This window comes from Squalius cephalus, assembly GCF_949319135.1.
Source record: "Squalius cephalus genome assembly, chromosome: 1".
Classification (NCBI taxonomy): domain Eukaryota; kingdom Metazoa; phylum Chordata; class Actinopteri; order Cypriniformes; family Leuciscidae; genus Squalius; species Squalius cephalus.
In genome coordinates, this window is record NC_137122.1 from 25,607,963 (window position 1) to 25,896,320 (window position 288,358).

The 288,358-nt window shown below is 37.9% G+C and overlaps 15 protein-coding genes across 18 annotated transcripts; 6 read left to right on the forward strand and 9 right to left on the reverse strand.

Moving 5' to 3' along the window:
* The first annotated feature begins 6,610 nt into the window (after positions 1-6,610).
* On the forward strand, positions 6,611-160,998 carry mrps7 (mitochondrial ribosomal protein S7). The gene is made up of 6 exons (XM_079869779.1): positions 6,611-6,714; positions 6,957-7,142; positions 7,417-7,480; positions 7,583-7,750; positions 9,554-10,015; positions 160,988-160,998. Exons 1-5 carry the CDS (start codon positions 6,671-6,673, stop codon positions 9,773-9,775), a joined length of 684 nt encoding a protein of 227 aa, XP_079725905.1. The 5' UTR covers positions 6,611-6,670; the 3' UTR covers positions 9,776-10,015; positions 160,988-160,998.
* On the reverse strand, positions 11,651-45,150 carry LOC307157503 (uncharacterized protein). Of its 2 annotated transcripts, XM_079869420.1 has the most exons (19): positions 44,740-45,150; positions 44,297-44,641; positions 43,867-44,223; positions 35,344-35,448; positions 35,057-35,152; positions 34,816-34,908; positions 28,858-28,932; positions 28,166-28,279; positions 27,892-27,954; positions 26,720-26,797; positions 26,308-26,388; positions 25,330-25,434; positions 25,046-25,123; positions 22,250-22,321; positions 13,902-13,997; positions 13,590-13,688; positions 12,608-12,626; positions 12,457-12,493; positions 11,651-12,353 (listed from the first exon to the last, which is right to left on the reverse strand). In XM_079869420.1, the coding sequence occupies exons 1-19, from the start codon at positions 44,786-44,788 to the stop codon at positions 12,282-12,284; spliced, it is 2,034 nt and encodes a 677-aa protein (XP_079725546.1). In that variant the 5' UTR covers positions 44,789-45,150; the 3' UTR covers positions 11,651-12,281. The 2 variants fall into 2 exon arrangements, with proteins under 2 accessions (XP_079725546.1, XP_079725547.1); XM_079869421.1 differs by lacking the exon at positions 12,608-12,626 and having other exon boundaries at positions 13,586-13,688.
* On the forward strand, positions 53,923-56,801 carry LOC307171448 (gap junction alpha-1 protein-like; the record flags this gene model as incomplete). Its single annotated transcript, XM_079893052.1, has 2 exons — positions 53,923-53,971; positions 56,028-56,801. Exon 2 carries the CDS (start codon positions 56,040-56,042, stop codon positions 56,799-56,801), a length of 762 nt encoding a protein of 253 aa, XP_079749178.1. The 5' UTR covers positions 53,923-53,971; positions 56,028-56,039.
* mif4gdb (MIF4G domain containing b) lies at positions 64,469-71,836 on the reverse strand. 2 transcript variants are annotated; one of them, XM_079876793.1, is made up of 6 exons: positions 71,730-71,836; positions 70,447-70,538; positions 70,247-70,356; positions 69,964-70,119; positions 69,744-69,836; positions 64,469-67,594 (listed from the first exon to the last, which is right to left on the reverse strand). In XM_079876793.1, exons 2-6 carry the CDS (start codon positions 70,535-70,537, stop codon positions 67,367-67,369), a joined length of 678 nt encoding a protein of 225 aa, XP_079732919.1. In that variant the 5' UTR covers position 70,538; positions 71,730-71,836; the 3' UTR covers positions 64,469-67,366. The 2 variants fall into 2 exon arrangements, with proteins under 2 accessions (XP_079732919.1, XP_079732918.1); XM_079876792.1 differs by having other exon boundaries at positions 69,964-70,137.
* On the reverse strand, positions 72,818-82,255 carry LOC307171985 (uncharacterized protein). The gene is made up of 15 exons (XM_079893963.1): positions 82,083-82,255; positions 81,043-81,390; positions 80,584-80,940; positions 79,602-79,688; positions 79,322-79,414; positions 79,083-79,151; positions 78,715-78,807; positions 78,145-78,297; positions 77,394-77,477; positions 76,965-77,057; positions 76,074-76,157; positions 74,968-75,057; positions 74,798-74,896; positions 74,292-74,317; positions 72,818-74,188 (listed from the first exon to the last, which is right to left on the reverse strand). Exons 1-15 carry the CDS (start codon positions 82,162-82,164, stop codon positions 74,048-74,050), a joined length of 1,899 nt encoding a protein of 632 aa, XP_079750089.1. The 5' UTR covers positions 82,165-82,255; the 3' UTR covers positions 72,818-74,047.
* sstr5 (somatostatin receptor 5) lies at positions 86,241-99,540 on the forward strand. Its single transcript, XM_079869564.1, has 3 exons — positions 86,241-86,827; positions 90,435-91,562; positions 96,603-99,540. The coding sequence occupies exons 2-3, from the start codon at positions 90,480-90,482 to the stop codon at positions 96,681-96,683; spliced, it is 1,164 nt and encodes a 387-aa protein (XP_079725690.1). The 5' UTR covers positions 86,241-86,827; positions 90,435-90,479; the 3' UTR covers positions 96,684-99,540.
* LOC307171455 (lipopolysaccharide-induced tumor necrosis factor-alpha factor homolog) lies at positions 109,625-113,757 on the forward strand (the record flags this gene model as incomplete). Its single annotated transcript, XM_079893066.1, has 5 exons — positions 109,625-109,874; positions 112,328-112,360; positions 112,495-112,527; positions 113,094-113,241; positions 113,652-113,757. 5 exons carry the CDS (start codon positions 109,625-109,627, stop codon positions 113,755-113,757), a joined length of 570 nt encoding a protein of 189 aa, XP_079749192.1.
* gpr139 (G protein-coupled receptor 139) lies at positions 141,101-154,838 on the forward strand. Its single transcript, XM_079871915.1, has 2 exons — positions 141,101-141,316; positions 152,636-154,838. Exons 1-2 carry the CDS (start codon positions 141,193-141,195, stop codon positions 153,601-153,603), a joined length of 1,092 nt encoding a protein of 363 aa, XP_079728041.1. The 5' UTR covers positions 141,101-141,192; the 3' UTR covers positions 153,604-154,838.
* A 5,451-nt stretch (positions 160,999-166,449) lies between the features above and the next one.
* On the reverse strand, positions 166,450-178,937 carry rnps1 (RNA binding protein S1, serine-rich domain). Its single transcript, XM_079883028.1, has 7 exons — positions 178,818-178,937; positions 177,000-177,167; positions 173,940-174,131; positions 173,736-173,841; positions 170,537-170,690; positions 166,930-167,071; positions 166,450-166,665 (listed from the first exon to the last, which is right to left on the reverse strand). Coding segments are annotated over exons 1-7 (870 nt in total). The 5' UTR covers positions 178,820-178,937; the 3' UTR covers positions 166,450-166,559.
* Positions 178,938-179,033: 96 nt separating this feature from the next.
* LOC307165353 (uncharacterized protein) lies at positions 179,034-184,457 on the forward strand. The gene is made up of 4 exons (XM_079882906.1): positions 179,034-179,131; positions 180,957-181,590; positions 182,524-182,670; positions 182,949-184,457. The coding sequence occupies exons 2-4, from the start codon at positions 181,009-181,011 to the stop codon at positions 183,831-183,833; spliced, it is 1,614 nt and encodes a 537-aa protein (XP_079739032.1). The 5' UTR covers positions 179,034-179,131; positions 180,957-181,008; the 3' UTR covers positions 183,834-184,457.
* Positions 184,458-202,680: 18,223 nt separating this feature from the next.
* On the reverse strand, positions 202,681-203,568 carry LOC307171462 (ecto-ADP-ribosyltransferase 4-like; the record flags this gene model as incomplete). The annotated part of the gene is made up of 2 exons (XM_079893081.1): positions 203,495-203,568; positions 202,681-203,418 (listed from the first exon to the last, which is right to left on the reverse strand). The coding sequence occupies exons 1-2, from the start codon at positions 203,543-203,545 to the stop codon at positions 202,681-202,683; spliced, it is 789 nt and encodes a 262-aa protein (XP_079749207.1). The 5' UTR covers positions 203,546-203,568.
* A 10,039-nt stretch (positions 203,569-213,607) lies between these two features.
* Positions 213,608-214,922, reverse strand: LOC307172120 (NAD(P)(+)--arginine ADP-ribosyltransferase 2-like). Its single transcript, XM_079894185.1, has 3 exons — positions 214,857-214,922; positions 214,555-214,642; positions 213,608-214,475 (listed from the first exon to the last, which is right to left on the reverse strand). Exons 2-3 carry the CDS (start codon positions 214,603-214,605, stop codon positions 213,744-213,746), a joined length of 783 nt encoding a protein of 260 aa, XP_079750311.1. The 5' UTR covers positions 214,606-214,642; positions 214,857-214,922; the 3' UTR covers positions 213,608-213,743.
* A 10,799-nt stretch (positions 214,923-225,721) lies between these two features.
* Positions 225,722-227,385, reverse strand: LOC307157821 (NAD(P)(+)--arginine ADP-ribosyltransferase 2-like). The gene is made up of 3 exons (XM_079869771.1): positions 227,247-227,385; positions 226,946-227,033; positions 225,722-226,866 (listed from the first exon to the last, which is right to left on the reverse strand). The coding sequence occupies exons 2-3, from the start codon at positions 226,994-226,996 to the stop codon at positions 226,147-226,149; spliced, it is 771 nt and encodes a 256-aa protein (XP_079725897.1). The 5' UTR covers positions 226,997-227,033; positions 227,247-227,385; the 3' UTR covers positions 225,722-226,146.
* Positions 227,386-249,450: 22,065 nt separating this feature from the next.
* Positions 249,451-250,636, reverse strand: LOC307157777 (NAD(P)(+)--arginine ADP-ribosyltransferase 2-like). Of its 2 annotated transcripts, XM_079869712.1 has the most exons (3): positions 250,519-250,636; positions 250,351-250,438; positions 249,451-250,274 (listed from the first exon to the last, which is right to left on the reverse strand). In XM_079869712.1, the coding sequence occupies exons 2-3, from the start codon at positions 250,399-250,401 to the stop codon at positions 249,501-249,503; spliced, it is 825 nt and encodes a 274-aa protein (XP_079725838.1). In that variant the 5' UTR covers positions 250,402-250,438; positions 250,519-250,636; the 3' UTR covers positions 249,451-249,500. The 2 variants fall into 2 exon arrangements, with proteins under 2 accessions (XP_079725838.1, XP_079725839.1); XM_079869713.1 differs by lacking the exon at positions 250,519-250,636 and having other exon boundaries at positions 250,351-250,463.
* A 15,958-nt stretch (positions 250,637-266,594) lies between these two features.
* LOC307171468 (ecto-ADP-ribosyltransferase 4-like) lies at positions 266,595-268,521 on the reverse strand (the record flags this gene model as incomplete). The annotated part of the gene is made up of 2 exons (XM_079893088.1): positions 268,453-268,521; positions 266,595-267,356 (listed from the first exon to the last, which is right to left on the reverse strand). The coding sequence occupies exons 1-2, from the start codon at positions 268,501-268,503 to the stop codon at positions 266,595-266,597; spliced, it is 813 nt and encodes a 270-aa protein (XP_079749214.1). The 5' UTR covers positions 268,504-268,521.
* Between the last annotated feature and the right edge of the window lie 19,837 nt (positions 268,522-288,358).

Below are 288,358 nucleotides of genomic sequence, written 5' to 3' on the forward strand. Positions count from 1 at the left end.
CGCTCCAAATTAGTCATTTATTAGGTTTCATTTGCTGCCTATGAAGACAGCAGGCAGTGACACAGCTTAATGTTTTGGGACACAACTATAATGTGAATTAATATAAGCATGTCACTAAACACCTTGTCATTCTCAAACATGTACTGTATACATGAAAGAGATTAAAACCCAGACATAGTGTTGGCACACATCTGGCACGTGTGGAATCTGCATGTACCAGATGTGGGCCGGATCTGGGCCGACATGTTGCTGTCTGAGAAAGTTTTCCTCAAAACATTTACACAAATATTTTATGTTTGACTAGGTGTAAGATCTGAGTCTCCCTCTGTTAGTCAACAGCAGAACATCAGTCAGACATCAGAGCAGAACCAGAGTGAAGCCGGATACACAACACTTTCTGGTCAGTCTTTACTCATTATACCCAGTAATACGGATGCATTTTAAAACTAGATAATATTTCATTCTTCTAAATTTTTTACATTATATTTTGTGTCTTCATATACATGTATTGAACTTGATGTGATTTGGTTTAATTTGATCAAAAACTGCATAACAAAATATATTTATTTTCTGTAATTTAGAATGTTAACACATGAAATATTATGTTTAGTGCTTAATTGTTTTATTAGTTTGTAAACATTTAATCAGTATTTTTCTGTGGAATTAAATTCATAAGATGCATGACAAAAATATTTTTTAAAATGTAGGTATTAATTAATACATTAAAATTAATGTATTCATTTATTACAGGAACTGCAAATGTTTATGACTCTATTGATACAACAATTAATGAAGAAATAAGCACAGGTAACTAAGGATGTCGTTTAAAGTATTTTATTTCATTTTGATGAGTTCAGTAGTTATTTTCTAAAGAAATTATAAATCAAATCCATTTTTATCACTATTATATTTGCCAATCTTGTTAAACCAAGTGTCTTTTTTCATTCTAGATGGTGTAATTGGGCAGACTGAGATCACATATTCTGAGATTGAACTCAAATCTACAAAGAAACAGAAGAAAAAGAAAGAGAACAAAGGTAAACTGAAACAAAAGTCTCTGTTCTTATTATTTTATGATCATAACAGATTCTGTGGATGTGCACTGTGAACTGACCTGATCCAAAAAAGGTTATTGCATGCAAAATGTTTATTTTGAGGTAGTTTGGTCTAACATACTCATTTTGAAATAAAATGATAATCTCTGTAAAAATATTGATATAACACTGAATTGTGTGTGTGTGTGTGTGTGTGTGTGTGTGTGTGTGTGTGTGTGTGTGTGTGTGTGTGTGTGTGTGTGTGTGTGTGTGTGTCATATTTCAAATAATTTGTTGGATATATAGTGAGCTAATATGAACTGTTGGCATCTTCTAGGCAATAACAGTGAGAGTTGCGACATTTACTCTAAACTGAAGCTATAAACGGATCAAGGTGAGTGTCAGACTAAAAACATCAATCACAATTCACAATGAGCTACTGAAAACTTCATAGATGCATTATTGACAATCTAAGAATGAAATTAGACTGTATATAAAAAATTATAAATGTGCATTTTGAATTCATTGATATATTTTCAGGTGCTGGATCTAGTGATAAATGCCTGGAGAAGAAATTTTCAATCCCAGGATGCTGATGAGTAGGGTGAAAAGTGAATGGCCAGGATCATCTAGATTTCATCAATAGATTTACCAGAACTTATGTAATATTATAGCCTGGAAATCCAGACCTAAATCTGAAAGACTAATAAAAATCGCCCACCTCGAGGGGCGGCACCAAGCATGCATTTGAAAATCTCACTGCATGCAATTGGATAACACTACGACCAATCACAACAAGCACCATTCGCTTAGCTACCAGCAGTTAGCTCCTAACTGGTAGATTATACTCTTACCGTATCCGGTCAGCAAAACAGCAAAAACGCCCTTCTTGCAAAGGAACGATTCGAGCGGCGTCTTCTGTTCCTCTTTTAGATAAAAAGCCAAGTCTAACTCGTTCATTGTAGCGGCAAAAGCCGTTTCAAACAACTGGTGTTCATCCATAGCCATCTTGCAAGTAAGGGATAATGTATAGGGAGGCGGTTTTTATAGCGAATAACAACCCCGACAGGCAGAACGGGACTCAAGACAGGTCTTGAATCAGCCTGAAGGGGTTGTTATTCGCTATATCAACCGCCTCCCTATACATTATCCCGCTTATTACATGGCTACCTACAAAATAAATCAATAATTTGACACAAATATTGATTTAAAAAGGAGTTTATTGATTTAAAAACTATTGTATTGCTTCCGCTAAAGAAAATAGTCCGTTCCGTCTCTACGGTTGCGTCCATGGCAACACTCTGTTTTTCATGGCAACGGTCTGTTATCAAGAAATAACAGACCGCATTCTACAATGGAATTCAACCAAGCCATGTAATAATGTTTACTAATGACTTAGACGGCCAAGGCTGTATCTCAATACTAGTTTTACTTGATCTTAGTGCTGCGTTCGATACTATAGATCATACAATACTCTTAGATCGACTACAAAATTATACTGGTGTTCAAGGACAAGCACTAAGCTGGTTTAGATCGTATTTATCTGACCGCTACCATTTTGTTTATTTAAATGGAGAAAAATCGATCATAACTCCAGTAAACTATGGAGTGCCGCAGGGATCTGTGTTAGGCCCTCTATTATTCTCAATATATATGCTGCCACTTGGAAATATTATAAGGAAACATGGAATTAGTTTCCATTGTTATGCTGATGACACTCAAATCTATATTTCATCACGGCCAGATGAAAACGCTAAATTATCCAAATTGACAGAGTGTGTTAAAGATATAAAAGATTGGATGACGCGCAATTTTCTTTTATTAAATCCAGACAAGACAGAGGTACTAATCATCGGTTCAAAAAACCACCCACAAAACCTCTTACAATACAACTTTAACATCGTAGGATGTCCTGTTACTTCATCCTCTACAGTAAAAGACCTGGGTGTTATATTAGACTGCAACCTGTCTTTTGAAAATCATATTTCATATGTTACAAGAACAGCCTTTTTCCACCTTAGAAACATTGCTAAGCTACGTAACATGCTATCTGTTTCTGATGCAGAAAAGCTAGTTCATGCATTCATGACCTCGAGACTAGATTACTGTAATGCTTTATTGGCTGGTTGTCCTGCAACTTCAATAAACAAGATACAGTTAGTCCAAAATGCCGCCGCTAGAGTTCTAACTAGATCAAGAAAATATGATCATATAACACCAATTTTATTATCTCTACATTGGCTACCTATAAAGTTCCGTATTAATTACAAGGTATTGCTACTGACTTATAAAGCCCTAAACGGCTTAGCTCCAGTCTATTTAACCGATCTTCTATCGCCCTATAATCCATCGCGCTCTTTAAGGTCAGTAAATTCGAGGCTTTTGGTCATACCTAGGATATCCAGATCCACCAAAGGAGGGAGAGCATTTTCACATTTAGCTCCAAAACTCTGGAATAGTCTTCCTGATACTGTTCGTTGCTCAGACTCGCTCTCCCAGTTTAAAACTAGATTAAAGACGTATCTCTTCAGCCAGGCATTCATATAATACTTTTAATCTTACAGTTAAATCCGGCCTCTAGTTCATAAACGCCAGAGGAGAACTGGCCCCCGACTGAGCCTGGGTTCTCCCAAGGTTTTTTTTTCTCCATTAGGTCACCTGATGGAGTTTTTCGGTTCCTTGCCACTGTTGCCTTTGGCTTGCTCAGTTGGGGATATTTGGGAATATTTAATTTAATTAATCAATCAACGATACTATTGATCAGCATTACCAAACGTGGACGTTCCACTAGAAACAAACATTGATGTATTGTTTTATTACTGTGAAGCTGCTTTGATACAACTTATGTTGTGAAAAGCGCTATATAAATAAACTTGACTTGACTTGACTTGACTTGACGGCCCAGCGCTGTCGTCCTCTGTTTAGCTCGCCTCTGGCCCGCCTATATCAGATAACCTGATGTGATTGGTGCAGCTCGAATAAAAGGGCATATTTAATGAGCATCATTACTCAACACCAGAGTAACTCGCTGAGCAAATTCAACTTGTGCTCTCGCGAGAACTCTGGATTTTCAGGGTAGTAATATTAGCCTTCATGTGCTTCAGAGACTATTCATGATAAAATTTGAAAAGCAATGATCTAATTATTCATTAAAAAAAGATTATTTTTTTGTACTGCACAGTGTGTATTTACATATGTGTATATTAGTTAGTTAATGCCACCAGCAGCAGCAGCAGTTTATCATTTGACAACTGAGGGAACAGAATATTAGTTTAAGGCTATTTCTTTTCTGACTGTTGAGTAAGTGACCAGGTTTTCTTTTTCTTGTTGATTTTAAATGTATTTGTACAGGTTCCCATGGTCATAGAAATATCACAGTATGTTACAATTGTGATTTCCAGGTCTGGAAAAGTTAAATGTGTATGTATAGTCAAACTTTTTTCTTTTATAGCTATGCTTATAATATATATTATATTTTTACAAAAAAATATTGTAAAGCCATAAATGCTTGCTTGTTTTCCTTGGGCTATTTATGTTTTTTTTTTAAAGTTTTGAGTGTATTAGACATTTGTTATTAGTTTGATATACACTGCTGTTTAAAAGTTTGGGGCCAGTAAGATTTTTTATTCTTTTGGAATTAAAAAAATAAATAAAACAAATAATACTTTTATTCAGCAAGGACGCAATGATCAAAAGGGACATTTGTATTACAAAAGATTTCTATTTCAAATAAAGTATACTTTCTATTTCTCAAAAAGATTTATTTTTTTTATCTCAGTTTCCACAAAAATATTAAGCAGCAAAACTGTTTTCAAAATGTTTCTCAAATCAGCCTTTCAGAATAATTTCTGAAGGATCATGTGACACTGAAGACACCAAAATACTTGTTAACATATTAAAAGAGTTGTCAGTGTCACATGATATATCCTGTGATTGTCAAAACATTTGGTAACTGAACAGAATGTTCAGAACATGTTACAATGTTCACACAATGACTGATGTTTTTATTAGGGCTGGATATTGACACAAATTTCATGATTCGATTCATAATCTTGCAATTTGATTCCTGTCTTCATTTAATTTGACTCAATATCGATTAAAAAAAAAGTCTCTCAAATAATGCTGTAAACCAGGGATGGGCAGCATCTGTCCTGGAGTGTGGCTATCCCTCAGAGTTTATCTCCAGTCCTGATCAAACTCCCGAACAAGCGTATCAATGTCTTCAGGATCACTAAGACTACAGGTGAGGGTTTTATCAGGGTCTGAGATAAACTCTGCAGGACCGATGTTACCCATCCCCGCTGTAGGGAACCCTGTCAGCTGTTACATTACTTAAAGGCTGAAATTAACAATAGATTTGTATACAATTAATATAAGGTGGTTTTTATAATATTAACATTATAATATTTTTTTCAATGATATGTCAAGAGTAAAAATCTAATGAATATATTATGCTAATAGTGCATATATTTAGCAAAATGTTCCACTCTAGAGTTAATTTATCTAGCTAACTAACATGCTCATTGAATGGCTTTCCTGAGGTAAATGTAACGTTATGTGTAGACATTGTTTACAAGCTGTTTTATTGATGTCTTTCCTCAGTTGAAACACTGATTGAGCAATTACATGAGACGATATTCAATACTCTCTCTGATGATCATTCATGTTTATTTCGTGCTATAACTAGTAAAGAGGAAGAGATGATCAGTTCATGTGTCGCTTGATCTGAGGCGTTACACTACAGCGATCGGTCAATGAGTGACAGCTTGTGGTTCCATCACAGAAAGCCACAAAATCACTTTCCAGAACATTCTCATTCACAGTTCCATGCTGGTGGAATGATCTTCCCAGAATCTCTGACTACATTCAAAAGACAACTGAAAACTCTTGATCAACTCAAAGGTGTCTGCTAAATGACTAAATGTAACATGTATTTAGCCTATGTTTAAATGTGTGAGAGTTGAAAATGGCAGCACTGCAATATGAATACTTAACAAACAGAGAGTGAAAACTCCTATTTTTGTTATGTTGTATATTCTATATCCATTTTTCAAATTTAGACATTGATATTTTAAAAACATAGGCCTATATAAAAACTATATAATATATTTAATATTTAAATATGTAATTTATCAATCACAAAGAGCAGTTGAATTAATAAAAAATGATTACACGCTGTAATCACCCATCAATCTCTTCATCCAAAAATCATGTAGGCCTAATGTTAACCTTATGTAAATGATTGCTTTATTTTATTGATTTATCTGCGACGCTTGGGGGCAGCACAAACCCATTTAGCCGACACGAAACTCACTAAGGTGCCTATATTCAGTCTATTTAGTAATTTAGTCTATGTAGTCTACTGAGCAAAAAAAAAAAAAAAAAAAACTGCGTATATAAAATACTATAAAGGTAAAAATGCTAGACTTTTTAAATTTTAAAACACATTTTGTAGTATTATTTTACTCAGGCAATATCTTAGGTCGCGTTCTCCATTTGAGGTCCTTTCACGGTCGCGTCAGAGTGAGTTGAACCGCTGATCTGAGATCTGTGTTTCTATTTATCCTCTAAGTGTGAAGTTCAGATGTTGTGTTGCTCAAGCTGATCTGAGACAAACTCATGACATCTTTCTAAAGATGGCAGCCTCCGTCAGATATTTACTGAAACCTTGGACACCGAGGTACATTTTACTAGGTTTATTTATTTATTTTGTACAATGAATGTCCGAAATTAGGTCTAAATCACATCAACGTTGCTCTGTAATTCATACTTTGAATGATTCATTGTTGATTTCACGCTGTTCTTCGCAAACTGAACCATGTGCTTAATCTATTTCTAAACCAAAGCTGCTGTTTGTACTGATTTTTCTCTGTGTTATAAAGATTTATATCGGCTGATATTATGTCTATTATGTTTTCTCAGTGTGTGTTTCGTGAGATGGAGTCGGTATAATCCATACTATCTGGATCCTGATCCCAGTAAAGATGCTGTTCCAGAGTCAGAGCTCAGTGTTGAAGAGAAAGAGCTGCAGGAACTGAAGACAGTGAGTCCGATAAAAGCAGCGTTGTCGAGCGACACCAGCTCTGCTTTCAGCGACCCTTTGATAAGGTACAAACCAAAAGAGCTTAACTATCAACTTTAAATGTTACTATAGCTTTAAGACCTGTATATAAACACAGTGGGGTCCAAAAGTCTGAGGCCACCATTGAAATCTGAGTAATTGAAGCAAGCTATGCTGATATTATTTGAATTATGGTGTACATTTTAAAAACAATATCACCAATACACAGAATAATAAGTCACAGCGATAACAAGCTTTCATATTTTTGGACCCTGCTGTGTGTATTCTTCATAACATTGATTTTCTATTTTCCTGCAACAGCAAGTTCATCAACATGATGATGCAAGATGGCAACAAAATCCTTGCTAGAGGAATCATGACACAGGTTTGGCTGAAATCCCATTCTATACACTTGTAAAATACCATGGTACATTACCTGAAATGAGTGTTGACATAATTTCTGCTTGGATGTTTTGTGTCTGTTCAGACGCTGGAGACCATAAAGAGAAGACAGGTGGAGAAATACCACAAATCTCCCGCAGCGAAGAGAGACGAGGTGGAGTGTAATCCGTACGCCATCTTCCATCAGGCTCTGGACAACTGCAAACCCATCATTGGTCTGGCCAGTGTTCAGAAAGGAGGAAAGTTTTACCAGGTCAGTGAACAACCTTGAATATTTACTTTACGACTGTGAGATAATATGACCAGGGGCCTTGATGTATAAAAAATGTTGCTTATGCATAAAAATTTAATTGAAATGTGCGTTCCAAGCACATATCGGGATTTATAAAAAGTAAACAGTGTAAATAAGCTGTCATCTAGACCTTGCGAACGCACTTGTTTACTGGAGTGAGCAAAGCAATGAAGGAAACAGAATGATTTTAAACTCTGTTTTCATTTTGATACGCATTTAGATTAAATATTTCTCTGTCAGTAATGGAATTAAGCACTCAAATTACATAGTCATAATCCAGAAGTTAAGCAAAAATTAAATGAGTTTAGATATTTGTAGTGGATGCTCTGCTTTTGAACACAAGCTAGATTTTAATGACAGCGAGGAGTGCTGTAGGCACATGATCATTCATCTTTAAACTAAATTGCAGAACTCATGTCTCGCGGGAACAATAATCAGTGATGCGACTCTGATATTATGGCGGACACTGCTGGATTTGTTCAGTGGTCGAACGGTCCATTGGCCGGTTTGAAAAGGTCTGATGATGCAGTACTGTACAAACTCTGCTGTTGATGTCATGTTAAAGCAGACAGCAGCGTAATGATAACTCCTCCTGTCATCTTCACAACATTATGAAAAATACCACTGTCTTTGAAGGATAGAATTTGAAGGAAACGATAAGATTTGCACTTTAAAAAAAAAAAGTTTTCTCAGTGATGCGCTGAGTCAGATAATAGTATTTACAGTTACACTGTGTAAAAGTAATGAGGAATATCTGTTTCCATAAAAAATATACTGTATAAACATCTTAAAATATATATGTTAGCGTTATAGGCAAAATTTCATATATTTTAGTTTAAAAACTATTTAAAACAATTAAAAATACTATTTGGCCAGTGGAAAAGAATGAGAATAACTTTTCACTGAAAACTTTCTCTGAAAAGTAGGTATACTATATTTTTTTGATATAGTATTTATTCTAAAACAAGACAAGGATACTAAATGATTTTTAGAAATGTAATCTGATGGCACAAATAGCATTTATAGTCATATGTTCCTAATGTCTTGTATCTTTAAACACGGTATCATATGGATGGAAATATGCATGTGGAAATGATATGCAGATGATGTTTTGCTTAGTAAAACTAGACATTGTAAGTGCCATGTATAGTTAAGGGAATATTGTGCACGTTCTGGTCTTCTGGCGTACACATGCTTTTATGATGAAATCTACTTAAAGTTTTATACATGAGGCCCCAGGTGTTGTAGATCTACAATTCTCAGTTCACATTCAGAATTAGTGTTCACTAATAGGTTGTTAAATGGCCAACATTGATAAAATGATCTTGAGAAATGTGACTGAATATTTAATTGTATTTATTTAACAAAAATGATGGCAACAGAAATGCGCAAAATTGTGATGAATAGAATGTGCAACATGTTTTCGACAATATTTATCTTTAACATTTTTGAAAACTGAAATATGTACCATTTTATCCAGAGTGATTTATAGTACATGGATTTTATGCTGTAATTTGCAGCTCTCTGAATAGAATTTTACGAATAAAAGGATAATTCATCCAAGAAGAGAAAACTATCATCATTTACTCGCCTTCATGTTGTTCCAAACCTGCATGACTTTCTTTCTTCTGTGAAACAAAAGCGAATGTTATGCAGAAAGTCCATTATGATCTTTTCCATACAATGTACGATGTTGTCAAGCTCTAGGAATCACATCAAAACGCCGATCAAATACTGAATCTTTCTCTGTGATTGTTCTTGCAGGTTCCCGTCCCTCTCACGGATAATCGCCGGCGTTTTCTGGCCATGAAGTGGTTGATCACAGAATGCAGAGACAACAAGCACCGTCGCACACACATGTACGAGAAACTCTCGCAGGAGCTGCTGGCCGCCTTCACGAATGAGGGAAATGTGGTGAAGCGCAAACATGACCTTCACAAGATGGCCGAAGCCAACAGAGCGTACGCACACTACCGCTGGTGGTAGAGACCGAACAGCTGGACTACATGGTTTAGGACTGAGGGCATCAGGAGTTTGGATGAGTTTCACTCTGAGAAAAAGGACATGAGAAAATCTGTCATCTTGACTCATAAATACAGATTGTCTTTGAATGAAAGTAAACAAAGTAAGCTATAAAAGTCACATTTCCATTTTTGACCTGTAATTCTTCACAAGAGTTGAACAGTGTGAACGACTGCAAAACAAATCTTAGACATCTCATTACAGGTTTGTGAGATTTCAGTGTGCACAAAAATGTTTAATTCTTTATTTTAAAGTGTTGAAGTGGCATCAAGACAACTTCAAGTTATCGTCTAATCCGCAAAAGCCCCAAACCAGCTGAACAGGAGCTTATTTTTATTCTTTCAAATGCACCTTTTTTTTTTGGCATATCATCTGACTTGATGTTAACATTTCAATCCAGTGGATCTTCATCAGATTGAAATTGTGCAAAATAAAACTATTATTGTAACTGTGCAAACTAACTGCAACGCTTTTTTCCTTTATAAGCACTTGTTTAAATAGGAAAATGCTTAAGAGTCTGAGGCCTGGTTTCACAGTCAGGGTTTAGATTAAGCCAGGATTAGGCCTAAATTCAATGGCCTTTGAAAACGTACCTTATTAAAACCCGTAAACATTACTGGTGTGCATCTTGAGACAAAACAACGGCACTGACATGTCGTCCCCTTGGAATTATAAGGTTCTGTCTGACATTTTTGTCAAAATTTAGTTATTCACATATTCTTATTCTGTGACCACTTCTTTACATTATGTGATGATGTTTTTTAAGTTGTGTACATTTTGGAACTTTTTATTTAGAAAATAAAAAGGTTCTTTCTACACAGTCGAATGGAATGCAAAATCTTTAAAGCTCAATATCTCAAAACTGCTCAGAACGCAGATAGAACCTTATAATTCCAAGGGGACGATATTTTAAGAAATGTCAGTGCAAGTTTCTTTGTCAATACAGATCAAACATGCATCTTAGTCTGTTACTTGCTTAAGCCTCATCTGTGAATTTGAAACTTTTTGGTCTGATGTCTGATTTGACAGCTCGTCTAAAAATGTGCACGTTCAACATTTACTAAACATCGACCTCTAGACACTGATTTCGGCACAGCAGCTTTTCTCAGTTTAAGAGTTGTGTAGTTCTGCTTCGGGAACTTCTGCCACCAGTTCAATGCACTGTTGACTCGAGAACTTGTACGTCACACGCATCACACATGACCAGCGTCGGCCAATAGTGAGCCTACGTGTGACGTACAACACAGACGCGCTACGCAGTTACACTACGTGAAATAGCTCGAGACCAGAGAGAAGGAAATGAATAGTGGAATAAAGTCGTTATTTTTGTTTACTTTTTGCGCACAAAAAGTATTTTCGTCGCTTGGATCGAGCCACTGATGTCACATGGACTACTTTGATGATGTCTGTATTGCCTTTCTGGACATGGACAGTATGCCGTCCATTGACTTTCAATGGAGGAACAGAAAGCTCTCGGACTAGCCTAAATCTAAAATATCTTAAACTGTGTTCCGAAGATGAACGGAGGTCTTACGGGCTTGGAACGACATGAGGGTGAGTCATTAATGACATAATTTTCATTTTTGGGTGAACTAACCCTTTAATGTTTTTCCATTGGGGCTTATATAAGATTGTTTGAGGTTAATAAATCTGCATTGTATATTATTGTTAGATGACAACAGATCAATGCGATGAAACTAAAAGACAATCTTCTATGAGCAGTAACCAGCAAAATAATAGAAACAGTCTACTGAAAAACTAGTGGTTCTTATGAAATCGACCAGAATGGACAACTGAACACTTTTCAAGCAGAAAGGTTTTATATATATGTATATATATATATTTGATGAGCTTGAAGACAATAGAAAGCGTTCTCTGAACATTTATTATTATCTGACAGCATGCACACACAGACTAAATTCAGACACTTTACAAAAGGATTTGTTTTTACAAACTGGTATTTGCACAAATATATTTGCACAAATTTCAATTTGACACAGCCAATTCTGCACCTTCAGTGTATGGCTACATACAGTACCCTGAGACATTATCAAAATAAAGACAAACACAAACATAAGCAGATCCATTTTGAGTTGAAAAATTATATCTTTGAGTCATTAAAAGTGAAAACAGCCTGTGCATAAAAGCTGATGCCTAATTCTGATGCAATAGCCACATAAACATTTACAAAACATATTCAACTCCCATACTCAAATATGAATATTCACATTTTTTAGAGCACAACACATTTACAAAAGCGCTGTACTGAAATCTGACTGTTTATGAAAAAAAACTTTGTTTATAAGAAGCTTAATACTGCCATGATTAACTTTTGAAATGATTCAACAACCAATATAAAATGATCCAAGCAATTTGCAACAGAATGCAACACATTCTGAAGTCTTCATGGTTTTTACAGATGGAGAGAGTGTCAGAGTGCAGGAGAAATGTGGAAGAGTCCGTGTCTCGATCACAGTGTCTGTGAAACAGCAGAATCAGGCGCTGACAGATTCTCCATTTCATGAGTCTCTGCTCGTGTGTTCTGTGTTTAAAACAAGACATTGTTATTTGGCAACTACACATCTGAACTGTGAAGATGTCAAACCTTGCAGATCAGTTTATATCACTCATAATTATTGTATTACCCTGAGTTGACGGCTGTGTCTTAGATTGTGTGTAAATCTGTATTAGAAAACACAATTACAGATATAACATTGATATACACAGTTGAATATACTGTATATACATACATACATAGGCCCATGAGAGCTGTATTGAATACAAATCTGAACTTACTTATTTGTAACAACCTTCCCTGTGTGACAGGAGACATTAGAGAGAGAAAGTTGTTTAAAATGTTAATAATTAAGGAAAAATCAGAATCACAGTCTCTGTATCAGTCTCTGTAAGGAGTAGGTTAATATTTGTCTCATTTTACCAGCATTGAACATCATTTCAATAACTGTTTGCATCTGTTACAAATCAGCATTATAGATATTGTCAAATAAACCAGTGACCCACCAGCCCCGTTCACTGTCATATTAGGATACACTCTTTAAAATACAGGTTATTTACAGTTATTGAAGTTTTAGTGAAGAACCTCAATCATCCATGGAATCTTTCCATTGAAGGTTCTTTATAGTGGAAAAGGTTTCTTTAGATTATTAAAAAAAAAAAAAAATTCTTAACTCACAAAGGCCTATTTACACCACTTTTTTACTGACTGGAAAGCTATCCGATTTGTTAAAACGGTTCCATTTACACTTGGCCACATAAGTGTGTCTCCGCAAAATTAAACTAAATCCGATCTTCAGTTCCTGCGCTATATGCATAATTAGTGTGTTTTGTTTGTCTTAAAGGTATAGCGGAGGATCTTTCCGAATTTTAGATAAGACCCGCCCTCTCCACTTTTTGAAAAGTTTGATTGATTCACCAGAATGATTGACAATTAGGAGGACCAATAGTATAGGTGATCCACCCGGAAGTAAAAAATCTATACCTTTAAGTCAAGGATATAATGCACTCGATTCTGCGACGAACAGTTTGGAGTTATGAGCCATTACGTAGGCTACATTTGATAGCTGTAACGCCACTATTAGACCGATTGGGTGACGCTGTAGACGCTGTGAGAACTCCCATCCCTTAAAGTTTTAAAGTTTCTGCCTGATCACTTTTAGGGGAGAATGCTGATCTTTAGAAATTTTAGCAATTGCAAATTAGTTTCAGTGCTACGCACATGAACCCCTAATGATAATTAAAAAAATAAAAAGATACTTACAGTAAGCATGCAGAAGTAAAATGAGCCAATACAAGGCAAAAACACATTCGGAGGGGAAGACAATGACTCTCAGATCCTTCAAGACGCGCTCACCGTTTCCTAAGAATTAAAATGATAGAATAACATTGAAGAGATAGGAAGATACACGGGACATTTGGAAGCAAAACAGTAAAGCATATTTTAGTAGTTGTATAATGTAACCCTGCTGTGTTCGGTTCTTTTTCAGCATGTTTTTTATTGTGTGTGTAATTATATAAAACTGATGTTAAAAGATTTCTATAATGTAATATAATATTTTAGATATGTACTTACGTGCTTTCAGGATCAGTTCTGCTGCCAGTGTAACAGAGTTAAGCAAAACAAGACCAACTGCTCCAAACATATACATGATTTCATTACAGAGAGGCACTATAACACACACACACACACACACACACACAAAACAAAACAAACATCAAACAATCAAATAGTTGCATCAATTAAACATATATACACTGCTCAAAAAAATAAAGGGAACACTTTTTAATCAGAGAATAGCATCAAGTCAGTTAAACTCCTGGGATATTGATCTGGTCAGTTAAGTAACAGAGGGGGTTGGTTATCAGTTTCAGCAGCTTTAGTGTTAATGAAATTAACAGCAGGTGCACTAGATGGGCAACAGTGAGACAACCCCCAAAACAGGAATGGTTTTACAGGTGGAGGCCACTGACATTTTTTCCCTACTCATCTTTTCGGACTGTTTTTCACCAGTTTTGCATTTGTCTAGGGTCAGTGTCACTACTGGTAGCATGAGGCGATACCTGGACCCTCCAGAGGTTGTGCAGGCAGTCCAGCTCCTTCAGGATGGCTCATCAATACGTGCCATTGCCAGAAGGTTTGCTGTGTCTCCCAGTACAGTCTCAAGAGCATGGAGGAGATTCCAGGAAGACAGACAGCTACTCTAGGAGAGCTGGACAGGGCCTTAGAAGGTCCGTAACCCATCAGCAGGACCGGTATCTGCTCCTTTGTGCGAGGAGGAACATGATGAGCACTGCCAGAGCCCTACAAAATGACCTCCAGCTAGGGGTGTGCGATATGACGATTTTTGATCGTGGGCGATTAAAATGTCTCCACGATCTGCTTTTGAAGAAATATCGTAGAATCGTGCATTAGCCTATATCTGTTCTGGCGCCTCTGTCCCAACATACTGAACAACGCGACGTATATTCACATAAAATGTTAACGCAGCGGAACGGGACACTGCAGTTCACAAAAGTTCATAATTTGCATGTGCTTTAATGCCTTGTCGGTTAAACATTTAATTCGCGTGCTGATGCGCTGCTCTAACATGTGTGTTCCTCAGCGCGTTCATGTGAAGCTCACATGCACTAAAAGCCTGTCTACCACCAGCGCCTGGATACTGGACTAAGTTATCTTTCGAGTCTTATTGTGCTTATACTGTCAAATACACACAAGGTTTACATAAAGTCGTTTATGTCTAAAGTGAAAGCAAACTTGAGAAAATTGAGAGAAAATCTGCTTGTCTAATGCGTGTATATTAGACGCGTCGCGCGCAACTCTCACGCCGGTTTCACACTGCACGCGATAGCAGAGCGTAAGCATATGGCAAGCCATGAGGCTCAGAAATACGCCATAGATTAATCGCGTTTAAAGCCAAACGCCGTCAAATACGGCGTTTTAAACCGTATTGGACGCCGTAAAATACGCCGTTGTAATTACAAACGCCGTAAAAGACGCGCGAAATACGTCAATGACGCCGTATTTGACGGCGTTTTAGTGTGCATGGAAAGCGCCGCTTTTTACGCCGTTCAACTCGCCATATGACGCCGTAAAAAACGCCGTTTTGGTTGCACAGAGCGCGTGCTATTTTACGGCGTTTTGCTTATAGTATAATGAGACACGCCCGCTGATTTCCACAGCCAGTAAGTTTGAACTGTTCTCTCCCAATCAATGATGAACTGAGTCAGACCAGACGAATTCAGCACGGATCATTTGTGGTAATCCGATTTTATGCTCCCAATGAATTATTAATTTTATGTATTAAAATAATCCAAGCTAAATAATGAACTGAAATTAAAGAAAATATTAAAGAACATTCAAATCAATAAAGCAAAATTAATAGGATCTTCACATTTTAAAAGGGTGTCACAGGGCTTAATTTGAGCCGGAACATGTGAACATGGGTGACACATGACTTGCACGCTTGGTGTGCTAGTTGAGATTGCTGCTAGCCTCAATCGTTTCACTCAGGAGAAAAATGTCAAAAAGACAGCAAAGTTTGCTTAACTTTTTCAAATACGCTGGCCAGTCAGATCCCAAACAAGCAAAAATCGTTTCCGCTGATCAAGAATGTGGAGACCATGGTGGACACAGCAGTGGTATCGACATAATATCTCGTTATTTCGACATAATAAGGGGACATTCTAATCTGCATTAAGCAACATTAAGCGTTCTTATAATGGTTTTCTATGGGGGAAAATACTTAACGTGTAATTGCGTTCTGGGCTCATCTGATTTTTTTTGTAAATAGCATAGCCCTCTTTGTTATGATTTTCATAATGATTAATAAATGAACGCACAATTATCCGTGAACTTGAACAAATGCCTTTCAACTTGTGTGTGCAAAATTCAGAATTAAATGAATGTGCAGCAATTTGACAAATAGAGAGTCTGTAGGCCTACTATACTGTTGTAGCCATTAAATAAGCGCATTTAGTTTCATATTTGTTCAAATATTATGTTATTTTTTTCCATTTATGTTGATTTATGAAAAGTGAACAGCACGAGTAAGATAGGATGTGCAGTATGAGACATGGAGTGGTTCAGACATGATTTTGAGCACTTCATTAAGTTTTGTTTTGTAGAAAGCCTTTCTTTAAAGTGAATTTCGTTTTGTATAAATTGTATCTTAATTTTAATGAATAAGAAGCAAATCTAACGGACAATATAATCATGGAGGCGCCCACGCGATCACTTGCACGTTAAGCGCATCTCATCCTAACTTAACGAAATGCCTCACACCGACATGAGAAATAGTACATCAAATACACAAAGCTTGAAATGTCTTTAAACGAAATAATTCAAAAAAGAAAAGAAAAGAAAAAGGCTACTCTCTGATTATGTTATCTATTATGTCATTTCTCTATATGCGCGTTCACTACGAATATGGCGATCGTCAACTTCATCTTTAAAACAGACAGTCAGAAAACATAGTTTATTCATAAAAATCTTTTTAAGCACTGTCACAAAACCAGTTGAGAAACATATGTATCAGAATTATGGATAGAGTATACAGTTATGAATGTTATCCTGTTTTTTCTCCGTTCACAGAAGCACTAGGTTAGCCTGACTACGTCAGACTTCGTACTTCCGCTCAATTTCATTTCGCTTCTGTACTTAGTCTGAGACAGCTTCAGAGCTTTCTGTTTGCCACCGGTCTGGAAACAGCCGGGCCAATCAACGAACAGAGGGCGGGCTGAGAGCCGTGACGTAGACGCTGATTGTACCGTGGATGCGTAGATTTACTTCACTTAACCTGCAAAAGTCGTTCACAGCCATGTTCACTCCGGTATTTCGCTCGATGGTTTTGTTTTTGCATCATACATGTGTTTACAGTGGAAGTTAAATGCGGCTGAGCATGCGCATAACACACGCCATAACCAAACGTTATGTGATTGGCTTACGGGTAACCAATGATTTTAAACTTCAGACAAGCGCCCCCCCGCGAGAGAGAAAACACTTCTCTGTTATGCCATTCCAGACTCTGTCTACGAAGCAAAGAGAAGTAGCAGAGTCTGGTATTACCAGGCTAGCACTAGGTAGCCTAAATACGATAAATCCCCATATTCTGTTGCTGCTTACATGCAGGCTAAAACTAAAAAATGTTTTTGGTATTTTTAATGGGTCACAGTCACTTGTTCATTCTAATTTAATTTTAATTTAACATAATCTTGTCGGTTAATGAATGGAAGATCGCGTCGGTTGAAGGTGGCAGGAAAAAAAAAACCCCGAAATGAATCCAGTTTGTTGATTAAAAAAAAAAAAATTCTCATTTCCGTTTAGTTGAAGTTTTTTAACTAATAGTTATATTTTCCTTTATTTCAGGTTTATTTCGATTAGCATTTAAATGTTTTTAAAAGTTTTAGTTTTACTTAACTAACTGTCTGGGCAAAACATCGACAGAACTGTCAATTTTCCAACTCTTTCAAGCCACGAATTTTTACAAATATTCACGAATTATTTAATGCCTGTCTGGGACACAATATTAGGTCAATCACACTCATCCAGACCAATTAACCTACAGCTATTGTTGCAAGCATAATTTACATTTCTTTTAAGAATAATGACTCAAATGTGGGAAATAAATAACTAGGCTATGTTATTGTTATTTATTTATTGTCATTTGCTCCCCTTGCACCTTATGTTTTATCTTTTAAAATGACGGAAATTATTTCAAAATTCGTATTTTAAAAACGGCTTTACTCACTGAACCTCTATACACACAAACGGTTGACTTTTTTCCCCAAGTCGTTTATTTCACTATGAACTGGACGATCGAAAGGACAAACTAATTGAATCTTCATTTTACAAAAATATATTGGATATAACGAAATGTAATAATGTTATGTAATGAATATATAATCAATGTAATATTAATAAAACACGAATTTAATTAGCCTACAAAAATCGGAACACTATTATTTCTGGAAGGAGAAGCTTATAGACCAACCAACAAACCTGACACATTTTTTAGAAATAGCAAAAAATACATTCGTCTTATTTTTTTCAAATAGGCCTATTAAAACACAAATTCATAGGGCATTCTATTGGTTATATCAATATTTAGTGTTATTAAACACTTTTCCTTGTTTAATAACTCCTCATATATGAGCATAAGAATTGGATTAAATGATCCGTGCTGAATTCGTCTGGTCTGACTCAGTTCATCATTGATTGGGAGAGAACAGTTCAAACTTACTGGCTGTGGAAATCAGCGGGCGTGTCTCATTATACTATAAGCAAAACGCCGTAAAATAGCACGTGCTCTGTGCAACCAAAACGGCGTTTTTTACGGCGTCATATGGCGAGTTGAACGGCGTAAAAAGCGGCGCTTTCCATGCACACTAAAACGCCGTCAAATACGGCGTCATTGACGTATTTCGCGCGTCTTTTACGGCGTTTGTAATTACAACGGCGTATTTTACGGCGTCCAATACGGTTTAAAACGCCGTATTTGACGGCGTTTGGCTTTAAACGCGATTAGCCTATGGCGTATTTCTGACCCTCTTGGCTTGCGATACTCATACCGCGCGGCTACATTTGAAATAACGAACTTGCGCGCGCAAAAGACGCGATATGTGAGCAGGCCCTTAAAGAGACAGTAGCAATAGTAAACACGCTGCCGCTTGTCCTTAAAGAGCAACTTGCAGGTTAAATTTATAACTGAATTAATACTTGATATTGTCTGAAGAGGTTTTTTAAAAACACATATGTAGAAATTACTAATGAAATCTAATTGGTTGTAGAGATTTTGATGAAAATGTGCTAGGCTCTGGAATACGCCTTTCCCCCTATAGCAACGCGTCATATGACGTATGCCGAGGTAAATATGAGCTCGCGTTCAGCCAGCGCTCTCATTGTGGGTGTAGTAGTTAGAGCAGTAGTGAGCGACAGAGAAAGTTTTAGATCGAGTTTTAGAGAAGCCATAATGGTAAATTATTGTGTTTGTGCTGGTTGCACAAAATCCAGCCTGTCAGGACATCGTGTCCATCATTTTGCTTCTAGGAAAAACAAGGCTTTTCGTTCTTAGGTGCGTTTTGTTCAGGTGAAGAGAGCAGACTTCACTGCCGCGTCTGTCACCGCACACTCGGTCGTTTGTGGCGCACATTTCACTCCGGAGAATTATCGACCTGGAGATTTGTTGGAATCTCGGATGGGATTTCGGAGTAAGGACCATGTGAGGCTGATCACTGTGGGCCATCATAGGCATGCTCGTCGGAGAACTCGGTTTCTTCATTCACATCCATTGTAATTTGTAACCTGAGCTCTTTCAGTGCACGCATCTTCGGGTTCTCCCGCCGGATGTAGGCGCGAGCACAACATCAACTGGCAAACGCAATGTAAGCGGAACGAAACTGAGCTAACGTTACTCGTTATTGTGTTTGTGTGGACCGTTTATCAGTTTGGACCAGTGCAGCGTGAGCCTGATCAAGCAACACTGTAACTGCGAGATCCAGTAAATAAAGCATTTGAATTCGCCACTGAAGTAATAACATCGCTGCGAGATCTAGTGAGAAATATTCACATTTCTCCGTTATTAACGGATCAAACAGCGCTGACGTGGAAACCAGGAATAAACATTGTGCAATGAATGAACGAACTATCCAGTGTCCACAGATCAGCAACATTCACCATGGCTTTACTGTAGTAACACTAACTGCAACCATGGAAGTTTGGCATTTTCCAGTAAGGCCCAGTATGCATCCACCTCCCTGCAACACTGACTTTCCTCAGCTGTAAACATTGCCTCGCATTTCCCACACAAGCACCTATGGAACAAAAAATGTTAGCAGGAATAAATATCTCTCTGTCTCTCGATGAGAAACCGCTAAGTTATATCATGTAAGGTTAGTCTGGGCGGATATTAATGAGCATGACAAACGCCTGATCAAAGCTTAGTTTCTGTTATTGTAAGTTCCAATATGTTCTGTCTAACATTGATCCCGGCCTGTCCCTGCTCTCTTGGCAGCCTAGCAGGCTCATAATTGTATGGCTGTGGTCCGTCAACAATTTCCTCAGCGTCCGAAATGTCATTGCAATCCATTTTTCCCTGTTGTTTGAATCGACCGCTCTCCCTCGTGCTACGTCACGACTCTCGCCCGTCACGCCCATTTTCAGATGCGGAAGTAAAATTTTCTCACAAAAACGACTCCAGAAGCCACTGTAGCGTATTTATAAATTTTTTTTAAAGAAAATCTAGTTCCTACATTATTTTTCTATACATTGACTTGTTGGGTCTTCTAACCTGCAAGTTGCTCTTTAAAGGGATATCCTTTAATGTTAATAAAACAACAAAATGCAAAGAGAAAATCACTCATTGCTCTTGACTGATAACTTTAATAGTAGCTTTAATAAGTATCAATGTTTAATTTATACAGTGAAGTCTGTTTTGTTTTATTTTCATATTTGTTCATTTAATTACTTTCTTCAATGCTACTGTTAAATACACCTACTGTAGCTGAAAATATAAAGCACTGTTTAGCCTATTTAATTTGTATATTAAGTTGTGTATGTGTAATGTGTATCTGTGATCTTAATATTTAATAACAAAGAAAATAATGACAAATATTTTTATCTTTGCCCCTGTCTGCCATTTTTTTTTATTTTTTTTTATTTTGTTACCTAAGGTTTTGTTTTTAGAATATGGACATTAGATTGGCTGTAATGCTAAGTCACAAAATAGTAAAACCAACATAAAAAGAATCGTGATAAAATCGTTAATCGTGATTTTCCTGAAAAAAATCGTGATATGATATTTTTGCCATATCGCCCACCCCTACCTCCAGCAGGCCACTGGTGTGAATGTCTCTGACCAAACAATCAGAAACAGACTTCATGAGGGTGGCCTGAGGGCCCGACGTCCTCGAGTGGGCCCTGTGCTCACTGCCCAGCACCAGGGAGCTCGATTGGCATTTCCCATCGAACTGGTGCCCTGTGGTTTTCACAAATGAGAGCAGGTTCACCCTGAGCACGTGACAGACAGGAAAGGGTCTGGAGAAGCCGTGGAGAATGTTATGCTGCCTGTAACATCGTTCAGCATGACCGGTTTGGTGGTGGGTCAGTGATGGTCTGGGGAGGCATATCCATGGAGGGACGCACAGACCTCTGCAGGCTAGACAATGGCACCCTGACTGCCATTAGGTATCGGGATGAAATCCTTGGATCCATTGTCAGACCCTATGCTGGTGCAGTGGGTCCTGGGTTCCTCCTGGTGCACAACAATGCCCGGCCTCATGTGGCGAGAGCATGCAGGCAGTTCCTGGAGGATGAAGGAATGATACCATTGAAGGGCCACCACGCTCACCTGACCTACATCCAATAGAACACCTCTGGGACATTGTGTTTCGGTCCATTTGACATCACCTGGTTGCACCTCAGACTGTCCAGGAGCTCAGTGATGCGCTGGTCCAGATCTGGGAGGAAATACCCCAGGACACCATCCATCGTCTCATTAGGAGCATGCCCCAACGTTGTCAGGCATGCATACAAGCACGTGGGGGCCATACAAACTACTGAGTACCGTTTTGAGTTGCTGCAATGAAATTTCAGCAAAATTGACAAGCCTGCTGCATCATTTTTTCACTTAGATTTCCGGGGTGTCTTTGAATTCAATCCTCTGTAGGTTGATCATTTTCATTTCCATCAAACGATGTGGCATCCTTTCGTTCATAACACATTACCCAGTCCATATTAGTATAGATATCCAGCATGATATTTTTCCCCATTGAGATCTGATGTGTTTGCAAAGTGTTCCTTTAATTTTTTTGAGCAGTGTATATATATATATATATATATATATATATACAATCAACTTTATTGTATTTATGCTAATTAAGACTATTTATTAAGATTATTATTAAGATTCAGCAGTGAGTAATTACATGTATTTGATCCTTGTTGGTTTGTCTCAGTCTGTTGTTGTTTTCGTCTCTGCGCTTCTGAACGTTCTGCCGCTGTTAAAACAAAACTGAAATCTGATTCAAAAGCCAAAAGGATGCGAAGAGAATATGGATTTATCCTAGGATCATAATATCATAATATCTATTCTAGTAATAACAAAATACAGACAATAACATGTTTTTATTGACTAATTTACTGAATGGCCTACAAATCAATCAATCAATCAATTAACACTGTAAAAAATGTTACTGCTATTTACTTAAAAAAATTATGGTAACAATATTACACATAATATTTTTGAGTAGTTAAAGCTTGATTTCAGTCATGGAATCTACCTGAATAAATCATGTAAAACGCCCTCATTTATTTAGTCTATGACATAATGAATTACAATTTTTTAGTGAAATGTGCTTTTTTATTTGAAGTATTTTTTATTCTCAAAATTGTGTGAAGTCAAGTGAATGGATATGACCCGTTTATAATTAACTTTGAGATATATTGTTTTATAAAAAGACTGTATGCTACTAGGACAGCACAGAATCAAACTTGTTACTGCACTATCATTAGCAGAGTTATTGCTACATGTATGTAACAATATGCTTCAGAATATTTAAAAAATGCAGTTATTCACAACCTAACCATAAGCCCTACTCTTCTGCACAATGATAACGATCAAAACTTTAACATAATAGAAACTCTTTCAAATGTCAAACAAACCTGAACATTAAACATTAACAGATGTTTCCCTTTACTCAAAAACACATGAAATAACACTTCATTTCAAGATTTACTCTCCATTTCCAGCCATGTGCAAAGCATGCTGGGAACAAACAACGATGTCTCTAAATAAAACCGCATAAATGAGCTAATTCTCTTAAAATAAATAGGTAGCCCCTTTTATGAGGTTTATCAGTTCCTCACTTCAAGCCTTAAAATTGTGTACGTTTCCTTAAAAAAAATAGGAAAATGCATCTCTTGGTGTTATTAGTTAAATGTTTTCAATATTTTCTAATAAACACTGAACCACAATTTTCTTAATAAAATACACATAATATTTTTAATGATCACCTCCATTTTTTTAATGAAAATTACAAGACTCATGATTCATTTTTTACAATCAATCAATCAATCAATCAATCAATCAATCAATCAATCAATCAATCAATAGGTCTAGTAAAGGGAGAGAATATTGTACCCAGTGTTGGGCAGTTGCTGATTATTCAGTATGAATAATGTTTTCAGATTCCAAAAATTAAGCACTTGTAAGTACATTTAAATGTAAAAAAAAAATCATAATCAGAATACACAATGGCAGTAAATTATTCATTATTGATTGATTCTCCCTAATTATATATTTTTCTCTCTTTTAAATAGTTTTTCCATAATAGAATATATTTGCAGCCTTATATGCTAAACTGTTTTACGTTTTTTTCACATGTCAGTTTTTTTTTTTGTTTTTTTGTTTTTGTTTTCATTCAATGCGCCATAATGAAATGTGTAATTATTTAGCAAATGTATTAAAAATAACCCAAAAAAAACTGAAGTGTCACACTGGCATTAGTATTTTAGTATTAGTATTTGGCATTGAGTGATTACAGCCTCGGGTCTTTTGGAATATGATAAGATAAGCTTTGCACACATGGATTTCTGTAAAGCTTGTCATTAGAAACTGAACATACGGCCCAGTCTAAGGTCCTGAGTTCTCTGGATCAGGTTTTTACTAGGAAATCTTTTTTTTTTTTTTTTCAGCTTTCCTTCTGCCCTAACCAGTTCTCTAGTCCCTGTCGATTACAGTATAAACAGCTTCACTGCATGATGAGATGAAATGATGAAACCTCGGCGTTGGGATGGTGTTGTGCACATGCTGAACAGGGTCCTGTTTATTCCTGAGATGACTCTTGGAATCGAGGTTCATCAGACACTGAATCTTGTTTCTCACAGTCTAAGAGTCCTTTGGGTGTCATTTTACAAATTTCAAGCATGTGTTATTCACTGAGGACAGGCTTCTGTACAGACACTTTCCCATGTAGAGATGGTTGGTTTCTGTTTCTCAGTTCATTAATAATAATATGGCTTGGCAAACGATACGTTCGGATAACTTCTTCCTCTGGCATTCAAAATAAATGAACACGAGTGTAGAAAATTCTCTCCCTTCTTTCACACGTTCTCAGTACAGGAACTATCACAGCATGTCAAGCGCTAACTTTGTGGCATTAAATAATGGCACACATACCAGTAAATTGACTAGAGGGTTTTGTGCTGGCGTAAGCGGTTAGTAAATCTGACCCTGTGTGTCAATGTGATATTTCAGTTTTTTCTTATTAATACATTTTCAAAATTAAATCACAAATATGTTCTTGCTTTTTCATTATGGTATATGGAGTGTAGATTGTGGGAAAAAATAGCACAATTTAGCATAAAGCTGAAAAACAAAATGTGAAAAAAGAAGGAATCTGAATAGTTTCAGACATCATAGTTCAGTCTCACACATCATGAGCAATGAAGTGATCATTAAGAAATTAAAAACAATGTGCAGTTTACCAAGCACATAGTCTAAAGGGTATATCTGCTTTATATAACTTATGAATTTTGTCTTATAATAATATGAATAATGATTTATACATTTTACATATACATTTTTATTGCATTAATTTGCATATATAAGACATAAACATCACAGTAATGTAATTTCTACTTCTTAGCGCCATATTTTTATGTTGTTTTATAATTACAGTGTGGGGTAATAAAGGACACTGTATGTCAGTGATGTGTAATACCTGTAATGCCGTTTTCATACACCACTATCATCTTCAGAACTTCAATAAATACAATGACACCGGTCAATCCCAAACACTCTGTAGATTAAATAAAGCACTTCTGATCAGCACATCTCTTACAAATCAATTATTTTAGTGTATCATAAATGTAAACCTTACAAAATATATTTATCCTTGCATAAAAGCAGACAAATTTGTGACTTACCACAACAAATCTACTTACAAATATTAGAAAGTTTTTTTCTAGATGAAAATTGAAAATTACTAAAAATAAAGTAGCATACCTTTCTCCTTTTCCAATATGGTTAGAAGAATATAAATCACAAGGAAGATATCTAGGAGCGGTGTTGTTACCATCCAGAATGATGTTATCCATCTTTGGTGGAGACCTGTGAATAAAAAAAAGATGATCTTCTGAATTCATCAACTTTTACAGGTCACATAAATCTGATACAAATCTGAGAAGAGTCGGCATGGAATCAAATTTGACACTATATTTATGTTCTGTATGAATTAACAATTCATCTGTGTGTTTCTTTGTGGGTTTTTTTACCTTGTAATTGTAACTAAAAAATAAAAAATGTCGTAACTGTCTAGTTTTCATTCGTCACATGTTCCTTGTTCTCATTTGCTGCCACTCATCAGTTACCATGGTCACTAACACTAATCATCATCACAGCTGTTTGTTATTTTGTCATCGTCACCATGTATGCAAGTTCCTTGTTCACTCTTCAGTTGTCTGGTATTGTTCATGTTAGCATGCTGTTTCATATGTTGGCTGTTTATTCTAAGTATTATATGAAATCTTATGTTATTGTATGATCGTCCTCATCTTCTGTGGAACTAAGCGTTACAATAACTTCATCTTCTCATGACAGGATTCACTTGACGTCTATGACGTATACAATCATTCAGTAAAGCCACTCACTATCAGATGTGTCTCCATTCAGTTACACACCGCTCACTTTTCACAATATCAACAACCAATGGATAAAATCAAGACCCTCAATTGTTGTATTATTTATTTTATTTTTTGATAAAATGTCACAATACAGTAGTGTCAATAGCAATTCCTCTTTCATGTTGACTTTAAAATCATGATTTAGCAAATAAATTAAGCATATATTTTTATATAAGCAGTGCATTTCTATTCATACAGTATCAAATTCACAAAAACAGGAATATAATTATGGGATTTACTCTTTCCACATCTATACAAATACAACAATGATAAGAATGAATGTGTTTCAACATGTACTTACATTTGAATTTTGCTTGGAAACGAGGCAAAAATAGCATGAAGGGCAACAGTAGTGGTGGAACCAATGCCGTAAAGAAAAATCCTAAAATAAGAGAATACGTCTATTATTTTCCCATTAAAAAAGAAAAGTCAGTAATACGTGGCTAAAATACATAGGATTGCTCAAAAGATCTTAAACATAAATGTTAAATCACTGAAATAAAGGTCTAGTGGTTTTCTTACGGAGCTCTTAATGACTTAATTCAGTTTTCACACTCATGTCAGCACGTGCTTCTACAAGCTGTTCTATGTCAAGCTGAAATTGGCTGAATTACAATCAACTGGATTTTTACACAGAAAAACAGGTGGAATTTAAAACTACATGTTGTATATCATTGTAATTAATTATGAAGGAATCAGTATGCAGGTATTACCTAGAGAGGGAAATCCAAATGAGAACATCAACTGGACCATTTGATACAAAGACAAGGAAAAAATCACCTCCAAAAAAACTAAAAAGAGAAAGAAAAGTAAACATGAATGAAAGAATGAATTATAGGATTCCAACTACTCATACTCTCTCTCTCTCTCTCTCTCTCATTTTGTAATGTTTAAACTTTCTTTTGCGAAAGCTTTCCTGACCACAGTGAGCACTGACTACAGCAGTGAGGAACACTGAGGTCTGATGATTGATCAGGCTAAATGTCTGTGAGGCTTAATGTTTGACTCAGTCACATGATGGCAAGTGCCTTTTCTATTCTCATGACACCTGAAACTCTCATCACAGTTCATCTGTCAAATCTTAACCTACAGCAGATTTGAATGCTTTTATAACTGAATGTTTCGGTCAAACACTGTCAGGAGCCGCACCAGTGGAAAAACCTTGAGATGACACACAGTTCGTATCACTTAATGACAGTATATGTATGATGTGACAGACAACTATTTGTCCAGTATAATTCTGGTCCTTTGCAGCGTTGCAGTAATACTGGAGCCATCAGCATCTCGTGCCATAGGGAGGATGAATTGATGGCCAGTCCATAGCAGAGTTATGAGAATACACACACACACACACACACACACTCCTTCACACCTACGACCTACAGACAGATTAGTCTCCAATTCACTTATCCTCACCTATGTCTTTGGATTGTCGGGGAAACCGTAGGATCTGGGATAACATGCAAACTCCACACAGAAAGGCCTCTTGGCTTTTAATGCATACTGTTCAAAAACCTTTTTGATTAAAACAATGTGGAGAGATAAATGACATATTAATTTAACATTACACAGTTAAATGAAACTTACTGCTTGGAAATGATCACGATAGCAATGCTTGCCTACATTTATGTCAATAATTTGAAAGTGAGCTAATTTATGTTGTTTGAATAGTAGAGGGTCAAGAATCATACAGATTTTAAATTCTGGATTATTTTTTTCTTGCGTTTCGTTTTCGTTATTCATCAACACTCAGTAACACACAGTCTATATTAAACTATATTTTTAACTATGTAAAATGTATTGAGAGCAAAGTTTTTTCTAGAGCTAATAGTGTTTTGCAACTCTAATAACTCATTTTGGGATAAAACAATAAGAATGTGTTCACCTAGAGTTTGCATGCGTAAGGAAGCCCCTCTTGGCCGCTCTTGACTGGACAGCCTAAAGTCAACTAAAAAACAAACATTAACACACAGTTAGGCCTAAAAAGTGGAAAACTTTGCTTTTATGTATTTAATTTTCATTATTGGTAATTGTACAATAAAATATATATGTATATGAACAAAACCATTGGCAATAAACTTAACCTAATAAATCTGTGCTTATATACTTAGCCTGTCGGTTTAACAAAGTAAGGAATCAAATCATGCAGGAACTCTTACCTAAACTCAGGATGAGACACAACAGCACAACAACTCCAAAGCCTATTCCAGAAAATGCACGAGGCATGATGCTTGTGTCATGTGCTCTCTTTCTCCAGCCATATGTAAAAAGAACTAGAGGAACAGATCAAAATTAAAATGTCACTCAAGATAAATGATGTCCTGAGCAAGAACAGAACATATCTAAAGATGTGTTGAACTGAACAGTGTTTGTCAAATAAACTGATTTAAATGAGGCCATACTGACATAATCTGTACCAAGTGAAAAGTGAAGGTCACCTCATGTACATCATGATATTTTAGAAAAGGCTACAATACAGACTTAAGTATAAACTATAAAAATTTTACTATTTTGTAATGAACAATATTTCAAACATTCCACATTTAAATATTTCTACTATACCTGACAGATTTCACTGTAATAGATGTTCTGAGAAATCACACGTGTCTTTGTAAACAGCAAAAAAAGAAAGTAATCCTGGGATACTAGACACTGTCTGTCTTTTAATCATTTTGAGTATTCAGGTTTGGACGATGGGATTTTAGAAAAGAGAGGGAAGGGTGAGATTTAGTGGCTGAATTCTGGCCAAGTCTAATGAAGTTAAAGCAAAACAGGTAATATTTCATAAAACACTTTTAAATGTCAGAATAATGTGCATGACCTCTGATGTGAAACATTAGGATTTACTCACCTGAATAAACAACGACTGTGAAAACAGTAAATTCACTTGTTATTCTGAAAAACCTGATCCATGGTTTAATGTTGCCTGTAGACAGAAAGGGTTGAACACATCAACTCAGGTCATCATATAATATTATTGCATATCTGTTCCATTGCATGTACATTTAAAGGATTAGTTCACCTCAAAGTTGAAAATTGTGTCATCATTTACTCACCCTCAAGTTGTTTTAAACCTGTATGAATTTCTTTCTTCTGCTGAACACAAAGAAAGATGTTTTGAAGAATGTCGGTAAACAGACAGACTTGGGTCCCATTGACTTCCATAGTAGGAATAAAATATACTGTGGAAGTCAATGGGACCCAAGTTACAGAAATTGTTCAAAATATCTTTCTTTGTGTTCAGCAGAAGAAAGAAATTCATACAGGTTTGAAACAACTTGAGGGTGAGTAAATGACACAATTTTCAACTTTGAGGTGAACTAATCCTTTAAGCAGTGGGCCAGTGAGGTGGTCAGGTAGGTATAGGGTTTTTAAGCAGGCACCTGAAGGGAGGCCCAATCTTTTGTCTGGAATTTGGAAGTGTGCTTGTTTGGTAGCACTTCATTGTGTTGGTGCACAGACGTGTTCTGGGTGAGCAGAAAGGCCAAGTGAATATTGACTGTTTGGTTTTATACTTACAAAGCCTTTTTCACTGAATTATATGTTTTAAATGCAGACACAAATATCGTGCTGTCCGTTAACACTTCCATGTTGGTTTGGGCATGGACACGGTCTGGTGAGCAGGTAGGCTAAATAAATATTGTTTTATTTCTTAAATAAATTATGAAATAAAATGATTGCCTTAAGGCTTAAGCCTTTTTTTATTTTTATTTCCCTTGCTTGAAGGAACAGTTACACAGTGTTATAGTAGGACAAAGTGTATTTTTTCACCAAACACTACCAATTTCTTGACACATTCTGTTCAAAAGGCTTTTTGGATAATGCCAAATAATAAATCCCCAGGGCCAGATGGGTTACCTTTTGAATTTTTTAGAGTCTTTTAGAGTCTTTTGGGACATCTTCTTTACAAAGCCCTTATTGAGTGTTCAATGAAAGGTGAATTGGCAGAATCAATGAAACAAGGTCTCATCTCTCTTATACCCAAGCCTAATAAGGATTTTAAGGATTTTAAACACATTTTTAGATAATTGGCGCCCGATCACCCTTTTGAACTCTGATTATAAGTTATTAGCTTCTATATATGCTGAAAAGCATAAGCCTTGTTTGGCAGACATAATTTCTGACACTCAATCTGGTTTTCTAAAAGGTAGACATATCTCTAATAATATTAGATTAATTATAGATATTCTTAATTATTCTGAATTTATAAACGAAGAAACTTTAATTTTGTTTATCGACTTCTACAAAGCATTCGATACAGTTGAGCATTCCTTTATTTTTGAAGCCCTTTCTAAGTTTGGTTTTTGTAGTTCCTTTATTAACATGATTCGTACTCTTTATAATGGTATTAATGGGGTCATATAATGGTACATGCACTTTTACAAGTTGATTGTACTGAAATGTGTGTTGGCAGTGCCTGTACACAACCATCATAAAATGATAAAAATCCATCCAGTGTTTTTTTTTAATCTCCTTATATGTTTTACACTCTCTGAAATCAAGCTGTTCGATTTTGTGACGTCACAAAATCGACGCCCCTCCCACGATTGTGATTGACAGCAGTGTTTCAACACAGACCCGCCCTCGCTCGTGATTGAGCTGTCTGTCATCATAGTGCATTGATATGCTGAAGAAGAATGGCGTCTAAGCGACTGTGGCGTTCTGTTCTTGGGTGTAATAAGGAACACAGCAGTCATTTTGATGTTTTGATGGAATATTCCCAAAGCATTGACGCGGGGATTCCCCACGATCAACATCAGTGCTTTCATGTTTGCACGAACCATTTCACACTCAGACAGCTTTACAAACGAGGGTCAGTAAAGCTGGTTTTGCTAAGAAGCTGCTCCTGAAAAAAGGATCGGCTCCAACTATTCGTGTTCCTGCTGCGCCTCCAGAAGAAGAAGTGAGTGCAACGTTTTATTAACCTTTATATTAATCTTTGCAAATCACTTGCTGCTCGCTTCACGATGAATGCGGCTATTTTTACACTCAGGTACATTACGGCATGTTTTCTATGTACGACCTTCTCAATATAATTCATAATCCCCCGTTTATAATGAACACCGCGTTATAGTTATTGTGTTACTGTGTTACAAGCGGTGTACCCACAGAACAGAGGGGCGGGGTGAGCAAAGCTCATTATCATTTAAAGACACATGCACTTAAACGGCGTGCTGAAAACAGAGCTGTTTTTGACCAGGTAAAATTAGTGTTTTCTTACAATACTAATGAGAATTTTTAATTAAAGTATATTACAAACTTTTAATTTATACCCTAAAGAATCATATTAGGTTGTACAAAAATGGCATTATATGACCCCTTTAACAGTTGTGTATCCTTAGCTTCCAGCACCTCTCCCTGATTTTCAGTGGGTTGAGGTATTCACCAGGGATGCCCCATCTCTCCTTTTCTTTTTCTATTGGCCGCTGAGTCTCTAAGTTTGTATATAAAACACTCAAATATTGAGGGTGTAAATATTGGAGAGAATACTTTAATAATTAGTCAGTTAGCTGACGATACTTGTCTCTTTCTTAAAAATGATTCACAAGTCTCTGGTGCCCTGCCCTAAGCAGTTTTATTTCAGACTTTTTTTATTTTCATTACTTCAGTATTGGTGGTAAATCCAACGAAAAGTGAAATTTTGTATGTGCATGATTCAGATAAAGTTTCTGTTGATGCAGTCAGATTTATTAAAGTTAAATATCAGGTAAAATACCTTGGGATCGATATTTGCAGATCAGGTTAAGAACGTCTTCATAACAATTTTCAACCAAGGTTAGATAAAACCCAAAAAATACTATGTTGCTGGCTGCAGAGAGACTTGACAATTTATGGGAGAGTCATGCTGTCTGAGGATGAGGGCATATCACGCCTAGTTTACCCTGCTCTTTCCCTGTATGGGAAAGCTCAAAGCTCATTATCATTTAAAGCTCATTATCATTTAAAGACACATGCACTTAAACGGCGTGCTGAAAACAGAGCTGTTTTTGACCAGGTAAAATTAGTGTTTTCTTACAATACTAATGAGAATTTTTAATTAAAGTATATTACAAACTTTTAATTTATACCCTAAAGAATCATATTAGGTTGTACAAAAATGGCATTATATGACCCCTTTAACAGTTGTGTATCCTTAGCTTCCAGCACCTCTCCCTGATTTTCAGTGGGTTGAGGTATTCACCAGGGATGCCCCATCTCTCCTTTTCTTTTTCTATTGGCCGCTGAGTCTCTAAGTTTGTATATAAAACACTCAAATATTGAGGGTGTAAATATTGGAGAGAATACTTTAATAATTAGTCAGTTAGCTGACGATACTTGTCTCTTTCTTAAAAATGATTCACAAGTCTCTGGTGCCCTGCCCTAAGCAGTTTTATTTCAGACTTTTTTTATTTTCATTACTTCAGTATTGGTGGTAAATCCAACGAAAAGTGAAATTTTGTATGTGCATGATTCAGATAAAGTTTCTGTTGATGCAGTCAGATTTATTAAAGTTAAATATCAGGTAAAATACCTTGGGATCGATATTTGCAGATCAGGTTAAGAACGTCTTCATAACAATTTTCAACCAAGGTTAGATAAAACCCAAAAAATACTATGTTGCTGGCTGCAGAGAGACTTGACAATTTATGGGAGAGTCATGCTGTCTGAGGATGAGGGCATATCACGCCTAGTTTACCCTGCTCTTTCCCTGTATGTTGATAAAAAAAAAAGATTAAATCTATTGACTCTGCTATTCGAATGTGTTCAAAGGAAATCTTTGATAAGAAGTTACAAAGAGGGTGGTCTTAACGCTTTAGATTTTCAAACTATCAACCAGACATTCAAAATTAACTGGATTAAGTATTGTATTTCTAATAATAGTTTACCCTGGTTTTGGATCCCTAACTTAATCTTTAAACACTGTGGTGACCTTAAATTTTTATTATCTTGTAATTTTAAGTGCAGCAAATTACCTTTTAAACTCTCAAATTTTCATAAACAAGCTCTTGAATCCTGGAAGATTGCTTTCAGACATAATTTCTCCCCACACATGTATGTTATTTGGAATAATGAAAATGTACTGTATGGTAACAAATCACTTTTCTTTCAAAGAATGGGTGGATCAAAATATTCTTTTTTTTTCTTCTGATTTGTTCAGTGCTCAAGGAGACCTTCTTTCTTTTTCTGATTTTATGTCCATGAAATGTGCTGTGATTTCTGTAAGAGATTTTAATAAGGTGACTAAAAGTATTCCTGTCAGTGTAAGAACCTTGATTAAAGCGCATTTAAGATACGACTGTTTAAACAACTATATTCCTACACTTGCAATCAATGGTGTTAATGTATTAGATAAAACATGCAACAACTTCTTTATTAGAAATGCTCTTTCTTCAACTCCAAGAACCTTTCTAAAGCACAATCTAAATTAAGTATCTGTTATCCAAACTCTGATTTGAATAACTTATGGGCATTTTCTCACAAACTTTTTATCATTAATAAAATTAAAGAACTATTTATATGTTAAATAAAAAATTATAAAATTAAAGAACTATAATTTATTTTTGAGCATGTTTTCTGAGAATCTTCTTTATGTTCCTTTTGCAATATTGAAGAAGAATCTATCCTACATTTATTTTATCAGTGCCCATTCTCTAAATCTTTCTGGTCAGATGTTACCTTGTTAGTTTTTTGCGGTTGTAACAAATTGGTACAAATGTCAGAATCTATAATTTTTTGTCAGATTTTCATTCTAACGATGTTAATCTTAATTATATGGTATTATTACTTTGTCTTCTGGGCAAGTTTCATCTTCACAAAGCCAGAACCTTCATTGTAATCCTGATTTTAGAATATTCTCCTCTGATATAAAGTCCCTTTTTTCTTCCTTTAAGAAAATAAAATAAAAAAAGGATCTAAATTGCTGTTAAATTTATATCTGTTAATTGTTTTATCATACTTGTAAAATGTTAAAGTAAATGTATAATTAATGTTCTTTTCTATCTGTATTTTGTTCCAGAACCTGTGACATTCAGCGCCTAGAGTACCCGTGTGAGCCACTGGAGGGCGCCCCTTCCTAGTTTATGGTTTCATTTTGTATTGTTACCCTGGACTCATTATGCTTTATGTCATGCACCTGTTTGTGTCATGCACCTGTTTGATGTTTATGCTTGTTAGTATCCTTATTTAAACCTGTATGTTTCCTTTGTTCAGGGCTCAGGATTGTACGTGTCACACTGCATGATCTAGCTTTGTTTCTAGTTTCTAAGTCATCTAGTATTTCAGTCTCCGTGTTTCTGACCTCTTGCCTGCCTGTTTTGATTACCCGACTGCCTGTTCCCTGTTTGTACTGCTGCTGATTTGGATTGCTTATCTGGACTCTGATTACTGCCTGTTTCCCCGTTTGTGCTCTTTGGATTATCCTTCAATAAAAGCCTGCATTTGGATCACCTGTCTGTTTCCCGGTGCAGTTCGTGACAGAACCACACCTGTACAATCTGAATTATCATCATAAAGTAATTTAAAGGGATTATGGAGTCATTTGATGTCATTACACAGTTCTGACCGACTGTCTACAGGGGTTCGAATCAATCCGAATTAGCACACAGTTAAAACTCAATTACACAATCAATATATGCCAAGAATACAGTTACAAAATAATCTAAGTTTGTGGTTTTAAATAATTTCATACTTCTGAATTTGAAAATGTTATGTATTTAACCACAATAAAAATAATCATTAACAATATTGTCATGCTACGTTTTTTGTTTGCATTATTGATCCCCTTAACAAAAATAATAATAATAAAAAAAAACTTTAAATCCTTACATACCTTGGAGATACTTTAAATAAGACAAAGCCCAAATCAACACAACAGGCCTCAGAATATACAGAGCAGAGCATGTGACGGTCTCATGGAGAAATCCTGGAACAGAATATTCATTGACAGGTATTAAACAATATTGATCAAATAAAACAATTTAAGTCCCATTACAAATTTTTTTGTGACTAATAAAAAAAGATTAATAAAATCTGCCACATGTTTTATTGTGCTATATTTATACTAAACTCACCTTCAGTGAGACCCCAGAGGATGAAGGCGAAGAACATACAGACATTTGGAAAAAAGACCAGAGAAAGCTGAAGATTCCAGATTGTTCTGCTGTTGACTGGAGAGAAGATGCAGAATAATCAGTTAAACGAGCGAAACACTGTGACAATTAATCCCAAGATGAATGCAGTTAATTAATACAGTTTTATTAATACAAGATTAATAAAATTAATATGAATAATAATTCAGATTAATAATTAAGATTAATATTAATACAAGATTAATACAGTTAATCACAAGAAAACACACCTGTGTTTTTTGATCTGCAGTAGATCAGACAGCAGAGCAGAAGTACAGCTCCAAATCCAGCAACAGAACAGACAAACAACACAGTTATGTGCCAAGAAGAGAAACCTGTGAAACACAGACATCAGTCATAACATTTACAACTGCACTCAATGTAAAACCCAACAAGTTAAGCTAACTCATTTCATTTGCGGACACTGATTACCTCAATTCAATTGAGTTTATAAAAACAATAGTTATGAGTACTCTGAACTTATTTTAATCGAGTGCACTAAAACAAGGACATTTCTTAATACACAAACTTTAAACTGTACTATATAGCTGAAACTTCACTATATTGAGTAAAAACAGTGCAATTTCAAACTTTAAATGAACTCAGAGCTCAGAGTTTTGTGCACAAACTGTTCATAAAATCCTTCATATTCTCTGATGGTCACAACATTGCTGGCACTTTATGCTGTAGAATCACAGTTTTGAATAAAACTATATAAGATGTTGCCTATTTAATCAGAGATTAGACACTGAATGCGATCTGAGAATTAGGTCACTAAATGATGATGTCATCATCAATACTTAACCATAAACACCTGATCATATTTTGTCTTGATTTTTGTGCCATACCAAAAGTGTTTTATAAACAGACGGTTACAGCAGCCAGAGAAAAACTTATGTGCAAGGGTCAAGAACTAAAGCAACCGTTGATCTCCATCATGGTGACCTTAAACAAAACTCAAATCATCAACATCTAAACCTCTGTTAATTCCCATAAGAACTAGACGTCTGACAGAAATAAAGTCAATCAGGGGCGCGTTTCCCGAACAACGACGTAACTCGCTGCTTAAAGAAGAAGTTCACTTTTAAAATGAAAATTCTGTCATCATATACTCACCCTCATGTTGTTTCAAAGCTGTATGAATTTCTTTCTTATGCTGAACAGAAAGGAAGATATTTAGAAGATTATCAGTAACCAGACAGTTTTTGGGTCCCAATGACTTCCATAGTAGGAAAAAAATATACTATGGAAGTCATTGGGACCCAAAAACTGTCTGGTTACTGATATTCTTCTAAATATCTTCCTTTCTGTTCAGCAGAAGAAAGAAATTCATACAGCTTTGAAACAACATGAGGGTGAGTATATGATGACAGAATTTTCATTTTAAAAGTGAACTTCTCCTTTAACTACCATAGTACGATGCATCGTTGAAGAAATTAACTAGCTAGTGTCACGACCGGCTCGAAGCCGTGGCAAATGAAATGGAGGACATAGTGATTGGTTTGCAAAAATAAAGATTTATTAACATAAATAGAAAAAATATAAGCAAGAAAACATGGTCATCTGTAATGTCTGTTAGGTGCATGTAAAGGTATCAATCACAGAAAACGAAATACTAAACCAAATAACAAAAGCAAGTTTAACCCTAAAACAAACCCGAGCCAACTCAAAGTAACGCGGAGAAAGACCTCTCTCTCAACACTAGCCAGCCTAAACTTTTATAGAGGGATGAACAGGTGGACATCGTTCCCTTGATGAGTCTCCTAGCCACACCCACCAACCGGCCATAGCGGGGAAGAGTAGAGACTCGTCACACACTCCCCCTAAAAAGAAGAGCAAAGAGTTTTAGAACACTTCCAAAACCCAAACCAAAACCCCACCACTTCTAAATTCAAACAGTCCAAGTAAGCGAACTTGGTCCAACTCCAAATTTTCCCCAGTCTTGTTATATCTCCAAGTCCTTTCAGCAACCACGGCGCCTAGGAAGCAAATCAAGAAAAGAACAGAGACAGGAAAATAGAAGAAATCCCATAACACTAGACGATATAAATACGAGATAAGGCATCAGCAGTTGTATTCTCTGAGCCTTTAATATGGCGGATATCTAACAGGTATCCCTGTAAAAATAAGCACCACCTCATTAACCTCTGGTTTGGGTTCTGCAACGAATGAAGAAAAACTAAAGGGTTGTGATCAGTAAAAACTACCAGAGGTCCCTCAGACGAACCCACATACACCTCAAAATGTTGCAAAGCCCAGATCAGAGCAAGCGCCTCCTTTTCTATCACAGAGTAATTAAGTTGATAAGGATTGAACTTTTTAGAAAAGAATCCAACTGGATGATCAATTCCATCCTCATAAGTCTGTAACAGAACGGCACCAGCACCCACATTGCTGGCATCCACTTGCAACCGAAATGCTTGGTCAAACTTTGGCGCTTTCAAAACAGGATCCTCTGTAAGAAGCAATTTTACCTTTTCAAAGGCTTGCTGACAACCAGACGTCCAACAAAAGTCTACTCCTCCCCGCAATAAATTTGTCAGGGAAGCCACCACTGTAGAAAAATTCCTGCAAAAACAACGATAAAACCCTACCATTCCAAGAAATCGCATAAGTTCTTTCTTGGTGGCAGGTGTTGGGTAGTTATCAATCGTTTCTACTTTCGCGCGGACAGGGCGCACTTGGCCTTGCCCCACCACTTTCCCCAAGTAGACTACTGTGGCCTTGGCGAACTCACATTTTAACAAATTAACGGTCAAATTCGCCTCCACAAATCGATCAAATAGTGCTCTAATTTGAACAATATGTTCTTCCCAAGTTCGACTATACACAACGACGTCATCTAAGTACACAGCGCAACCCTTTAAACCACAAATAACTCGATTCATTAAACGCTGGAAAGTTGCGGGAGCATTACGCAACCCGAAACTCATAACGTTGTACGAAAATAATCCAGACGGTATAATAAAAGCAGAAATTTCTTGAGCTCTTTCAGTTAAAGGCACTTGCCAGTAACCTTTTAGTAAATCAAACTTACTAACAAATTTAGAGTTTCCCACTTGATCAATACAGTCCTCAATTCGAGGCAATGGAAATGAATCGGGTTTTGTTACAGCATTTACCTTTCGGTAATCAGTACAAAATCTGAACGATCCATCAGATTTACTCACTAGCAATGATGGAGAAGCCCAGCTAGAAAAAGAGGGTTTAGCGATATCATTTTCCAACATATAATCAACTTCATTTTCTAATTGTTGTTTTTTACTCGCAGATACTCGATAATAGCGTTGATGAATTGGAGCCGAATCTCCCACATCAATATCGTGTTCAATAAGACTTGTACGAGATGGAGTATCGGGAAACAGTGTAATATATTCAAAAATCAAATTAATCAAATCAGTACGCTGCACCTCCGTTAAATGACTAAATCGATTGTGCAAAGAGCTTAACACTTCTGAATTATGTAAACGACCCTGAAGGACAGAATCTCCAGGATCAATCTCATCCTGATCCCCGCCTAACAGAATTGAAGTGGTTGACAATTCAGGATCACCAGAAGCAAAAGAACCTGTAACCAGAACAGGTTTAATGCCAGAATTAGGCATAACAACGTTGTCTTGATTTATTTTAGCGTCAACAAAATCTTCAGAACCATAGAAAGGCTTTAGCAAATTTACATGACATAACCTCGTCTTCTTTTTTCGATCTGGCGTATTAATCAAATAGTTAAGATCAGAAATTTGACGAGCCACAGTATATGGACCTACAAACTTGGCCTGAAATGGTGATCCCACAATAGGCAACAGAGCAAGAACTTGATCACCCAATTGAAAGGAACGCAATTCTGTACGACGATCAAAAAGTAGTTTCATCCGATCTTGTGCTCTGCTCAAAGATCCCTTTGCCAGTTGGCACGCTTCAAAAATTCGTCTGCGAAAATCACTCACATATGATAGAACATTTTTTGGTGGATCAACTTTTTTCCAATCTGCAGACAAAACAGATAATGGACCACGCACCTCATGCCCAAAAACGAGGTCATTCGGACTAAATCCAGTACTCTCCTGAGCAGCTTCTCGAGCAGACATCATTAACCAGGGTAACCCAGCTTCCCAATCTTTATTCATCTGAACACAGTAAGATCTCAATAAAGACTTTAAAGTTTGGTGAAATCTTTCCAGTGCTCCCTGACTTTGGGCGTGATAAGCACTGGAAAGATTATGTTGAATATGAAGCTGTTTCAAAACTTGACCAAACAAATTTGAAGTAAAATTACTCCCCTGGTCAGACTGAATAATTCGTGGTATTCCGAAGACTGATATAAACTGAGTCAGTGCTTTTAAAACTAACTTTGCAGTTAGAGAACGTAACGGGTACACAGCTGGATATCTAGTCACTTGGCACATAACAGTAAGCAAATATTCATTCCCCGCCTTTGACCGAGGTAATGGCCCCACACAGTCCACAATAAGATGTTCAAAGGGTTGACTAACAGCAGGAATTGGATACAGAGGGGCAGGTTTCATTGACTGGTTTGGCTTTCCAGTGAGTTGACATGTTTGACAAGATTTAATATACTTCGATATATCACGCTTCAACTTTGGCCAAAAGAAATGTTTCAAAAGCAACCTGTACGTCTTTTTCACCCCCAGATGTCCAGATGTGTCATGTGCCGTTTTTAAAACAAGTTGACGGAGAGACTGAGGCACTACAATTTGGAAAACAGGATCACCAATTACAAATTCTCCATGCGGCACCCACTTTCGGACTAACACATCTCCCTCTAGATAATATCCAGAAGGAAGATTTACGATTGTATCATGAGAGACAACTCGATCAAACAATTCAACAAGTGTAACGTCAGCCTTTTGTTCCTTAATCAAGTCATCACGTGACACAGACAAGACGGAAGGGATTTCTAGAGGTGCACTCAAAATCTCTCTAGTTTCAGATTTATCAACAGCTGGTATTTTACTCATAGATCTTGTTATCACGCATGACGGAAACCCATTCAAAGAACAGGAAGAATTCTCATCACTTGCGTCAAAAGTCGACACAGATGGTGTGACCACCAAATTCGGTGAAACATTCCGCCAAACTCGTTCACCAGCCAAATCATTTCCCAGGATTACCTGTACTCCGTCCACAGGCAAGCAGGAACGCACAGCAACCTCCACTTCTCCCTGGATCAAATCAGAATGTAAAATGATTTTATGTAAGGGAACGGACATCACATTCAAACCAATACCCCTAATCAACACATTGTTCCCAGTATACGAATCATTTGAAAAAGATAGAATAGACTCTAGGACAAATGTTTCTGATGATCCAGTGTCACGAAGAATTTTGACCGGTACATCTTCTGTAGAATTTACCAATCTAACAGAACCATCTGTAACAAATGGAGAAAATGTTGAAACACGTGACGAGGAACTCCCCGGTACATTTACTTCAGAGGCAGTCACTGCCAGAACAACAGCCTTCACCGAAGACGATTTAGATTTCAACAAAGGACACTCATTCTTCCAGTGACCAAACTCATGACAATAATTACAGATGTTTTCTCTGTCTTTTACTCCAACAAATGTAAGACGCTGTTTGTCAGGTATATCACCCAAAGTTCTCGGAGATCTACTAAAATCATGCCACAACTCTCTCTTAACATTTTCTCCAGCATTTTTGTAGCCGGAAGAGATTTTATGAATCAGAGAAAATTCATCAGCCATAACAGCCCCCTCATATGCGGTGTCAGGTTTACGCTCACTAATATAAGTTACTACACGTTGCGACACAGAGTTTTTAAACTGTTCAAGCAAGATCAACTCCTTCAAATCGTCTAACGTTTTAACGTCAGAAGCTGCACACCAACGATTGAAGTGAACTGAAATATCATGTACAAATTCAACATGCGTTTGACTATCAGTTTTCTTCCAGGACCTAAATTTTTGTCTATAGGCCTCTGGGACCAACTCGTATGCCCTTAATACTGCATTCTTAACAGTCAAATACTCCTTAGCATCTGCTACACTAAGAGACAAATATGCTTCTTGAGCTTTTCCTGTAAAAACAGACTGTAACATAAGCGTACGTTCCTCATCTGGCCAATTTCGCGTTTCTGCCACGCGTTCAAACAACAAAAAGAAGCGTTCAACATCTTTCTCGTCAAATCTAGGGATCAATCTCATATTAGCCACTACATCAAATTTACACAAAGCCAAATCGCGTTCTACACCTCCCGTTGAATTAAGTTTACCTTCTTTTATCAGATCTAAACGGTAACGTTCAAGATCAAGCTGTTGTTGTTGTAACTGTAGCTTAGACATCTCAACACGATTTTGTGCTTCTACCATTTCTCTTTTTATTTCCGTTTGAATTAACAACAATTGTTTTTGTTCTTCAAATGTTAGATGAGACATTGATGCTGCACCAACAAAAGCTGAAACATCTTCCAAAGATTGAGACTCCAAAACTCCGCGTTCAGATAACTCAGTCTTAATCATAATTTTAATACTATCTTTTAAACGTTTATCTTGACTTGACAAACTAATTTTGTAATGCGTTGCAAGTTCTACTAGTTGATCTTTAGAAAAATCATCCAACAGATCTTCAGACGGAGCACTAATAAAATCCTCAATCTTTGAATCCATGGTGAACAACAGGAGTAAGCTACGACTACTTAATTTCCAAATATATATATATATCTGAGGGGTCGCAATTGGATAAACAATTCCCTCTAACTAAATTCCCAAACTATCTAAACTTATCCCTAATCTTCGTACAGTTACTTGCAGCGGGTTTTTATACACTGCAAACCAGTGTTTGAAATGGCGACCGATTAACAAGTCACCATTACAAAACACGGACGTGTTCCCGAGACAACTGCTCTAGCTGCTTTCACCATACAAACATAACAAACTAAAATAAAAAAAGTTCGGAGCATCCCGTTAAGGATACCCCGCTAAACCTAAACAGGGAAAAGCATATCCAACAAGAAACCCCCCTCAAACATACAAACAGTAGTCAACACTTACCAATGCCAATCTCCCATGAAGTAGACCAACCCAATCACTATAATCCTCCACGAAATTTCAAAACTCAGTATTCAACGAACATTACTAAGAAAAAATACATATTTAACGAATCAATCATCAGATTAACGAAATCAACTCTTTAACCAAACAAATTTAACAAAACTTATGGACGAGCCCCCACATTTGTCACGACCGGCTCGAAGCCGTGGCAAATGAAATGGAGGACATAGTGATTGGTTTGCAAAAATAAAGATTTATTAACATAAATAGAAAAAATATAAGCAAGAAAACATGGTCATCTGTAATGTCTGTTAGGTGCATGTAAAGGTATCAATCACAGAAAACGAAATACTAAACCAAATAACAAAAGCAAGTTTAACCCTAAAACAAACCCGAGCCAACTCAAAGTAACGCGGAGAAAGACCTCTCTCTCAACACTAGCCAGCCTAAACTTTTATAGAGGGATGAACAGGTGGACATCGTTCCCTTGATGAGTCTCCTAGCCACACCCACCAACCGGCCATAGCGGGGAAGAGTAGAGACTCGTCACACTAGTCACGACTATTTCCCGAAACCATATTGTTGCAAAGTGGTCTTTCAACCACGCTGGTTTATGACGTCACGCACGTGGTGGAGTAATAACTTCTTTTAATGAATCTGTTTGAGATCGAATTAACGCTAGATGTTTTGCTATAAATTACAGACATGGCATCTGAGGACTTCTTCATTTTTCTCAGTTATTTTGCTTTATTTCCAGATTCAATCATAGACTCGTTCTTTCATAGTAGAGCATGTTCGCACATGCGCACTCTTCAAAAACAGCGCTTTACATCTCTTGACAAACTAAAAGATGTAAATGACATTTGTATGTAGACACAGGTTGAATGTCAGCTTGCTTATTTTGCTCAAGAAAAGGATTTATTAAGTCCACACGTCACGCAATCTAGAAACTATGCTTCTAACCACAGCTCGAGATCTGTCGTTACAACCACACAACTTTGCGATGCTGTTTGCGAATGTTCGTTAGAATGATGGTTTCGGGAAACACTCGTTGAACTATGTTAATGACGACGGAACTTGCGAACATAGTTGGCTAACGATGCTTTTGGGAAACGCACCCCTGGTTAGTAATAAGTGAAGCTGGTAATGATGTTAGTGGAGTTGTTTAATCCTCCTCTGCTGAGATCTTCAGAGATTTAATATCTTCTTTTCTCTTCAGTTGATTTCATCTAAGAATGTGTCTGAAGTCAGTAAGTTCTTGTGTTTCTGCTCGTCTCTTTTTCTGTTCTTTTCTTTCCTTCAGTGATTCTGCTTGTTAACAGCAGGTGTTCATCACTAATGCTCAATCATCACTTAATTATCCAATTATAATCCAATTATCATGCTGGGATCTAGAAATGTTCTATAACTCATTCAGTTTGAGTTCTGTTTCAGTCATTGTGTCCAAATAATAACTTTCAGTAATATTTGAGTGCAGAACTCAATTTTATTTATTACATATAACTGTTAAGTTTTACAGTGTAATGACACTTTTATGGCATTGTGATCTCATGCTAATTTACCCAGCTATTAAATTAAATCTGACCCCAAGTGTACAAAAAGTTAGATACTTTTCGCGCCAAGTGTAAATATAGCTGAAATACCATCTTGTTTACAATAGCCTTTGAAGAAGGTTGGTGTTAATAGACTGCATTATTTATTTGCCATGTTTTGTTGACTCACCCAGTTGCTCCAGTACTACAGTTGTATTGGCTGAAAGTACTCCAGCAAACACTTGACACATGTAAACTCCTTTATCCTCAGTTCTAACACTCTTCAGTCTGAGAGAGAAGTTTCCTTTGGGGATTTCATCAGTGAAGAACTCAACTCTGTCTCTGTATTGCTCATCTGATGAATCTGGTAAAGTCTTGTTGTTTTGGTAAAGCAGAACCGGAATATCTTCATCTTCAACGGTTTTCCTCCATGAAACCTCTTCAATGTGTTCAGGTTTGATGTGAGAGTCTATAGAGCAGTTCAGAGTGACGTCCTCTCCATCATACGCAGAAATGGAGAGACTAGATCCGGATACCAGCAGACGCTCTGAAATTAAACAAAATACATGAAATGCCATTTGATTGAAATTTTCACCACAATTCAAGTGTCTCTCACTCACCAACATATTTTATTTGAACCAGAGTTTCTCCAGAATCCTGCTGACTGTAAACTTTACATGTGTAATTTCCCTCATCTTCAGCTGTCAGATTATCCAGACGAAGAGAGAAGTTTCCATGTTGAATCTGATCAGTAAAGAAATGAGCTCTATCATGATAATCCTCCTGCTGGACCTCTGGTCGACTCTCACCATCTTGATACAGATGAATCAGTCTCTCTGAGTCTGTTCTTCTCCATTCCACCTCCAGATCTTTCACTGGTAAAGGTTCATCAACATAACAGGGCAAAACCACTGAAGATCCCAGAGGAGCAACCAGAGGATCAGGTGGACCGTGCACAGTGAAGCCTATAGAGAAATAATAGAGAAACTGACAGCTTTAATAAACGAGAAAGAAAAACTCGAAGGCTATTTTCGCGTATCAACGTTTAAGTGATCATACGCACCATCAGCGAATACCAGGAGTATTGCTATTACAATAAACATAAAGCACATCGTTTACACATGAAAAGAGCTATAATAAAATCATAGTTGTATCATGACCATAAGAGTTTTTGTCCGTAGTCTTTCACACGAGGCCACACCGAAACCTTCGCTTAGCGCGTCAAATTCGCGCCTGCCGCGTCTATTTATACGCTTGAGTCAAGTGTTGCCAACTTAGCGCCCGCTATATTTAGCGAGTATTCAGACCCCTCTAGCGACAGTGACACATATTCAAAAAAGCGACTAGCGACAAATCTAAATACTTTTACTGGTGTTATTGGAGACTTTTAGAGACTTTTTGACGTGAAACCGCACATTGTTCTTACTCTTCTCAACGAGCAGCGGGTGCTGCCGTTTGACCCATCCCCCGTGGCAAAGCACTCACAGGCGGCCCAGTTCTCGCGCACCAGCCCCTCCCAGCTGCAGTCAGAGCGCGGAGTTGTTCACCCCTTTTTTTACAGTCTATGGTCCTGACTGCAAAATGTGCAAATTAATCGCGCATCATGTGCGTGAAGCCGCCGCTGGCTGATCCCGCTCTGTCTTACATTCAGCAAGGGATTTAAAATGTACTTTGTCTAAAATAATTAAATCACTTAACAAAAATAAATCGCTGCATTTATTTTGACTCACACAGCCTCAGTCACTTACTCGTCTGGTCCACTTACTTATCTCGTCGTGTTTGTGCCTTTCTGTGACATAAGCTAGCTAGCTAGCTCATCATGTCTAAACTGTACACAAAAATACAGAAAGCAGTGGGAAATCAAACCCTGAATTCAAAGGTTGGTTAAAGCCGTTTATTGGAGACAATACACAGGCATAGTGTTTGTATTGTAAGGCTGATTTCTATGCCAAACTTAGTGATGTAAAAAAACACAAGGCAACTCAAAAACACACTCAAAAGGGCAAAGCCTTATGATAGTTCCAAAAAAGCCTGCCATTTATGACTCAAAAATTTGACTCTGCTAAAAATATATATTCTTCATCTAATTTTTTTCTATAATCTGTTAGGCCAGGGATCGGGGATCATATCGGGAACATATTGGGCGTGAGCCATACTTGTTTCACACATTACTTAAATAAAGCATACAATCTCACAATTTTTATTTTTATATTTTTAAGTAATTAGTCAAAGTTGATATACAGCTTACCAGTGTAGGGAATTATAATAATCAATAATTAATAATACTCATGACATGCTTTTTTTTATTCTTCTGTGACAGACCCAAATTGGACAGGTACACTTTCATTTTCAATTTTCATTACAATTGTTTCATTAATTGAGTAAACACAGACAATTGATTATTACAATGATTTGAATTTCAGTCTCCCCCCTCTTCCACTCTGACAGTGAAGACCTTGGATTTTAAAGTGTTTCTTTTTGTCATTTTGTTTTTATTAAATGTTACTAATTTGTATATAATTCTTTAAAAATGTCCATGTGTTTTGTCAAATGATTTATCAAAATTGTTGTATAAAATAATAATAATAATAATATATATACTAGATTGTATCATTATTTATTCTAAAATTAGTAATCATTAATCATATCATTTCAATCATATTGTATTATTAATCAATAAATTCTAAATAATTTGCTTACCTTTTATGTTTTGTGCCCAGTGATTTCTCAATGTTTTTAACGGGTCCCAGAAATAATTGTGTTAGCGTACCGTGGGGTTTCAGTCAGACCCGAACTTGACACGCGAATGAGGCGAATTCGCGTCTACCGCGCCGCGCTAAACGCCTCATTCGCGTCGCAGGAATTTTTTACGCGCGTAACGCGTCTTTGCATTGACTTAACATTGAAATCACTTGCGCCTGACGCGCTATTCGCGTCCGGTGTGAACGCACCATTATGCTGCGTTCACACCAAACGCGAATATACGTCTAAATTCGCGCCTGCCGCGTCTAGTTATACGCGTGACCACTTTGTGTGCATTCGCGCGTCAAGAGCGAAATTGACGCACGTAAAATCAAAAGTTTGAAGCGAAATTTACGCGCATCACGCGCGTCAGAGGCAAAAGTTTCGAAACCTGTTGGTGGCCATCTTTTTTTAGATGTTTATCGAGCATTAGCATTAGCATAAATCGAGAGAATCACCGCTCGTATGTGCTCTGGAGAGCAGAAACAGCTGCGTAGGGGACATCGTCGCTGTACTCGGGTCCACCAAACCCTCCGGAGGGTTTCAGGAGTTTCACAATTTGCTCCAGGAGGTAGGTTTGGTGGACCTAACGGTGAGGACGCTGACGAGGACAGCGTAGGCCGTATAAGCCTCGGCCTCGAGTGGTCGTTGCCTGACGAGCCCGCGCTGTACAGCCCGGCGCGAGGTTCACCCTCGCCCGCACCTAATCTGTGATTTATTTTTGTTTTGATAATAAATGGAGCTGCAGCCTTCAAAAGTGAAACCTGTCCTGTGTTTTTTTTTTTTATACACTAAATTGTGTTTGTTGTCTTTACATTAGATTAATAGCCTGACTACGTCAGACTTCCTACTTCCGCTCAATTTCATTTCGCTCCTGTAGTCAGTCTGAGATAGCAGCTTATCTTTCAGTTTTCCACCGGCCTTCGGACGGCCGGGCCAATCAACGAACAGAGGGCGGGCTGAGAGCCGTGACGTAGACACTGATTGTTCCGTGGATGCGTAGATTTACTTCACATAATCTTCAAAAGTCGTTCACAGCCATGTTTACTCCGGTATTTCGCTCGATGGTTTTGTTTTCGCATCATACATGTGTTTACAGTGGAAGTTAGATGCGGCTGCGCATGCGCATAACACACGCCATAACCAAACGCCATGTGATTGGCTTACGGGTAACCAATGATTTTAAACTTCAGACAAGCGCCCCCTAGCAAGAGAGAAAACACTTCTCTATTATGCCATTCCAGACTCTGTCTACGAAGCAAAGTGAAGTAGCAGAGTTTGGTATTACCAGGCTATTAGATTAATAATGTTTCATATAATCTAGAATAGATATGGAATAAATAGCATTCAATACAAAATGAGTATCTCTCATATATTGAAATCGAGTTTTATGTTTTTATTTGCTTTATTGTGCATTTTAGTCATATTACAAAATAATTTATTGAGGCCAAACATAAAATAACATTATAAACTGTCACTTCACCACGTGACAGCAGCATGCAAGCAGGCTCTTGATTGGTTAGCGCGGCGCGAATTGACGCAGAAGTTCAGATTTTTCAACTCGGGCGGCAGACGCAAATTCGCGTCAAACGCGTGAATGCACAAATAGCACTAATAAAATCATTCGCGCGTAACGCGCTTAACGCGCCAGACGCTTAATTCGCGTTATTCGCGGAAACTTGACGCGCGAATGAGGCGAATTCGCATCTACCGCGCCGCGCTAAACGCTTCATTCGCGCCGCAGGAATTTTTTACGTGCGTAACGCGTCTTTGCATTGACTTAACATTGAAATCACTCGCGCCTGACGCGCTATTCGCGTCCGGTGTGAACGCACCATTAGATTATGCGTGCGTCAGAATCAAGGCGTCTCTTTCGGTTGGATCTTTAGTGGTTTCTGTTGATATACTTGAACAATAACAACTAGCATCACACACACACACACATACACACACACACACACACACACACAAATAAACGGTAATATGAATGAATGCGTGTTTAACAGGCCCCGTTTACACGTAACGTTACATGGCTATTTTGAAAAACGGAGACATTTCCCTTCGTTTGCGCCCTTCGTTTACACGCAAACGGAGAATTCGCCAATGAAACCGATTCTTTCTAAAAACTCCGTCCAGAGTGGAGATTTTGAAAATATTTGTTTGCATGTAAACTAAGAAAAACAGAGTTTTAGGCAGCGACGTCACAGAATGTGACTATTTTCGGGATACTGATTGGCGGGCTTGAGCTTCTCGTTACACTGCCACCTACAGGTTTGGCATGCTCTTGACAGCATACACGGGTTCGTGTGCACGATGTTATTTTTGAAAACGAAGAGGGGTGAAATGTCCGTTTATGAAAATAGCCATCCACGTGTAAACGTAGCCACGGACACAGCAAAGTTCCTCTTGTTGTTTCTGTATATCCAGCTTTCAAATTTAGACTCGATATTTTACAAACATGTAGAAACTTGGTAGGGGTGGATTAGTGTAGTGTGGGATACTGACTAAAATGGGACACCTAAACTTCAGTGCAGTTATCTCTTAACATTAAAAATTAAATACATTCAATAAAACAATGTTCTAAATTGTTTGTACATCAAATGTTGCAATAATATTGTTAAAATGTGTTAAGAATATTTTCTAAGCAATCTTTGTCGTCCCACTTTAGAAAAGGTTGTTTCAAATGTGTGACAGTCTAAAATAGGAAAATTTGCATTAAGAAAGTTAAATGCCATACATGTATTTTTTGTTAAAATGTTGGGCTTATAATGCAGCAATATTATTTTTTTAAGATCAGGTTCACAACTTTGGACTAAGGGACAATGGCATACTGGACTAGCAAGGGCTGCTTTTTTTTGTCATGATTTTTTTTGTAAAAATTTTTACATTACAATTTGCTTAATGCATGCTTTTGAAAATATATGTCCTAAACTCCATGTGAAGAGTAGTCTACAAGTTAATAGTTTTTAAGACATTTCATGTTCCAAAGTTTAATTTATTTTACTATTTGACTTCCAATGTATGGTTATTATTGTTGCTGACAAAAATCTGAAATATTTTTAATAAATCCTTTAAATAGTATACAATTTCTGTGTTATATATTTGTAATTATCATTTTTATTTATTTTTTTAGCCAAAACTGATAAAGACAGCAAACACAAAGTGTCCCAGATTTCAGCGCAAGCTATCCCACATTAGAAAACCCATAATTAACTGCTTAGCGCTGAATATTTGTAGCATTTTATCCCTTTTTTTTTTAATAAAACAATTTTAATAATTTGGTATTTGTTTTGCTAAAATAGCAGCTGACACTTTTCTTAAAAGTTAGGCTCCTTTACAAGCAATGTCTGTTATAACACGAGCTGTTCATCACAATCTCTTCGTCAAAACTCATGTAATGTAGTTTTTTTAATTTTTTTTTTAATTTTTTTTTTTTTAAATACTAGACGTAATTAAACAATGTTATGAGATTGTTTGAACCTTGTGTAGTTTTTTTTATTAAATCTGCGACGCTGGGGGGCAGCATAAACACATACCCTTCAGTCTCTCAACAGTATATATAGCTACTATGAACGCAAATGCTAGACAAATTTTAAAATGCATATTTTGTGTTTTATTTGACTCAGTGACATTATTTTACTCAGGTAATATTTTAGGATTCCTCATTTAAGGTCCTCTCACGACCGCGTCAGAGTGAGTTTAACTACTGATCTGAGATCTGTGCTAGTATTTGTCCTCTAATGGTGAATTTCTGATTTTGTGCAGCGATGTTTGTGATGACAGTCAGATCATCTGGTTGTATAGGTTGTGTGATTCTGTCATATGAGCCACTCCTGTGACACCCTGAAACCCTTTAAAGCTGATTATTTAATTGTTGTTGTTTTTCCCCTCCATAGAGGGCAGAGTAGTCTCAAAAAATAAGTTGTCTCAAGAGCAGTGTGTTGTGAAGGGAGTTTTTTCTTGCACTGGGCCATTCAGTGTAAAATCAACCAAATTTTTAGAAACTTCCCTGGCTCAAATGTTTGATTTTGTTCAAGTAGGCCTATTTCTAAAGAAAGACAAACAAATTGTGATGAAAGCCAAAATATAAAAGCTACTTGCACTGGCATATCTTAAGATGTGTCATTGTTTTGTCACAAGATCAAACCAGATGAGAAAAAACAAACAAACAAAAAAAAAAAACTCCTGCACCTTGATAGAAAAAAAAAAAGTCTACTTGTGAGCGGGCCACAAATTAACACAGGCCTAGTTGTTATAAACATGGTTTAAAATGTTCCACAACATGCCAGAATGACGAAACTTAGTGTATAAACTAGTTGCCAGAGAAAATATTGTGCCAAAATGAAAAAAATCTTTAGAAGATGTTACTGAACATTTATTTAACCATAGCAAAAGTACATTTCTTACATATGTTAATTTATTACAAATTAGACCAATCTGATATTATTTTAATCTTAAATCTGTTATTTAACAGTTGATATGGTTCTTTAATGCTTCACTAACTAGCAGAAGACACAAACCAGGTTTAACCCTCTGATGGTCTTCGTTTAGCAGTCACACTGGGGGCCTTCCCGGTCTTTTTAATTTAGTATTTTGAGACAATTTGATTGAACTTATTAATATTTATGCAATATTTATAGTCCATTTTTTGCCATTGAAAATAATGATTTTTTTTTTGTTTTTTTTTGATTTTTTGATTTTTCTTCCACAGGGCAGATAACGGCTTTCCAGCCCGCCTCCCTGCACTCTGCCGCCAGATCAGAGTACTTGGCTCGCTTCCGCTCATACGCAGCCTCCACCCCTCCCTCCCATGGTACAGTGAGTTCCACAAGGAGGACGGTCTTGCAAGCCTCTGACCACATGACGAGGTCGGGCCGCAGGGATGTTTCCACTATCTCCCTGGGGAACTGGAGCTGCTTTCCCAAGTCGACCCTCATGGTCCACTCACTTCTCGGTGAGAGGAGCCTTGCTGTATCTCTCTGGCGGGAGGGTCTGACACTCTCTCCAGCCCTCGCGAACTGGGTCGAATGTCGTCCTCGAGCGGAAGTTCTGCTGTTCGCCTCCTTTCTGCATGACTCTGACACCTCTGCCAGCTTCTTCAGTACTCGGTCATGTCGCCACCTATAGCGGCCTTGGGACTACGCCGTCGTGCAGCTCGACAGGATGTGCTGAGGCTTGTGTTGCTGGTGTTACAAAGGGAACATGTCTCTTCGGCACCAAACCATTGGTGGAGGTTACGGGGACAAGGCAAGGTGTCATAGGTTGCTCTTATCAGGAAGCTGAGCCTAGCTTGGGGGATCTTCCATAGGTCGGACCATGACATGGACCTGTCTGTGAGACCTTCCCATGACGTCCAACGTCCTTGCTGGCCCTGGGACACCGCTTTGATGTTAAGGCGTTCGTGCTCAGTTCTTGCCACTTCCGCCACCACCACCATGGCTTTCCGGTCTTCTTTGGAAGCCTTTGACCAGAACAAGGGAATATCGCCCCTCCCAAGGCCTGCTCGACCCTCCTGGACTCTGTCGACCACCTTGCGGTGCTTCAGCCTGCCGATTGCCATGTCGACCTCTTCTTGGGCTTTCCACTTTCTTCCTGTTCTTATCTGGGTGCCTGCTGCTCTCACCAGCTGGTCAGTGGTTTCCCTCAGCTCCAGAACCAGCCGAGCCTTCTCTTGCTTGTATCCCACGCTGATGGATCGCAGTGGTAGTTGTAGCGTGTTCCTCCCGAAGAGGCCTACCTCCGAGAATCATCTAGGTAGTCCCAGCCACTTCCTGATGAACGAGTTTGCCAGCCCGTCCATCTTGTTTACCACTGATGAGGGGATTTTGCTCATCTTCAGTGGCCACATCACCCTTTGGTACAGTATGGCCTGGTAACACCAAACTTTGTACTTTCCAGGGAGTTGGCTTTGGTTGATCTTGGCCAGGCCATCTGCGAGCTGCTTCCTGACCGTCTCCCCCATCTGCCTGTCTGAGAGCTCTGCTGTGTAGTTATGACCCAGGCTACAAACAGGTTGATCTTTCAGCAATGGGATATTCTCACCGCCTGCGAAAAAGATGGTGTCTTTACATACCTAATGCCAGAAAAGTCACCAAGTTTCGTAACATTCTGATGAAGCTGTGATTTTTAAAAATTCAAAACAGATTTTTGTAATCTGAATTTATTGGTGTGTATGTGTATAAACGTGTGTTTGTATGTGGTGTGTGTGGGTGGGTGTGAATTTTTTGCACTCTTGATGTTGTAGAGTGTCACCCCTTTACTGCGGTGTACTTTTTTTTAGAATCGTGTCCGATTTGTAGATTGTACAGGGTGTTTTTGTAAATTTCTCATTCATTTCCTATGGGTCGGTCATTTTTGACCGAAGACCACGAGTGTGACTATTTTTTTTACGACCACTTAGCATGCTCGGATCATGACCTCAATTTTTTTTTTTATTCACATACCTAATTCCAGAAAAGTCACCAAGTATCATAACCTTCCGATGAAGCTGTGATTTTTTAAAATTCAAAACAGAAAATTAATTAAAATTAAAATTAAAACAGAAATGACCGAGGACCATCAGAGGGTTAAATCCCAGTTGCACAGGTGGGGAATGTTGTAACGTTTTGTTAAAATGTGCCCATATTAGAACTATGCTATTCTATTATGAATTCCATTGAGAAACCATGAGAAAAAGGTGAATAAAGACAAAGTCAATGTATATAAATTATTAATTATTATTATGTTTTGACCTATGCTGTATAGTTGTGTTTTACAGCTATACAACTAGAACGCAACTGAATGCTTCTTCAAGCGCCTCTTGAAAAACTGGAAACATAAACAGGAAATGACGGAATATTTACGTACATATTTACAGTGGGTCTATTCGCATGGGATTAGTATTACCTGAGGTAATTTTTCCGGACCTTTTTACAGAAGGTAAAAGTCGCTGTAATCTTTACTGACATTGTCCATAATGATTACTGAGATGGCACATTCGGACGGGACTAAAATCACAGAGAAGCTCTGGTTTACCCCACCTCTCCATGTTAAACTAATCCAGTCCGAATAGGACTACAGTTACAATAACACTAAAGAGTCATTTTTACTGACTCAAAAACAACAGGAGAAAGACAATGCTACATGGAGACAGCAGATCATCCTTGATATGCCAAACCACGTGACCTTATGTACCCCCAGATGTGTCCGAGAACTTGCAAGTGCCTTGGTGGAAGAGTGGAGTAATCAAACTTAATATTATACACTTAACAGAGTGACTTCTAGACAATTTCATAAGGTTTTGCTCAACTAAGTTGAAGAAGCTTGTAGAGGCAGAAAGTGATTGAGCAGGACCTAAAAACTCTTAGTTATGACAGTCATGTGAGTCATCAGTCAAACGTTGTGCATGCATCTGGTTTCTACTTTCATACCTCCGAGTGTCTTATAAGCAGGGGATGTTTGAAAGCCGTGTGCCTCAGTTTACTCATCGTCACTTTGCTTTGGATTTGGTGACTGATCTTCAGGAGCAATGGAGTAAGTCCCTACAGGCCTCTCCTCATTTTACTTCTTTCCAGGTAAGCTTTACAGAAAGTCTTACAACTTTTTTTTCTTTTTTCTTCAAATTGGTAGTAATATAATAACTGGAAGAATTGACATTTGCTAAATAAATAAATCAATAATGGTCTCAGTCCCCACAATCCCCAGTCAATCAATGTCATACTCATCCATGTTTTCTTCATGTTACAGAGGCGTTTATCATATGTTAACTCACTTTCTGTAATAATTGTCATTATAGCATTTGCTTGAGAACTTTTATGTCATAAAGCAAAAGAGAGAAAGTCCTAAACCCTAACAGCAAATACGATTTACTTTAAAGCGGTCATATGATGTTGTTTTAAAAGTTCATTACTTTGTTTATTGGATATACTAGGTTAACATGCTTTAATGTTCAAAAAACACATTATTTTTCACATACTGTACAACTGTACAGCTCCTCTATGCCCAGTCTGCCTGAAACATGCTGATTTCTACAAAGACCCTTTTCTGAAAAAGCTCAGTGTGCTTTGATTGGCCAGCTGACCCCGTGTGTTGTGATTGGCTGAATACCTCAAGCATGTCGCATATGTAACACTCCTTATCATAATCGCAAGCTTCGGCTTCATAGGCTTGAAGCAAAAAGAGTGGTGCAGGTATGATGTAAATTTGTAGGCCAAAACCCCGAAACGAGCATTTTAGCACTTCCGGTTCCATCGTCCCAAAGTCAATGTTTTTTTTTTTAATGGGTTTTTGGTTAAAAGGCTGGAATAAGGTCTGTGGTGAAGACAAGCTCAAGATACTTTACAGCAGTATTAACCACAGGGTTTTTTTAAGCTGTTAATTGTCTTATAACTATAATGTCTTAACTCTTTCAACTCAAACTTTTTTTTATTTTTTTTAATTTGTTTTAAGAAAACTGTAAGAGTTGTCGGAAGCTTAGTGATGTGACGTTGAAGTCGTGGGACTGTGGTGTAATTCGTTTATAGCCTACCTTTAGCTTTTTACTTTCACTACATTTAATTTTCATCTGTGAAATGGACAAAATGTGCAAGTATCATAAACCTTTGTTGATCAGAGAGCTTGTTTTTTGCGATAATCCAAAAGCCTATTAAAAAAATCCTATTGGGTCTTTGTCGAGGGAACCAGTGTGATGTGAACTGCCGGTTGGCCTACAAAGTGTCGTCATACCTGCACCATATGTGAACAGTTAATATGTCGTCGCTTTTACCGTATCAGTTGGAGCCTTAGTTGGATTCTGAAAATGCGGATGATCAAGTAGGTGGTGCGCTTCCCAAAAACATTGTTAGCCAACTATGGTCGCAAGTTCTGTCGTTTATCAACATAGTTCAAAGAGTTGGCGTTTCCCGAAACATCTCGGTTACATATGTAACCCTTTCCCTGAAGGAGGGAACGGAGACGTCACGTCGGATGACCAACAAATAGGAATCTCACTAGAGAGGCCAATCTACTTTGAGTGTAACTAAAACGAGCCAGCGATAATTGCATCAACTGCGAAGAATTTCTGCGATAATTGTATATCGCGGCACGCGCATATAATGAGCAGCAGGTGCATCGCATCTTCAGGTTTTATGGATGAGCATTATACTAATATGACACACTGTGACATGGATGTTTGAGGAAGCAATTTCTAGACTTCGATCGAGGAGTTTTAAGCAGGTCTGGATCAGTGTCCTCTGTTAGATTAAATAAATCCATTTTTGGGAGACTGTGAGCTTTGTAACTTTGCATCTTATACATGCACAAACAGCTACATTACACGCTAAAGAAAAAGATGAAAAAGCATCATATGACCCCTTTAAATAAATGCATTACAAACACACTTTAAGCACAATTTAATAAAACAATAGATTTATTGTTACAAACTAAGACAAACAGTATTTTTTAACATTAGTGGAACATTTATATAGTTAATGTTATAAACTATAAAGTTAATGGTGAGAAAAGCTCTAACACCATTTGCCATTCGGTTTGATATTTTCTTAACCAATGCAATGAAAATAATGTTAAAGTGTCCAAATACTTTTTTTGGGGTCCACTGTATATATTACATCTCAGCTTTCTGTTTTTAGATAGAACTCCCTCAAGATGGGTGAATGGGGTGCATTGGTAGATCTTCTTAAGAGTGTGCAGGAACACTCCACAGCTGGAGGGAAGGCCTGGCTCTCTGTGCTCTTCATCTTCCGGATCCTACTTCTGGGAACAGCAGTGGAGTCTGCTTGGGATGATGAGCAGTCGGCTTTTACCTGCAATACCCTACAGCCTGGTTGTCAGAATGTCTGCTATGACAAATCTTTCCCCATTTCACACGTGCGATTATGGGTGCTTCAGATCATCTTTGTGTCCACCCCTACCCTTCTGTTCCTGGCGCATGTGTTCTACATGACGCGCAGAAAGGAGAAGACAGGAGAGGCTGACTCTGAGAACATGAAACAAGGCTCAGAGACCCACAAAGTGAAGATGGAGGGGGCTCTCTTGTACACCTACATCATTAGCATCTTTTGCAAGTCTCTCTTTGAGGTGGTCTTCCTGGTCATCCAGTGGTACATTTATGGCTTCAGCCTGTCTGCTGTGTACACCTGCCAGCACTGGCCTTGTCCCCATCAGGTGGACTGTTTCCTCTCTCGACCCACGGAGAAGACTGTCTTTATTATCTTCATGCTGGTGGTTTCTCTGGTCTCACTTGTGCTTAACGTCATAGAGCTCTTCTATGTGCTATACAAACGGAAGAAGGATCAAAACCAGTCCGCCAATGAGCAGCAGTCTTCAGCACTGAAAGAAAACCTGGCGGATGAGCAGTCGAGGAACATGAGCAATCGTAAGGGTTGGGTAGTAACAGAATACATGTAACAGCATTATAAATATAAAATACAAATTGAAACATTTAAAAAAAATGTATACATTTAAAATATGGGTAATTGTATTGAGTTACAGTTAAAATCATTGGTAATCAGATTACAGTTACATTTAAAAAAGTATTGTGATTACTCAATGGATTACTTTAGAATTGAACTGTCATTTGTTTAATTTGATAGCCTATATGTGACTCTGGACAACAAAACCAGTCACTGTACTGTACTGTACTGTACTGTCATGCTGTGCTTTGCTATACTGTGACTGTTTCCCTTTGGGTGTATTTTGTGTTTATGTTTTCTTTTTTTTTTTATTGAATTCTAATAAAAAAAAGCTAATTTACCTCTGCATCCTTGAGTCCTCCTCACATCCCTTACCTCACCTGACAATAAGAAACTTATATTCAAAATACATGTGCACACCACGCTGTTCATAAATTACATTTATATATCCCATATATTTAGCAAATATACATTTTACATACATTTCATTTTTTATATGTAAAATCCATACTAAGACAAACATATCAGTGACATACTGTGTCAAAGTATGTATTCTACACACATAAACATATATACTGTATTGTATGGGGTCAATATATGGATACTGACCCCATTTCCAATATCTAATAGGCTTCATATATGGCTGTGCAAAAATGTGCATTTATGTTTTCACTAAATATTAGCATTATGTCATGTATAGATATTTCATATATGAGATATATATGGCAAAATATGTTTTATACATACATAAACATACATTTCTAAGTCACTATATGGAATTGTTCCAATTTCTAAGTTTCATATATATCTGTGCATATGTGTGGCTGTATGTTTTTAAATGAGCATATTATGATATTTTATATATGACACTTATATGTCAAAATATTTGTTACACATACATAACCATATATAATATATGAGATAAATGTATATGTGAATATATGGAATTGTTCCAATTTCTAATAGGTTTCATATGTTTTTACTTTATATGAGCATATATTACATATATTGATATTTCAAATATGTACATTACATTTCCGTATGGGATTGGTAAATGTTTTGAAATTGAGATTTATGCATCATCTGAAAGCTGAATGGCCCGTGTATCATCTGATCATTTCATTTCCTATTTGGAATGGAATAACTTGAAATCAAAAGACGGATCGTTTATTAGTTTTTTCATATAGTTTAATAAATGGAAAATGAGATTTCGGCTCAATTTCTCAATTTTCATTTTTGGTTTACAAATCGGTTTATGGCTTTGATATTTCGTTCGCACATGTGGGCGGCGCTGGAACACCCCTTTCATCTGATTGGTCAAACCGCTTCGTCTTCAATACTGCCAGAATAAGAGTCCGTACTGCACACTCAAATCCCACTTTAATAAGCTTTTGCACCACTCGCTGACATTTGATGCAGAAATATGTTGCTAGGAACACAAAAAGTGCTGCTGCGAAGCTTCGCTTCTAATGTACGACACTTGAGAGATCGCACGCTTTCAGATTTCCTCAGAAATTCAACATGGTGAGAATTTGATGACCTGACGAAATTGAACAGTGCTTTTCACCTAGAGGAGTTTATTTCACCCTCAGTAGACCACACACCAGTTAAGAGGAGCAAAAATCTTCAAGTTAGATGCCAATTCTGGATTTTGGCAGATCCGTATGGCTGAAGAGTCTCAACAGTTGACTTCCTTCACTAGGGCATTATTTGTTTAAGAGGCATCCAATTGGGAAATCCAGAGCTCCAGAGCTGTTCCAGATGAGAATGTCTCAGATTTTGGAGGGACTGGATGGAGTCACATGTCACATGGATGACATCCTCATATATGGAAGGTCTCCTGAGGAACATGACTCAATGCAGCATTAAAGAAGCTCCAGAGTGCTGGCCTAACGCTTAACAACAAGAAGTGCAAATTTGTGAAGGCTGAAGTCAAGTTCCTAGGCCACAAGCTGTCCTCAGCTGGATTACAGCCCGACCCAGACGAACTGGCTGCGGTTCAAGATACACAGATTTCTTGGAATGTGGAACCAATTGGGGAAGTTCATTCCAGACCTGGTCGAGAAAACTAAGCCCTTGTGAGACCTCCTCTCACAGAGAAGTCTATGGTCATGGGACGCACCACAGTAGGAGTCATTCGCATTGCTGAAAAAAGAGTTCAACACCAACTTTAGCACTCTTCGGTCCAAGCAAGGAAACCAAAGTCGCAGCCGATTCATCGTCCTTTTGGTCCGGACTTCTGAGCTTACTGAGTACAAACCACCAAGGCTGCAATGGTTCAGAATGAGACTTATGAGAAATTCCTACGAGATTAGCCATGTTCCAGGGAAACAGTTCACAAATGAAGACACAATATCAAGGATGCCCTACATGAGCGATCTAATGGTTGCTGACTCAACTGAAGACATGGAAGGCCCAAATATTTATCTCACCCAAATAGAGAAAAGCTTCCCTGCTTCAAAGAGCTGCCTGGACAACTTTCTAAAGGAGTTAAAGAAATTTAACAGACATTTAACAGTATTTTCCTTTAAAATTACATAAAATTTCACCCGTTAAATCATTTAGTTTTTCCACTGTAAAAAAAAAAAAGAAAAAGAAAAAAAGGCATATGTTGACAGAAACATACTGTTTTCCATTAAAACTGTAATATACTGTGTGTGGAAAACAATGCATTCTGGTCAATATTTGTAAAGTAGCTTGCCTACTGCAATATACTGTTAATTAAAAGCATTAAAAGCAACCAAATGTTTATTTGGGTACACACTCAGAGACTGTCTCCGAAATTGCTCCATTCACTATTCCCTACATTCATTTACATAAGTTTACTTTAATTAAAACAAGTAGGGAATTCTGACACTCGTGTCATAAGTGATGAACACCTGCTGTTAATACTGAAATAAAGCGAAACAACAAGAACAGGAAAAGAGATGAGAAGAGCAGAAACAACAACTTCAAAAAGAGGAAGTTAAACCACTCCACAAACAGCATTACCAGCTTCACTTACTAACCAGTTTGACTTTGAGAATTAACAGAGGTTTAGTTGTTAGTTTAAATGTAGCCAATATCACATTATCGCAGTTTCTCTAGGCTTTTCTAGTGTGAGTGATTCCTTCAGAGTGAACACGGGTGAATCTGACTGCAGTAGATGTGAAAGATATGAATAAAAATGAAGTTAATTCGGCCAGCGCTCATACCTGTATTTATTTCCTGTTTTCGGTCGAAGTCCACAGTAGTCGATTGTCGAGTTCACGCGCGTGATCAGGTAACTAAGCAACAGTGGAGAACTCGACAATCGACTACAGTGGTCTTCAACCGAAAACAGGAAATAAATACAGGTATGAGCGCTGGCCGAATTAACTTAATTTTTATTCATATCTTTCACATCTACTGCAGTCAGATTCACCCGTGTTCACTCAGAAGGAATCACTCACATGGCTGTGCACTTGTAATGACACATCAAGGATGTTAAGAGTCTAAAAGCAGGTTTAAAACTTGCCCCATTGAAGTCAACAGGGTGCAAATTTTAAAAAGAGGATAACACGGTGTAGGCAACACCGATTTTTGTCGTTGTTCTCTGTACTGACAGCACTCCAAATTTACAAAAAAAATGAGCTCAATGTTAAAATTTTACCAGAGTTCTCCTTTAACACAGGTACTTGCATCAGCTTCATTTTCTGTTTGTTTTTCCTCTTTTCTGGTGGATGGTCGGTCCAGGCACTTCAGTGATTTTCAGGTCTACAGGAGGATTTTTATTCTTGTTCAAACTTGTATTTCAGCTTACCGAGATCCCTGCAAAGTACAAAATGTACTGTTAGTAAGGTTATTAAAGTGATAGTTGTGAAATTAAAATAAATTCCTCAGCCTTGTGACGTTCCAAACCTGTTTGACTTTCTGTCTGTGGAACCCAAAAGCAGATCTCAGGCATAATGCAACCCCTGTCACCGTTCGCTTTCACTGCATGAAACAAGCAGAAAAAAATGTGTAAATCATTCATGAAACCATTCTTATATACATGTAAAAATAACATGAATGAGATTTGAGAGCATGAGGGAAGATTTTCAGAGAATAACTGATTAAAAAACACAAGTACACAGTCAAACAATACAATTTCATACAGAAAAGTTCATAGTAGCCTAATAAAATACTTGTGTGTGGTGCAGGTATTATTTTAGAAATGTAGGCCTACTGGTTGTTCTGGGGAAACAAAAGAACAAAGCTGATTAAACATTCACAACATAATATTTATTGGCCAGTAAAGGGCTTTAAAGGGGTATTTGAGAGAATGAGGGCACCTGTAGTAAATAAACAAAAACAGACCAAACTATATTAACCACTTGTGTGTGTGCGAGGATCACTGAAGCGATGACAGCAGAGGAATAGCAGCAGTTTCGTGAAAGCATAAAACTTTTCTCCTCCTGCTTCTTCTTCATATTATTATTATTATTTATTGTTGTTGTTTTTAAGGTTTAAATTAATCAATAAAATATACTAATAAATGTAAGCATAGGTATACTGAATCAAACTTAAATATAAACACTGGATCCATTAATACTAACGCTTTCTTTTCTCTTCTACTTAAGCTGTTTTAAAAAATAAATATCTGTTTTTTATTTTAAAAAATAAATGTAGGCTCTACTGTGTCAGACTAAACTGGGAAGGGTCACACCACTTACATATTGTTGTCCTATTGTTAATTTAACTGCTTCTATTGCTCTCATCGTTTGTAAGTCGCTTTGGATAAAAGCGTCTGCTAAATGATTAAATGTAAATGTAATAATAATAGGATAATAAAAATCTTATCGTGGCCTCACAGAACCATTGGGTTCCTCCAGATGCTGGCTTTAACATAAGAGATCTTCCAGGAACCAACTAAATGTTAAAAATATCTTACAATAATCTTACAGAATCTTTCAGATCTTACAGAATTCGAGTTCCTCTAGTTCCCCCAAAGCACTTCGAGGTCTCATGGTAATGAAAAGGTGACTCCAGAACCTCTGAACTGAATACAAAGTGCTTAAAGGATCCCATAAGTTCCAGCAGGAACCGCAAAGATTATCAATGCTCCTCCAGTACCCCTAGGAGAAAGAGCTTTGAGGCACTTAAATTACATTTTTAAGTTTATTGAGTATCCGACAGGATATTTGAGGCACCTTTAGTTTTCTGGTCTGGTTTCAAGATCCTTACCATTCTCATAATAACAGGTCCATGTACAGTGTCACATGTTGTCATCTTTTATTTACGGTAATTACGACACGGCATGAATGTAGCTGGAAATCGAGGGACATGTGCCTTTACACATGGTTAAAATTGCGTATTATTAAGTTAAACGTTGGGATAACGTAAGTGCATAAATCAACAAAATAGGCTATATAACATTGTTCGGTTTGGGATTTCATTCCAAAAATCTTCATATTGTGCCTTTAAGCAGAGGAGATGAGATGAGAGCTTAGCCTAAATAGACAGTTTTCCAAGGTTTTTGACTTTTTTTTTTTTTTTGCTTTGTTTTCTAAATATGGCTAAACTCTTTGGCTTTGAGGATTGTTATTTTTCAGTACTATTCATTTTGAAATCTTGCCAGAGGAATACATACATTAAACAAAGAAATTTAAAGTGAAAGCACATGACGATAAAGCCAAAGGGCACAACATTCTTCATAGATCTGCTTGCCCTTTAGGCCAAATGGAAAGAATCCAAACTTACTTGGAAGTTTTCTTCAAACGTCTTCATTACTATAGAGGTGAAGAGTCGTTCAAAGGTATTTCTGAGGTAATTGGGAATGTATTGAATGTAAAGAATATGACTGAAACAGTTCTTCTGGTATTTGTTTGAGATTATCAACATTTTCAGCAGTCATGTTGTAGACTCAAGAGAGTTATTTGCATATTGCACCATACATTTTAAAGCTCTGTACTTGCTCTTAGACTAAGACAGCCTACATGAAAGTCATGTCATACTGTATCTCTATTTCAAACCATTAAAAAAAACAGTCAGTTAAGTATTTTAACCGAGAATATTACAAAATGATTACTAAAGATATGTCTACGCATTGAATGTAGTTTTTAAAATCTAATTTACTTCTATATCAAATTTTAGAAACCGGAGGATTAAAAAAAAAAAAAAAAAAAATCATGTGTGACTATTCTCAATATGGTAACACTTTACAATAATAGTACATGAATAATCATGTACTAATACCTGAATTAATAATTACTTTACTATGAACTAATGATGAGTTAAGACATGTATTAATGAGGTACTAACCTTAATTACAACATGAGTATCATGAATTCCTACATGAATATACCATCTTAACTACGCGTTAGTACATGCTTGTTAATTAATGTATTAATTAACATTTCGAGGTAAAGTAAATCAAACATGCTCTAGATCAAAAGAAAGATGTACTAAAAGGGCACAATGTTAAACCCTAACCCTAACATGAATTCATGACTTGTTAATGTATCATAATGTCATGACTTTACTTGGAGGGGCACATCATTACTAACTCATCATTAATTACTTGGAAAGTAACATGAATTCATGATTTGTTAATGTATCATGTAATTTCTTGTCTTGGCCCTCCAAGAGTAAATCTTCAAAAATGTATCAATTACACATGTTTTATACATATTCAGCTCTTCTAAATCAGATATCATTTGGTGCTTGTCGGTGGTTTGTAAAGAAGTGGAAGAGCAGAGGTGCTGTGCCTGAATTTAGATGGAGAAGGAACTGAACGGTAGGAAAAAAGTGGACAAATTTTGAAGGGGCAATAGTGGCCCCAAAGAAGAGCCAGGAAACAAGACTAACATCCGACTGCATTATGATATAAAGACAGTAAACAAATCCAGAAAATAACCATCATCTGTGCTATCACTGATTTTAATTTTGAAAATTGCATCTGTTTAATGAATATGCTAGTGTAGTAGGTATTTTACACTTGAAGGCAGCAGTGGAATCACTTAAAACGGAATGAGATAGTTTTAATTAAGAATGCATCATTGTGTGTTCAATGAGTAGGTTTAATTTAAATATTTCAAGACATCTTGTGTCATTCACTGATGTATGTGACAATTGATGGTGTCAAATTTATGAACAATTTAACATTGTGCCCTTTTAGTACATCTTTCTTCTGATCTAGAGCATGTTTGATTTACTTTACCTCGAAATGTTAATTAATACATTAATTAACAAGCATGTACTAACGCGTAGTTAAGATGGTATATTCATGTAGGAATTCATGATACTCATGTTGTAATTAAGGTTAGTACCTCATTAATACATGTCTTAACTCATCATTAGTTCATAGTAAAGTAATTATTAATTCAGGTATTAGTACATGATTATTCATGTACTATTATTGTAAAGTGTTACCCTCAATATAGTTACAGGGATCAATTAAAATATTCTGACAGTGGAGAGACTGAGGGACACTTAACATGTATTGTTTTTCAATCACTGGAAACTTAGGCCCTGTTTACATCTGACATTAACATCTATATCAGGTGATCCGATCACAAGTGGTTGGCGGAGACACAAACACACATTAACTGTTCACACCTGTATGTATTTATCTCTGTTATCAATTGTGAGTGGATTTTATTGAGGGTCTATGATTGCATGATTACGTACACTAAAATTTTTGTTTAATTTTTCTTTTTTTTTAAATCCTAATTTTTAGCTCTATACCCTCTCCAGGGTGCTGGAGGGTTCATGGGAGTTTGCCCAACCAATCCACATGTGCTTTGTGGATTTGGAGAAGGCATTCGACTGTGTCCCTCGTGGCTTCTTGTGGAGGGTGCTCCGGGAGTATGGGGTCCGGGGTCCTTTGCTATGGGCTATCCGGTCCCTGTACGTCCGGAGCAGGAGCTTGGTTCGCATTGCCGGCAGTAAGTCAGACTTGTTCCCGGTGCATGTTGGACTCCGGCAGGGCTGCCCTTTGTCGCTGGTTCTGTTCATAATTTTTATGGACAGAATTTCTAGGCGCAGCCAGGGGCCGGAGGGGTGTCAGGTTTGGGGACCACACGATTTCATCTCTGCTCTTTGCGGATGATGTTGTCGTACTGGCCCCATCAGACCAGGACCTTCAGCGTGCACTGGGACGGTTTGCAGCCGAGTGTGAAGCGGCTGGGATGAGAATCAGCACCTCCAAATCCGAGGCCATGGTCCTCCATCGGAAAAGGGTGGTTTGCCCGCTTCAGGTACAGAGCTGTTTTTGACCAGGTAAAATTAGTGTTTTCTTACAATACTAATGAGAATTTTTACTTAAAGTATATTACAAACTTTTCATTTAGATCCCAAAGAATCATATTAGCTTGTACAAAAATGGCATTATATGACCCCTTTAAGAGTTCTTCCAGGCTTACAAAGGCCACGTGATAATGTCAACATGGAGAATGTAGTACGTCCAGATTACATTCATACTATATAGAACATACTTTTGTAGTGGTTGTAATTACTTGTTCAAAATGAGTATTTCTAACACAGTCTTTGTAACTTTTGCCACTAGAGTGGTTAATAAATAAAAAAAAAAAAAAAAAAACACAGTTTGGAAGATGGATTCATGATCCAATTGCTCATTATATAATTTTTTTACATTTTGAACCAAAAAAGTTACACAATGCACCTTTAATTATGATCAAACGACTCACATACACTGTAAAAAAAAAAAAAAAAAAAAAAAAAGGTTAAATGACTGGCATCAAATGTCTGCCGCCAAACAAAAAAAATTAAATTAAAGTAAAATATCCTAATTTAATAAAAGGTCAAAAGCTTTAACAAAAATGTTCATTAAAAGTTTTACAGATAAACACTGTTATTTTTACAGGTATTTCCTAAACTATTATGGTCAAACACTTTCACTGTAAAATCCAAATCTCTTGCAGTTAACCGTTAGTTAGCAACAGCACTCAGGCATGAGCAAATGTATCTAAACGCAAGAAATAAAGTTTGCAGTGTTTGTTATTAACAGTTAAAGCATTTGAAAAACTAATGTTAAAACGTCAAGGGTGAAGAGCCCAACTAAAGCAAACACTGATCATCACCATAAGGGTGACATCCAACTATTATGTTCAATAAAACATCAAACCTCTTAATTCTCAGTTAGAATGTTTGTGTGAAATGAAGTCAAACTGGATTGTAATAAGTGAAGATGCTGAGATCTTGAGAGATCTGTTAGTGTTTAATATTCTGTTGCTGTCATTAAACACTTTGTTATTTTTTTTAGTGAAGCCGTTTGTAATAATTCAGGAAATACCTGTAAAATACGTTTTTCTGTTAAACGTTTAATGAAAAAATCTGTAAAGGTTTTTGCACTTAAATTAGGATATAATATTATGGTTCTTGTTTGTCAGTTATTTTACAATTTCTTTTTTTGTGAGCAATGGATCTGTCCATTTATGCCATCTGGTGGTGACCAAAAAAAGCTGAACAGGAGCTTATTTTTATACTTTCAAATAGAATATTTTGGCATATCACCCGACTTCATGTTAACATTTCAATCCACTGGATCTTCTTCATATAGAAATGATGCAAAATAGGGAACAAATATTGTAACTGTACAAATTAATGAAACTTACGGCAACATTTTATTCCTTCATCCAGCGCCCGCTTTAGTTTTGTCAGATATACATCCATTCTTCTTTTCATAGTATGAAAATTTGATTTAAATTAAGATCTATTTCAAAACATAAATATATAGTTAATTTAAAGTAATCCTGCACTATACAATAAAAATAGCTTTTCCTTGAGATGAATATAATTATTTAGTAACAATTGGTTAGAAAATCAAACAACTAAAATTAAATATATTGCTGTTAAAACCATCTACAATGAAGAAAAATTTCACCTCTAATGTTATGATTATAGCCCTTTGTGTTTTCTTTGACACACACACAAAATATTAATAAATCATGACTGTAATGCTGAACTCCATTCACTTTCAAACTCAGTAATCAAACAAATGTTTGAAGATCTGTGACTGATGATCACTAAAGGAGCCATATTTGTAAAAAAAAAAATTCCAGAAACTGGAGTTGGAGGAATGTTGCTTAACCATGAACGAACTGCATTGCTGCACGTTAATAGTTTGCCCTAGGGAATGCTGGTACATTAACATGTCTCTGTAACATTAACACATGAACTACATTTTGGAGACAGGTCGTGTTGTCTGGCTCCTTCATATCAGGATTTAAAGTCAACATGAAACAAAAATCAGATCTTATTTCAGTAATTTGATATTTAGGAAAGCAGGATATTCAACTAAACAAAAATGTGTGTAAAAATGAAATAATGTGGATAACTAACACAAGGAGGAATGTATATTAAGAAAGTAAATAAGATCAATGTTGAATTCATGTTGGCTTTAAAAATGGTCATCAAAAGACCAAAACTCCCCTAACCAAGTGAAAACGTCACCGAAACCCACAACTGCTTCTAACTTAGACCAGTCTTCAATCCTCAAACCTTCTGAATCCCCCAGCCTTCATCAAAGGTCATTATAAAAATAAAACCTCCACTCCTGCTATTTCTTCTTGTGTTTCTCTGTCCTGACTGGTGGAGGCGTCAGTCCGTGACTTCGCTGTAGTAGTATTTCTGTGCCGTGTCGCTGAGAGTCCAGCCTCCCGCTCGAAACTCCAGTATCTCCAGCAGGAGCAGGCGACCCATGGAGCTCAGGTCCTCCTGCAGGAGAAACCCGTCCCTCAGCAGATTGAACAGCTCATCCATCAGCGGCGCGTTCATCTTCTCCAGCTGATCTCCAATACGATGCAGCTGCAACACCAGACAGTCCACCTGAGAGAGAGAGAGAGAGAGAGAGAGAGAGAGAGAGAGAGAGAGAGAGAGAGAGAGAGAGAGAGAGAGAGAGAGAGAGACCTTTAAGTAAGATCAAATATTGGTAAAACCAACAGATGAATGATGGAGAGCTGATAAATATTTCTGGTATCTGAACACTTAAATAATAGGGGTGTAACAATACCCTCATGTCATGATTCAATACATATGATGATACTGAACTCACAAAACGATATTATAGCGATACTCCAAGACATATGGCGAAAGGTTAACAAAAAATGTATTGTTGATTAAAATGGAAAATTTGGTATTACATTGAGGGAGGAAATGAATAGGCCTGGACTTGGTGCTGGTAACTCAATGCACAGGAAAATAGTGACACCAGAATAAAAATATTCATGATTCTGAAGATGAAAATACAGAATTATTTTAGATGAATATGTGATCACTCTGTCACTGACCAGATATATTTAAAATAAGAACTTCTGTAGACGTATGACAGAAATAAAGTTGCACTGGTTAGTAATGTAGGACATTTTTACTGGTAACATCCGACATTTGGCATTATCAGGACCCACAAATATTACCCTATTGCATTATTATACATTATATTCAACATCATATATAGTAGTTTAATGTAGTACCGACACCAAAACTCGACACTGTAAACGTAAAAAAAATTTCCCACAGTATTTTTTATTTTGGGTGAACTATACACAATGCATATTGTCACTATCCACGATACATATTTTTGTATTGCGATATATTGTGACATGATATATTGTTACAACCCTATTAAATAATATGGATATTAGAAAAACATCAGTTTGTACTGGCCAGTGAATAGAAACCAAAGATCCACAAGAGCTGAAGTGTATGAGAAAAAATATATGAGCCAGGCACAACAGTAGAAACAATTTACTGAATTTATCTGCCTTAAAAAAAAAAAATGTTTTGATCTAATGGCATATGCTTAAATTCATACAAATTCTTACACAAAATAAATTGTGCCTATGCATGACATTTTTTACAAAACTAATACCGGTAGTTACATTTAATTTGTGAAAAGTGAAAACCGAAATAAATAAATAAATAAAATAGAAAAAAATAAAATAAAGTTTTGATAATTGAATTTCGGTCATTTAGGTACCTGAACTATGATGTTCATATGGTGTATTGCGTTTTCAAGTGATATGTCGCTTTGGATAAAAGCGTCTGCTAAATGATTAAATGTAAATGATAAATTAAACCAGGCATAGTAACGTTTTTCAGCAACTAGCCACCTCTTGATACAGTCAAACCAAAAATTATTCAGACACCAGATATAATTTTTGATATTTTTGCACTAGTGGTTGCAGGACACTATAGTTCATTTATGTAAGTGAGGATAGCAAAATAAAGTAAACTGTGACATATTATACCCAAAAATTCTTCATACAGTGACTACCAGTAAAATTTATCAAAATTTGTGACCAAATATTATTCAGACACTTTGACCTGACCATGTTTTGCTGAAGTGTTTTTTCTTTAATTGCTAACGCGACCTTTTTTACAGCACAGACTGAACACAATGAAGCATTGCTTGATAATTTGTTGACCTAAATTGGTATTATCTAAGTGTGTAGTTAAATTTAACAGCTGACAGATATTCAACATAATTCATCTGTGAGACAGTCTAACAGAAGGATGGACAAAACCAGTGAAACATCAACTGATTTAATAACTTTGAGTTCTTGTCATATTGTATTACCGTTATCTAAACTATAGTGAATAAACTGTGATAATGTGAGAAATGTTGAAGGTGTCTGAATGAATTTTGGTTTGACTATTTCAGCTGAACAAATTTTACAAACGGTTGCGTTGGCATTATTTATTTGCCACGGTAAAGTGTGTCCACACTGCTGACCTGTTCATCTGTCGCAGCTTATCCACGTTGTGTTCATGAAATAGACACTGAAACGGTCAAAGCGTGTCATCGGAGAAGAGCAAATTAAGCGTCACTATTGATGATTATGACTCTCCAAAACTATTTTTAAACTTTTTTTTTTTGCAATTTCATTCGAATATCTTGGGTTGGCGAGTACATCACTATTCACTTATTTAGCTGATCCATTTCAGTCAAACCCCAGTAATAATGTTCAAGATTCACCTCCTCCTCATTCTTCAGGGCGTCAGATTGAGCCAGTCTGAACAAACAGTCATAGACGGGAGGAACCAGGGCCATCATGGGCATGTTGTTCACCTGCAGTCCACACAATAAAGTAAAAACATATTCATATGAATGTATACATGCATTTCTTTAAATGATAGTTACCTTCCTAATTCTTACTCTGTGATTTTCAGCATTAAAACCAAAGGCAACTGTTCACCTTGAGGTAGTCGAAGATGTTGCAGATGAAGGACACGAGGCAAACCCACTCCTGAGTGGATCTCTTCCGCGTCTCTTCCCTGGCTTTAAACTCCTGCTGCAAGCGGTTCAACAGGTTACGCCGAAACACGCTCCCGTTGCTCTGTTTGGCCTCGGCCTGAATCGAGCGAGTCAACTGCTTACAAGTCAGTCCTAACAAACTACAAGCTAAAGGTTTACTTGAAGACAATGCAACAACTGATGATCATACTGTATTAAAGTTTACATGCATTGCATTTGTTCACCTGCACAATGGTGTAACAGATGCGTCCCGCCTCCCTGCTGAAGATCTGGTCCTTCAGAGACTGATCCACTATTACACTGGACACTTTCTCCAGGTCAACTGAACCTGGGTCTGACAAGTAAAAAGGCTTTTTATTCAACAACATTTGAGCCGAACCGTAAAACAGGTCATGCAAAACTGCTGCATATCAAACATAATGACCTTTCAAAGCCGTTTTGAGGAGTTTCTGAGTCTCCAAATCAAACGACTGGATCTTGTAATCTTCTTTAGACAAGTTCTCCATTTTCTCCATTCTAATAGGGTGGAAAGAGAGTCAATCAATTGATCAGTCAATCAATAACTGACCTTCGGGCACACGAGATCCGGTTTATTGCCATAGCAAATATCTGAAGCAATGCACAATTAGTCTGAAACAGCATTTGAGAAAGAAGTTGAAGTTGAGCTACAATAAAATACCAGAAACAATCATGTTATAGAAAACTATCAGCAACACTTATATAGTCAACCTCTCCTGTCTGCAACATCTCAAAAAACTTGCCTAAAATCATAACCAAAGTGTAAAAATAAGGCTCAAAATATTATATAAAGACCCAATATCACATTTTTTTTTAAAGCTGGTGAACAACATACTCGTTGAATAAAGATTTACTTTAAATGTATATAACCACATTATCAAAGTTTATTTAGCAAATGCACAACAATAAAAAAATGTCACAGAAAGTGAGAAAAATGCCCCAGATGTGGGGGGTAATTGGTTATCAGTAGGTAATGTTTATTTAATTCTAGTTATGGGTTTAAATTAATCATAGTGACCTAGTTGCCAGACACATGTATTTGCTGGCTTAGAAGTGGGTTTTGTTGAATGTGAAACTAATATGAAGTGATTTTATGAGAAATACGTTCTCAGACCAATAGCACATTATTGTCATTGTGCTGTGGTGAAACAGATCATGTGTGAAATATGTGGCGTCATCCGTCTGACTTTGAAAGGGAATCAGGGCAGCTTGTGTGTTAAAGGGATAAAGGGATTAGGACAACCGGGCAAACACCATCGGCTTCACACTTTCAACAGGCACACAACAACTTGATAAACTGCTGATCCAAATAACCAGTGGTAGAATCAATTGCAACTGTAACTTTACTTCCACATGCTATCGAAATCTTTAGTGAAGGAGGATTTGTGAAGAAATAGGCTACTTCACGCTTTTGTTTAGTTATCTAAATACGACCATGTGTATGTCTAAACTACTCAAAAGTCATAAAAACCGCTCAATAAGGTATAAAAAAAACATAGTTTAAAACAACAACAACAACAACAACAACAACAGACACTCGAGTCGCGAGCATTCATTCAACACCGTTCAAACCAGCGTGACGAGCGGATATCAAATTGTAAACAACACTAGTAATACACATTTTCATATTAAAAATGTGGTTTTGGGGAGGGCTATTGCATGTTCATACGCACATTAAAAAAAACTTACTTTAAAAACCTGAGAAGCAAACACGTAAATGTTTTCACATGTCTCAGTCCTCGATTCTTCTCCTGCGGTCAGTCTCTGTCCTGTAAACGAATCTACCAACCAGCTGTGTAGACTTATGAATATTAATTATGCATCGTGACGTTGACTCAGTTGACCAAACTGATTGGCTGAAATGGTACTTTAATATTTATTACGAGGTCTGCCCCTTTGGAGGCGTTTGTGCAGCCACAATTCACATATAAAATAAATTTTATTAAAACGAAAACATTTCTAATGAATCATATATTTGTTATAGGCTATATTCTGTTATGCAATTTGCATAATGTAAAACAGGATACGTTCCTTAAATGAACATTAAACGTTTTCCGAATTCTATTGCTTGCTCATTATTATTGTTGTATTTTTTTGTTTGTGTTTAAGCTTTCTGATCGCTATTTATGCTTAAAATTGTCTGTGGCACCCCCGCCGCACGCACTATAACGTGCACGAGCGCCAGGCACGTTCTCGCGCGAAAATTTAGTGAACAGCGACCTCTAGTTACCGACTTCGGCACGGCAGCATCTTTTGCCATCAGTGAGTGGTTCAGTCGAGTATGGAGTGAGAACTGATATGCGATCGAATCGTTCAGCTTTGTACATCAAATTATACGTTGAAATCTCTTAAGTATTACAAATATATAAGTATATTTGTAACCTAACCATGCAGTATTATAGCTCTTTGGAGTAGCAGGTTTTGTCTACTTAGGCCTATTCACACCCACCCATATTAGAGAAATACATTGATCTGATCAGTCAATCCACAGATAAAGATGCTTATCTGAATCTATAGGACTGTGTCAGGATCATTCCAGCTCACATCAGATCAGATACAAAAATATAATAATGGCCTAATACAGACATACAATACTCTTCAGAAATCCTAGTACACTGTGCTTTGCAATGGTTGATCTGATATCTCATTTCAGGAAATGACACAAACCAGAACCCTGTATAAACCAAAAGCAAAGTGAGAATGCAAAGCAGAAACCAGTTTTTGTCTTAAATAACTCAAGGTCAGGTAAATTGAAACTACTGAATTAGTTTCTTGTTACAGTGGTTTTATGGTCAACCTTGACATGAGTAAAATACAGCCAAGACAAACACTGATTTGTCTCTGAAGGAATTCACATTCATGTGGAGGCAGACTGTAATTTCTCACAAAAAAATAAAAATAAAAGCGTTTATTTGTAACTTAGAGAGTCACTCTGAAATGTATTCGAGAGATAACATTTTGCAGGTCACACACTGAAAACATTTACATAAACATTTAAACTCGCTGCAATTTAATGTGAACTGAATACACTATTCTAGCAAAGTCTTTGATTTTAAAATAATCATAATCAAATAATCACTGAAAAGTGAACCACAAATAAAAGCACCTTTTGGAAAATGATTTTTTTTGTAACAACATTATCCTTCTACAGTTGGAAAACAAAAGTATTCATCCTCAAAATTATTTACCCAGTCTACAGAATGAGATTTACAGTAACATCATATATAATATAGCAGGAGCCAATGTTTACAGGTATGACAGTAAAAATGTCAATGAACAAAAATAACAGAAGGTCATATTGTTGGCATCACATGTATTAACTTTTCAGCTTATTCTATCCAAGAACTCCAACAATTTTATAAAGACATATCAGCAAAAGCAAAATAATTCAGTGTTATAAATAAGATAAAGAAAAAACAATGAATTATTACAATAATACTACTTAATGATAATGAAATAATAATAACAAAATGTAGGCATTTATACAACAAGCCCTAGTTTATAGACATAAAGGGATTCACTTTGAAGTGTTCACAGTGCATATTTTAATAGGCTATGGTACAGTAACTGTAGCCATAGTTATAGTCAAGGTTGAAAGTTTAAAAATTATAGTATAGATATTTTTTTCTTTCAAAGTATAGAATCTTTGGCTGTAATCTTTTTAAGAAACTAATTGTGACTCAACGTTGCATGCAAACCATAAACATACTGCAGTACCAATGGCACATCATCGCATATATAAATACTGTCTGTACAGCTTTCCTGTAGCTCAAACGGTAGAGGAACCCAAGGTCATGGGTTCAATTTCCAGGGAAAGCAAGAACTGATAAGAATGTAAAAATGTGTACCTTGAAATGTAAGTCGCTTTGGATAAAAGCATCTGCCAAAATGCATAAATGTAAAATGTGTAAAAAAAAAATAAATAAACCGATAGATGTCCAGCCCTAACCTTGATAATAGGCTGATGTGTAACAGTCTGTCAGCAGAAATATTTCATGAACCCTATGCTATGAGTTGCTCTGCTCCTCTTGCTCCTCACAGTTCCCAGCTTCTTCTCCCAGAGTTCCCATTTCACTGAATTCTCCTGTCCTCTGGTTCACTTCTATAATGATGTACTCAGGAGCAGGAATCCCTTTAGAATCTGCTGACTTTAGAAGAATAAGATATATATATATATATATATATTAAACAGTATCAGCCATTGTTGATTTTGGGTAATTTATCACATACATTTTATATACACAAACTCACCTGAGACTGTGTGCTGTCAGGTTTCCCTGAGATGTGGGAGAGGAAAAGAGTTTATAATTAGTTACAATTGATCAGTCTCAGATAAAGCACAGAGGCACCAAATGCAAAAGCCAGAATAATGGATGATTTCTATTTTTGCAGGCTCTCGGGTCTTATTTTCTTTTAGAGAACACTAGGAATGTACAGTACAAGATGTGTTGATCTCAATGTGAGTGTACAGATTAGAATCATTTCAACCTTCAAATTCATCATTATAGACCTTTTGTTCCTAGTAAATAACCTCCACAAACATGGACAAAACGAGAAGCATGTCACATATTAGATGTCACAAATGTCACAAATTAGAAAAAAATAAAAGCAATTTATCATTTAGGAGCAAGAACAAAACATATTAGATAGAAGAGAAAGAAATATATTTATTTATGTGTCACCTACACATTAGATAATATCACACACTGATAGCATGATAGTACAGACTGCTAAAGTCAATTCCAGTTCATACTCACAGTGTGCAAGCATGGATGAAATCAGCAGTGGTACAGTAAACAGCCACTCAGACGGAAAGACAACGACTCTCAAATCTCCCATCAGACGTTCACCATTAACTGTGGATGGAGATTCATTTTTAACAAACAGTATATGTTTTGATAATGAAATGATAGGCGTGTCAACTCACCTGCAGTCGTTATCACTTCTGTCATCAGTGCAACAGAGTTCACTAAAACAAGACCAGCTGATCCAAACAGGAACAACGTTTTGTGAAGATCTGTAGAGCAAAGTTAAATATAATAAATATAAAAAAAAAGTTGTAATGGATAAAAATGTGTATATATATGCTATACAGGCATTTAATATATATATATATATATATATATATATATATATATATATATATATATATATATATATATATATATAATTAAATGCCTGTATAGCATTTCCTGTCCAAATAAGGGGATTAACTTATGATAATCTTCAGTATCTTTTTTGCTTATAAAACTAAATTAGTGCTGCAGTGTCATATGAGTAAATGGCACAAACATGCACTAGATAGATGTATTGAACACTGTGTCACGTTTTGTGTTTGTTGTGTTATATCTTATCTTTCATAGAAATGCTTCAAAAAAACTTTTTTGAAAAAAAAGAGGTTTTTTTTCTCCTTAGATGTGTAGTTCGTTAAGGAATTCACACTTCACACACGATTGCCAGGCGATGGTGTGAAAATGGTGTGTATTGACGTCATCCCGCGATTGAATCATAACGTTTGATGTTCATTCATGTTTATTTCATGCTTATTTCATGCTAACTAGTAGTAAAGAGAAAGAGATGATTGGTTGACGTGCTGCTTTAACTGAGGCGCAACAGCGGTCTGTCACGACACATTAAAGAGCCGCAAAATGGTATTCATTGTTTGAATTCCTTAAAAAATGACATAATTTGAAAGTTGAGACTTTGTTTCATACGAAAAGCAACCTGCTCTTTCTTGTGTATATATATCTTGTGTTTCCATGTCCTCTTTGCTGAGTGAGAACATGATGTGTGGCGTGAGAGCAGCATGACTTATCAGACGTAGCAACAGTAACTAAGGGGGTCTTTGCTAAGGGTCAATTGTGAATAGGCTATGTGTACGAGTTTAAAATTTCAATAGCAATTCTTATTGGCAACAGTATAATAAACCTTGGAAAAATCAGACACTCATCCAGACCTAAAGCTTTGTTGATGAGAATGAAGCAGGAGGACAGAAAAACAACACATGAAGAAAGAAGACGATCAATACTTTACTCAGATAATGGACTGGGACTTCAGAAAATGCGAGCACCCACAATGCTTGAAGAATTCCTGCTACACAGACCAGTCCTGCACCCTCTGTCAATTAAAGATCAAGTCTTTATTAAAAAGCTGCAAAGTCTTATTTATTGGCCATGTTTAATAGAAATAACTAACTCGCTTAATATATTATAAAGCCAATGTTAAAAATGAACTTTTAGCAAAGACAGGTGTACACTTAGGCCCTGTTTAGAGTAGACCTGGTATTTTGTTTGATCGGATCACAAGTAAATGAGGGAGACACATTCCCGTTTACGCCTGTTTTTTTAATCAATCTCTTTTGACCACTTCTGTCCTGATTTCTTCGAGAAGAGGGTTTATGGGCGTGTAATGGACACAATAAGCTCACGCAATTTACATATTAACGGAGATGACGGGAAAACATATAGAAAGCATCAGCTTTATCTGACAGCCTCAAGACCAGCACAACACAGAGTGTGTGTTAGAAACCAGGAATGGTGAGCGAACATTGTGATTGGTGCATTTTTCGTCTTCCAACCAAACTTGGATCTTCAGCCGATAAAGTTTAAATCCCATCTGTCCAGCGCGCTTCCCATAATGTTTACACATTAAGTCAGTCGCGGAAAGTAGACTGTCTTTTGCAGCTGCTTAAACACATTTGACCATATGAGCGTTTACACTACGAAAGCAATCCGGTCTAATGCATTTTCAACTTTGGAAGTTGTTGAAAGTGGATAAACTCAAAAGGTTTTAGACCACTTTTACACCTGTATTTACCATCGTCCACTTGTGATCTGATCGAACAAAACACATCTTAATACCAAGTGTAAACAGGCCTTAGATACTTTTTACAAACATTTATAATTATTAGAAATATATTCGTACCTTTTTCATTTCTCAAGAGCATAATGTAAAAATACATCATCGATCCACTCATCAAAATCATCATTAACCATGTGAATTTATATAGACAAAGACCTAAAAAAGATGAAAGAAATAGTGAAAACATACCACGACTTTCAATAAAACCAAAATCTGTGACTGCCATAATTCAGATTAGCCTTTTGAAACAGCTTATATATAATGGAAACACTGAGTTTCCATTGAGGACCACTACTACCTTTTATTGATGCAGAGTGCAGAGAGACAGAACCAGCTCTGACACTTTAATGTGTACATTCAACAGTATTTAAATAAATAAAAAAATCACAATAAATAATGATACACGTATGATATGCATATATCTAATCCTTTATCATCTACTGATTTATTTTCATAGTCATAAAAGAGCAGGATATAATGTCTCATACTTACACCATCGATCTATCCTTTTGTTCATCGTTCTGTCACTAAAGTAATACATCCCAGGAAGTATAGGAAGAACTGTAATGATAAACACTAAAAAAGACAGAGATAGGTAGAGATATTCAATGAATTAATCTCAAGAAAATGTTATGGGATTACAGAACAGGGCATTGTCCACTGAGACACCACACTTAAATCATGTTTATCAGGCATTTCGTGAGACACAAGTGAATAGGGAAATAAATTACATATGAACATTCCTATGAAATATGAGATATTATTATGAAAATATTGCCAACTATTACACCCATTATTACACTTGATTTCATTACATGTTGCTCCAAGAAAGTATTAATTTGCAAATATAGATACATTGCGAAACTAATTTATAGGCATATTACCCACATATTGCATAAAGTAAAATGGTAAATCAATTCATTCCATTAGATATTTAATAACATAGTTGGGAATCATTTTTTTTTTTTTTTTTTTAAATCCTGAAACCTAAAAATTGATTGGCAAATGAAAAACAAACAAACATTATTTTTGCCTATACATGTAATTTCAGTCCTGGGGTCCTCTACAGAGGGCATAGCATACAATTTTTAAGAAAATATCATTAAAAAAAAAAAAATTCTCCCTTTTGTTTCTTACACTTTAAACAATGTAATGACAGGAAAAAAATACTAAAAACAAACAAACAAAAAAACTGGGTCATAAGAGGTTAATCACTTAATTTCTCAAAAGTGTTCTTGCTTACCAGCACCGGAGGCAAAACGAGTGTAGAGCAGAAGGGCGAGCGGCAATGAAGGCAGCAATGAAAAGCTACAAGTTGCTACAAGTGGCTGAACTTTACTGTACACCCTTCTGCATAACTTTCCAGAGCATGACAGCATCTTCTCTTTAGTTAACTCTATACAAAAATAAATAAATAAAAACAAATGTGAATTCAATTCAATATATAACAATGAATCTAAAATAAAAATCCTTCACTTACTGCATTTCACCAATAAGAAAATGTCCTAAAGAAATATGTTTTACCTCACCATCGTTTGAATGTCAGTTTAGAACTAATGTCAAATAATATGGGCATAAAACTCCAAGACCAATGCTGAAAAATACATTTTTTAATCAGAAGTGGTTGTGTAAATGATGGCAAAATAAATTTTAAGAGCTGAAATATGTTAATTGTACTAGATTGTACTGAGATTACTGAAGTTTTCTCTATAAAAATGCTAATGCTAAAAATGCTAAATGCTAAAAAAAAAACTGTTAATGTGTTTTCAACTGTGCATTTAAAGCAAGCTGAGGATGTTGGATAACCACTCACGCATGATGAAGAGGAGACACATCAGGACAAGTGTACAAAAGAAGATTGTTCTGATGACTGTGTCGGTGTCTTTGAAATGTTCAGCTAAAAGGACTGACACAGACATATATCATTAATTTAAACACTGGAGAAAGAACTTGGCGGATGAACAATCACAAATACACTACTTCTGTATTACAGCAGACAAAAACTAAATTATTGTCAGAAAATTAGGTGCAATTACAAAACAGCGACAAATAAAGGGGTTTTATATAAGAAAGGCTGTTATTTTACACTGTTGTAAAATGATTAGAATATTATTATGGTAGATATTACATTTCAAGACCAACAGTTTTTACCATTACAATAATCATTGTGGATTTACCTACCTGAATACATTACTGCCATAAATGCTGCATGATCAGCATGTGGAGTCATAATATACTTCAGAATTGTATCTGCAAAAAAAAAAAAAAAAAAAATAAAAAAAATCATGTAAAGCACTAAAACAGTATTAAACCAGAAATGTAATTTTTAGATGAATCCCTTTCAGTAAGAGAAATGTAAATAAATCTTAGTAGACATATATTATGTGAGTGTTATGTAGTATTTGATTTAAAAAACCAACCTGGAACAGCTGTGGCTAATGGTGTAACCCAAAATGACCTCAGAGGTCTCAGAATATAGAGCATACAGCAACAGACAGTCTCATACAAAGAACCTGAAACACATTATTTCTGTGATTAAAAAAATCACGAAGACAGTGAAGCAAGTCTAACAGACCATTTGTACAGTCCTTTTAAAACAATTAAGAGATACTGTACATTGACAGAACTTAATTAATTGTGATGTCTATGTTGTAATGTGAATGTAATTAGATCTTAGATAAAACAGTTCTGATGAAATACCTTCAATAACACACCAGATGATTGAAGCCAACAGCATAGTAATATTCAGGCAAAGGAAAAGAGAAACTTGAAGATACATCCTTGTGTCTACAGTGGAGAGATGCATACCAATTCCAGTAAGAAATTAAAATGAATTATACATTTTGTGAAGCCTGTTGAAGCCTAAAATACATATCCATTTCCTGGTCTGAAGCAAAAAAGCAGTGCAGAACCAAATGCAATAATACAGAGAATCAAGACCATTATGTGATCAACAGAGAAACCTGTGAAACACAGACATCAGTTACACAACGCATTATGTGACACTGTAAGCAACTAAACAGCTAAATGGAATTTTAGGGGTAAGATTACGATTAGGGTTCTATTAAGAATGTTTCTAAGTCAATGGTTCTCAATGATTTTTTTTTCTTCAGGACCCAAGTCTACATTGAGCATTTCTTTCATTGATCAAGTAAGGTACCCACAAAGGGACCAGGTGAAGAAAAAAAAATAATAGACAAAAATACGGTCAATGCTTATGCTTTCTCTCGCAAAATATTTCAAAAGCATTTAAATATATTTTTCCTCCCATAACATATTTTCCATCTCTTTAGGGGCTCTGTAATAAACAATGTCCAAAATGATTGATTGTACAAAATATAAACAAAAATTCAACCCTCCGTAACAATAATGTGACATGTAATAAAAAAACTTAATCAACTTATCTGTATTATTATTATTATTACCACAAAATGCATAGGCCCATTAATTAAATTTTAATTTAAATTTTTACAAAAACAAAATCCAGCATGTTTTACCATACACAGGCTACAGGTTTATCTAATTTCACATTTCTAAACTATTGTTTAGGGGTTCCTGTAAGATGAGGTGTGTGTGATCAGTTCCTTTAATTCTATGTATAACCACTTCTTCAAAGAGAATAAAATAATTAAAAACACAATTTTTCAGGTTACATTGTTTTCTGATTTATCTGTCGACTCACCCAGTCTCAAAAGAACCACAGTTGCATTGGCTGACAGTCCTCCAGCAAACACCTGAAACATGTAAACTCCTTTGTCCTCAGTTCTGACACTCTTCAGTCTGAGAGAGAAGTTTCCTTTGCGGATTTCATCAGTGAAGAACTCAACTCTGTCTCTGTATTGCTCATCTGATGAATCTGGAAAAGTCTCGTTGTTTTCATAGAGCAGAACCAGAATCTCTACATCTTCATCTGTTTTCCTCCATGAAACCTCTTCAATGTGTTCAGGTTTGATGTGAGAGTCTACAGAGCAGTTCAGAGTGACGTCCTCACCATCATATGCTGATATGGAGCGACTCGGTCCTGATACCAGCAGACGCTCTGAAAGAAAGAAGTGTTACAGAATAAAATATTACATACATTCAATAGCCTTGTTTTTGTTTTAAACAAATTTAAAGTAGGACTGAAATTATTCACACTCACCAACATCTATTATTTCAACTGAAGTTTTGTCAGCCACCTGTTGACTGTAAACTATACATCTGTAAACGCCTTTGTCTTCTGCTGTCAGATTGTCCAGGCGGAGGGAGAAGTTTCCATGTTGGATCTGATCAGTAAAGAAATGAGCTCTATCTTGATAATCCTGCTGCTGGACCTCTGCTCGACTCTCACCATCTTCATACAGATGAACCAGAGCCTCTGAGTCTGCTCTTCTCCATACAACTCTCAGTTTCTCCGTTAACGGTGTCTCAACATAACAGGGCAAAACCACTGAACCTCCCAGGGGAGCAACCAGTGGACCAGAACCTCGAACAATAAACTCCAGGGTACCTGTTTTTTTTTGTTGTTTTTTTTTTTTTTTTGAGAGAGAAATAAATGAAAAATAAATTGTTATTATTTGAGAAATAATACTGTCAGAGCTTTTAACAAAACTAATTTAAATTCAATTTATAAAAAAAATATAATCAGGCTGTGAATTACTCAGGGGTTTAAAGAGTCTTTTTATTTGAACAAAATACACAAATTAACAAGACATAAAGTAAGAGACCAAATGACACACATGCAAGAAAACAAGAACCCACAAACAAACAGCAAGATATATAGATATAGTAGTGTATTAAGGTACAGTTATAGTAAGATAACAGTGTGATATAAAATAAAGAATTATTTTTAATTAAAATTTTCGGGTGATTGATTGGTAATAATAACAATAGTAGGCTAGTAGTAGTTTAAAGGGTCTTTAAAAGTAGGCTACGTTTGTGCAAAACAAAAACAATTGCGTCAGACTCTCGCCTATTTCCGGAAATATCGACACAAGACATTTAAACATTTCAAAGGCTAAATGTTATTTGTGGTCGTAATGTCGAGTCAAGTGAAGAGACGCCGTACCACGGGGAAAAAAAAACAAAACATTTTTTTTAAATAGCCTAACCAGTTAGGCTACCACTTAGTTACCAAATACTTTTTTTTTGTGTGTGTGTGTGTTGCATTAAACCTAAACGTAGAAGACATAGGCTACATACCATCAGATATTACGAAGATGAGCATCAAAATAGAGTGCAGAAAGTCCATCTTCAAAATTTTTTTTGCCGAAACTCTCATCATTTTTGTTCATATACAGAAAAACATCTGATGGATCTCAGTGTCTCGTGAAGGCACATTGATTTCGATTTTGCGCTTGTTGTTTACCTAATGTGAGAAAGGAGGAAACTGAGAGAGAATAGAGGATGCGGTTAAATAAAAAAACATGTGACAAGCTGTCACGGGTTTAAATTGATGTAGGACTGTATCTATGTATGAGAAAACAATATGGGCAACCGTTTTCAAGAAAGATTTAGGATGTTAGAAAGATTAAAAGTTTGTTAACTTCTTAAATTTTGTTCAGTTAGTTTCAAGTTAAGTGACACTTAAAATATTAATAAACTGATTAGTAGCTACAAAAGAAAATAGCTATAAATAAATATAGTTCTTGATATAGTAATCTGGGATGATATTACACTGATAAAGAGTTACAAAACTGTAACTCATAGCCTATTAATAAGGATGAACTTTTGATTGATTTTATTGATTTTGACTGAAAAAAGTCTTGTAGTGCCATCTAGTGGTTAACAGAGGAATTCATAATAGAAGATCAAGTTTCATGCGAGAGCATCCTAAAACTCAAGAAATGAAAATAGTGATATTATCAATTCTACATAATACATTTGAAAATGTATTTATTTATTTTACACACGAATATTCTGCATTTACACCAATTACACTCGTGAAAAAATTATATCATCACACTCTTATCAGCACTCTTATCAGCTTCATGTCTGCTGCCATCATCTTATACCTTATAATGTCCTTTAGGTTTCCTGAGGCGGGACTGAATTCATTTAAGCAACATTAGATGCAGTCAGAGTCCAGAGTTTGGAATGATGCTGGACAAAAGCAGTGCAGCATCCAATGAGAATGTGAATAATGCCATAAAAAAACTGATAAGCTCAGAATGGCTCTAACGATGTTTTTATGCTTGTGTCAACATGCTCAAAAACTAGCCCGGTGTCACATTTGAGTGGAGGAGAGATACAGAGAAGAGTTTCATGGAGTCCTTCGCTATAAAGGCTGAGGAGGAGGTGTGGTAAAGTAATAAGAGACAGATTCAGTTTATGTCGTTTCATGTCCTTTACATCCTCATTCTGCAGTTTAAAAAAAAAAACTTTACCTTGCTATAAGTGCGCTGGACCTACTACTGAATGAAGAACGATGATGTTTGGACTATTGCAATGATTTGGTGTTAATCTGAAGGGGAAAAAAAGCATATTCATTTAAAAAAAAAAAAAAAAAAAAAAATTTTTAAGAACCTCTTGTGGAATGGAAAGGTTCCATGATCTTAAATGTTGTTTATGAAATCATATATGCCAATAAAGAACCTTTAATTTTTGCATATTAAAATATTATAAACACTGACTTCATGATTTTCTGTAAAGCTGCTTTAAAACAATGTGTATTGTGAAAAAAAATTAAAAAATAAATTTGACTTGACTATGAGGTCATGTTGTAATCATACATGCAGATGCAGGATGATTTAAGTGTGTTTGACCTTTGTGTGTTTGTGTGTATGTCTGCTCCTCCTCTTCCTGTAGCTGTTCATTATCCTTCTTTTGGTCATCCTGCATTTTATTTTACCATCTTTATGATCCATTTCTCCATTGATCTGTGGAAACTCCACAGATACGTCTGTCTTTCTGTTTTATATTAAACAAAACAAACTTTACGGATCTATGAACATTTATAGACCGCGTACCAGAGAACATAATAAAAGGAACACGTTACTTTGATAATGCAGCTCTGATTAAAGAGACAGTTCACCCAAAAATGAACTACCCTCATCATGTCTTTCCACATATCAAATATGAAAAAATGTTTTTTTTTTTTTTTTTTGGGGTGAACTATCCCTTTAAGACTTCCAAGTCAAGTGCAGACTGATTAGAAACCACAGTAATACTGAAATATGGATGATATGAAACTTCCTTTTCCTCCTTAACTGTCTGTCATTCTCTCCAACTTTCTGCTTTTAGTTTAGACTCAACTACCATTGCCCCTATGGAAACACATTTATGCCACATAAGAAATTGGTAATTCATAATTATGACTTGAAAAAAAAAAAAAATCAACATTATTACATAAAAACTTATGTAGTAAAAAAAATATGATCAATGAATTATGACAACATATGTTTTTACTTTGCTTTAACTCATCAAAATAAGTTAAGCAAGTTATTCAAACAAGTCAGTTTAATGTCATTTAAGTTGAAATGACTTAAACATCCAAGTTGATTGTACTTAAAAATTTAAAGGCAGCAACTTTTTTAAATGTAATTATGAGATGAAGGTTGACAAATTATTATTATTATTTTTTTTTACTTTTGTGTAATTTTAACTTTTTTTAAAATCTCATAATTATGACCTATGTCAAAATTGTGAGATAAAAGTCATAGTTATGTGAAAAAAAGTCAATTATGACTTTTGACGTTTTCTTAATTCCTCATGATAAAAAAATCATATATGACAAAAAATAATTTGTCACAATTTTGACTATTTTATGACTTTTAATCTAATAATTTTGACTTTTTATGTCAAAATATTGACTTCATAATTTAAATTCATAATTTAGACTTTATTCCCTCACAATTGTAATTTTTTATAAGATAAAAAGCATGCTTTGTGAAATTCATAGTTATGATATAAAAAAATCATAATTATGAGATAAACCATCAAAATTATGACATACTATTGACTAAATTTTTTTACCAAAATATTTCTGTCATAATTATGATTTTTTTTATATCAATTTCTTATGTAATGACTATCTCATAAGTTTAACTTAGTATGTCATAATTATAAGTCATAAGTCATAGTTAAAATAACATGTTAAAATTATGAATTATTATAGTATTATGACTTTTTCACAATGACTGACATAATTTCAACTTTTTTCTTATTATTTTGCCTTTTTAATCTTAAAATTATGAGTTTTTAATAGCATAGCTATTTATTATTTACCAAAGCATTATGTTTCTTATGTGGGAGAAATGGGTTTCCATACTTCTCCATGTAACTTATATAAATAAAAATAAAAAAAGGAAGGCATTGCAAGTGATTCATAGAGAAATCAGCACATGGATATTTGCTAAATGCCTAAATATACATCCAGCATAAACATGTCCAGTTTACTGAAAAAGCACCTCTGATTGATAACCTACTGTATAACCACTGCTGTAAAATGTCCTCTGCCTCAGATGTGTCTTGCCTTATGGGATTTAAGCTCAGCGTGTGATTTGTATTACTATTGTAGTTACTACCACTTAGACGTAATTTGTGCACTTTGACGCAAGTCACTTTGATAAGAGTCTGAATGGACCACTGATGTAACTGTGCTTTCAGAGTCTCACATCCAAAGATGCAAAGACATCATGGGGTTCAAATTGTGAGGAACATGCTCTTAAAGCCTGCCGATCACGGTACTGAAAACCATTCGAATAACTGAAAATTACATTCCTTATGCAACTGAAATAAATGCAATTGCCCTATTTATGATCTTAACTGACATCAAAGCTTTGTAAACTAACAAAAAACAAAGCATTTCTCTTTTACTGTACAGTAAACTTCATATTTGCTATGTGAAACTGGAATGCAGACATACACACCCTTGTCATTTCATTACACCAGTAAAATATGCCCTTAAAGTTCTCAGACAATGGAGTTTTTCTCTGGTTTTGCACACCAGGGCCATTCACCCTGGCAGTAAAGATTTACTGAGGCATTCATCCTTTCCAAAACGACAAATCACTGAAGAACATAAAACGGAGCCCTGCAAGAACCCTAAAGACTCCATCATAATGCCATAAGTATAATAACTCTGAGGAACTTCATAAATAAATATTAAAGTCACTTTATAGTGCACAATTCAATATTTTAGGGCCAAAAGAAAGAAAAGAAAAAAGAAGGTTCTTAAGTAGCTATCATTCTTAGTGCACATTATCCAGAATAACACATTTCTGGTGTAGCCTAATGTATTATTTATGCACATGACACGGGTATAGTGTGCATAGTAGTGTGTTTTCAGAGGCATAGGGATCATAAACAGACAATAAAACTTTACACTGCTACGTTTTCGTGCAAGACAGTTTTATGAGCGGTCACAGCTGTGAGTGATCCTGACGCGTTAATATGCTCCAATCTAATCAATAAATCCAGCATTAGGAACTCGTATAGCGGGCAGATACATACGTGACTGAAGGATATTAGCCTAGTGTAGGTCAAAAAAACAGAAAGCATGTGCCCGTGACGTGTGAAGTTCTTTGCTCGGGTCCTGTTGCGCGCGGGTGACAAGCCAAACCCATTACAGCGCGCGCGCATGGAGAGAGCAGCACCTCTCCACCTGAACCCAGCTGGACAACTCAACCTTCTCACGGAGGAAAACACGACACGCACAGTTTTACATTTATTTGGTACTTGGGAACCGATAGCTGCTTAAATAGTTTGCCGTATGTCAGTGTTTATCCATAGTTTTCTCCTGAAAACAATGCGGATTATGTGTGCGCTCGCCTTATAGTGCGCTCGTTTAAACTGAAATCGGGGATGAAGGTGATGTGCTGGCTCTTGATGTTGGATCTTACACGAAGAGACATTCAGTCATCAAATCTTTATTGATCACTGAAACTGGGAAGAGTCAAATAGTGGAAGCGCGCCTGAAACCCAGAGGACGATGCGTTGCGTTTGAGGTAAGATTGCACACACTTGAAAATATTTTACCTGTTGCTGATTACTATTTAACAAGACTATTTCCACCAAAAACCGTTTAATCGACTTCAACTGCAACCCATCAAATGGTATATTTTTTCCGCCTGGGAAAAAACAGGGGAACTTTTGCAACAGAAACATGTAAACGGTTTTTATCAATATGAACATCATATTGCAAAGAACTGGCAGTTAAATCTGCATTTTGTTAGTTTAAATATTATAAACATTCAGTTTGCCCATGAAGACTGCAATTTGTACAGTGACTTTAGTTGGATTTCCATATATAAATATATTATTTTATAATTAACTATTGTATTAGATTTATATGTATAACGTTAGCCTATAATTCCTTACGGAGTTTCTGTAGGCTACGTAACGCAACGGAGTTATTATTTGGTAAAACAAATAGCAGCTAAAAGCCAGCTACTATAGAATTTTAAAACATACAGGCTATTATGTGATAAAAATGTATTTAGATGATGTAAAACTATAATAAAAAGACGATACTCGACATTACTCGGTACGTTTTTGTCGACGTACCTGTACCGCCCGAATACGATCGCAAACGCTCGGGAGCGGCGCACTGTTGCTATGGTTACTCCATCAGGGCACGCGATTCACTGCCAAATTAAAATCAGCACCAGGTAACTTTTGTAGTTAACCAGACGTTTGAAACCGTATATAGCCTATAATTTGACCATTTAACAATGTGAAATTCAGACCACCCCCAAATGATTCTGCTCACTGATGCAATTCATATTCTGAGCAAAAGAGAACAAGGGCTTGTGATCAAATAAACAGTCTGTACATGGTTGCAACACTTTTTGCAATTCCTTGATTTTCTCAGAAACTGTATTGGAAAGCCAAAATTTTAATACAATATACCCACATCTGTCAGCTACCCACCCATTCAACATGTTCAGATATGATAATATAAGTACAATTTATTCTTGAATAGACAGAGGAAAATGTTGCTACTGACCCAATAACAGGGAACATTTGCAACAGTCCACAGGGGCAGTTGCAACATTCATTAAAATGTAATAAAGTCATCATTTAACATCTAAGAAAACACTGATCAAAATGACATGACTTTACAAACAGACACGACAAACAGTTTAGACAGTATGACACCAAATCTGATCATAAAAAAAAATTGACTTTTTAAACTTGGATTGGATAAGAAGGATTGGTCACATGTGGCTGCTTTCTTCCAGAAAGAGGGGCTAACTGAGCAAATGTAATATGATCTCTCTAGCTCTTTCCTGATTGGAGAAATAAGACATGTTGCAACATGTTCCCACTCTTCACTATATGGCTGTCATTTAAGGAATGGAGATAGAAGATGGAAAATAAGTAGATGCGTCTGCACATCAACATGGCCTTTTGTCACTTAATGAGAGCGTGTGGCATAGAAGGCCAGTTAAATATTCACCGGTGCGGTGGAAAGGCAGACAGTTCATATGAATAGTCTCCGCTGGCCTGTTTGTACTCATAACAGTGACATCGTTACCCTTTGTTTCGATTTATGGTTCAGTGCATTTCTGAGGTAGTGCTTTATTTGTGCAACACAATGTGTCGCTGCTCACTTTGCACGCCTCATATCCAGTGCGAGTGCCACTTAAAAGTCAAGGTCATGCAGTACACTCGGGACAGAGGTTAAGCCTGGTTTTAGACTTAAATGGCCAGATTAACAAAAATATGCTTTCTCTGTCATGGTTTTAAAGTCCTAGACTTTAAATAGTCCTAGACTAAGTACTAGAAATAGTCCTAGACTTAGTCTACTCTAGAGTTTAATAAGCTGATTTCCAGAAGACTAGAGCTACTTCAGAACTAAATTGAGGCAGGTCACGAGGCAGGTTTAAAATCTCAGGTTTAATGTTCTGATTAATGAAGACAAGTGGATTACATGGATGAACTATGTCAGTGAAGATCAATATATATATATATATATATATATATATATATATATATATATATATATATATATATATATATATATATATATATATATATATATATATATATATATATATATATATATACACAGACACACACACACACACACGTTGTGTTTTCTTGTGTTATCAGGACTTTCCATCACTACCCATCTACCCATCACAGAAAACTTTCTGCATTTTTACAGTTTCACAAATCATCATTTAGTCTGATTTATAAGCGGTTTTCCTCATGGGGACCAAAAAATCTTTCCCACAAGGATTTCAGATATATTACCATCTTTGGGGGAACATTTTTTCCCCATTATGTATGATTTACAAGGCCACACACACACACACACACACACACACACACATGCACTTTACAATTTTAAGCATTTCTTGGTTCATTCCATGTTTCATAGGCAACCTCAGTCATGCTAATTCAGATTAGCACAGTTGGTTTTAAATGAATCTTGTTTATTTTAGTTCAGGACTCCATAGTGCAAGTGCAAGTAATCTGTACTTCATCTGTGTTTCAGAAAGCCATTTTTTGAGGGTACGTTTACACGAGAATTATGTACTAAAAACGTAAAGGTTTTTCCTTTGCGTTTTTCACTTAAAGACGACAACATTGTAAAAACAGTCCCGTTAACACGGATCCACAAGAACGACTAAAAACGCTCTATTCTGATGCCAGGCCAGTAGTTGGCGATGTCACTTTGTTAAGAAACACTACATGCCTATATACTGAACAAATGACTTAACTATTTTCACAAATTTAAATTTTTTATAGTTTACATGGAGACGATGACAGTATTGTTTTCAAAAACTTGCCCTTTGTAACCTGTTTTCAAAAGTTTGCGTTTTAAGGCCCCCAAACGCCATTTTCTTGCAAATGAATGGCCAAAATGTGTAAAAGGTTTTCAGTTTTTAGTTAAAAACGGTGCCGCATAAACGGCCCCTAAAACATCATTAACTATTCTAGATTAAGACCTACTTCTGTCTCAATTTAAATCCTGTCTGGGAAACCGCCCATCAGAGTATTGCTTGACGGTTTAAACAATATTTACATGGCAATGCAGTATGAATATGCATGTTTCTTTAACAATACGATACAAATTAATAAAAAAAAAAAAAAAAGAAAAAAGGAGAAATAAGGCAAAATGAGCCTTTGCCAATTTTTTTTTAATAATGGGAATAAAAGGTTCTTGTCCAAAGTCCTTGCAACATCAAATACATTCTGTAGCCTATTGTTTTGTATGGGGAACAAAGGGTTTCAGCATTTATTTTCTAATAAGGCATTTCAAAATTTCCAGTGGTTCACATTTAAAAATAAAGGTTCCAATTAGATCCAAATAGAAGAACCTTTAAAATTCACAAAGAGCTGTTTATTCTCTAGAGCTTTTAAAAACCATTGATGCACTCAATCATATGCTGATCTTAAGAAACTATATCAATAAACTTAAAAAAAAAAAACAAAAAAAAAAAACATTGAGGAACCTTTTAAGAGTGAAAGAGCTTGTGAGACTACATCCTTAGTATGTGCATAACAGTATAGGATACAAGTTAAATTTCACATTTTTAATGTTGTGCTGTGCATCTGAAATAATAACTCACTATTTTGCCATTCTCATTTTCTTGTTTTTAGCCCTTCAGTGACTCAGGAATCAGACGTTCCTTGCCAAATCTAAATATGGCAACCCTGGGGCCCATGTGCAACACGTCAATCTTGAACGACGCAAACCAGTCCAATGAAATAACCAATATTTCCCATCACTTCAATGAAAGCTTGCTGGCCGATGAAGACAGCACGAAGGTCCTGGCCGTAATATACCTTGTTGTATTTGTCGTGGGTTTGACAGGAAACTCTCTGGCCATTTTCGTGGTCCTGCGCTACACCAAAATGAAGACGGTAACTAATATGTACATCTTAAACCTAGCAGTGGCCGACGAGCTGTACATTCTGGGACTACCATTTCTCACCACCCACAACGTGCTCAACTACTGGCCATTTGGAAACTTCCTCTGTCGTATTCTGATGTGGGCGGACTCCATCAGTCAATTCACTAGCACATTCTGTCTGACAGTAATGAGCATTGATCGCTATATGGCTGTGGTACATCCTATCCGCAGTGCAAGGTGGAGGCGACCCAGTGTTGCCAAGGTGATAAATAGCATGGTATGGGCACTGTCCTGTCTGCTGACACTGCCAGTCATCATTTACTGTGACGTTCAGCCGGAGCGCAACACCTGCAACCTGAGCTGGCCTGAACCACATGATGTGTGGTCGACTGCCTTCATCCTCTACACCGCCATACTAGGCTTCTTCTGTCCGCTGATGGTCATCTGCCTGTGTTACCTGCTCATCGTGATCAAGGTGAAGTCGGCCGGGGCGCGGGCCGGACTCTCCAAACGCCGCAGGTCTGAGAAGAAAGTGACGAGAATGGTGGTGATCATCGTGGTGGTGTTCGTACTCTGCTGGCTGCCGTTTTTCATGCTCAACATAATCAACTTAATCAGCACGCTCCAGGAGAACGGCGTCGTCACAGGCGTGTACTTTCTCACCGTCATCCTGACCTACGTCAACAGCTGCGCCAATCCGCTGCTTTACGGGTTTCTGTCGGACAACTTCAAGAGGAGCTTCCAGAAAGTGCTGTGCATCCACAGGGTCAACGGGGTCAGCGACGGACTCCCTAGTCGTGCTCGCCTCAGCAGGAACCTTCATAATGAGCCCTTCATCCCTCCAAGGAGCTTCGAACATGTCCAGAGCTATCAAGTAAGCTCCTTTTCATTCAGTATATTATCATTATTGTTGTTTCTAAAACACCCAAGCCCTGTTTACACCTGGTATTAAGATGTGTTTTGGTTGATCGGATCACAAGTAGATGTGGGAGACACATTACCGTCTACACCTGGTGTTTTAATCTGTCTCTTTTGTCCACTTTCAACCACTTCTGTCCTGATTTCTTCGAAAGGAGAGTTTATGTGAAGGTAAATTTATGGGTAATTTCAGATCTTTCGATCTAATGGACGAAATAAGCTCACACAATTAACATATGAACGATGGAAAAACACACAGAGAACAGCAGCTTTTGTTTCTGCTCTGAAAGCCATAAGACCAGCACAACACTGAGTGTGTGTTAGATATCAGGAATGGCGAGAGAACATTGTGATTGGTACGTTTTTCGTCTTCAAACCAAACTTGGATCTTCAGCCGATAAAGTTTAAATCCCGTCTGTCTAGCACGCTTCCCGTAATGTTCACGCATTAAGTCAGTAGGCGCTAGGCGGAGAGTAGGCCGTCTTTTGTGGCTGTTCGAACACATTTGACCACATGAGCGTTTACACTACGAAATCAATAAGGTCAAATGCGTTTAGAAACAACCTCTGTAAGTGGTCGAAAGTGGACAAGCTCAAAAGTTTTAGACCCCGTTTACACCTATATTTATCCGATCGATGAAAACGCTTCTTAATACCATAGAAACACCTTCCTAGCGTATGAAGGACTAAAAATGACAGAACGAAAAATAAATAAATAAATAAATAAAAGTAGAAATAAATAAATAAATGCAGAAATAATAGTAAAAATAAATACATTTTGGTAATATAAATGGCTATTTCTGTATTTTTACATGTATTTATTTATTTATTTATGCATTTCTATATGTATTTATTTATGTATTTATACATTTATTTGGGTCAATGACAAATAAGATTTTCAAGAAGAAAAAAAATATATTTTAAGCAAAACAGTTTTAAAATGCATTTTTATGTCCAAAAAAATGTATGGTGTTGATTTATATTGGTTTTACAGCATTTTAGGCAGCATTAATTCATTATTAAACAAGATTTCTGATTTTACCACCCAGAAAATGTCAGGTGGTGCGACCATATATTAATTTAAAATAATATACATTTAATGTACTTAGCATTACTGTGACTTGTAAATATGAATCATTGTAGTGTCTAAAATGCATATCACATGGTAAATTCCCTTTCTATTTCTTTATTTATTGCCCTTTTATTCCAAATCATATAAACGCCTGCTTTTCTGTGTGTTCAAACACCCATTTTTCCATAAGGACATTTATGTTTTGTTTTTAACTGTAAAAATAATTTGTATACATTATATAAAGGTTTAAAGTTATATTTCTTACTTCATTTTGCAATTGCAGTGGGAATTGATACATTTAAATGTAAATTTGCTGGTTGCACCACCTGACAATGACCGGTCGCACCACCTGACGTTGTGATCAATAATGATTGATATTCACAAAATAAAAAGAAAGATATGTCAATGAATTTCATTCAGGTTTCAATTGGCTTTTTTTATTTTAATCCTCTGACCAATTTATACTCTATATATCTCAATCATATAATTAAATTTCATTAACAAGAAAGTGGAAAACAATACTGCATGTTATGATAACATTTGATCATCGCTGCTTTAAAAATATAACTTTGAAACCTCAAGGAGCACATTTAATAAATGAGAACATCTTTTATATGAAATAGTGAATTAGTGCAAATATTGGGCCCAGAAACATTAATGGCAGAATTCAATCTACTGCTTGTGCAATTAGATTCAGTAGTAACAGTAAGTCAAGAAAGAAAAAAAAAAAACATTAAGATGTAAACAAGCTTACTAATGGCAATGTACATTAGTAAGCATACCTATCTCTATAAAAGATACATGGTTTCAGACCAATTCTATTTTAATTAAATGAAAATATATGGGACATACAGGTGAAACTCAAAAAATTTGAGTATCGTGCAAAAGTTCATTTATTTCAGTAATTCAAGTTAAAAGGTGAAACTAATATATTATATAGATTACATGCAAAGTGAGATATTTCAAGCTATGAAAACCTTTTCACAATATTCTAATTTTGAATTTGGGGCTTTCTTAAGCTGTAACCCATAATTATCAAAATTATAACAAATAAAGGACATTAGTAGAAGTAAATTTTTCGGACAAAAGTTTTTTTAAGTAATAGAATAGTTTTGAAATAGGACCGATACATTATTTCCCCTCATTTATAAGGAATTTAACATAAAATCATGCCAAAATATTTGATTAAGAATTTTATTGAGAAAATTAACATTTATATCTCAGTTTTATTCTCTGCTTGTATGTTCGGACGGTCGCACCACCTGACATTTTTGGTATTTCAAACACCAAAACTCAAAAAATCTATTGAATTTCAATAAAATGAAAAGGGTTTCTTATAAAGGACATATTGTAGATCCATTTGATATATGACATGTATTTATTCAAATTCTTTTTAGGAAAATAATGAATTTGGACACAAAAAATACATGTCATGTCATTGACCCGTTTATAAATTTATGTATTTATATATTTATTTATTTATATATTTATATATGTATTTATTTATACATTTATTTATTCCTACATTTATTTATTTCTGTATTTCCACATTTCTACATTTATTTATGTCTGTATTTCCACATTTCTACATTTATTTATGTCTGTATTTCCACATTTCTACATTTATTTATTTCTGTATTTCCACATTTCTACATTTCTTTTTCCCTGCGCATGTATGCTAATTGACCAATGGCTAAGCCTCGCCCCCAAACGCGATGAGCCAATCACAGTACGCATAGCTAACCCAATACACTTGGACATTCTCTGCTTCCTCGTCCATTGCAATGCATTGCGGTTGTCATTTTGGCTTTTAAACAGCGCGAGTGTGTGATTTTGGTTGGGTGACAGTTGTAGGTTACAGTTTGACAAGAGTTTACAGTTTGACAAAAGCACAATGTTGTGTTTTACACAAATATAAGTAGGCTAAACACTTAGCAGTTTTAATTATGTCCTGTATGAACAAAATGGAGTATGTTTTTATGTTTCCACTGTTCGATCGCGCCCCGGCACCCGCTCTCTGACACACACACACACACACACACACACACAGATTCCAGCAATGCAATCTTGACATCGCAGCCTGTTCATTATTCTGCGCTCCCACCAAACGCGAATAGAGCGTCAGATTCGCGCGTATCCGCGTCTAGTTCGACGCTTGAACATTTTGAATCCAAAGCGAATAGGACGCACGTGTAAAGCGAGCGTTTGAAGCGAAATAGCACCAAACTATAACGTTTACACTGTAAATCTTTGTTCTGGAGCTGAAGCTTATCGACCTTCTCAACAATAAAATTATTAATATAAACTTCCAATGCATATTTAAGGCCCTTTTGGTGACATCGAGATGATATATAATATTTCTGTCTCCAAAAAATCATCAATTGCCTCCTGTGAAATGTCTCCTACTGTGACAGTTGCCAAAGCGCCTGTTACCGAATGTTGACTGAGTGAGTGGAGGGGGCGTGGTTAGCCATTGGTCAATTAGCATACATGCGCAGGGAAAAATAAATGTAGAAATGTGGAAATACAGAAATAAATAAATGTAGAAATGTGGAAATACAGAAATAAATAAATGTAGAAATGTGGAAATACAGAAATAATACAGAAATACAGAAATAAATGATGATTCGCGCAAACATGAAAGCATTGACGTTGTGGGGAATATTCCCTTCGAAAACAAACTCAGCCACTGCGTCTTCAGCGGTTCGGATTTAGGAACATCAAAATGACTGCTGTGTTCCTTATTACACCCAAGAACACCACAATCGCTTAGTGCTCCAGCATTCTACTCAGTGCTCCAGCTATCAGCAATGAACGCGCCGGTGCGCGGGCTATGATTGACAGCTCGCTCACGAGGGCGTGAGGGCGGGTCTGTGTTGAAACGCTGCTGTCACTCAACCATTGTGGGAGGGGCGTCGATTTTGTGACGTCACAAAATCGAACAGCTTGATTCAGGAGAGGGGGAAACATATAAGAAGATTTAAAAAAAAACACTGGATGGATTTTTATCATTTTATGATGGTTGTGTACAGGCACTGCCAACACACATTTCAGTACAATCAACTTGTAAAAGTGCATGTACCATTATATGACCCCTTTAAGAATTTAATGCAGATTTACATTTTTGTTTGGAATGATTTTGTAATGTTCTCTTAAAAAACAGCATACAATCTGTAACGAAGTTCGTTATTAAGGGAAGGAGGAGGCGGGAACCGGCAAACATTCAATTGATGAGCAACGATACGAAAGTAAAGCGGCAGCCTCTCACTTCATTCCCATGGCTCTTGGCCTTGCACTGCTTGCTACACAATCATTGCAATTATTCAGTTTCTCTAAGGCCTTCATTTTATCGCTCAGAAGTGATAGCACTGTGAGTAAAGAGGGAAGGATGCTCATTGATTACCGTCATAAACGTCAGGCTTATCAGAGCAAACAGCAGAGAACATCACAAGTAGAACATCACTAAATCTTCTCGAATCACACAGGTCTGAACCATCACACCTTCAGTCATCAGAATATGAAACACTATCCCCAAAGAAGTGATTCAGAACCATAAACCCAAAACAACCAAGTACATTTTTCTTTTCTCATGCGGCACCAACATTCCAAACATTCTAATTAGAATCCATTTAGAATTTTGTGAAACGTGGAAGCTTGAACCTTTGTATGTTGATGTTTGTTGGGGCCTTAATAAACAGTAAATCTGTTTAATGGTCACTATTGCACTTTGGACCCTACAACTCACCTGGTTGTTCTGTAAGTACATCCCCCTTAAAAGTAGATCTTAAGGAAAACAAATTCTCAGATTACATCTGAACTGCTCTTGAAGAATACAATTCTTAGAATAGCTGCTACGAAGCAAAACGTTTTATTCTTTCCATTGTTCTTGCTTTCTGAAATTAAACACCTACCTTTTCCTTTTCAGTCCATTGGTTTGGAGGCCGACCCCTGTGCCAAAACAGAAATCCAGCAACCTGGACCTCAAGTAATCAGCCAGTCCATATAAAAGTTCTGTGGCAGGAAAGTTGGATGAATTTTACACACATGAATGCTTTTTGTTCTGTTCAAGTATGTCGTCTAAGTGAAGTCATTCCTGCATACAAACAATACTGCATATGGCTGTTTATAAAGTTGTTGTCTATGCCTAGATCAAACACTCTCGGGTGCACAAAGACGATGTATTTCCATATAAATATAATTCTTCTGTGAGAAGAAATCAGTGATGTTATATGTGACTGTAAAAATCAGTGATGTTATATGTGGTTGTAAATATGTATTATAATGGCAAATGGCTCATCATTTTGTTCAGCATGACTGAATGAAACTGGGAAACTGTTCATCCACGACCTTTGGACCAATTTGGACGTTTAAGAGAGGAAGTGCCTTCTTCTGTTACATTTTGATGGATCATTGATCATTTGGTGGTGGTTCTGAAAATATTCACCCTCAAAAAAGTTATCTTGGTGGATTTTCCCCTTAAAGTAGAGTGATACACAGCCCAGACTTACATTTCATATGAATTTGGAGGAAATGCCATAGCTTATTTATTCAAGTCTTTACACAAACCTATTTATGCTGGATGTAGAAGTTCACTAGTTGAGAAGAAATGCCCCAAATGTCCTCAGAGCAGTAGGAAGCTGCACAGACAGAAATTGAAATGTTTTTCTTTAACCTGGGTGGAAAAAGTATACCTGTTTTATGTTACCTTAGTGTTGACTTTGTTTGTCTCATTGCTAATAAACCTGAGCTACAGAATTACAATCCGTTTCAAATGCAAACATGGGCATCTTATAATATTATCTCATAACTTATGTAATTCTTGTAAAAGGCATGGATATTATTTGATTATTATGTGCTGTATATTGTAAACAATATGGCAAAATGGTAGGAGGGGCTTATTATAATCCTGTCAATCACAATGCATACAGGTACATAAACAGTTGCTTACCTTCAAAAATAAGAAGGATTAAAAAAAAAAAAAAATGCAGACAGGTTTTATTTTATTTCTGACTCACCTCAATATCATCTGATTCCATTTTTGTTTCCAGGGTCAAAATGTCAGCTGACTTTTCCGTACTTTATTGGCTTTAGATTTACAGAGACCATACACATTAATAGACACTTCTGTAAATGGTCAGTTTAGACAATTTTCAACTATATCCCCTGGGCTAGTACAAGGAGAAAAAACAGACATGCAGAGGTTAGAATACTTAAAATAAGAAGCATACAGACACAATGTTACATGGATGAGATAGTCAACATTCACCAAATAAAAATGGTATGACAAACTTTTCACCTCAGAAATTGCTAGCAAATTTCACAAACAATTACAAAGAAATGGCAAGTAACATTGAATTAAACATGAAATTCGCATGTAGAAAAACTGAAATGTAAATGTACTCTGATAGTGTTTGTTTTATTTACAACTTCAAAATATATATATATATAGTTTTCAATATCTTCATTTATGTTCCACAGAAGAAAGTCTTAATGACATGAGGGTCGACAGAGACAGAAGACAGAATTTTCATTTTAGCTTGAACTGACCCTTAAACATGGTTATGCATAACTCAGATACTTTTTCCAACTAAAGAAACTGTTGCAAGATTAGATCCGGTTGTACATTACATCCCTATCCAGTAAGCAGAAATATTCATTGTGCGTCACTAAAATGCACACAGACCAGATTCTTTTCACTGCTTTTCTGAAATACTATGCTCAAGTGGTTCATAATAATAAAAAACAACCTGTAAGAGGGTTCAAGACATTTCTATTAAATGGTCACTGTTGCACTTTGGACTCTATAAGACTACCGAAGGCATGCAATGCTCTGCCCTTCCTGGCACGCAGGAGAATTCCTGCAAATCTACAGATCGTACCGTCTTTACAAGTGCATACTCTTTCAATTCTTTTTACTTCTCTTATAATGTTTCATTACGCTCAAAGTTACTGTTTATTGTTGACATATCATCAACAGGCTCTGGCCGTTAGTGTTTCTGGTCATGCATTCTAGTGTTTGTTTTGAGTCACTCATTTGCAGGAGCTACAAGCTTTAGTGGACTTGTTAAAGCTGTAGTCTACGATGTTGAAAATCGGTCGAGAAAGCCTGAGACAGTTGTGAAGTTTTAAAAAACTCATCCCGCCCCTCCACACACACCCCCCTCCCTTCTGTGCTACCTGATCCCTCCCACCGGGAAACGACCTAAACAACGTCACTCAGTCAAGCTGTGATCACCGGTAGTAAACATTGGCGCATCTTGTTCAAATTCCGATCGGCTCGAACAGAAACTGAATATATACTGAAATATATTCAAGCACTTCAAGAAATATAATCACTTTGACCCGTGATAGGCGATGCTAAACGGCTAACATTCCAATGCCGACCGGCAGCATAAGCATGTTGTCAGACTGATAAAAAGCTATTATGTAACACCTCACACCATAAAAGTAATAAATAAATGCTTACCTGCTCAACAAAAAGTCAGCCGTGTCAGCGTCGTTTTTTTTGGTTTGTTTTTTCTCCATTGCTGAGCTGATGCTACTTTGCTAGCTACCATAGACTGTCAGCTGCTTGCCCGCGAAATTTCATGACGCAGGAGGGGGGCGGGGTGGGGTGCGGTGGGGTGGAGACGCGAGCGTCAAGAGGAGCGGGGGATTGGATGAGAGCAGTTGACCAATGTAAGCTGTCCGGCCGGACAGCTTACATTGGTCAACTTCTCTGCAGCTGTACACCCAATAGAGTGAATGGATTTTTTTCATTCTTTTTTCTCTTCATATTGTTAGGACTGTACTGTAGAACCATAACCAGCATCTAAACGAGGTTATTAATAATGAACAATCTTTGAAATCGTAGACCATAGCTTTAATGTGAAAGACCTGTTTACCAACCTCAGCCTTGACAAACCGGTTTGAAAATTTCAACACTGTAATTCCACTCTCCATCTCTTTGTCAACATGCTCCCTTTTTCTCTCAATTTTGTCTCTACCTCTATCATCATGTTGTTTACTGACAATCCCTCTCTCAGGGTGCAGGAGTTTTCTAGTGTCACTTGGATTTTTTCTGTCCAAACCTGCTGTATACAAACTCTCAATGTCAAAGCAAAGGACAGTACCCATGCACTGAACATGTGGTTCAGATAACATATTATTATGAGTTTGTGTTAAATTTTATCAATCTCCTATATATTAACTCAAATTTTTAATTTCAATGAACTCAATTTTAAGGCAACCAGGTAACTTTACTTTAAGTTATATCAACAATCGTTTTTTAGTGCATGCATGCACATGATTCATATCGTAATTTTTACATAATTTCTGTATAGCTTCCAAAAACAACAACAACAACATTTAATTATACAGCATATTTAAACAATATAAATTGATACAAAGTGCTAAAAATGAAAATTTTGTATGAAAGCTCGTTTCCGCCACAGAATAAAAAATGAAAAAGGTAATTGCGACTTTTTTTATCTCACAATTCTGACTTTTTTTCTCACAATTGCGTGATATAAAGGCGCAATTGCATGTTATAAAGTCAGAATTGTGAGATATAAACTCGCAAATGAAAGAAATAAACTCATAATTCAGACTTTTTTACTCAGAACTGCATGTTTATCTCACAATTCCGACTTTATAACACGCAATTGGGAGATATAAAGTCAGAATTGCATAATATAAAGTCGCAATTGCATGTTATAAAGTCAGAATTGTGAGAGATAAATAGAGAATAAAGAGAGTTACAGTCATCTAATCATGAAATTACAAGTGCATGTATCACAATTCACTTCAATCTTCAATTCACTTCACAATTCAATAACTTTATTTTAATGTGCCCTTGTTACACATTACGTTACATGTATAACAAGGGCACATCAAAATGAAGTTATTCAATTCACTTCACAATTCAATAACTTCATTTTAATGTGCCCTTGTTACACATTATGTTACATGTATTTACTATAGTAATAACTATAAATAAGGTATAATTATATGCAACTTACCATAAACCAAACCCTAACCCTATAGTAAGTACTTGTAATTAATTACTATAACTAATGTATGTATATTTACACTGTAACAGAGATACATTCAAACAAAGTGTAACCGAAAAAGCTTCCTCTATAGCACTTAAGTCAAAGATTACGCCACGGTTTTTGATTTGTTTGTGTACACTAGTTGAGAGAGGACCTAACTGGGCTTCCAGAGCAGGGGAGGAATGTAATTGTAGGACAACCTTGAATTAAAATCTCTGTTTTATCCTCATTTAGCGGCCGAAAATTATTGTCATCCACCTCTTGATATCATTTAAACATTTCAATAGCTCATTGAATGAAACAGTGGTGTCAAGCCTTACTTCAAGGTAAAACAGAGAATCGTCCACATAACAGTGATATGAAATGTTGTATTTCTAAAAAATATGGGCCAAGGGAAGCATATAAAGGGAAAGCAATAAAGGTCCCAAAATGGATCCCTGGGGCACACCACACAAGACAGATGCAGATGATGAGGGGAAAAAGAAGCCTGCTAACTAATAACACACAGCAGCATGCTAAATAATCATTTCTCAATAATTTGAGTCAGAAAATGTCACACTGTTTATGTCTCCCCTTTCTCCAAAACACATAAAATAACACTTAAATTCAATGTTGAATTTATATTCAACATACATTCTTCCCATTAACTGCCATACAAAGCATGCTGGGAACTAAGGATCCCCTACCCAGTTTGCAGGTAATGCAAAAACAAATTAATTTTTTTTTTTTGGCGTGGTTTATTCACACTGGTTCCCTCTCATTGGAGTTGTGTGATTGACTGTATACTTTGTCATTTGTACTCTATTAGTGCTAAATGTCAAGTTTATTTGCATTAGTTTACTGAAATTTATATGGATACTTGTTGATCCTACAGAAACACTGATGGTAAAAAAAAAAAAAAAAAAAATGTACATGTACGAAATACTCCAAAATACCATTTGTACATTAACAATTAAACAAATATCTGATAACAGAGTATCTCTTTACATATTTTCTCTGTATGGGAGGGGAGTCATGTGGTGACATAATCTGCAACTGAAGTGTTGCTGAGTGAAGCAAAACAGTTGGCGATGCACAAACAGCATGAGCATAATTAAGAGAAAAAGAGAACGAGTTGTTCACATTAATCCTGAAATTAAATAAATAAAAAGTAAATTTGAGGACAATGCAGCAGATAGTAAAAGCATAAAGGGAGAAAAAAAAAAAAGGGGAAACATACATACTTCGGGACAATTATCGACAAACTTAACTTCCAAAGTAATGTTGAATCCATCCATAAGAAGAAGGCAAGACATCAGCACACATATTTTAAACATAAGATATAAGATTGTTTCAATCTCACAGTTAAACAGGAACAAACTCTCACAAGTAAATAACCAGGCAAATAAGAACACTGGGCATAAACGACATTCACTCCAGGACATATTTACTTGTTTTATGGGAAAAAATGGCAATTGTGATATTTAAAGATATTTAATCCCCTTCACTCTTCTTTTGAAATGCTCCAATCTGGGCATAGACTCAAAATTCCTATGACTAGAGGAAATGTATATAAAAATAGTTTGATCCAATGGCAGTTTTAAACCATACTATTTTATTTTTTTAAAGTAATACAAGAGAATGGTTGGCATATAGTGCTATTTTAATAAATTTTAATAAATATTTTAAAACCTTTTTAATGCTATTGTGAGAGGTTTGGAAATGTTTAAATGATTTTGTGGTAAGTGTAATTCTGTTTAATTTTAATGTGTAAAGAACATTCGAGTGAATAAATATATAAATATATAAACACACACACACACACACACACACACACACACACAATTATATATATATATATATATATATATATATATATATATATATATATATATATATATTTATTTCTGCCCTGTGACAAACCGAATGGAAAATAAAGTTTAACTAAACTAAATATACAAAAAAAAAAAAAAAAACAGATTAAGCATTTTTAAGAACCATGAGTTAATGCAAACAAAAGGCACTTGTGTCTAAGGGTGCTCTGATCATAAGTTTTGAGGCAGATCATCATTTACCAATCACTGAAAGCAGTATTGGCCGATACAATCACTGATGGCGATCACCGAAATAATACTATTCTTAACAACAATGTATTTTAAGTATAAAAAAATTAAGACATGAGAAGGTAGTGACAATTATTTTGCACTACTAAATATTGGCGAGCAACATGCAACATATTCCATTCCCTCTTTTAGAGGTGGTTAGGATCAGCTTAGAGCTTAACAAATATAGCATTCCTGTTCAATATATTATAATGATAAAAATTATCAACAGAATGTAATCAAAAGTCTGCATGTATAAATTAAATAATATTAATCCTAACAAATCTTCTAAAGAGCAATGAGTGATTGTCTCTTTGTCTTTTCTTGATTGATATTATTAAAACAGATGGCAGCAATGTTAGGCTGCTGTCACTTTAAGACTGAACGCACAGATCCAATATACTGATACACAAGCAACTTATTTCCCAATTGTTTATGTTCACTTAAAACATAACCAACGGTATTTAAATGAATACTTACAAAGTCGGGCATTTTGACATATTTTTGCGTGTTTAGCCGTTTAGGAGCGTAAAGTTCACTTTGCTTGCCACATAGGGAACACACAGTATCTCTTTCACTGCTTAATGCAGTTCTAATAACTCTTTTTATTATCGGGCACGTCCGGCAGTTTAGCAACAGTAGACTGTATTTTAGGACCATCACTGATTAGGACGTTAAGTTTGGGCTTTTAGGGAGGAAAGAAAAGTGCACCGCTGTGAAGGAAAGAAATGCACTAAATCGCACAGCTCTAGTTTCTTGCTGTAGGGTTGCTGTCGTTGCAATGTCTCTGCTCTCTGCAAAGATGTTACTAAAGTATTGTCCTTTTTAGACACCTGCTAGAACGGAGAATATAGTGGAGAACATTAGCTTATATTATAGAGAACATTAGCTGTGCATAGAAAAATTGTCTCGTGAGTTTTGCGTCATCTGATCGCACTAAAGCTAAAGTTATTATCGGCCAATAAAGATTGGTGCCCGTTCAATAGGAGCACCCTTGCTTGTGTCACTTATGTTTGATTTTTAGGAAAACTGTTAAAAGGATTTTTGAAGGTGTGAAGGCTTTTTACAGTTCAGAATCGTTACGGTATGGCACGAACGCACCTTCAGTTCCTCTAATGTTTGACGTGGGAAACGCCCTGCTGGAGAAAACTGCATTCAGTCACCCGAACCCTTTCACACACATAGACAGTTAGATGGGAGGGTGAAAATAACATTGTCCAGTGCCCTTTAAGTCCTATTCTATTTAAATTGGACAATTTAGTGTGGGGTTAAGCACCATTGATAAGGGTTTATGAGAAAAATGCAATTCCATGTAGTATTCAACAAATAAGACATTTTAGCTTCCCTTGATTTAATTTGAATAGAGATGGGATTGGAGGTTATTTTGGGAAGCTGTTAGCAAATTGCATTTTCCTGAACGTATTGTATTGTAAAACCAGTTGAGTCACCCTAGACCCTGCAGCTCGAAATCACATTTGGCATTCATTCTCATGCTGACCGATTCACTGTGAACTTTACCTAAAGAGCAGAAGATCGTGTGTTTGTCTCACGTGTGTCTCAGTATTGACTACTATATCTGAAACGTATGTTTTTGATTCCACTAATCAAAGTAAAAGATCAAAGTGGTTTGAGGACTGCTCATCTGAATCATTCCGAGAAAACATTGAAATTTTCCAAGAAGCACCTGAACCCATTAAAAAAAATGGCAAATGGTCATACATCAATAACATGCCCGTTAAGTGACATGACACTTCCTGGAAACTATTTCCCCTCATAGGAAATAATCATAATTTGTCCTACCTAATTTCACCAGTGCATCAAGGTCTACACATACAAGAGATTAAATTGTTATGGAAAATGACCGCAGGGTTGCAAGGGTAAAGAACAGAGCATTAGAGAGGCAAAAAATAACTAAATTGCTGACTGCAAAATGAGGTTGGCACACTTCAAACCAAGAGACAACGTTCATTTAATGCTGGACTGCAGGGTTTGACATGAAAAACAAGGATAATAATAACAGCTTTAGATAAATTCTGTTTCCATCTCAACAAGAACTTAACATGCCACTGTTTTTACCAACATAAAATGCACTCAAGCAAGCAAATGTGTTAAAATCCAACTGCAAGTCAAAAGACGTGTCTGTTTACCACACTTGCAATTTGCACTGTAATGGAGCCTATATAAATGTAAACAGAAAAAATGTGTTGTATGTAAACATGACTATCTGAACATGCATGCCCATAATCGTGTGTTTGTTTTGCTTAGAAGAAAAGTGGTGCAATGTTTGTGTTATAAAACAAATGTTAAAAGCATAAAGAGAAAAACAGCTTTTTTTAATTGTCTACAATTTTTAGAATAATTATGTGGTTTTGGTGAGTCCTCCTGACTTTAATTTAAAGGATTTCATGTGAACATTGTAATCTGTATGCATAATTAATATCTGAGTTTAATTTAATTTAATGATTTAAAGTGAGTATTCAATACTGTGTGTAATTAATAACTCTAAATTTAATTTAATTTCAATTAATTAAGGATTTCAATTGAACTTTGTAAACTGCAAGTATAATAAAAATCAACTGCTCATAGTAATTATCTGGCAGTGACATCTAGTGGGCAACATAGAAACATTCGAGTGTGGCTGCTAGAACAAGATCAAGGTCTACGTAAGTTGTCAGTGCAAATACACTCTAGTCTGTTGTTTTTTTATAGGGAAGATATACCCTCATTCACCATTCCCTACATTAGTCCACTAATATAGCTCACTTGAAGGAGTGAATGAAAACGAGTAAGTAAACGTAGCAAACTGGCAGCTCCAGTATAGTGAAAAGCTTTATCTTGAACTCTTGGCCGTCCCCTCAAAGAGTGTCCTATTTAAGGGTATAAGGGGCGATTTCGGACACAGCCATGTAACAGAACTGATGTAATAGGTCACAGGTGTGTGTTTAATAAAGCAATAAGACCTGTGAGGCCGTGGTTTAGAGTGAATTTAGAACAGCTGGGGCATTGTTAAAACCACCTTGTTCTAACTTCACTGTAAACCACGGCTTCACAGGCTTAAATGGTTATAATAAAAATACTGGATACTGAGAGGTCACAGGTGTATGTTTGTGGCTCAACCAATCAGAATCAAGGACCAGAACTATCTGTTTTATAAAGAGTATTTTGCAACGGCTTCGGAAGTGAATTAGCCAAACATAATCAAGGACTGGAACTACCCGTTTTACAAAAATAAGTAGAACTGTCAATTACTCAGTGGAAGAAGGCTGGTTTTAGAGGCCAAATAAACAACAATTCCTGCCCGAGATATCCACTTGGTTTAAAAGACATTACAGAAGACACAGCCTGCCTTAAAGTTCACGAGAAAATATTTAAATTAGAGCTAACTATAACTGCCCATTTTTAAACCCATTGTGTCTGAGTCTTTAGCTTGTTTAGCGACTGGAAAAATGGTCGGTGCGCACAGCGCATGGTCTAAAAGGGTTGTCTCTATTCTCTTAATGAGTAATGGGCGTGTTTTGGGCGTAACGTGCAATAAACCAATCAGAGTCTCATCTCCCATTCCCTCTAAAAGCCAGTTGCTATGGTGGATTCGCTATTTACATGGCAGAATTTGCAAGTGGAAAAACTGAACGCTTCTCCAGAGAGGAAATGGATCTGCTCGTGCGCGAGGTTAAAGCGTTAGCAGACCATCTACGGGACAAAGTGTACGCCTATAGGCGTTGTGGACCCGCCTATAGGCGCATTTTACTAACGCGCTCTTTTAATAAAAAATAAAATAAAAAATTGCCTCATTGACTTTAGACCAGGTTTTTGTTGGTCAATGGCGCAGTCTATTTTAGTTGCCTCAAAATAGCAATGTGCCAACAATGCGCCTGAACACACCTCGTTTTCAGACCAGCAGCCCATGGGTGCACAAATGGGCACAAATGCATTTGCTATTTAAATAATGTGGTGTAGGACGTGAAAATGATAACTGCGATGGGCTGAAACTAGCAAAAAACACTTGCGTTGCGCCTGGCGCTGCATTGCACCGGGTGTATGAGAGGGCCCATTATCTTACTCCAGACTGTAAGAGCAAAATGCTAGAGTTCAAAATATATTTTGAAGGCAGTCTATATCCATCAGTGAAGAAATGTTTTGTTTGTTTCTTTTGAAAGGACTCCTATCTTTTTGAACAAAACTGAATATTTAGATACAAGCAGATTTAAAAAGGAGGTGTCATACATTTTAAGAATGCAAATTATGTTTCATCTCACAGAATACGTTCAATCTTGCAACAACAAACAATCTTGCTGACAGTGCTGGAATCCATTAGTTAGAAAAACTGAACTGGTTTAACAGCCCACAATAATTAAGTGACAGTGACATCTAGTGCTGGAAAGTGGAAACATTTAAATTCAAACTTGTATATAATTTGTATCTAGGTCATTGGGTTATGTTCTAACCATGAAATATTTTTTCAAATAAGTTATTATTAAAAGATTTATGAAAAAAAAAAAGTATATACTATACTACAATAAACATATATTCCACTGTGGTACAGCATTGCCATATGGCAACATTGATATTTTCTCAATTTACAGTAAAACTATGAAAGAAAAGTTGATTTGTGAATAAAAATATCTAATTTACTTATCAAAGATGCTGCAAAAGAATCCCCCTTGATGAAGAGATGTTTAGAAATGAGGTTAATAGAGCATTTTCTGGAGCACTTCAACAGGCTTCTTCCGTGTGAGGGTGACAGTGAGAAAAAGAGTTTGAAGGACATTCAAATGTCATGACTTAAAAGCAGCACATCACTGGCTATCTTAAGGCCTGCCCTTTTAATTTCCATAGTGCAAAGTCGATTAATCACAACATTAGTTATAGCTACAATACAAAATACTTACAAAATAGACTTTTGCTTTAAACAAACAATATTGCTGACAGCTGAAAAAATTAATTCCACATAGGTCTGAAAACAGCGATATATATACATTATATATATATATATATATATATATATATATACACACACACATACATACACACACACACACACACACAAGGTTAATAGTGAAATACAAAAGTTGTAAAAAATACAGTAGCCTACATTTTTATTATATACTGTAAATCGTATAAGATTTGAAGATTTTCAATAATCTAATCACTATATTTACTTCTTTTAACAAAGATATTCAAATGACTCTGCATGCAGCAAAACTAATGGCAAGGCAAGGCTCAAGAAAACCAAACTAATGCATAAGCATGAATAAATAACCGCAGAACATAGACAGATCATATAGAGCCACGATATAAAAAAAGGACAAATAAATATCTGCTCTGAGACCTTCTCGATAAAATTCACAACTATACCCGATTGAGTATGTTGATTGAATTAGTATTGAGCCTTCGAAAACCAATCTCACCCACATAGATCTGGCACTTGTGGAATACTGATCTGGCCCACATGCAGCGTGGAATGACGGCACTTGAGTGGACCATTCCTGTTTGCCAGATCTGGGCCACAAGCAGGCCATAGCAATGCCACATGTCAGCCAAGAGCAAAGAAATAAACCAGAACTGGACCTTATCTGAGCCACAAAACCTGTGTATATTAAATATGGAGTCATTTCAGCCTTAATAAGCCTGTTAACAAGCAGAATCACTGAAGGAAAGAAGAGAACAGAAAAAGAGACGAGCAGAAACACAAGAACTACAGCTGACTTCAGACACAGCCTTAGATGAAATCAACTGAAGAGTAAAGAAGACATTAAATCTGTGAAGATCTCAGCAGAGGAGGATTAAACAACTCCACAAACAACATTACCAGCTTCACTTATTACTAACCAGACTGACTTTATTTCTGTCAGACGTCTGAGCAGAGTCATCTTAAGTATCACCGGAAGAGTATATGGTCTGGATTCGGTCTAAATCTCCTCCCTGTTTTGCTTCCTTTCTTCACCCTCTTCTAAAACTCATACACACCCATTGCTCCTTTTCCTGAACTTGGTTTCTTCTGGTCTCCAATAAAACACAACATCCAACCTCACTTGTAGGTAAGTTGGTCTGGACGCAGATTTTATCATTGTGGAAAGAGATAAAGATGAATATACAGAAGCTTTCCTTTGGTTAATTAGATATGATCTAATGACCAACAGTTGACTGATAAGTTAGCCAGAAAGAAGTATGAGTTAGTCGTAATCATTTTCAATGATTCAATGGTTCAATTATTCCTTGTATAATTACACATAGCACACTTTTATAGTATATTTGCAATCTGTGTCTATGAGCTCAGTTTTCTGACTTTGTGTGAATGACGACAGAAATAATTATTTGACAAATCTTTGACAAAGCATGAGAGAAACAGTCTAGAAAACTCATTGTTGGGAAACAGTGTTCTTGAAATGGTCCCAATCAACCTGAATTCACATTTATAAAAAAGGAAAATTCATCATTGCTGTTATTCTTTTGCATTCATCAAGCATTTACTGTGGTCTCGCTTCTTTTTTAGACTTCAAAACAGAGAAAATGTTGTTATTAGGGACACAATAACCTTTTGTAATAGTAATAGCTATACTTCATATGTCTTCAGTTCCTGGTCTTAATGATGTGGTGGAAAACTAAGGTCTGTTTCCATGACCAAAAGGAAAAGCAGTGCAAAATACTTTACAAACAGAACATTTCCATGTTGGAATGAAATTTGGATGGACTGTAAAGATTTGAATGTGTCTTTTTTGGGCATTTGCATTGGTGTGCAAGTAGTCCAAACACCCAAGAACTACAGCAAACCTCACTTGTAACTCATTTTCTGTGTCATTCTGCTATGACTTATTGTTTAGGGAACTAAGAATATGGATAAGACAGAGGAAGCTGCATTGGATGACTTGGAAACGGTGGAATATCTGGAGGATTTGGAGGCTATAGAAGCTTTGGAAGCCTTTGAGGCTACTGAATCTGCTCCACCCTATCCGGGTCTTCCAGTCGATTACGGAGGACAAGATGTGTCCCATAACCCAGGTTACCACTCACCTCCATATCCCAATATTAATATGGGATACAGCTCGTACCCAGAGCCCGGAGCCAATCCAAACTATCAGGGAGGTATGTTTCAGGTTCATTTCTTAAAAGTGGAACAATGTAAAAAGCCTATATAATATGAAGGAAGACAATGGTAACACATTATTCAAAAATACAATTTAGCAACTTAAAAAAAAATAAAAATAATTGGTGATATAATCAGACTACTTTTAGATTACTTTTGACCTAACTCGTTTGTCACATTGAATAGAATAGTTTATATATAAAAAATACAAAGAGAAATAAATATATTCCATTATTTGTTATCAACCACATGAACTGCATTAAACATGATATTATGTCAGAGTTTCCCAAACAGGGGTTCGTGAAGGAACTGCAGGGGGTTTGTGAGTTTAATGAAAAGCTAATAATTAAATAAATCATAATTTTTTAAAAATATTTTTCAAATAATAGAAATTATAGCAAAAATGTGTTTGAAATAATAATAAGCACCCACCTATAGGCGCATATTACTAACGCGCTCTTCAAATAACAAAAAAATACTGCGCCATTGACCTTAGACCAGGTTTCAGTTGTTCAATGGCACAGTCTATTTCAGTTGTCTCAAAATAGCAGCGTGTCAACAATGCGCCAGAACACACCTCGTTTTCAGGCCAGCACGCCCATACTGTAGGTTCACAGATGGGTGCAAATACATTTGCTATTTAAACAACATGGCGCAGGACATGAAAATGATAACTGCGTTGGGCTGAAACTAGCAAAAGATACTTGCGTCGCACCTGGCGCTGCATTGCACCGAATGTATGATAGGGCCCTACGTTTTCCATGCAATTATAGCGACCTGACTAGTGTTTGGTATGTGTGTGCAGTTTCGCAAAACTAGAAGACTTTCTGAATGTATACAAGCGTTATTGCATATTATTGCATTATTTTCAGAAAGGAAAATTTAAAGGAGCTGTATGTAAGAAATCTATTTCAATTAATCATAAAATGGCCCTGATGTGTCACTAGACATTAAGAAATCATGTTCATTTCAAATACTTACATCACTGACAACAGTAGTATGGCTAGGATATTGTCATTTAAAAAGTGGACTTCCAGCCCTCAACTGATGTTGATGTTGTCATCTTGTGTTTTGGCCTGACGCGCCTCCCTCCACCTATCTACCAATCACGAAGTCAGTAGTGTTTCGGGATCCGGGTTGCCAGCTTTGCGCTAACCTACCCTAACTCTAGTTGGGTAAAAATGTCTAAAGTTACTAAATCAAAAAGACCTTGTTATAATTCAGAAATTCTTCGTGACAAAGTCCGAAATAAAACCAGAATTTGTATTGGAGATGCTTTTGAAAGATGGAGACGGCTGAAACCGGAGAAGAATTTGAACACAGACGCCAACGTTGCTAATTTTCTCCTGGACAGGTAAGATTCATCTATGCTTGGCTAACTTGTACTTGATGTCAATGGACATTTCATATATTCATGACAGTCGAACAAAGTTATGCATGTTCGTGCAAAGTAACGTAACGTTAGCTCACATGGACGTATGCTAACATTAGCAATGCATTATAGGAGCCTGTTTCTCTGTCATTATGCTGAGACGCTGAGGAAAACAACATTAGCACGCCCATTATGGCAATTTGAAACGTAATTGAGACATAAGCCTAACTTTACCTCAGAAAAAATGATTCGTCATTCGTTCTTCACATAGCTGCTATATCGTGGACTAAGTTACACATGCTGCAAGTTGACCTGTATGACCATTGCTAATGAATATAACAGAAAAAACTTACTGTGTACGTCTCGTCGTCACTTGCCATTGGAAGCTCATTGAAGCAGCCTACGTTTCTGCTGAATCCTGCAGCTTATCTGGCAACCTCGAGTCAGGGGGTAGGGGGAGGGGATACACCGCTCTACAGTATTTTTAAAGTGATTGCAGTACCAGTTTTGGCCACAATCCTACATACGGTTCCTTTAAAACATGAAACATAATCAATACAATATCAACGATTTACTGGCATTGTATGAATAATATGTGATGTATAAAAAAGTAACTAGTCTGATTACAAGTATTTTAAAACGTAATATAATATAATATAATATAATATAATATAATATAATATAATATAATATAATATAATATAATATAATATAATTACAAGTACTTAATTTTTGGAATCTGTTTACGCAATCCAGGTAACATGTAATCTATACAACACTGGTGCTATATAAATAGAGGCGACTTGGCAATCACAAGTTGATCAAATGATATAAGATGGCTATAAAGAACATGACAACTGTGGTTTATTGTGGTAATACTTTTTAAGATAAAATAAAGGAATCTACTGCCAGTGACAGCTTTAATATCTTCTTCTAAAGGTCCACATCAAGGGATATACCCTCAACTTAACAGTAAGTTGCAGTTTTTAACTATCAAACGATAGAAAAGCTCCAAATGACTTAAGTTACTATACTGGCATTAACAATCTTTTAATCATGTTTAAAACAAATGTTTTCTAGGTCCAAACCCTGGGATGTACCCTCAAGCTACCAGTAAGTTACAGTTTTCAATGATCAATCTCAAACAGTTATTTCAGTAGATATTTTTCCAAATGACTCAATACTATTCTGTCCATTGTAAATCATTGAATTAGTGCAATAGCACCCTTTTAAAATCTTTTTTAAAGGTCCGAACCCTGGGATGTATCCTAGAACTACAAGTAAGTTTCCGTTTTCAACTATCAATCTGACAACTTAAATTATTTTAATCTTTTAATGATTATTGGAGTATGTTTTACAAGAAAATACTATTTCAATCTTTCTACTTCAATACTTCACGTTTAATTCACTGTGATTCTTGTAATTCAATGTGACGCTTGTAATTCGATGTGATACTTGATACATTGAATTACAAGTATTAAGTATCACATCGAATTTCAAGTATCACATTGAATTACATGTGATACTTGAAATTCAGTGCGACAGTTACAATTCAATGTGATACTTGCCATTTCTTCGCAATTATTTGTAAAATAAAATATTGTTATTGAGTGAAAATTGTTTCAAAGTAAATCCTACACCCTTTTTTCAGTGTAATACTACACACCATTTAAAGTCATGTGTGAGATATTCAACTTGATACCTCCAAATACCAAAAGCCCTTCCACTGCCTGAAGATCAAAAATTGACAAACAAGGAAACAATATGGCAATGTTACCATTTAAGTTGTTCGATTGTCTAACTAGTCGAAGAAGAGGATTGTTTATTGCGTTTGTGTGCATTACAGCCGTAACGACCACAGTGATGCTGCCTAGCCTGCGTGAATTACCTGGTCAGACCACGTGCCCTCACTGTAAACACCAGGTGATCACTATAACAGATCACTACTCCGGACTCATGACCTGGATGGCCTGCGGCTGCCTTGCCCTCATTGGGTAAAATTCAACCTTCTTACTCCTTGATCATTTCATAGAACTTACTACACCTCTTAAAAATAAAGCTTCTTTTTTGGCAATGATGGTTCCATGAACGTTCCCGTTCCATTCCACAAAAAGGTTCTTTCGATTTTTAAAATGGTTCTTTTAAGAACCTTTGGGGAACCACAAATGGTTCTTCTATTGCATCACTCCTTTTGGAACCTTTATTTTTAAGAGTGCACTTGGTCTCCCATTAGATAAAGTAGGCTTGTTGAAAGTTTCAATTTCAATGGGACACCATAAAACACTTGCAGTACATCATATCCTTTTGTCTTGAAGAACAGAGAATTAGAGAGCAACTACGGTAGTTCGAGTCAATTAGACAGACTTAGACAGGTGATTGATTGATTCTCATGTCTGTTTTGCAGGTGCTGGCCATGCTGTCTAGCACCTTTCTGGATGGATTCTTGTAAAGATGTTGAGCATCGCTGCCCCAACTGCAACAATATCTTGTCTTTCTACAAGCGCATGTGATCGGGATGCAAACATGTCCCTCTTGGTCTTTGAATTTAATGGGATCTAATGTATAAGAAAAAGGGATGTGTCAGAATTTTATTTCACAGTAGTTTCCACCCTATGTGAAATTAAATTCCAACACAAGTCTCTAAAAAAATGATTTTAAATGTATCACTTAACTGAATGTAAAAGCTACAATGTTCACTTTCTATAAAATATTTATTAAGATATTTACAAAGAGAAAAATTGTACGAAATAGAATATAATAACCGCTTTAAAGCTTTACATTCAACTTCTGTCAGAACTCTGCCTGTAATCACAGTTGTCTTTTAGTGTTTTGTCATTTTAATGTATCTTAAGTATGAACTTTTAAAGTAAATAAGTGAACTAACAGCTTTGATGTCAGTCTAATGTTAGGGTTAATGTTATAAATGTTACATTTATCAACATTTATATGCTTAGATATACACACAGTAATTATTTTGCATTATATTACTATGCTACCCAGTTCTACTAATCTTCACCTCTCAGCCTCAACCTTTCAATTAGCCTCTCTACATGAAGGGTTTCAGTGCTGACAACTGCTATTATCATTATAATAAAATTAAGGTTATTAGATGGTTTGAATAAATCTAGCTAAATACAGTGAGTTATTCTAAGAAAGAACAATTGAACCTTATACTGAATCCAACAACAGTAATTTTGTTGATTATAACCTACACCTACATTTAATTACATGTTGTTTGGATTCCTGTAATTTAGACTCTTTTCCCCAGAGAGATTTACAGGGCAGCCTGATTGAGTCATTTGATTACACTGAAATGAGCGTGTACAATTTTAATTTACATTAATTTAGAAATTAATAAATGCTTCTGAAGCCAATTTCAAGGGACAAGAGATGCTGAAATTATCTGTATAAAAATTAGTATTCAGGCTCTGTGTAATTTTGGAACAACAACCATTTCAATGAGAATAAATATGTAAACATTAACACATTTTTTTTTACATCATTTGCTCTGTAAATAATACAATCAGTGAAGCATAATCATGCCAGTACCATTGATCTGTGCTCTGCATGTTTGTTTGATATTGAATTTTTTTTTTTTTTTAGCAGTACAGTTATAGTATAGCAGTATAGCAATAATTCTGCATTATTCAGTATATATACATATATAAAAAAAAACATAACTGTTTGCCTGCAATCTTTTCAAGAACCAACAGATGGCGTAGTAAGCTATTCCAAAAGCAAGTCCCTCTGTGGCACATGGATGGGAAACAGTCAGATGGTTACCATTCTAATTTTAATTTACTTTTATATATACACAATTATATTTTTAATTAGTAAAGAAATTATAAATGTATAAATGCAATTAAATATTACATGAAAAAAATGTAAATGTTGCTTTGGCAACTAACTGTAGTTTTTAAGTTGTACTAAAGTACTAAAATTACTAAAACTAAAATAAAAAAGACAAAACACACATACCAAAATTATTAAACTTAAATGAAAATTAAATGAAAGCTAAAAATATAATAAAAGCTAACTGAAAATATGAATAAATACTATAATAGTAAAATAACAAAAAAGGGTTTGTGCAAATAAATATCAATAAACTGCAGTCTGTTATGTTTTAATAATCGCTGTTTTAATAAAAAAACTGTCTGCCAAGAATGCATGATGCAGAATAAGACAAAGTGATACAAATTTCAATACTGACATTGAACTGTATTATAGTATGGACTTTATAAAGATAAGCTTCACATTATCAGCTTTGAATTTTACAAAAAAAAAAAGAAAAAAAAAAGAAAAGGTAGAACTGTCCACAAATCCCAATAGATCCCAAGCTAAGCTATGATACTGATTAAAAAATGAAATATTGTCTTTATCATTATCATTGTTCTTTTGCATTATTACTCTGCATAGTTCGCAGGGACATTTTTTCATCCATTTTGGTTTCCCATAAAACGTTTATGATCGAAAGAGTAAAAGAGAAATGGCAGGGAGAGCCTGTGTGTATGTTTGAGCCGTAAGGGGAATGGTGGCCACCACTCGGCTGCATGCAATACTAATTAATCAAACTGTGTCAGGCAGAGAGGTGTAGAAAAGCGTGAGGTGAGAGAGAGATTAGTGTGCCAACACTGCTGAACTGCATGAACCCAGTGAACCAGGGCTGAAGACTGAGCACAGGTGGAGTTTAAACAGATGAACAGGAGTGTTAAACACCCTCAAGACCTGAGGTCTACTGTAACACAAGGAAGGACAGCAAAGACTTTCCTTTGGAAAATACCCTTTTGAAACTTGTTTAACATTTGTTAACTCCAAAAAATAAAGATTGTTTACTGACATTGTTGGTTCCATGAAAAACTTTTTACATCCATGGAACCTTTTTATTGCACAAACGAACTGTTCAATGAAAGGTCCTTTGTGGAACAAAAAACGGTTTTTCATCACTGCAAAAAAACCTTTTTGGAACCTTTTTTTTTTTTTAAGAGTGAAGGAAGGACAGCAAAGACTTTTTGAAATGTTTTTTTTGTTCAACAAGTAAAGAGTTTAATATATAATATAATCATAAAATGTGCTCAGATTTGCCAAGATGTCATGACAAAGTCTGCCATCAAAAGTCAAAGATCTGAATATGAACTCAAAAATTTAGTTCCACCGAGAAACTTTGTTCGCTTGCAAAACATTAGCGTTCCTCCAAGAAACTTTGCGTACGCTTGCAAAACATTTGCGTTGCCCCAAAGCTTTGCGTTCGCTCTCAAAACCTTTGCGTTCACTCTCAAAAACTTTGCGTTCCTTCGCAAAACTTTACGTTTGCTCGCAAAACATTAGCGTTCCTTCGCAAAACTTTGCATTCGCTCTCAAAACCTTTGCGTTCCTTCATAAAACTTTGCGTTTGCTCACAAAACATTAGCGTTCCTTCGTAAAACTTTGCGTTCACTCTCAAAACCTTTGCGTTCCTTCGCAAAACTTTGCGTTTGCTCGCAAAACATTAGCGTTCCTTCGTAAAACTTTGCGTTCGCTCTCAAAACCTTGGCGTTCCTTCGCAAAACTTTGCGTTTGCTCGCAAAACATTAGCGTTCCTTCGCAAAACTTTGCGTTCGCTCTCAAAACCTTTGCGTTCCTTCATAAAACTTTGCGTTTGCTCACAAAACATTAGCGTTCCTTCGTAAAACTTTGCGTTCACTCTCAAAACCTTTGCGTTCCTTCGCAAAACTTGCGTTTGCTCGCAAAACATTAGCGTTCCTTCGTAAAACTTTGCGTTCGCTCTCAAAACCTTTGCGTTCCTTCGCAAAACTTTGCGTTTGCTCGCAAAACATTAGCGTTCCTTCGTAAAACTTTGCTTTCGCTCTCAAAACCTTTGCGTTCCTTCATAAAACTTTGCGTTTGCTCACAAAACATTAGCGTTCCTTCGTAAAACTTTGCGTTCGCTCTCAAAACCTTTGTGTTCCTTCGCAAAACTTTGCGTTTGCTCGCAAAACATTAGCGTTCCTTCGTAAAACTTTGCGTTCGCTCTCAAAACCTTTGTGTTCCTTCGCAAAACTTTGCATTCACTCTCAAAACCTTTGTGTTCCTTTGCAAAACTTTACGTTCATTCGCAAAACATTAGCGTTCCTTCGCAAAACTTTGCGTTCGCTCTCAAAACCTTTGCGTTCGCTCTCAAAACCTTTGCATTCGCTCTCAAAACCTTTGTGTTCCTTCGCAAAACTTTGCGTTTGCTCGCAAAACATTAGCGTTCCTTCGTAAAACTTTGCATTCGCTCTCAAAACCTTTGCGTTCCTTCGCAAAACTTTGCGTTCGCTCTCAAAACCTTTGCGTTCCTTTGCAAAACTTTACGTTTGTTCGCAAAACATTAGCGTTCCTTCGCAAAACTTTGCGTTCGCTCTCAAAACCTTTGCGTTCACTCTCAAAACCTTTGTGTTCCTTCGCAAAACTTTGCGTTTGCTCGCAAAACATTAGCGTTCCTTCGTAAAACTTTGCATTCGCTCTCAAAACATTAGCGTTCCTTCGTAAAACTTTGCATTCGCTCTCAAAACATTAGCGTTCCTTCGTAAAACTTTGCATTCGCTCTCAAAACCTTTGCGTTCCTTCGTAAAACTTTGCGTTCGCTCTCAAAACCTTTGCGTTCCTTTGCAAAACTTTACGTTTGTTCGCAAAACATTAGCGTTCCTTCGCAAAACTTTGCGTTTGCTCGCAAAACATTAGCGTTCCTTCGCAAAACTTTGCGTTCGCTCTCAAAACCTTTGCGTTCCTTCATAAAACTTTGCGTTTGCTCACAAAACATTAGCGTTCCTTCGTAAAACTTTGCGTTCACTCTCAAAACCTTTGCGTTCCTTCGCAAAACTTGCGTTTGCTCGCAAAACATTAGCGTTCCTTTGTAAAACTTTGCGTTCGCTCTCAAAACCTTTGCGTTCCTTCGCAAAACTTTGCGTTTGCTCGCAAAACATTAGCGTTCCTTCGTAAAACTTTGCTTTCGCTCTCAAAACCTTTGCGTTCCTTCATAAAACTTTGCGTTTGCTCACAAAACATTAGCGTTCCTTCGTAAAACTTTGCGTTCGCTCTCAAAACCTTTGTGTTCCTTCGCAAAACTTTGCGTTTGCTCGCAAAACATTAGCGTTCCTTCGTAAAACTTTGCGTTCGCTCTCAAAACCTTTGCGTTCCTTCGCAAAACTTTGCGTTTGCTCGCAAAACATTAGCGTTCCTTTGTAAAACTTTGCATTCGCTCTCAAAACCTTTGCGTTCCTTCGTAAAACTTTGCGTTTGCTCACAAAACATTAGCGTTCCTTCGTAAAACTTTGCGTTCGCTCTCAAAACCTTTGTGTTCCTTCGCAAAACTTTGCATTCACTCTCAAAACCTTTGTGTTCCTTTGCAAAACTTTACGTTCATTCGCAAAACATTAGCGTTCCTTCGCAAAACTTTGCGTTCGCTCTCAAAACCTTTGCGTTCGCTCTCAAAACCTTTGCATTCGCTCTCAAAACCTTTGTGTTCCTTCGCAAAACTTTGCGTTTGCTCGCAAAACATTAGCGTTCCTTCGTAAAACTTTGCATTCGCTCTCAAAACCTTTGCGTTCCTTCGCAAAACTTTGCGTTCGCTCTCATAACCTTTGCGTTCCTTTGCAAAACTTTACGTTTGTTCGCAAAACATTAGCGTTCCTTCGCAAAACTTTGCGTTCGCTCTCAAAACCTTTGCGTTCCTTCGTAAAACTTTGCGTTCGCTCTCAAAACCTTTGCGTTCCTTTGCAAAACTTTACGTTTGTTCGCAAAACATTAGCGTTCCTTCGCAAAACTTTGCGTTCGCTCTCAAAACCTTTGCGTTCACTCTCAAAACCTTTGTGTTCCTTCGCAAAACTTTGCGTTTGCTCGCAAAACATTAGCGTTCCTTCGTAAAACTTTGCATTCGCTCTCAAAACATTAGCGTTCCTTCGTAAAACTTTGCATTCGCTCTCAAAACATTAGCGTTCCTTCGTAAAACTTTGCATTCGCTCTCAAAACCTTTGCGTTCCTTCGTAAAACTTTGCGTTCGCTCTCAAAACCTTTGCGTTCCTTTGCAAAACTTTACGTTTGTTCGCAAAACATTAGCGTTCCTTCGCAAAACTTTGCGTTTGCTCGCAAAACATTAGCGTTCCTTCGCAAAACTTTGCGTTCGCTCTCAAAACCTTTGCGTTCCTTCATAAAACTTTGCGTTTGCTCACAAAACATTAGCGTTCCTTCGTAAAACTTTGCGTTCACTCTCAAAACCTTTGCGTTCCTTCGCAAAACTTGCGTTTGCTCGCAAAACATTAGCGTTCCTTTGTAAAACTTTGCGTTCGCTCTCAAAACCTTTGCGTTCCTTCGCAAAACTTTGCGTTTGCTCGCAAAACATTAGCGTTCCTTCGTAAAACTTTGCTTTCGCTCTCAAAACCTTTGCGTTCCTTCATAAAACTTTGCGTTTGCTCACAAAACATTAGCGTTCCTTCGTAAAACTTTGCGTTCGCTCTCAAAACCTTTGTGTTCCTTCGCAAAACTTTGCGTTTGCTCGCAAAACATTAGCGTTCCTTCGTAAAACTTTGCGTTCGCTCTCAAAACCTTTGCGTTCCTTCGCAAAACTTTGCGTTTGCTCGCAAAACATTAGCGTTCCTTTGTAAAACTTTGCATTCGCTCTCAAAACCTTTGCGTTCCTTCGTAAAACTTTGCGTTTGCTCACAAAACATTAGCGTTCCTTCGTAAAACTTTGCGTTCGCTCTCAAAACCTTTGTGTTCCTTCGCAAAACTTTGCATTCACTCTCAAAACCTTTGTGTTCCTTTGCAAAACTTTACGTTCATTCGCAAAACATTAGCGTTCCTTCGCAAAACTTTGCGTTCGCTCTCATAACCTTTGCGTTCGCTCTCAAAACCTTTGCATTCGCTCTCAAAACCTTTGTGTTCCTTCGCAAAACTTTGCGTTTGCTCGCAAAACATTAGCGTTCCTTCGTAAAACTTTGCATTCGCTCTCAAAACCTTTGCGTTCCTTCGCAAAACTTTGCGTTCGCTCTCATAACCTTTGCGTTCCTTTGCAAAACTTTACGTTTGTTCGCAAAACATTAGCGTTCCTTCGCAAAACTTTGCGTTCGCTCTCAAAACCTTTGCGTTCCTTCGTAAAACTTTGCGTTCGCTCTCAAAACCTTTGCGTTCCTTTGCAAAACTTTACGTTTGTTCGCAAAACATTAGCGTTCCTTCGCAAAACTTTGCGTTCGCTCTCAAAACCTTTGCGTTCACTCTCAAAACCTTTGTGTTCCTTCGCAAAACTTTGCGTTTGCTCGCAAAACATTAGCGTTCCTTCGTAAAACTTTGCATTCGCTCTCAAAACATTAGCGTTCCTTCGTAAAACTTTGCATTCGCTCTCAAAACCTTTGCGTTCCTTCGTAAAACTTTGCGTTCGCTCTCAAAACCTTTGCGTTCCTTTGCAAAACTTTACGTTTGTTCGCAAAACATTAGCGTTCCTTCGCAAAACTTTGCGTTCGCTCTCAAAACCTTTGCGTTGCCCCGAGACTTTGCATTTGTTCGCAAAACCTTGTGCAAAAAACATTTGCATTCACTCATGTAACTTTGCATTCACTCGCAAAATCTTTTTAGCTGTTTGCGAGCGAACTTAAATTTTCTCGGGGGAACGCAAAACATTTGCGAGAGAACGCAAAAGCATTGACAAATCATTTTTCCTCCATCTCATATTTTTTTCCTTCACCATGTCCCTTTAGGGGAAATGACAAGTAACACATTGAATTAAATGTGAAATTTTGAAGTATAAAGAAAACTATTTTCTAAAGCATACTCCAACAATCTCTGATGCATTTACAACTTCGGAAAAACATTCCAGTGTACTTCTGCCCGAAAAACATCTGAGGTGAAGTTACCTAAATGAATCACAACCATGAAGTCTTGTGAGCTATGAAAGGTGAACATATGAGGAGTAAACGTTCCTCTGGGAGTGCTCAGGTGTCCATGCATCTGCACACAGGTGCTGCAGGCTCACCGCGGGGAACAGAAGGGAGAGAGCGGCTCCACTGACTTATCACCTGTCAATGAACATCCATTTGTGTCTCCTGATTCAGAAAATGAATCAAAGCAAAAGCTGGAGGGGAAGACTTTCAGAGCTCTGTTTAGAGCCTCAAATCTGTCAGACAAACCCCACACCACCCCTTCGCTTTGTAGGAAAGACAAAAGCTAAAATGGCCCATTTATCTTTCATTAGTGGTGTTGTTTGCCAAGTTAAGCAGCACTATCACTATTGCTCAAAGCAAGGATCTGAACACATCCTTTTAGAAATGATGAATTTTAAGCCAACATAAGCTTAATTGGATGTACAACCTATAACATCAACAACAAATAATATTTGCACTGTTTTTTCCACCCTTTTAAGGAAAGACTCTACAAGCAAATCCTTTGTTTTTTTTTAGGCATTAGTCAATTTAGGACTATTTTGCTTCCATAACTTGTCTTCTTTCAGACTAGTGGAAAGAGAACATCTAATAAACACATTTAAGTGTTTATTTTCGTCTATAGATTTCAATTACAATACATATCTTTAAAGGCATTTTCCTAAAAGTGATTTTTTTTTCTCATGCAAAACCTAAGTCTAAAACCTGTGTCAATAAAATAAAACAAGAATTTTGAACCTGGCTTTATCAAAAGTTCAGATTTCTGTTATGGAAATGTATGCAAATTAGAACAGAATAGTTTAATTAGATAATATATGCATATTTATACAATTTCCCAAAACTTGTAATATGGGAAAAGTATGGTAATATCTATTAGTCTGTATTTTACAAATTTTACTGTATTCACCAGTAGGATCTTCCATTAAACATTCATGCTTATTTATTAAACGTTATTACTTAACTAGGCATGACTATCAATATATAGATTATTTGAATTCAGAATTGGTTTTCTTCTTTTATTAGGTCACTATACCAACCAGTCGATTATAGAGACTTAAAGGTGAGCTCTTTCTGACCAGTGAACAACAACAGAGAAGTAAATTCTCTCTGTATTTGTTTCCATGGAAGATAAGAAAGTCCAACGGGTTGAGCCAGAAAATGACATACAGCAAGGAAATGAAAGTGACCTGCCACTGCTCTTTTCCCTTTTAATAAATATCACATGTCCTCTTTGTCTTTGATGTTAAACCGGACCTTGAAAACAAGGGTCCCTTAAAACAAACGCCTTTCATGCCTGGCTAGTGTCAGATATAATCACTCTATAATCAGGCCTTATCATTTCATCCCTCAAAGAGTTGCATTGCTGGGGCCTCGCGTGTGGCCAGAGGGGCCCGCGGCTCAAAGAAAACCCCCCGGGGGACATGAAACGCTGCGTATGGTGCTGCACTGTTTTAACTGAAACATCCTCACTAAGGGAGGCGGTGACCTTTAGCTTGCTCCTTTCATAGGGAGGGATGGGGGGCAACGCAGAGGACTACTGCAACTGTAAACAACGGCCACATGATAACACACACACACAATACTAATACCTTTATGAACTGTACTTAGATATTACGTATGACTGAAATGACATCGAGACCCAACCATCTGTGCTGATATTATCTAATTTATATGCACAATATCAATTAAGTATCTACACTGACTGCTCATTTTTTTCATTTGCACTTTATGTCACTGACAAGTAATGCATATTGTTTCCTCTAAAGTGCTTGAATTCTAGCACAAGTCAACAATCCATAAGTCTCCATCATAATCTCATTTTAAATTAATACAGCTTGGTTTGTTGGTTCGGTTTGCGTTCTCACCATAAGTGAACCACTCCAGAGTTAATTTTCAAATGGACCAAGACCATTTTTTTTTTTTGTTAGATCTGAGTGAAATTGCCAGAATTGGAACGATCTGAGGTAAGGGAAAAAACAAGCCAGGTTTCAATGTGAAAACGGCCTCCAAAAAATTACAATTTTGTCATCATTTACTCACCCTCAAGTTTTCCTGTATTAGTTTCTTTCTTCTGTTGAACAGAAAAGAAGATATTTTGAAGAATGCCGGTAACCAGACAGTTGACGTAGCCATTGACTTCAAGAGGAAAAAATAATACTATAGGAAGTCAATGGCTACCATCAACTGTCTGGTTACCAGCATTCTTCAAAATATCTTCTTTTATGTTCAGTAGAAGAAAGAAACCAATGCAGGTTTGGAATAACTTGAGGGTGAGTAAATGACAACAGAATTGTAATTTTTGGGTGAACTATTCCTTTAAGGTGTGGTCATGTTAGCAAAAAAACAGGTTCAGTGTCCATTGTCAATAGAGATGTATGAAGCATGTACTGTTCACACAGAAGTCGCTTTCAAAACAAGCAGCTTCAGAGTAGTGAATTTGAACATATAAGCCAAATCTGAGTGGTGAACTTCACTCTCACACGAAACTTCTGATTATGTGGATTTCTATTGGAAAGACTGGAATTCATCTGTGAAATTTCATCAAAGCAAAGGTAAACGTGACCACGCCTTGATTTACCTGCCGTATCATCTTTTGCCAGGGAAAATCTTTAAATCTGATCACTTGGAAAAATAACAGCACAACTATTCTCAAAAAGCCACAAAATTTGGGCATATGCAATAGTAATAGTGATCAAAAGATGACAAGGTCAATTAAACATCCAAGTCCTGTAAAGACAGTTTTCTGGCTTTTAGTCAAAGTATGTATATAGTGAATTCTGCTATATGCTATGGCAAGCCGTTTTAACTTAAATTGCACCCAGCGTTACTCGTCGTAAATGCATTTTTACTAGTAAGAATTGAATTAGAGAGCTCTACAATTCAATTCTTACTAGTAGCAATTACAATTATAGAGCTCTCTTATTCAATTACTACTAGTAAGAATTACAATTACAGAGCTCTCTAATTCAATTACTACTAGTAAGAATTACAATTACAGAGCTCTCTAATTAAATTACTACTAGTAAGAATTACAATTACAGAGCTCTCTAATTAAATTCTTACTAGTAACAATTCCAATTAGAGAGCTCTGCAATTCAATTATTACTAGTAACAATTTAATTAGAGAGCTCTCTAATCCAATTCTTACATGAGTGCAAGAGGATTCATCAATATTTCTGTTCAATTTTACAGAAAGAGATTAAATCTGCAACACTAGCATATTATGGCAAGCCGTTTTAGCTTAAATTGTACCCAGCATTATTCGTCGTAATTGCATTTTTACTAGTAAGAATTCAATTAGAGAGCTCTACAATTCAATTCTACTAGTAGCAATTACAATTAGAGAGCTCTCTTATTCAATTACTACTAGAAAGAATTACAATTACAGAGCTCTCTAATTCAATTACTAGTAAGAATTACAATTACAGAGCTCTCTAATTAAATTATTACTAGTAAGAATTAAAATTAGAGAGCTCTACAATTCAATTATTACTAGTAACAATTACAATTAGAGAGCTCTCTAATTCAATTATTACTAGTAAGAATTACAATTACAGAGCTCTCTAATTGAAATTTTACTAGTAAAAATACGAATTAAAGATATGTATAATTGCAGAGCTCTGTAATTAAATTAAAGAGCTCTGCAATTGCATTCTTACTAGTAACAACTGAATTAGAGAGCTCTCAAATTGGAATTGTTACTATAGGCTTGTCTAAATTGTTGCCAAATTAATGCTCTCCAAGAATGTTAATGTTCCTCCTCCTAATTAAACCTGCTACTGACTAGAAATAGCAAGTAGTAAATCATCCAGTCATTTCATTATGAGGCGATCTGACCATCCAAACCCAGAGACATCAGCTTAAGGGTTAGAAAATCAGATATAATCAGACGAGAGCTGTGAAAAGTAAACAAAGCTGTCTCTATAACCTTGCAGCACTGACCTCTATAATGCTCCACTCCAAACACCATTCAAATGGACAATCTGATTCGAAAGACAATGGCAAATAGAAGAGAAGCGAGAGAAGATATTAATCAAAGACGAATGCAAATGCAGCTTGTAATTAAGGGATAATGTAGATTCAGAGATAATATTTGCTTCAGAGATCTGATTTACAGATTTACATCACATTAACTATGAAGATGTTTCACTAAAGCTTCACAAATACAAACTGACAACAGTTTTATGGGTGAAAAAAAAAAAAAATCACACTAAGCAAACCATTGGTTCGCATGTTTTTAAACTTAACTTTTAATCCAATGAATGTAAAGAAACTGTAGAAATTTTCAAATGGGGTTAGCATCATTTTTAACCCTTAAAACCCTGCATTGCAGTACCGAAGGATGCGGTGTTAAATTGTAATGGGCTGTTGTTTAGAAGCAAATAACCAATCATAAACTGTACACCCCTTGACTTATTAAGCATTCATGAGCTTGCTACGATCACATCAACTTTCATGCATGTTAATTGGAGTGAAGAACAAGTACAACAGTGTGAACTATGAAAAAAAAAAAAAAATCTGTTAACCCAGGGTTAACTATTGTAAATGTGAAAAACCCTTTTGTCAAATGCACAAATAGCTGCGCTTGGTTCAGTCTCTCTTCTGAGGGTGTCACAGTGGCCTCCACTCAGGTTCAATATGTCAGCTAGACTTTGTTGTTAGATGCATCCTCAGATAAAAACGTTTTTTTTTTGTCTGGGGTGTTAAAACACTGTTTATTCAGTCACAGCGCGCACAGATCAAGGCCGCGGGGAGAGAGACGAGCAGCACAGAATACAGAATACATTAAACAATCATTAATAACGCACTAACTAGCAATAACGGGAGATGTGAGAAGATGAATGGTTTAATAAACACTTCTGAAGGTTTAGAGATTGAGGTTTGATGCTCCTCCTTTTTAATAAAGGGAAATAAAAGCTGTCCAACCTTTCCTGAGGTTTTTGATGCTTTTGAAAGAATGGTATTAATGAGAGAGGCAGATGGGAAAGTGTTTGAAGTGCAAAGCTCGTCGTGATCACGTCACGCGGACTCCACGCATTGTCTGAACAAAACGGAGCTCATAATTTATCTCTGCATATGTATGTGGTGTTCTGCTTTTGAAAATGATAAATGAATCAGGAACAGCCCCTGGAAATCCCTAAATATGCACAGACACAACCATGAGGACGTTAAAGTCCTCCTGTATTCAATCATTTTATCCCTTAAAACTCATCTTTGATCACCAAAATGACATTTTTTATTTTTTTCCTTGGAATAAAAAAATATTCATGCCTTAAAATAGCTTGAATGTAACACTACACCGTTGCCACATTTAGTATATGCGGTTCTATGAATATGCAAAAGAGCCCCGCCTCCACTCACTCACTCCAGCTCAGAGATACACTCACTGACGATCGCACGTTGACCTGATTGGTTACAAGGTAGTTTGTGACGTCAGAAACACCAGCGATTTCAAACCGTGTTTTTGAGACTGTCTTTGGTTCACTGCAGTTTTAAAGAGAAAATACTCAGCAATGGTGTCGACTTATGGTGTCGAAAAACACCACATAGACGTATGAACAACATTAAAAACGTGTCTGAAAAATGTGTCTTTTTTAATGTTAGCTCTCTTCTCTGTCATGATGACAGTGTGGTTAAGAAAATGTAATACCAAACATCACAAAGACCCAACAAATGCAGGTACTCAACTTATACATTTTGTAAAGCAAAAATCAAATGTGTTCACATTATCTATCCATTTATATTTCTTCTTTAGGTAGTCCAGCAGGGGCCTGGACCCCTTCATTACTTATATTCACGTCTATACATTTGGCAGATGCTTTTGTAAGGGTTGTTTCCCTAGTGGTTCAAGCTGCAGAACTGCAGAATGACTAAGAAACATTATCAGTATGATGGTGTAAAACTGTTCATTTCTTGTCTATTACCGCCCAATGCTACATATGCCAATAACGGAAATAAGCACAGTTAGCAAAATATGTGGGAGGGCGTTACTATAGTGTGACGATGTTGTTTTGCAATAGGTATAGCAATTCAAAGTCAATACCAAATCTAAGTATTTGTAATTGAAAGGGTTTAATGACAATATCTGGTAATAATTACACTTGAAATAGTTACAAAATAGATGTATGAGATGATAAAAAACATATACCATAGTTGTACCCATTATGTATGTAAAATGTTACCTGAAAGATAGAAAGAGAGTGAGCAAGAGAGAGAGAGAAAGAAACCTTGACAAAAAACCTTGACATTTCTAGTGTTACTCTCTACCATCATTTGTAATTGTTTATTTAATTCAAGTTTGTATGATACAATTGATTTAAATAGTAAAAAAATAAACAATTACAAAATGTAACTGTACTGTAAAGACGTCTCATTGGATGACGTAAAAAATGAAAAGGGACTAAACTTAGGTTACTTACCACAATATATATCAATAGCCTAACAAATCGAATAGTCTTATAATAGTTGTTATAATGTAGTAAACATGAGTTTGCGACACATGATAAATTACACTAGATGTGGGATATTGGTTGAGGTTGTTAAACAACACAATTTAATCTAATCGAAAAAAAATTCAATTAATTTAAATGTTTCATAAAAAAATAATAATATCTAACTGTCTTGCATTATTGTAGCACTATATAATGCAACAAAAACTTGTGTTAATATAGAAGTATTACAGTTGGTAGATTGAACGCTGATACCATTTGAAAACTATGACATTGCAGCAAGTCTACTTAAAGAGTTAGACAGAAATCTCTCAGATTTCATTAAAAATATCTTCATTTGTGTTCCGAAGATGAACAAAAGTCTTACAGGTTTGGAACAACATGAGGGTGAGTGATTAATGACATTTTCATTATTGTGTGAACTATCCCTTTAACATGGCAATAATTTAACCACATTATAATAATTTTAAGAGTCAAGTCAGGCAGAAATAGCTTCAACAAGCAAGTAAAATTTGCTTTAGACAGTGCATTATACAAATTTAAATAGAATATAATATAAAAATATTAATTTATTAAATTATCATATTTCCTTACAGTGTTAAACCGTCTGAATCACTCTGGCTTGTATTTTATATTTTTATGATAGTAGTAAGAAATAACTGTGGTGGCATTTTGGCATTACCATGTTTTGTAAGTGTAACGTTAGGCCTATAGCCTACATGAGTGAATCGTTGAATACATTTCATATGGCATTCGCCCAACTGAGTGAATAATATTACTCTCGTCAAGACTTCTCGTTTTTGGTTTGTGCTTTAGATATGTGTAGGTGAGATGGTGGTTACCTGAGTTAAACGTAAAACCAGGAAGAGGGTCAATCGGCTGACGCGCAAAATCGGTCGTTATTTGTTTTTAAATCACGATTCGGGGGTCGCTCTCTTTACTGTCACCTGAGCGATAACTGATCTCGTGAGTTAATCAGCTCTGCAGGTTGGAGTAATGGGCGTGACGAAAGGCCAAAGCGCGCGCGTGTTTCTTCTTAAAGGGATAGTTCACCCAAAAAGAACATTCTGTCATCATTTACTTACCCTCAAGTTGTCCCAAACCTGTATAAATTTCTTTCTTCTGCTGCACACAAAGGAAGATATTTTAAAGAATGTGGGTTACCAAACAGTTGGGCACCATTGAGGAACTAAATACTATGGTAAATGGTGCCCCATAGCTGTTTGGTTACAAACATTCTTCAAAATATCTTAATTTGTGTTCAACAGAAGAAAGAAAAAGGTTTGGAACAACTAAGGTGAGTAAACTTGAGGGTGAGTAAATTATGACAGAATTGTCATTTTCGTGTGAACAATCCCTTTAAGAATATAGGCATGTCTGTGGCGATTCAAAATTATGATTAAATATGTCATCTGAAATATGGTCAATATACAAACGCCTCCTAGCCGAGACTAAAACATGGTCAGCATGTATCTTTCTCGAGGGAACATCAACATGCAACATAACGCCTCGATTCGGGGTGCAAACAAAGGGGGGCACAAAAATCACAGATTTTTTTTTTTTCAAAATGCATGTCCTAAATAACATCCAAGACGAAAAGCACAATCAAAAAAATATCACAAAACAAATGTGTTTTTCATTTATATTTCTATTATCATTTTTAAATGGGTTTATATTTCTCTTGGATCATCTTGGAATTGTTTTATTTTTTTCAAAGGACACGTGTTTCTGCCTCAGTATTTGGCTAAAAGAACATTTGCAGTGTAATTAAATGTCCTACCTTTTGGCACAACTAACAGCATGCCTATAATGCCTTAAAATGCTGCCTGATAAATAATTCCGTAAAAAAGGATAATGTACTGGCAGAAAATTACCAGAACATTTTCAGTTAAATTACGGACAGTTTCTTCAACTCTAAAATTGAAAATGAATTATGTATACTAACAGTACATTTTCTGTGAAGTACGTTTTTAGACATTAAACAAACAAGGGACAAAATTAAAAAAGAAAACATGAGCAGGAACTTGCACAATATTGGTGTCAGAATGGCTTCCACACATCCGAAATCCGACATTAAAAAGAAAATTTGGCCGCGATCATCTGCGTGTGTAATGGCGCTTGCATCTCAAACTTTTTGCACCGATCAGGTTCTTGTTCCCAGAATGCAACACGCAATTCAAAATACAGGTAAAAGACCTGTAAAAGACAAATACGGAAAATTCCTTCAGATGTACACTCACCTAAAGGAGTATTAGGAACACCTGTTCAATTTCTCATTAATGCAATTATCTAATCAACCAATCACATGGCTGTTGCTTCAATGCAATTAGGGGTGTGGTCCTGGTCAAGACAATCTCCTGAACTCCAAACTGAATGTCAGAATGGGAAAGAAAGGTGATTTAAGCAATTTTGAGCGTGGCATGGTTGTTGGTGCCAGACGGGCCGGTCTGAGTATTTCACAATCTGCTCAGTTACTGGGATTTTCACGCACAACCATTTCTAGGGTTTACAAAGAATGGTGTGAAAAGGGAAAAACATCCAGTATGCGGCAGTCCTGTGGGCGAAAATGCCTTGTTGATGCTAGAGGTCAGAGGAGAATGGGCCGACTGATTCAAGCTGATAGAAGAGCAACTTTGACTGAAATAACCACTCGTTACAACCGAAGTATGCAGCAAAGCATTTGTGAAGCCACAACACGCACAACCTTGAGGCGGATGGGCTACAACAGCAGAAGACCCCACCGGGTACCACTCATCTCCACTACAAATAGGAAAAAGAGGCTACAATTTGCACAAGCTCACCAAAATTGGACAGTTGAAGACTGGAAAAATGTTGCCTGGTCTGATGAGTCTCGATTTCTGTTGAGACATTCAGATGGTAGAGTCAGAATTTGGCGTAAACAGAATGAGAACATGGATCCATCATGCCTTGTTACCACTGTGCAGGCTGGTGGTGGTGGTGTAATGGTGTGGGGGATGTTTTCTTGGCACACTTTAGGCCCCTTAGTGCCAATTGGGCATCGTTAAATGCCACGGCCTACCTGAGCATTGTTTGTGACCATGTCCATCCCTTTATGACCACCATGTACCCATCCTCTGATGGCTACTTCCAGCAGGATAATGCACCATGTCACAAAGCTCGAATCATTTCAAATTGTTTTCTTGAACATGACAATGAGTTCACTGTACTAAAATGGCCCCCACAGTCACCAGATCTCAACCCAATAGAGCATCTTTGGGATGTGGTGGAACGGGAGCTTCGTGCCCTGGATGTGCATCCCACAAATCTCCATCAACTGCAAGATGCTATCCTATCAATATGGGCCAACATTTCTAAAGAATGCTTTCAGCACCTTGTTGAATCAATGCCACGTAGAATTAAGGCAGTTCTGAAGGCGAAAGGAGGTCAAACACAGTATTAGTATGGTGTTCCTAATAATCCTTTAGGTGAGTGTATATACTACATTGTACCGTATTCTTTTACAGGGTAGGTTTCGAAGCAGAGCACGATGGGATTCTGATTTTGGACAGGTTTGGACGTGTCTGTTTTTGAGCGATTTCGAGCGAGATATTGAGTGAGAAAGTCTTCGCTCTGCTGATCTTCACACTACTTTAACTCAGTATCAGGTGTGATGCTGTTCTCCTCACTGTCTATTTCGCATTTACCCATTTAAAAAAAAAAAATTTTACCTGGAGGAATTCTAATTTCGATTTCTTTATTAAATCTTTTCATCGCCCACCTTTTTCTTATTCGGGTGAACGCAAGCGAGAGAGCGACAGCAGACAAATGAAAAGCCATGTGTGAACTCCTTGAACCCTTTACAGAAATCAAACATCTAATTTAACAGTTATGCATACCGGGCTGCTATTAAAGCTTGCGATTCATTATTAATACAGTCTGTCGCTAAGAGCCGTGCTGATGGATAATGCTGTTAGAGATGGAATCTCTTTCTATGTCTTTCTGTAATGAACTTGTGCCACAATAATAGTGAAGCTTTGTTAGAGTGATACAATATAGTCTCATCTAGAGATTATTATTCAAATCAAATCGATATTTTAAAAAAATGTATTCATATTAGTTATTATTGTTTTTAAAGATCTGTTCTTCTGCAGTCTAAGAAGCAGTGAGTATCAGTAAAGTAGATCATTGAGCAGTGTTTGCTCCATTTAGCCTCAGGCCTGTGTGTGAACATGAGGAAAGACCTGCCATCCTGTCGCTCTTGGTAATCAATGCGCATCACTGAGCTATATTTTATTAAACGGACCGTGTTCTCTCCATCCCTTCACACTCATTTACTGGGAAAATTACTTTATGAGAATGACGGCATGGAGAAAATCAGCCTTCTCCGTTCCACATCACACATATGACTGATCAAGTATGCAAAGTAAACAGGTGCTGAAGAAATGCACTCTGTGACCCACAGCAATGGTGAGCATGTGCTTTCCATCACTGTCACACAAATTTAATCACTGCTGCATTTGACTGGTATCTAAATGATTATTTATGCAAAAGTAATGATAGGAAATGAATGTACTGTGTTATGCTGTGAACTCACGTTTAGGGTTTTTCTACACCAAGGTTGTTCATTTATGTTGGTTTTGAACATTTTAACTCAGTGGTTCTCAACCTCTCCTGCAGGGACCCCCTGACAGGCCATGTTTCTGTTTTAACCCTGAAATGGCACACCTGATTCAATTAATTAAAGGCTTAATGAGTAGTTGATTAATTGATTAATTGACTAATTCCTACTCTTCCTACTCTAATAACTACTCATTAATTGAATCAGGTTCAATTAATGAGTAGGGTTCAATTGAATCAGGTTCAAATAATAACTACTGATTAATTGACTAATTCCTCTTCCTACACTCTAAAAACTGCTGGGTTAAAAAATAACCCAACCTTAACCACACCGCTGGGTCACTATTGGACAGAACACGCGCTGGGTTGGTTTGACCCAAGTGCTGGGTTTTACCATTTAACCCATATTTCTGGGTCATTCATTTGACTCAACCAGTGGGTGAAATTAACCCTCTTGCTGGGTTAAGTCTTACTCATGTGCTGGGTTATCTCTTGTCTCATTGCCTTAATAAAATTAGTAACAAATATTTGTTATATTACGAATGTAAAAAAAATATTATCTCTGTAATACAATAAACCAGAGAGGCCACAGTATATGTAATTTCAATCTCATTTAATTTTTTAAAAATTTTATACATTTCTTTAATACTTTTCGTTATTGAATACAAATGTTAATCAATGTCAAAGGTCTGACATGTCCCCTCATTTAATCCCTGAGGCACAGAATGTGCAGCAATTCACCAGTCATCTCATTTTGTAAATATTCAACCATGTTGGTCCTCACCTGTTGATTACACAAGTCAAGTAAAGTCATCTTTAATTATATAGCACTTTTTACAATACAGATTATATCAAAGCAGCTTCACAGTAATACTGTAACATGAAAATAATACAACAAAGTTTGTTTCTAGATGAAAAATTGCGTCATTGTCCACCTTAAGGCAAATCAATAATATTGTTGAATATTAAATGTCCCCAACTAAGCAAGCCAAAAGCCAAGGCAACAGTGGCAAGGAACCAAAACTCCATCAGGTGACAGAATGGAGAAAAAAACCTTGGGAGAAACCAGGCTCAGTCGTTCAGTTCTCTTCTGGCCATCGAGCGAACGGTGTATGATTATGATTCAGGCAGCATTACAGGTCAGAGGTCAGATTGAATAAGAAAATTCAGAATATTTATCCAGTTCCATCTGGTTGGAAGTCGGAGTCATCACACCGGTATGGAGACGAGTTTGTTGAGGATCAGTCGTGTCGATGAGGCCTTCACAGGGCTGATGAGGCTGGCCCTTCAGGGATGCGTCATGGATGGGTCCAGGCGCAGGTCCACCTTCTGATCTGGATATGGCCTGGATCCGGCTGACTTCAGTAAACTTTAGAATGAACAGAAAGACAAAAATTAGCATAGATGCCATTCTTCTTATTAAATAATGAGTACATCAGGTGTTATAGGAAAGTGTCCCCGGTTCCGGCTGACCTATGCAGCCTAATAATCATTTAACTGATTTGAATAATAGAAATGTATAATGTTCTATATGAATGCCAGGTAAAAGATATGCGTTTTAGTTTAGATTTAAACTGACAGAGTGTGTCTGCTTCCCGGACAATCACTTAGAGTGTTGCAATAAAACTGACATGCAAGTTAAGTTTTTTTTGTGGAAGTATCAATTTATTATTGAATATGCAATTAAAATATTGCAAACATTAAATGACCAAATGTGAAAAACAAACAAAATGTGTATTCAGTATTTGCAAACTGAATTATAGTAATAGTAATAAAAGAGTAATTTGGACAAATATTATCAACATTAAGGCATTCAAATAAAACATTACTTTATTAAAAGTAAAATATTACTGTAATGTTGATAGTGTCTAACGTTAAAACTCACAAACCCACAAAGCTGCTCGGTAATCTCCTGACTGGCGCTGATGATCGCCTCGTTTAGATGTTAACTTACACACAATAAAATACTTCGGGTAGGCTATCATGTAAGTTTGCATTTTTTAAGTTTTAAATATTGACGATCATTCGTTCAACTAAACGGGTATAATTTTCTTCTCAAAACTGACGCCTGTCCATTTATTTCTCCTTTCCTCAGTCGCTGTAACGTTATATAAAGATTGCAAGTCATATCCTACATAATAAAAACTAGGCTATATCAAGCTCTTGAAAGCCTTTTTTTGGCAGAACGATGCAGAAACGATGGACATTACAGAAAACACACGCAGACTGTGCTGGAACTTACCTCAGTCACTTCTTCTGACGAGTATTTCTAAAACTACGCCAGCAGACTTTTCACTCACAACTCACTAGCTAGCCTACATTAGAGACTCATTTCCCGCTGATTTTACGTGCGAGCCCTGTGAGGAAAGTGCGCGTATGGATTTCATACAAAACGCTTATCTCACTTTTAAATACGCAACGTTCACAATGAATAGGCCTACGATAATTACATGATGAATTTAGAATTTAAACTGCATATTTCAAAAAGGCTGCTGATATAGCTGGTTTAATTTCAGCTAAGGATTTAACGTGGCATTTTGTCAAAAAATTCTAACCGGCTAGCTGTGGCTATTTAATGTTTCACAGAAATAAATAGTTACCCCTCACACTTCCATATCAACGACTGTATGTTGAACAGTGAAATTAGCTTGCTGCTACCACCACAACTTATTAAAAATATAGGTAAACATTCATATTAACTTACCATAAAACACTGCCTGCTCCGAGTGGCGTGCTCCTCGAGTCAGAAGTGAAGAATCCAGAAAGTTCCACAAAGAATGAAAAAAGTAACCAGTTGCTGGGTCAAAATAACCCAACCAGCGGTTTATTTGTGAATGACCCCCTTACAACTCATTTGACCCAGCATGATCAACCCAATAATGTGTTTACAGTACCCCAAACAGCCCAACTTTTTGACCCAGCACAATCAACCCAACAATTTGTTTACAGAAACAACCCAGCATTTTTTTGAGTGTACTCTTATAACTACTCATCTCCCTGCAGGAGAGGTTGAGAACCACTGTTTTAACTTGTTCTTTCTTCATATTCATAACATTTCATATTGTTATTGTAGCACCACTCACATTTTGTTCAGAAAAGTATTTTTAAATGTAAGATACTATCATTAAAAAAAAAACGTGTTTAATATTTAATTGATAAAGTGATAAAGTCAAAGATAAACAACATTTCCACAAAAGTGCACTGTGTACACTATACACATATGTATGTATATATGTATATATACAGTCGTGCTCAGAATTAATCATACCCCTGGTAAATATGATCAAAAATGGCTGTAAAAAATAAATCTACATTGTTTATCCTTTTGATCTTTCATTAAAAAAATTGGCAAAATCTTAACCTTTCACTGAAGTAAAAGAATTGAGGGGGGGGGGGGGGGGATCATATTATAAAATAAATGTTTTTCTCCAAAACACGTTGGCCACAATTATTCATACCCTTTTATTAAATACCTTTTTGCAATCCCCTTATGCCAAGATAACTGCTCTGAGTCTTCTTCTATAATGCCTGATTAGTTTGGAGAACAACTGACAAGAGATCAAAGACCATTCCTCCATACAGAATCTCTCCAGATCCTTCAGATTCCCAGATCCATGTTGGTGCTTCTTCTCTTCAGTTCACTCCACTCATCAGCTCAGGGAACTGGGACGGTCATGGCAGAAGCTTCATTTTGTGCTCCCTAACACATTTTTGTGTTGATTTTAATGTTTGTTTTGGATCGTTGTCCTGAAGGAAGATCCAACCACGGCCTATTATAAGATTTCTAGCAGAGGCCGTCAGGTTTTGATTTTTTATCTGTTGATAATTGATAGAATCCAGGATGCCATGTATCTGAATAAGAAGTCCAGGACCTCCAGCAGAAAAATAGGCCCACAACATTAAAGATCCAATGGTATATTAATTTGTACACATGGGGTACTTTTTATCCTTGTGTGGAACAAACCCATCTAGCGTGTTTGCTGCCAAAAAGCTCTTTTTTTAGTTTCATCTGACCACAGAACCCTGTGCCGTTTGAAGATCCAGTCGTGTCTGACATATGCTGGAGTTTGTTTTTGGATGAGCGAGGAGCATTTTTCTTGAAAACCTCCCAAACAACATGTGGGGATGTAGGGGTTGTTTGATTTTTTTTAAATAGGCTTTCTGACCCCAAGACTCAACTAATCTCTGCAATTCTACATCTGTGATTATTGAAGAGTCTTTGGCCACTCAAACTTTCCTCCTCACCGTCCATTAAGACAATATAGACACACGTCCTCTTCCTGGCAGATTCGTAACATCTTTAGTTGATTATAACTTCTTAATTATTGCCCTGATGGTCAAAATGGGGATTTTCAATTCTTTAGCTATTTTCTTACAGCCAATTTCTATTTTGTGATGCTCAACAATCTTTTGCTGCACATCAGAACTATATTCTTTGGTTTTACTCATTGTGATGGATGATTCAGGAATTTGGCCTTTGTGCTTCCTCATATTTAACTCCTGTGAAACAAGAAGTCATAGCTGGATAGTTTCATGTTCCTAGTCACCCTGGTGTGCTAAAAAAGGTAAATATTAATGGGAATATACTTCAGAGATATTTTATTAATAAAAAATTCTAGGGGTATGAATAATTGTGGCCAACGTGTTTTGGAGAAAAACATTTATTTCATAATGTGATTTCCCCCCCACTTTCAATTCTTTTACTTCAATGAAAGGTTACATTTTTACCAATTTTTTTAATGAAAGATCAAAAGGATAAACGATGCAGATTTATTTTTTACAGCCATTTTTGATCATATTTACCAGGGGTATGATTAATTCTGAGCACGACTGTATATATATATATATATATATATATATATATATATATAGATACTCACATGGGCACATATTTGTATTATTAATATTCAATTTGATTTTCAATGTTGCTTTATTTTAACGTTTTTGTTAAACCAAGCAAAAGAATAAAAAAAATTATTTGGATGAATAATATAATTATTCTTATTACCGGAAAATGTCATGTGATTACAGTAACTCTGCACTGTGGCAGCTCTAATCGGCACTCTGCCATTTAAAGGGCTTATGACATGAAAAATCAAATTTGCCTTGATCTTTTGACATATAAGACGTCTTTGTGCCATTAAAACATCTTGCAAGTTTCATAGCTTTAAACATCCTTCTCATAAACAAAGCATTTATTTAATCAAGCTACAAAAAAAAAAAAAAAAAAAAGGTTTGCGGGATTTGCAACGTCACATGGGCAAATTAATTTGCATATGACTGCCTTCAGAGCAAGACATCGACGAATAGTTTAACATCATCGCATCACAGGCCCCACCTACTGGAGTTCAGATGCTTAATGACTGACGTTTGCCAACACTGGATATGAGCATCGCGTCAAAAGCAAATAAACCCATTATAAATCACTGATGCTGGCTACACTGGATGGAAGAGTAAATGTAAGAGTAAAATAACTTTCATTTTGACATGTGCTATTTAAACAGCTCATTTACTAATTTCTGTCGGGACTTTAGACGGATCCCAGCATCAGGAACAATGGGATGGTCTATTTTAATGGCGTCCCGGATCGCATCGGATGATTTTATGTTGGTTCGGAGCATTTTATTTTGTAAACAAGGCACAGTGTAATATAAAGTTTGCAGAGAAACTTTTGTTGAAAGATGAAGCAGTCGGCTGTATTGAATCTAAAACAAATGGTAAGTAAATTATTTCATAATGCTTTATCTGTAAAAGACGGTTTTATATGGATAATCAGGGGTTGACATTAACACCCGCCAACCCGCCAAATGCGGGTGGATTCTGCTCGTGGCGGGTAACATAGTCACTCCAACTAGCCATTTTGGCGGGTTGAATAATTGTCTTTTCAAAAGGCATCTGAAATAAGTGTGACACTACGACACTACAACTCCCATGGGTATTAGGGATGCCAACGAATATTCTAAATTCGAATATATATTCGAATTGTTTTAAAAAACAGAATTTCGAAGGTGAAAATGAATATTCGAATGTGGAAAAACGCCTGCGGTAGCAGAGGCGCGGCTGTCTGCTTTGCGAGTGGGCGCGCTGCCTGAGGGGTCAGGGACAGGTAACAGGAAGAAGCGTTAACGCTAAACAGAAACATTACTAAAGTGTTACAGGCTACAGTGTACTGACTGAATAGATATTGCATGAATAAGGTAGGTTAGGCTTCCACTGGTTTGATTATTTACCGTTTCATGTCAAGGAAAAGTTCCATGTTTACCACAGCACAGCTCGCTCGGAGCGTTCAATGTCGGTTCTATACTGTAAAACTTCAATTAATGTTAATAATATTTGTTTCAATCACTGAATGAAGCCTGCTATATTTGGGACAAGAGTCGCGACCTTAATTGCTTGCACAAAACTCTTGATCAGCACTCAACATTTGCTTATATTTGTTGTTCATTTAAACCGTTATGAACCGCAGAGAGCGTGACGCCTCATTCGCGCCGCAAGATTTCCAGACGCGCGTAAACGCGTCTTTATATTGACTTCATTGAAATCACTCGCGCCAGACGCTCGATTCGGATTTGGTGTGAACACAGCATGAGGGTGAGGGCGAGAGAGAGAAAGAGTGCCTGCGAGTGCGAGTGAGAGTTATTTTTGTGTAGGTAATACGTTGTCAATGTTTAAACTTAAATAAACTACCTAACGTTATATAAGTAGTTATGTCTCTTTGTATTAATTTGTCCTGTTATTGACGTAATGCGCGTCATTGACAAAATGCGCAACCAGATGTTCGAATAGTTCGAATATAGGCTATGTGGTTTTTTTTTTAGAGGGAATATTCGAACGATTTTTGAGCAATTTTGACAGCCCTAATGAGTATTACATGCACACAGTGTTGCCTTGCGCTTGCGCGCTAGTGACCGACAACACAGAAATGAAGAGCAGCTAGCTGCCCTGCTGGAGTTACGTCGTATGCCGGTGGAGCTACCTGTATTGTTATGTAGTCTTGATTTGGGGGTGTGTACAGTGGTTTTACATTTAAAAGGGTTGTAAATTCATGTAAATTTTACCACGCCATAGTCAACTTTTATCAGGTAATTTCACAACAACAAAAATGTGGCTAGTAAAAATGCTATGTGGCTAGTAACTTTGGAAAACCACTAGCCACATTGGCTAGTGAGCAAAAAAGTTAATGTCAAGCCCTGTGGATAATGTTTTCAAACACTTACTGGCGTGCAATAGTGAGTGGCCGTTGATACGGTTTCCTATTCAATGATGTCAGCCAATCATTACAGTGGCCATATATTGACAAGCCTTAAAGGAGCCGCCCCTTAAAAACTGAGTCAGAATGAAGGTTGAAAATATTAACAAAACATTTTAACATTATAAGTGAACCATAAGGACCATATTAAAATAATAATAATAAAAAAAATCGATGCCATGACCACGGAAATAAAACACAAAATACAACACAACAATTAAATGAACAGTGAAAGTCAAGTCAAGTCAAGTCACCTTTATTTATATAGCACTTTTTACAATACAGATTGTATCAAAGCAGCTTCACAATGATAACATGAAAATAATACAACAAAGTTTGTTTCTAGAAGAAAATTGCTTCATCGTCCACCCTTAAGTAAGGCAGATCAATAATATTGTTGAATATTAAATGTCCCCAACTAAGCAAGCCAAAAGCCAAGGCAACAGTGGCAAGGAACCAAAACTCCATCAGGAGACAGAATGGAGAAAAAAACCTTGGGAGAACCCAGGCTCAGTCGTGGGCAGTTCTCCTCTGGCCAATGAGCGAACAGTGTATGATTATGATCCAGGCAGCATTACAGGTCAGAAGTTGGTTGTGTCGATGAGGCCTTCACAGGGTTGAGGCTGGCACTTCAGGGATGCGTCATGGTTGGGTCCAGGTGCAGATCCACCATCTGACACTGGTTGACACTTCAGTACTGCGTTGTCGTCGCGTCCAGGCGCAGGTCCTTCATCGGATCTGGATACGGCGGAAGAGGAGAGACTAGTTGACACTTCAGGACTGACTTGTAACAGTAACAGAAGTAACAGAAGCTCGTATAATACATTTTAACAGGCATGAAAATCACCAGTTAAAAAGACTTGGAAGGCAACATCTATTTACTAAACAAAATAAAGCAACTAATATGATTAATATTCTTTTGGTTCAGGTATCAGAAATCGGTATTGCAAATACAAAAAAATTATTGTACAAGTACCAAAAAATAAAATAAAAAAATCATCAAGTACTGAAAAAAAATCTGTACTTTACACATTCTGGAAAGAAGTGGTATCGGAACATCCCTAATAATAATAATGATACATATTATTATGATAATTTTCTAAAGTTTTGTGACAGCAAATAAAATAATTGAAATAATAATTATTAATAAAAGCTAGATCCCAACATAATGACAAAATTCACAACTTCACAAAATGCCAAAATGCTAAGCATCACTGTGTGCTGTGGACGTACTGTACATGTAACTGATGTGAACTAGTCGAGTCATGCTACAGCTCTTATTCAGGACTGGGTCACTCTTCAGCTGCACGAGTGTGTCACCACTGAAAAAAAAAAAATCACCTCTCGGTGGTGTCAACACGAATCGTCTCTTCCTCACTTCACGCCTCTTGCTCTTCCAATGTTCTTCTCCTTCACACCCCCCTCCTTTCTCGTCACTTATTTTCACCCTTTTTGCGTTCATGCCTCCCCAGATTTCATTCTCACCAGCTCTCAACACCCCCCTCCTCTTTCTCTCTCTCTTTCGCTCTCTCTCTGTCTCCTCCACCTCTCCTCACACACACACTCTTCCTCACATCCCTGCCTCTCTTCCCATCACATCGCCGACTTCATCTCCTCTCATCGTCTGCGTCTCTCTTCCACGCACACACACACACACACGCAGTCGTTCTCTGACTCTCACACGTGCCAGCCGGCTCTCCCTCTGCGTGTCCTGCGGTCCGGCTGTGGTTCGGCTGTGGTTCGTCTCCTCTCTGGAGCTTAAAGAAGGAGGGCAGAGAGGCCATGGAGCACAGCCACATCTTCACCGTACTGTCCACCAACTCCAGTTCTTGGAGTCCTCGCGGTTGCCCTCTCGGACAGTTTCCCGTCATTTACTACAGTTCCTTGCTGTGCCTCGGCCTGCCTGGTAAGAAAGACACAAGAAAGATTACTAGTGCACATTGTATGTTTTCATGCATGTATTTATGAAGTGCATGGTGTGAGAGGAGTGCATCGTCCCCAATATTCACATTTGTGGGTGATCAATCCTTCATCAAATTCGTATTATTTAATGCATGGCTTTATGCATGACTGTGTAATTGTGAACTGCATTGGGGTGAGAGAAATGCTTTGCCTCCGATATTCACATTTGTAATCTATCAATACAGTTTTTCCATGCAGATTCTTAAAATCTTGATTGCGTAGTGCACAATGTATGTTTATGCATGCTTTTGTCTTTTTGGATAAATATTCACATTTGTGGTCGAGCTGTTTTTTTCAAGCAGATTCTTAAAGTGTTGTCTTTAGTCCCACTTAATCTTGATTAGTAACATCCTTGACGAAATTGTCCGTAACCTTGTGGGACGCAACTGCCATCAGAACTGTGGGAAAACAGTGTTTCCAAAGGTCATCTGTGTGACAGGACAGAATACAGAGTCTCACATTATTTCCACGGGCTTGTAATCATAAATCAGCAAGAAATACCTGTTATTCCACAGATGATGAAATTAGTTCCGGCTCTAACTGGAATGACCTGGGGAGCAAGACAGATGATGCATCAGACATCTTGATTAGTCGTCATATTAATAATTGGCCTCCGGCGTTTAATATTCACCCGTTTGGAGACTAAAATTATATTTTGTCCCTACACAATTGGAGGTTGATTGCTCATTTATGACAATTGGTATTATTTGCAGGTGTGCTGCATATTTAATCTAAGCTTCCCTCTCAGGTCGGATGGCGTGTGGCACAGTTTCAGTGGAATGATTTCTTTGTCAGATTGAGATAAATCACTGTGCCCTTGAGCGAAGCACTCAGCCTGAGCAGTTTACACAAATATTTTCATTTGCTTTCGGAGGCAGTCAGTCTTCCTGTTGCTCAACTGCTAAATAGCGGCTTGAATTTCCGACTCTTGATGCGGGTTTCTGGGACAAACAAGAAGCGTGATGAGACGAGATTAGAGTCTTTATTCAACGCTGTGTGAAAGTCATCACACCTGGCAGTGATTTTGGATAGATAGAGGTGAAGAAGAGAAACCTCTCAAAGGCATTGTGCACAGAAAGTGAGAAAAACATGGAGAACGGATGGGAAGAGAGTGGAAAGAGAGAGAGGTTGACTAAAAGCATGTGTGATTAAAGAGAAAGAAGGTGAAGAGTGAGGTTGTTTTAACAGAAGTAACAAATAACATTTATATAACAAGGAATGATACATTTTAAAATAATGTCTGAAGGAAAGTGTACATTGTAAATGTATCATTTTGAATCACCTTTTTGCTTTTGCAATTCTGTCCTTTTAAAAAAAAAAAAAAAGCAAATATTTCATGTAGATCACCAGTTCATTGTAAAATTGCGTACAAATGATTAAAAAATATTGTGGTTTAACACGACCATGAAGTATAGCAGTGGGTTGCATGTCTGTTCTGAAACAAAAATATGCTAAATGCAAATGATAATGTGCAATTAATTGTGCATATTTAGAGCAGCAAAATAAGTAGTCTTTTAAAAAGGAAGAGACATTGACGTCAAAGACAGTTCGGCAACGTTCAGGTGTCAAGTCTTAGAAGCTATTTAAATTTGACACATGCCAACTGTCACATGCTCATTATGCTTAAAAAAATTATAATAATTTCCTTCAAATAACTTCAAGTTTAGCTGCATGGCTGTGAACTGAGTGGCAACTTGTGAGAACCTGTAATTTACAGTTTAATGAAATTCGAAGAACATTTTATACCCGAAACAGTAGAAACCACAGAAATACGAGTGTGTTGAGATGAGCTCATGCCTGTTCGATTGTTCGCTGGAGGTTAAGCTCAAAGGTCACTAATTGGAAGCAGTTGGTCTTATTTCATTGCCTTTTTTAACTGAAGGACTATTTGATTTATGTGTTTTGGTGATTTCTATTGAAGATGAAGGGTTTTTATCCAGAGAGTGACTATACTGCGTCTGCTGGAAGGTCACAGATCCACAGTAACGATCCTCTCGCCGGCTCTACATTACCCTGGTGGTGTTATGCACTTAAGAGGTGGAGCCAATGATTTTCAATTTAGGTAAACGATCCGGGGCTCTTTGAGAGCTCACCGCCTCGGTGAGGAAAGTGCTTGTGAGCTTTTTTTGTGTTTGGGTCAGGACCATCAGAAAGTCTGGAAACCTGAGAGTTGCTGAACCCAGAGGGAAAAGTTCATTGCAGACTTTATCTTGTTAAATCTGAGCACAGTTTGAGACAACGTTAAGATCTTTCCTGAAACTCTTAGAGATTCATGTGAGATTACTGGGATCTCATTCATAGGAGAAACATCTGAGAAGCAGGAGACTTTTGCTAAAGTCTCAATTTGCTCTCAATGTAATCTAAGGCCCTGTTTACACCTGGTATTAATATGCGTTTTGGTTGATCGGATCACAAGCAGATGAGGGAAACACATTCCTGTTTACACCTGGTGTTTTAATCTGTCTCTTTTGTCCACTTTCAACCACTTCTGTCCTGATTTCTTCGAGGTGAGGATCTATGGGTGGGTAAATGTTTTTTTTCTTCAGATCTTTCAATCTAATGGACGAAATAAGCTTGCACAATTTACATATGTGACCCTGGATCACAAAACTAGTCAAAAGTAGCATAGATATATTTATGGCAATAGCCAACAATGCATTGTAGGGGTCAAAATTATAGATTTTTCTTTTATGCCAAAAATCATTAGGATATTAAGTAAAGATCATGTTCCATGAAGATATTTTGTAAATTTCCTACCGAATATATACCATATATATATAAAAAAAATATTTTTGTGAGCGAATGCAACACAATCGCGAACATAAATGGACAACTTTAAAGGCGATTTTCTCAATGTTTCGATTTTTTTTACACCCTCAGATTCCAGATTTTCAAATAGTTGTATCTCGGCCAATTATAGTCCTATCTAACAAACCATACATCAATGGAAAGCTTATTTATTCAGCTTTCAGATGATATCTCAATTTTAAAAAATTGACCCATGTGACTGGTTTTGTGGTCCAGGGTCACATATGAACTTGCCGGGAGACAACGGAAAAACATATATGGAGAATAGCAGTTTTCGTTTCTGCTCTGAAAGCCGCAAGACCAGCCGAACGCTGTGAGTGTGTGTTAGAAATCAGGAATGTTGAGAGAACATTGTGATTGGTATGTTTTTCATCTTTAAACCAAACTTGGGTCTTTAGCTGACCAAGTTTAAATCCCGTCTGTCTATCGCGCTTCCCATAATATTTACTCATTAGGTTAGTATGTGGAGAGTTAGCATCTTTTGTGGCTGTTTGAATGCATTCGACCACCTGAGCATCTACACTAAAAAAGCAATTCGGTCGAATGTGTTTTCATCTCTGGAAGTGGTCGAAAGCTCAACAAGTTTTAGACCCCATTTACACCTGTATTTAATGCCGTCTACTTGTGATCTGATCGACGAACAAGCTTCTTAAAACCAGGTGGGCCACATTGGTATCCAGGAAAAACAAATGAGATAGTAAAGAGATCTCATCAGCAATGCTTCTTTTGAGTTTCTGCAGTATATGCATATTTTGCAGTTTCATTATTACAGACTCGTTATTTATTTGAACTGACAAAAGTTTAGACAATTTTACAATGCAAAAAACAAACAAAAAAAAAGCAAGTAAGATGTCACTAGTTGAATGAAACCCCCAACATCGCAAGGTAATGTGACAACATTATAAAATGTCTGCCAAAACTGTGGACTATCTACTACTTTATGAAAGAAAAACATGCAGAATCAAGTATGTAGTGTAAGCAATACACTAGTTTTCCATTCGGACACAAACACGTGTGAATTCAAAGCAAACTGAGACATTAAAATCGGTTGCTCCTGTTCTGGACCCTGCAGAGACCTGCATAAACACAGGAGTCAAGTGAAATCAATATGCTTACGATGTTGACCAGCTAAATGGAAATGCCAGGAAATGTACGACCTCCAGGGCGCAGTGCATCCCTTTTGTTTGTCTAAATAAAGTACATTCACAGTGGAGCATCTGGAGAGATTAATCCAGAGAAAGCGAAATCCACAAACAAAAGTACAATGGACAGTGGAGTATAAAGGAAGAATAAAGCGGATAAGGAAAGTAAAACTGGGAGTTGAGAGTGGGATTTGGTGAATCTGGGTTTTATTTTTGACTGCAGCCTTAGTGACACTCTGATACACCTGAACACACATAGACACGACGTCTGCAAGACAAACTGATCCACACAGCCAAGGACATACAGATTCACAGTCTGATAACTTAAAGACTCACTGAGATAAACTGACAGAATTAAATGAACACTCAACATTAAATGTTTAAGACTGGGACACATCTTAAACTGATAATACTGAATTTAAACAAACTACAGAATTAGATGCCCATGAGAGAAAAGTGAGTCATTCAGTTTCACATATAATATCCATTAGTATCACAAAAAACAATATAGCAATAAGTTGAAGAGGAAATCAAACTGAATTTATTTTCTGTTACACAAAAAGACACAAAAAATAACCTTCATTAAAAAAAAAAAAAAAAGGGAAACAAGGAGTGAGTTTGACACCTGAAAGCTTGTTTTGTGTAGCCTGTAGAAAAGAAAGACAAATCTAAAATGAGATCTCTATTGTTTCTTTAGAAAGCAATGCCATCAAGAGGAGACATGTCTCTTGAATCTTGGGATTTTCTCTTTATAAAAGATCCCACGTTTCAGAAGAGCCCTCAATTGTGCTCAGATTTGCTCAACTCAAATGAACTCAGATATCATTTCATTTAATTCAAATTCATATTCATTTTATAGCTCAATCCTGGGCCATCTTTGAAACGCCTCTCAGTCATGCAAGTGCAGCTCCTAATCTCTTTGAATGGGGAAACATCAAATTCACCAAAACTGTTCGCCAAGCTTATGATTAAATTTCATATTTGAAATCACCAATGAAATCTGACAACTGTCTCATAAATGTTGTTTCTAAATGCTGGAATCTTGACAGAAAACATTATTTTTTTTCAGGCTGGATCAAGCTAATGTGTAAGCGCACGTCTGTCTGTTTCTATAGACCTTATGCGCCAGAGAAACAAGGGCGCCGCCATCTTTGGAAAATTGTCTTTTAACTTCCGTTTTGCGGTCGCTCTGTATATTTATATGGCATTTCTGTCCAGGAGTAATTAGCTTTTTAAGTGGATTTACTTAATGTAAAGTTAACGAAAGTTATCATGAGGACTGTAATGTTTAAAGCAGATGACTAAACAAATGTAAATCGACCGGGAAGATTTTAAAACGAGCCGTTCATTAATAAACACGCAAAACGCTGTGAAAATACAGACCGGAAGTCAAAAGACAATGAGCGCAGCGCTGAAAAGGGGCGGAGCTACATAAGGTCTATAGGAACCAGAGCTTCTAACGGCAGCTGCAGTGACGCGATGACTTTACCAATTGGCGATTGGCTCTTATTTAGAAGGCGGGGCTTATTCCGCCATATTGAGCATTGCACTTTTCCCCATTCAATACAATACGAGTGACGCATCTTGTGTTATTCTATGCTGGTAAGTCCCGCCCATCCGTAAAACCCCAAGTGGACCTCTAGGTTGAAAAATCGTCAATGCAAGTGAATGTGAGAAAATAATTATTTTCTGGTCCCGTTTGAATTGTGCCATGAATGTGAACATATGTTGTCTGTGAATTTTTTATATAATTTTTCATGTTACGAGTGTGACAGTATATTGTATGATTCTTTGGCTAGCAGTTGTGGAAAAGACACAACGAGAAAGACTACATGTCGCCTATGTGACGTCACCCCATAACACATTTTCCCTCCACTTGTCAAATCACGGTGCTAATGCTGCGATAATCTATGGAGACAGATCGAGATGCCTGTGTGTTTTGTACCCAAATGTCACCATTCAAACCAAATGGGCTGTTCTTTCTTCAGATCCACAAAGTGCTCTCACACAAAATCTAACCGTATCAAACTTCTACCCGCTAAATTGTAGCATTCTTCACACGAAAAATTATATTAAAAATTCACAGACAACATATGTTCACATTCATGCCAAAATTCAAACGGGACCAGAAAATAATTATTTTCTCACATTCACTTGCATTGACGATTTTTCAACCTAGAGGTACAGTGGGGTTAGCGGAAGGGGCGGGACTTACCAGCTCTATTGTCTTTGACGTTATCGAGTGCAGTCATTGAATCCCACAATGCACCGCAATAACGAGTGTAAAAGCGATACACTATTGTGTATGAGTGTGTATGAGCATACACTCATACACTATGAGTGTATGCTCAACGGCTAGACAATACCCATAATGCACTGTGAGAGTCGAATGAATTCCCGCTTCTGACCAGAAGATGCCGCCCACATCTGAATCATCCATCCATTTTCCAAACCGCTGGTCCAATGTAGGTCCAGCGTAATATCATACAGGAATAGATTCCTTTTCAATTGTTTATTAAATTGTTCAATCAGGTTTCTACATAGTTTCCATGACAGAGATCAATCTTTTCATTACTACTGGAGCTTGCTAAGTTTCAAATGATTATTAAACAGCACAAACAAATGCAGTTTGAATTCATTGAATTCTGAATTCACTCACTTGTTTTCATTCACTCCTTCACTTCAAGTGAACGACATTAGTGGTATAATGTAGGGAATAGTGAATGAGGGTATAAGGGGTGATTTCAAACACAGCCCTCTTCTGAACTTGGCATACACGTGATTGCACCCGCTCTCTACGGAGGTTTCCTGAAATGTGCACAAAAAAGTTTTCCAATTGCTTCCCAAGCACTGCTCACTTCTGTCTGTAAACCAATGGGAAATGTAATGTAATGTTAGAGGTTATAACGAATTGTAATGAAACTGTATATTCAAAGAACGCAACATTGTACGCTTCCCAAAATGTGTCCAAAAAAAGGCACAAGGGAGATTTAAAGCAAATTAGCATTCAGTATCACATTTGTGCGTCATTTAACCTGGACTAATATTAGTCAGATGCTGAATTTGGAACCGTATTCTAGATTACTACTGTTTCTGCAAAAATAATAAGAGTAGTATGCTAGTGCTATTCCTCCAACCACATATACGTAAATGAACCTAAAAACACTTCTAAACAGGCAATAACATTTTCCTCTGGGAACAGTGCTGTAAGGACTGCAATGTGTTTATGTACAAGTTCAACTGTGAGAGAGATAGATAGCTTGATTTGCTTTTTTTCTGAAAAGTTATAAGAGAACTTTTCTCCAAACTTGATTATGAACAGACTATGCACGTGTCGATCAAACCCATCTCTGCCTGTCTCTCCATATTTCTATACATCTAGAAAAGGATGCTTGTGTGCCTGAGATTGCAGGTGTTTATGCAAATGTGTGAGTTTGAAGCTGGAGTCTTTGTAATTTGTAATCAGCTGATGTTCTGGAACTGTGAAGTGCGATTCTCCAGACTCCTGACTGGCATATGTAATCCAATTCCATCTTTATTAGCAGCCCAAATGACTGTCAGGCAGACAGAGACACACCACGGGTGCAAAACACTTTGAAGTTTTTCATCCAGTATACCCTTCCACACAGCAGCCTATTGGCTACAGTGGGCGACAGGTATGAAATTTGCTGCGAATTTCTTTTTAGGTTAACACACCAGAATGTTTCCTGAGGTCTATTGTAATGAGGCTTTATCCTCCCGCTGTGTTAAATTGTTTGGCTTGAACAAAGGCAGCACTTTTGTTGTGCACGCTCTTTTCATCACAGTGAGAGGTAATGGCAGTCGCTGGTCATTTCTTATACCCGTACATCTCACTCTGCCTGAGCGTGAGCAACAAACAATACAGGTTTGGGTGGAAGCAGAGCAGTGAAAGCATTAGAAGAGGAAGGGGCGGATGCTAGGGGGTCTGTGTATCCTTGGGTCTTTTTCCTGGGTCATTGTGACCTGGACGCAGAGCATTGCATAAGCACAAGCGTTTGGATGTAATTGTGCACATGTTGCTGCAGGTTTTATTGAAGGTCACAATGAGACAGAGGTCAAAGCTGTGGAGGAAAACAGGCAGGTAGGAAGAAGAAGGACCAATTGAATGAAAAAGTCTCAGAAGGTCAAGATCTCTGAAGTATTTGACATGTGAATGTGATTGTACTCAATGTTGCACGTGTATGAATGTGTGTGCACGTGTCAACATCTGAATGTGCATATGTATGAATGAGTGTGTGTATGTGAATATGCATGTGTATGAATGAGTGTGTGTGAAATGAATGTGCATGTGTGTGAAATTAATGTGCATGTGTATGAATGAGTGTGTATGTGAATATGTGAATGTGCGTGTGTGAACGTGAATGTGTGTGAACATGAATGTGCATGTGTGTGAAATGAATGTGCGTGCATGTGTGTGAATGTGCATGTGTGTGAACGTGAATGTGCATATATGTGAATTTGAGTGTCAATACATGCACAGGATTGTTAATGTATGGATGATGTGAATGCATGCATTCAAACTCATGCATATGACTTTAAGAGTGTTTAAAGTGTTTAAGAATGTACATTTCAGTGCATGAGTGTGAATGTACACTCACCTAAAGGATTATTAAGAACACCATACTAATACTGTGTTTGACCCCCTTTCGCCTTCAGAACTGCCTTAATTCTACGTGGCATTGATTCAACAAGGTGCTGAAAGCATTCTTTAGAAATGTTGGCCCATATTGATAGGATAGCATCTTGCAGTTGATGGAGATTTGTGGGATGCACATCCAGGGCACGAAGCTCCCGTTCTACCACATCCCAAAGATGCTCTATTGGGTTGAGATCTGGTGACTGTGGGGGCCATTTTAGTACAGTGAACTCATTGTCATGTTCAAGAAACCAATTTGAAATGATTCGAGCTTTGTGACATGGTGCATTATCCTGCTGGAAGTAGCCATCAGAGGATGGGTACATGGTGGTCATAAAGGGATGGACATGGTCACAAACAATGCTCAGGTAGGCCGTGGCATTTAAACGATGCCCAATTGGCACTAAGGGGCCTAAAGTGTGCCAAGAAAACATCCCCCACACCATTCCACCACCACCACCAGCCTGCACAGTGGTAACAAGGCATGATGGATCCATGTTCTCATTCTGTTTACGCCAAATTCTGACTCTACCATCTGAATGTCTCAACAGAAATCGAGACTCATCAGACCAGGCAACATTTTTCCAGTCTTCAACTGTCCAATTTTGGTGAGCTCGTGCAAATTGTAGCCTCTTTTTCCTATTTGTTGTGGAGATGAGTGGTACCCGGTGGGGTCTTCTGCTGTTGTAGCCCATCCGCCTCAAGGTTGTGCGTGTTGTGGCTTCACAAATGCTTTGCTGCATACTTCGGTTGTAACGAGTGGTTATTTCAGTCAAAGTTGCTATTCTATCAGCTTGAATCAGTCGGCCCATTCTCCTCTGACCTCTAGCATCAACAAGGCATTTTCGCCCACAGGACTGCTGCATACTGGATGTTTTTCCCTTTTCACACCATTCTTTGTAAACCCTAGAAATGGTTGTGCGTGAAAATCCCAGTAACTGAGCAGATTGTGAAATACTCAGACCGGCCCGTCTGGCACCAACAACCATGCCACGCTCAAAATTGCTTAAATCACCTTTCTTTCCCATTCTGACATTCAGTTTGGAGTTCAGGAGATTGTCTTGACCAGGACCACACCCCTAAATGCATTGAAGCAACTGCCATGTGATTGGTTGATTAGATAATTGCATTAATGAGAAATTGAACAGGTGTTCCTAATAATCCTTTAGGTGAGTGTATGGCTGAGTCCCAATTCGCCTACTTATACTACAACCTAAAAGTATGTACTTTTTTTGTGATGAAAAAGTACATACTTTTGAGTGTGTAGCAAAAAAGTATGCACGTTCTGGGACATACTTCGATGACGTCATGCAACGTGAACTTGAGCGTGGTTGCCTAGTTACGCACACCGGGACTGTTAACAAAACATTTAACATTTCATTCATTCTTATATATATCCAATATAATTTTACTTACTATTCCCATCTTTTTTTCCACAATACATTTACAATGTGTTTACCAAATTGAGGAGTGAAGCAGGGCGTCGTCGTAGATCAACCAAACGCAGGTCGTTTGTGAGGCGGCTGGTTCTGACGTTCATGTGCAAATGTGTGTAACAAAAGCTAGCGCTACTTATTTTCTGAGTTAAATTATTTAAAGTTTATAGTGTAACTATTGTTTAACGTATTTTATACTTAATCTTATACTTATGTATAATACTTAAAAATACCCCGATGAAAATGAACCATGCTTTTACTATAGTAAAAGTGTAGTAACCATGTTTCTTTGGTTGGACTGATAAAGTTAACATATGTACAGCCACAGTATTACTACAAATAAGTCAGACAGAAACATCAAAAGAAATACATTAAAAAAGACACTTGCATGACACTGTACTAGAGCCTTTTTATTTATTGTTTTGTAGCCTGCAATGAGGCGCTCGGTTTCTTCATCGGACCCTACAAGATAAACACGGTACTTTTTTGGCACAACATAAACCCATTAATATTACGAGACAATAAAATATAACTTTAATTAGGGTTAAACATTTGAATTCTTACACTTAAAAACTGAGGGCGCATCTCCGTTGCTGCATCCGACTGCCAGGTTTACATCAACATCATCACCGCAAAGCTCCTCCCTCCCGCACGCAATGGGTTGTGGGCAATATTAGCCGTTAGAGTGTGCATTGATCTGCACTTCGAATTCTAACCGGAAATAGTAGACCATCCGGGTATCTTTGGAATACTCATTTCAACATGCTACGATTTGGGACGTACTAATTCTAGTTTCGCATACTATTTAGGACGGATAGTATGCGAATTGGGACTCAGCATATGTGTTTGACTGTGCAGTGCAAATGCATGTGTTCGAACATGAATTAATTATTCATGTTCTTCTACATGTGAACAGAAATGCATGTAAACGTGTGCATGTGAATGCATGCATATTAAGACGAGTGTATGCGTGATGTGTGTGTCAGTCAAATGCTTTGCATATATTATGTGATTTTGTTCAGTAGATGTGGAAAAACCTATATTTTCTATCTATTTATGGTGCTGCAATTTCAGTGCAATATTGTATGATTCATTCTTGCAGGATAATAAAAATGCTTCTTTATTAAACTTACGAGTGCAAGACTGACTTCATCAATTTCTCACCCGCCCCTCACTCTCTCTTCTCACCATCTCTGTCTATTTCTTCTCACGCTCCTCAGCAAACATCCTCACGGTGATCATCCTTTCTCAGCTGGTGCTGCGGCGACAGAAATCTTCCTATAACTACCTGTTGGCCCTGGCCGTAGCCGACATCCTGGTCCTGCTGTTGATCGTGTTCGTGGACTTCCTTTTTGAGGACTTCATTCTCGGAGCGCCTCTGCCTCACTCGCTCAACAAAGCCGTGCAGGTTCTGGAGTTCTCCTCCATCCACACCTCCATCTGGATCACGGTGCCCCTGACCGTGGACCGCTACATCGCCGTGTGCCATCCGCTGCGCTACCACACCGTATCCTACCCGGCCCGAACCCGCAAAGTGATCTTGGCGGTGTACGCCGGCTGCCTAATCTCCAGCATCCCGTATTACTGGTGGCCGGAGCTGTGGCACGGACTCCCGGGAGCGAGTAACGGCGGCCGTAGCAGCAGTGCAGGGCAGCACGTATTGGTTTGGGTTCACTGCGCCACAGTTTACCTGCTCCCCTGCTCGGTTTTCTTCTCGCTCAACGCCATCATCGTACGCAAGCTCCGCTGCCGACGTAACTGCTTCCGTCTTCGAGGGTACTCAACCGGAAAGACCACAGCAATCCTGCTGGCAATCACCTCGGTGTTCGCCGTTCTGTGGGCACCGCGCACGCTCATGATCCTTTACCATCTTTACACTGCACAGCCGGCGACGCCTGGCCCGGCCAGATTGCTGCACTTGGTCACGGATGTGGCAAACATGCTCGCGCTGCTTAACACCGGGGTCAACTTCTTCCTGTACTGCTTCATCAGCAAGCGTTTCCGCAGGATGGCTGCCACGGTGCTAAAGGCCTTATTCCGATGTAGGAAGCAGCCTCCACCTTTTTACGCCAGTCACAACTTCTCTATCACCAGCAGCCCATGGATCTCACCAGCCAACTCACACTGCATCAAGATGTTGGTGTACCAGTACGATAAGAACGGGAAACCAGTCTGCATATCATCTTGATCGCCAACACAAGCGATGCCATGCCAATATAACCCTGGCTGCTGAGCCGGGCGAGCTTGGGGAAAGTCCTTCCCGACTGGTGACAAGCAGAAGGCGTTGAACGGTTTGTTAGGAAGTGCCTCAACAAGAGATCCAATGTCAGGTTCTGAGACAACTTGCGGCCAAAATGAGGTTCTTTCTCTGGCAACAAAACACGCAGGAGTGGTCGTTTTTAACCGATAACATGCCAATGCCTATCAGGGTATTAATGCAAAAAAAGACTTAATCTCAAAGTCAAGAGAAATCATGAAAGGCTTGCTTGCGTTCCAGGCGATGATGACTGTCCATTTGTTCCAATATACACATTGATGTGATTAAAAGATCAGTTTGTCTCTAGGGCTAGGCGATATGGCTAAAAATTGCATATATCAATATTTTTCCATTTGCTCGCCAAAAATTTTAAAAGGTGATTTTCTGCCCCCCCTAGCTATAAAAAATAACTATTGTTACAAAGTACATACATTCAGCGCTCAACAGACATGTGTGATTAGACACAACGCGAAATGCTGTTTTGACATGTTGTAAAAAGAAACCTTTGTCTTTATAAGCTAAGCTTTTAACATTATCAGGACATACACAATATTCCCTAATTTTATACCGTCAGAAAAGATATTGCGATAAAATTGCCTGTATTCAATGTATCGCCAAGCCCTAGCTAGCATGTTTTTCAGTTCATTGCAAACCAAAGCAACATTTTACATGCAGAAAAAGGATTTGAAGCTGGAGCCAACAAGATGTTACTCTTTGTGAACCACCTTTCCCCTCTAACCTTCTCAGCAAAGAGACAGAGCACTCCCTCCCTTTGTGATATTAAAAAACAATGCTGGCATTTTGGTTTAATATGCTGTTGGTCTCCAAGGGCTGCTCGCAAACAACACAAGCTCTTATTCTAGCCTTTAGATATGCTCAGTGCTGGAAACCCGCTTCAGTATTGCTGCCTGATAAAGATGAAACGCAAAGACTTCTGCTTCAACAAAAAAAGCTTCTGGTGCAACTGACTGTTAAATGTACAATTAAGGCAAAAAAATACCTTTAGAGTGGAATTATTCTTCATCGTTTCAATCAATATTCTAAGACACTCATTGCTCAGTACATGAAAGGATTTTCTATCACAGTGGCAAACACTAAATAATTAAGACTTTGTAACTTCTACCACACATGTACACAGACTCATTTATCCTTTGCTGGGCAGCCTCAAGAAGAAAAAAAAAGAAAGAAAGAGAAAAAGAGAACACTTTTCAAATAAAATCAATTACTTTCTCCAGAGTGAGCTATTGGGGAAAAACCACGTTCATTTATCTTCACAGTGGCGTGGAGTAACAGGCTGCCATCTGGAGTGCTTTAACTGTGGTGCATATATATTTAAACAATACAGCGGGGAACATGTTCGTAGATAAGGTAGACTTAAAAATGTATGATCTCTGTCGTAGACAAGGCTGTATTCACCTGTCTTGTTACAGCAGGGCCTATAAATGAAGGTGGTTCTGCTGAAAGCTGTGATGGTGGTAAAAAATGGTTTCTTACACAACTGAAAATGGTCAATTTCCATTACAGCGTCCATGTTAAAGATTGAGGCTTTCAGTCTAATACGGCTTTTAGTCCATGTCCGTTAGCTTTGTGGACTAGTTTGAGGTATGCTCTTGTACTCCTAAAAGTTGGCTACAGTTTTTCAATTTCAGGAAAATGGACCAAAATATTAAAATCCCCCTGTAGTCAATAATCGTATCCCTTAAAACTCATCTTTGATCACCAAAATTAAATATTTAAATGTTTTTTCCTGTGAAAAAAAATTGTTCATGCCTTAAAATAGCTTGAATTTAACTCTACACCCTTGCCTCATTTAGTGTACGCGGATATATGAATATGCTAATGAGCCCCGCCTCCACTCACTCACACCCTCTCAGAAATTAACTCTGAGGTAAACGCTGCACAATGGAGTCGCTCTTTACAACGTCGAACACATAACGGTAATTAATATGATTAGCCTTTTGCTTGACTATATTATCAAACAGCAAATAATGTGTTGCTAATGTTACACCGTTCGCATCTCAGACAGTCAGACAGCTGCCTTCTAAAAATCAGCATCCTTACAAACGATTTGAACAACTCAGAACTGCATATAGTTGATCATAACATCGTAATATACACGCATTATTGATAAATCTACCCGATTTTTCTTATCACCAGAAGAATATACAGGGATAACCTGGCATCTCTCAAGTCTTCCCTGCTAGTTCACTGTTAATGATATGCTAAAGCCCGCCGGTACGTTGACGTGACTGGTTACAAGGTAGTTTGTAACGTCAGACACCAGTGATTTCAAACCGTGTTTTTGAGACTGTCTTTGGTTCACTGCAGGTTTTAGGAGAAAATACTCAGCAATGGTGTTGACTTATGAATTTGCACATGGTTTGTCTTAAAGCATATTAAAAACACCACATAGACATATAAACAACATTAAAAACTGGATTTTCACCACAGGGGGATTTTCTTGTCTTATCTTGTTTGCCAGGTCATATACAATTTTTTCCGCCCACCTTCATCCAAATAAGCGTTTTTGAATTAATCTTTTAAGCGAACAAATTGAATGAATCAGTGCTTTTGAATGAATCTTTTCATTCTAGTTCACTTCCATACACAGACTCATATTTTCCTGTGCACTTAAGTATCGTTCTTTTGAAACGTGTGACTGTTTTTCTTTAAATACTGTCTATAGCACGCGTACATTATGCGCAATTTCGTTAACCTACTGAATGAACATGTTTAGTGAACGAACTGAACAAAATAGATCTAGGGGGATCTGGTCACCGTGATTTTGCCAAGTAAGACATGTTCCTGGATCAACATATTTTGTTATTCCTGAAACAATATTCCTGTCTGAAAATGTAGTCCAAACCATAGCCCTACCCCAAAACCTAACCCTTAACTTATCCCTAAAATCAGAGGGAAATGCTAGGTGAATAACACTGATGTAGAAGTATTAAAAAAAATGGTTGTAAGCTAGCCTGGGAAAACCCAGACAACTTCCGGCAAATTCAGATTTGCTCGAGAAGTAGTCTGGCAAAGAGCTCATTCAAGCCCATTTCCATGGCCTAGAAATCGCGGCACCAATCAGAAATGTTGAGGCGGGCTTTACACAATGACGATCGCTCTGATTGGTTTTAGGTCTATCCAATTGCGCCCAGAGGCATTTGAGAGACGTCCGTTCAACTTTTAAATGCATTATTATATTCAAATTGCAAACACATGAGGACAGTCTCCATGAAAGACCCACTGGCTGATGAACGTGCTACTACATTTCTCTCCGAAACGATAGGAAATTAAATTAGATTTAATAGAGGATTTTAACTGTGACAAGATGATTGACAGGGCAGTTTAAGTGACAGGATGCACGCGACAGATCCGTCCGATAAAGATGACGAAGTAGTATGTCCCAAAGCTTGCCTACTTTTTTGCTACACATTCAAAAGTAAATACATTTTCTTCACAAAAAGAGTACATACTTTTATGGCGTAGTGTAACTTAGGCGAATTGGGACGCAGCTTTACACGATGACGATCGCTCTTGACGAGGCATTTGAGCGATGTCCGTTGGTGACGCCCCTTTGGAAATGATTTGTCTATGGAGCTTTGCCAGACCATAACTCAGTTACTACTGAGAATGGTCTGGTTTTAACCAGGCTAGTTGTAAGCCTAAACTTGACATAAACTGTAAATTTGTCCCTCAAATCTGTTTTCTTGATTGGAATGTTGTTCCGGGAACAACAAAGATGTTATATCCAGGAACATGTTGTACTTGGTGAAATCACGTTTACTGTTTTACAGAGTTTGCTAATGTAAATTAAACGCATTAAAAAGCACAACCCGCCCTAATAGGAAGCATGCCAATGCGTTTGCAATTGATTTATATAAATTGTGTGAAACAGTACTGAAAAATGTTCTTAATATGCAATTATTTTGTGGAGAAGCCTGTAATTATGCATATTGATTATTCACACTACTGTAATCAATTATATTAATATGGACCCTGTAATGTATAACCAAATCAGCTTTTTCTTTTCTTGCTCAGTAGAAAGTTCATGAAATAGGAGCTCTATTACTGGTGACTTTAAGGTTAATCTGTGAGATCTGTGTCATGTCGGTGAAACAGCCAAAAAGGGTGTAATAACGTATGTTAGATATGTACAGAATACAAAGTAAGGAAAACTATAGACTAGAATGTCAAGGTGCTGCTAAATTGTCTGTACTGTATATCATCCAAACTGACCTTTATTCGTTCTTATTTATTTGTTTCTACAATATTTGCCATCTTTTTCACCTAAGAATGTGTTTTAATAAAGCAACAATCAATTTTTTTTTACTATAGAATATAGTATGAGTATAGTAACGCTATAAACTATAGAATTCAGACCATACAGAGTCATACAGTGGCCCCAAAAAGTATTGCATTAGATTGTTTGATATTTTGTAATATAATGGAAAGACATTTATTCATGTTTAAGTGTGACTTGTGCGTTAAAATACTTTTTGAGGCCATGGTGATCAAAAATCAATTGTGCAAATGTGCTCATGTCCAGAATTATGTCCTTTGAACAATCATGAAGCTTTTATATTTGTATTACTGCCACTGTATGGACACGACAGATCATTTAAAGCCACGATCAGCCTTCATGCAAAAAATAACAAATAAGGGGGTAAGAAATATGTTTCCAGATCCTTTAAATCTTTTTTATAAGGTCATGTCTGCTTATGTCTAAGACACACTAAAATGTTTATTTTTGAGCTCATACCTGAACAACAGACTATTGTACATATAATTTTCTTTAAATATATAAGTCATTGAGGCTGTTAACCTTTAATACATGTACAGGAATGAATGTCCGTGATCACATATGGAACATAATTGCATTGTTTCCAATATCTTTTGACATTTTCTTTGAGATGTTTGGCTGTTCAGCCGTGAATAAATATGTGTAGGCCAAGTGAATGTATTTGTGAATTTTCAGTGAATGTACTGTATGTTATGGAAAATGGCATGTAAGTTACTCTGATGTATATTTTCTTGAACACAATAATCATTAAAAATGTATCACCTTTTACCTACTTTAAACTGACTTGTGAGTGATTCTAATAATTGGAGACACATTTTGCATTTCAAAAAGTTAAGGAAAAAAAACTGTTCACTTACAAAAATTCTTTCCAGTATCTTATTACATGTTACATATTCAATTCTAATAATTCAGTGCTTGCCAAACACAAGTTACTTTCTTTTTTTTTACTTAGCATTGTTTGTCAACTCTTTTACTGACAAATTAGGCAATGTGTAGAAATAAGGCTGGTAACAGAGTTTGATGGTAAGAGGATTGACAATTTTAAACGTTTTAGCCAAAAACTCCACTTTGCTAGCATAAATACTAAGAGCACATGGCACTAATGAAATCATGATTAAAAAACCCACTGTGTGATCAGTGATAAATTCTGTTTTTCTTTCGATATTATCGTAACAATTTTGACCGTTTACCAAATAACTCTTTGTGTAAGAACTTTTTAGATTAAAACATTTCTACATACCTTTCAGTGCTTCAGATCTTATCAGTGAGGGGAAGTGACATCATTTCCTGTATCTTACATAGTTGTGGGAGTTGTGGGATTCCACCTATTTAAAGGCAAAGTATGGTACGGGAACAGAATTGACGCAAGAGTTATGGACACACAATTTTATAAGATACAACTTATTTTTAAACAATTTAATGTTGTAGGATAAGTAAAATTACTATTTAGGGCTTTTATAAATAAAATAAATTAAATATTACCAAAAGAAAAGTAAAATAAAATATTTTGATTACACAATCATACTTGATAGAAAAAAAAAAAAAAAAAAAAATTCATGATTTTCAGCTATACAAGACACTTTTTACAGAAAATATATTATGACTTGTAACATCTTGTGATCCATGACAATGAGTAACAAATAATTACAATAATTAAACATATGACCATAAAAAAATAAAAAATAAAATTTACATTGGACACCAAATGTATCTGCAATTATAGAATCACCCACATATATGATTATAAACACACATGAACTTATATTAGAATAAGATAAAAAAAACAGTGTTGTGAATCTGTTGATGAAAAATATGACAAATGACCAAAAGATAAAACATTTTTTTTCTCAAATTCTTAATGCAAAAAAATCCATATAGTTAACCTAATACATTAATGATGATTTATTTAAAATTAAAATATTTATTTTATTTTTGTATTACTAATAATGACACGAAAATTACAATAGAACACATATCAATCAATCAATCAATCAATCGATAATTATTTACTTATTTATTCATTCATTTGGGTTATACTTTCCTTTAACGGATTCAGCAAAATCTTAATGGTGCTAAAAAGACTTTAATTTTTTCTTCTTCTATTGATTTTGAGGTGAAATATGGCCTGGACAGTTTTGGTGAGATAAACCCATTTTAGATAATGTTCTTGATCAATAATAATAGTACTCTTGGGCAAGGCACTTAAGTAGCTCGAAGTAATTAGTACATTAAAACTGGTGCACAAGCAAACTCAATGTCATGTGAATCACAATCCATCACTCCACATTCAACCTCATCTGCAGCCGAAAAAAGGATGCCTTTTGTCCAGGGCCAATTTTCACTATTTATTGTTTATTGTGCCTGACAGCCACAAGCTTGTCACCCAACATGCCTCATTACCCATGACACACATGAGTCAATCTCCAGCAGGCCACAGATACACAAGCTCATTTCCAAACGTGGAGCGCCTGGGCTTGTCCGCCCCGGGGAACAGCTGCTGATAAAGTGCTGTTTTAATGTCCATGTTAATGGCTGAATAAAATGAAGTGGGACAGAAACCCAGCTGAGCAGCCCGTTCAAAGGTTTGCCTGCTTTGCTTCAGCACTTATTGCACAAATGTCACTGTATTTTATTATTTCACCAGCGACCAATTATTTTTGAGGGCTCTCAGCATGAAATTTACATATTTTCCCGTCTGCTCCTTAAATAAGCTGTCAACATTCCCATTCAGCTCAATGGCGTGTGCATCTTTTTTGACATTTGTTTTGAGCCAGTCACCTGAGCTGTAAATACATGAATTTCTAAATAATCAACAAAAAACCTGTTGCACACAATCTACTAGGCTACATGCCTTCTGCTGTCTGACTGATACGTTTTTAGCAAGTAAAAGGCTGTTTAGTATAATTGTAAAACATCCAGCTTCAGGTTATGATACATGTCTTTTTGCTGTGAAATCTTTACTGATTTTTATACTGTATGCCTTTTATAAGAATAACTTTTATATGAAGGGTTCAGATGCAAAAGCCTCTAAGTGCCATCTGAAATTTTCTTCTTGAATGATCATTTTTATCAAGCTTGTATATTTAAGTTCAGTAATTTCACTTAAATAGCAATGAAAATGACCTATTAATCGTCATTTAAGTGAAATTACTGAGCTTAAATATATGAGCTTGATAAAAATGATCTTTCAAGAAGAAAATTTCAGATGGCACTTAGAGGCTTTTGCATCTGAACCCTTCATATTGTTAGTAATATTTTAGAATAATCATAAATGTGAGTATCACACATGATCCATCCGGCTTTTGAGGAACGTTTATTTTTTCATCTCTCAATCGTCATTGTATGTGCACTGCATTATATGTTTAAAATCTACAGAGCTCTGATCATAAAACTATGCATTTAAAGGGTGCAGTAAGGCCGTGTGTCCACCAAAGCGTTTTTTCACGCGGCTGGTGTATTTTTTCAATTGTTTTCAGTGGGAACGCCGTGTTTTTAAAACGCCATGAGCGTAACGAGGCGCTGAGCGTCTTTTTCACTCTGAAGCGCTGAGCGTTCAGCGTTTTTTACAGGTCGCCAAGAGTTGAATGTTCAATTTTGGGTAAAACTCAGCGCTCATCACTGTCACTTTTTACCCAACTGTCCAATCACAGTGGAGGAGGGGCGGGACTAATACCACACCGACCAACCACCACATTCTGCTTGTACAACATCAACAGATGACAACAAGAAGCATAATAACTAGGGCTGTCAAACGATTAATCACGATTAATCGCATCCAAAATAAAAGTTTGTTTTTACATAATATATGTGTGTGTACGGTGTATAATTATTTTCTATATAAATACACACACATGCATGTATATATTTAAGAAATATATATATAATATATATATATAATGTTTATACTGTGTATATATATTTATATTATATATAATTTATATTATATATAAATATTGTATGTATAAATAACACATTTTTCTTAAATATATATGCATGTGTGTGTATTTATATATAGAAAATAATTATACTCCATACACACACATATATTATGTAAACACAAACTTTTATTTTGGATGCGATTAATCGCGATTAATCGTTTGACAGCCCTAATAATAACGGAACAAAATAATTTAAAACAAGAGCCAGAGAAAATACATTACATTGTATTGACATTTTAATATAGAATCAACACAGAAACAAAATATGTGTGAAATGATTTACTAGTAACACTTTCGTGCATATTCCGTATCATAACAAGCAAAGTGTCTCAACTGAAAAAAAACGCAATGCTGCCAAAACGCTCTCAAGCGCCCACAGGTAAGCGGTTTCAGCAGAGTGCCTAGAGTTTTCAGCTGGCTAAAAACGCGTTGGAGGACACACGGCCTAAGCGATTTCTGAGTAGAAACACTGTTGATATTTGAAATCAACCCATATAAACACACCCCTCCTTTTATTGCTCCGCCCCAAAAATGCTACCCTGGAAATCGAGTAATAATGCTCATTAAATATGCCCTTGTATCCGAGCTGCACCAATCACATCGGGTTATCTGATATAGGCGGGCCAGAGGCGAGCTAAACAGATGAGGACAGCGCGGTGACGTCGAAGTCATTAGTAAACATTGCAAGATGGCTATGGATGAACACCAGTTGTTTGAAACGGCTTTGGCCGCTACAATGAACGAGTTAGACTTGGCTTTTTATCTAAAAGAGGAACAGAAGACGGCGCTCGATTCATTCCTTTGCAAGAAGGGCGTTTTTGCTGTTTTGCCGACCGGGTACGGTAAGAGTATAATCTACCAGTTACAGTAGCTCTGCTGGTAAGCCTATGGGGTTTATTGTTGTGATTGGTCGTAGTGTTATCCAATTGCGTGCAGTGAGATTTTCAAATGCACGCTTGGTGCCGCCCCTCGAGCTGGCCGATTTTCATTAGTTGATGCCAGACCATTCATCTTTTAGATTTAGGTCTGGATTTCCAGGCTACCAAAATGCACGAACATGAAGCAAAATAATTCTTTTGATAAATTGAGCCTTTTCACAGGCTGTGATCATGCAATTCTCAACATCGCAAAACTAGCACTTTTTAAAATATTTTCATAAAAAAATCAATAAAAAAAAATCAATACACCTTGGCAGTAAATGGCAAAAAAATTAATTAATGCTGCTGCCAGGGTGTTTTTTATTTTATTTTTTTATAAAATGGCTGAGGAAGTCACAGCAAATTAGACTGCTGTAATCAATCTCTAGGCTATATCTCCCTATCCACTATTGTGGATTTTTTTCTTTTGATTTTAGAGAAAATGCAAATACAAAAATTATATTCGCTGTCATCTACGATTCACAGCTATAGAAGTTTATCCAACTATGACAACTTGTGCATCTGAAAACCCTGGAAATGTGAAAAGGGCCCATAAAGCAAAGAAGACCAATGAATGAATGGCAGGCAAGGAACAAACTGAACATACAATACACAAGTGTTTATACAAGCAAGAGTTGTTAGTCGCCAGCAGCAGACCGGCTCCAGACAAACAATGAAATTCAAAACTGTCCTGTTACAGCTAACATTACAACAACAGCTTATCTCGGTTAGTGAAACAGCTAAACCAATGTTACTTACATATGGAGCAGACACAATTCGGCGTCCTTCTTCAGGCCTTCCCGCTTACTTCCGGCACTGGAAAAGTTTTCTAATATTAAAAGTATGGGAGACAATTTCAGAGAGGCTAGCAATAGGTTAGCATGAGATCCTGCCTTCTTCACAGCGCTCCCTAAAGTTATGCCTCACCAAAGGACATGAACGCGTAGCTACAGAATGCAAACGCATCACGAGAGACGGCGTTAAACTATCCCATGTCTGAAAGCACATAACATTAAAATAATAATGCACATAAACAACTTGCAGAACTTGTACCACCTGACTGCTGCAGATTCATTTCGGTTGATAGTGGTACCATAGAAACGCACATATCCGAGTCTGAGGACGTGAAGATTTAGGAGGGTGCACATCACGGGTTGCCATCTCTTGGTGTGAACGCAGCATTTAAGCTATTGTTTTGGTTCAGGTGGAACTGTAAAAGATGACTGCTGTTTATTTGCAGCATTGGTGACTATCTATGTAAACTCTGCATAGACTAACAGTGCGTGTACATTAAAGGTAGGGTAGGAATTGTCTAAAAAACTTCTTTTCCAAATTTGTTTAAACTTTATTTATATATCAATACATAATTAAAATGTAAGCACTCTGAAAAAGAAAGTATAAAAATCGAGTGTCTGTAGACCTCTCACGACTGTTCTAAATACAGCTCATTATTTCCATTCACTTCACCCCCTCCCTTCTGGGCTCCTTCCAAAGCCACGCCCCCAAAACACATGAACGCGCGACTCCGACCGCTGAGCTGGAAGACGCATTATTATTTATCTGAGACAAGCGGAGAGGAAGGAGCGCAGTGCATGTAGTGACATCATGTCAGAACTCAGAATCACATGTAATAAAAAAATCTAACTTTATCATTATGAATATAAACAAATAAGATGTATTTTAGTACTCACTATCAAGCTAGCATATTGATATTGGTAAAGTTTAAAATATTTTTTTTTTTGATTCGCTAACGAGCTAGTTATATCTATAAGGCAAAGCTAAAAACAGGTTGTATTGATACACGTTTTTCCATTACCATCAGTTACACTGTGATGAAGATGAATTTCGTGTAAGATTCATAACATATGGTGTTCTGCATGTAAGAGTTTCCATGATGAAAGCATTGTTGACTCTGATGAGGACTACACTCCAGAGACAAGTACCGCATCGTCAGCTCGAGGACAGGTCCGGGGTCGAGGGCGAAGCAGAGGAGGTTGTGCAAGAGGCCGTGCAATTAGGGTCTGAGGATATTGACACGCGTTTTATTTCTTTGTTTATCCAAAGACTTTTTTTTTCATTACCTTTTCTAGTACTGTCTTCCTTTTTTTGCCTTGTTTGCCTTCGCTAACTGCATATGCCGGTAATGTGAATTTTGATTGTTTTGCTATTCCTAGGTTCCGTGCCTCTTGAATTCCTCAAATCAAACGGGTTCGCGCAAGTGGGCAGATCCTGTGGCAAAAGGGTGGTTGCCATGGTTGCGAGAGAGTGACAGTCGCCTAAGCCAATCCTTTGTTTCGTCCCGAATGGAAATAATGAGCTGTGTTTAATGCAGATTAAACGGTCTAGAGTCACTCGATTTTTATACTCTTTTTTTCAGAGTACTTACATTTTAATTATGTATTGATATATATAGAAAGTTTAAACAAATTTGGATTTTTTTTTTTTATAAAATTCCTACCTACCCTACCTTTAAGGGAGCCGCGGAGCGACTTATGGAAGTCGAGCTTCAGGCTCACGCAGTGCATTGTGGGATTGACAGCGGACCAGAAAAGCGTTGAGAGCGGCCAAGAGCGTCAAAAGGTTGGCCAGTTTTAGACTTTATGCAAATATCAAGCGAAAAACGCGGTTGGCAGCCAATCTCTGAGGTTCGGGTTGTGACATCTGTCTTGAGAGTTTAAAAATATGCAGATTGTGCCGGAGTTTATGCTGTGAGTAAATCGTTTTGTTTACGAATTAGAGGCTTGGCAGTTGATAGCAAGCAATCAATAATAGAAGTGGTGTGTAAATATATAAGAGTTTCAGATCCACTTTCTACAGCGTTTCTGCACATTTAAATATCATCTTACAAAGACATTGGTAGAGATAGAGTGACAACTGATATTTTTATGCATTTTATGCAAGTAGTTTGCTATACTGTTATAGAAACTTCATTGATTTACAGAATTCTTACTATTATGTTATTATTTGGCCATATAAATATAAGCATCTGCACAAAGTTGCATATTTTTGCTTAGTTTAAGTCTCGATTATGAGCTCCATATTCTCAGAGTATCATCCCATGAGAGCTATAAAAGCCTGATGTATTAAAGATGATGCTCAACAAAGATTTTAGATTTTGTCTTTAGCTTCAATACACTGTTCAGGCTTTACAGGTATAAAATAACTGAAGGCTTAGGAAAACATCTTTTGTGTTAAGGAATAATTTAAAAAAGGAGTCACGTAGGTTTGTATTGTAACAACATAAATGATTACTGAGGATTTTACTTGTTAAACTGGTTTATTGATTTTTCTGTTTTCAATCTTACAGATCATCAGATTTTACAGGATTAGGTGGTGATGTCGAGAGATGAATTTTGAGGAACCGCTAATGTCACTAACAGAAACAATTCCATGAAAAATGCAAACATTTGGATAAAAAAGGTCATGCATTTTAATCACACAACATAAACCGGTAAAAAGCTGAGTTTCTCAAAAAAAGAAAAGCACATTACAAAACGAGTCACAGTAAAATGAAGCATCTAGCACAATCCCAGTGAGTGTACAAACACAGACGCAATAAAAAACCAAGCACACCCACCCTAACTTCAATGATGTTATAAGACTAGGCTTTTACGTACAATCCTGAGGGGTACTAGAGAAAAGGGGAAAAAAACAGGGACAATTTATTTGTCATCTCCAGCTAAAATATGAAAGGGCCGTCAGGAGAAGCCATTGGTGAGAATGGGGCGTCGGCTAACGGGACGAGTTGGAGCTGGAGCGGGAACGATGTCGTCTGCGACCCGGAGACCTGGAGCGAGAGCGTCTTCTCACCGGGGAGCGTCGACGTGGAGAGCGAGACCTGAGGCAAGAACGAAATGTCAGCTTTGGCAAAGATAAATCATAGACGTGCATGCGCTTATTACCTGATAAGACACATAAAAGGCAGAAAGCCTGTCTAGTACGAGGACGAATAAACAAACACGAGGTGAAAGGACAGATCGGACATTTGGAAACAGGTGCGAAGTGTGGACTAAAATTAAATTTAGGCCGGATAGATTGGTTCCCATCGACCTGCACAGAAAACACAAAATCCTAGTCGGACTAAAACAGTTTAAAAGCCAACCTTCTCCTCATGCGAGGCGGCGTGCGGCGCCACATGGGAGGCGGAGGAGGCATCCGGCGCGGAGGGGACGGTCTTCTCATGGGAGGTCGAATCCTCTGAGGCAGGACAGCAGTGGCTGTGATTTCCTGACCGTCGATCTGACCTGAGAAAGCAGCAGAGAGTGAGAAACACCTTCTAACAAACCCATCTCCACTGATCAGCCTTATTTTAGATTCAGTGACGTATTATTTAAGGGTTTTCGGGAACACTTTACAATCAGGTCTCATTTGTTAACATTGATCATTATTATCATTAGTTTAACAAAAATCTAATTGTTCATTGTCTGTTCATGTTAGTTCACAGTGCATTTACAAATGTTAAAATACAATAATTTGATTTTAAAAGTGTGTTAGTAAATGTAGAAGTATTTGTTAGTACATGCTGACTAATGTAGTTTAATTTCTAAACTTTTTGTAATGTTTTGAATTTGTCTATTTATTGTCTATCAAGTTCTTATTCTTATTTCAATTGTATTCATTTATTATTTTAGTATTTCATGTTTAACAAAATGAAAAAAAATAAAAAAAATAACATGATATTGTATTTGAATGGTAACACTTTACAATATTCACTTTACAACATTATATTAGTTAACATGAACTTACAATAAACAATACTTCTACAGCATAAATATCTACATTTACTAATACTAACAATAAAATTGCTAACAGTAAAGTTGTAACAGTTAACATTAATGAACTGTGAAGTAACATTAACAAACAACTGTATTTTAATTAACATTAACAAAGATTCATGCTGTAAAATTATTGCTCATAGTTAATGTTAAAGGTGCAGTAAGCAATTTCTGAGAAACACAAACCCAAATAAACACACCAACAGTTTAACAGTTAACGATAGAGATGCACCGATTGATCGGCTGGTGACCGGAATTGGCCGATTTTCACGTGATCGGCCATGACCGGCGACCGGCCGGTCAGTCTGACATATGCCGATTTTATGCTGGTCAAATGCACTCGGGCGCCGCATGATTAACATTGCGCAACATCAGCATCACACGTGCACACGGAACGCACATTTAGGAACCTCGTAAATTACGGCCGTTTCACACCGCAAATGTCAGCGGCGCGTGAGCGGTGCGGTTTTTTTCCGGCATGCATGTTAAAGGAGAACTCTGGTCAATTTTAACATTGAGCTCATTTTTTTGTACATTTGGAGTGCTGTCAGTACAGAGAACAACGACCGGAGTTCTCCTTTAATCAATGAGTGCATTCACACCGCGAGCAGGAGCAGCGCGAGCGTCAAGCAGGAGCGTCGCATGAGCAGTAGTGAAGCGCAAGGTTTCGGCGCCGAGTCTATTTTTGCTGCGCTGCTCACGCTCAATTAAAGTGAAAGCACACTTTTGATCACATGTGTCAAACTCAAGGCCCGCGGGCCAAATCCGGCCCGCCACATTATTTTATATGGCCCGCGAGAGCATATGGGTGTCTTAAAATTAGGGATGCAACGAAATTTAGGCTGCCGAAAATTTTCGGCCGAAAATAACATTTTCGTTTTTTTTCCCGAAAGATACTAAAAAGCCGCCGTGCCCCTCCGTGTTCGGCGATGGTTTGACTCTGGCTCAGCGTGTTTTATGACTTTGCGTGCGAGTCCGCTTCCGAAGATGCATAACTTCTAAACGCGTTCCGCTGTGTGTGTGCGCTGTGCTCTCCGCTCCGTGTCCACAGCGCGTTCTGCTCAATGTTCCACAAGCAACCTCCGTGTGTGTGTGAGAGAGAGAGAGTGTTACTTGCGAGTTCTGCTCACGCTCATCGGAAAAGCAAAGTCCGCTTAAAAAACGTGCCGACATGAAATTTCTCTGGACTTGTTTCTTTTTGCAAGTGCTGCACAACACTGGTAAAATTACACGAATCACGATCCTCTCGTTCACTGGTCCTCTCCCTGCTCTGCTCATGCTCTGATAAAAAATAGCTTTGTAGGACTATACTTTATTTTGACAATTGGTCAAAAAAAATTCTGTTAAATCTGATTCTGCTGCATAGAACTGATTGAAGAATAATATATTGATATTTTATATTATTTTAATATAGGTACCAGTATTAGCCTTTTCACCATTTGTATCATTCCGCTTGTCTGTGTTTTCGCCACTTGCATCATTAAGCCAGTAGGTGGCGACAAGTGACTGTCTTTATGAGTGAACAATTGAACTTTAAACTGATTAGTGCCAAAAACATTGATTAACTCAGGAAAGAAACAAGTTGCTGAAACCAATCTTTAATGCTAATATATAAATTGCTCATTTGCCTCTGGACAAAAAAAAGATTGCACTGGTTTTTGATTGAAATGTAACATCTATGCAAAATAATCCTTAAAAGATTTCTCATTTAAGGCCATTCCTGTTTGGAATATGTCATTGTGTATTGTCAACAATAAGCAGAAACATTCTGCATTTCCATTTTGTAGTGTGGATCATTCATTTCAACATTTATCCTCATTCTCATTTTTAAGAATCTGTTATCTTGACAAAAAATGTATGCTACTGCCCACTGACATGCTTTTAAAGCTATTGTTATCCAAATTTAATCACCTTAAAATGCACATATGTAGGTCCGAGAAATCCAAATTTTATCGGGGGAGCATGCCCCCGAACCCCCCTAACTACCTCACATTTGAATACGCATGACTGTGTGGTAATGTGTGCTGGTGTGGCTACAGTGCCAGGGCTGAATTTTTGAGCCAGTTTGCCCCTGCATATATAATACAATATTATCTGTATCAAATCATTATTACCCAGGTCCTGATGTTTCAGGCTCATCCCCTGATGTTTTTAAAACCTAGAAACACCCCTGCAAATGCATATACAATATGTGTAACTTAAATAAGTAATAATCAAATAAAGAGACAATATATTAACATTTTAAAAGTCTTACAGTTACAACCGGCCCTTTGAGGGCAGCCATAATGCTGAAGTGGCCCTCAGTGAAAATGAGTTTGACACCCCTGCTTTTGATGGACAAAATAAAAATGAATTCACACAAAAAGTGCTCAAAATGCACAGAATAAGCATGTCTAGTGTGTTTTAACAAGAACTGGAGTATGTCAGAAACGAAAATGAAGACTCAAAAATATTTGTAGAAGATTTACCCATTTAAACTTGTTTTCATTATTCAGTTTTGGTTGCAAGTATGGTTATGATTATAAAAAATAAATAAAGTAAGCTAGACAGAAATATCTTTATACTGCAAGGCTATATAAATATATGTGTGTGTGTGTGTGTGTGTGTGTGTGTGTGTGTGTGTATATGTATATATAACCTATGTGTGTGTGTGTATTTCCCACACCAGGAATAATTTATATAGTTCTATTTTACAGTGATTATCTGTTCAAAAAATTATCTATGTTCTATGCAAAATGTTCTATTAAAGAAAAGATAGAAAATAAATATTTGTGTGCGTTGTAAAGTGGTTAGAAAAAATTTAATCGGAATCGGCTAAAATCGGTATCGGCAGGTCAAACTCAATGAAAAATCGAAAATCGGAATCGGTGCATCTCTAGTTAACGATAATAACCCTAGAAATTATGCAATCAAGTTGCTTTTTTTTTTTTTTACCTCCGTCCATGTGTTTCAGGGCTTTCTGGGCATCCTCTGGAGACTCATATTCCACATAAGCATAACCCTTTGACAAATTAGGGTGCAAACGGTCTGGAGGCATGTCAATCATCTTGATCTTGCCATACGTTGAAAAGATCTCTTGAATATGTTCCTATAGGAAATCCAAGTACAGAAACACAAAGCATTATAGGAGTAGCAATTTTCAGGAATACACATCTATATTCAACACTTAAAACCTTTAGATATATAATAAAAAAAAAAGCATGTGTTAATTGTCATACTTTTTGTAATATAAAAAAACTAGTTAAATTACACAATATATTTAATTGCTTTTATAGCTTTTGTAATTTTTTTTTTCAATTTCTGAATGTCTTGAATACTTAATGCTGCTGTTAAATCCCTGAAAAAGTTTTCTGAAATGTTTAAATATGCAAATGTAGTCAATTACATTTGCATATGTTTTAGAGATCTGAACATTGGATAAATGTTCCATTAATCAGAAAACACTGTCTAAATCCAGAAGAAGAAAAAAGATCATCATGTTTTAGGAATAAAGTGTTATATAAATCAGACAAATGATATGAAGAAACCCCAGTAAAAACTTTCAGAATATAGATGAGAATAAAACTGTAAAGTTCAGGCATGTGATTGGCTAAGGACAAAAAAGCAGGAAAATATACTGAGACAAGCATTATAATGTGAATATCATATTGGAGAGAGTTTTACCGTGCTTGTATGCTGCTGTAACCGGACGAGGCGCGCGCGCTGTTTGTATACTGAATGGAGAATGATTGACAGCCGCAGAGGAGGGAAAACGAGTTTTCGTAAACTTTAATGATGTAAATAGACTTATGTCCCTCACATTAAGCTATGAAATAGGCTTCAGATGAATTTGTCACCCGAACTGACGTGAAAAAAGCATCCCTGTACTTGGAAAGGAAGGAAAAATGCATCTCTTTGCCATCTGTAAGCATGGTGACGTGCCGCCTGGTGTGGCCCTGTTGCGCGGGGACGGCGATTGTGGTTCCGTCCCGGGTTACCATGGTGACGGCTGTGAGACTCCTGTTTTTTTTTTTTTTTTTTTTTTTTTTTTTTTTTACAGATCTGCATGATTCACGTAGGTCACATTTTCAGGTCGGAAAATCCAGAATTCCGGATTAATCCGGAAAAATCACATCCCTGAAAGTTTGATGTATAAGTGCTGCTGAACTGGAGGCGGAGATTTCTGACAAAATCATTTTGAGAAAACAGCCTTTAAAGATATGGATTGTAAATTAAATCCACAGACGCAAATTGATAATCTGAATCTATATCTAATAATAAAAAAAAGACAACTAAACAAAATAACATGCAAACTAGAGTTTCTGATAAAATGTTCATTGTTTTATTCTTTAAAAATGATAGAAATTTGAATGAAATAAAAATGATAGAAATTTGAATGAAATAAAAAAAATAATTTGAAGTCAATGTCTCATTCATAAAGACTTGTTTCATTATTATGGATGAATCAGTGTGTGAATAAATCTTTTAAAAATCTTTCTTGTAAACTCACTTGTCGCCATCTCCTGGCGTAACAATGCAATACATACTCTTATTTGATCATCTGTGTTTATACCCAAACTATAAACTTTTATCCCAGTAAGGTTTTATCCAGTTATTTAAATGTTTGTAACACATACATTTCATACAGTACATTTACATGGTAGCTGCTCTCTCCGAATCAGCGCTAATGCAGATTTGAATGTTGCAGTGTGATGTAGGGCTGCTCGATTATGGAAAAAATCATAATCACGATTATTTTGGTCAATATTGAAATCACGATTATGTAACACGATTATTTCATATGACTTTGGGAATGTGTTGCATTTATTAAAAAGACACGGTAACACTTTACAATAATGTTAATTAGTTAACATTAGTTAATGTATTAACTAACATGAACTAACAATGAGAAATACATTTGTTACAGTATTTATTAATCTTTTTTAATGTTTTAAAGTTAATAAAAATACAGCTGTTCATTGTTGGTTCATGTTAGTTTACAGTGCATTAATGTTAACAAATACAACCTTTCATTTTAATAACGTATTAGTAAATGGTGAAATTAATATTAACTAAGATTAGTAAATGCTGTAGAAGTATTGTTCATTATTAGTTAATCTTAACAAAGGTAGTTAAATAATGCTAATTAATGAACCTTATTGTAAAGTGTTACCAAAGACACCTTTCAACAATTCTTAAAAAATCGAAATTTGAACATTGATTGTACTTTTTGAAATATTAAAATAAATACTATATAACAGATAATCCTTCAATGAGTATTTTAATAATTCCCGCAGGTCTACCACTTATAATGCGGGAAATTCCCCCGCAAACATTGATTCACTTTAGCATGTAGATTGTATGAGTAGCCTAAATGAATCCACACAGATTATAAAATCAAATCAATAATTTTAAAACTTTCTCCAAGACGCAATTTCACAAAACGCGTGAGTGTTCAGCGGCGCTGCGTCTTCTCTCTCTCCATCTCTCAAAATGCGCTGGACAAGGCAAGCGTCGAAACTACACATTCACGTTTAGGAGTCGGGACATGACGGAATTGTCACTTGTACAATCGGGCCAGCATTGCATCGTAACTAAAGTTTATCATTTTCACTTTATTTTTAAGTTTTATCAGTTTAAACATTCAAGCTGAGAGAGTTTATGGCATCGGGAGGGGCGGATGTGCGCGTGCGCGTGTCATTCAGAACACAAGACAAAATAAGAGCGTTCTTTCAAAACGGAACATGGCAAAATAATCGTTTTTACTCGATTATACTATTTTGGTGATCGTTGGGAGCAAAAATCGAAATCGAAATCGAAATTCAATTAATTGCACAGCCCTAGTGTGATGATTGTACTTTCAACGGTTAACTAAAGTTTAAACAGTTTCACATCTCAAGCGTTAGCAGCACGAGTTTTGTGTTGCAGCCATATCATTTAATGAGAGCGTTCACAAAGGAAGAATGACGACCGACCCTCTTATTCATCAACATGGGCAGCGACAACATATGCTGTTCACACCGCTGATGCTTGCAATGTGAAACGGGCGTTAGACAACGTTGTTGTTTAGGAATAAGATCACGTGGGTGTTTGAATCGAGATTGTGATCTTTTAACGATTAATCGTGCAGCTCTACAGTGATCTTCAACTGTACCTTGGTTACGTTCCTGGTGAGTCTTCCCAGATAAAGTTTGGTGGGTTTGGGGCTCGGGCTCCTCCTCTTCCTCTCTTTCTCATCAGTCCGTTTTTGTGATTTGGACCTGGTTAAAAGCGCAAACCCACGTTCAGTAAGTGACAATGGCACAACCAGGCATTAACCGGTTAATATCACAAGAAAGCCAAAAAGCCAGGAACCTACTTTGATCGTGAGCGGCGCCGATTGTCATGACGACGGCGGCCTGGGCTGGGAGACCCGGAGGACCCGGATGAACTAGAGGAACGAGAGGAACTGGATGAACCGGAGCGGCTGGAACCAGAAGAAGAGCTGGACCCGCTGGACGAGCCCGAACTGGATCCAGAGCTGCTGCTGGAGCTGGAACTGGACCTGGATCTGAAGTCAGATGAAAAACGCATCATTAGACACATTTAACCCTAGAAACCTGAAGTGTGCCGCACAGTAACTTCATGAAACATGCTCATTTTGTGAAAACTACACAGCGTTATTTACTGCAGATTCTCATGATTAAAAAGAGCCCAAATTTACCATAATCCATCACTTGGATCTAAAGATGTTCTCTCATGGAGTTATAACACACAAAACTCCACAAGCGCACAAGTTGCTAAGTAAAATCAAATGTAGCTTTCAAGTGACGTTTAAGCTTGTAACTTCATTTAACATGTATTGATTGCAGAAAATGACAAATCATTCCTAAGTGGATGCTCCTGATCGAAATGAATCCAAAATCAACATAATTCATTGCAATTGTATAAATGCCTTCCGGGTGTTTGTTTAGGGTACTTTTGCCGCTTTTCCACTGCATAGTACGGCTCAGTGCGGTACGGCGCAGCACGACTCGGCACGGTTTGCTTTTCCACTGCAGTTTAGTACCACTTCAAAGTGGGTGGGATTATAAGCCACTTTCCGACCGGAGGAACCTTTTCACAGTTCCTAGAACTATTGGCTAAAGTACCCGGATGTCGGCGTGCTCGCACCGCAGGAACTAGGAACGATTTTAGTTCTAGGAACTCCATTTGTAGGAACTAATTTGGGTCCTACTTCAGAGTAGGGTCTAAACCAGCACTATAGGAACTATCCGTGACGTAAGAGTACGCTGATGACCGAACACACGCGGAACACCAGCACCCGACATTTTTAAAACAGCTAGAATGTAAACACACAGATTATAGCCTATATATTTACTCCATTATCTAACTATACAAACATGGAAAACAGTGATAGATGGGTCTCTAAACCTTTATGCTGAAGAGAAAATCCAACGCAACTTTGAGGGGACCAAGCCAAACATGATTATGTATTTCTGCCCAGCTAACAACACTGGACATCAACCACACGGCATAGGCTAATAACCTTTTTTTCATATACTGTCTACTTTCTATAACAGTTCTATCTGATAAGATATTAAACAGTACTGTTAAACAGATTGCTAACTAATAAACACAGAGAATGCGAGCATTGATTGCTCTGGCATTCTCAGCGCCGCCAAAATAAAGGTCCGTCGTGCCGTCAAAATAAAAGTCAGCGTGCTTGCGTCAGTCCCTTACCCCTCCTACCAGTTCCTATGGCCACTTGGCCAGTGCGAACGCAAACAGCAAACCCGAGTTTGGGGGAAGAGTAGTTCATGGAACTGTTTAGAAGTGGACAGTTCCTATAACTAAGTTCCTGTAACTACTTGGTCGGAAAGCGGCTTATAGACTGGTCGTTAAAGTTGCTGAAAAACTTTTATTCCACGTCGATCCGTTCCTCAGCTACCAACGACAGGAACGCCTGCTGCACCTCGTCTACCAGTCACCACGATTCAGCCATTTCTTTTTTTTTCAAGTTTATTTTTTTCAAGTTGTTTAATAAAAATTGTGCGAACAAATAATACTGCAGTGGCTGTTGCTGACTATTTAAATCTAGCAGGTTTGGTGTCTCGTGTTGCAAATCCAATGACCATGGTAGTGATGATTCTCTCTGACTGACAGTGATCTGTAGTGTTTTCACGTCACATTTTAGTATCGGTACAGTACGCTTGGAACTTCAACAGAGGTGGTAGTACTATTTAAAGCGAGCCGAAGCAAGCCGTAACATGCAGTGGAAAAGCGCCACAAAGTGAGCCGAGCTGAACCATGCAGTGGAAACGCGCCAAAGTGAGCCGTACCATGCAGTGGAAAAGCGCCATTTGGTTCCAAATGCTGTCACTTTTGATTACTTTATCACCACAAAATTTGATCCAGATGCAGGGGAATTTCACCAAAAAAAGAATTGTCCTCCTACCTTTTTTCCTTCCTGAGTTATTGCATGTCAAATAAGAAAGAGAAGTAAAATTAAAATAAATAAAAAAATCCTTTGTCTTTTATCAGCAGTTTCTAAGCATAAGAATGTCCAAATGTATCCCCCCCCCCCCCTTAAAAATGTCAAAAGTTTTCTATCAAACAATACCTACCTTATAACTCTCCTTGCTAGAGTTTGAGTTATAAGTCTTTACCTTTTGTGCATGTCACTCAGAAAACAACAACTCTAAAAAATGCCTTCAGGGCTTAAAGGGTTAACCTTGACGCATCAATGTATCAAACAATAACTACGTTTACATGTGATTATTTCCAATAATAAGAGTAATGATTTTAATCATACATGACGCGAACAAATGTGTTTTTGCTCCTATGTACACGCAATTTTCATTATTCTGATTATTCACTAAGAATTGTGGTTATTTTTTAATCACCATGATTCACATATACGTCAATGCGCACACAGCACAAATGAACCCACATACAGTAGGCGTGTTTTAATCGACAGATGCAAGGATACTTAAGTGAGTTGCAAAACATTTCAGTGGATGTATTGGATCTTTTCGGTGACGTGCCTAAACGTCTTCATTTCGATGTGTGTGACCATCAACACTGCATTATATTCATGTAGCACAACTTTATCAACATGAAATCAGTTTATTCTGCACCCCCAAAATGTGAGGCCTCCTTTATCACTAAGTTCACAAACCCGTGCATGAGTCGCATTACAACATCATCCGCTTTGGTCAGAGAGGAATATATGCCTTTAAATTGTTTACATGTCTATTTTTTGTTATTTAAATCAGCATACACCACATATTTTACAATAATTATGTTTCTACCATTATGAGCTTAATCACACCAATTTGATCTAAGTATTGTGTTTTTACGTGGTATAGTTTGATATCAGTATTGCCTAAATCTCATTATAATGTCATTAAGAGGGAGCATGTAAACAGTTACTGACCTGCTGCTGCTGCTCCCGGTGGAGTTACTGCGCCGCTTCCGGATCTTGTCTCTGCCTCTCTCCTTATCCTTCTCCTTCTCCGCTCCCTCTTTCCCAGCAGGCTTCTCCTTCCCTCGTTCCCTGGGTTTGTCCTCTGAACGCTCCCTGCGCTTGGTTGGTGATGGTGCCCTGTGCGAAGAGAGAAAAACAATAGGAAAACTGCTGATAAACTATTGGTTTTCCATAGACGTGTCTCAAACTAGTGAGCTATCAGTCATAATAATGTAATGCAGTTTTACTCGGTTCCAAGCTTTAATGTGTTTTTCATGCCATATCACACACTTTTGCACATTATATTTAAAACCTATAGCTTGAGGGGGAAAAGGATGTTTATTTAATAACACTTTATAGGGGACATTAGGCATTGGGACATTGGCAGCGAATGTACAATGTGAAGCAGAGTTCTTAAAGGGATAGTTCACCCCAAAATTTAAATTCTGTCATTAAATAATCGCCCTCATGTTTATTTGTGCTATCAGGCAATTTTTTTTTTTTTTTTTTACTCAATTAATCACAATTTTTCTCTGTGATTAATCATGATTAATCACAATTAAAAACACTTACATTTTTGTAGGTTTATATCTAATTTATATATTTTACAATGTAATAATTTCACAGTTAATCTCCAAATTAATGTAGAAACAACATAAAGACGGTAATACTTGTTTAATGGCATCTTTTTGTGAATGAAGGCCAGTATCACTGATACTAATACAGATATGAGGCTTGCGTGTTCTGTTGACGCGAGAGCAGACATTCATGCTGTGATTCAGTGTTGGATTTAATTTTTTTGTAAATAAAGTGGTAGATTATGCTTTTTTTATGAGCAAAGCACTCGCGTCAGTTCATAATACTGAGGTTAAACCACTGGAGTCACATGGATTACTTTAATGATGTCTTTACTACCTTTCTTGGGCTTGAAAGTGGTGATTGCGTAGCTGTCAATGGAGGAACAGAAAACTCTCAGAAAACTTCATTTGTGTTCTGAAGATGAACGAAAGTCTAACGGGTTTGGAACGACATGAGGGTGAGAAATTAATGGCTGAATTCTTATTTTTGGGTGAACTAACCCATTTAAAACTTCTGTATCTGTGACAGAAATATGATGGAAACGATTAACAACATTTTTAATATTAATCACGACAAGCACTTCAAGAAAGTTCATAAGATCCAACAAACCGAGATAATTGTGAACATTACAACTTCTTACTGATTGAATAACTGAACATCATTTTTATATTTGTACTGTCAGTTGTATTTTATGCATTCATTTTTGTATTGTATATAACAAAATTTCGTGATTTTATACTTAAGATCCTTATCTTTAAGACCAAAGTTACTTTAAGATTATTTCACTAAAATCATCATTAGATTAGAATAAGCCAAAAAGAATCATTTCAATTCAAGTAGAAAGTGATGCTCTGGAATATCATACATTTACCTTACCAACAAGGACATTAAATGTGCAAACTGACAAACGCACTGCAAAATCCTGCCTTAAAAGTATAAAACTCGATATTTTATGGCATATATATAACACAAATCCGAAACATTTGAGGCTTTGTTTTTAAAAACAACTACGTTTACTGATTCTCTTCATTCAACGCGGTGAGCTAATGCTAACCCCGTCGATATTAACCCAACATATGCAAAATATCGACGATTAATGATAAGAAACGGGGCTAGTATCTCTCTGCATACACACAAACCCATATACGAGACAAAAAAAACAGTCGTAAGTTATAATTATTGATCATCATAATAAACATTCAGACTTACATGATAAATGAGCAGCGCGCGACACATTCAACGCCGAGCTCAAACAGCTGTCGCGTCTTAACGACGTTTGCGTGAGGGCGCAGGCGTGATGACGCTATCCATGCGACAGTCGAAAGGAGGCGGGGCGTGTGTGATTGCAATGATCACAACACAAAGTAAACCACAAATGTGTGCGTTTCATCGACACTTACTGTTATTGTGTTGACATTATCAGATGCACGTTACGGATATGGATGCGAGCGTCGTCATGTGACTTTATAATGGAGCACATCGTCGCTTCAAACATACATAACTGAACAGCAAAGTCGCAGTAGGTGAGAAATGCTTGATTTCTATTGTGTTCTGAGTGCACTAGATCACTACACAGGGTCCCTACATGAATCTGAACTTGTTCCCTGCTTGGTGGTGTTTGGAAAATGACAGCTTGTCTAAACCTTTTGAACAAACAGCTCAAAGCAGCTGTGGAGGTGTTTCGCTCCTCATGCTGGTGTGTTTAGATTGTTTTGCAGGATTTAAGACACTTGTTAGACTGGCAGACCAGCTAAACAGTTTTGAACACTGTTTGAAACAGTGCTTGCTTAGCTTACTATCTTTAAGTATGCAGTGCATTATATAGCCTACTACAAAGTATAGTAGTCTTTCATTCTTTTGAGAAACAAAAATGGGATTCAATATGAGAGGCAATGACCAAAAAAGGAAAGATTAATGTTAATGTTTATATAAGTATGACAGTTCTCCTCTTGCCAATGAATGAACAATGAACTTTATGATTCAGGCAGCATTATAGGTCAGAGTTCAGATTGGGATTGGTGGCATTCAATTATTCATCCAGTTCCTTCTGCTTGAAGATCGATTCATCACGCTGGTATGGACATGAAGCTGGACAAAGGTCTGTGCGGAGGACCTGTCTGGCCAATTTATTCAACATTATAACAGGGGCATCGACACAACATAACATAACAGGGTTATTACAATATTTTAATAAATGATATTTATCAACTACATTAAAAAAAAAGAAAAAAATCCTAGTTTATTATTCTTACTTAGCCTGTTAACTGTCTGTCAGTTTTTATTGCCTTTTTTCCCTATCACATATTTTAGTAATCATCATAAATTAGAAATCATTCGAAAGCTTAAACACTCAGAATTCATCAAATGAAAACTTAATGTTTGTGATATCAGCTTCACATTGGGAACACAACTTGTCTAGACTTTGTAGTCCAAATTATTTTGTGAAATTGCCCATATATGTTATATAGAATAAACATGTTTAGTTCAGCACATTTGCTTTACAGTAATCTTAAACTTCTTTAACTTTTATTTTTTGATGATTTCAATTCTGCAATAATCTCAGTGTCTTCTTTAAACGAGGCCAACCTTAAAGGCCCCCTGAAATCAAAATGTACGCTTTTTCGCTTTTAGTATGATAATGTTAAGCTTAAGGTCATGAATAAGCTGCTGTGCTCCAAAACAATGACACAACTTGCATTTAGGAGATATAAACATTAAAAACTTACAGTCCCTCACTTCCGCTAAAATGGATCACTGCGGACTTCAGCTTCTCATCACATCTTCTGTCCAATCAGTGCTCTCTAGAATCTATAGCTCTGCCCCCTATGCTATAAATACCACCTGGCCAAAGCGACTGTTGACACAGAGCAGTATGAGTCGGAGATGTGTGTTTGGATGCACAAACGATCGAGTTTTATTCCGTTTTCCAACTGTACGTTGGTTAAGAATGAAATGTCTAGAATTTAGTCACACCTCTACTGTAGGATCCAACGTATCATCAGCGCTCGGATTCGCTTCCATGGTGCAGTCAAGTACGACTTGCAGTCTGTGAGGTAAACTAAACGCTATTGGCTATTTGAAAAGGGGGAGGGGCCATTCAATATGCCCCACCTTAGCTTCCTGTTTCAGTGGAAATTACGTCAACGCATCATACAAAGCTGCGCGTTCCGAAGCACTTCAATGGGCCTTTATTCACAACCATCTAGGATGTATGATAAAAAGGGAGGTGACAGTTAACATTAATTTTTGACAGGGCTTATTTGTTATTATTGTACCAAGCAATTTTTAAAGACTTAAAACATATAATATTTCATTCCGAACATAACCATGTTTTTGCATTAATTTCAGGATCTTGCTGAGCCGACCCACTTTTTAGTGTGTCGTTACTGTGTTGTCCAGCATGGGCCGACTGGACGACGCTGCCAAGCGCAAGGTGGTGGAGCTGCGGGAGGCGGGTTTGAGCTTCCGGAAGATCAAAGCCGTGCTGGAGCTGGAGAACATCAAGGTGTCTGCGCAGGCCATCTACCTTTTCCTGAAGGAGTTTCAAGGGAGAGCTCGGAAGGAGGACGGAGCCGCTAGGAACAGCGGCCACACGGGGCCGACGGCAGGCTCTGAGACGCGGCGGGTCGGCTGGAGCGATCAGCAGCTGAGGAACCTCCTCAGAGAAGCTTCCAGAGTCGCTGCTTCCCAGCAGGCCGGGTCCTCCTCGGATGCCAGAGGAGGACAGTCTTCCGGCACGGGTCCAGCGGGAAGGAGGGAGGCTCAGGGTGGGGAGAAAGACGAGGACATCCGGATTGTCAGCGTGACCTCTTTGGCACAGGGATCGCAGAATGCTGGGATCCAAGGGCCGCGCTCGGGAGTCGGGACGGGAGCGATGAGTGGCGCTTCTTACGTTAGACGACGACACACACCTTCACCTGCCAATCCTGTGCTAGTGGCTCGCAAACGACTCCTGGATAAGGCTTTGCTCCACAGAGCACGGGTGGGTGGATTGTACTAACAAAATATATATATTTTGAAAATAATTTAATACTTTTATTCAGCAAGGATGCATTAAATTGATCAAAAGTGACAGTTAAGACATTATATTGTTGCAAAAGTCGTTCTTTTGAACTTTTTATTCATCATAGAATCCTGAAAAATATACTGTTTCAGAGTTTCCACAAAAATATTCTGTTTTCAACACTGATAATAATCAGAAATGTTTCTTGAGCAGCAAATCATCATATTAGAATGATTTCTGAAGGATCATGTGACACTGAAGACTGGAGTAATGATGCTAAAAATCTAACTTTGATCACAGGAATACATTAAATTTTAAAACATTAAAATGGAAAATTATTATTTTGAATTGTAATAATATTGCGCAATATTACTGTTTTTTTTGGTCATATATATTAGTCCCTTGGTGAGCATAAGATACCTCTTTCAAAAACAGTAAAAAAACTTTTGAACTTATATATATATAGTATATACTATAACAGTATATATATATATATATGTGCATTGTGACTTTATTTTTATGAAAATTAAGCACATTTCTTCTCTAATCCGCAGAGATTATCTTCTCTAATTCTTCTTCTAATACTTTAAAGCAAAAAAAAAAAAAAAAAAAAAAAAAAATTACAGCAATGTGATTTTTTTTTTAATTGTAATATATTTATGTACCATGGTATATTTGTTGCCTTTACATTTTATTGTTTTAAATTATTTAAAAGCGTTGTAATTTGTTTCTTTAAAGTAAAAATGACAGTCAATAAAAAATGTAAAATGTGCACATTAAAGGGGGCATGTGCTTATTTTTCATAAAAACACAATACCAAAAATATATATAACTTCTAAAAAGGCTTATATATATACTTATTTATTTATTATATATATGTGTTGCCTTAACTAATCCACGTGTTTTGTGAAGGTAAGAGACAGCGGCCCTCAGACCGGCCAGCAGGTGTCGCTGTCAGTGAGACGAGATCCGTCCTGCTTCTCTGGTCCTGATGGGAGAAAGCTTGTTTTACCACAGGCAGCTTCTTATGACCTCACTACAGCCAGACCTCCAAACATGGTGAGTTATGAAGCATCATCATAAATCCAGTACTATGATTAGAGATAGAACAAAAACTGAACATTTTGTACAACAAATAATAATTATGTTTTGGTTAAGTGTCCCGGCCATAACCAATATGCAAAACCATTTTTTACATAATTTAATTAAAGTATACATTTAAAAATTGCATGTTACTAATACTACTAATCATTATTATAATAACTGAGCCTTGGGTCTGGCTGATCACTTTTTCTTACCCATATATGTGATGGCTTAATTAAATCTTTATTTCTCAGAGATTATTGCACCAAGGAGCCAGTCCTCACAGGAGATGGATGAACCAGCGTGTGGGTGTTCCTGTTCGCGCTCCTCAACACCCTCCACGTGTCGACATCCGCCTCCCCGACCCGGCCACCTCTGGGGCTACATCCCAAAATGCATCCCCCTCTGCACGGGTTCAACACGTGCCCAACCAGCCTTCCCCTCCTCCTCCTCCTCCTCCCCAGCGGAGCGTCCTGGACCCTGCCGCCGTGAGCAGCCTGCAGGAGCAGATCCAATCGTTGGGCTCAGAGCTGAGGAGTTTGGGCCTGGCGTTGAGGATGATGGTGGATCAACAAGGCCGACTGGAGAGAGAACAAGCCCAGCAGACTCAGGTCCAGAAGCAGATCCTCAGCACCCTGCAGGATTTCGCATCCAAATTCGACCCTCTGCAGTCCTCATGCGCTCCAGCGTCTTGTTCGCTGGCCTCTTCGGCACCGTTCAGCCAGACCGCGACCAGCCAGGGCGCCTACGCTCAGTGCAGCCAAGCCCAGACGCGATACAACGAGATCCACGATTCTGGTCTCGAGAGCATCGAGGTGTTCTCTCTGGACCAGCTCAGCCCACCCACCATGAACGGGTTTCAGCAGTGCCCGACCTCCAGCGGGCCCCCGTTCACCCACGCTCAAACACGCACGTCGACGTTCACTCAGTCCCACACACAAGCATACTCGCCCAGCACACTCTCGTATTCACAGCCACACACAGACTCCTTTACAGGGATGGATAGTAAATCGGGAGACATGCCCTCCACCAGTGCAGAGGGATCATTCCAGGCGTGCAGCCCTCCTAACCAGTCCTCTAGTCTTCCGGTTTCACCGCACGAACCCGAGCTGAACATTATCAAGGTGGAGAACGTCTGAGAAATGGCTGAAATATGGACTTCAGTATCCAAATGCTTTGGGCTACAGTGCATTTTATTTTACTGTATTGTACTCTTTTTAGGCTACCAGAGAAACTCACACCAAGAAACTTATACCAAGTTAAAAAAAAAAAAAATCAGTGTTTTCCATTTTATTTTATTTAATATAGTAATTTAGCCTTTTTTTATATGAAAAGGAAATAAATATCACAGTAGACATAGTTTGTGATGTTGTTGTTTTTATTTTTCCACATGATCAAACATATTTACTACACAGTATCAATACAAATGTGTAGTAAATATTAAATTTGGGAAATCGCAAACCTGAAAATAGCAATAGTTTACTGGATGATAACAGTATATGATATTGCATTGCTGTATGAGAGATGTACAAAAATTAAGATTTAGGATTTAAATTCATTGTGTTGCACAAGCAGATATGGATTGAAATGATCTTTATGCTGTTACTATTTCTTTGCATAAAATGCTTAGAAATAATCATAAAAGTAAACTTTAGTTTTAACATGAATGACCATCATGTTGCACATCATTTTATTTACAAAATAACTATGTAGTTTTTTTTTTTTTTTTTTTAATAAAATTAAAAATAATGAGTGAGTACATCAATCTACATTCCAATCTGTGTTCTTACCTTACCCTGAATAACTATGTTAAGCCTATAATAATTATTGTATTTTAGAGCTGTGGGGACGGATTTCGCGGGAAACTGAATACTTCCGTCATGCATCTGCGCGTGTTAAGGACATATCCACTGATCTATATAGAATGGCATTATATAGATCAGTGGACATATCATATCATAAATAAATACGGTCACGCTACATGCTGTGGAAAACGCCATGGTAGCAGATGGAAGTCACAATGTTGTTCAAATGAACGTCGATCCAAACAGGGAAACAACAGTCACGGGTAACATCAGCTCTGCTTTACAGAAATACGTTTAGTTTGCATAGTAACACACATTTGGCGTGCATTAACTAGGTTCACAAAATAATGTTTGCTGGTAACAACAACATTGTTAATCTCAAAACCAAATACAAAGCTATATAGTCTACCAGCTAACACCATTTCATCTTTTCTGATATGATTATGAATAGCAATCTTTATAATGTCAGTGTTGCCAAACTTTGCTTTTGTCAAAACAACAGCTGGATGTGTAATATGGGTTGCTGCCAGATGTGGCCAGCAGGGGGCAAAGCTGTCTCATGAAAGAGGGTTGTGAAATTTCCAGACACATTGAAGAAAATATGACTGCAAAAGAAAATGAGTGACAGTTGTTGGTGTTTAAAAGTGCAGTGTCTTTGTACAAGTTTTTTGTTTTGTTTTTGTTTGTTTGTTAGTTTTTTGCAGTTGTATTTTCAGTATGTAATTTTAGTCTTTAATTCGGGTATGGTTAAATTCTACAATATTAAAAACCACAAGCGTCACTCTTCTGCACATTGAAAACCACAACAATTCGAACATCACAGACGCTCCTCAGCAAGATAAAAAATATTATGTAAAAACCTTTATTTAATTCAGTTAAATTGAACAATCAGCAAAAAAATCATTTTCTGAGTGTATTGGGAATATACTGTATATTGCTTGCTTTATTAGACTATATATATATATATATATATATAAGACTGTTCATACAACATTTCAGAACTGTCAAGGATAATATACACAAAAGGCTTATTTCCATTGTGGTCCTTTATGTCTAAACATGGAAATACGGATCATATATGGAGAGAAATCATCATCAAGTCGCGCATCTCACAATACATCACCTGTAAATTAATGATTAAAAGGCCCTCTTTTTTTTTTACTTCCATTTTTAAAAACACTTTCAACTTTTATCTGCTTATACAACAAAGTAAATCATTCCAGGCTATAGAACTAGTATATAAAAAATATGTTTTCCCCATTAAACTCTACAAGGATAAATATAAGTCCTACTCCCCCTAGTGGAATGACTGTGCACATCTATTACACGTACATCATTCTAGGATTCCTAGAACACAAATAAAAATAAACCCCAACATCAATTTAAAGGGGTCATATAATGCCAGTTTTGTACAAGTTATTATGATTCTTTAGGGTCTAAATTAAACGTTTTTTAATACACTTTAATTAAAAATTCTCATTAGTATTGTAAGAAAACACTAATTTTACCTGGTCAAAAACAGCTCTGTTTTCAGCATGCCATTTAAGTGCATGTGTCTTTAAATGATAATGAGCTTTGCTCACCCCGCCCCTCTGTTCTGTGCGTACACATTTTGTAATAACACAATAACCATAACGCGTTGTTCATTATAAACGTGGGATTATGAATTATATTGAGAACGTTGTACACAGAAAACATGCCGTAATGTACCCTGAGTGTAAACCTTAGCCGCATTCATCGTGAAGCGTGCTAGCGATTTGCAAAGATTAATATAAAGATTAATATAAAGGTTAATAAAACGTTACACTCACTTCAGTTCTTCTGGAGGTGCAGCAGGAACACGAATAGTTGGTACCGATCCTTTTTTCATGAGCAGCTTCTTAGCAAAACCAGCTTTATACTGACCCTCGTTTATAAAGCAGTCTGGTGTGTGAAATGATTCGTGCAAACATGAAAGCATTGACGTTGATCGTGGGGAATATTCCCTTCGACAAAAACAAAACTCAGCCACTGCGTCTTCAGCGGTTCAGATTTAGGAACATGAAAATGACTGATGTGTTCCTTATTACACCCAAGAACAGAACACCACAATCGCTTAGACGCCATTCTGCTCCAGCGTATCAACAATGTCCGCGCAGACTATGATGACAGCTCGCTCAGGGCGGGTCTGTGTTGAAATGCTGCTGTCAATTAACAATCGTGGGAGGGGCGTCCGACCGACTGACGTCTCAAGGTCGAAAGTCTTGATTTGAGACAGGGGAAAACATATAAGGAGATTAAAAAAAAAACACTGGATGGATTTTTATCATTTTATGATGGTTGTGTACAGGCACTGCCAACACACATTTCAGTACAACCAACTTGTAAAAGTGCATGTACCATTATATGACCCCTTTAAGAAAAGTTACCCTTTTTCAACTTTTTAAAAACGTACTCGACTACTAACGTAACCTTGATTCTCTCTAGAAGAGGGAACGAGTACTGCGTAATATCTTACGCTATGGGGAAAATCTCTTTTCCGCGAGATACTGAAGCCAAAAATTATCCTTAATTTTGGAATAATGTAAAACGCGTTGCGGCAGCTTGCAGACATAGGCAAGACGGCTCGCGCGCCTATTGGCTGCCCTGCGGCAACTGCAGCAGCCTATCGAGAGGCCCCATCGTGACGCCAGATCCAATGGGGGCGCATCGCACCCACTGCGTCACGTCCCGCTGAAACGGGCGTGGCCTGGGCCTATAAATATAGCTCGACAGGCTGGTAATCTGGTTTTTCATCACCGAAGCGAATCAGAGCGTGTTGCAGGCACGGCAAAGATACGCAATACTCGTTCCCTCTTCTAGAGAGAACCGAGGTTACGTTAGTAACCGAGTACGTTCTCTTACGAGAGGTTCTCTCGTAATGCGTAATATCTTACGCTATGGGGAACACAGTGTAAAACGCAGTGCATGCTGAGATCCAATACCAAAGTCCCAAGGGCAAATGCCCGGGGCTCATATAGTACATGATAATCAGGGACTCGCAGAGAGTCCAGGAAGAGAGGCTAGAATAGCATCATTCCTGTAATAAATAGCATCCTATAAGGAGCAATTATATTGATAGTGTTCCACACAGCCAGGGCGAAAAACTCGGCCTGGTCTGATGAATATTATGGGTCTTACACACTGCCCATAGAGTTGCATGATCGATCAGCGAGCGTCGCTCAAGCAGTTTCAGTATTCTGGGCCGATAGCATCGGGGCAGACAATACTGATCTATTAGACCGAAAGCAGCTTTGCCTGCAAGGCGGGAACCTCTAGGTTATAAAACCTTATAAATATAGACGGGGAGGCCCAGCCTGCCGTCATACAGATATCTTGCAAGGCAATCCCACTAGACCAAGCCCATGACGAGGCCATGCCTCTTGTGGAGTGCGCTCTGACACCTAACGGGCACTGCAGGCCCTTAGAAGCGTAAGCCAGCGCTATAGCATCAACTGTCCATCTGGATAGACTCTGTTTCGACACGGCTAGTCCCTTAGAAAGTCCGTTGAACGAGACAAAGAGCTGCTCTGTCTGTCTGAAGACAGTCGAGCGAGACACATAAGCCCTTAATGCCCTGACCGGGCAAAGGAAGCTCGCGCCCTTCTCCTCATTAGATGCCGGCAGGGCCAACAGGGAAATCACCTGAGCCCTAAACGGTGTGTTGAGGGATTTAGGAACGTACCCGTGCCTCGTTTGGCCCAAACTCCATACATGTCGTGCTCACTGAGAGCGCTTGTAAGTCCCCTCTACGCTTTACTGAAGCGAGAGCCAGAAGAAACACTGTCTTGAAAGACAAGTGTTTGATATCTATTGATTGGATTGGCTCGAATGGGGCACCTTTCATGGCTTCCAAGACCGTAGAAAGGTCCCACATGGGAACTGAGGGAGGTCTGGGAGGATTTAACCTCTTAGCTCCTCTAAGGAAGCGAATGACCAGATCGTTCCTTCCAAGTGAATGGCCAAGCGTCGGTTTAGTAAACGCTGCTATGGCCGCCACGTAAACCTTGAGCGTGGATGGGGTTCTGCCCTTATCCAATAGCTCTTGCAGGAAGGAGAGAACCTTCGTCACCCCACAATTTGAGGGCGATATGCCACGGGCTGTGCACCAGCTAGAGAACACAGACCATTTTGAGGAATAGAGCCGTCTCGTAGAAGGGGCCCTAGCCTGCATGATCGTGTTTAACACTCCCACCTGGAGGTTAGCGGGTACCCGTTGATGGCCCACGCATGTAGGGACCAAAGCTCCGGGCGAGGATGCCAGATCGAGCCCTTGGCCTGAGAGAGGAGGTCCCTCCTCACTGGTATTGGCCATGGGGCAGTGTTTGTCAGCTGCATCAGAACCGGGAACCAAGCCTGGTTCTTCCAGAACAGAGCCACTAGTAGCACTGAGCATCCGTTTTCCCTGATCCGCTCTAATACCTGAGGTAGGAGCGTGACGGGGGGAAAAACATAGAGTGGGCAGCGGGGCCAGACATGAGCCAGCGCATCCCTGCTCTTGGAGAGAATCTCCGGACAGTGAGCGTTTTCCTGAGACGCAAACAGGTCTACTTCCGCTCTGCCGAATGTCTCCCACAGCAGCTGGACTGTCTGCGGGTGTAGAGACTATTCTCCTGCTGGAACATTGTTCCTGGACAGTCTGTCTGGTCCCACATTCAGGTGGCCAGGCACGTGCGCTGCTCTCAACGAGCGCAGATTGTGCTGAGCCCAGACCAAGAGGCGCTCCGTCAGCCTGTAAAGGTTTCGGGACCTGATACCTCCTTGGCGATTTATATAGGCCACCACTGACATGTTGTCCGAACGGACCAAGACGTGGTGTCCTTTTATCTGGGGACAAAAGCGCCTCAGCACGTTGTCGACTGCCATCATTTCCAAGCAGTTTATGTGTAGAAGCTTTTCCCGTTCTGATCACTGGCCGAAGAACGGTCTGCCCTCGAGCAGCGCTCCCCATCCCGAGGTGGAGGCGTCCGTAGACACCACCTTCACACTCGAGGAAGTCCCCAGGTTTACACCTGACTGGTACCAGTCGATCACTTCCCAAGGTTTCAGAGCTGAGACGCATTTCTGATCGACCTTGAGGCGAGAAAGACCGGAGGTCCACGCTCGGCGTGGTACTCACGCTTTTTTTTAACTGCATGCGAAGCAGACCCAACTGGAGTACTGATGATGCTGAGGCCATGAGACCCAGCATACTTTGAAACTTTCTGAGCGGTACTATAGTGCCGCAGTGGAAGGTTTCCATCATTTGTGAATATCCAGTCTGCGCTGCGGCGATAGTTGTGCTGTCATAGACAGCGAGTCCAGTTCTGTGCCCAGAAAAGATATTCTCTGACTGGGAGACAGTGAACTTTTCGCCCAATTGACTTTGAGACCCAGATTCTCGAGATGTTTGAGTAATATGGTCCTGTGTTCTAAGAGCTCTGAGTGTGACTGAGCTAGAACCAGCCAATTGTCCAAGTAGTTCAAAACTCGCATTCCCCGAAGTTTCAGGGGTGCGAGCGCCACGTCCATGCACATCGTGAATGTACGGGGTGCTAGGGACAGGCCAAACGGTAGGACTGTGTATTGATATGCCTGGCCCTCGAAGGCAAATCTCAAAAATCGCCTGTGACGTGACGCTATTTGTATTTGGAAATACGCGTCCTTCAGATCTATTGACATAAACCAGTCCCCTTGGCAAATTTGCGTGAGGATTTTCCTGGTTGTAAGCATTCTGTACCGGCGTTTCAAAAGCACATTGTTCAGCTGTCTTAGATCTAGAATGGGTCTGAGACCCCCGTATTTTTTCGGTACTAGAAAATATCTGCTGTACAGACCCCCTTCGCTCTGAGCTTGAGATAAAGGCTCTATGGCCCCTTTGCTCAACAGTTTCGCAATTTCGGTTCGAAGTAGATGTGCTACTTCCTTTTCTACCGTAGTTTCGATTCGCGCCGCTCAACGGCGGGGGCATAGAGCGAACTGTAGCGAATAGCCTCTTTTTATAATGTTCAGCACCCATTCTGATACCCTGGGAAGCTTTGCCCACGCATTTGCATGAATAGCTAGGGGTTGAATGAGATCTGGGCTCTGGCCGTGACATAGTGGCGGCCGGAGAGCTTCGGTATGCTGTAACATAGACGCTGTGCTTGCAGCGTCGAGGCGGGGGGCACGCTGATCACAGCGGGCAGCCTGTCCGCGCTCGACTCTCTTATGGCGGCTTGCTGAGTGTGTTGGTTTCGCTTTTACAGAAACCGTGAGACATGCAGTGTGTAGTGTTTGTGGGCACTGGGTCGTGGGCACATTCACTACGTTTAATGCACAATCGACATGAGTCGATTTTTTGTGTGCGAGCCCTGTGTGGCGGGCTGTGCTTGCGTGTAGGAATGAGCACTGGGCAGTGGGCATTTTTACTACACTCATAACACCATCGGCCGTGGCCGGAATACCAGAAAATACACTCTATGAGATTTATCTGGGTCGCCGTAAAGACGGCGTTTGTGTGCAGGCAAACGGCTGTAGTACCGGCTTGTTTTCTGCTAAATACACTGGAACAGTCGCATTTTCTGGAACTGAACGAGCGGGAAGCTTTGGTGGAAGTCTGGCCGCAGCGGGACTTGAACACCGTCGCTTTCCTAGGCGGGCTAGGAAGACTTTGAGGCCACGTTTTTTTTATAAACGGTGTTTGGGTGCAGGCGAGCGGCTTGTACAACGCGCTCGTTGGCTGCAAAATACACATCTGCAGTCGCCTTTTAAGGGGACTGACAGAGCGAAAGCTTTGACGGCATAATTTTATCTGCCGGCAGACCCGGGATTCGAACACAGGTCTCTGGCGCGAAAGCCAAGCTTTCAGTTAGCGCGAGCATATAAGAGAGCGTCAACATGTCTTGTGACGGCGTTTGTTTGCAGGCGTGCATATATTATAACAGGCTCGTTTACTGCAATATTGACATTTCCAGTCGCCTGAACTTCAGAGGGGACTGAGAAATGTGTGAGAAATGGAGGTTGGTCCGGCCTTGGCGGGACTAAAAACACTCTCTTTCCTCTTTTCGCCGACGACGCACGCGAATGGTAACGTAAAGAAAACTAGCCCCGTGACCGTCCGTTTCTGACATCCCTTGCGAACGGCGCAGTTTGCGCGGCCCGAGCAAAGGGAGAGAGAGCGGGAAGAGAGAGAGCACCATGTTTTGCTTCGGCGTTTGTTTGCAGGCGTGCGTGTATTATAACAGGCTCGTTTGCTGCAATATTGATATTTCCAGTCGCCTGAACTTAAGAGGGGACTGAGAAATGTGGGAGGTTAGTCCGGCCTCGGCGGGACTAAAACACTCTCTTTTCTCCTTCCGCCGGTGAGTGACGCATGAATGGGGCGCAAGGGCGGGGTAGCTTTCTTGTAACGTAAAGAAAACTAGCCCTGTGACCGTCCGCTCCTGACCTCCCTTGTGAACGGCGCAGTTTGCGCGTCTCGAACAGAGGGAGAGCAGGTATCATCCCCCACAGACGCGGCTTCTTGGTCGATATTCATGATGGAAGCGGCGGCAGACAGCGGCCGCTGTCCATCAGGAAGAGACTCTAGCGAAGCGGGTGAAGCAGGCGGGCGAACCGGCGAGCTTTTGCGGGTTGGGGGAGGTTCCGGGACCCGTTGAGCACGGCGCTTTTTACGGCGTGGTACCGTGGCGGGTGGAGGTGCAGTCTCAGAGAAGGATGCCAGGCGAGTCCTCAGAGTCAGCATAGGCAGTAGCTCCCAGTGAGGGCAGCTGCCGTCAGCGAGCGCGAGAGCTGCGTGATCCTCACCCAGGCAGGAAACGCAGATCACGTGGCGATCCCCGTCGCTGAGTGGGGCTCGACACGAGCCACAGGAAAGGGGCATCTTGAAAAAGACGCCCGGCTCTTTTTGTGCAATGAGAGTGTGTGTCGCGGCGGCGAACACACACACACACAAAACACAGTAGCAGAGAAAAGGATATAACGCCAGATAGCGCAGCAGGAACGGCGACTGAAGGCGGCGCGGCCAGCGGCTTCAGGTGCTGTGCCTCGTCCCGCTGAAAGGCTTTCTCTGATGGCACAGCTTCTTTCTCTCAGGATCCAGCGATGTGTGAGCTCCGCTGAAGAGATGAAAAATCAGATTACCAGCCTGTCGAGCTATATTTATAGGCCCAGGCCACGCCCGTTTCGGCGGGACGTGACGCAGTGGGCGCGAAGCGCCCCCATTGGATCTGGCGTCACGATAGGGCCTCTCGATAGGCTGCTGCAGTTGCCGCAGGGCAGCCAATAGGCGTGCGAGCCGTCTTGCCAATGTCTGCATGCTGCCGCAACGCGTTTTACATTATTCCAAAATTAAGGATAATTTTTGGCTTCAGTATCTCGTGGAAAAGAGATTTTCCCCATAGCGTAAGATATTACTCAGCACGAGAGAACCTCTCGTAAGAGAACCAAGTTTCTTAAAATGATTATGGTTCAGATGTAACTGAGGGTGTACCCAACTTATTTTAAGCAGTCTGCATTCTGCAATTTTCTTTTGGTTCGTTTTGTTCTACCATTAAACCAGTATTTTCATTCTGCATTGCACTCAGAAGGTCATTTAGCAGTTACAATTCTATTGCTGGCAGTTCTAGATGGAAACTAGATGGCAAACACTACAATTGTTTAAGTGTAACACATTGTAGCGACTGAGACAAATCAGACACAATTATTTGCCATATGCACACACCAATCTTTAAAACTTCCATCCGAGAGCAGGGTCCCAACCCCCAGGCGGGGTGAAAGGGGCCTGGTTGCCATGGCCGCGATCAGATAGGATGTTTTATGACTCTCAGGAATGCTAACAAGTAACTAACTCTGCCACAGATATCAGAACAAACTCTCCTGCATTCATTTATTGATGAACTGACTGACATGAAATGAACAGGCATTCCAGAACATTTTGAGAATGATTTACTGTTGTGTGTTTTGTCTTTTAATAATTCTGTTGATACTATGATCTCTTTGATACTATGTAGTTATTACAAGACCAACTGTCTATGTAACCATGTTTGGTCTCGATAAATTGGTGCTTTGAAGATCGAAATGATTGTGTACATGATATGCCAATAGCTGTGCAACACATTAGAATTACTAAGAATCTTCCTTAGTAGTGTCATTAAACACCAATCCAGCATGCCAGTCCGAGTGAGCACGCTTAAGACAAAGGCTTGTAAATCCTGGTGACAGAAGAAACTCCCGCCAGACAGTCCACCCTTCTCATTGGTACAGCAAACCCAGAGAGGGGTGGCCATTTCTCAGGCTTTATTAGAGACTGACCACAGTGACCGCGCTCTCTTCTCAAAGCTTCTCATCCGACAACAAGGCAGCTTCTGCTGTTACTGGGGAAGGGGCTGGACCCCTTCCCCCCCACTTGGGCCCAGCTCCCTGGGCCCAAACAGGCCTGAGCAATGCCTGCCATGCTTTCATACTCCAAAAAGGGAGTCAGACTTTTCTTCAATCTAGAAAACAACTGCAACTTTACCATCACTGACTCAACGATCCACTCCTGGTCTTCAAGCCAGGACAGCAGGCTTCGACTCACAACAGCCATGTGCTCGAAGCCACCATGCTTTTCTTCAAGGCCATAGACCCAATCAACGAATCCAATCCAATCCAAGAAGTTTCCACGATTGCAACTGCCATGCAAGTATTCTTTGATGAGATTGCTATGAAATAAGCTGATGGTTCTTCTTCTCATACTGAGATCTTATTCCATAGTTCTATTTCCTGTTCCACACCACTCACCCCTTTACCTATGCATGTATGTATGGATGTATGAATGTATTTATGTTTGTTTAGTGTTAGTTATGTTTGTGATTTAGTTAATAAAATTTGTGCACGATTATGAATTTGGTTTCTGATCCTCTGTTTGCATACAAAGTCCCTTTTACGATTTTGATCTTGCTACATGCTAATTGCTGTACATAAGGAATAATTATTTTTCAGTGACCATGAACAATACATTTTCCTTAGAATAAATGAATAATCAAAGAGTTCTTTGGAACTGATTAATTGATTGTAATATTACTTTGGCTTACCTCAAAGTTAATCTGATTAACTGACCCAAATATTAATAATTAATCATAATTGGTAATTATGGATTATTATTAATATTTCCCCTTAGAGCTAATGTCCTTACATATGGTGGAGAATCTTGGGAATTGTATTAAACATTGTATGCAAGCAGACATTAATCAATCATATGTTGTCCCATAAGTTTAAATTAACATCTCATACATGCACGTACAAGTTTCTGATAAAATCAGCAAAACTATTGCTTGAATATGCCTTCCTACGAATGGCAGAAAGTTTCTCAATGCTACTATGCATGTTTAAATCGTACAATAAGAAACTTCTGATTTTAGCGAAGAAATCCTAACTTCAGATATAAAGCGTGCGTACGCCTTCTCTGACGAAGAAATCTCAGATTAGCCGCACGTATAAATGATTCCTGATATTAGCGAAGCAACCCTAATTTCAGTTCTAAAGTGATCGTAAGCCTTCTCTGACGAATAAATCTCAGATTAGCCGCACGTATAGATGGTACCAGAACAAATTAGTCTGAGATGGGCGAAGAAATCCCCATTTTCAGCAATTTTTAAGGTGTTTGAGCGATGTTCCTCCTCACCGATTTAAGGCCTTATTATTATTCGTCACGTCATTGTATTCATAGTAAACTGCTAAACCGCACATATGAAACAATCGTGTCGATTTAGTGGTATAAATTCTAGCCTAGCTAACTAGGAATTTGCCATTGTCTGTGAAAGAACGGTGCTGTTTGATTTGTGAAAGAATCACTTACATGCAACGTCATGTGTCTAAACTAGACAATCTCTGACTCAGTGCAAACCTTCAGCACAATGCGAACGCTGCTCCGTTCGACTTGTGTTGCTGGTTGGCAGTGTGTCTGAAGTGCGAGCAGGCACTTCTGTTTACGTGAAGAACAGCACCAATCTCACAGACCCCTTGTGTAAACAAGTGAATGCGTGTAGCCAAAGCCAGCTCACTAGCAACCCTACGCGCATACAAGCCCCTTTACCTCGAGTGATAGCTTTTAGCACTGACTAAAACTTAGACACGTGCGAGTGTAAAGTGTAACCTTTAAACCAAAGACTACAGACTTTGGACCGTGGCCCTTGAAACAAAGGGGTAGTGTTTTGAACACAAGAGTCAAAGCTTCTCGAGGCTTTGAATCAAAGGAGTCAATTGCATCACAAATGATTCTTTGTTTTGAAGCGCCCTCTTTGGCGACCCCTGCTGGTCAGAACAGTGTAAGTGTAGAGAACTCAGCGTAATGAAACACCTTTAACAAACCAATCGCAAAGGTTTGATCAAAGGTGTAAGCATGTTATAGCAACGCACAAACTATCTAATACTATGAGGTGTCTTTCAAGGCACAATAATTTAATAAACTGTAGGGCTCGTTTATGAAAGAGACTATTAAATTCGCCTCTTCCTTTTATCAAATGTGTCATTAAATGTGTACGAATCTATAAAGTGATACAAGATCACATAGAAATCAAATACACATTGTTTCACGAACCGTTGAAATTTAGAATAATTTCTAAATATCTATGACGCGCAACAAAGCCCGTTTACTGAAATCCCGTGACTTTAACAGTCTGATACATGCTCAGAATCACTGATTTGAGACAAATGATTCACACCGGTTTCCGAGCTTCACGAAGCACGTATCATAGGCGGTTTAAACTACTCCGCCCTCTCTCTATTTCTGTCTCTCTCTCTCTCTCTCTCTCTCTCTCTCTCTCTCGACCCCCCCTTTTTGGTTTCACTTTAGTTGAAACCCAGATACCTTGGTTTTATTTGTGTTTCATTTATTTCGACTTAAGTCTACCCCTATTTTATTTTGTGTATTTTCACCTGATGAGCCTGAATATTCCTATTCAGTTAAGTTGAATTTAATTAAATTTGAGATTTAATTAAATCAATTTGCTTATTCAATTTCCCTTTTAGTTACCAGGGCTATGAGGACAATCCCTGTTTACTTTTGATTTTGATTTTATTCAATTTATTTACTTACTTTATTTTAGCCTGAATTTCCATATTCAGCTAAATAAAGTTTAACTAAATTTGAGATTTAACTAAATCAATTGTTTCCCTTTCCTTTGGTTTTGAGCTATAAGGACATTCTACCTTTACTTATACCTTATCTTAGGTACTTCCTATCGACATCTTCCCTCTCTCTATAGGATTACAGTAATTATAGCAACTGTTGTTTCTGTAACGACCCAGGTCATTAGAATCCTAACCCCTGTCTGTGCTTTAACCCTCCTTACTCCTTAGCACCAAGTTAAGTACATGAAGTACGGTTAACGTAAACGCACAGTAGGCAAAAGACAGAACGGGAGACACTTCCCGCTGTTTCTTCTTCTTTTGACCTTTTTGTCTGATGTTTGATGTGTCCCTGCTAGCTTCGTCTTACAGCAGCTTAACCCATGCGTGACACCTGTTTACCTATGTCTCCTAGCTAAACTTAAATAGGTAGAACACACCTTCCCTTGCCTTTCAGATTTCTATTGTTTCTATTTTGTTTTTCTCTATTTGCTACTCTCGTAGTAAAACGGGAAAAGAACCATCAGTTTTGAGTAATAGTTTTAGGACATGTAAGAGGCCAGTCATCAGTCGATGCTGCTTAAAGCACATCAACTTGAATACTCAAAACCCTTTTGTTGTGTGCTCACCAACACTAAATTTAATGGCCCACAGAGCCACCTCTGTAGAAACTTGCATTGGCCTTTGTCACTCCTCTCTTGTGTTCCCACAAAGTATGCCAGTAGGCCTCAGACATCCAGCCCTGCCACCCACCAGAACCACCTGGAGACCGGCAGAGCCACGTCCTCGACATCCTCCAGCCTGAAGCAGACAACGACCTGCCGAGGCAGAGAAGGGAACCGTTGGACGACTACGAAAGCGGACGTCTGACACCCAGCCTGAGCCAACAAGAGCTGACCAGCATCATCTTCTCCTTAGCCACGCTCCCTCAGGCCTTAAACAGGAGGTAAATGAACTTAAAAAACTGGTTGAGCTCAAAGAGAGACACTAAAGCCATCAGTGTCCAGTCAGAGCTGAAGTCCAAACACTGACTCAGCAATGCTGCAACATTATAGACAAACGCAATGTGACCCTGAACAGAACTGAAACAGTCCAACCACCTGCAAATGGACTTCACATAAACTTCTAAAGTTTGCTAAAGCTAAACTTCACATCAGCCGCATAAGCTCCCCCAGCCCTGCACAAAGGGGGGGAGGAGTCAAACCCTTGGCTCGACAGTCACCCGCCAGTGTCCTGAGAGGCTCTGCAGGCGCAGAGGAAAAGGTTTAATTCAGACAAACCCTGAAACGACACATGAAGCGATGCTCCAAGAACCTTTTTCTCCAAAACCAGTTAGTCACCATTCCTGGCAGCTCCATGCAATGCCCACTCAACAATGTGTGACCTGACGCAGAATGCCTTTAACACACGAGGCCTCATCAGAAAGGGTTCATAAACCCCACTGACTCTGAACTGCAAAGATCAGAAGACACACAGCCCGACCATAATGCAAACCGCTGCTACAAAGTTCATAGTCAGCATAGGACATAGGACTTTTAAAGTAGATGAAAATGTGTGCTCAAAAGAAGCAGGAAGCGGCATTAGTAAAATTAGAATTTTACTGACTTAAAGAAAATCTTGAATGCATACGTAAGCCCAACGCGCCAACAGACTATGCACTGCTTTCGAACCATACAGACATTTGATCATTGCAATCCAAATAGGATACAACCTGCGATACGCACTTTGATCACTAGTTACTGGCTTGTTTAAGTGCAGATAAAACGATAGCTGTAATCGACATCTCTACTAAGAATAAAAAGTCATAGATTTTTAACTAGTATCGGCAATTTCAGCATTAAAGCTTAAGTCTGTTTGACAAAGGAAGCTCAACTCAGCGGCATGCTGTGCCGGTATTTATTATTCTGCCTTGACTGGAGAAATCCAAAGTGCAGCATTGTTTAATCTGTTCGGACGAAGAAATCTCAGTACAGTGTTATATACACGTAGACTTGGGTGATGTCCCCTCCTTTCTACAATGTAAAGGCCTTACAAATTATTGTTAGATTGATGTAATTCATCTAGATTTTGGGCTGCATCTACAAGCAGAGCTACTTAGTGATCAAGATTGTTTCACTCGCTGAAAGTCAATATTTATGCATGAGATGGACGTAACCTTGTATGCTTAGACAAGCTTTAACTTACAGCAAATCCATTTCCTCACTTTTAAACAATTAGAAGAAGTTGTTTAAAGTAAGAGAAGCATTACATGAGTAAAAGTTTCAAATGCCAAACCACATTTGCATTTTACTGAATGTAACATCAAGTTTTGGAAAGACTCAAAGTATAGGCGCCACATTTGAACTTGTTTAAACATGTATGACTCATTTCAAATGTACAGACATTCGTCATAGACTGTTGAATTGCTCTGACATGGTTCCCTTGACAACGACTTGTCACAGGAAGTGCAAACGCATAACGTCATATTGTAAACAAATCAGCCTAGAGAGCTAAGCCAACCTAACCTAGCGTCCGTTCAGCTTAGACCAAGCTAAATAATAACTGCTACAGTTAGCGGTTAGCATCATTTACTTGAAGCCTTTTTCTACAGCTTGTGCTGTGCACAGTGCAAAGTTTAGCCACTCGTGCCATTGATTATTCCCAATTTCAGATGATTCCTGCTGTTTTTATCACTTATTTAAGTCCTTTTTATTTATTATTTTACTTTGATAATAGCCGTCAGCTATTCACTTGTCTATTCTTTCATTTATTTGATTTATTTACATTTCCCCTCTTGTTTTAATGTGGTTCCAGTCCCCATAGGGCCCAGAAAGGAACCAGAGACACCTTTATTTGTGATTTTGTTTATTTTCAACAAGTGCACTCATTTTTATGACCCTGCAAAACAAGTAATCTCAACGATTACTAGGGCATAACTATAGTCCTGAGGATTGATAATAAGCATAATCTGAATAGGAAAACTGTCCTTTTCCTACTATCATTCACTTCGCCAAGCCCGTTGTGAACAACCAGTTAAGTCCAGAGAAATAATTTAGCCATAAGAACCATCTTAAGTCATTTATTTCCTCTTGGCTTATGCCCTTTTCAAAAAAAAAGGTCTACTAACACTAACACCCACAGCTAAGATGATAAGGATACAAGACACACTTGACAAGCTACACATAAACACCTAGCTTTATGCTACATACCTAGCTAACCTATCAAACCTTAGCTCTGAACTCTTTAGGGTCATGCATTAGCCTCTCACCCTTAGGGTGTCAAAAATGTCGCAGATCCTCTGTTCAATCTGACCCTAACCAGACAGGAGACCGAAAGAACTGACAAGCCCTCACAAGGAACACTGTTCCACCAAGGCTGCTGACATCCTACAGCACCAGAGCCAAACGTTACTGAACCTTGAGAGAAGAGGACCAATGACCCATGACCCAAGCCAGAGTTATAGCCTCACCAGGCTGATCAAGAGTATCATCTCCTTACCCCACCTTTTGGGTGGGAAACAGAAGGTACACAACCTTCTATAAAGATCACAGCGTCCCACAAGGAGCGGACCTGTGCTCAAAGCCTCACACACCAGCTAGAGACTGAGTTTCAAACCAGATTCAATGCAGCTGGACTGAGCATGCCCAGCACCAGCGCAGAACTGTCCAGGTAACCCAGGTAACAGTCAAGCTCTTGGAGAAGCCATGGAGGACAGCACCCTCCACCTGCAAACACCACAAAATGACCATAGGCTGTCAACGACAACATCCTCCTCCACACCATTCACACAGGTGTCAATCGGAGGCTCCACAAGGACAGCTGGATACACCTGACTCAGAGCTACAGGAGCTGCTGACACACGCAAACCAGCTCCCTGAACAGGACTCACCCGAGGAGTCCTGTAAAATACAAGCATCTGACTCCTTGCCTACCCCAGCTTAGGCAAGCTCACATCAGCACCGCCATAAGGACGGAGCAACACTTCAATTCTTCAGACTACCTTCTGACCTCCTGCCACCAGCACTAGGTCGGCCTGAAAACCTCTCTATGCTACATAGAGCCCTAACCCCTTACTGCAACCACAGGCAAACACCTGCCCCGAAACTAATTAACTTCAGAATGACCGGTGACACCCTGTCAAGGCACCTGCTGCCTCGGCACCTGCTGCACCAACTCAAAGACCTGTACTTGGCTACTGTCTACAACACCTGGTGGAACGACCACCGCTCCAGGAAACACCAGCAACCAGAGGCCACCATGGCCTTCCAGCCTTGTATGACAGTGTCTGATCTTTCTGCACTTTCAACATCGTTCGTGGTTGTCCTTGAGAGGGACAACAACGACCGAAAGGGGGGGAATCTGTAGCGACTGAGACAAATCAGACACAATTATTTGCCATATGCACACACCAATCTTTAAAACTTCCATCCGAGAGCAGGGTCCCAACCCCCAGGCGGGGTGAAAGGGGCCTGGTTGCCATGGCCGCGATCAGATAGGATGTTTTATGACTCTCAGGAATGCTAACAAGTAACTAACTCTGCCACAGATATCAGAACAAACTCTCCTGCATTCATTTATTGATGAACTGACTGACATGAAATGAACAGGCATTCCAGAACATTTTGAGAATGATTTACTGTTGTGTGTTTTGTCTTTTAATAATTCTGTTGATACTATGATCTCTTTGATACTATGTAGTTATTACAAGACCAACTGTCTATGTAACCATGTTTGGTCTCGATAAATTGGTGCTTTGAAGATCGAAATGATTGTGTACATGATATGCCAATAGCTGTGCAACACATTAGAATTACTAAGAATCTTCCTTAGTAGTGTCATTAAACACCAATCCAGCATGCCAGTCCGAGTGAGCACGCTTAAGACAAAGGCTTGTAAATCCTGGTGACAGAAGAAACTCCCGCCAGACAGTCCACCCTTCTCATTGGTACAGCAAACCCAGAGAGGGGTGGCCATTTCTCAGGCTTTATTAGAGACTGACCACAGTGACCGCGCTCTCTTCTCAAAGCTTCTCATCCGACAACAAGGCAGCTTCTGCTGTTACTGGGGAAGGGGCTGGACCCCTTCCCCCCCACTTGGGCCCAGCTCCCTGGGCCCAAACAGGCCTGAGCAATGCCTGCCATGCTTTCATACTCCAAAAAGGGAGTCAGACTTTTCTTCAATCTAGAAAACAACTGCAACTTTACCATCACTGACTCAACGATCCACTCCTGGTCTTCAAGCCAGGACAGCAGGCTTCGACTCACAACAGCCATGTGCTCGAAGCCACCATGCTTTTCTTCAAGGCCATAGACCCAATCAACGAATCCAATCCAATCCAAGAAGTTTCCACGATTGCAACTGCCATGCAAGTATTCTTTGATGAGATTGCTATGAAATAAGCTGATGGTTCTTCTTCTCATACTGAGATCTTATTCCATAGTTCTATTTCCTGTTCCACACCACTCACCCCTTTACCTATGCATGTATGTATGGATGTATGAATGTATTTATGTTTGTTTAGTGTTAGTTATGTTTGTGATTTAGTTAATAAAATTTGTGCACGATTATGAATTTGGTTTCTGATCCTCTGTTTGCATACAAAGTCCCTTTTACGATTTTGATCTTGCTACATGCTAATTGCTGTACATAAGGAATAATTATTTTTCAGTGACCATGAACAATACATTTTCCTTAGAATAAATGAATAATCAAAGAGTTCTTTGGAACTGATTAATTGATTGTAATATTACTTTGGCTTACCTCAAAGTTAATCTGATTAACTGACCCAAATATTAATAATTAATCATAATTGGTAATTATGGATTATTATTAATATTTCCCCTTAGAGCTAATGTCCTTACAACATGTAAGTGTAAATGGAGAAATTAATAGATATTAATACATTAATTAATATCAAATCACTTTAAGGCCAATGAATTGGGTCACATACATTTTTCTTTTTTTATTTCAGAATGTTTATTTCAAAACAATAATACATTAACAAAAAATGTGCTGTCAAATAATTATTCGACTAATTTGAGAGGAAGACTTCTTTTATATTTACTTCTAGCACTTTATTTATTGTAGCACTTTTTTTCTTCAGTGAATATCATTACTACTTGTATGCTTTCTTGAAAGCCACTGCACAGTTCAGGTAACTTAACATTCCAGAGCTTTTCAAAGTGTACACAGTCTCACACCAGAGATTTGGCTGATATGTTCTTGTTCTGACAGCAGTGACTCTAAACTTCTCATATGGAGGAATCAGCACCTCTCTCTCATTAGGATACTTAGAATATTTTGTCACATCAGCGCCTTCACAAGTGTAGATTTCAAAACAAGATTTAGTTCCAAAACCTCGTGCTACATTAGGATCAAGAGAGGAGGATGAAAATGAGCCAAATCGAACCTCTGTGTTCAGAACATACTTATTAAATTCAGCATTTGTACCACGATAAGTTTTATAGCATTTGTTTTGTTTGTTTGTTTGTTTGTTTAAATTGTTCAGAATCTGTATTGCTTCTGTTAACAGAAAGTAAAGTGAATACCATTTATATGTCTTGTGTTTGTAATGGCTTTTTCCGTTACGGGTGTCAGAATTAAAATTGTTATATATATTATTATCACTGTACACATAAATGGCGATTAAATGATTCATTGTCAGGTAATCTTTTGGGAACTTGACAAACGTTTCACCTGATTGCCAACTCATTTTATATTTGTTGATTTCCTCCTTCAGATATTTTGTCTTCACCAGATATGCCATTTTCTCTCTACAGCCGGAATAATAGTCATCGACAGAATTCGGTGCCATATCCAATGGATATATCTGTCCTGCAGCAGCGCTGTGATCCTGCAGCAACAGGAATCATAATGATCACATCATCAGTATTAATGTCTGTAATATTGATACTAGAACACAAGCTTACCTGTCCTAGAGCAGCTAAAATGAGAAGAAGAGCTTCAATGATCAGCAGCATCTTGATTCAGTCAAATCCCTCAGATGATCTAGTAGATCTAGTGAAGAACTGATGTTGAAAGACATTGACAAACACAACAGCATCTCACAAATATTACAGCACCTCACCACATAGCCAAATAGCAAAATCATGTCAAAATCAAACCCTTGATGTTCAAACTGATGAACGAATGACAGTGTTATACTACTTTAACCCCAAATTACCTTGTTTTTTTGTTGTTTCAGGAGCTTAATCACGAGAGAAGATCAGAACAAATATTTGCTCATGGCCAGACGACAACAGCGATCTTCAAAGTAAGACATGGGAAAGTTGGCTTTTTATATCGGATGAATGTGTATGCGTTCCGAGATGCCACGTGTGTGTGAGATAAGAAATGACCAAATGAGCCATCTTCACATGAGGCAGTACAATTTCTCATTGTTCTCATTCTGTATGATATATGTAACAGCAGTAAGAAATGTTTATAAATGAAAAAAATCTATAGAAAGTCCCTCATTTTCTTTGTTACCCCTTTCTCATTCCTTAAGGGTTTTAAGATATGTAATTTGAAAAAAAGGACTTTGTTCGATGAATCTTTAGTCAATAATTCAGACATTGGCTGTTCGTAACCATAAGATTATAAAACATACAGAGTGCAAAATGTTCTTATGCAGTAAATTATTATGTTTCTATTAATTCATGTTTCACTTTATGTACTTGTATTATGTGGTGAAGTTCCAAAACTGTGTATTTTACAAATGAAGGTGAAATAGAGAAATTTACACATAAATAAGACTTAAATTACCACTGTTTAATGAAATGTTAGTGGTATAACATTTCATTAAACAACAAATCAGTAGTAATTCCCAATAATTCAACAGTAATTCCTTCTTACTGTTCTCGAGGTCAAAAATGACTGCAAACAGCCCAAGAGTGACCCTTTTTAGAATAGGTTACCATTCAAAATTAACTGGAAACGTTTTTGAAGATCTTTATGCCACAGGGAATGAATTATATTCCTCCAGACAGAAGTGTAACAAGAAGATTAAAGGCACTAGAAATGCAAATGAAAAGATTCTGGTTTAAAAGCTGCATGATATAAGGGTGTTCGTTTAGGTTCATTTGTATATTCTCGCTTATCTGACACTTGTAGAGAAAAGATCTGACCTGAACAGTGCAGTGCAATAAACTGTAACAGACATTCTGCCTGGCCAACATTGAAAATAACCCTGTTATTTGATTTAGATGGCGCCATGTCCAATACTTAGCGGAGCAATTTTGGGGCCGTTGGCAGAAGGAGTATGTGTCTAACATTGCAACCAGACAATGCTGGCTTATACCAAGAAGGAACATGCAAGTTGGAGATATAGTCTTGGAGAAGGCAGACGATCTGCCCAGGAATGAGTGGCGCTTGGCAGAAGTTATTGAGACTGTAGTTGGCAAGGATGGCTTGGTGAGAAGAGTGAGGATACGTTTTGGAGACCGAAAACTGGGGAAGGATGGTAAACGTCTGAACAAACCTTCAATAGTTGATTACCCAGTGCAGAAGCTGGTCCTGCTGCTAGAGGAAGCCTGAACTTCCTGACATATCCTTTGATTTATGCAGTTCATAGTAGAATATGTTTCAGTTTTTCTTTTACATCTAGCCTTCAACATGGGTAATTTATTTTAGAAATCATTCATGATTAAAGTTTGAGATTTGTAGTCACTCATGATTTGGTGGGAGTGTAAATAACCCTCAGTTATTTGATTTAGTTTTGGGAATTAATATATTATTCTGATATTATCGTAATACTATATTTCTTAATATTAGTTTAATATTCTTAATATTGTGTTTATTATATTTTGGAAGTTTACTTTGCACTCTTAGTTATTTAACCTATAGAGACCTTTATCTTGAAAGGCGGCTTGCTGGAAAGGCGAACAAGATCGCTTGCGCACAGAGAGCGCGCATACATATAGATTGCTGACAGACGGAGACCAGGGGGGCAATCCAGCACACGAAAAACGTACCATCCCTGGGGGCCGCCATTGGCTAACAAGCCATCACCTGCTGTTAGCATTCCATTGACTCCCATTCATTTTGGCGTCACTTTGACAGCGAATAACTTTACATCTGAGGTGTTTAAAGACTCTACTTGTCCATTGTTTATTTCTAAAGAAACACGACAATGTATAAAAGGCTCCATTACCTTGTATCTTACGTTATGGCCCCGTAGAAGCAGTTTTTGTAAAAACGCAGTCAATCGGGGGGACGTGGAGGCATAAAGTCCAATAAAGTCAAGGGAGAAGCCCATAGAGAGTCATAAAGTTGCTCCTGCTCCTAGCTCATGGACAGCTCCTACTCACGCTCTCTGTGTCTGCAAGATTCAGAAGGGAATGATTCAGATTTCTCTTGGCACAGCTACTAGAAGACTTACAACTGTCAGACAGGTTGCTCACGTCACATCTACGTCATCAAGCTCAGTTTGAGTCTGCGCAGTACGCTCAGCCATCAGGAAGTGAGTGCTTCTAATTTGCTTCACTTTTCTCCATTGAAGTCTATGGGGTCGCTGTGTCGGAGACACGGAACCATGCGGTCATGGATTCACGGATCTGAATTCTAGTTCAAAGGTCACCTTTAAGTGAATTTAGGCATCTAGTCGCTGTTTGGTTTTATTTTATTTTATTTTTTGTTTCTTGTGTCTGTTGTTTAGCACCTGGTTGGAAAGGAGTACAACAATGTATACATAGCCTATATTTATGCATTTGTATAATGTTACATAGCATATCCTGTCTTTAAGATTGTTTTTATATGTGTTTGTTTGATTTATGAGTAATTTAAGTTGTTTATGGTAAATGTTAGTATTAATTTCGTAATTTTGTTGCTATATTGACTACTGTTTTTTTTTTTTTTTTTTTTTTTTTTTTTCATTTATATGTACATGAATTATTTACAAATTCAAATAATGTTAATTCATCTGTTTTAGCTCTTACGGTGTTGTGAAGGTGTTGTGAAGGCATTAAGGACAATAAACAGACAACATCAGTGAGAGAGCGAATTTCCTTTATTCAACCGGGCAGCATAGTAGAATGATCTGTATAGCTAAATTAGCATTATCAACAACATATGCAACCCATTCTCACTCCCAAGGCGTCAAACATTGAAGCATGGTCAAGCGCCCCCGGCGTCACAACGAAGATGGCAAAGTCGCCCCTTGGCGTCAGTCTATGGACGAATTAGAAACTCCATTGATTCCAATGGGAAACCTGTGGCGTCAACAGCAAGATGCAAATTTTACCAGCAGGAAATCGCGCTGAAGAAGTCTCATATTGAACACATCGCAAATTTGCCATCAGTTCACGTGTGCCATGTTGTTAAGCCATAAATACGGTGTCCTCCTAATAATGTTTGATTTTCTGTTTTCTGTCGATATTAATCAGATTAACTCCCTCATGTTCAGTCACTCCATTATATCCGTTCCACTGAGGCTTTGCGTTCATTGCTTTCTAATTCAAAACACCTTACTAAACTACGGTGATTAAACACAGTCTGTCACGTGACGTGCTATTTACCTTCAACCAGTTATAGTTAATCATATCAGGTTCAAAGTAGTACAATTAGTTTCAAAGTGGTATTTGTAGTAGAAGCACAGTAAAAACAACACTCACAATTTTTGTAAAGTAAACCTAGTTTTATTTACTGTGATATTTGTTGTAGTAACAGTAACCAGAAAACGTAACATGCTTTTACCACAGTATTGTTTTAATGTGATTTTTATTGTAAATGCACAGTAACCACAAAACGTACCATGCTTTTACCACAGTAACCTTAGTTTTACTGTGGTAGGTGTGGTAAAAGGACAGTAACCACAAAGCTTACCATGCTTTTTTACCTCAGTGTGCTTAGTTTTACTGTGATAGGTGCAGTAAAAGGATAGTAACCACAACACTCAAATAATATTATATATTATACATAATGATATTTTCTTTTCTCTTTTTTCAGCTGAAAAGACCAAAAGGGCATTCCGGACTCAGTCAGTCCATTATTGTTTGAGGAGAAGTAAACGGAGGAGAGGGAAAGCTGCAAAGGCAAATATTTGCAATGGTACGTATGTGTTGGTTTTAACCCTTAATCAAACATTTTATCAAGCATTTGTATTTTCTTAAAACTTACAAAACTCATAGCCCCATCAGTACGAACATAGTCTCAAAGTCATAATAATTCACAGTTATAATAATTCTCAGTTGCGCCGCTTCATGGAAAGTAGTCGGATGTCCCACACACTGTCAGAAAGTTTATATTAATTTCATTGTATTCTTTAAAATTATTACAAATTGGGCCCTGTCTTTTCATGTTCCAATGATACATGATGTCTCTCTACACCTCATAACCTACCTCTGTTTGCAAGAGTTGAAAAGCTAATTTGACTTGTCACATGACATCAGATATTCAATTATTTTGTCATAATCAGATCAGTTACACTGCTGATAACTGTCCCGTTTGCATGTAAATCATGTTTTTTGTAAATCACTGTTTTTTTTTACGAATTCATATGAATATTGCTTGCTATTAAAGACATACTTTTATTTATGGATATCATTGAACTTATTACATAAAAATGCATTTAACATTTAATTATGCAACACTCTTTACAGAAATAAATCCAACAGTTATATATAATCTGACTACTTGCATGTAATGTAATAAAATTACCTTCCTTTCTGTCTTGCAGGATTACTTGCAGATAACTTAGTCCTTTTTTCAAGATCTCTACAATATCAAACTCAACAGCTCTTTTAGGAGCCAACCCTCACAAGAGCTACGTCAACTAGCTTAGTGAAGTCTGTACATTGTTCGGTTCCGGGTGAAGTAGAGCCCGTGCATCAGGGCAATTGGGTGACGGTGCGACGCTGTATTGACAAAACACCGCTCTTCCGTTCCGATTACAACTTCAAATAGATTCTCCCCTCTCAGTGAAACACCCACTGAGAATCCTGTTGAATGTGCCCTAGTTATTGGCGATTCTATTACACAGATCGTGAAAATAGAGGCACCAGCCACCATAGTCACATGTTTGCCGGGAGCCAGCGCCTGACATCAAAGCAAATTTAAAAGTGCTGGCTAATTATTATTCACGTCGGCACTAATGATGTTCGACTCCGCCAGTCGGAGATCACAAAAATTAATGTTAAAGAGGTGTGTGAACTCACAAGTACGATGTCAGGCACTGTAATTTGCTCTGGCCCCCTTCCTGTTTGCAGGAGTGAGGAGATACTTAGTAGATTGTCCTCACTCAATGGCTGGTTGTCTAAGTGGTGTCCACAAAATAATATAGAATTCATAGACAATTGGAAAAGTTTTTGGGGCAGACCTGACCTGTTGAAAAGAGATGGTATTCATCCCTCCTGGGATGGTGCTGCTCTTCTCTCTAGTAATATGGCACATAGTCTTAGAGCTCAAACATGACAATCTGGGCCTCAGGTCAGGAAGCAGACCGACTGGCTAAACCGACCATCTGCTAGCGGCCTCACGTCACCAAGGTCAGATAAATCCCATCACATAGAACTTCTTTCACCTAGATATCATCATAGAGACTGTGTCTGTTCCCCGAATTAGGACATACAAAAAACTTCCAAACGCATCTAAGGGTAAAATTTTTATTGATGTTCAACAAATAAAAAACATATATAATACAAATGAGCAAATGATAAAGCTTGGGTTGCTGAATATTAGATCCCTTACTTCAAAAGCAATTATTGTTAATGATATGATTACAGACTATAATCTAGATGTGCTGTGTTTGACAGAAACCTGGCTAAAACCAAGCGATTACATTACTTTAAATGAGTCCACCCCACAAGATTACTGTTTTAATGAATCTCGTCTGAAAGGCAAAGGGGGAGGTGTTGCTGTAATTTATAGTAATATTTTCAGAATTACTAAGAAGTCTAGTTTCAAATATATTTCTTTTGAATTCTTTTCGTACATATATTCAAACGCGCATCCCTATAGACTGAACTCGTAATGTGCATGTGCACGCCTTCGGCGTTCTCACTGGTTCGCGTTTTTGAAGTTTGCACAGAAAGAACTTAAGAGTTTTCTGTTAAAACAGTGTCGTGTTAGCGGCCCCTAAGTTAATAACTAATGATCATTGTGACGGAAGTGAATCAATCAAAAGTAACTTTAGCTGGACAATAACTTTATTCTAGAGCTGCTATAAAGCCAAAACAATCTCTGTTACTTTAATTTCCTATTATAAATGTAAAGCCGCTTTGGAACAATCTACATTGTTAAAAGCGCTATATAAATGAAGATGACTTGACTTGACAACCTTTGCTTGGAGAGAGCCTTTCCCTTCAGCTTCCCACCAAAACAGACAAAAAGCTGGTCTGAGGTCCTGAAACACTGCGTTCTGTCTACGTAAGCACGGAGGGCGCGTACTGGACAGAGCAGTGCCAAGGCTGGGTCTGCCTCCTCCGAGGGCAGTGCTTTCAGTTTCACCACCTGATCCCTGAAAAGAGTGGTGGGAACCTTTGGCACGTATCCAGGCCAGGGTCTCAAGATCACATGAGAGTTAGCCTGCCCGAATTCTAGGCACGCTTCGTCAACCGAAAATGCCTGCAGGTTCCCTACCCTCTTGATGGAGGCAAAAGTGACCAGGAGTGCTGTCTTCATAGACAGGAACTTAAGTTGTTGCAACAAGCGAGTTGCAACAAGGTGCTCGATCAAATGAAGCATCAAACTCAAAATAAACAAGAATCGGCACACTGCCACTTCTGCTCCCAAGGATTTATTAAAATGAACAATGTTTCGACCCAAAGGGTCTTCGTCAGGCAAGCAACAATCATAGAAAGGTACAATTTATATCAGTGTGAATCATCACACCTGACACCTGTCAAACCTAACCTCATTAGTGAACTAATTACCCAATCATCCAATGCATTAATGACCTAATCAACAAAAATGTAACCACTAAGGCATCAAAAAACAGAAAAGCAAACTACAGAAGCTGGCGTTGAGGATGATGGTGGATCAACAAGGCCGACTGGAGAGAGAACAAGCCCAGCAGACTCAAGTCCAGAAGCAGATCCTCAGCACCTTGCAGGATCTCACATCCAAATTCGACCCTCTGCAGTCCAGATGCGCTCCAGCGTCTTGTTCGCTGGCCTCGTTGGCACCGTTCAGCCAGACCGCGACCAGCCAGGGCGCCTACGCTCAGTGCAGCCAAGCCCAGACGCGATACAACGAGATCCACGATTCTGGTCTCGAGAGCATCGAGGTGTTCTCTCTGGACCAGCTCAGCCCACCCACCATGAACGGGTTTCAGCAGTGCCCGACCTCCAGCGGACCCCCGTTCACCCACGCTCAAACACGCACGTCGACGTTCACTCAGTCCCACACACAAGCATACTCGCCCAGCACACTCTCGTATTCACAGCCACACACAGACTCCTTTACAGGGATGGATAGTAAATCAGGAGACATGCCCTCCACCAGTGCCCTCCAAATCAGTGTTTTCCATTTTATTTGATTTTATATAGTAATTTAGCTTTTTTTATATATATATATATATATATATATATATATATATATGAAATAAATATCACAGTAGACATAGTTTGTGATGTTGTCTTTTTATTTTTCCACATGATCAGACATATTTAGCCTACTACACGGTATCAATACAAATGTGTAGTAAATATTAAATTTGGGAAAACGCAAACCTGAAAACAGCAATAGTTTATTGGATAACACAGTATATGATAATGCATTGCTATATGAGAGATGTACAAATAGTCACAATGTTGTTCAAATGAACGTCAAACCAAACAGGGAAACAACAGTCACGGGTAACATCAGCTCTGCTTTGTAGAATACGTTTAGTTTGCATAGCAACACACATTTGGCGTGCATTGGCTAGGTCAAAACCAAATACAAAGCTATATAGTCTACCAGCTAACACCATTTCATCTTTTCTGATATGATTATGAATAGCAATCTTTATAATGTCAGTGTTGCCAAACTTTGCTTTTGTCAAAACAACAGCTGGATGTGTAATATGGGTTGCTGCCAGATCTGGCCAGCAGGGGGCAAAGCTGTCTCATGAAAGAGGGTTGTGAAATTTCCAGACACATTGAAGAAAATATGACTGCAAAAGAAAATGAGTGACAGTTGTTGGTGTTTAAAAGTGCAGTGTCTATGTACAAGGTTGTTTTTTTTTTTTTTTTTTTTTTTTTGCAGTTGTATTTTCAGTATGTAATTTTAGTCTTTAAATTCGAGCATGGTTAAACGTACAGTATGTAATTTTTCGCCGCTAGGGGTCGCTAACCTCTTTACAATAACAAAGGCGTAGTTTGATGACGCAGCACTTGCTAAGAATTATGGATCTTGTCGTCAACGTCAAGCCGACCGATCTAATAATGTTTATGGTTGACTGAATACATCGATGCTTTTATCATGACTGTGAAGCAGTTCGGGATTGCTAAGAGACAGCTATCAGCTCCAAACGCGACGCGAGCTCCCGCGAATATAAAAGGAATATGGACATTTCATTCTACCGAACTACACGCAAGTGCAGAATTACAACTCACAGGTCAGTTTATTAGACAAATTAAACTTGTGAGGTAACGCAGCGCTGTTTCACTTGGTCTAACATTACACTATCACACTAAACTGCATTTGAATGTGTTGAAATTAATGTGTTAGTTTGTCTGTATGAGACTAGCAGTAAGCTAGATCAACATTAGAATAACATACAGATGATATTCTAACATTTTATCATTGTTGAACTATATAACATTGATTAGTTTTATGTAAATGTGCTCACCTGTTTAATAAAGTAGGCTACATATAGGAGCGGTCGAAGTCTCGGACGTGGAGCTCTCGGCATCTCGAAAACACCGCGCTGATATTGATTCTCGTTTTAGTTCTCCTTTTTTATCCAAAGTCTGCTTGCCATGGTCCATAATGTTTGAACGAAACAACAACAGCGTGCAAATAGACATTGCAAAACTACACAGTGGTCCACGTCTGTCACCTTGGTTACTATCAGAGGGCTCTGGTTGCTATGGCAGTACGAGCGGAAACCAGGGACAACGCGGATATGACGCCATTGACGGCGACAAAACGGAAATAAAGAAACGGGACGTGTCTTCGAATTAAATTACAAATTTATCCTGGTTTGAAAGTTGTTGGAAACAGTCGGGATAATGTAAGTACACAACTAAAAAAAATATATAACATAGATATAGTGATTTTTGCTATTTTTAAAGCAAAAAAGTTACATATTGTGCCTTTAAATTGTACAATATCAAAATCCACAAGCGTCACTCTTCTGCACAATGAAAACCACAACGATTCGAACATCACAGACGCTCCTCAGCAAGATAAAAAATATTATGTAAAAACCTTTATTTAATTCAGTTAAATTGAACAATCAGCAAAAAAATCATTTTTTGAGTGTATTGGGAATATACTGTATATTGCTTGCTTTATTAGACAATATATATATATATATATATATATATATATATATATATATATATATATATATATATATATATATATATATATATAAAGACTGTTCATACAACATTTCAGAACTGTCAAGGATAATATACACAAAAGGCTTATTTCCATTGTGGTCCTTTATGTCTAAACATGGAAATACGGATCATATATGGAGAGAAATCATCATCAAGTTGTGCATCTCACAATACATCACCTGTAAATTAATGATTAAAAGGCCCTCTTTTTTTTTTTACTTCCATTTTTAAAAACACTTTCAACTTTTATCTGCTTATACAACAAAGTAAATCATTCCAGGCTATAGAACTAGTATATAAAAAATATTTTTTTCAGAAAAAAGTCATTCAGAAAAAAGTAATTCAGAAAAAAGTCGCTCAGAAAGTCATTTAGCAGTTACAATTCTATTGCTGGCAGTTCTAGATGGAAACTAGATGGCAAGCACTAAAATTGTTTAAGTGTAACACATGTAAGTGTAAATGGAAAAATTAATGGATATTAATGCATTAATTAATATCAAATCACTTTAAGGCCAATGAATTGGGTCACATACATTTTGTTTTTTATTTCAGAATGTTTATTTCAAAACAATAATACATTAACAAAAAATTGTGCTGACAAAGAATTATTCAACTAAATTGAGAGGAAGACTTCTTTTATATTTACTTATAGCACTTTATTTATTATAGCACTTTTTTTCTTCAGTGAATATCAATAGTACTTTGGTTTCTTGAAAGCCACTGCACAGTTCAGGTAACTTACTTTCCCAGAGCTTTTCAAAGTGTACACAGTCTCACACCAGAGATTTGGCTGATATGTTCTTGTTCTGACAGCAGTGACTCTAAACTTCTCATATGGAGGAATCAGCACCTCTCTCTCATTAGGATACTTTGAATATTTTGTCACATCAGCACCTTTACAAGTGTAGATTTCAAAACAAGATTTAGTTCCAAAACCTCGTGCTACATTAGGATCAAGAGAGGAGGATGAAAATGAGCCGAATCGAACCTCTGTGTTCAGAACATACTTATTAAATTCAGCATTTGTACCACGATAAGTGTAATAACATTTATTTTGTGTTTTCTTCAGAATCTGTATCGCTTCTGTTAACAGAAAGTAAAGTGAATACCATTTATATGTCTTGTTTTTGTAATAGTTTTTACCGTTACGGGTGTCAGGATTAAAACTGTTGTATATATTATTATCACTGTACATATAAATGGCGATTAACTGATTCCTTGTCAGGTAATCTTTTGGGAACTTGACAAAGTTTTCACCTAATTTCCAACTAATTTTATATTTAGGTGAGTTATTGATTTCCTTCTTCAGATATTTTGTCTTCACCAGATATGCCATTTTCTCTCTACAGCCGGAATAATAGTCATCGACAGAATTCGGTGCCATATCCAATGGAAATATCTGTCCTGCAGCAGCGCTGTGGTCCTGCAGAAACAAAAATCATAAGTATTAATCATCAGTCAGTATTAATGTCTGTAATATTGATACTAGAACACAAGCTTACCTGTCCTAGAGCAGCAAAAATGAGAAGAAGAGCTTCAATGATCAGCAGCATCTTGATTCAGTCAAATCCCTCAGATGATCTAGTAGATCTAATGAAGATCCAGAAACACAACAGCGTCTCACAAACACTAAATATATCACTCCAATGGCAATATGTGCAAAATAAAACTGTTCAACAATTTCTTACAAAACACATTTTAAATCCGTGCAACTGCATTTTTTGCTGATTAGCAATTTTAACTGTTTGAAATAATCACATAAAACTGTGATATATTGACCTTGTAACTTCAACCCCAAACTTACCTGAAAATACTGTTGTCTCTTTTTGAGATTCTGTGTTTTCTTTTCGTTATTTTACAGAAGTTCAGGAGCAACGACAAGAAGAGAAGATCAGAAAAGTCATTCGCTCACAGACGACAACGACTCTTCAGAAACACTGATGAGGAAGGTGCCTTTATATCGCTGATAATGTGTGTGTGTTTGAGAAATAATTGCTGTCTCTCGTGTGGTTTCATATTGGACAAACTTTGAGTTCCCATCGTTCTGAGATGAACTTTTCAACATGATTTCTTGAGAATTCATGATAACTTTATGCAATGGTGAATTCACATGAAATCGTTGATGAATATCTACAATCTAGAGATCTAAACAAGATGTGTATTAATCAACACGTAATATTGCATACGATAACAAATAGATATACTGTATATATATATATATACACATATAAATACACTCACATGTTTTTGGAGAGGTTAAAAAAGGGTTTTGCTCCATATCTGAAAGACAAAATACATCCAATATATATCTGATTATTTTATATTTTTTAAAAAAAGTTTGAAATGAAGAAGAAAATTTGACATGGTATCATTCAATTAGCATTTACGTTCACCATGTAACTTTTGGCCCTCTAGTGGTTAAAAAACAAAACTGCATGCATTTTGCGTAAGAACATTGTTTTGGTTGTGCTTTGGCTCTGTGTGACTGTGCGGATGAATATGGTTAACTTACTGCTCATAAAACATTCACTGCTAGGCTTAAGAGATTTTAGTTTAGATGGCGAGGATCTCAAGCTGACTAGCTAAAGACGTTACTGTAGCGTTACCCATTAATAGACACGGTACTTGAAAATAAATTCCGGCCCAGCACTACAACAACCCATAATAAAATGACCCTTCACAATGAACTCTGTTAGAGAGCTACATATGGCAGTTTATCTTTTTCTCGCCTGTTGAGTAATAAAAACACCATCTCTGCGTCGCTTTTACAACAGTTCAATTCCCTCAGTTCTCGCCATCTTCGAAAAGCCCAGCCGATGTTGATTCTTGTTTTACAAGCTCTGTCACGTTCTCTTTCTGCCAGCAGACTCTTCTCTGTTCATCTTTTTTAAACGGGTGATTCCCCAGATGTTCAAGATTTAACTGCTCCATGTAAACCTTTCTCGCTCATCATGACAACTAACCTATGCCACTCCCACACCATACATGCGTCAAAGTATCTGGAGCAACTTTATGACGAGAGAATGAAGGTTGCCGGGGTTACACTCTTCTGAAGGACATCCTGGGATTTTTAATGACCACAGAGAGTCAGGACCTCGGTTTAACATTTCATCTGAAGGACGGTGCTTGTTACAGTGCAGTGTCCCCATCACTTTACTGGGGCGTTAGGACCCACACAGACCACAGGGTGAGCACCGCCTGCTGGCCTCACTAACACCTCTTCCAACAGCAAACTGGTTTTCCCAGGAGGTCTCCCATCCAGGTACTGACCAGGCTCAACCCTGCTTAGCTTCAGTGGCCAACCAGTCTCGGGCTACAGGGTGAAATGGCTGCTGGCAATGTACTGTACATTTAACTCAGATTCTGAAGTAATGCAAAAAGGATGCAAGTTTCGAAGAGGTTCTGAGCAAAGGGTTTCATTTAGGCTGATTTCATCCTGCTGTCTTAATCGTACAGAAGCAGAAGCTTTCGGTAACATACAGTGGGGAGAACAAGTATTTGATACACTGCCGATGTTGCAGGTTTTCCTACTTACAAAGCATATAGAGGTCTGTAATTTTTATCATAGGTACACTTCAACTGTGAGAGACGGAATCTAAAACAAAAATCCAGAAAATCACATTGTATTATTTTTAAATAATTAATTTGCATTTTATTGCATCACATAAGTATTTGATCACCTACCAACCAGTAACAATTCCGGCTCTCACAGACCTGTTAGTTTTTCTTTAAGAAGCCCTCCTGTTCTCCACTCATTACCTGTATTAACTGCACCTGTTTGAACTTGTTACCTGTATAAAAGACACCTGTCCACACACTCAATCAAGCAGACTCCAACCTCTCCACAATGGCCAAGACCAGAGAGCTGTGTAAGGACATTAGGGATAAAATTGCAGACCTGCACAAGGCTGGGATGGGCTACAGGACAATAGGCAAGCAGCTTGGTTAGAAGGCAACAACTGTTGGCGCAATTATTTAGAGATGCACCGATTACAGTTTTCTAGGTCGATTCTGATATCCAATTTTTCATTGAGTTTGACCTGCAGATACCGATTTTAGCTGATTCCAATTTCATTTTTTCTAACCACTTTACAGCACACACAAATATTTATTTTCTATCTTTTCTTTAATAGAACATTTTACATTTTGCATAGAACATAGATCATTTTTCGAACAGATAATCTAGAACTATATAAATTACTCCAGGTGTGGGAAATTCACACACATCTAAAGTGCAGTGTTATGGAAGAACCATTTCCTTCTTTTCATATCCAATATCCAACTAAAAAGAATTGATATATTTAGCCAACTAAACTTCTGTATGAAAACAGGGAAAACAAGTAATGGCAATACTATATTTTATAATATTATATAGGCCTATATATATATATATAGCCTTGCAGTATAAAAGATATTTCTATATTTTCTGGCTAGTTTACTTTATTTTTTATAATCATAACCATACTTGCAACCAAAACTGAATAATGAAAACAAGTTTAAATGGGTAAATCTTCTACAAATATTTTTGAGTCTTCGTTTTCTTTTCTGACATACTGGAGTTCTTGTTAAAACACACTAGACATACTTATTCTGTGCATTTTGAGCACTTTTTGTGTGAAATCATTTTTAGTTTGTCAATCAAAAGTGTGCTTTCACTTTAATTGAGCGTGAACAGCGTAGCAAAAATAGACCTGCGCCGAAACCCGCGCTTCACTGCTGCTCACGCGACGCTCCTGCTTGACGCTCACACGCTGCTCCTGCTGCCGGTGTGAATGCACTAATTGATTAACATGCACGACGAAAAAAATATGCGCTGCTCACGCGCCGCTGTCATTTGCGGTGTGAAACGGCCGTAATTCACGAGGTTTCCTACATGTGCATTTCGTGTGCACGTGTGATGCTGATGTTGCGCGTTGTTAATCATGCGCTCCCGACTGCATTTCACCGCCATAAAATCTGCATATTTCCGGTCACCAGCCGATCAATCGGTGCATCTCTACAATTATTAGAAAATGGAAGAAGTTCAAGATGACGGTCAATCTCCCTCGGTCTGGGGCACCATGCAAGATCTCACCTCGTGGAGCATCAATGATCATGAGGAAGGTGAGGGATCAGCCCAGAACTACACGGCAGGACCTGGTCAATGACCTGAAGAGAGCTGGGACCACAACCTCAAAGAAAACCATTAGTAACACACTACGCCGTCATGGATGAAAATCCTGCAGCGCACGCAAGGTCCCCCTGCTCAAGCCAGCACATGTCCAGGCCCGTCTGAAGTTTGCCAAAGACCATCTGGATGATCCAGAGGAGGAATGGGAGAAGGTCATGTGGTCTGATGAGACAAAAATAGAGCTTTTTGGTCTAAACTCCACTCGCCGTGTTTGGAGGAAGAAGAAGGATGAGTACAACCCCAAGAAAACCATCCCAACCGTGAAGCATGGAGGAGGAAACATCATTCTTTGGGGATGCTTTTCTGCAAAGGGGACAGGACGACTGCACCGTATTGAGGGGAGGATGGATGGGGCCATGTATCGCGAGATCTTGGCCAACAACCTCCTTCCCTCAGTAAGAGCATTGAAGATGGGTCGTGGCTGGGTCTCCCAGCATGATAACGACCCGAAACAGACAGCCAGGGCAACTAAGGAGTGGCTCCGTAGGTCCTGGAGTGGCCTAGCCAGTCTCCAGACCTGAACCCAATAGAAAATCTTTGGAGGGAGCTGAAAGTCCATATTGCCCAGCGACAGCCCCGAAACCTGAAGGATCTGGAGAAGGTCTGTATGGAGGAGTGGGCCAAAATCCCTGCAGTGTGTGCAAACCTGGTCAAGAACTACAGGAAACGTATGATCTCTGTAATTGTAAACAAAGGTTTCTGTACCAAATATTAAGTTCTGCTTTTCTGATGTATCAAATACATATGTCATGCAATAAAATGCAAATTAATTACTTAAAAATCATACAATGTGATTTTCTGGATTTTTCTTTTAGATTCCGTCACTCACAGTCGAAGAGTACAGACTTCTACATGCTTTGTAGTGGGAAAACCTGCAAAATCGGCAGTGTATCAAATACTTGTTCTCCCCACTGTATCTCTTTTTGAAACCAAACCTTGTCGTCAAAACAAGAAGAGATCAGAAAAATGTCTGCTATGGCACTGTGTTCATGTGGGAAAGAAGTGACCTGAACTGTGCAGGTCATTGTAACAAATATGTTGCAATTTTCCAAATGACAAAACATACTTCTTTTTTCCCTGTCATCAGCACTCATCTGTTTTCAAAGATAACAATGTTGAAATTTAAGTCTTTAGTTGCCGTACTTGACTTTTGATCAAGCCTGCCACCAATGTTCCTGCTCATGTTTGTTCTTGCTGAGCAAAACCTTTCTCTGTCCAGGAAACATTTCATTTAATCATTCTTCAAACATTAAGGGAATGTTACTTTTGAATGTTCTTTGAACAATGTTCATTGAAACAACAACATTCTATTAACGTTCCTGGAAGAACATTTGCTCATAAATTTGAGAGAACCTTGCCAGAACGTTAGCTAAAGTTCTGAGAATGTTTCCTGTTAGATAGGCGGGTTTAATTGTTAATTAAAATGACACTGTATCTTTTCAACAAAGCTTGCATCTTTCTAACTGTAATCACGTGTATATATGATGATTATATTGGCAGTGCACTAAAAAAAACACAACAAACACACACATCCAAAAGCAGAGGCGTTGTACAGTAGGCCTAGTAGCCAGTGTCACTGCACTGAGTTTTGCTGCACCCACCGTTAGAAAAAAAACCCCATTTGTGTTCATAATTCTACTGAGAGGCTGATGGGTACTTAAATATTAATGATCTTAAATGTTTTAACTAAAAAGGCCCACAGCCGTATAACTACCATGTAACCAACAAACATAAAGGGAAAAAGAGTAAGGGAGAAAGAATACTGATCTGTAATAAAAATCAGTCGGTAGTGCACACTAACCATGCATTCAGACAGCACGTAGCATCATAATATAAATAAATACTAAAACTTAGTGTTGCAGGTCATCTCTTGTATGAATTGTAATTCTCATTTATCAAATGTGTTTGTAAACATATGAGAATCCATCTGTATTTACCGTGACACTTAAAATATGGTTCAATTTGGTAACATGGCTGATAGGTCCATAACTCAGCTGATTGGTTGCTGTGGCATTCGCGGCCAATGAACTTGTTGCTCAGCATTCAAATACTTGCCATTGTTTGCTGTCGCGGTCTGCAGCGCGCTTTCAGAAACCCTCCACCTTCCCCAGCTCCACCTGTATAGATCTGCTACAGGGATTATTTCATGTTGTTATACGTACAGCAGCAGTGGGGTTGGGTGTCGGTTGAATTTTAAAAATTCCGATTCTGCTTATCGATTCCGATTCTTATCGATTTCTGATTTCAATTCCAGTAAGAAGAGGAAAAAAAAGAGAAAAAAAACATAGAAATCATTCACATTTATTCTAAGTCTTATTGCAAAACATTTAATTGTAGCTGAATACCATGAACAATAATCAACAGGCTAAAGAACACTTACACAAGGAACTTTTTCCTACAGTTTAAAAAATACCATAACAAAAACAACCACTGTAAAACATTGAGCTGTAAAATAACAGTAATCTACTGGCAGCTGGTTGCCAGCAATGTACTTTCTGTCAGGACCACTATCGTCAAATACGATTGCCAATTAGCATACAGTTTGGATAGGCGGTATGGTTCCGTTCTGGGCGGGAACTCTGTGCGCATCCATGCAGCCTAGCATGATGGATAAGCAGCAATAACCCCCCTTAGGGTAAACAGAACAGAACCAACATGAATGTATGCAAATATCATTAGTTCAAGATTTTAAAGTACAACATAATTCGAGAATTATTCTGATTCATGGGGAATCAGAATGCCAAATCCTGACTGGACGAGAGGAGGAGCTGGGGATGGAGGAGGGTAATTCATATAATTTGGGAAACCAATTGCTTCAAACAGTTCAAGTTCAAAAACTGGTATTTATACTGATAGTACTGTGAACTTACTTCATTTGAGTCCACTAAAAATTAACATATCTTAATGTAAAACTGCAAACACCTAACGTGCACTGTTAACCCTTGCTGTAAAAAAAGGCCAAATTCTGACAATATTATACCATTTTCCATTAAAACAGTAATATACCGTAGAAAACAAAACTAGCCTACAGGAATATACTGTGAATTAACAATGCTCAAAGTCGACACTCAGAGGCTGTTTTCCCAATCGTACCCTATACCCTCATACACTATTCCCTAGTTCACTAATAAGGTCCACTTGAATGAAAAGAAGTGAGTGAATTGAGACACTGATGAACCTGAAAAGCAGAATCACTGAAGGAGAGAGACAAGCAAGAACAGAAAAAAGAGAAACACAAAAACTACAACTGACTTCCAGCAACACTGAGTGTGAAACCAGTTTACGATTATTTCTTTCATACATGTACAAAAGTTCTTGTTGAGAATTAACAGAGATTTAGTTAATAATAAAACTTGTTGTCACCATGATTGAGATCAGTATTTGCTTTAGTTGGTCTCTTGTCCCTGAACTCCTTACCGTTCATCTCTCTCTGACTGCTGTAACAGTGAGTTTATAAAACACATTTGTTATGGCAAGAAAAAGTCAAGAGGTAGTTGATCAGGTCTTTTTATTCTTTTGTGATGATGTCACAATCATCTTGGACTATCTGATTTTCAGATTTTTCATGTATATATTCATTGAAATTATGGGTATTTCATATTTAGCATATATCTGTGAATCTACAAAATGAAATTAATATTTCTGTAATCAGGTCTTCTGAAAAATATCGTAATCATATAGTGCATTCAATTTTATTTTACTCCTGCTTAACTCAGACACACACAGATATCAACAATCAGCATATGAATCTCAACAATGGTGAAAAGTTTCATGTCACAATGCATGCTGGGTTCCAGGATAATATAAAACTCCCAGCATGCACTGCTGCATGAATAATAATAAAAAATAAATATTGCCACCATTGTTGAGATTAATGTGCTAAATTGTGATATCTCTGTGTTTCTAAAACACACCGTAGCTCTGTTTTTTTAGTTTATGCATGATGTGTTAAAAAATGAGTCATAATAATTTATTGCTGTAGTTTCACAGTAGTGCTAATGTAACATGTTTTCAGATAATGAAAACTCTGAATGAGTAAGAATTAAGTCCTTAGTGAATGAACAGGCAATATGATGATTTTGTCATCATAAGCATTACAACCGCAATCATTCATAAACTGTGTGCGCACAAGTGTGATTTGCAAAAACACAGCTCAAGCAGCAAAAGAAAAACGAATGTTTTAGCATCAGCATCCCAACTAAAGCAAGCACTGATCTCTATAATGGTAACACAAAAACATTTGTGTTGTAAAACAAACATTTTCAATTAAACATCTCAATAACAACTTCTGTATGACAGAAATAAAGTCATACTGGTTAATAATAAGTGTAATAATGTGTAATGGCTGGAAGTCAGTCGTAGTTATTGTGTTTCTCTATTTTCTGTTCTTGTGTTTCTCTTTCCTTCAGTGATTCTGCTTGTTAACAGCAGGTGTTCATCACTAATGCTCAACAATCACTTATATTCACTTAATTATCTCACTGCAACACTGTCTCAATGTTACTTTTAATCGTTGTAGTGTGGATTTCCCTGTGGGGTTGAAAGGGTTAACAGTGTAAGATATAAAGACACACCCACAAAATGTATTTTAACAGTAATAAACTGTAAGTTATGAAACAGGTTTATACTGGCAACACTGTTGCCAGTAGTTTACTGTAAAATTTATTTTTTGGGTCACCATTGTGCAGAAGAGTAGAGCCTGAGCTTCAGTCCAGGAGAAGATCTACAAACGTTGATTATATGCTGCATGTTGCTTTATTTAACAGGCGGTGACTGTGTAGTTGCTGGTCCAGTGGAAATCTTTTTAAGTACAATAGTTTTTTAGTGGTCTCAAATGAAAGAAGTTCACAGTAATACTTTGCTCACATTATTAATGCATTATAAATTTTAGTTAATACATTTAAATGACAGTTGGTCCGTTTAAGGCAGTCGGTTTCTGCAAGTGTAATTAGTTAACTTGAATTAGAATTTAGTGCATTTTTACAGAAACAAACTAGATTACAGTAAAGAACTGTACAATTAACAGTATTTTACTGGCAACTGTGTTGCCAGTATTTTACTGTAAAAAAACCCGGTAAGGTCTAACAGTGTGTACACAGCAAAAACTCCAGTGTGAAATTAACTCTCCTGGGAGTTTATATGGCTCCAGACTCAAGAGTGTTAAAGTGTTAAAATATGACTGTTAAATTAACACTCAAGAGTGTTAAAGTTAATGAACTAATTAAGTGATTTATTGAGTGATGATTGAGCATTATTGAAGACACCTGATGTTAACAAGCAGAATCACCAAAGGAGAAAATCTATTTTTAAGACACCGTTATGGTGATCAGTGTTTGCTTTCGTTGGGCTCTTGACCCTAAAATCATTAACTTTAGATTTTGTTTGGCTGTTGTATCTGAGTTATAACTCTCAGATAAACAAAGAGAAAAGTTGATCAGGTGGTGTTGGTTATGTTTTGACGTAATCATAATTTGACCTGAAGCACAAATCTCATTTAGAGAGTTATGTCTACCTTGTTGATTATAGCAGACCTGTGATTCTACAGCAAATGATTATCAGCATTTTCAATATAATCCAAAATATTTCTTAAAGGGGTCATATAATGGTACATGCACTTTTACAAGTTGGTTGTACTGAAATGTGTGTTGGCAGTGCCTGTACACAACCATCATAAAATGATAAAAATCCATCCAGTTTTTTTTTTTTTTTATCTCCTTATATGTTTTCCCCTGTCTCAAATCAAGCCGTTCGACCTAGTGACGTCACACGGTCGGACGCCCCTCCCACGATTGTTGATTGACAGCAGTGTTTCAACACAGACCCGCCCTCGCTCATGAGCGAGCTGTCAATCATAGTCCGTGCGTCATTGATACGCTGGAGCACTGTCTATGAGCAGAATGGCGTAAGAATTTATATTTATTAAGAATTCATAATTTTACAGAAAATAACTGATTTTTTTACTATCATTTTCTTTCATTTTAAATTGTACTCAAAACTCTGTACAATTACAAATAATATCTGTCAATTAAAAATTCTGCTGTTATTTTAGGTATTGTGACATTAATGACAAATTCTAATAATTCACATTTTTATACAGAAAATTTACTGAATTTTTCATGCAGTATTTTTCTGTTTTCTTAAATTACATAAAAATGGATGTACAATTACAAATATAATCTGTAATTAAACAGTAACAAAACAGTTTAATGATAAAATAGTCATTTTTTAGGAAGTAAAACATCCTAAATTAAATAAACTGAAAAACATTGTTATTTTAGAGGTATTTCCTGAATTATCCTGATCAAATACCTTCATCGTAAAAAAATGGTCAAATGACTGGCAGATACGGCTGCAAAATAAAAACCATAAAATTAAAGTATATAAAATATGCTAATTTAAATAAAGTGCAAAACACTTTAACAGAAATTTGATGTCACCAAGATTGAGATCAGTGTCTTCTTTAGTTGGGCTCTTGGCCCTTGAGTTTTTAACATGATACACATTACACATTACATTGATACACATTTGTTATGGCAATAAATGCAGGCGAAAATCTCCTCATCAGATGTTGGACACTTACTGGTGATGTTATAGTCATCATATGGTCATGATATGACCTTGAGTCAAATCTCTGAATATATTAGCTGAGGTTACATAATATACAGAGAGATTTTAGTTTTATATAAAGTGTATGATCATTCCAGGGACGGGAACGCTGGCTCCATTTTTGCCCTATACTGTCAATCTCTGCGTGAAATATAAAATTGAGTGCGCACCATTAGTCTACAGAGGGCGGAGCTAAGCGGAGCGGGAAATTGAAACTTTAAATATATTTGAAATATATAATTGTTGTTACGCTTATTTATATTCGTTTGAACATGCTCATATGTTAGTGTTTTTATATATTTTTAAAATATATGCTATAAAAAAATATATGGTAGGATAGTTATTTTAGGCTGTTGAAGTTGGAAAAAAGGCTGAGATTCTGCGGCACCTTAGCCAGTTGTCACGGCACCCACTTTGGGAACTACTGCATTATACTGTTACATATGAGTTTTCTTTGTCAGCTGTTTACATTCACTTAAGACATAACCAACTGTGTTATCGAGGATATTTTTATATTTGTCCATTCAAGTGCAAAAAGACAACTCAGAAGAGAACTCAGATCAGTATTGCTCACTATACAGTGTGAGAGGCAACTTTCTGTGTGCTCAGAAAAAATAATGTGAGTCTTCTTTTGCCTGAATGGTTTAAAATCACCTTTTCTGTGCGTGTGCTTTGGAGATGTGTCCTCTTTCACTTGAATGGTTTAAAGTAATTTTAAAATGCACACAAAGGAATCTATAAGAGGTATCGAAATGCCCATGAATTATCGAATCCCTTATATGGAATTTTGAAACCGGGTCTAAAATGTAGCAGATCTATTCCGCTAAGACCAGATATATTAACATTGTCATATCCATTACCATGCCAAACACCCAGAGAGTACAATTCAGTTCAAATCACATTTATTTGTATAGCGCTTTTCACAATACATATTGTTTTAAAGCATCTTTACAGAAAATGCTTGTCTACATTACAGTGTTTTCATTTATGCCGCATTGCACTCAAAAGCCCATTTAGTAGTTTAGTAGTAGTAATATTCTATTGATGGCAGTTAGATAGCAAGCACAAAAATTGTTCATTAATGTGATGGAAAAAGAAATGAATTTGCACATATAAAAATTACTTTGAGGCCATTGTGTCACTTAAAATAAATGTATTTCATTGTTAAAATTATGCAAACAAATTGTGTTTTATCTGACAAAGAATTATTGAAATCAGGAGGACATTTTTTTTATATTGATTTGTGTGGAACTGATGTACATGATTAAATCATGTAAATTCAGAGCAATTCAAACTCAATGCAAAACATTGTATGTTTTTATGGTTTCTTGAATAGAGCACAGTTCTGGTAACTTACTTTCCCAGAGCTTTTCAAAGTGTACACAGTGTCACACCAGAGATTTGGCTGATATTTCTTTGTTCTGACAGCAGTGACTCTAAACTTCTCATATGGAGGAATCAGCACCTCTTTAATGTAAGGATATTGAGAGTATTTTGTCAGCTCAGCACTTTCACAAGTGTAGATTTCAAAACAAGATTTAGTTCCAAAACCTTGAGTTACTTTGCGATCAAGAGACGAGGATGTAAATGAGCCGAAACGAACCTCTTTGTTCAGAACGTTCTTATCAAATTCAACTGTATTACCACGGTAAGTGTAATAGCATTTATTGTGTGTTTTCTTCAGAATCTGTATCGCTTCTGTTAACAGGAAGTAAAGTGAATACCATTTATATGTCTTCTGTTTGTAACGGTTTTTACCATAACGAGTTTCTTCATTAAATTGACTATATATGTATTTACCAGTGTACACGTGAATGGCGATTAACTGATTCCTTGTTAAGTAATCTTTTGGAAACTTGACAATATTTTTACTATTTTGCCAATAATATTTAAATTTAGGTGAGTTGTTGATTTCCTTTTTCAGATATTTTGTCTTCACCAGATATGCCATTTTCTCTCTACAGCCGGAATAATAGTCATCGACAGAATTCGGTGCCATATCCAATGGAAATATCTGTCCTGCAGCAGCGCTGTGGTCCTGCAGCAACAGGAATCATAAGTATTAATCATCAGTCAGTATTAATGTCTGTAATATTGATACTAGAACACAAGCTTACCTGTCCTAGAGCAGCAAAAATGAGAAGAAGAGCTTCAATGATCAGCAGCATCTTGATTCAGTCAAATCCCTCAGATGATCTAGTAGATCTAATGAAGATCCAGAAACACAACAGCGTCTCACAAACACTAAATATATCACTCCAATGGCAATATGTGCACAATAAAACTGTTCAACAATTTCTTACAAAACACATTTTAAATCCATGCAACTGCATTTTTTGCTGATTAGCAATTTTAACTGTTTGAAATAATCACATAAAACTGTGATATATTGACCTTGTACTTCAACCCCAAACTTACCTGAAAATACTGTTGTCTCTTTTTGAGATTCTGTGTTTTCTTTTCGTTATTTTACAGGAGTTCAGGAGCAACGACAAGAAGAGAAGATCAGAAAAGTCATTCGCTCACAGACGACAACGACTCTTCAGAAACACTGATGAGGAAGGTGCCTTTATATCGCTGATAATGTGTGTGTGTTTGAGAAATAATTGCTGTCTCTCGTGTGGTTTCATATTGGACAAACTTTGAGTTCCCATCGTTCTAAGATGAACTTTTCAACATGATTTCTTGAGAATTCATGATAACTTTATGCAATGGTGAATTCACATGAAATCGTTGATGAAAATCTACAATCTAGAGATCTAAACAAGATGTGTATTAATCAACCCATAATACTGCATACAATAACAATTAGATATACTGTATATATATATATATATATATATACATGTTTTTGGAGAGATTAAAAAAGGGTTTTGCTCCATATCTGAAAGACAAAATACATCCAATATATATCTGATTATTTTATATTTTTTAAAAAAAGTTTGAAATGAAGAAGAAAATTTGACATGGTATCATTCAATTAGCATTTACGTTCACCATGTAACTTTTGGCCCTCTAGTGGTTAAAAAACAAAACTGCATGCATTTTGCGTAAGAACATTGTTTTGGTTGTGCTTTGGCTCTGCGTGACTGTGCAGATGAATATGGTTAACTTTCTGCTCATAAAACATTCACTTCTAGGCTTAAGATATATAACCAGTTTAGATGGCGAGGATCTTCAAGCTGACTAGCTGAAGACGTTACTGTAGCGTTACCCATTAATAGACATGGGTACATGAAAATAAATTCTGGCCCAGCACTACAACAACCCATAATATAAAGACCCTTCACAATAGATAATACTTTGCAATGAACTCTGTTAGAGAGCTACATATGGCAGTTTATCTGTTTCTCGCCTGTTGAGTAATAAAAACACCATCTCTGCGTCGCTTTTATAACAGTTCAATTCCCTCAGTTCTCGCCATCTTCGAAAAGCCCAGCCGATGTTGATTCTTGTTTTACAAGCTCTGTCGCGTTCTCTTTCTGCCAGCAGACTCTTCTCTGTTCATCTTTTTTTTAAACGGGTGATTCCCCAGATGTTCAAGATTTAACTGCTCCATGTAAACCTTTCTCGCTCGTTGTAACAACTAACCTATGCCACTCCCACACCATACATGCGTCAAAGTATCTGGAGCAACTTTATGACGAGACACGCACAGATTAGTGAAGAATGAAGGATGCCGGGGTTACACCCCTACTCTTTTGAAGGCCATCCTGGGATTTTTAATAACCACAGAGAGTCAGGACCTCGGTTTAACGTTTCATCTGAAGGATGGAGCTTGTTACAGTGCAGTGTCCCCATCACTTTACTGGGGCGTTAGGACCAAGCGTGCCGCACAAGCCCTGAAAAGTGAAGCCAAAAAGTCTCGATCGCCCCCCGGTGACTGGTCCTAGTATAGGTCATAAGCCCCGCCTCCCCGTGTTATTCAACGGGACGTGAGACCAACTAAACAATTAAATTACACTTCAAATATCTTTTTTCCAAAGGTGGTTTCTTTCATTTGCTGTCGTTTTTATCACGCTGATGTAAGTTCAAGTGTCTGTTTCAAAAATAAGTTGGTTTTTACGTAATGCGGTGGCGTAACGTCATGATTGACAGCTATGATTGACAGGTTCTCCGAGTGAAGTAGTCACTGAAGCACCAACGGACATTTTTTCCGGGATCTTCGGAGGACTGAGGAGATTTTATTTACTTTATTTTAACAAGCCTCTTGTCGTACTGCAATCAATTTTTAAAAAAGTGTGCAGAATGCACTCTCCCTGAGGCGAGTGAGGGCAGAGCGTTGATTTCATGGCTTTATTTCCTGCTCACTACTGCGCAGGTCTGGTCCCGAGATCGCTACTGCGCAGACTCAAGTTCCAATATGTCAGCGCCATATCGGGACACTGGCGGCTTCAGTTCTCATCAATGGAAGAGAGTGAAGGGGCGTCGTCCATCTTTTTTTACAGTCTATGGTTAGGACCCACACAGACCACAGGGTGAGCACCCCCTGCTGGCCTCACTAACACCTCTTCCAGCAGTAACGTAGTCTTCCCAGGAGGTCTCCAGGTACTGACCAGGCTCAACCCTGCTTAGCTTCAGTGGGCAACCAGTCTCGGGCGACAGGGTGAAATGACTGCTGGCAATGTACTGTACATTTAACTCAGATTCTGAAGTAAACACAAAAAGGATGCAAGTTTCGAAGCGGTTCTGAGCAAAGGGCTTCATTTAGGCTGATTTAGTCCTGCTGTCTTAATCGTGCAGAAGCAGAAAGTTTCGGTAACATATCTCTTTTTGAAACCAAAACTTGTCAAAACAAGAAGAGATCAGAAAAAAAATGTCTGCTATGGCACTGTGTTCATGTGGGAAAGAAGTGACCTGAACTGTGCAGGTCATTAAAATACTTTAACATGTATATTGCAATCTTCCAGATGACAAAACATACTTCTTTTTTCCCTGTTATCAGCACTCATCTGTTTTCAAAAGATAACAATGTTGAAATTTAAGTCTTTAGTTGCCGTACGTGACTTTTGATCAAGCCTGCCACCAATGTTCCTGCTCATGTTTGTTCTTGCCGAGCAAAACCTTTCTCTGTCGGGTGAACATTTCTTCCACCTGAGCAAAAACATCCATTGTAACATCATGCAGTTGACAGCAGATTGGGAAAAGCATATATTTTTCTTGGATATGCAAACTTTAAGGAAACATTTCATTTCATTTCATCATTCTTCAAACATTAAGGGAATGTTACTTTTGAATGTTCTTTGAACAATGTTCATTGAACAAAAAAAACAAAACATTCTATTAACATTCCTGGAAGATATGTTTAATGCATACACATTGTAATGGGCACTTGGAGGATTTACGATAATTTGAGGTGAATTACAACTGCTCATGTGTGTAGAGGGTATGTCTGTATGAGATGTGAAAGGTTAGCAGGAGAAGAGATAACCACTCTACCAACTTTTGTTCTCTTCCCTTTATTTGCCTCTTTCTCTTTGTGAACCGAGTTGGATGTTTATTTGTGTACTTTTATACGAATAAATCCCCATGCATGTTGAAGAGTGACGGCGTGTGCACTTAAAGTTATTACCGTATGTTGAATAATTTACCACCATTTAAATCTGTAGCTACCTCTGCACACGTGTATTCTCATGCATTGGGGGGAGTGTTAGGAGGGCGAAGACCTGCTTCACAGGCCGATCTATTTCTCATTCATGTTGTGCTTTCGGAGCGCGAGGATGCCTACGGAAGCTGCAAGCGTAGGCAGAGAGATATTTTTAGCTAAAAACTAAACAAAACTTAGTAGCAAATTGTAATGTTAAAAAGTTTTGCTTAAAAACTATTCGTTTTATGTATTTTTTAACTGTTGTTGTTTGATATGTTTAACCCTCTGATGGTTTACGGGGTCTTTTTGACCCCAAATGACTTTTGCTCAAATTAAAAAAAATGTTCCCTTTGTCCAAATGGTATGAAACCTTCTACGGCTCTCAACACTTTATAGATCTACAAAAAAAAAAAAAAAATTGGAATGATATCTGTTTTTATGTTAGCGTGACAAAAATTGTGACACTCGTGGTCTTCGCAATCAAAATAGACAAATTCATCATCAAAATCAGAAACAACGCAGAACACATCGACAGAAATGGCACAAATAAAGTGGCACACTTCCACCAATGCAAAAAACATCCACAATGCTAAATTATATTGCTCACAACACGCGTGTACACACACACACACACACACACACACATATAGAGGAATATATTTTTGAGACTATAAAAACTGTTCTCTTATCATTTGTAAAATAAAATCATCCAAAATGCAGTACCACCACAAAAATAAATTGGTGACACTGACACATTGAAAATGTACACACACACACACACACACACACATTTGTAAGGCTATAATTTGTCAAATAAAATCATCCAAAATGCAGTACCACCACAAAAATAAATTGGTGACACTGACACATTGAAAATGTACACACACACACACACACACACACACACACATTTGTAAGGCTATAATTTGTCAAATAAAATCATCCAAAATGCAGAACCAACACAAATATAAAGTGGTGACACTGACCCCGACAATGTGTACTCACACACTCTCTCTCTCTCACACACACACACACACACACACACACACACACACACACACACACACACACACACACACACACACACACACACACACACACACACACACACACACACACACAGGAACATTTGTAAGGCTATAATTTGTCAAATAAAATCATTCAAAATGCAGTACCACCACAAAAATAAATTGGTGACACTGACACATTGAAAATGTAAACACACACACACACACACACACACACACACACACACACACACACACACACACACACGCATACACACACAGGAACATTTGTAAGGCTATAATTTGTCAAATAAAATCATCCAAAATGCAGAACCACTACAAATATAAAGTGGTGTGTGTGGTGACACTGGCACATCGACAATGTGTACTCACACACTCTCTCTCTCTTTATCTCTCAGACACACACACACACACACACACACACACACACACACACACACACACACACACACACACACACACACAACTGTGTGTGTCTAGAATCTAGAATTAGATTAAAAATAAATGATTGAAATAAATGATAAAATCTTAAGACTCCAACATTTCTCTTTGCAACATTTTGTTCAGGTTTGATTCTAATCATAATGTAACATTATTGAAAAACTGGGGTTTTTTTTGGTACAAAAAAATGATAAACTTTGACAAAAATATTTTATTTTTGTTATAATTGTGATTTTATAATATTTAGATATGAATCCAACTGAATCCAACTTGTGAAAAGATATCTTTCAGGTAGTCTAATAGCAAATAGCATATACTATAGCCATCTAGTGGTTAAAATTATTATTTTTTATTTTAAAACTGCATTTTCCAAAAATTTTAATATTTATTTATTTATTTATTTGTAGAAATTTAAAAAATATCATAAATTCTCCAAAAACTGCACAAATGTTGAGTAAAAACATTAACAAACAGAATAAAAAACTATTATCTTGTTACAAAATTAAATGTTATTGTCTGGGGTCTCTACACTCTAAAAAGAGATGTGTTAAAAATGACACATGTTGTGTCAGTTTTAACACATGTAGTGAGTGTGCTCAGGGACAACACATGTTGTGTCAAATTTAACACAATAAATGTGTAAGTCATTTTAACACACAAATTGTGTCATTTTAAAAAATAAAGCGAAAGGGCCAGATGCAAAAATATTAACCGTTTAATCAATAGTCGAGGACAGAATGCATGTGCACACAAAGTACAAGACAATGTTTCAAGCTCAATGACTGGACAGACTCACATACTGGACATTATTCAGTTATTCACGCTTCAACTCCTAACTGATAATGCTGCTTTTGACAAAAGTGCATGAAGAAATAAAGGTTAACCGAGTTTGCACTTTGAATTTTATTAAAATGAAGCAACTGACAAAATATTGTATTTAAATAACTTGTATTTTCACTGGCCTGTTTGTTTGAGAACATAGCAAACACTGCATACCATTCACAGTGATGGTGAGTGTCGGCACTCAAAATGATGAGTTGAAAACAACACAACCTGTAGAAAGAGATGTGTTAAAAATGACACATGCTGTGTAGATTTTAACACATGTAGTGTGTGTGCTCAGGGACAACACATGTTGTGTAGATTTTAACAAATGTTGTGTAGATTTTAACACATATTGTGTCAGTTTTAACACATGTAGTGTGTGTGCTCAGGGACAACACATGTTGTGTCAAATTTAACACAATAACCTGTGTCGATTCTTAACACATCTCTGTGTTTATAAGGACTACACATTTTGTGTTACCTTTAACACAACTAATGTGTTATTCCTCTTACGCAGAAGTGTGTTGAAACCTTTTACACACTAATGTGTTATAGTTACACAACTTGTGTCAGATATGTGTCACATGTGACTGTAGTCGGTGTGTATTTGCCAGAGTTACTTCCTGTGTTTTTACAACTGAGTGTTTGGATGAAAACTGAAACGTATTGTTAACTTGTGTTTATGGAGTCCAGTGACGTTTAATAAAGAGTTTGTTTGAACATTTGGATGTTTTAGACATCATGAATCTACATAGACAAGCTCTTATTGAGAATTAACTGAGGTTTAGATGTTGATGTTTCACTGAATGTTTTATTTGAAGTCACCAGAATCGTGATTAATGGCTCCTTTATTTGAGCTCTTGACTCTTCTTTTAGTGTTTCTCTGGCTGCTTTAACTGTATTTTAATAAAATACATTTGTTATGGCGAGTGAAAATATGATCAGATGTTTCTTGATGATGTCATAATCAACAAGTGCAGATCTGATCAGGTTTATGAGTAAATGGATGGTGCACATTTAATTTATTTATGTACTGTTAGTTATAATGATCTTGTGACACTACATCATGCTATCCAGCAGTGCAGAATAATAAAATTAATGTTTTCTGAAAATTTTAATCTGTAGCAGAAATTAGTCAAACACAGACCTCAAGAATCAGCGTATGAATCTCAACAATGGTGACAAATGAAAAGCTTCATGCCGCAATGCATGCTGGGAGTCATGGATGAGATTTGCACTATTGTGGCACCCAGCATGCATTGCTGCATGAAGGTTTTTGTTTGTCACCATTGTTGAGATTCATACGCTGATTCTTGATGTCTGTTTGATACCTTAGACTGTAAGATTTTGTACGAACTGTGTATTTATTAATTAATTTTAAGCTAATTTCATTATGCTAATCTATTATGTATTACACTCATCTTTCAAATATTAAACTCTTTCTGAGCTTCAGCTGAAAAATCTTACATGTTAATGCTGATAATAATATCATCTGAGCATAGTTTTCTCATGATTATTTCTGCTGTTTCAAATGTGCAAATTAAATACAGATTTACAGCAATCAGAGAAAACTAATGTTAAAGAGTCAAGGGTAAAGAGCCCAAATAAAGCTGACACTAATCACGATTCTGGTGACTTTAAATGAAACATTCAATGAATCGTCAACACCAAAACCTGTTAATTCTCAATAAGAGCTTCTGTAGAGTCTGACAGAAATAATGTTAATCTGGTTATTAATAACAAGTGAAAGCAGCATTTGAAAAAGACATTGAAAAAGAGGCATGGTGTGATTGGCTGCAAAAAAACAACCGTTAATCTTTAAGTTTTCATGAATTAAGATTTAATTTATTTATTTGAATATATTGCTTTATTTATTTTAGAGCATTTTATGGGATACCATATAAAATATACCTATAATTTTTTTTTTTCATAAAAACTGCCCTCCACCCAGTGCTATTCTATCCAGAGTTACGTGTTAAAAATCTACACAACATGTGTCAAAATGCCATCAACACATCTTGTGTGTTGGTTTTTTAACACATCTCTTTTTAGAGTGTTTCCAGTGTTACATTTTAACACACATTGTGTGTTAAAAATCTACACAACATGTGTCAAAATGCCATCAACACATCTTGTGTGTTGTTTTTTAACACATCTCTTTTTAGAGTGTAGAGACCCCAAAAAACTCGAGTGTAGACATAAATAAAGACCATCAGAGGGTTAATGCTCGCGTTTGAAACATTGTTTTAGAAAACATAATTTAGGCCTACCTAATTATGTAATTTACATAATTTATCATAATTTTTTCTGGTAGCCTATCTTTAAAAGTCGTTCGTGAAAGACATACTATAACCTGTTTTAAATGATTGTGCGTTGACTTTTTTAGTTTTTAACGGTTTTAAAATCTGTATGTGAAGGAAAACATTCTTACTTGTTTTACATTTTTCTGATAAAGTTTTAAATACTAGCCTGCACCTTTTGTATTTTAAAGGTCTGCATCATTTTAAAAAGTTATTAAGTTGTATGTGAAGGAAAAACTTTGTATATTCTCTTGATGTATTTTTAACCCCTGTTGTTTGATGTATTTTAATGGTCAGGCTTGAAAAGTTTTAGAATCGGACTTTACCCTTTTTTCTAATATCTTTAAAAGCCGAAAGTGAAAGACATTCTCTAACTTGTTTTAAGAATATTGACTTTTTATTTTATTTTATTTTTTTACATTTTTAAATGATGTATGTGAAGGAAAACTGATAACGTAGAAAATGTATGAATACTAACCTTTGTATTTTAACTTTATACAGCGTTTTTAAAAAGTTTTAAATGTAACTGTGAACTTTTTAAATGTATGTGAAAAAAACAACTCCCTGATCTCACTGTCACCCAATACATTGCGTCACTTTTGTGTGTGTGCGTGCGTGTGTGTGCAAACTTCTGCAAGTTAATGTTATTTGTTATAAAACTGTAAAAGGAAAAAAAAAAACACTCAAGATTCTTTTTTTCCTGTGCTGCGCATCAATAATCAGCCTGTGAATCTCAACAATGGTGACAATAATAAAGCATGTTGCAGTGCATTCTGGGTTCCACCAATCAAAACTCATTCATGACTCCCATTATGCATTGCGGTATGATTAAATTATGATCTGAATTGTCTTACTAATTTCCTTTTCCTAATTGAATATTCTGTTTGTCCGTTGTTGAGATTCATACACTGATTCTTGATGTCTGTGTGTGCCTAAAAAAAAAGGTTTGTTTTATCAGAACAACTTTAAGAAATCCTTTAGATTATTTATAAAATTCCAGATCTTATGCTGTAGAATCACAGTGATGCTGTAATCAACAATATACATTTAAGTCTGAGATTAGACTCTAAATGAGTTTTGTGATTCAGGTCAAATTATGATTATGTCCAAACATAACCAACACCACCTGATCAACTTTCTCTTTGTTCATCTGGCAGTTATAACTCAGATACAACAGCCAAACAAAATTTAAAGTTAACAATTTAAGGGTAAAGAGCCCAACTAAAGCAAATACTGATCATCATAACGGTGTCTTAAAAAAAAAAATTCTCCTTCAGTGATTCTGCTTGTTAACATCAGGTGTCTTCAATAATGCTCAATCATCACTCAATGAATCACTTATTGAGCTCATTAACTTCACTCTTGAGTGTTAATTTAACACTCATATTTTAACACTATGGAAGCGTCAGCGTAAGTTCTACCAGAAAGACTCTATTGCCACGTCACTAATATGTAATTTCGCACCACCAATCACAGTTCAACATCAGATATAAAAGACTGACCTTACCTCCCCCTTTCGTTGCTGTAGGTGTCGTAGAAAAGTTTTCCCCCATCCTCCCCACCACCACCAGGTTTAGGCTCCTGTCCAACCGTCAGGGGGTTTAGGCTCCGCCCATGTCCAGACCATCAGGCAGGACCTACCGGCTAACTCACCGACCCAGACGGAGGACAGAGCCCACGCCAAAGAACCGAGACGGAGCTTGTCGAGCATCAATTTTATTCCGTCTGTAATCTTTCACAAATAAATCTATTGCATTCAATAATTCTCTCCTGAGTCTTTTTGGTAGAATTAACACTCTTGAGTCTGGATCCATATAAACTCCCAGGAGGGTTCATTTAACACTGGAGATTTTGCTGTGCAGGAACATTGGTGGCAGGCTTGATCAAAAGTCACGTACGGCAACTAAAGACTTAAATTTCAACATTGTTATCTTTTGAAAACAGATGAGTGCTGATAACAGGAAAAAAAGAAGTATGTTTTGTCATCTGGAAGATTGCAATATACATGTTAAAGTATTTTAATGACCTGCACAGTTCAGGTCACTTCTTTCCCACATGAACACAGTGCCATAGCAGACATTTTTTTTCTGTTTTAACGACAAGTTTTGGTTTCAAAAAGAGATATGTTACCGAAACTTTCTGCTTCTGCACGATTAAGACAGCAGGACTAAATCAGCCTAAATGAAGCCCTTTGCTCAGAACCGCTTCGAAACGTGCATCCTTTTTGTGTTTACTTCAATTTGATAATTTCTATGCTATTTTCATAATAATGTTAAACATATGTATGTACACATATATGTTTAGTTTAATTGGGTTGGGGTGCTGTGGGGGGGAAAAATGCTACAAAGGGGTGCCATTCTTTCAAAAAGCTCTTAAAGTGACATCAGCCTAACATTCCTGCTGCCGTCTCTATAATAACGGTTCTCAAACAACAAAAGACAAAGAGAAAATTAATTCGCTGTACTTGACTGAATAACTTTTGTAATTATATTTGTAATGTATATTTTATTTATAATGTGCAGTGTTATTTTGCATTTGATGATGAGTTTCTGTACCTGAATACCTGAAAATCTTATAACACTGTTTATTTCAATCGTATATATTTGTTCAGTTGTATTTATTTGTGCAATTGCTTATTTGTTTATTTGTATTTTTTTAATTACTGAGTGCTTACTTGTCTTAAATATTGCTTGAAATGTATATCACTGTCAAAAAATGCTGTACAAAAATGACCAAATTTTGACAGTAATCAGCAAACACTGATCCCCATAATGGTAACGTCAAATGAAACAAAAACAACATCTAAACCTCTGTTAATTCTCAATAGGAATTTCTGTAGACGTATGAAAAAAATTGTATTATAAATATTAGAATTTATTTATTATTTATTTATATTATGATGCTACTTGCTGTCTGAATGCACGGTTAGTGTGCACTACCGACTGATTTTTATTAAAGATCAGTATATCACACTGTTTTTAAGTCACATTTGTTTTTGTTGTTGTTGTTTTCTTTCTCCAGGGGTCCGTTCGTCGCTAACTCACTTAGCTGGATTTGATTGTTGGCGATTTGGCATGATCCTGGATTGTTTGGTTCTTCAACGCTCATCCTGGACTTGCTGTCATAGCAACATGTGCGCAAACTTAAACCTGCTCGGGAGCAGGCTTATTTCACGTTAACAGGATTAGACCGCGGCTTCATAAGCGGAGCTGATACGGGAAGTCCAGCGCAGCGCGATAGTGCACTTTCTGAGATATATATATATATATATATATATATATATATAGCCTATATATATTTTCTCGTGATTCGTGAGATTGTCGTTTTTTGTCGCTTTTAGGTTTAAAAAAACAGGTTTATTTAATTTTTTTTATTTTTTTATTTTTATTTCCAAGCCACTTAAGACCCAATGTTGTAAAGCAGTTTTTTTTTTTATTATTCTTTTTAGGTTATCATAATTTTTTATGAAGATCATACAATCATGACCATGCCGATTACAGATATGTCACTCAGGCTTCACTAACGTGATTGGTACTATAAACCATATGGCTAAACCATAGACTGCCATCAAGGCCTCAATGAAGGGGATTATGTGAACAGAAAGGGTTCACAATGTAAATGTGCAGCCCAGTTACTATTGTGATTCTTAATATTCCAGATTAGTAATATTATATAAAATAAAAAAAGGCAGTTGACTAAAATCTTCCATATCACAAATGTGAAAGCAAAATGGCCAGGATCTGTGCATGACTTAATCATTTTCAGAGATTCACATGTATGCACATTATTTGCAAGTGGTAAGAAAAGTTCCACAATTAAATATCAAGCTCACTGTATTACATACACTTATGCTGATCCTAACAGAACTGCATTTGTTCATAGGTGATTATGACATGTTCCTGCAGACAGGTGTTTTATGACCCCATTCCCTGACCCAAACCAGTTACAGTGCAGCTCCAGGACAAGGGCACACAATGAAATGAACTTTGGCTAACTAAAGGGAAGATGTCAGTGTCTGAAAAGTCTGAGGGTTGCACACCTGACAGGGCCTGGGACATGTGTTATATTACACAACATTGCCAAAAAAAAAAACACTTTTCATTAAATGTTTAATAAAAGACTAATATTCTTAGTTCCTTGAGTTTTATTTCAATTGTTCTTTGTAAAGAAAAGCCAGTGGTCAAGTGCCTGCAACAAGAGATATTAGACACATGCCTCATGCAACAAATAAAAAGGTAAAGTTGGCTATTCACTGTCCACCTGTAGGCCTATGTCTCCTCTGTCTGTGCAGACTCTTCTGTAGGCCTTTCTGTAGATGTGGAATCCTGCAACTTATATTGCAGCCATAAAGCATACAAGTATAAATGAAGTAAAGTTATTTATGCACTTGCAGATAGGCTAGTTCCTCCATATGACAGTTATCTGAGAGGGTTTATTCACTGTCCAGTGCAATGGAAACAAATGGACATTACAAAGTCTTATACTTTCTTTCCTTTGGAAAGTTAGAAAATGTCCACTTACTGCACATATTTCAGCCACCACTTTCTTGGGAACAGATACAAGTGTTGGTGTATTAGTAAAAGTGCACAAAAGAGGAAAACACGATGTCATTACAATGAACTACACTGGGGAAAAATGTGATCAATAACTCATGGCAAAATATGTGTACATTAACATAAGTTTATCAGTTTTCACTTTCACAAGTCAAAGCAATTCATCATTACTCAAGATTTAACAGTTGAAATGACTATACAGCCTTAATTTAATGCAGCAAAAATTATTTTACAGTGTAGGCTACTGAGATCTTTTCTTTTCTTTTTTTTTCTCAGCCTTTTTCTTGGTTGCTTTTATAAACAGAACACCATTTATTTAACAGTGCCTTTTATAAAAGAGACTACTGTATAATATAACTAAAAATTACCATTATGTAGAATATTTTTGTACTTCACTTTTATTAGTTCCCATGTTCTAGTGTGGTGACTCTGACATTACAATGCACAAAGTAATTATGCAATTATTAAAAAAAAAAAAAAAAAAAAGCTAATAAGTGATAAAAACATCTAACATGGCACTTCTAACGGATTTAAATTGTCTGCTACTTTTTGCCAGCCCTCTCTCCTGACTTTTGCAGACTTTGAGGTGTTCCCTGGCGTTTTGATTAAACATTAAAATTCCGAATAAACTTCGACTATTAGTTCTTGCTCTGCTGAGGAGAAAAACTGAGTGCGTTCTTTGGCCACGCTGAGCAGCCAATAGCAGCGTTGCTGATCAATGTTTCTACTATCGATACATATCCCCTATTAACCAGCGCATGAACGCGCAATTATCTCAGATAACACAATCCAGCGATACTAATCATATCCGGCAAGTGTGTTCGAAGAACCCAATTAGCCGGATCATGATTAGCACGATGATATCATCTTGGATGTGTCATTTGATCTCGGATGTAATAAGCAACGTACGAAGAACGGGCCCCAGGACTCTTTTTCCCTTTATGTTTGTTGGTTACATGGTAGTTATTCGGCTGTAGGCCTTTTTAGTTAAAACATTTAAGATCATTAATATTTCAGTACCCATCAGCCTCTCAGTAGCATTATGAACAATTTCATATTTTTTTTAATGGTGGGCTTTAAACCCTTTTTTTAACGGTGGGTGCAGCAAAACTCAGTGCAGTGACACTGGCTACTAGGCCTACTGTACAACGCCTCTGCTTTTGGATGTGTTGTGAATTCCCTGCTGTGAGGAGGTCACGTCACAGCAAGCTGCTTCATGCAGAGACTGAGGGACTGTTTGCGCATGCGCAGTGTGTTCGGGGAAAACTTCCTGTGTAGTCAATAGGCTTGTTTGAGATGCGCCTTGCCTCACCTGAAATGTATGCGAGAGTAGGCGGCTGCAGTGAGGGGAGGAGTGAAAAAAGCGCAGGCAAGCCGGACAGTTCTCTCTTCTCGCAGTGGATCAGACACCTGCGAGATCAAAGATGGATATCGCGGGATTCACGCTCGTGCACAGTGTTGCTAATAAACTGTAGGTGTGTTCGACATCGGCTGCGGCTGGATGTAACCGATCGGCGAGAGTAGCCGCGTGCAGGCGGGGAGGAGCTGCAAACGTGAAGTCGGACACTAGGCTTGTTTGAGGTGCGCCTCGCCTCGCCTGAAATGTATGCGAGAGTAGGCGGCTGCAGTGAGAGGAGGAGTGAAAAAAGCGCAGGCAAGCCGGACAGATCTCTCTTCTCGCAGTGGATCTGACAACTGCGAGATCAAAGATGGATATCGCGGGATCCACGCTCGTGCAAAGTGTTGCTAATAAACTGGATGGAATTTAAGTTCTGTTGCTTTTATATGAAAATAAATATAATGAACAAGACACCCAAAGTAGCCTACTTATTTAATTCCGTTCCAAATACATGTTTATCAGTCTTTTTATCTTTAATATAGACGTGTGTTTTTTGTTTTTTGTTTTTTTTTTTCAAATAAAAATTACATTGCATATACCATAGTGATTGCACTGTTAGATAGTTTGGGAATATTCACACATAACGTTTACACATAAAACATGATATCGGAGTTTTAAAATCAAACATTAGGCTTGTTTGAGATGAGCAAAATCTGCGCAGAATCGATCAGCGCGAGATGTATGCCGGTTAGAAATGTGTCCGAGTGCGGTCCGACTTGCTCTGATGTCATGCTGACGTATGTCAAAAATCACTGGCGAGCGCAAGGCGCACCTGTTGGATTCTGCAGTCGAGCGCAGTTGCTCTCCACGTGTACCCCTTTTCCACCAACAAGAACCGGGTGCTGGTTCAGAGCCAGAGCCAAAGCTGGTTCAGAGTTGGTTCGACTGACGAGCTTACTAAGAACCGGTTTGCCTTTCCACCGGCTAGAGAGCCACAACAGAGCCAGATCTTACGTCACTGTATACGTCTCATGTTGCCCAGCAACCGCTAGTGCGGTAGCGCCAAACACAAACACGCCAGGCTTGTTCGAGATGCATCGGCTTCTCGCAGATCGATCGCCGCATGACATCAAAGCACTGCGATAGCGATCTAAAAGCACAAGGAGTCGTATGCTCTCCAAACACTCCCGCAGCTCCGATCGGTCCTCGCCGATCCGATGCATCTCGAACAAGCCATTAACAATAACGGACATTGCAATACTATGGATGCTCATGGGTTTGCAAAAATACATCGGAATCCAACGCGTTCGTGCAGCTCGCCGTAACTTACATAGACGGATAATATAATCGAGCTGCTATTAGCTCGACTAGCTGCTATTTAAAAATGGCGGTCCCATAGTTTCTATTCGTCTTGTTGGTCACGGTAACCCCGCCCCCAGCCCCTGACGCAAGCGGTTCTTTCTTGGCTCCGTTCTAGACCCTGCAATGATTTGGTGCTACTAAAGAACCAGTTTTACTGGTTCGGAGCTGGTGCTTTGGCGGTGGAAAAACAAAGAACCGATTTGAAACTAGGCTCTGGCTCCGAACCAGCACCAGCTCTGCCTTGGTGGAAAAGGGGTATGACTGCGCTGATCAAAAGCATGATGGGAAACGACTTGCTGACGACACAGCTTAATGTTCATTGGTTTAAACAACCGTGATGTATTGTTCTCTTTTAAAATGTTTGATTTTAAAACTCTGATATCATGTTTTATGTGTATATGTTATGTGTGAATGTTCCCAAACTATCTGACAGTGCGATGGGTTATGCAATGTAATTTTTATTAAAAAAATAATAAAAAAAACACATTTAGCCTATGTATTAAAGAAAAAAAGACTGATAAACATGCATTTGGAATGGAATTAAATAAGTAGGCTACTTTGGGTGTCTTGTTCATTTATTTTCATATAAAAGCAACAGAACTTAAATTCCATCCAGTTTATTAGCAACACTTTGCACGAGCGTGGATCCCGCGATATCCGTCTTTGATCTCGCAGGTGTCAGATCCACTGCGAGAAGAGAGATCTGTCCGGCTTGCCTGCAGTTTTTTCACTCCTCCTCTCACTGCAGCCGCCTACTCTCGCATACATTTCAGGCGAGGCGAGGCGCATCTCAAACAAGCCTATTTTAAAAGAGAACAATTACATCACGGTTGTTTAAACCAATGAACATTAAGCTGTGTCGTCAGTAGGCTTGTTTGAGATGAGCAAAATCTGCGCAGAATCGATCACTGGTGATCAGCGCGAGATGGATGCCGGTTAGAAATGTGTCCGAGTGCGGTCCGCCTTGCTCTGATGTCATGCTGCTGACGTATGTCAAAAATCTCTCGCGAGTGCAAGGCACACCTGTCGGATTCTGCAGTCGAGCGCAGATGCTCTCCACCGACTGCGCTGATCAAAAGCATGATGGGAAACGACTTGCTGACGACACAGCTTGATGTTCATTGGTTTAAACAACCGTGATGTATTGCTTTTATTTAAAATGTTTGATTTTAAAACTCTGATATAGACCAACGCTACTTTTGCGTCATCGAAGGGTAACGCCCCTTTTTGGGGGAAAACAAACGGATTCCCCTAAGAACAGAACTCGCTCGCTCTAGACCTGCAAAGTTTCTTGATAGCAAAAATCGCACAAACATACACTCTCTTTGGACTATTCAGACATCTATCACTATCTCGTGGAATCACCAAGTAAGTAGCCTATTTTTTTTTTTTTTTTTTTGTCATTAACACACTCACAGTATGACAAACTAGACGATGAGGCCATGTCAAGAGGAGTCGGTGGTTTACTTGGATCATATTTCACTTGATTTAAGCTATTGACATAGTTTTGTTGTCGACTAGCTATAACTTACTAGTTAGAAAGACGAAGCTGCTAGCAGCTACGTGATTAACGTTAGCTCTCACTAGGCACGACCTTGGCTGTTAACTGATTTTACTGTTTAAATAGTGGCAGACTAGGACTAAAGTGGACTTGGCTGGTTTCTGCTAAGTGTCTAGAAAGTGCAAGGACTTTAAAAGTTGTAAAAAGGTTTACAGTGTACGGCAAAATATGTATGGGACCTATGTATGGGGCATGTTTTTCATTGTCTCTACCCCACTTAAGGTACGGACTATTTATGTTTTTAGCATCTGACATGTTCTGTACAGTGTTTGAGGGTTTCTTACTAGTTAGTCGACAACAAAACTGTCAATAGCTTAAATCAAGTGAAATATGATCCAAGTAAACCACCGACTCCTCTTGACATGGCCTCAATCGTCTAGTTTGTCATACTGTGAGTGTGTTAATGACAAAAAATAAATAAATAGGCTAACGTTACTTACTTGGTGATTCCACGAGATAGTGGTAGATGTCTGAATAATAGTCCATATTTGGCCACTGCGTGGGGTCATTAATCCAGTTTTCGACCATTTCAAAGGGACACCTCTGTAACTCCCTATCCAGTAGCTTCTTTAAATACCGCTCACGGTCCTCGGCCGGCAAAGAGAGTGTATGTTTGTGCGATTTTTGCTATCAAGAAACTTTGCAGGTCTAGTGCGAGCGAGTTCTGTTCTTAGTGGAATCCGTTTGTTTTCCCCCAAAAAGGGGCGTTACCCTTCGATGACGCAAAAGTAGCGTTGGTCTATCATGTTTTATGTGTACGTTATGTGGTAATATTCCCAAACTAACTCAGTGCGATCTCTATGGGTTATGCAATGTCATTTTTATAAAAAAAAAAAAAAAAAAAACACAAGAAAAAAGACTGATAAACATGTATTTGGAATGGAATTAAATAAGTAGGCTACTTTGGGTGTCTTGTTCATTATATTTAATTTCATATAAAAGCAACATAATTCCATTCAGTTTATTAGCAACACTGTGCACGAGCGTGGATCCGGTGGATCCCGCGATATCCATCTTTGATCTCGCAGGTGTCAGATCCACTGCAAGAAGAGAGAACTCTCCGGCTTGCCTGCGCTTTTTTCACTCCTCCTCTCACTGCAGCCGCCTACTCTCGACTACATTTCAGGCGAGGCGAGGCGCATCTCAAACAAGCCTAACAAGTCGTTTCCCATCATGCTTTTGATCAGCGCAGTCGGTGGAGAGCATCTGCGCTCGACTGCAGAATCCGACAGGTGTGCCTTGCGCTCGCGAGAGATTTTTGACATACGTCAGCATGACATCAGAGCAAGGCGGACCGCACTCGGACACATTTCTAACCGGCATGCATCTCGCGCTGATCACCAGTGATCGATTCTGCGCAGATTTTGCTCATCTCAAACAAGCCTATAGTTGGCCTTCCACCGACAGTCCGTGGTCTTCATTATTACTTTGTACAACAGTGTGCGTCGGTGATGATGTAAGTTACATGATGAGTAGATGTTGTTTATATATTTGAATGTGGCGTGATCTATTAATATTACCGGGGTAATATGCTTATTTGTTAACTTCCTATTTAGCATGTGTTGCTGAGCCCCATGAAACAGACGGCCCGACATTTAGTTAATTACCCCACATTTTATTTCCTTATTCTACTGTTTATTTAGCTGTGTAGCTTTGTTTATTGAGGCCGTTATTATTTTGACGTTAATGTGTCAAATTACAGATCGGTAGTTGACAGGGCTTTCTCAGTTTAGCTTGGTCACGTGACCTACCTATGGCTCGAAGCTGTGGTGTTGTTTAATGATCCTACACTGACCCTTAGTGGCGATTTGCAGTATTACACACTGTTCATATCAGTTGTAATTCATGTTATTTTATCATTATCTACCATTGATGCCACTGAATTAATATTGTTTTACTGTTGTTATTTTCTGCAGGCATCACAAACCACACATACGCATATTACAGAGCCCTGTAGAGTTGTAAAAGGACCAATAAATTCATCTAAAGGAAAGAAGTTTCTGCGTCTTCTCTGACCGGAGGATTAGGCCAGTATACATACAGCCAGCATTTCATCACCGCTGCTGTTCCGTTACAGAATGTGTGTGTTTATTGTATGTTTTTTTCAGCGCACTGCCAATATAATCATCATATATACACGTGATTACAGTTAGAAAGATGCAAGCTTTGTTGAAAAGATACAGTGTCATTTTAATTAACATTTAAACCCGCCTATCTAACAGGAAACATTCTCAGAACTTTAGCTAACGTTCTGGCAAGGTTCTCTCAAAGTTATGAGCAACACGTGTTCCAAAACATCCATGTAAGATTCAAAAGACCAAATCAATAAGGAAAGACGTCTGAAAAGCACCGTTTATAATAAATACACAAAAGTTTGCAAATGATGGTTTGATTACTGCACTAGATTTAGTCATCTTGTTCAGATAGCAGACGACACTGTTCACATCTTGTTTCTCGGATTGTATATGTTTTAGGTGAAGACTTATGAGTTGATACTTTGATACTTAGAGTGAAAGTTGCACTAAACAATGATGTGGAATCACACAGAAAAGTACGAAAAGTAATCAACATGAAAAGTAAGTGCATGTTATTTTACACTTAAACTATTACAACAGAATCACATCTGACTATTGCACTGAGAGATGTATATACAATATACATTAAAGGTTGAGACTGTTACAGTTCCCAACTCCTATAAAACCTGTGGATAAAATTGCACAAAAGTAAATTCTAGAGGTCAACTTGCTAAAAAGTAAATGCATCATGAGCCATTTAAAACAAATACAGAAAATCCACTTGTGATCAGTTTTGAATGTTTGTAATTGACATTTTATATACTAGTCAATTACGCATGCTGTTTACATCTTGTTTCTTTTTTTGTTTTTGCACAGTTTGCAAAAACTATAGTCTCAGAGGGTGGTCAAACATGTTCATATAGGAATTTATGAAAAACATGAACAAATATAGCATAAAGAGAATTAAATGACAGTCCTTCTACATGAGAGTGTTTAAGACTAAACAAATCATATTTCTTTCTGGCATGTCTTGATACTTTTTCTTTTATAAAATGTACTTTTCTTATTTCTACAAAAGTTCAATTTTAATTCATTTAGCAAGTATAAAGTAAAAAATATGATAAATATGTCTGATACAATGTTTTTAAGAAATAGGTGCTGCAATACTACAAACAGTTCAACACACAATGGCAGCATTAAGGATGATCGACTGTCAATTGGTGAAGGTGGTTTTCCAAATTTCCCCCAAAAGCAAATACTGTATGTTTTGTATTACACTTTTCAAAGGATAATCTAGCTTTAAAGTTAGAATAAAAAATAAAACCAAACATATCTTCATACTGTACCTGTTGTGTTCTGACACATTGCCAGACACAATGTTCTAACAATTATTTTTGTTTTATAAATACACTTTTCTTATTTCTACAAATATCAGTCTGATAAATATGGAAATTCAAGCATAATCCATATGCAACAATCATGCGTGCACAAAAGTGTGCACTGTGTATAAGGAAAGAGACATTTAGTGAGCACTGTGCATTTGTACTAGAAGACAGGTGGTAATTTTGCACAATTGGACAAACAAAAATGGATCGTTTTTAACTAATTTTACATTCTGGCACATGTGCTGTTGACTTCCGCCTTGTTCACATTCTTGCACATAGGGATTCAAAAGAGATTGTTTTTCCCCTTTTAAATTTAGGTATGATAGTATGGTTTAGATTATTTATTTTGACAGCTATAGAAAGTTGAAGCGTTCATTGATTATATAAAATTCGATGAAGATTGAATAATCTTTGAACTACAATACCAGAGAGAAGTTTTTATTTTCACTCAATCCAGTTACAGAATTTGTAGTAAACATTATAAGGTCAAAAACATATGCATGTGTGAATTGTTCACAATAGATAACACCCATTTAGAAAGTAGATAAGATGGATTTTCTTTTTGTGCAGACTTTAAGTAAACTTTTACCAAAGATTAAAATGTTGAAGTTCAGTCCCTGAAGTGTTTATTAATTTGTCTCGAGTAAAATCAAAACACCATGTACCTATATAGGCCTAACCCTACACATCAACTTTTAAACCGTAATCTACATTCTGAATAAACCATTATTACTTCTGTAACATACATATTCTTTGAGGTGGGAAAACTGGATAAACAAAAAACAAATAAACACATAGCAAGAAACACTGAGATAATGTCGAGTAACACAAAACAGATGCAAGAACTCTATACATTACACTGTTAAAAAAACTGTGAAATTTACAGTAAAAAAAACGGCAGCTTGGTTGCCAGTATTTTATCGTAAAAAATATGGTAGCAACCTTACTTTGGACTTACATTTACGTAGGGCTGGGCGATGTGGCCGAAAAAAATTATCACGATAATTGTTTTATATCAGTCGATATCGATAATTATCACGATAAATGTCAAATCTTTATTTCTTTCAAGTTTAAATGCAGTTTTTGCTCCTAAGTGAAAGTGACATGAGGCATTGCTATGCAGAGGTGTAAAGTCCAGGTTCAGAAAAGTTAAAGTCCTCCTCAGTATTTTGTTCCAATCACCTGGATTTGTTAATTAGCACAGTTTTTCAGCCAGGAGATAGAAATCAGCTGGCTGAGTTCATGGGTGGAATAAACACATGGCAGGACTTCTACTTTCTGATCTCTGAACTTCAAACCTCTCAGTCAAAGATGAGCAGAGAAATACTGATGTTATGCTGCCTGTTACTTTATTTAAAAGCAGTAACTGTGTAATTGCTGATGCAGTGACTATCTCCTTGCTAAGTACACATGTAATATTGTCCACTAAATAACTGCAAAGATTTTAGTTTAAGTCATGTTTTTAATGAATTCACAATTACACATTAGGTGTTCACAGTTTTATTTTTAAGAGATGTTAATTTTCAGTGGACTCAAATGAAGTAAGTTCACTGTAGTATCAGTATAAATACTAGTTTTTAAACTCGAACTGTTTGAAACAATCGGTTTCCCAAATGATATGAGTTACTTTCCATGGTATTTTTATGGTAACATACTGTAAAAAAAGGAGAGCTATAAACTACCAGTAGATTGCTGGCAACCACAGCTGCCAGTAGATTACTGTTATTTTACAGCACAATTTTTTACGGTGATCAGATGCAAGGCGTGAATGTTAAAGTTCTTATTAAATATGGTCAGCAATCCTCCACCTCGTCCAGTGAGCCGAGGGATATTGATATAACTGCAATAATTCAGCAGTAATTCGTTTTGAAGGTTGAGGAGCGCTAGGCGATCATGGTTGAACTGCCTTGAATTAAAAAGTATAAAAAAAGGACTAAGGCAACTAAGTCCCGTTGCTTTAGTCCTATATTGAAAATTTTGAAATATTGAAAATATCGCTACATTGCACTTAGAAAGTCATTCAGTCAATATGTTATTGCTGACAGATGGAAAGCACTACAAATGTTCAGTAATGTGGTGCAAACGATGCAAGTATAAATTTAGAAATGTATTAGAGACACAAAATCACTTTTGAGGCCACTGAATTGGGTCACTTAAAATTAACTTTATTTAATTTTGTTGAAATCAAACAAATTGTGTTTTCAGACAAATAATTATTGAACTAAACCAAGAGAGAAAAATGTTGGGGATGATGTACATAATTATATCATGTAAATTCAAAGCACGTTGTTCAGCGCATACGGCTTTGTTTTGGTCTTGGATGGTTTATTGAATAGAGCACAGTTCAGGTCACTTCTTATTCCAGTGCTTTTCAACACAAACACAGTTTCACACCAGAGATCTTTCTGATCTCTTCTTGTCTTGACAGCAGTGACTTTAAACTTCTCATATGGAGGAATCAGCACCTCTTTCTCACGAGGAAGCTTAGAATATTCTGACACATCAGCGCCTTCACAAGTGTAGATTTCAAAACAAGATACTTTTCCAAAACGTTGTGCTACTTTATGAACAAGAGAGGAGGATGCAAATGAGCCGAATCTAACCTCTTTGTTCAGAACATGCTTATTAAATTCAACATTTGTGCCCCGATAAGTGTAATAACATTTATTGTGTGTTTTCTTCAGAATCTGTATTGCATCTGTTAACAGAAAGTAAAGTGAATACCATTTATATGTCTCGTGTCTGTACTGGTTTTTATCACGACGAGTGTCAAGATTGAAGGGATTATATACAAGAGCATCACTGTACACATAAATGGCGATTAAATGATTCTTTGTCAAAACATCATTTGTGCTCTTGACCAACTCGTTCCCTTTTTTCCAAGCCACTTTAAAATCAGGCGAGTTATTGAGTTCATTCTTTAGAAGTTTTGTCTCCACCCGTTTTGCCATTTTATCTCTACAGCCCATATATTGATCATCAACAGAATTCAGTGCCATATCCAATGGATATATCTGTTCTTCAACAGCAGCAGCAGCAGCTCTGTGATCCTGCAGCAACAGGAATCATAATGATCACATCATCAGTATTAATGTCTGTAATATTCATACTAGAACACAAGCTTACCTGTCCTAGAGCAGCTAAAATGAGAAGAAGAGCTTCAATGATCAGCAGCATCTTGATTCAGTCAAATCCCTCTGATGATCTAGTAGATCTAGTGAAGAACAGATGATGAAAGACAACAGCGTTTCACTAAATCCATTACTCCAATGGCAAAATGTCCCCTAAAATTACCTGAGAATATTGTGGTCTATTCTTCTTCTCTTTTTTTAGGAGCTCAATGAGGAGAGGAGAAGATCAGAAAAGTCAGTCCCTCACAGCCAGACGACAACGACTCTTCAAACCAAGAGATGAGGAAGGTGGCTTTTTTATATCGCTGAAAATGTCTGCGCTTGAGTGCTGGAACATATAACTGTGCAACAGTTCATCTGAATAGTTTAACTCTCCATAATGCAACACCTGTGAACGTCTGGTGTATTTGTGGTTTACAAAGGACAAACTCGTTCCTGTCATGTCAGTGCCAGCAGAAAGCAGAGTTGAAACCAGATTATGATCATGGAAATGTGCATCATTCAGGCCATTCATATTAAGCACAAAACTAAATAATGTTGTTGTTTTTTTTGTTTGTTTTTTTAAAGATACATCTGCTGATGTAGAAATTAAGATCTGAAGAGAAAGCACAGATGCTTGCAGCAATTACATGACAAACACATGACATGCACCCCTGTTGTGAATCATTCAGAATAATAATAGTTGTGAATGTTCATAATAGTGCTGAATAATAACAGAAACAGGGTAAACTGCCTTGATATTAGGCTGTTCAGCTTTAAAAATGCACTACCCATAATGCTTTGGAGAGAGTTAGAGCTGTGAGGAACAGGGCAAAGAACTAAGAAAGTGATTCAATATGTGTGCGCTGCAGAAACAATTGAATCCCTGTTTAATACTGCTAAAAACTTCAGCAAACAGTTTTATTTTAATTCAAGTTGTCAGTCATCATAAATGCATGCTAAGAAGAAAAGACACGACACTTCTAGTAGGTTTTGATAGTGTGATAACCAAACTTTTGTGGGGTTTTTTCTCTGTTCACTGTGGCAATGACACTTAAAGTGGGGTTTTTGTGAGAACGGTGTTGAAGCTTTGTCAGAGTTAAAGTAAAAAAAGTTATGTGATTCAGTTTGAATATGCAGATGTGTGTTTCTTAATGTGTTATCTGTAAGGAATGAATAATGACTTTAAACTACAGCAATATAAAACAACAATTTAAACTTTTTGACCTGTTGATGGATGAATATTCAGAAGTGCATTTAAAAGGTATATAGCAACAAATGTTGTATTGAAAGCAGAATTAAAGAAGTCTTCTACATAGAACTTATCCATATATCTCAAACGGTCTTTGCTATGGCGAGGGATAAAAGTAATGTAAAAAAAAGAAACAGAAAAAGTCTATTAAAAATGTAAGCATGTTTGGAAACATTTAAAGGGGTCATGACATGATAAATCAATTCGCCTTGATCTTTTGACATATAAGAGGTATTTGTACCATTAAAGCATTTAATTAATCAAGATCCAAAAACTACACGTTTTGATAATGCGGGATCTGTGACGTCACACGGGCAAATATATTTGCATATGACTGCCTCCAGAGCAAGACATCGACGAATAGTTTAACATCATCGCATCACAGGCCCCGCCCACTGGAGTTCAGATGCTTAACGGCTGACGTTTGCCTACACTGGATGTCGCGTCAAAAGCAAAAAAAAAAAAAAAAGACTTAAAGACTTAAAAGGGATCCCAACATCAGAAACAAGTGGATGGTTTATTTTAATGCTGTCCCGAATCGTGTCGGAGGATTCACGAGTTCACACTTACATATAATTTGAAGGGGTAAGTTTAATGCGTATTTGGCGTGCTGTCCGGAGGGAGGGCTCCGAGCTCGGAGTTCGGCCCGAACCCAGAGTACTCCCCCCGTATGTAAGTGCTTAGGACTAGAAGCGTGGAGAAGGGGTGGTGGAGGGATGCTGCAAAAACTGTCAATGGAATGAGGTGAGACTGCTGAGTATACACCTCTTACCATTGATTGCTGAGTGCTCTCCACCTGTGTTAATTATCTGAACGTGCTCCTCCCGAACCTTGTTAATAAAACATCATTTCACGAGTTCACACTTACATATAATTTGAAGGGGTAAGTTTAATGCGTATTTGGCGTGCTGTCCGGAGGGAGGGCTCAGAGCTCGGAGTTCGGCCCGAACCCAGAGTACTCCCCCCAAAGGCTAAAGAGCAGAGGACAGCCGCCGGACTAAAGACCCCCCAAATGAGTGCCGAGTTTGGCGGGCTGGCATCTCAAGAAGGGGCCTGGATGCTTGACCGGGGAGGCCCGTAATGGTGGCTCACTGCCTGGACTGACGGCCCCTGTTGGTCTGCGAATGGGGAGCGGTTGTAGTTTACAGTGACCGATCGGGAGGATTTGCGCTTTTCCGCTAAGCCCAAATGCTCGCTAGCTAGACAGAGAGGAAACAGAAAGGAGGAAAAATTAGAGCTTGCCCAAGAGATTCTCTCACACTGCATCGCTGGATGAAAGAGAAAACGTAATTGCTCTACCGGGAAGGTTCTCACTCCGTCCGCTGTGAGACCAATGCTCGCTTGACAGAAAGAGGAAACAGGAAAATTAGTGCTTGCCCAGGAGATTTTCTTACACTGCATCCGCTGTGAGACCAAATGCTCGCTGGATGAAAGAGAAAGCGTAAGTGCTCTACTGGGAAAGTTCTCACTCCGTCCGCTGTGAGACCAATGCTCGCTGGACGGAAAGAGGAGACCGGAAAATGAGTGCTTGCCCAGGAGATTCTCACACTGCATCGCTTGATGAAAGAGAAAACGTAAGTGCTCTACTGGGAAAGTTCTCACTCCGTCCGCTGTGAGACCAATGCTCGCTGGACGGAAAGGAAACAGGAAAAGGAAACAGGAAAATGAGTGCTTGCCCAGGAGATTTTCTCACACTGCATCGCTGGATGAAAGAGAAAACATAAGTGCTCTACTGGGAAAGTTCTCACTCCGTCCACTGAGAGACCAATGCTCGCTGGACGGAAAGAGGAAACAGGAAAATGAGTGCTTGCCCAGGAGATTTTCTCACACTGCATCGCTGGATGAAAGAGAAAACGTTAGTGCTCTACTGGGAAAGTTCTCACTCCATCCGCTGTGAGACCAATGCTCGCTGGACGGAAAGGAAACAGGAAAATGAGTGCTTGCCCAGGAGATTCTCACATTGCATCGCTGGATGAAAGAGAAAACATAAGTGCTCTACTGGGAAAGAGCTCACTCCGTCCACTGGGAGACCAATGCTCGCTGGACGGAAAGAGGAAACAGGAAAATGAGTGCTTGCCCGGGAGATTCTCACACTGCATCCGCTGTGAGACCAAATGCTCGCTGGATGAAGGAGAAAACGTAAGTGCTCTACCGGGAAAGTTCTCACTCCGTCCACTGAGAGACCAATGCTCGCTGGACAGAAAGAGGAGACAGGAAAGAAGAGAAAGAAGGGATAGAGTGCTCTTTAATAGAGAAGTACTACAGAAGAGACATCACTGCTGCGGCAGTAGAAAAAATTAGCTGGAGAAACAGAGCTCCTGTGGGAGCAAAGGAGACATCACTGCTGTGACAGTGGAGAAGATTAGCCAGAGTAAAAGAGCTCCAGTAGGAGCAGAGGACACGTCACTGCTGTGGCAGTGGAGAAGATTAGCCAGAGTAAAAGAGCTCCAGTAGGAGCAGAGGACACGTCACTGCTGTGACAGTGGAGACATTAGCCAGAGTAAAAGAGCTCCAGTAGGAGCAGAGGACACGTCACTGCTGTGGCAGTGGAGAAGATTAGCCAGAGTAAAAGAGCTCCAGTGGGAGCAGAGGAGACATCACTGCTGTGACAGTGGAGACATTAGCCAGAGTAAAAGAGCTCCAGTAGGAGCAGAGGACACGTCACTGCTGTGGCAGTGGAGAAGATTAGCCAGAGTAAAAGAGCTCCAGTGGGAGCAGAGGAGACATCACTGCTGTGACAGTGGAGACATTAGCCAGAGTAAAAGAGCTCCAGTGGGAGCAGAGGAGACATCACTGCTGTGACAGTGGAGACATTAGCCAGAGTAAAAGAGCTCCAGTAGGAGCAGAGGACACGTCACTGCTGTGGCAGTGGAGAAGATTAGCCAGAGTAAAAGAGCTCCAGTGGGAGCAGAGGAGACATCACTGCTGTGACAGTGGAGAAGATTAGCCAGAGTAAAAGAGCTCCAGTAGGAGCAGAGGAGACATCACTGCTGTGACAGTGGAGACATTAGCCAGAGTAAAAGAGCTCCAGTAGGAGCAGAGGACACGTCACTGCTGTGGCAGTGGAGAAGATTAGCCAGAGTAAAAGAGCTCCAGTAGGAGCAGAGGAGACATCACTGCTGTGACAGTGGAGACATTAGCCAGAGTAAAAGAGCTCCAGTGGGAGCATAGGAGACATTACTGTTGCAATATTAGAGAAAACTTTGCCAGAGAAATTGAGCTCCTCCAGGACCGGAGGAGACATCACTGCTGCAGCAGTGGATAAACTTACCTGGAGAAACTGAGCTCCTGCGGTGTGTGGCTGAACAAAGGTAGGAGGAGAGTGGGGCTTAGCGAGCCGATGCTTGTCTTCTTGTGCTTTAGATCAAAGACGCGAGAAAAAAGGAGGCGAGATGAAATCCTTGCAGGATTATGCACATTGAAGTTTAAGTGACCGAGCAAAGATAACAGTTTGCGTTTAGAACAATTTTGATTGTCTGAAGTTTATTTAGTTAAGTACAAAAGAGACGGTTTATGGTAAAAGACGAAGCTTGCATAAATGTATGCATCTTGTATTTATTTAACTGTGTTTCAATTAAGGATTACTAAACACTTGTCATGAAACACATGCTTGTATAGCTTTTTTTTTTTTTTTTTTTTAATTTTTTTTTTTTTTTTTTAAATAATAATATTTACGAGATTTTGCAGATAAATTGCAGGACAGTGTTAACGATAGGTTCTTAATGATTCTGTGATCAATCTGCACGTAACGTGTGACCTACTGATTATGTATGACAGTAAATCATTTGTACAGAAACAATTTAAAACGTGCATTCCCCCGATCAAAAATTTGTATACAGATGGCATGACTGGCTCGTGACTCAAACTACTGAAGCAAGCCAAGCTCAACCAAAACAGACACGAGAAAGGCCGAGCTGAGCACTCACTGAGTTGACCCGGCAAACGTTGAGTATGGACTGGCCGGTACTGAATCCGCGGCGCGGGCCTGCTGTGCGGCCTGACAAAAGAGGAAGACCCTTCCCCTCGCGTGAAGAGGGCGGCATTGCCTTACTAACCATTTCTCAATGGCGGGAATTATTGCATGGACCGGTGCAGAGAAATACGCGGAAGGAGATCGCGGATGTTTCGCCCGCGGTTATGATCCCGTTTGTCAAGCCTGACGCCCGCGATATTGGTCAGAGGATTGCGGCAGAGGTTCTTCAAAGACGAGAGGTTATTCATCGGACGGGAATCGCTCGATTCGGACCTGTTAGGACGATACTGTCGGACTACATGCTGCAAAAACTGTCAATGGAATGAGGTGAGACTGCTGAGTATATATACACCTCTTACCATTGATTGCTGAGTGCTCTCCACCTGTGTTAATTATCTGAACGTGCTCCTCCCGAACCTTGTTAATAAAACATCATTTAAATGTTTGTTCGTGGCATTTTATTTAAGCCGCGTTTCCACCGCAGGAACTTTCCCCAGGAACTACTAGATACTTTGGGGTGGGAATCGGTGTGTTTCCACCGCAGGAACCAGGGTCTATATAAAGTTCTGGGTAAAAATGTCTTCCTCCAAAAGTCTCTGCCTGGAGGTAGTACTTTTTCAAAGTTCAGGAACTTTCAGGGGTGGAACTTGGGCACTGCATGTTGATTGGTTCATGTCGCATTTTGATTGGTTGACTCCACGCAGCATTTTATTTTAACCAACATCTGCAGTAACAGAGTTCCTGGGACAAATTGTTCCGGGCAATTTCTGTGGAAAGGCGGCTTTAGTCAGCTATAGGCACAGTGTAATGGACAGTTTGTAAATAACCTTTTGTTGACAGATGAAGCAACAACTGTATTAAATCTGACAGCAGCTGCATCACAAACCGTAAGTAAATAATCTCAGAATAATTTGTCTGTAAAAGATGGTTCTATAAGGATAATGTTTTTTAAAACACTTACATGCAATATTATTAAAATAGCCCCACATCATCACATAGCCTTCACCATACCTAGAGATTGGCATGGGGTACTTTCCATAAGATCATCTCTCAATGCAAATTAAACCAGCTATTAGGCTAACTGAAATAAAACCATGCCAATCTCTAGGTATGGTGAAGGCTATGTGATGATGTGGGGCTATTTTAATTCCAAAGGCCAAGGGAACTTTATCAGGATGCATAGTATCCTGGATCCATGAAGTAACTGGCCTTTAAAAATAAAAATCTGCCTGCCTCTATGGGAATTTAACATAGAGGTGTCCAAACTTATGCACTCTGTATTTTAAGGAAGAACATTTATTTATTTGCGACACATTGTTCATTCACAAAGAAAATTGGTGCCCTTAAAGGTTGGATTTTTCATATATTTTTTTAAATTAAGGCATTAAGTTCAATTTCCAAAAGATGATTTTTGTATTCCTCTTTTTAGTCAACTTTAGCATGGGTGTCTAAACGTATGCATATCACTGTATTTAGAAACCTATATGTGACCCTGGATCACAAAACCAGTCTTATGTTGCACAGGTATATTTGTGGCAATAGCCAACAAAACATTGGGTCAAAATTATAGATTTTACTTTTATGCCAAAAATCATTAGGATATTAAGTAAAGATCATGCTACATGAAGATATTTTGTAAATTTCCCACCTTAAATATATAAAACATTTATTTTTGTGAATGGATGCTGCACTATCGCCAATAGAAATGGGCAACTTTAAAGGAGATTTTCTCAATGTTTCGGTTTTTCTGTACCCTCAGATTCCAGATTTTCATATAGTTGTATCTCGGCCAAATAGTGTCCTATCTTAACAAACCATACATCAATGGAAAGATTATGTATTCAGCTTTCAGATGATGTATAAAGCTCAATTTTAAAAAAAAATTACACATAAGACTGGTTTTGTGGTCCAGGGTCACAAATTAGCAGAAAACAAAGTGTTTGCTTTTTTATTTTCAGAATGACATTTTGGAAAGCAAAGAACAATACATTACAGAAACATTTATTTCATTAGGAAAATTATAAAAAGTGAGCTCTTTGCAAACCATTTTTTGACTAAAACACAAAATTTTAGACAAAACATACACAAAATTGACTGTGTGACTTGTTTTTGTGGCATTGAAGAAAAAAGTACATACAGGTGGAAAAGGAAAAAATGATATAATTTCCTGTTTCACGGAGTCTGTCATCTTCAGCTCCACCCACTCGTTCCCAGTCACGCGATGTCAATGTGAAATTTAAAAAGTTGGTCTGAGAGCCTGACCCCAGATTTGATCAGATGATTTTTCATAACCTGCTCTACAACTGTACCAAATTTCATGACATTTTGCAAAGTGTAACGAGGTTCAGATGGTATGGGAAGAAGGAAGCGGGAACCGGCGAATATTCAAGAATTTTTCCTCACGATCGACTACCGCCACACATTATAAAACAAAACATAAATTTAGGCCTGTTCCTCTCTCGATCTCCACTGTCATCGCTCCTCTGCTTCCGCTCCTCCGTGAGAGATACGAGACCGGTGCGTCATTATCAATCACGGCCCTCGGCCTCATCCTGCTCACCACACATAGCACTGTTTGCACATGGTTCTGGCTGTCAGTGGCAACAACATGCCAGCAACTACTTGGCCTCTACTAAGTCAGTTCAGTGCTATAAACTAAACACTTATTGTAAAAGAGATTTGATTAAATTCAGCTTTTATAAAAAAATAAATAAATAAATAAATAAAAAATGAGAACAATAAATTAATATAAAACTTTATGCTTTGTGGATGAGGAAGGAGTCAATGAATCCTCTGTCTGCAGTCAAATGGGGTCAAAGTCTACTGTATGTTCATCATCTCATGTTGCTCTCCATGTTTTTTCTGCAGAAACCTCTACATCTTCATCAGGGGTTAAGATCTATAATTCAGGCCCGGGTTCACAAACAGGGCTTAGATTAAACCAGGATTAGACCTTAGTTCAGTTAGGACATTTAAGTAGCTTTTATAAAGATGCCTTAGACAACAACAACATCAACAAATAACTTACTAGTGTGAATCTTGAGACAACACAATGACAGTGACATAAGATATGCCTGTGCAAGTTGCTTTCAGTAAATACAGCTCAAACATGAAACAGACAATAGAAATAGCAGACAAAAGGCATATGTTCAGAACATCCTTATTGAAATTCAAATGTGTTACGATGAAGCAAATATTAATTCTCAGGTATTTGCTGTGAGGAATCTATATATAGCTGAAGTGTGATGATGATGCATCCAGCTCATGTTTGGCTGTATGAAAGTGTTCAGCTCATCTGAAAGTGCAACACCTCTGAAGACCTGGAGTGTTTGTGGTTTCACACACACAAGCACAAATTATTCCAGTCAGTGTCAATTAAAGTTTGTGTAACAAGACTAGAACAAGTACATAAAAAAAAAGAATATTGTAGCCTGTATTGATGTATAGCATAATAAAAAACTGAAACAGAATGTTAATGTATGAGATGAAAGTATAAACCTGTGGCTTGTACCATGATGGTAGTTGATCAAACTCAGGGCTATGGTATTAGTTTGAGTTGACAAAACCAAACCAATCCAATCAGGCTTTGATGTTAGCCATGGAGCGTTAGTTACAATGTTGATGAACACCGCTTAAAGCCAGCCCAGATAGAAACATTGTTTCGGCCCAGATCCGGCCCACATCTGGCACGTGTGGAATGATGATCCGGCCCACATGCAGAGTGGAATGACGGCACTTGGGCGGACCGCTCCTGTTTGCCAGATCTGGGCCACAAGCAGGCCATAGCAATGCCACATGTCAGCCAAGAGCAAAGAAATAAACCAGAGCTGGACCTTATCTGAGCCACAAAGTCTATGTATATTAAATATGGAGTCATCTCATCCTTAATAAGCCTGTTAACAAGCAGAATCACTGAAGGAAAGAAGAGAACAGAAAAAGAGACGCAGACTAACTTTTGTTGGTTGCAATTCGTAACCTCACCACAATAACAGTAAAAATCACACACTACACCTTTAAAATACACTGTAGAAAAAAAAAAAAAAAAAAAAAAAACACTGTGAAATCCATAGCAGCACACGGTGCACAACAATTATCATTAATTAAATAACGGCTGAAATGATTATTATGCATTCAGACAGTAAGGTGAGCTGCATGACATTTCTCCGTACTTCATTTTTTTTCTCAATTTAAAGTATTTTATTGTCATCATTGTATCAGATGAAGATACAGGAGGGATGCATGAGGCACACACTGGCTTTATTTACCTTGATAATAAAATTAACAAATGGACAGGGAAAACACAATCCAGGACATGCTCAGGAATATTTTCAATCATTTTCAATCATAATAGTTGATATATCAACTTCTGCCCTTATTGAAGGAAAGAAGAACAAATCTTCCCGCTGTCTTCGTTCATCTCTTCTGATAATGCGACCCTTGTGAAGAAGACCTGTGGTTTCATGCAGGACAAACTCTGAGTTTCTCTCTAAGATGAGTCACACAGCCCACATGTAGCCCTCATCAGTTTTGTTTTTGTATCATTTTTAATGCCAACTGCATTTTGGCTCATAACTGGGTTTGTATTTTATTAGTCAAAACTATTTCACCCCAATTTCCTTTATTAAATCAATTTTACACTATGAACACAAAGTACACTCTAAAAAGAGATGTGTTAAAAAACAACACACAAGATGTGTTGATGGCATTTTGACACATGTTGTGTGTTAAAATGTAACTCTGGATAGAATAGCACTGGGTGGAGGGCAGTTTTTATGAAAAAAAAATTCTAGGTATATTTTATTTGGTATCCCATAAAATGCTCTAAAATAAATAAAGCAATATAGTCAAATATCAAGATCAATTTCACCATAAATGCGATTAATTAAATAAAATGCAGTAATCTCAACATAAATGTATTTAAATACTTTTTTTTTTCACTTTAAGACCAGGGTAAAGCCAGGAAAGCTACAATTTACCTCAACAAGGTGACATAATGAACAACACTTGTCTCATTCGTGGAGGTGGAAAAACAAGTTCTTTGTGATATGCAAGATTTATTGTATTAAAATTTAAATGAAAAAGAAAAGGCATGAGAGTCGGCTGTTTTTGTCAATTTTAAGTTTTAATTTAAAATGTTTGCGATTTAATATAAGTACATGGTTAAATATTTGCCCACTTACTTGAGCAACTTAATATAAGTAGAAGTAATGCATTGAATAATAGGCTGACGTTGTTTAAATTGTGTTTAAACGTGCATACGTCTGTTAAAGAGTGTGTACAAAGAGAATCTCAATGCTGAGACGTTAAAGGAGCTGTATGTAAGAAATCTATTTCAATTAATCATAAAATGGCCCTGATGTGTCACTAGACATTAAGAAATCATGTTCATTTCAAATACTTATATCACTGACAACAGTAGTATGGCTAGGATATTGTCATTTAAAAAGTGGACTTGCAGCCCTCAACTGATGTTGATGTTGTCATCTTGTGTTTTGGCCTGACGCGCCTCCCTCCACCTATCTACCAATCACGAAGTCAGTAGTGTTTCGGGATCCGGGTTGCCAGCTTTGCTCTAACCTACCCTAACTCTAGTCGGATAAAAATGTCTAACGTTACTAAATCAAAAAGACCTCGTTATAATTCAGAAATTCGTCGTGACAAAGTCCGAAATAAAACCAGAATTTGTATTGGAGATGCTTTTAAAAGATGAAGACGGCTGAAAACGGAGAAGAATTTGAACACAGACGCCAACGTAGCTAATTTTCTCCTGGACAGGTAAGATTCATCTAAGCCGTTTCTCTGTTATTATGCTGAGATGCTGAGGAAAACATTAGCACGCCCATTATATGAAAATTTGAAACGTAATTGAGACAGAAGCCTAACTTTACCTCAGAAAAAATTATTCGACATTCGTTCTTCACGTATATCGTGGACTAAGTTACACATGCTGCAAGTTGACATTTCACATCACATATTTTAGCGTGTTATGGACGTGGGCTGCAGGGTAAGTAAAAAAATACAGCTGGCCACTTTCACTTAGCTGCTATAGCATCAGCTAAATGAATAGCTGTATCTTTGAGATTGGTTACACATAGTGACCTAGGCTTGTGCTTGTACTTACATTAATGACAGACGTTACAAGTTAGACTTACAGCTACCGTTCTGTCTGTCACATACGAGCATACATTTACATTTATTTACATTTACATTTACATTTATTCATTTAGCTGACGCTTTTATCCAAAGCGACTTACAATTGCTATATATGTCAGAGGTCGCACGCCTCTGGAGCAACTAGGGGTTAAGTGTCTTGCTCAGGGACACATTGGTGTCTCACAGTGGATTCGAACCCGGGTCTCTCACACCAAAGGCATGTGTCTTATCCATTGCGCCACACCACCCCCTCAATGCATACATCTTTACGATTATATTTAACTAAGGACAATTAGTACATTTTTTAAATGCATTATCAAAATAACTCTCATGAAGCATAAACATAATTAACAGAAAAAAACGTACTGTGTACGTCTCGTCGGAAGCTCATTGAAGCAACCTACGTTTCTGCTGAATTCAGCTTATCTGGCAACCTCGAGTGAGGGGGGAGGGGGAGGGGATACACCGCTCTATAGTATTTTTAAAGTGATTGCAGTACCAGTTTTGGCCACAATCCTACATACAGTTCCTTTAAGACCGGGGTAAATCAAGGGAAAATACCATTTACTTCAACAAGACAACATAATGAACAACACTCGTCTCATTCGTGGAGGTGGAAAAACAAGTTCTTTGTGACATGCAAGATTTATTGTATAAAGATTTAAATTACGCAAAAGAAAGGCAAGGGTAGGCTATGAGTCTGCTGTTTTTGTCAATTTTAAGTTTTAATTTAAAATGTAGGCTATGCGATTTTAATATAAGTAGGCTACATGGTAAAATATTTTTACCACTTGCTTGAGCAACTTAATATATAATTATATAGAAGTAATGCATTTAAAGCTACACTGTGTAACTTTTTTAGTTGATTCTTAGCAAAAAACACTTAGTTCTTTCAAAAATATATGTGCTCATTCATGTATATTTACTTCTTTCAAGTAATAAAGTATTCTCTTAAGTTTATAATCTGCCATTGAAAGTACATACGGGTGAGGGGTTCGAATCATAGACTGTAAAAAAAGATGGACGACACCCCTTCGCTCTCTTCCATTGATGAGAACTGAAGCCGCCAGAGTCCCGATATGGCGCTGACATATTGGAACTTGAGTCTGCGCAGTAGCGATCTTGGGACCAGACCTGCGCAGTAGTGAGCAGGAAATAAAGCCATGAAATCAACGCTCCGCCCTCACTCTCGCCGAATGCACTCAGGGAGAGTGGATTCTGCACACTTTTTTAAAAATTGATTGCAGTACGACAAGAGGCTTGTTAAAATAAAGTAAATACAATCTCCTCAGTCCTCCGAAGATCCCGAAAAAATGTCCGTTGGTGCTTCAGTGACTACTTCGCTCAGAGAACCTGTCAATCACAGCTGTCAATCATGACGTTACGCCACCGCATCACGTAACTAACTAAAAAACAACTTATTTTTGAAACAGACACTTGAACTTACATCAGCGTGATAAAAACGACAGCAAATGAAAGAAACCACCTTTGGAAAAAATATATTTGAAGTGTAATTTAATTGTTTAGTTGGTCTCACGTCCCATTGAATAACACGGGGAGGCGGGGCTTATGACCTATACTAGGACCAGTCACCGGGGGGCGATCGAGACGTTTTGGCTTCACTTTTCAGGGCTTGTGCGGCACGCTTGGTTCGAATGCCGGTCGCCATGTTGCCCCTCCATCTTGAAACTACATTAGCCAAAGAGGGACATGCCTGTAAATTCAAGCTTCGCCTTTTGCGTTTTTCACTCAGTGACACCGTGACGAATGCGAGGGGGAGATTACTCGCGAGCTCGCGAGTGCCGGCAGATTTGAAAGATAGTGTGGTGTGTGTGTGTGTGTGTGTGTGTGTGTGTGTGTGTGTGTGTGTGTGTGTGCGTGCGTGCGTACTCACATTTGAAAGAGAATTAAAACGTCAACGCAACAGACAAATCAGCAAGACCGTAGTCAATATTGGAGTAACTTTTCCCAGATGGAAAGAGCTCATGAGGAGAAAAGATTTTAAAACGGACGCCGAGGTTGCCTGCTTTCTTCTCGACAGGTAATTCAGCCTGTTGTAATTCATTTGTGTAAATTCGAAGTTTTATAGTTGCTTGTCTAACCATAGCATGGTTGTGCACGCCAGAACGACCTCTAGTATAACTTCATCCTCGCGTCAATGGTGAAAAAGTATTGTTTACCTTGTAACATAAATCTGTGCTGCGACGGATCACAGGTGATGAATAGTTTTAAAGGCGCAATTTTTTAAGATATATATAAAAAAGGACACTGTAAATTTTAGTTATTTTTAATTGCTTTTACTTTGTACACATTGTAACGTTAGCCTAATCTGATTATGCTGGGATAGCCGATTCCAAGGGTGACGTTTACCTCCTGACATCTGTCCTGTAGTTTTATTCATTTTAGACGTATTGTTTATTATTGTCATGGACGAAGTGATAACTGGAAGCCATGTTAATCTTGGAATAATACGGCCACCGTAGGAGTTAAAACGCCCTCGGAATTGAGAGGAACAGAAACTAATATTCACTGGGTAGTCATATACAATTTCACCGCTAGATGGGGGTAAAAATCACACAGTGTAGCTTTAATAATATGTTGTTTAAATTGTGTTTAAACGTGAATACGTCTATTAAACAACAGTGTATATGTGTACAAAGAGAATCGCAATGCTGACAAAAAACTTTTTTTAAATAAAAGTTGCTGATAACTTCTGGATTTGAAATACAAATAGTGAGTATGTATTTGTGGTATAGCCTACAGCAGCGGATCAGTTACGCACTGCAAACGCAGCATATGTGAAAGCACTATTGCGCGTGCTGCTCCTGCACTGCATATGCACTGCACACGGAGTATGTGTGAAACGGGCGTTAGAGGTCAACATGTTTCATAAAATATATTTTCAAAAATATCTTCAAAAATATTCTATCCAGGGTCTTTCTTTAAAATGAGACCAGACTTAAGTCTGTACTCACAAGCTTCAAACTTTCATGACAGTTTTTGACACAAACATTTTTGTCCTCTATAAGGGCCTCAGAGTAACTGTTTTAAATTGGGTTTATTCAATTGAGGAAAGCTTTTCCACACAATTCATATAAGAAGACTAGAATTTAAACAAATGGGCATTTTGTTAAACTAATTGAATTAATCAAAGTTTTCAATTATTTTCTTTTATCTACTTACTAGCAACATTAGTTTAGTCTGAATGTAAAGGGATGAACACTTAAGAAGAGACTCGTCATTTCACAGGTTTTAGCAGCTATTACTCATTTCATAAAGCGTCATGGTGTAAGTAAAGCCAAACACAACAAAACCAAAACTTCTGCACAATGAAAACCACAAACAAATAAATAAAGTTTATTTCACACAGTTACATATTATATATACTAAACTAAACTAGAAACGTGTATATCAATTAATACATTTAAGACCATCATAAAAAATGTGGTAAAGGAGACATGTAGTTGTTTTTCTTGAGAGGTCCTTGTATTTTAATGATTTTTGCATATGTATGCAGTTTTATTTTTTTATTTTTTTTGTTATGTTGTGTTTATGTATGGCTGCTACCTTGTATGTAGCACATGTATATGTTGTTTATGTATGGCTGCTACCTTGGCCAGGTCTCTCTTGTAAAAGAGATTTTTGATCTCAATGAGACTTCCTGGTAAAATAAAGGTAAAATAAATAAAATAAATAAATAAAAATATACACACAGTGCTATGCATAAGTTTAGACACCCATGCTAAAGTTGACTAAAAAGAGGAATAAAAAATCATCTTTTGGAAATTGAACTTAATGCCTTAATTTAAAAAATTAGGAAAAATCCAACCTTTAAGGACACCTATTTTCTTTGTGAATGAATAATGTATCATAAATAAATAAATGTTCTTCCTTAAAATACAGGGTGCATAAGTTTGGACACCCCTATGTTAAATTCCCATATAGGCAGGCAGATTTTTATTTTTAAGTATTTTTAAGTATTTTTTTTTTTTTAGGATACTATGCATCCTGATAAAGTTCCCTTGGCCTTTGGAATTAAAATAGCCCCACATCATCATATAGCCTTCACCATACCTAGAGATTGGCATGGGGTACTTTCCATAAGATCATCTCTCAATGCAAATCAAGCAATTAGGCTAACTGAAATAAAACCATGCCAATCTCTAGGTATGGTGAAGGCTATGTGATGATGTGGGGCTATTTTAATTCCAAAGGCCAAGGGAACTTTATCAGGATGCATAGTATCCTAAAAAAAATAAATAAAAAAAAAATACTTAAAAATAAAAATCTGCCTGCCTCTATGGGAATTTAACATAGGGGTGTCCAAACTTATGCACCCTGTATTTTAAGGAAGAACATTTATTTATTTACGATACATTATTCATTCACAAAGAAAATTGGTGTCCTTAAAGGTTGGATTTTTCCTAATTTTTTAAATTAAGGCATTAAGTTCAGTTTCCAAAAGATGATTTTTTATTCCTCTTTTTAGTCAACTTTAGTATGGGTGTCTAAACTTATGCATAGCACTGTATATATATATATATAAAGAAATCATAAAAAAAAAATAATTTCTGAGTGCTGCAATGCACTCAGAAGGTTATTTAGCAGTCAATATGCTATCGCTGAAAGCACTAAAATTGTTCACTAATATTATGCAAAAAGATATGAATATAAATTAAAAAATGAGATGCATATAAAATCAGTCTGAGGCCACTGAATTGGGTCACTTAAAATAACTTTATTTAATTTTGTTGAAATTAAACAAATTGTGTTTTCTAACAAATGATTATTGAACTAAACCAAGAGGAAAGAATGTTGGAGATGATGAACATGATTATATCATAAATTCAAAGCAGTTTGTTCAGTCATTTCAGTATGACTCTCAGTATTTTGTTTTGGTCTTGGTTATTTTCTTAAATAGAGCACAGTTCAGGTTACTTGTTGTTCCAGAGCTTTTCAAAGTGAACACAGTCTCACACCAGAGATCTTTCTGATCTCTTCTTGTCTTGACAGCAGTGACTTTAAACTTCTCATATGGAGGAATCAGCACTTCTTTCTCATGAGGAAGCTTAGAATATTTTGTCAGATCAGCGCCTTCACAAGTGTAGATTTCAAAACAAGAATTATTTCCAAAAATTTGTGTTGCTTTACGACCAAGAGAGGAGGATGCAAAGGAGCCGAAACGAACCTCTTTGTTAAGAACATCCTGATCATATTCAACTTTAGTGCCACGATAAGTTGTATAGCATTTGTTTTGTTTGTTTGTTTGTTTGTTTAAATTGTTCAGAATCTGTATTGCATCTGTTAACAGAAAGTGAAGTGAATACCATTTGTATGTCTTGTGTTGCCACTGGTTTTTATCACGACGAGTGGCAGAATTGAATTCATCATATACAAGAGCATCACTGTACACATAAATGGCAATTTCATGAGTCTTATTTAAACCTTTCTTTGGGGTCTTGACTTTATTTTTCCCTTTTTCCCAAGCCGTTTTAAAAATATTCAAGTTATTGAGTTCTTTCTTTAGAAGTTTTGTCTCCACCCGTTCTGCCATTTTATCTCTACAGCCCTTATACTGGTCATCAACTGAATTCAGTGCCATATCCAATGATATCTTTCCTTCAACAGCAGCAGCTCTGTGATCCTGCAGCAACAGGAATCATAATGTTCACATCATCAGTATTCATGTCTGTAATATTAAAGGGATACTTCACCTCTGGGAAGATGAATGTGTATTTAAAATAGGTCATTTAAGTAGAAGAAATGTGAAGAAATTTTTGAATTTGGAGCTTTCTAGACTGAGAAAAGCCAGAAAATGTATTTTTGGCTCATGTGGATGAAAGACAACAACTCCCAGAATGCACTTGCTTCGCTGCCTTAGGAGGCCACGCCTACCGGTAAGAGTGCGCACTAGTTGAAAACAACAAGGCTTAGCCTACGTGATGAGTTTGCCAGGGATCTCTAGAGATCGCCCAAAATGTCCGGGATTCGGCTTTTGCGTTCTACAGTTGCCATTCATTATGTTTACTGTGGCGAGCAGAACGAGGCTGACGGCCGCGGGAGAACGACGCGAGACCGGTGTTACTGAGACGCGCCGGGTCTCGCATCTCTCACGGAGGAGCGGGAATTTTCTTAGCAAGGGTAAAACGCACATCAACCGATCACTTGTTTAGCGTTCATGTAAACACTACATTCAGATTCACCAATCGGAATGAATTTAGTTAGATTGAAACAAAAGGTGAGCTGCATGTAACGTTAAACAATGAATGGCGACCGCAGAACGCAAATGCTGAATCCCGGACATTTTGAACGATCTCGCCCGCCGGACAAGTCCGGGAAAAGGAGGATGGTTTTCCCTACTTACTCAGCTTTCTCCTACTATTCAGCTTTCTCCACAGAACAAGAGCCTGCTAGCTTAGCTTCCAAAGAAAGACGGCTGACACTGTGTACATTCTGTGAGTGAAATCCCACCTCCTATGGGCGGGCTGAAAACATGCGGAACAACGCCATCTACTGGCTGTAGTCTTTAGCCTCTGGCCAGAAAATCCTCCGATGACGCAAAATGACGATTTTTGCGTCATCGGAGGATTTTTTCCAGACAAAAAATACATAAATCTCTTGTCTCAGGGGGATATGAGGGTGGAAAGCACGGTAATTCGAAAATACTACAGGTTTTCTACTAATACAAAGCTTAATGCTAAATCCTGAAGTAACCCTTTAATACTAGAACACAAGCTTACCTGTCCTAGAGCAGCTAAAATGAGAAGAAGAGCTTCAATGATCAGCAGCATCTTGATTCAGTCAAATCCCTCAGATGATCTAGTAGATCTAGTGAAGAAAAGATGATGAAAGACAAACAGAAACACAACAGCGTCTCACAAATACTGAATATATGACATGAAATATAATGGAAAGGAATATGTACACAGATCTGCACAATAAAACTGTTCAGAATATGGTTTTAAATTCAAAGTTTTTTTTTACAAAATCACTTAAATCTGATTATTATTACACTGATGGAAGTGTTATATTGACATTTTATTTTAACCCTAAACTTACCGGACAATTCTGTTGTCTCTTTTGTCAGATTCTGTTTTCTTTGCGTTATTTTTCAGGAGTTCAGCAATGATGAGAGGAGAAGATCAGAAAAGTCAGTCTCTCACAGTCAGAAGACAATAAGAGATGAGGAGGGTGCCTTATTTATATTGTTGATGATGTGTGTCAATAGCGTGACTAATGCATCTAGGTCATCAAAATTTAGATCTTCTGATTATCACTTGTGAAGATCTGGTCTATATGTGTGGTTTTACACTGGTTAAACTTGTCGAAGATGTTTTTCAACCTGATCTCTTCAGAATGTGTAATAATGGTACATGATGGTGAATTTGCCTGAAATAGTTAATGAAAACATACCATCCATCCCTAATCCAAATCCTAGACCTATCCCTGAGTGTGGGTTGAGGTAAAGGGATGAGGCGAAGACTCAAGATGGGCTTTTTATTAATAATAACATGAAACAAAACAAAACAAACAAAAACTACCACATGGGAGAAAACGATACTTGGTTACTCACGTAACCTCGGTTCTCTCTAGAGAGGGAACGAGTATTGCGTAAGCTTGCTTACGCTGCGGGAAAAGTCTTCTTTTCTCGAGATACTGAAGCCAAAAATTATCCTTAATTTCATATTTTGTCAACGCAGTGCAGCTGCGGGCAGCTGAGCTAGAGCGGCATACTGCACGCTCATTGGCTGCCGCGCGGCAACTGCTTAAGCCTACCAGTGAGCCTGGCGTGACGTCACGCCCAATGAGGGCGCGCGCGCGCTCTCGCGCGTCACAGCCCGCCAGAATGGGCGGCGTCAGAGCGTATATAAGGAAGGCTCGTAGGCTATATTCTCTGTTTTCTGTCGAATGAAGCGACACGAGCTTATAGGCTTTAAGCACGGCAGGGAACGCAATACTCGTTCCCTCTCTAGAGAGAACCGAGGTTACGTGAGTAACCAAGTATCGTTCTCTTACGAGAGGTTCTCTCGTATTGCGTAAGCTTGCTTACGCTGCGGGAACCCCTTGTCCACGCCGTGCGCGCCTAACGATCACATATGACTCTTTATGAAAAGCATAGAGGTGAAATGACAGGTGGCCAGCGGTGTGGGCCAACACATGTTCATAAGCACACCTAGGGAACACAAGAACGGCACGGCCTGTCTATGCATACTGATACCCTGAGCGTGCAGCTCAACAGACAAGCTAATCGATGATACAGCCTGCGCACATGAGCAGGACATGAACACGACTAGACTGACAGAAGTTTAGCCTGCAGGGCGGGAACTTCCAGGTTATAAAACCTAACAAATGTAGAGGGGGACGCCCAGCCCGCCGCCATACAAATGTCATGAATGGAAATCCCGCTGGACCATGCCCACGATGAGGCCATGCCTCTGGTGGAATGAGCCCGTATGCCCAACGGACATTGCAGGTCTTTTGACGCATATGCTGCTGCAATAGCATCCACTATCCATCTGGATAGCGTCTGTTTCGAGGCGGCGCGACCCTTAGCGCGCCCTCCAAACGAGCCGAAAAGCTGCTCTGAGAGCCTGAAGGCTGCAGAGCGCGTGACATAACACCTTAACGCCCTGACCGGGCAAAGGCGGTTAACACCCTCCTCGCTGCCGGATGATGGCAGGGCCGATAGGGTAATGACTTGAGCCCTAAAGGGAGTACCTAACACTTTGGGGACATAACCGTGCTTCGGTTTGAGAATGGCTAACGAGTCGTTAGGTCCAAACTCGAGGCACGACGCGCTGACAGACAGCGCATGCAAATCACCCACTCGTTTGACTGAAGCCAGAGCTAGCAGAAAAACGGTTTTAAGCGTCAAGTATTTCAACTCCGCAGAGTCCAAAGGCTCGAAGGGATGCACTTTCAGGGACTCTAGGACCAGAGACAGGTCCCAAATAGGGACTGACGGTGGCCGAGGAGGGTTCATCCTCCTGGCCCCGCGCAGAAAGCGGGTAATGAGTTCGTTCCTGCCCAGTGAGCGGCCGCGCGCCGAATCGGCGAACGCTGCTATGGCCGCGACGTAAACCTTATGTGAAGGCTTCTCTCCGTATTCGACCATGGGCCGCAAATCGGACTGCCCTCGTGAGTCGCTCCCCAACCCATGTTGGACGCGTCTGTCGAGACCACTTTGCGGTGTGCGATGACCCCCATCGTCACTCCCCGCTGATACCATTCGGCCGCCAGCCAGGGCTGCAGGGCTGAGACACAGCGCTGAGTCACTCTGACTGGTGCACGGCCCGAAATCCATGCTTTGCGGGGCACTTCCGACTTTAGCCAGCATTGAAGCGGGCGCATTCGAAGTAAACCCAGCTGCAGGACCGCTGCGGCTGACGCCATATGGCCCAAAAGCCTCTGAAAGGTTTTCAGGGGAAAAACTTTTCCCACTTGAATGGAAGCGGCGAGGTGTCGAACACAGCGTGAGCGCTGTGCTGACAATCTGGCCGTCATCGCCGCCGAATCCAGATCTATACCCAGAAAAGTGATAGACTGGCTGGGGGTTAGAGAGCTCTTGTCCCAGTTCACTGAAAGACCCAGGCTTTCCAAATGACCGAGAAGCGCTTCTTTGTGAGAAACTAGTTCCTCCGTTGAGTGCGCTATAATGAGCCAATCGTCCAGATAGTTCAGAATTCGCATTCCCCTTGATCTCAGGGGTGCGAGAGCCGCATCCATGCACTTCGTAAATGTACGGGGTGCCAGGGACAGGCCAAACGGCAGGACGGTATACTGAAATACCTGACCGTCGAAGGCGAATCTCAAGAATGGCCTGTGACGGGGTATAATCTGAATCTGAAAATACGCGTCTTTCAGATCGAGAGAGATGAACCAGTCTCCCGGGCGAATCTGCGCGAGGATTTGACTGGTCGTGAGCATTTTGAACGGTCGTTTCACGAGCGCTTTGTTCAGATATCTCAGATCTAATATAGGTCTGAGCGCTCCGCCCTTCTTGGGTACGAGGAAATAACGGCTGTATAAGCCTGCCTCGGTAGCCGGAGGGTGAACTCGTTCTATCGCCCCTTTGTGCAGCAAATTCGCTATTTCTGCGTGAAGCAGATGAGCTGCATCCGCCTTCACCTGAGTCTCGACCCGGGCACGAAAGCGCGGGGGGCGGCGAGTGAATTGAAGCGAATAGCCCTTTATCACTGTGTTTAGTACCCACTTCGACACTCCCGGAATAGCTTTCCATGCATTCGCACTCATAGCTAGGGGTCGAATCGCCTCCGGGTCCCGCCCGCCGCACAGCGCGGGACGGGGAGCCTGTGGCGGTATGTGCGCGAGTCGCGCAGTGGCAGTGAGGGGAGACGGGGGCTCGCTGATAGCGGCAGCCGGCTGAATAACGCTGTGAGAGAGCGTTGTGTGTAACGGCTCGCGGCGCGGAAGCGGGGCGTGCTCGTGAGCGTTTACATGAGAGTGTGCGTGCTGTGTAGCGGGCACAGGACTCTTTATTAACACACAGCCGGCGGCGGGGTGCTCTGGTCCCCGATTGTGTGAGACAGAGCGAGCACTGTGTAGGTGTGAGCACTGGGGCGTGGGCACGTGACCTACAACTAACACTCGAGCGGCCGTAGCGCGCTTTATGTGAGTGCACTCTGTGGGGTACACAGGGGAGATTGTGCTTGTGTGTAGCAATGAACACTGGGGCGTGGGCATGTTTACTACACTCATAACACTGACGGCGCGAGCCGAATGACCAGATTTTGCACTCTTTATTTGATTTATCTGGGTCGCCGTAAAAACGGCGTTTGTGTGCAGGCGAGAGAGTTGAGAAACTGGCTCGTTGGCTGCGGTGGACACTACTGCAGTAGCCTTTATCAAGGGGACTGGCAGAGGGATACAAGTTAGCTTTGACGGCGGTCCGGCCGCGGCGGGACTCAACTGTCTTTTCCTCTCGACGAGTGCTAGGAGGACTTCGCAGGCTCGGGTTTCAGCGAAACTCTAGGCCGGGGACCCCGCGGGGGTAGCGGCCTGTGCTGGCTGGTGGAGCGGGACCTGGGTCGGCCGCGCTGGCGCTGCTGCGAAGCTGGAGGTCGAGACGGGCGCTGCGTGGAGCTGCGTGCAGGAGGCTGAGAGTTAGAGCGGCCTGCAGCGGAGCTCGAGCGGCGGGGCAGAAAGAGGTTCATGGCCTGTGACGCCTTCTGTACTTCAGAGAAGCGGTCCACGAGGCCACTCACCGCAGGGCCGAAGAGACCGGTGGGTGAGAGTGGGGCGTTGAGAAACACGGACCGCTCTTGTTCCCCCATGTCAGCTAGCGTTAGCCAGAGGTGGTGCTCTATGACGGTCAGCGAAGCCATGGAACGTCCGATAGCTTGGGCCGCTGTCTTCGTCGTGCGAAGGGAGAGGTCCGTCGCACTGCGCATGTCGGTCAAGGCAGACTTATCCAGTTCTCCCTCGTCGAGCTGGCGGAGGAGGTCGGCTTGGAGAACTTGAAGGACCGCCATTGTGTGCAGGGCTGAGGCGGCTTGCCCAGCGGCGGAGAAAGCGCGGCTGGCAAATGGCGAAGTAGTCCTGCAGGCCTTAGACGGGAGTGCCTCGACTGCCACAGTGAGGAGGCTGAGAAGCTCGGCGTCCACACTGGCGTGAGTCCTGCTGGACGCTCTGGTGGAGGAGGCGGAGCGGACAGAGCCGGACCATCCCTCGCTGTCCGACGCCATTAGCGAGCACGTGTCCAGTAGCGCGTCGTCATCCGCTTCATCCCCTGAAGCGACGGCATCGAGGGCGAGAGCCGTCGGCTGCGCGTCGGAAAGCGGGGGCGGAGAAGGAGAGAGCGAGGCTCGCGGGAGAGGCTCCGGCGAGGCCCTGGCTCGAGTCTCAGGCTCCGGTGGTCGTTGAGAGCGGCGTTTCTTTTTTCGCGGCCCAACGACGGTTGGAGCAGGCTCTGTGAAAAGGGCGAGTCGAGCCCGCAGGGTCGACATCGGCAGCTCCTCACAGAAGTCGCAGCCGCCCGTGGAAAGCGCGACGGCTGCGTGGTCCCGGCCCAGGCAGAGAGCGCAGAGAAGATGGCGGTCTCTGTCGCTGAGTGTAGAGCGGCATGAGCCGCACGTGGTGCGAGGCATTTGCAACAACGCCTCTGCTCTTTTAGAAGGTGCTGCGAAGCAAAACACACACAAAAAGAGCTTGCAATGAAAAGGATATCGCCGGATAGCTGAGCTGGCACGGCAGGCTGAAGGCGGCGAGATTCGTCCGGCTTCCTCAGGCTGTCCTAAGCTGGCTCGTTAGCTGTTCCTTGCAGGACAACGGCGACGGCTTCCTCTCAGAGCTGAGCGATGCGAGTGCTTCGCTGAAAAGACAGAAATCAGAGAATATAGCCTACGAGCCTTCCTTATATACGCTCTGACGCCGCCCATTCTGGTGGGCTGTGACGCGCGCCCTCATTGGGCGTGACGTCACGCCAGGCTCACTGGTAGGCTTAAGCAGTTGCCGCGCGGCAGCCAATGAGCGTGCAGTATGCCGCTCTAGCTCAGCTGCCCGCAGCTGCACTGCGTTGACAAAATATGAAATTAAGGATAATTTTTGGCTTCAGTATCTCGAGAAAAGAAGACTTTTCCCGCAGCGTAAGCAAGCTTACGCAATACGAGAGAACCTCTCGTAAGAGAACATGAGCAGCAGTTTGACTGGGCAACACAAGACTGGAACATTTGATGACAAACTGGCACAGTATAAACACAAGGGATGTGTCCGAAATTGCCCCCTATACCCTTAAATAGGACACTATTTGAAGGGACAGTCATTTGTTGTGGTGTGGTGTCCCCAACCATAGTGAACGTTATTGAGTGCACTCATTCAGTCCCCAATGTTTCCTTTAGTGGGGCAGTTTGACGCTTTTCATGTGAGTTTGTGGTCTTTGTAACAGTGTTTACCAAAACACATACTTTGTTGCAAAGTAAACCACAAACAAAGACAATCTGGTGATATAGTTTTCAGCATAATTAGAAGGAGAATAATTCACAAATGTTACCCCTGACCAAAAGTGCTTATTAATAGATTATATTCATATTAATACAGATTATATAGATTTTTTTTTTTAGACACACACATACATCAAGAATCAGCATATGAATCTCAACAATGGTGACACGCTTCATGCATGCTGGTTTTATGGTGCTTCTCAACATGCATTGCCGTATGAAGCTTGTCACAATAATGTATTTAAAAATTCAGAATGTCTGCTCTGTGGCAAGAAAATATTGTTGTTGAATATAATCTATTAATAACAAAAAAGCACTTTTGGTCAGAGATACGATTAGTGAATTATGATGCTGCAAACTATATGACCAGGGGCCTATACCATGAAGCCGGTTTAGGTGGCTAGCCCGATATGTTTCAGTTTAGTTTGCGCCAACCCTGGGTTTTAGGCACCATGAAAGTGGTTTGGCTTTTAGCGGTGTTCATTGCCATACCCAGCTAGCAGACTTTTGTTATAAGAATGTTCTCCAAATATTCAGTTTTGGTTCTGGGAACGTGAAAAATGTTTCCGGTTTTCTTGATGTCAGAGGAACGTGTTTTAAAAGGTATAATGTTCCTCAAATGTTCTTTCAACTTAATTTTGATTTAAAATTCAACATTATAGGAAAGATGATTTCTAACATTCCAAGAACATAAAAATGTCCTGTTTCCTTAATGTTACTAGAATGTTATTTAAAGGTTAGTGTGATGTTCCTGAAACATTATTTCAATCATCTTTCGAAAGAGTAATAAGAACACAAACTACAACTTTATTCAGACACAGCCTTAGATGAACTGAAGATAGAAGACATGAACTCTCTGAAGATCTGATTAAACAACTCCACAAACAGCATTACCGGCTTCACTTATTACTAACCAGACTGACTTTATTTCTGTCACACGTCGTTTAGATGATTTTTTTTTTTTTTATGTTTATTTGACAGGGACAAATGCATAGAACATTGCTTTATAAAAAATACAAAGTAGATGCCATGCATACAGGTTTATAGCCATGACTAATTTGCAACCCCTGTCCCTGGTTAGGCTTGTAAAATTAAAACAGAAATTACAGAGTATTGAATTAAAAAATTATAACTATTAAAATACATACAATAAATACATCCCATACATGAAATAAGATATGGGCTTAAATGGATGTAGAAATCACTATAAAACAGAGTCTAGACACATTTAACAATACAAAACCACAAAAGTATGCATATGTCTGTGCATGCTAACATATGCAACTTTATGTTTGTATGCATTGTGTTGTATCCTGCACAGTCAGTGTTCACAGAGTTGTTTCAGTTTCAGCAATTGCTTTAAATGTGTATTAAAAACCTTGAGTTCTGTCAGTGTTTTAATTTCTGATGGTAAGGCGTTCCACAGTTTTATGCATCTTACTGAAAATTATGTCTGACCAAATGTTGTTCTACGTTTTGCGGCTATACAGTTTCCACTCACTGTGCCTCTAGTTCTTATTCCACTCTTTTGTTTCGCTACTAGTTGACAGAATATTTCTGGTGCAAGGTAGCCTGGATGCCAGCCGAACTTAGCCCCGCCCACAAAATTTTTAGGTCGGGAAGTTCGGTCTGGACTCGATCCGTTGAGCTATTATAGAGCATCACAGTCCCGCCCACAGCCGGTGCCGGAAGTAAAAATTCAATACAATTTCTCCATTGACAGTTGGGGTATAAGACATAAAAATGTAACCATACATGGTAGACTTAAAACCAGCTACGGCTGTACTAAGCGATTGTATATGCTCATATAACCGCCAAAAGTTCATGGGGCACTAACCTTGTTTTGAGATAAATGCCTTTTATTCGCGATGTCTTGGAGAAGTACTTCATTACCCACAATCCTGAACAATCCCACAATCCCACAGTGATGCATCTGATTGGTGGAGCTTGTGTAACTATCTGGTTAAACCCCGCGAAAGTCCGTGAAGACTGAAGATCATTAAAAAAAAAAAAAAAAACTTGTGTTGCGTTTTTTGCACGGTAGATTTATCAGTGCAATCATGATCTCCTTGGCTGCTGTGATGGCTTTTTTCAAGGAGGAAAACAAAAGTGTTAAAAGGGGTGAAAACCACTTCAAATCGGGTCATGTAGTTGAGTGTAGCATGTCCGAGGGTCAGCTTGTGGGTTTTGTAAGGGCCAGCATGAGGGACAAGACTTACAAAGTTGTGGTGAGTTTTGCAGGGAGATGGCAACGTTAGTTAGCATTATCGTTCACTTTAGCTAGGCTAACCTTACTGTAGCCTTATGGTATGAGTCATAGCATTTTATGATGCCACTGTCAAAACAATATTTAGCTTAGGCATACCTCTTCATGCATTTACTGAACGTAATAATTCATGGCAAGTTAATAAACTGAATATGATGCACTTTCTGGTTTGCTGACCATCACTTTTTAATTTTCACTTGTTGTTATTAAGAAAATACATTAAATGTTATTAAAATTAAGGATGAACTATAACTTCATGAATAAAATGAGCATGGACCACAAGTGGGAAATTGTTGAGGCATTTGTCAGCAACCTGCCCGTGGGCCGCTAAAACTGATGAGCAGAACGCCGCGGACCGCCAGATCGTGGCGTCATGTGTTGACCACTGAGCGGTGATTGCAGTCAGGTACAAAGGTACAAAGCACTGCACCATGTTGCTAACGTTATCGTTAACCGCTTTTCACACACGCACACAATATAAAATACACGATGATAAATATAAAATTCAATACACAATACCTATAAAAAACACTATTATTTACACGATTACTACTGAAAGAACTGCTATAAACTGCACAAGAAAAAGTTCGCGTGGCTGTCGTCAGATTTGAAAGTCGCTCTAAAGGCTCTTTCGCGGTTGTGGCTTCAGTCAACTTCAGTGAGGCGCGGTGGTTTATGGGATGAGTAGTTCCTTCGCTCGGAAATGAAAATATGTACACAGTCTTGTACCTTTGACTTTTTTTGAATTTTCTCGTCGTTTTTTCACTCGAAATGATATGTTGTATGCCTATGAGTTCAGCCGTAGCTGGTTATCCTCAGACATGCTCTAAAACTCTTTAGATACGGATTTTCCAAAACGTCAATGGGAGAAATGAATGGGAAATTTACTTCCGGCACCTAAGCGCTCTCGGGCTGTGGGCGGGACTGTGATGCTCTATGCCCGAACAAAAATTGTTCGGACCAATCAAATTGTCAGGGTGGGCTTTATATGATGATGGACAGATGAGCAACGTAATCATCTACGTCACCAACGAGCGCTTGGCTTGGGTTGAATTCGTTAACAACAAAGATGACTGCCGCTGGAGAATTGAGATTTCACGAGACACACTAAATAAGTCAGATAGAATAAATGCATATTTGGCTTGCTGTCCGAGGAGAGGGCTCCGGGCTCGGTATTCAGCCCGAACCCAAAGTAGCCTACTCCCCCCGTATTCCTGGCTGTGGAAGAACAAGCCGAGAGTGAGTGGAGGGATGCTGAAAACTGTCAAGGAATGTTAGGTGAGTTGACAGAGTGAATAGGCCTATTTTTCCTCTCATGCTGATAGGGTAGACATGGCGGTGTTTGATGGCAAGTTGATTGGATTGATTATGTGAACGTGCTCCTGCCGAACTTTGTTTATGAAATATTATGTGTAGATTCCGCCATCGCGTACGTCTGTTATAGAAGATATCGACAGCGCATTCATTTTAAAAGAGGAACAGAGAACTGCGATCAAGGCATTTGTCGCTCGGAAACATGAATGAAAACTTACTCTGTTGCTCTGATTAGTTGTAGGTCTATCCAATTGAGTGCAGAGGCATTTTCCTTCCTGATTCGGTTGAAACACGCCCCATAATCACAGCCCAATGGAGCAGTATCAGACTCACATTCTGACAAGAATCTGAATATGACGACGTCAGGCTAGGTGCAAGGTTGTTCACACACTTAAAAAGTAGTTTTAGAAATGAATAATTTACAAAACTATCAAAACCCTCAAAACATTATGCTTCCTTAGAATGATGCAATGGTGCCATCTTACAGGTTTCTGGTCCATTACTTTTAATGCCTGTTTATATAATGACCTAACGGGTGTAATTGGAGTAATGGGAGTAACCCTGATGGTAGCTACACTGCTGCAGTTACTAGGCCCGGAGTTGGGCCCGTAGTCTGGCCCGGTGGTAGCTGGGCTGCTGCTGCTGAGGCCTGAGCATGGCCTGGTGGTAGCTGGGCTGATGCTGCTGAGCATGTTCTATTCGCAAGGAATCTTGGTCTTTTGAGTAGAGACGGCGCATACAAAAACCCGCGTGCAGTATACCGGAAGTAAACAAGAAGTAGATGTAAACATGGCGAGACGCAGCACAGCACCACACTTTTGGAGCGAGGAGGAAAGCGCGAACAAAGGCGATCGCTATCTGCCCCGAACTATTCATTATCCGCGTGCTGCTGCTGTTGTTGTTGTCTTTGGATACAGGAAGAAGAATCGGAAATGACGCATATTGCGTCTTAAGGTTGTCCGTACGTCCAGACGCTAACCGTGCGTCGCCGTTTACATCGGGATATTGCCAATTGATTACAAATTCCATGTATACAGGAGTAACTCTCTCTACTCACGCATGTAAACGGGTTATTCCGAATGTTTCAGAAACCCAAATAGTGACCTTAACCCGACCATAACCCGAATATTGACAGCTTGTAAAACGTAGTCAATGTTCCTTTTGATGGGGATATGCCGATACGCGTTTACATGACCAAATATTCGGGTTAGAAAGGGGGTACTCCAGGGATCATATTCGGGTTTTTAAATATATGAGCATATTCGGGTTTTTGCCTGTGTTTACATGGTCGTGCGCGACCGGGTTATTGCTAATAATCCAGTTTTGAACGGGTTATTGGCTGCATGTAAATGTAGTCAATGTCTTCAGGATTACTAGAGAGATACAGGCATGAGAGTTTATCAGGTTTGGAGCTAAACTCTGCAAGACAGTGGCCCTCCAGAACCGAGTTTGGAGACCCCTGCACTAAACAGAACAAAGAAAAAAATAATCACAACAATCACAAGTCATGTGCTCAAACAAAACATGTTACGAACACGCAGCCAATGAGAACACTCATACGCCGAAACCAAACTAGACTGAAGTGACGGGATCTGAACACCCCGCTCCGCACACTAAACAACTCATTGGACAGAAGAACGCACGGCCCGAGCGAGCTCGAAACCACACGCTCACCAAGATGAGACGATAGCAGAGTTCTGTCACCAAAACCAAGAATAAACAGGAGTGACAGAACCCTGAAACTGAGTTTAAAAAAAAATAAAATAAGAAAGTTGTAAATGTATGCATTATACTCAACTCATATGAGGTTCTTCCTGTCCTCTGTAACCAATCAATGAACTCAAAATCTGAGATACCATAAAAGTGATAAATATTAGTAAGGTGTATCATTACAATGCTTCACAGACAAAAGTGGTGATGAAAACATTGTTTTTCTCTGTGTGCAGTTTGAACATCTGAGTTAAAACTTGTAAAGACTGATTTTCATTCAGAATTAATCAAACTATTAAATGTTATAATTAAGTTAAAGCAACTAGAATGATGAATGATATCAATGAATGATAATTCACAGTTTGGCCCAGTCTTATTTCTCTGATTTATTTCTATAATAAACATCTCTCATGGAATCAGCACTTTTCAGGAAGGCTTCAAGAAATATTTTATTAGTCACAAGGAACATTTCCAAAACCTTCTTCTACTTTAGAGTTGTGACGGGACAACAAAGTATGTTTTTCACATTCAGAAATATATTTGAGTCACTGTGAGATCATTATAGAGATAAAATAATCATGAAGCATCAGGCTCATCTGATAATGCAACACTTTTGAAGACCTGTGGTTTCATGCAGGACAAACTCTGAGTTTCTCTCTGCTTAAGATGAGTCATTATCTTGCAAACATTTCACAAGCTGATTTAAAAAATTTAGTGAACTTAATTAAATAGAGGAAAACTTCCCACCCTTTTTAAGTATATAAGAAGAATAGATTGAGTCGACTCAAACAAATAGCCTAATATTTTTTGAAAGAAATTTAATTTCTCAGTTATTTACTTAAAATCTTTTTAATTTTCAACATAATTTTTGACTGAATGTAAAGGGATGAACACTTAAGAAGAGGTTTCACAGGACACTCATTTCACAGGTTTTAGCAGCTATTGCTCATTTCATAAAGCATCATGGTGTTAGTAAAGCCAAACACAACAAAACCACAAGCGTCACTCTTCTGCACAATGAAAACCACAAACATTCCAACATCACTAAGATAAAAAAATATATATATATATCAACAAAAATATATAAAAATTTTCATTTTCAAAGTTCATTGAAAGAAATTAAATTCAACAAGAAGCAAAAACACTTTAGCATTTATTGATAATATTGCTGCATTGCACTCATTCAGTCAGTATGATATTGCAGACAATTAGACAGAAAGCACTACAAATGTTCAGTAATCTGATGCTAAAAGATGCAAGTAAATGCAAGTATAAATTAAGAATTGTGTGGTTTCACAAAGGACAAACTCATATTTTCATATTTATCATTCATATTTAGGGAAAAACTAAATAATTTGTAAATCAGTAGATGCATCTTAGAGCCAGATGAATGTTTTTTATGTGCGCTGAAAAAAAGAGGAAGTGAAAGAGGAGAATATTGGCGCAGTCATTGCTTGGGGAAAATAGGCCAAATTTGCAAATGGAGCTTGAGGTAAATAGTTTTAGGGCCATGTCGCGTTGATCAGTACGCCATTTCATGTGGCTAGTCAGTAGATGTAGGTCGTAGCAGCAAACACACTGTGAGATGATCATGCTAAATCTCTGACACTGTCAGTAAATGATCGCACCTTTGGTCGCAAGACCGTGACAAAAACTGTCTTTGAACCTCTCTCACTGTACGCCGTAGAACTACCAGTTAGGTGGTACCATGACCACAGAAAATCACATTGATTGGTCATCTTTCTTCTGGGACAACCAGATGCAAAATATTTGGTGAAGCAGTATAGTAATGGTCATAGCCTACATAAACATAATGACTTCATATGTTCAAGTTATTCAATCATGAAGAAATGGGATGGTCTTAAACTGGTGATGCATGCAAAATTCTCGCAGATAACATCTCTTCCACTGTTATCGCTCAGTTTCTTGCCCTTTTGAGAGAACAAATCTTCTCATCGTCTTCCAGCTGTCTTTGTTCATCTCATCTGATAATGCAACACTTGTGAAGGGCCTGTGGATTACTAGTATTTTCTGACAGAGGTTTTTTTTTTTTTTTTTTAAATAATCACTTAAACCTGTGATGTTCACTGATGTGTTATACATAACAAGTGATCTTGGCCCGAATGTGTCCTCAAGATGGCACTGCTGGCCTCCTGTCAGCCAGAGCTGGGTCATGTGTGGCAATGATGGCACATCATGATCACAGCAAACAACAGTTTATTTACTGTAATTAAAATCTTCGGGATGTGATGCTTTTAGTGAGGAACTGTTGTAGAGTGAGATTTGAAAGTTGTATGTGAATATTTATGACATTCTAATGTGGGAAATCTAAGGGTATGTGTACACAAAAACAATGTACAAAAAACAGACAACAACATTGTCGAAACGATCCCTGTTCACACGGATTTGCAATAATGACTAAAAAGGTTGTATTATGCATGCCAGGTCCAGTAGTTGGCGATGTCACTTTGTAAAGAAACGCTATGCAAACACTTAATACGTATGCCGTTTGTGCATGTGGATCCACATGTGATGCGCATGATTATATTGCTTGCTGTTGAATTCAGTAAAAGATCAATATTTAATTCTCAGACCTATCTCTCTCAAGATATACCAGAGACAGACCCAAATTCAAACTTTTATTCAAAGATATGTATCCTCTTCCTCAGTACTAGCATGAGAAATTAACAATTTAATTAAACAAATGAATCAGAGATTAGACTCTAGGAACATTTAATCAGACTACTACATGATGATGATGATAAGTGCAAAAGAGTGAACATAATCATCTGAGCAGAGTTTCTCTTGCATTTTTTTGTTATGACAAACGTGTATCAGAGACACAAAAAAAGGGGTGGAGTTGGGCCAGAAAAAAATGGCCATGTGGGTGTTGACCTTGTACTTTAACCCTAAACTCACCTGAAAATACTGTTGTCTCTTTTTGTCAGGTTCTGTGTCTGTTTCTTTTCATTGTTTTTCAGAAGCAACGACGAGAGAAGATCAGAAAAGTCATTGACAGTCAGACGACAACGACTCAACAGATGAGGAAGGTGCCTTTTTATTTCGCTGATACTGTGTGTGTTTGTGATGCATCTTGGTCATTTAAATGGTTTAGATCACCTGATTGTCACTTGTGGCCTGTGGTTTCATGCACTATAGAGATAAAATAATCATGAAGCATCAGGCTCATCTGATAATGCAACACTTTTGAAGACCTGTGGTTTCATGCAGGACAAACTCTGAGTTTCTCTCTGCTTAAGATGAGTCATAATCTTGCATATATTTCACAAGATTATTATTATTATTATTTTATTCAGTGAACTTAATTAAATTGAGGAAAACATTTCCACCCATTTAATGTATATAAAATGAATAGAATAATTCCATTCAAACAAATTATATTTTGTTGAAAGAAATGCAATAGCTGTTTTTTTTTTTTTTTAGTTAGCAACATAATTTTTGGCTGAATGTAAAGGGATGAACACTTAAGAAGAAACTCGTCATTTCACAGGTTTTAGCAGCTATTGCTCATTTCATAAAGTGTCATGGTGTTAGTAAAGCCAAACACAACAAAACCACAAGCGTCACTCTTCTGCACAATGAAAACCACAAACATCACTAAGGTAAAAAATATTAACTTAAATTTAAATAATAATAATTAAAAAAATCAAAGTTAATTGAAACCAATTAAATTAAACTTTTTAGCATATTGAAAATATTGCTGCAAGCTGCATTGCACTTAGAAAGTCATTCAGTCAATAAACTATTGCTGACAATATGTTCAGTAATGTGATGCAAAAAGATGCAAGCCCGAATGAAGAAATGAATTCAAGACACATATAAAATCACTTTGAGGCCACTGAACTGGGTCACTTAAAAATAACTTTATTTAATTTTGTTGAAATTATGTTAATTGTGTTTTCTGACAAAGTATAAATGAACTAAACCAAAAGGGAACAGTGTTTGATTAAATGCCACTGCACAGTTCAGGTCACTTCTTGTTCCAGAGCTTTTAAAAGTGAACACAGTCTCACACCAGAGATCTTTCTAATCTTTTCTTGTCTTGACAGCAGTGACTTTAAACTTCTCATTTGGAGGAATCAGCACTTCTTTCTCATGAGGAAGCTTAGAATATTTTGTCAGATCAGGGGCCCGTTCTTCGTACGTTGCTTACATCCGAGATCAAACGAGACATCCAAGATGATATCATCGTGCGAATCATGATCTGGCTAACTCGGCTCTTCAAACACACTTGCCGGATATGATTAGTATCGCTGGAATGAGTTATCTGAGATAATTGCGCGTTCATGCTAAGTTTAAAAGGGGATATGTATCGATAGTAGAAACATTGATCAGCAACGCTGCTATTGGCTGCTCAGCGTGGCCAAAGAGCGGGCTCAGTTTTTCTCCTCAGCAGAGCAAGAACTAATAGTCGAAGTTTATTCAGAATTTTAATGTTTAATCAAAACACCACGGAACACATCAAAGTCTGCTAAAGCCAGGAGAGAGGGCTGGCAAAAAGTAGCAGACAATTTAAATCTGTTAGAAGTGGCCATGTTAGATGTTTTTATCACTTAATATCCTATATTTTTGTATTTTAATAATTGCATAATTACTTTGTTCATTGTATTGTTAGTCACCATACTAGAACATGGGAACAAATAAAAATGAAGTACAAAAATATTCTACATTATGGTAATTTTTAGTTATATTATAGTCTATTTTATAAAAGGCACTGTTAAATAAATGGTTGTCTGTTTATAAAAGCAACCAAGAAAAAGGCTGAGAAAAAAAAAAAGAAAAGATCTTAGTAGCCTACACTGTAAAATAATTTTTGCTGCGTTAAATTAAGGCTGTATAGAGATTTCAACTGTTAAATCTGGAGTAATGATGAATTGCTTTGACTTGTGAAAGTGAAAACTGATAAACTTATGTTAATGTAAAAAATATTTTGCCATGAGTTATTGATCACATTTTTCCCCAGTGTAGTTCATTGTAATGACATCGTGTTTTCCTCTTTTGTGCACTTTTACATGATACACCAACACTTGTATCTGTTCCCAAGAAAGTGGTGGCTGAAATATGTGCAGTAAGTGGACATTTTCTAACTTTCCAAAGGAAAGAAAGTATAAGACTTTGTAATGTCCATTTGTTTCCATTGCACTGGACAGTGAATAAACCCTCTCAGATAACTGTCATATGGAGGAACTAGCCTACCTGCAAGTGCATAAATAACTTTACTTAATTTATACTTGTATGCTTTATGGCTGCAATATAAGTTGCAGGATTCCACATGTACAGAAAGGCCTACAGAAGAGTCTGCATAGACAGAGGAGACATAGGCCTACAGGTGGGCAGTGTATAGCCAACTTTTCCTTTTTAGTTGTTGCATGAGGCATGTGTCTAATATCTCTTGTTGCAGGCACTTGACCACTGGCTTTTCTTTACAAAGAACAATTGAAATAAAACTCAAGGAACTAAGCATATTTGTCTTTTATTAAACATTTAATGAAAAGTGTTTTTTTTTTTGTGGCAATGTTATGGCACATGCAACAATGTCACAGGCCCTGTCAGGTGTGCAACCCCTCAGACGTTTCAGACACTGAAATCTTCCCTTTAGTTAGCCAAAGTTCATTTCATTGTGTGCCTTTGCCCTGGTGCTGCATTGTAACTTGTTTGGGTCAGGGAATGGGGTCATAAAACACCTGTCTGCAGGCAGGAACATGTCATAATCACCTATGAAAAAATGCAGTTCTGTTAGAAAAAATAGTAAAAAAAAATTTTTGTACTGAAAAAAATGATACTTTGGATTAACTTTAAAAAATTGATGTAATTTGTTACAGCTAATTTTTTTTAGATTTTCTCAAATTGTATTTATGATTTAGTTAAAACCATAAATTTTGATTTAATGTCAAACCAAAATTTTATTTTTTTCCAACTCAACTCAACTCAACTCAACTCAACTCAACTCAACTCAAGAGTGTTGAAGTTAATGAGATAATTAAGTGATTAATTTAGTGATGATTGACTATTATTGAAGACACCTGATGTTAACAAGCAGAATCACTGAAGGAGAAAATCACAAATTGTAAGTTACCATTATGGTGATCCGTGTTTGCTTTAGTTGGGCTCTGGACCCTTATATGTTTACTTTAGATTTTGTTTGTCTGCTGTTATTGATTTATAACAGTCAAATGCACAAAGAGTCAATGTGATCTGATGGTGTTGGTTATGTTTTGTCATAATCATGTTGTGATCCAAAAAATGAAATTTATTGAGATAATTTGGTTTAACTTGTTAATTACAGCAGCTCTGTGATTCTACAGCATTTGATTTTCAGTATTTTTCATATAGCCTAATCAAAAATATTTAATTAATATTGTTCTGACCAAAAGACTTTCATTTGAATTTATTTAGAAACACAGACATCAATAATCAGCCTGTGAACCTCAACAATGGTGACAATAATAAAGCATGTTGCAGTGGCTGCCACCAATCACAACTCATTAATGGCTCCCATCATGCATTGCAGTATGAATAAATTATGATCTGAATTGTCTATGTAATTTACTTTTCCTAATTGAATATTCTGCTTGTCACCATTGTTGAGATGCATAGACTGAATCTTGACATCTGTGTGTGCCTAAAAGAAAGATTTTTTTTTTTTTTTTTTTCAAAACAACTTTAAGAAATCCTTTGTATATTATCTAAAATTCTGGATATTTATGCAGAATCACAGTTATTCTGTAATCAACAACATAAATCTACGTTAAATAAGGGTCTTAATGAGTTCAGTGATCAAGTTCAAATGATGATAGTCATAATATAAACAACACCATCAGATCACTTTTTTTCTTTGTCCAACTGGCGGTTATAACTCAGATACAGCAGCCAAACAAAATCTAAAGTTAATAATATAAGGGTCAAGAGCCCAACTAAAGCAAACACCAATCACCATAATGGTAACTTACAATTTGAGATTTTCTCCTTCAGTGATTCTGCTTAACATCAGGTGTCTTCAATAATGATCAATCATCACTCAATTAATCACTTAATTATCTCATTAACTTTAACACTCTTGATTGTTAATTTAACACTGGAGTTTTTGCTGCATACTTTGGGTTAAGGTAAAACGTTGAGTTGGAAAAAAATTAAATTTTGGTTTGACATTAAATCAAAATTTATGGTTTTAACTAAATCATAAATACAATTTGAGAAAATCTAAAAAAAATTAGCTGTAACAAAATTACATCAATTGTTTTAAGTTAATCCAAAGTATAATTTTTTTCAGTGATAGAGGGCATAACACTTACTTTGAGGCAAAGTGAAAACAGAAGGTATAAACTGAAAATCACAATTTTCCATTGAACCAATGTAAATATATATTTTGAATGAATTGCACTGATGTTTCACTTTTTTCAGTGTAGGACCAGCATAAGTGTATGTAATACAGTGAGCTTGATATTTAATTGTGGAACTTTTCTTACCACTTTCAAATAATGTGCATAAATGTGAATCTCTGAAAATTCTTGAGTCATGCACAGATCCTGGCCATTTTGCTTTCACATTTGTGATATGGAAGATTTTAGTCAACTGCCTTTTTTTTATTTGATATAATATTACTAATCTGGAATATTAAGAATCACAACAGTAACTGGGCTGCACATTTACATTGTGAATCCCCTTTCTGTTCACATAATCCCCTTCATTGAGGCCTTGATGGCAGTCTATGGTAGCCTATAGTCTATGGTACCAATCACGTTAGTGAAGCCTGAGTGACATATCTGTAATCGGCATGGTCATGATTGTATGATCTTCATAAAAAATTATGATAGCCTAAAAACTAAAACTGTCTTTTAAACATAAAAGCGACAAAAAACGACAATCTCACGAATCACGAGAAAAAATATATATCTCAGAAAGAAAGTGCACTATCGCGCTGCGCTGGACTTCCCGTATCAGCTCCGCTTATGAAGCCGCAGTCTAATCCTGTTAACATGAAATAAGCCTGCTCGCGAGCAGGTTTAAGCTTGCGCAGATGTTGCTATGACAGCAAGTCCAGGATGAGCGTTGAAGAACCAAACAATCCAAGATCATGCCAAATCGCCAACAATCAAATCCAGCTAAGTAAGTTAGCGACGTACGAAGAACAGACCCCTGGTTATGTTTTGATGATGAAATTACTAGTGACCTGATTTAATGATGGCACCCATCATTATAAACTGACTATTCAAATGTTTTATTCATTTTCGACTACAGTAGTTACTTCCAGCAACGTTTTAATGATCTGAAACTTTTAAAATCACACACAGACATCAAGAATCTACATATGAATCTCAACAATGGTGACAGTCAAACAAATGCTTCATGTTGCAGTGCATGATGGGAGCCACCAAT

Excerpts from the sequence above, each read along its gene's own strand:
- mrps7 (XM_079869779.1), top strand. The coding sequence starts at position 6,671 with ATGGCAGCCTCCGTCAGATATTTACTGAAACCTTGGACACCGAG. Across the intron at positions 7,143-7,416 it reads TTCAGCGACCCTTTGATAAG|CAAGTTCATCAACATGATGA; the intron begins GTACAAACCAAA and ends TTCCTGCAACAG. Across the intron at positions 7,751-9,553 it reads AAGGAGGAAAGTTTTACCAG|GTTCCCGTCCCTCTCACGGA; the intron begins GTCAGTGAACAA and ends TTGTTCTTGCAG.
- LOC307157503 (XM_079869420.1), bottom strand. The coding sequence starts at position 44,788 with ATGTGCTTTATGTTTATTGTAATAGCAATACTCCTGGTATTCGCTGAT. Across the intron at positions 28,280-28,857 it reads CACAGTCGTTGTTTATTCAG|TTCTTTTTACATATGGCTGG; the intron begins GTGAGTAAATCC and ends CTGTTCCTCTAG. Across the intron at positions 26,389-26,719 it reads ATTTGGATTTCCCTCTCTAG|GATTTTTCTTTACGGCATTG; the intron begins GTAATACCTGCA and ends CTCTTATTTTAG.
- mif4gdb (XM_079876792.1), bottom strand. The coding sequence starts at position 70,537 with ATGGAGAAAATGGAGAACTTGTCTAAAGAAGATTACAAGATCCAGTCG. Across the intron at positions 70,357-70,446 it reads CCTCAAAACGGCTTTGAAAG|ACCCAGGTTCAGTTGACCTG; the intron begins GTCATTATGTTT and ends TTTACTTGTCAG. Across the intron at positions 69,837-69,963 it reads ACATCTTCGACTACCTCAAG|GTGAACAACATGCCCATGAT; the intron begins GTGAACAGTTGC and ends TGTGGACTGCAG.
- LOC307171985 (XM_079893963.1), bottom strand. The coding sequence starts at position 82,164 with ATGATGAGAGTTTCGGCAAAAAAAATTTTGAAGATGGACTTTCTGCAC. Across the intron at positions 79,689-80,583 it reads TGTGGTTCTTTTGAGACTGG|ACACAAGGATGTATCTTCAA; the intron begins GTGAGTCGACAG and ends TCTCCACTGTAG. Across the intron at positions 77,478-78,144 it reads TCGTTTTGCCTCCGGTGCTG|TGTTTATCATTACAGTTCTT; the intron begins GTAAGCAAGAAC and ends TGTCTTTTTTAG.
- sstr5 (XM_079869564.1), top strand. The coding sequence starts at position 90,480 with ATGGCAACCCTGGGGCCCATGTGCAACACGTCAATCTTGAACGACGCA. Across the intron at positions 91,563-96,602 it reads AACATGTCCAGAGCTATCAA|TCCATTGGTTTGGAGGCCGA; the intron begins GTAAGCTCCTTT and ends TTTCCTTTTCAG.
- gpr139 (XM_079871915.1), top strand. The coding sequence starts at position 141,193 with ATGGAGCACAGCCACATCTTCACCGTACTGTCCACCAACTCCAGTTCT. Across the intron at positions 141,317-152,635 it reads GCTGTGCCTCGGCCTGCCTG|CAAACATCCTCACGGTGATC; the intron begins GTAAGAAAGACA and ends CACGCTCCTCAG.
- rnps1 (XM_079883028.1), bottom strand. Across the intron at positions 173,842-173,939 it reads CGGCGCCGCTCACGATCAAA|GTCCAAATCACAAAAACGGA; the intron begins GTAGGTTCCTGG and ends GCTTTTAACCAG. Across the intron at positions 167,072-170,536 it reads CCTGAAACACATGGACGGAG|GTCAGATCGACGGTCAGGAA; the intron begins GTAAAAAAAAAA and ends CTGCTTTCTCAG.
- LOC307165353 (XM_079882906.1), top strand. The coding sequence starts at position 181,009 with ATGGGCCGACTGGACGACGCTGCCAAGCGCAAGGTGGTGGAGCTGCGG. Across the intron at positions 181,591-182,523 it reads CTTTGCTCCACAGAGCACGG|GTAAGAGACAGCGGCCCTCA; the intron begins GTGGGTGGATTG and ends TGTTTTGTGAAG. Across the intron at positions 182,671-182,948 it reads CAGCCAGACCTCCAAACATG|AGATTATTGCACCAAGGAGC; the intron begins GTGAGTTATGAA and ends TTTATTTCTCAG.
- LOC307172120 (XM_079894185.1), bottom strand. The coding sequence starts at position 214,605 with ATGCTGCTGATCATTGAAGCTCTTCTTCTCATTTTTGCTGCTCTAGGA. Across the intron at positions 214,476-214,554 it reads TTTTTGCTGCTCTAGGACAG|GACCACAGCGCTGCTGCAGG; the intron begins GTAAGCTTGTGT and ends TTGTTTCTGCAG.
- LOC307157821 (XM_079869771.1), bottom strand. The coding sequence starts at position 226,996 with ATGCTGCTGATCATTGAAGCTCTTCTTCTCATTTTTGCTGCTCTAGGA. Across the intron at positions 226,867-226,945 it reads TTTTTGCTGCTCTAGGACAG|GACCACAGCGCTGCTGCAGG; the intron begins GTAAGCTTGTGT and ends CTGTTGCTGCAG.
- LOC307157777 (XM_079869712.1), bottom strand. The coding sequence starts at position 250,401 with ATGCTGCTGATCATTGAAGCTCTTCTTCTCATTTTAGCTGCTCTAGGA. Across the intron at positions 250,275-250,350 it reads TTTTAGCTGCTCTAGGACAG|GATCACAGAGCTGCTGCTGC; the intron begins GTAAGCTTGTGT and ends CTGTTGCTGCAG.